Genomic DNA, 251,914 nt, shown 5'->3' with positions numbered 1-251,914 from the left:
GCCGCACTTGCGCAAGGATATTTTGGCCTTGGAGGGAGTGCAGAGGAGGTTCACTAGGCTGATACCGGAGATGAGGGGTTTGGCCTTTGAAGAGAGACTAAATAGACTGGGTCTGTACTCATTGGAGTTTAGAAGGATGAGGGGGGATCTTATAGAGACGTATAAGATAATGAAGGGGATGGATAGGGTAGAGGTAGAGAGATTCTTCACGCTCAGAAAAGATAGCAGGACTATAGGGCACAGCCTCAAGATAAGGGGGGGGGCAGTTTAGATCAGAGTTGAGGAGGAACTTCTTCACTCAAAGGGTGGTGAGCCTCTGGAATTCTCTGTCCATTGAAGTGGTGGAGGCTGCCTCGCTGAATATATTTAACTCACGAGTAGATAGATTTCTGATAGACAAGGGAATTAAGGGTTATGGGGAGAGGGCGGGAAAGTGGAACTGATCCACTTCAGATCAGCCATGATCTTATTGAATGGCGGGGCAGGCTCGAAGGGCTGGATGGCCTACTCCTGCTCCTATTTCTTATGTTCTTATGTTCAAAACATACCATTCATAGAAAAGGAAAGGAGAGGGTGCAGAATGTAGTGTTATAGCCAGGGTGTAGAGAAAGATCAGTTTAATGTGAGGTCGGTTCATTCAAAAGGCTGGTGGTAACGGGGAAGAAACTGTTCTTGTCCTGGAACAATCCTGGAATTCCCTCCCTAACAGCACTGTGGATGTACCTACATCACATGGGCTGCAGCGGTTTGAGAAGGCGGCTCACCCCCACCTTTTCAAGCAGCAATGAGGGATGGGTAATAAATACTGGTCTATCCACCGACACCCATGTCCCAGCAATGATGAAAGGAATGATCTCGCAGCTCGTTCATTTCCCTTTCACAGGGACTGTGACTTTAACTGTGTTTTTACTCATTCAGGGTGGTACTTCGGTACAGTGGTTAGCACTGCTACCTCACAGCATCCAGGATCCAGGTTCAATTCTGGACTCGGGTCACTGTCTCCCGGTGTCTGTGTGAGTTTCCTTCGGGTATTCCGGTTTCCTCCCATATTCCAAAGATGTGTGATTGGCCAAGCTAAATTAGAACATAGAACAGTACAGCACAGTACAGGCCCTTCGGCCCTCGATGTTGTGCTGAGCTTTGTCTGAACCCAAGATCAAGCTATCCCGTCCCTATCATTCTGGTGTGCTCCATGTGCCTATCCAATAACCGCTTGAAAGTTTCTAAAGTGTCCGACTCCACTATCACAGCAGGCAGTCCATTCCACGTCCTAACCACTCTCTGAGTAAAGAATCTATGCGGGGATAGGGCCTGGGTGGGATTGTGGTCGGTGCAGACTCGATGGGCCAAATGGCCTCCTTCTGCAATGTAGGGATTCTGTGTTTCATGGGATGTTGGCATTGCTGGCTGCCCAGAATTTATTGCCCATCCCTTGTTGCCCGAGGGTAGTTAAGAAACAACTACATTGCTGTGGCTCTGGAGTCACATGTAGGTCAGACCGGGTAAGGACGGCAGATTTCCTTCCCTGAAGGACATTAATGAACCAGATGGGCTTTTCTGACAACGGTTTCATGGTCATCAGGAGATTCTTCATTCCAGATTTTTATTGAATTCAAACTTCATTTTATTGAATTCAGACGTATCAAACTTTAGATAGGTTGAGGGAGCTAGGTCTCTTCTCCCTGGAGAGATGAAGGTTGAGAGGCGACCTGATAGAGGCTTATAAAATGTTGAGAGGTATAGATAGGGTGGATTCTCGGGGCTGAAACGGTCGTTACGAGAGGACACAGGTTTAAGGTGTTGGGGAGTAGGTACAGAGGAGATGTCAGGGGTAAGTTTTTCACTCAGAGGGTGGTGAGTGAGTGGAATCGGCTGCCATTGGTGCTGGTAGAGGTGAACTTGCTACGGTCTTTTAAAAGACTTTTGGATGAGTATATGAGATTGGGGGTTATAGATAGTTCTATGGCTTGGTGTATGGATGTGATTGGTGCAACTTGTGGGCCGAAGGGCCTGTTTGTGCTGTAGTTTTTCTATGTTCATCATTTGCCGTGGTAGGATTTGAAATTGAGTCCCCAGAGCATTATCCTGTGTCTCTGGGTCATAGTCTAGTGACAAATCCACTACACCACTGCCTTCCCTAATCATAGAATCATAGAACCCTACAGTGCAGAAAGAGGCCCTTCGGCCCATCGAGTCTGCACCAAACACAATCCCACCCAGGCCCTACCCCTCTATCCCTACACATTTACCCACTGGTAAATGGTGGTGGGTGACTGAAACTCGTTGCCGGGGGAGGTAGGTGATGTTATACAAGACATTGGTGAGGCCACACTTGGAATACAGTGTACAGTTCTCGTCACCCTATTATAGAAAGGATATTATTAAACTAGAAAGAGTGCAGAAAAGATTTACTGGGATGCCACTGGGACTTGGAGGTTTGAGTTATAAGGAAAGGCTGGAAAGACTGGGACTTTTTTCTCAGGAGCGTAAGAGGCTGAGGGGTGCCTTACAGAGGTGTATAAAATAATGAGGGGCACAGATCAGCTAGATAGTCAATATCTTTTCCCAAAGGTATGAGAGTCTAAAACTAGAGGGCACAGGTTTAAGATGAGAGGGGAGGGATACAAAAGGGTCCAGAGGGGTAAATTTTTCACAAAGTGAGTGGTGAGGTAGTGGTAGAGGTAGGTACAATTTTGTCTTTTAAAAACACTTAGACAGTTACATGGATAGGATGGGTATAAGAGGGACATGGGCCAAATATGGGCAATTGGGTTAGTGGTTAAAATTAAGTTACATGTTAAACATTAACATGCAGTCGTGGTTAAAAAACGGGTGGGTTGGACAGTTTGGGCGGAAGGTCCTGTTTCCATGTTGTAAACCCATGACTCTAAATGCTTTCTAACAAGCTTGATTTTACAGTCTCGCTTAAGTGAGACTGGAAAATCCCAGAAATGGACATTTCCATTGTCTGCCCCATGCCCACCCCGAGCGGTCAGGGCAGTAGAATTCTGGCATATGCCTGCAAAGGCTGGCAGTAATTTTGAAGTTCTGCCCTCTTGTTCTGGACTCACCCTTCCCCCTGCCCCTTTCTGTCTCTCCACCCCCCCCACCCCCGGCCATCTGTCCCTCGCAAGGGGAAGATCATTCCTGTCCAACCATCAAATCTTTTAATCATTTTAAACAGTTCAGTTAACTAATCTGTTGATAATTTGGACCACGAGTTTCATCGTGAGGACAGCACATACCACAAATGGTCAGAGATCCTGCTGACTCTCAGTGTCCAGCTTGTTTCAGGAAGCTGTCTGTAACTTTCAGCTGTTTGGGAGAAATGGAAAAGGGTTCCCAAAGCTAAAGAGATGAAAGTATCTTGGAAGACTATCTGGGAGTAGGATCCATAATCTTTCCTGCTGCTGCTGACCTCTTGTTCTATCTCAGATATAGAGTTTAGTGGAGGCAGCCAATTTCAGGAATTGTGAGTTAGAGACAGACACTTGACACAAAAGAACATGAGCCTCGAGGTTGTACTAGAAATTTTAATGCATTTCTTTTTTTTCTCTGTTTCACAGCAGTGCATTGCCAGAACTGATAGTTTAAGTTGTACATCGGACTGGGTGAATACGATAGTGATATAGCCATTGGTCACACAATTCTGTGCATTGAACAGAAGTTACATGTTAAACACTAACATGCAGTAGACAAAGCAGATCATAGATCTACTGACAGTGACTCTGAGACAGGGCCTATAGGAAGGAAAGCACTTTATCCTGGGTGAATGGGGAAATGTGAGTTAAAAGGGGGCTGGCAATGTTGGGATAGGAATGGCAGAAAGTTTTATTCCCGGGGGATGCTCATCTTGAAGAGAATGGGTTGCCTGCGGTTCCCTTGGCAATAGCAATGGTTTGTGGGACACATTCTTCAAACAGATCCTCTTGGCCTTTGTCACCTCAGTGTATCTGTTCCACCATGTTGTTGCTGACTTGGACAGCTTCACTCTGTAGATGTCAGAAGGATTGATCATCATCGAGAGGCGATGAGACTGGCACATCCTGTCTCCTGCCATCACTCTGCCCCCAATGCAGGTGATGTTAATGGACAACATAAACCTGACCTATCCTAGGGGGTCCCATCCAGGAATTTGAAAGTTCATACGCCAAATTCGACCCATGGCTAAGGTAACCTAATCATCACATCCCAGAACCTCCAGTTACTAGCACCATACAGAAAAACAAATACAATACCTGGCAATGACTTGATGGGCTGAATGGCCTTCTTCTGTGCTGTAAGAACTCTATAGGAGATGCAGGCGTACAGACAAAAGAATCACAAGTCATCCCCATGGTCATAACTTGCCTCTAGTTGCTGCTCCTTGTCTGAAACAGATAACACCCACACAATCCCCCCCCTCCAAACACACTCACACAATCCCCCCCAGACACACTCACACAATCCCCCCCCTCCAAACACACTCACACAATCCCCGCGCCTCCCCCCGACACAGCCACACAATCCCCCCCCCAGACACACTCACACAATCCCCCCCCCAGACACACCCACACAATTCCCCCCCCCCAGACACACCCACACAATCCCCCCCCCAAACACACCCACACAATCCCCGCGCCTCCCCCCAAACACACCCACACAATCCCCCCCCCAAACACACCCACACAATCCCCGCGCCTCCCCCCAAACACACCCACACAATCCCCCCCCCAAACACACCCACACAATCCCCGCGCCTCCCCCCAGACACACCCACACAATCCCCCCCCCAGACACACCCACACAATTCCCCCCCCCCCAGACACACCCACACAATCCCCCCCCCAAACACACCCACACAATCCCCGCGCCTCCCCCCAAACACACCCACACAATCCCCCCCCCACACACACCCACACAATCCCCGCGCCTCCCCCCAGACACACCCACACAATCCCCCCCAGACACACCCACACAATCCCCCCCCCACACACACCCACACAATCCCCGCGCCTCCCCCCAGACACACCCACACAATCCCCCCCAGACACACTCACACAATCCCCCCCAGACACACCCACACAATCCCCCCCAGACACACTCACACAATCCCCCCCAGACACACTCACACAACCCCCCCCAGACACACTCACACAATACCCCCCAGGCACACCCACACAACCCCCCCCCAGGCACACCCACAGAATCCCCCCCAGACACACCCACACAATCCCCCCCAGACACACTCACACAATTCCCCCCAGACACACTCACACAATCCCCCCCAGACACACTCACACAATCCCCACCCCCCTGACACACTCACACAATCCCCCCCAGACACACTCACACAATCCCCCCCAGACACACTCACACAATCCCCCCCAGACACACTCACACAATCCCCCCCAGACACACTCACACAATCCCCCCCAGGCACACTCACACAATCCCCGCCCAGACACACCCACACAATCCCCCCCAGACACACTCACACAATCCCCCCCAGACACTCACACAATCCCCCCCCAGACACACCCACACAATCCCCCCCAGACACACTCACACAATCCCCCCCAGACACACCCACACAATCCCCCCCAGACACACTCACACAACCCCCCCCAGGCACACACACAATCCCCCCCAGACACACACACACAATCCCCCCCAGACACACTCACACAATCCCCCCCAGACACACTCACACAACCCCCCCAGACACACCCACACAATCCCCCCCAGACACACTCACACAATCCCCCCCAGACACACACACAATCCCCCCCAGACGCACTCACACAATCCCCCCCAGACACACCCACACAATCCCCCCCAGACACACTCACACAATCCCCCCCAGACGCACTCACACAATCCCCCCCAGACACACCCACACAATCCCCCCCAGACACACTCACACAATCCCCCCCAGACACACACACACAATCCCCCCCAGACGCACTCACACAATCCCCCCCAGACGCACTCACACAATCCCCCCCAGACACACCCACACAATCCCCCCCAGACACACTCACACAATCCCCCCCAGACGCACTCACACAATCCCCCCCAGACACACCCACACAATCCCCCCCAGACACACTCACACAATCCCCCCCAGACACACACACACAATCCCCCCCAGACACACTCACACAATCCCCCCCAGACACACTCACACAATCCCCCCCAGACGCACTCACACAATCCCCCCCAGACACACTCACACAATCCCCCCCAGACGCACTCACACAATCCCCCCCAGACGCACCCACACAATCCCCCCCAGACACACTCACACAATCCCCCCCAGACACACACACACAATCCCCCCCAGACGCACTCACACAATCCCCCCCAGACACACCCACACAATCCCCCCCAGACACACTCACACAATCCCCCCCAGACACACTCACACAACCCCCCCCAGACACACCCACACAATCCCCCCCAGACACACACACAACCCCCCCAGGCACACTCACACAATCCCCCCCAGACACACTCACACAATCCCCCCCAGACACACTCACACAATCCCCCCCAGACACACTCACACAATCCCCCCCAGACGCACTCACACAATCCCCCCCAGACACACACACAATCCCCCCCAGGCACACTCACACAATCCCCCCCAGACACACTCACACAATCCCCCCCAGACACACTCACACAATCCCCCCCAGACACACTCACACAATCCCCCCAGGCACACACACAATCCCCGCCCAGACACACCCACACAATCCCCCCAGACACACTCACACAATCCCCCCCAGACACACTCACACAATCCCCCCCAGACACACTCACACAATCCCCCCCAGACACACTCACACAATCCCCCCCAGACGCACTCACACAATCCCCCCCAGACACACACACAATCCCCCCCAGGCACACTCACACAATCCCCCCCAGACACACTCACACAATCCCCCCCAGACACACTCACACAATCCCCCCCAGACACACTCACACAATCCCCCCCAGACACACTCACACAATCCCCCCCAGACGCACTCACACAACCCCCGCCAGACACACTCACACAATACCCCCAGACACACCCACACAATCCCCCCCAGACACACTCACACAATCCCCCCCAGACACACTCACACAACCCCCGCCAGACACACACACACAATACCCCCAGACACACCCACACAATCCCCCCCAGACACACTCACACAATCCCCCCCAGACACACTCACACAATCCCCACCCCCCTGACACACTCACACAATCCCCCCCAGACACACTCACACAATCCCCACCCCCCTGACACACTCACACAATCCCCCCCCGACACACTCACACAATCCCCCCCAGACACACCCACACAATCCCCCCCAGACACACCCACACAATCCCCCCCAGACACACTCACACAATCCCCCCCAGACACACTCACACAATCCCCCCCAGACACACTCACACAATCCCCCCCAGACACACTCACACAATCCCCCCCAGACACACTCACACAACCCCCCCCAGGCACACTCACACAATCCCCCCCAGACACACTCACACAATCCCCCCCAGACACACTCACACAATCCCCCCCAGGCACACACACAATCCCCCCCAGACGCACTCACACAATCCCCCCCAGACGCACTCACACAACCCCCGCCAGACACACTCACACAATCCCCCCCAGACACACTCACACAATACCCCCAGACACACCCACACAATCCCCCCCAGATGCACTCACACAATCCCCCCCAGACGCACTCACACAATCCCCCCCCAGACACACCCACACAACCCCCCCCAGACACACTCACACAATCCCCCCCAGACACACTCACACAACCCCCCCCCAGACACACTCACACAATCCCCCCCAGACACACCCACACAATCCCCCCCAGACACACTCACACAACCCCCCCCCAGACACACTCACACAATCCCCCCCAGACACACCCACACAATCCCCCCCAGACACACTCACACAACCCCCCCCAGACACACTCACACAATCCCCCCCAGACACACCCACACAAGCCCCCCAGACACACCCACATAATCTGCTCCCCCCCCACCTCCCAGACACACACATGATCCACCGCCACACCAGAGAACACCAACAGATACAGATCCACACGATTAGAGAATCAGTCACTCAGGAACTGCCCCATGCACCTCCCCAGCCCATTAGACTGCAGGTGGACACTCCGGTTTTGAATCCCCCTCAGGACCTGATGGCCAAGGAAGGGACATTTGTAACACGGCCAAACAGGCTGAGCGTCAACCTGTAAAATCCTTCCAAATGGCTGGCGGTAAAACTGGGGGAATCTCTGGTCAGCCACGCTTGATGTGGGGTGGTACACCTCACAATAAAAGCCTCTGGCAACAGACTGGAGACCTGTTCTGGGATGGAACCAGGTCCCAGTCAGCCAGAGTGTAGCACTAGATTCAGGAAGTGAGTGGGTTCACTGATTTTGTACAGGGTGTGTGGACATTAGGGGTAAGAGGGTGTGTGGAGAACGGTACAGGGACATTGTGTGGAACGGATGGGTGATGGAGAGTGTAGGGGTGTGAGGGAGGATGGCTAAAGAGGCTGATCTGTGTTCTGCTGCCATTATTAAACCTGTGAGAAAATCTCAGAACACTGGGGTGGGCATTTTAACCAGCCAGAATCAGTGTTGAGTAACTCTGATCACTCCCCTGACTCTTTACGAGAGTGGAGGGGGTAACTCCTGTCGTCGCCCCACCCCAGAACAAACATTCCACATTTGCAAAACTCCCAGGGCAGGCTGGAAATTTCCTGACACCCATTACTCACCTTAATGAAAATCTACCCCCAGAGGCCTTTGCACATCTACACTCACCAGGAGATTAACGACAATGCCTTCTAGAATATTCTTCCATCAGTCTATTATACAAAGGTATCCACACACACTGACCCTCACACAGAGAGATAGCCACACACACTGACCCTCACACAGAGAGATAGTCACACACACTGACCCTCACACAGAGAGATACCCACACACACTGACCCTCACACAGAGAGATAGCCACACGCACTGACCCTCACACAGAGAGATAGCCACACACTGACCCTCACACAGAGAGATACCCACACACTGACCCACACACACTGACCCTCACACAGAGAGATAGCCACACACACTGACCCTCACACAGAGAGATACCCACACACTGACCCTCACACAGAGAGATACCCACACACTGACCCACACACAGAGAGATACCCACACACACTGACCCTCACACAGAGAGATACCCACACACTGACCCTCACACAGAGAGATACCCACACACACTGACCCTCACACAGAGAGATAGCCACACACACTGACCCTCACACAGAGAGATACCCACACACTGAACCTCACACAGAGAGATACCCACACACTGACCCTCACACAGAGAGATACCCACACACACTGACCCTCACACAGAGAGATAGCCACACACACTGACCCTCACACAGAGAGATACCCACACACTGACCCTCACACAGAGAGATACCCACACACTGACCCTCACACAGAGAGATACCACACACACTGACCCTCACACAGAGAGATACCCACACACTGACCCTCACACAGAGAGATACCCACACACTGACCCTCACACAGAGAGATACCACACACACTGACCCTCACACAGAGAGATACCCACACACACTGACCCTCACACAGAGAGATAGCCACACACACTGACCCTCACACAGAGAGATACCCACACACTGACCCTCACACAGAGAGATAGCCACACACTGACCCTCACACAGAGAGATACCCACACACACTGACCCTCACACAGAGAGATACCCACACACTGACCCTCACACAGAGAGATAGCCACACACACTGACCCTCACACAGAGAGATAGCCACACACACTGACCCTCACACAGAGAGATAGCCACACACACTGACCCTCACACAGAGAGATACCCACACACACTGACCCTCACACAGAGAGATAGCCACACACACTGACCCTCACACAGAGAGATAGCCACACGCACTGACCCTCACACAGAGAGATAGCCACACGCACTGACCCTCACACAGAGAGATAGCCACACGCACTGACCCTCACACAGAGAGATACCCACACACACTGACCCTCACACAGAGAGATACCCACACACACTGACCCTCGCACAGAGAGATACCCACACACACTGACCCTCACACAGAGAGATAGCCACACACTGACCCTCACACAGAGAGATACCCACACACACTGACCCTCACACAGAGAGATAGCCACACGCACTGACCCTCACACAGAGAGATAGCCACACACACTGACCCTCACACAGAGAGATAGCCACACGCACTGACCCTCACACAGAGAGATAGCCACACACTGACCCTCACACAGAGAGATATCCACACACACTGACCCTCACACAGAGAGATACCCACACACACTGACCCTCACACAGAGAGATAGGCACACACACTGACCCTCACACAGAGAGATACCCACACACACTGACCCTCACACAGAGAGATAGCCACACACACTGACCCTCACACAGAGACATACCCACACACACTGACCCTCACACAGAGAGATACCCACACACACTGACCCTCACACAGAGAGATACCCACACACTGACCCTCACACAGAGAGATAGCCACACACACGGACCCTCACACAGAGAGATACCCACACACACTGACCCTCACACAGAGATACCCACACACTGACCCTCACACAGAGAGATAGCCACACACACTGACCCTCACACAGAGAGATACCCACACACACTGACCCTCACACAGAGAGATAGTCACACACACCGACCCTCACACAGAGAGATAGCCACACGCACTGACCCTCACACAGAGAGATACCCACACACTGACCCACACACAGAGAGATAGCCACACACACTGACCCTCACACAGAGAGATAGCCACACAGACTGACCCTCACACAGAGATACCCACACACACTGACCCTCACACAGAGAGATAGCCACACACACTGACCCTCACACAGAGAGATACCCACACACTGACCCTCACACAGAGAGATAGCCACACACACTGACCCTCACACAGAGAGATAGCTACACACTGACCCTCACACAGAGAGATACCCACACACACTGACCCTCACACAGAGAGATAGCCACACACACTGACCCTCACACAGAGAGATAGCCACACACACTGACCCTCACACAGAGAGATACCCACACACACTGACCATCACACAGAGAGATAGCCACACACACTGACCCTCACACAGAGAGATAGCCACACACACTGACCCTCACACAGAGAGATACCCACACACACTGACCCTCACACAGAGAGATAGCCACACACACTGACCCTCACACAGAGAGATACCCACACACTGACCCTCACACAGAGAGATAGCCACACACACTGACCCTCACACAGAGAGATAGCTACACGCACTGACCCTCACACAGAGAGATACCCACACACTGACCCTCACACAGAGAGATAGCCACACACACTGACCCTCACACAGAGAGATAGCTACACACACTGACCCTCACACAGAGAGATACCCACACACTGACCCTCACACAGAGAGATAGCCACACACACTGACCCTCACACAGAGAGATACCCACACACACTGACCCTCACACAGAGAGATACCCACACACTGACCCTCACACAGAGAGATACCCACACACTGACCCTCACACAGAGAGATAGCCACACACACTGACCCTCACACAGAGAGATAGCCACATACACTGACCCTCACACAGAGAGATACCCACACACACTGACCCTCACACAGAGAGATAGCCACACACACTGACCCTCACACAGAGATAGCCACACACACTGACCCTCACACAGAGAGATACCCACACACTGACCCTCACACAGAGAGATAGCCACACGCACTGACCCTCACACAGAGAGATACCCACACACTGACCATCACACAGAGAGATAGCCACACGCACTGACCCTCACACAGAGAGAGATGCTCACACAGATTGACCATCACACAGAGAGATGTCCACACACTGACCCTCACACAGAGAGCTATCCACACACACTGACCATCACGGAGACAGATGTCCACACACACTGACCATTAAAGAGAGAGATGTCCACACATACTGACCCTCACATACAGAGATATCCGCACACATTGACATTACAGAGTGAGAGGTACCCGCACATACTGACCATCAGAGAAATGCTCACACACTGACCATTACAGAGAGATATCCACACACACTGACCCTCATAGAGTGAGAGATGCCCACACACACGCTGACCCTCACACAGAGGTACCCATACACACTGACCCATCAGCGATATCCACACACATTGACCCTCACAGAGAAATGCCCACACACCCAGTGCATTCGAGGCAAGGATTCAGCTAGGGAATTTCCCAGATCAGGTTTAAAATAAGTTCTGATTATCTTGGCTAACATTCACAGCTCTCAGTCTCTGGTTCAGCAAAGCAGTGTGGAACAGATACACTTGGGCTGAGTTCAGCTCACCTGGCCCTGTTAAAGCTCCTGAGATCTTCGTAACCTGGTCTCAGCAGCTGTGCTGACATTAGAGATTTCCTATAGGGGTAGGTCTTTCCCAATGAGGAAATCAGGCTGATTTGGCAGATTTTGCGATTTTGGAATTCATTAAAACAAAGGGTGGAATTAAATAATAATTTGTTTGAGAAGTTTCATTGGACTGAATGTGTAAGTATAAATACAATAGGAAAAAGAAACAAATAATTTCACTTTTTAGCACTTATAGCTTTGGCATTTTTGGATGTTTGTTTATTAATATCTATGTGTTGAGTTATTCAGTATTTTGAAACGATGTTGGGAATGTGTTGCTGTCAGTGGTCGGGGTTGGGGGGGGGAGATTTCAGCAGCTCTAAGTGAAAGTCTGTAATTTGCCTCCTCTTTCCCTGGCACTGGGACCGAACGGTGAGCGAGGGTTCGTTCCCAGGTGGCTGGATAGGAGGCCACGTCCTGTACTGGGGACGTGAGCCTCCCAATTGGACCAAATTTTCCGACTCGGATTTAAACCTTCATCGGGATGAGTGCTCCAGGTGCCGGGAAATGGGAGGAAAACGCCGTTTTCTCGAGCCTCGGAACAGCGAGCAGAGATCAGGCGGGGAAATGTTCAGTGTAAACGGTGAAAGTATTGCCTTTATAAGGTGAGATCCTAAGAGCAAGCTCCCTCCCAGGTTGGGGTTTGCTTTAAGAGTCCAATTGGAACTGAGTATGGGTTCAGGGTGATAAAAGCAGAGACGAGCAGGAACCCAGGTGCTGTCGTTCTGGGTGTGTGAGGAGAAGCCGGGGAGTGACAGCTTCAAACACGGCCATGCAACATGAACAGTGCATAGTTTGAGTTGGCGAAGGAAGAACAGACCTTGGAGCTGGGTGAGTGGTAACAACCCGTCTGCTCAGCACAATGTCATTGATGGCGGTACGGGGAGGGGACGGGTGGATGAACAAAGCCATTTATACTTTCACACGGGCCGCATGCAGATCTCTTGCAAGGCCAATGAGCTGTGTGAGGTCAGGGGTCAGGGTGTGATGACGTTTGCAAAGAGACGTTTGTGATACTTTCCTTGGTGCAGAAAACCATTCGGTAACCACGGTAACAGTGAGTCAACAAGTAAACAAGCACTTAAAGAGACAGCGTCCCCCTGGCTGTATAAAGCGACTGTACTCAGGAGAATCACAAAGAGCTAGGATCTGGGGAAGGAGCTGCTTCCCATTCAGCGCAGCCCGGGATTGAGGCTGCTTGCTTCAATGTTACTTCTACCCGGCCGTTGTAACACGAGGGAGCCGTCAGCCTCATCTCCCACTCCCTGCCACCAATTCTGCTTCTTCATTAACATCCTTTCACATTGAGTTTTTTGTTATTATTGTGCTGTTTATTTTGTGCAGGTCAGTCATCCGACTCCTGAACCATCCCCTTATATCACAAATCCTGTCACTGGCCTACCCTGGGGCTACACAAGCCAGATCTCTCACTGGCACTCTGGACAAAAAAACCCGAGCAGCTCGGAAAAGTTAAAGCTGGTGTGCTTGAGACAAAGGTTCACAACAACGAGGGGTCCACAGAGAGGTCCACAGAGGGATCCACAGAGGGATCCACAGAGGGGTCCACAGAGGAGTCCACAGAGGAGTCCAGAGAGCCCAAATCACTGAAGATGGAAATAAATGCCAAATCCTGCCCATGATGGAACTCTGAAATAAAAGCAGGAAATACTCAACAGATCAGGCAGCATCTGTGCAGTGAGAAGCAGAGTTAACAAGTTGGGTTTATGACCTTTTACCGGAACTGAGTAAAGGTCATTGAAATGCTCCTGCTACAAGCAAGCTTGGAGAATTTGGCACTCAGCCAAGTCTTCATCCACTGCAGCAGGACCGGAGAATCCCAGTGGCCTGAATGGCCTGAAAATTCCAGCCAGTCACTCTGTTGTTCTCTCTCCACAGATGGTGCCTGACATGCTGAGCTTTTCTGCTTTGATCCTGTTTAAGGTGGAGCTGGGTACAAGGAAAGTATTGAAAGCACGGGCAGTGGGTCAGTAACACTGACACAGGCAGGGACCAAACTATCTGCTGGTGTATTGACATTTTTATGATTCTGTATCATGGTAAACTTGCTGAAGAAGCCAGAGATGCAACACTGGAAGGAATGATCTGAAAGCGCATTGGAAGCAGATCCAATCGTAACTTTCCACAGGGAAAGAGGGAGATACTGTTCCACTGAGAGCAGAATCCGGAGCTAGAGGAACATTCAGATATTTGGTGAAAGAACCAGAAGGGGAGATGAGGAGAATCTTTTTAAACAAAGCAAGTTATTGTGACCTGGAACAAACAGTCCAAAAAGAAGGGAGTTCAACAGTAACTTTCAGGAGGGAATTGGATAAATACCTTGAAGAGGAGACATATGTGCAGGGATATGGAGAAATCTAACTGGATAGACTCTACCAAAAGGGCTAGCAGAGTCATGATGGACCAAATGACCTCTGTTGGTGCTCCATGACAGTAAAACATCAGAGTTGCAAAGGAGGAGTTGCTGTGTCACCAGGAACCAAGGGTTTGGCTTGTGGTGTCGTACATCCAGGGGTATCTAGGCTTATTCATGTAGATGTTAGTGCGCTTGTATGGGTGAATGAGCTTACACACATGTGCATGCATTCAAGGCACCAGAACTTAATAATGTCTGAGATAAAATAAAAAGCTATATAAATGACACCGTTTCCTGAAGGGAGGGAAAAGGCCATTAGCAACAATGAGAGATTTCCACTTTGACAAGTTTCAGGCTGGATAACGTGTTTATAACTTCAAGATGCAGGACTGAACGTAAGTGAGAAACTGGGCTGCAGATTGCACTGATATGTCGCTTTCGATTGTGTGGCCAGTTTCAGTGATGTTTTCATGGCTGTTTGATAAAGCAAGGTCTCTAATATAACATCTCACCTCAGATACAAGGGCAGGGAACACAGAGAAGAGGCAGATAGTGGTTGGTGTTAACATTGCCCCTGAAACAAGGGTCAATCCTCCAACTGTGATCATTAGTGAATGTTCAGACGCTGACTGCACTTCTGATACTTCCTGCTCTTATATCAGCGATTCAGCATTTGCATCTTATTTCTAAGAGTATTAATGAAATAGCTAACTTGCAAACTTAATTCTAAATGACTGGTCTCTTTGAGAATACAAGATCAGGGTGGGCTCTTTAAAATGCACAAAACAAGCTCAGCTCCCAGTCAACCTCAGCCCCAGTTCCCGTTTCCCTCAAGTTCTGATTGTTGACATCATATTTCAAGCTGTGATATAATGAATAAAAGTCAGAGCGTGCTTATCCAATAAATTATAGGAATAAAACCTCAGCTGCCAGGCCACAAAACTAAACCGGGCTCTGGCAAACTGCACTGGAAAGAATTCGCCAGCATGAAATCTCACTGAGTTTTCCTATCACAAATTGTGCTCTTGCTCTGTTACCAATCCTCCTCTTTGCTCTCAGGCTGCCTGTGATCTCTGCATCAGTCCCCAGTCTCAGAGGAGGCCCCTCTCCTCCCTTACTGCGCTAGTCTGACATCTTAATGAAGGTTGAGGGATTGGCTGTACGTTTATTCAGCTGTGCACACCGAGCTTGGTTCATGCTCATGTTATCAGGCGGTTACACAGAACGATTCATTCAGGAAAAAGGACCGACCAGCACAGAGATTGAAACAAAATAGTACACTGAGCTTAATCTGGGCAGGCAATTACACACATTGACATTGAAATATACACCTTACACAACTGGAAAAATTCGCTACACTGAGAAATTATAAAATAAATTAAAATGTACAGAAAGATATTGAACCGTGTGGTTTTCCTATCACAGCAACAGGGACTCGCCCCTCACAGGAACCTTTCAGATGCTGCAATGGATAATGGAATGGGAGGGAATCTGGCAGAAAGGAGGATTCTGGTCTGGAAGTAGCTCACAGCATCTTGGTGGCATGCTTGTTGGCTTCATCGATGCGGGCTTTGTTCATATCCCCCTGGAAGAGAAAGCAGAAACAGCTTAAAGGGGCAGCACAGCAAGTTTACTTTCTGTCGCTCTGAGGGTTTGGCTTGTGGTGTCGCACATCCAGGGGTATCTAGGCTTATTCATGGAGATGTTAGTGCGCTTGTATGGGTGAACAAGCTTACACACATGCATGCTTACATATGTTTGTGTTATAGAACATAGAACATTACAGCCCTTCGGCCCTCGATGTTGTGCCGAGCTTTGTCCAAAACCAAGATCAAGCTATCCTGTCCCTATCATTCTGGTGTGCTCCATGTGCCTGTCCAATAACCGCCTGAAAGTTCCTAAAGTGTCCGACTCCACTATCACAGCAGGTAGTCTATTCTACACCCCAACCACTCTCTGAGTGAAGAATCTACCTCCTATATCTCCCACCATGAACCTTATAGTTATGCCCCCGAGTAACAGCTACATCCACCCGAGGAAATAGTCTCTGCATGTCCACTCCATCAATCCCCCTCATCATCTTATAAACCTGTATTAAGTCGCTTCTCATCCTCCTCCACTCTGAAGAGTAAAGCCTTAGCTCCCTCAACCTTTCCTCAACCTACCCTCCAAACCAGGCAGCATCCTGGTAAATCTCCTCTGCACTCTCTCCAATGCTTCCACATCCTTCTTATAGTGAGGTGACCAGAACTGAACACAATATTCCAAATGTGGTCGCACCAACATCCGGTATAGTTGCAGAGTAACCCCGCGGCTCTTAAACTCAAACCCCCTGTTAATAAATGCTAACACACTATAAGCCTTCTTCATGGCTCTATCCACTTGAGTGGCAGCCTTCAGAGACCTGTGGATATGAACCCCAAGATCTCTCTGTTCCTCCACATTTCTCAGATCCCTGCCCTTGACCCTGTAATCCACATTCAAATTTGTCCTACCAAAATGAATCACCTCGCACTTATCAGGGTTAAACTCCATCTGCCAGTTTTCAGCCCAGCTCTGTATCCTATCAATGTCTCTTTGCAGCCTACAGGAGCTCTCCACCTCATCCACTACTCCACCAATCTTGGTGTCGTCAGCAAATTTACTAACCCACCCTTCAGCCCTTTCTTCCAAGTCATTGATAAAAATCACAAATAGCAGAGGACCCAGCACTGATCCCTGTGGTACACCACAGGTCTCCAGTCTGAAAATTTTCCCTCCACCACCACCCTCTGTCTTCTATAAGATAGTCAGTTACTTCTCCAATCGGCCAAGTTTCCCTCTATCCCACACCTCCTTACTTTCTTCTTAAGCCTACCATGGGGAACCTTATAAAATGCCTTACCAAAATCCATGTATACGATATCAACTGCTCGACCTTCATCCACACACTTAGTTACCTCCTCAAAGAATTCAATCAAATTTGTGAAGCAAGATTTACCCTTCACAAACCCGTGCTGACTGTCCCGGATTAAGCTGCATCTTTCCAAATGGTCGTAAATCCTATCCCTCAGGATCTTTTCCATTAACTTACCGACCACTGAAGTAAGACTAACTGGTCTATAATTCCTATGTCCTTCCTTGAACAGAGGAACAACATTTGCCACTCTCTTGTCCTCTGGTACTATCCCTGTGATGTGGGTATGCCGGGGTTGGACTGGCGTAAACACAGTAAAAAGTCTGACAACACCAGGTTTTAGTCCAACCTATTTATTTGATAATATACTCACAAGCTTTCGGGTTAGCCCCTTCGTCAGGTGAATGGAGAGTTCTGGCCTCAGACAGAGCATATATATATGCTTTATATGCTCTGTCTGAGGCCAGAACTCTCCATTCACCTGACGAAGGGGCTAACCCGAAAGCTTGTGAGTATATTATCAAATAAATAGGTTGGACTAAAACCTGGTGTTGTCAGGCTTTTTACTATCCCTGTGGACAGTGAGGACCCAAAGATCAAAGCTAAACGTTCTGCAATCTTTTGGATTGCAATAGATTCTTTCGGAGGCAGAGGGATTCTTGCCTCCCAAAGAATCCTAGGATATATCCTATCTGGCTCAGGGGACTTATCGACCCTCAGGTTTTTCAAAATTGCTAATACATTTTCCCTCAGAACATCTACCTCCTCCAGCCTATCAGCCTGTATCACACACTCATCCTCAAAAACATGGCCTTTCTCCTTAGTAAACACTGAAGAAAAGTATTCATTCATCACCTCTCCTATCTCTTCTGACTCCATGCACAAGTTCCCACTACTATCCTTGACTGGCCCTAACCTCACCCTGGTCAGTCTTTTATTTCTCACATAAGAGTTAAAAGCCTTGGGATTTTCCTTGATCCGACCCACCAAGGACTTCTCATGCCCCTTCCTCGCTCTCCTAAGCCCTTTAACTCATTCCTTGCTACCTTGTAACCCTCAAGTGACATAACTGAACCTTGTTTTCTCACCCTTACATACGCTTCCTTTTTTCCTCTTGACAAGACATTTAACCCCTTTTGTGCACCGTGGTTCCCTCACTCAGCCATTTCCTCCCTGTCTGACAGGGACATACCTATCAAGGACACGCAGTATTTGTTCCTTGAACAAGCTCCACTTTTCATTGTGCCCATACCTGACAGTTTCTGTTCCCATCTTATGCTCCCTAATTCTTGCCTAATCGCATCATAATTACCCCTGCCCCAATTATAAACCTTGCCCTGCCGTGTGACCCTATCCCTCTCCATTGCAATAATGAAGGACACCGAATTGTGGTCACTATCTCCAAAGTGCTCTCCCAGAAACAAATCTAACACTTGTCCCGGTTCATTAACATAGAACATAGAACGTTACAGTGCAGAACAGGCCCTTCGGCCCTCGATGTTGCGCCGACCAATTAAGAAAAAAGCAATGACCCTCTAACCTAAACCATTCCCTTTCCATCCATAAACCTATCCACGGATCTCTTAAACGCTCCCAAACTTGGCGCATCTACAACTGCAGCAGGCAGGGCATTCCATACCCTTACCACCCTCTGGGTAAAGAACCTACCTCTGACATCCGTCCTATAACTACCACCCCTTAATTTAAAGCTATGTCCCCTCGTGCTAGCTTTCTCCATCCGAGGAAAAAGGCTATCACTGTCCACCCTATCTAAACCTCTAATCATCTTGTACGTTTCAATAAGGTCCCCTCTTAGCCGCCTTCTTTCTAACGAAAACAACCTCAAATCCCTCAGCCTCTCCTCATAGGCCCTTCCCTCCATACCAGGCAACATCCTGGTAAACCTCCTCTGCACCCTCTCCAATGCCTCCACATCCTTCCTATAATGTGGGGACCAGAACTGTACACAATACTCCAAGTGCGGCCGCACCATGTGTGCATGTTCATGCATGAATATGTCTATGTATGTATATATATATGCTCTGGATGTATATGTAAATATACACGTGTGTACATATTCAGGCACACATATGTCTGTGTATGACATATATGCTGTTTGAGTGTGCATGCATGTATGTGTATTTGTGCATAAATGTGTGTGCGTATGTGTGTGTACATATACATGTGTGTGCATGTGTATGGTATGTGGAATGTGTGTATATGGGTTTATATGGGCATGTTTGCATGTATGTATATGAATATGTGTGCACATGTGTTCTTAAATTATAGTTTAGAGACTAAAATGTATCAATTAAACTAGTAAATGGTAACTTTAGGGTTGCTATCAAGTGGTGTATCTTCACACAGAGACACCAATATTTACAGCAGGGTGATGAGGTGAAAACCTAATCCAGTAAATAATGTTGGGAGTCCAGTATGGATGGATGAGTTAAGATGGACTGAACAGCCTTCCCCCATCTGTAAGTCCCCTGTCACACTATCACTACTCTATGATTCTTACATCCAATGATGAAACATTCTAACACTGATAGGTGGTGATTCGCTATTTACAGAATAGATCAATAACTTGGATGTGGCGACCAGAGAGATTTCCAAGTTCAAGGATGAGACAAATCCAGGTGGGAATGTATGTTGTGAGGAAGATGCCAAATGACTACAGGAGGAATTGGACAGACTTAGTGAGTGGGCAAGAACATGGCAAATGGAATATAATGTGGAGGAAGGAACAGTGCACAGAGTATTACTTACTTAGTTTTATTCAAGCTTTGAAGTGATTGTATTGAATGGTGGAGAAGGCTCGATGGGCTGATTGGACTACTCCTGTTCCTGTTCTCTACACCCTAGCTATGACTGTAACATTATCCTGCACTCTTTCCTTTCCTTCTCTATGAATGGTATGCTTTGTCTGTATAGCGTGCAAGAAACAATACTTTTCATTGTATACTAATACACGTGACAATAATAAATCCAATCAAATCATTTCTCATAATGAGGATAGTGTTTGGTTATAACCCTCAAGTAACTCAGATAGAGGGGGGATTGTTAATTCACAATGTCCAGGCGCTGTGTGGTGAGAATGAGCTGGTACAGAGTGAACGGATTTAAAACTGATCCCCAGAATTGTGTTTGCTTTCTTTATTAATCTGTGAAGCTATTTCTATGATTTTTTAAAAACTTCTAGCCCCCCCACAGATGCCTTTTCCCATCGCGACCAGTCCACCTCTTAATTCATAATTGTAACATTAGCAGAAAATCCAGAGAAGCCTCACAAATAAATAGAAGAGAAACAGACAGAAGACAGGGATTGAAAATGAAAGTTAACTGAATGCTAGGTTAAGGAGATGGGGTTTTGAGGGGTGAAGTTAATAGTTTAAGGGAGAGGGAACTCCAGTGAGCAAGACCTATATTACTCTTTATCTCATTGCACTAACACCGAGTATGTACAGAGTCTGCGGAAATAAGGAAAACAGTAACCTCTGACGATGGCTCCATCTCACCATGAGGTCCATACTGAACCAGTCATGAGATGTTAAATCACTTCCCGAGATGATGTATACTATCTCATTAGCAGTTAGAATTTAATCCTTTATACTACAGTCTACATTCAATGATGGGGTGAAGGAAGGAGGAAAGCTTGGGATAGGATCAAGAGGACATTCCACTAGGACACACTCGCCAGAATTCTACCGTCCCACCCGCTGCGGAATCAGAGTGGGCGAGGGGCAGGCAATTTAAATGTCCATTGACCTTGGGGTGAGAATTTCTGGTCTCGCTCGATCAAGGCTGTAAAATCCTGCCCTCTATCTTGTAAACACTATGGTTACTGTTTCTCTGAATGCTCTTCTGTTGCCCACCTAATCTCACAATACTGCACATTATTCCTCCTCAAACCTTGTGACACATTCCCACTCTAACATGCCTTTCTAGAACTCAGCCCAAAATCCAAGCTTACTGTCACCTAACTACTGCGTCAACCCTGTGTCTATTCTTTTCCACTCTGGGTGTGTCTTACTCATAAGGACCTTTGCTTTTCACTGACAATTCCCAATGATAAAATTTAAACTTCTTACCTTAACCACAATCCGGTCAATCTGGGCATTCTGAGAGCCAATCTCATTGCTCATATCCAGCGCCATATGTCGGAGGTTTCCGATGATGCTTCCCACCTGGTCCAGGTTTTCTTCCATCTCATTTTCCCGAGCGTCGTCTGTGACTCTGAAATCAGTCCAAGGAAGGTGTTAGAAACTGCGGCTGACCACGTGCTTGTTGTGGAAAGTTCAGTTTTGTCCAAACTGAACTTTCTGAGTCAAATCAGGATGACTAAAGTCACTGAGCTGAAGCTGATAGAGGGGGAGCTTGGCCTCCAGACATTCCCTGAAAATGGAATTGTGAATGAACTTTCCTTTCTAAGGAATCTCAATGCAGCAAGCAAAAGCTTATTCGTAGCAAAATAATGAAGATTGACTCCACGTTTACGTCCAGCTTTTAGAGTCTGGGACACAAAGCCAGTGACAGATATTTACCTCCTACAAACAAACAATCTCCCAGCTTGCAAAATTCAAACCCAGCCCAATAATAACCTTCAGACTCCACTGGGTGTAGTGACTCCATGTCCCAGCTATCCATGGGATACTGGGTCCCAGCATTTTAAGATGAACTGTGAAGGGCCTGTTTGCTACTTGTAGCAATGTAATTCTTATTCTAACAACCTGGGAACTGAAGTGTATGACAAGAGAGCACAGTGTATGAAGTGTATGGCACAGTGGCACAGTGGTTAGCACTGCTGCTTCACAGCGCCAGGGACCCTGGGTTTGATTGCCGGCTTGGGTCTCTGTCTGTGTGGACTTTGCACATTCTCCTCATGTCTGCATGCGTTTCCTCCGGATGCTCCAGTTTCCTCCCACAGTCCAAAGATGTGCGGGTTAGGTGCATTGGTCATGCTAAATTGCCCCTTAGTGTCCCCGGATGTGTAGGTTAGAAGGATTATTCAGGTAAATGTGTGGAGTAGTAGGGATAGGGCCGGGGATAGGATCGTTCTCGGTGCAGACTCGTTGGGCTGAATGGCCTCTTTCTAACTGTGGAGTTTCTATGAACAGGGTGGATAAGATTTCCCAGCAATAATGTATGGACTAATGTGAATAGACAAAGAATAAGCACTTTATGGCACAGACTGCCCTTGAATATCTTTCCAATGGGAATTAACAACAGCTGACCTTTATCGAAATGGAACCTTTTACCTTCGGATGTATCCACCGCTCATGGCCATCTGCTCCCGGTCGTCCATCACTCTGGCCGGCTGGCTGGCCACAACACCATCCTGATTATTTCCCCACACCTTCTTGTAGGCCCCTCCGGCCTCAAAGTTCTTTAACCTTGGAGGTAGAAAATGCACAAGGAGTTTGGGTTGTTTCAAATCACTGTGATTTATAGCCAACACCTGCCCAGGTACACATTGCATCTGTATCCTACCCACAGAACAACCTATGGCATCAGATACAGAAATAACAGTTGTTAATGCTTCCGATGATACCTTTCACATTAAAAGGTACATTTTCCAAGAGATTTTCCCTCTTGGTTATCCAAAGTATGTCTGAAGCGGTAACCAGGCAACACATACCTTTGAACTGTTATCACTGCAGACAGCATGCAGACATGCTAGCAATCCCAATGTCTTACCATAACTCTACCGCAGGCAACGTGCAACTGAAGTTTGTCATGGTTTCACCAAATATGCACACCTATTTAAAAATGCATTTTTCAAAACACTTTTCGAATGGAGTTGGATTAGGTGCGTCACTGTTTTTTCTTTCCCCTTTGATATTCCCGTCCTCTGTTGTGAAGGTGAAGTCTAGGGACTCGCATGTGAGCATTCAAACTATTACCCGCGATTCCTCAAAGTGTGGGGTCTTAGCCTTTCAAAACACACTGCTTGAGAGATATAAAGTTCAAGCTTTCACACTTATTCAAACTCTGCTTCCTGGGGTGAACACAAACGCTATTCCTGTTGTCAAAAATCTTTCATCCGACATTTGTGTTCATGCCATTTACCACTGTAAATGGTTTCTCTACCACAGTGACTGTCCTTCAAAGGTTCTTTGTCTGTAAAGCACTTTGGGATATCCTGAGATCACAAAAGACTCTATACAAAGGCAAACCCTTTCCCAATTTGTGTTTTTTTTCTGTCATGATGATGTAGCTGCAGATACTGGCCACTAGTTGACACCTGGAGGAAGATTCTGAAGTCTTTCCCCCAGCATCACTTGTCTGTATAGCACACAAGAAATAATACTTTTCACTGTATGTTAATACATGTGACAATAGTAAATCCAATCAAAATCAAATCAGATATAAAGATAGCTTAGTTTCAGCTGTCCCTGGTAAGTGCTTAAAAACATGCAAGATTTGATTTCATACTGGTATAATTTTTTTTAGTAATTTGTACATAAAGGAAACAGCTGCGTGAATTTAACACAAAAATTGCAATTCTCTTAAATGAAAAAGCCTCGGCAGATAGAAAAGAGCAGTGAGAAAGTGCTCTCGTGATTAATTTCAGTTGAAGTCTGTTACTCCTATTTCCAGCTCAGTATACCTAAATCTAAGTTCTGTATACTTACAGCAAGCTCTGAATACTTGTGTCAAGATTCATCTAACTATGACCAAGCTCTGTGTGGCTATGGTCAACGTCCCCGAGCTTTGTATATCGATGGCCAGATTTGTTTATCTATGACTCAATTTCAGTGTAGCTTTGCAGTGCTCTGCATACATATAACCTACCTCAAACCACTAGGCTGGAGGCTTCAGATTTGACATCTGGCCCAACTGGCAATATTGTGCCAACTGTCTTTATAGTAGGTTGTAAATCTCAGCCATGCCATCTGGAAATGAGGCACTGAGGGGAAGGGAATGAACCCCAGGCTAACTTCTCCTGGGCTGTTCTCAGGTGTGTCCTAGTGATGGACAGAATGGGACAGTCACAGGGCGGGCTGCCTGGATGTCACTCCACAATAGGGAAACCCGGGGAATATAGAGCTTTCAGGGGAAGGAAGAATGGTTTAAATTAAAACTTCTTTTTTTGGTGATCTTGTGATCACAACTTGGCTTTACTCAATAGAAGCAGATATTGGAGATTTGGTAGCACAGTTTTCAGAGCTCCATCATCAACCAGTCTCCCCATCAAAGGCATTCTGCATGGAGAACTCAGGGTTACTGTAATCACTACACAGCCCTTGGAGAGATCACTTCAAAAAACTCTTCAACTGCAAGCTAACATTACAGCTCCCATTCAGGATTTACTGACACAGGAACTTGTCTTTGATTCCTCTTCTCTCCCATTACAATCTAGAAGATGCCATTTTTGGACCAGCACCGATCCTATTTTGACAAGGCTCTTCTTTCTCAAAAATAATCAACTCTTTTAACAGAGGAATGATATCGGAATGGATGCAGCCTTTCTCAGTTTTATAAACTCATTCTAGACTGGGGGAAGTTCTCAACTGAACCAACTGGGCGCTCCATTTTCAAGTTTCTGCTTGCATGCTAAGGGTAGTGGAGTTGAGTAAACTGCACTAAATTCCATTCCGCACACAGGACTGAACAGCTGAAAGCAGATATAGAGTATTCCCAATTTTTGACGGAATGTAATTCACAACATTAGCTTCTGAAGGGCAAGGATAAAGAGAGACTGATTCAGACCTGGGGGGGGAAACAGATGGAGATCACTTGTATAAGGCATTGAAATGATAAGGAATTCAGGGCCAATGTCCTGGATTAGTTTGATCACCTTGTAGGGGTGTGTCACAGATTTCCTTTTGCCCCAGTATTATCTTGGACTTAAATCAAGCTTTCCACTTTGCCTAGGACGTTACATGGGGTGAGGCGTGTATACAATTGTGATATGGGGCGGCACTGTTATCTCACAATGTCAGGGACTCGGGTTCAATTCCCGGCTTGGATCACTGCCTGTGTGGAGTCTGCACATTCTCCCCGTGTCTGTGTGGGTTTCCTCCGGGTGCTCCAGTTTCCTGCCACTGTCCGAAAGACGTGCAGATTAGGTGTATTGGCCGTGCTAAATTCTCCCTCGGTTTACCTGAACAGGCATTAGAATGTGGCAACTAGAGGATTTTCACAGTAATTGCAGTGTTAATGTAAGTCTACTTGTGTGGAAAGGATATACGAAACAGAGGGGTTTGCATTGTAAAGGAGGGATTCAATGAAAACTCTGATTCTATAACATCTCTCCCGCTCTACAACCCCGGGTGCCTCTGATTTATCTGCATGGTTTGCCCTGAGGATGTTGGACTGGACATTGGCTTCCAACCAGCAGTTGGGGAACTCCAAGAAGGTGGCAATAAGTTTTGTACCAGCCATCAGGTTCGAGCTCAACTACTGAAACAGAATGAGATTCTATACCAAGGAAGGTCCTCTGGCATTTTTATGTATAAACTTTCATCATTGAGTAATGAAGGGAGTCGTAGGAACAGGGCTCTTCCACGCATGCCTGATAGTCACACAGGAGGTTATACCTCCAAGCTGTAGGCAGATATTTCAGTGAAATGCTTTCTAGAACTGATCCCAGATTCTGGCTAACTGCTGTGGCCATATCACAACAGAAAATAGTCAGATTCACAAACAAGGTAGCATGAGACATAGAGATGGAAATAGAAACGTATACTGATGGTGCTGTGTGATTGTTCTCAGCAAGCTTTCTTCTTTTTATTCATTCTCGGCACACGGATGTCACTGCTAAAGCTGCAATTTATTTCCCATCCATTCATTACCCCTGCGGAGCTAGTACTGACTGACTCATCTTCTTGAACTGGCCCCTATGGTGTAGGTACACCCACAGTGCTGTTAGCGAGTTCCAGGATTTTGACCCAATGACAATGAAGGAACAATGATATATGTCCAATTCAGGATAGGGGGAAACTTGCAGATGCTGGTGTTCCCATGTCCTCTAAGTGACAGAGTTGGCGGGTCTGGAAGGTGCTGCCTTGTTGAGTTACTGCAGGGCATCTTGTGTATGGTGAACACAGCTGCCACAGTGCAGAAGGGCAAGGTGGTGGATAGATAACTTGATTTTAGGTTTCCTAATAGAAAACATGCCAGACTTCAGAAAAAGGTCTACTTTTCAGCAGGGATGCCTCTCAGACATGACTGTACAGAGATGGATGGAGATTGTTCTTACAGGACTCTTGCTCCAGCTTCCAAGTTCCCACTGCCACCTGCCAGCCAGGTAATGGATTCATTTGTGGACCATGAGTTTCGCTGGCTGGTCAGCATTCATTGCCCACCCCTAGTTGCCCTTGACAAGGTGGTGGTTTGGATGGGATGTTGGGAATTTTTATTAAAATGAGGTCTGATCAGACCACCACAATACCTAGACTCCCTCCTCCAAGGCTCACTGCCATTTTTAAAATCAGGGACCTTAACCTGTGTTCAGTCACGTTGCTGCATTTTTTACTCAGCTGTGCAGAGTCGAGAAGCAACCATTTGACCATCATGGAGATCTCAATGCTGCAAACATCACTCTAACCATACTGAGAAAGCATCTACCATTTGCAGAGACAAACTACACACAGGTATGTATGGGGTAACACATGGGTAGCATTGTGCTACTGGACAATGAGGTACGAGGGATTCAGATATCAAAAATTCCTCACAATTAAATAATGGCCCAGAATTTGCTGGAGTGTAGCATCTTGTGGTGTACCCCAAGGATTGGATTATTTCTCTCAATTTTCAGCTCAGAGATGTTTCTGGAGATATGAAGGTGATGGGACATCTATAATCTCAGTGAATAGTTAATAAGTCTATCTCCTTAACCAATGAGATTTAAGGAAAGACTAAAAATAGACAAAGAAGGTGGGGTGGAAATATCATCAAATCAGACATATTAAGAGAAATAAAAAGAAAAAAAATAGACTAGAGAGAGAGAGACAATAATGGAAAAGTAAGACAAAGGATAAAAAATGCAAATATAAAAATCTTTAGGGACTATTTATGGTGTGCAGGGATGAGATTCCACAGTAGCAATCCTTCCCTGTCTGGGTTGGAAAGGTTGAGCGGCAGTGCAGGAAGTTAAATCTTGTCATTGAGAACTAGTCCTTGGAAGTGGAAAGGACGTTTCTAGAACTAGGGGTTACATTAAAAGTAAGGCGTCGCTCATTTAAGACAGAAATGAAGAGAAACTTTCACTCTCAGAGAGCTGTGGGTCTCTGGAACTCTCTCTCTTGAAAGGCAGTGGAAGCAGAGTCTCTGAATATGTTTAAGGTGGAGTGAGAAAAATTCTTGATTAATGAGGGGGTGAAAGGTTATCGGGGGTCGGTGGGAATGTCGAAATTACAATCAAATCAGCAATGATCTTATTTAATGGTGGAGCAGGCTTGAGGAGCTGAGTGGCCTAGTCCTGTTCCTAATTCATATGTTCCTATGCACCAGTCCTAAAGTGTCAAGTTTAATTTGTATTTACACAGCAGATGCAGCAATTTGTTGACAGTTTGAGGACAAGTTGCCATTTTCATTAGAGTCATGGTGGATCAGCTGAAGTTGCCTGTAATAGGTGCTGATGTGCTACTCATGATCTCCCTGTCTCCCTCGCTGGTATATTTACTGGTATATCTGCTGGCATAATTACTGGTATATTTGCTGATGCATTTGCCTGATAACAATAAGAGCTGTTATTTTTATAATGACTGGTATATTTATGGATATAATTATTGGTATATTTATGGGTATATTCATGAGTATAATTACTGATATATTTATGATATATTTGTGAATATAATTACTGGTATATTTACGGGTATATTTGCAAGTATAATTATTGGTATATTTATAGGTACATTTGAGTATAATTACTGGTATGTTTATGGATATATTCACGAGTATAAGTACTGGTATATTTGTAAGTATAATTACTGGTATATTTATGGTGTATTTGAGAGTATAATTACTGGTATACTTATGGATATATTTACTTGATAATAAGTGCTGTTATTTTTCCAGCAAACTCTGGACCAGTGTATTTGATCTTTTTGAGTTATATACAATTTCAATGTTTCCATATTGTTTCATGATTTGATTCCAATTATACATTAAATACAAGATAAAGTTGCTGCATTCTAGGCCAGTGACTCCTGAGCGGTGTGCCATGAAGATCCCCAAGTGTGAAAAAAAGATTCAAAATGATTCAGAATTCATGTAGTTAAACTAAAACTAACCTTGGTTTTCAGCTGTGAGTTTGGCATCTCCCAGACCCGATGAATCTTGGGCCTTCAGCACACGCTGATTGGGAAGGAGCCTTACGTGTGCAGTTTAGATTTTTTATGTGGCCAATGGGACTTGGAGCTGAAGACAAAGGTCCCTCAGCCCAGTGCACTAAAATCAACAACTCAAAAAGCTCAGAAAACCCTGGGAGAAGCCAGAGAGACAGCCAGAGGTTAAAATCCAAATTCCCAGCAAGGGAAGAAGACAGCGAAAATTGGAGCTGTGACTCAAAGGTTTTTTGACAGTACGGAGGTGTGCCATAGTGTTGGGAAGCACTGCTCTGGGCCACAGTGTGTGTATGTTTCCACCCTGTATCACAACTCTGGTTTGGCTTCCACGTCTATCAAAAGGCCATCCTAATAAAGTGGCACACGGCACTTGGTCATGGCCTATCTGCAGGTTTGAATGCGCTCTTACCTGTGAGCAGAAAAGTGTGGGTTCAAATCCTGTTTGAGCAGATAATTGAGATGAACAATCCAGTGCAGCACTAAGGAAGTTTCTCAGGCAGGGTTCCTGACCAACAGCTAGAAACTGCAGCAACATAAGGTGTAGGGTGGGAACTCCCGGGCCTGATACCTGCGGGCATCATTGAAGATTGGACGGGAAAGTTTGGAGAGTCATGTTCAAGCCAGAGTCAGGGCTGGAAAATCCTGTCCGTTGTTTAAATGATCCCACTTCACTGAGCTTAAGCCCCCAGAAGACAGCCAAAGTTTAAAAGCAGTGTGGTTGCAGAGAAGACATTAACCACACTGTGCTGATTCTGTAGCCTGCACTCTCTCTGAAGATGATACTCTGCTAGGAAACTCAATCAGCCAATTGCCCTGGTCAATCCTTTGCAGACGTTCATTGATTTCCCTCAATCCTGGGGCTCTTTACTCACCTTTGTGGACTTTATGCTTCTTCAGAGCCTGAGATCACACAGCAGCCTTACCTTCTAAACATTTCTCAGGGGACTAAACCCACTCGCTGCCCCTTTGGCAGCAGCGCAATCTGCTACTGCTCATGATGAACATACCAGAAGGCACCAAATCCATGGCTTATACTGAGCTTTTTCCTTGCTAACTCTTGTGATTTAATTGCCACTATGTTGCTCAGTGGAATATCACAAGGACAGTATTGAATGCTAGGATGTGTATGAGCTTGTTGATGGTTATCTTATCTTTGAGAGAGCAGCATTCTGGGCAGGTGAGTGTCCTCCTTCACTAATTTTCATGCTGCCTGTATTCTAACTGATGCTAAGTCCCATCCACCCATCGCCTTATACTGGCTCCAAGTCTGCATTTCTTAATGGTGCCCCCCCCCCCATGTTCAATCCCTCATGGCCTTGCCCCATTTCTATATCTGTAATCCCATCCAGCATACAACTCTCCAAGACACTGACACTCCTATAAGCACAGACATCCCAAAATGTAATGGCTCCACCATTGAGGACTGCCTGAACCTTAAGTTCTGGAAAGTTCTTCTGTACACCTGCCAACTGTATAACTGTCTTTAACACTCCCTAAATCTGCCTCTTTGATCAAGCTTTTGGACACCTGTCCTAATATCTCTTCACGTGGTGTCGAATTTGGTCTGGTAGTGCTCGTGGGAAATGCCTAGGGATGTTTTATATACAGGCGCCACGTGAACTGTGAACGGCATCTCCCTTTCGGATGCAGGCTGCCTTGCTGTACATTTCCAGCTCATCTCGCTACTTCATTACTGTGTAATATGGGAATTAATTTCTCAGGGAATGAAAAAACCGGCATATTTGCAGATTGCTTCTCAAAGTGCTACTTGATTCATGAGGCTGTCAGTGGCTGTATGGAACCGTGCTATTTCTCAGCAAGCAGGTTTCAGGCAGGCATGCAGGCAGGCAGGCGGCCTCTCAGACCGACAGTTGGCACCTACTTATTGCAGGGGCAGGAACAAAGACCACAGCATTTGCCCAGATCCGACAGATTCTTTTCTGCTTCTTTCATATCCTTATTGATTTGATCCATTCCCTCTTCAATCCTCTCCAGTTGCTCTGAATGAGGAAGACAGTTAGTTTCCACACACACACACACACACACACACACACACACCGACAACAAAACGAGCAGGGGATCAGCGAAACCTCCTCCCCCCACCCCCATCCCCACTCCCCCACCCCCTCCAAAACTGACCGGGGTTGAACCAAGGTGGTACAGGTGCTCTTAGAGAAGCTTCAGGACATTAGACACCCAAACCACACTTTACAGCAACCCCATTCAGTGCGGGATTCCCTGATCCCTCTGACAAACTACACACGTGTTGAGTGAAGGAAGAGAGAGAAATAGACAGACAATAAAAAGAGTACGACATGGACACAGGAGTTAGGTACATGACCCTGACTCAGTGTGTAGTGCCAATGGCTCGGGGACAAGTGGAAAGGTCCCAGGACTTTGCTCTGTGAATCTGAATGCTCATCTGGAATAGATGTTCACCTTGAGGTTTCCACATGACACCGAACATGCTGCAGAGAAGATGGTTTGATTCCAAGATCCTTCTGGAATTAAGAGGCTGTGGCTGACTTTTCCATTTCTCAAACCAGCCCTCCATGAGGTGTCTTTGTTTAAACACAGCCCATGCCCTCTATAAATGAAGACTTCTCACCCTAATTTCACACAGTCTCATTCACTTGGTCTAAACTCAGCTGGAATGTGGATCTCGGAAGTACAGGGCAATGTGGCATCCCACTATTCCTCCACTGCCCCTTTTTCTAGATCTCAAATACTTCCCTGGTCCTTTAGGCTTTGATGTATCATAGAATCCCTATGGCACAGAAGGAGGCCATTCGGCCCATCGAGTCTGCACCACCCAGACTCTATCCCCATAACCCCAGGTATTTACCCTGCTAGTCCTCCTGACACTAAGGGGCAATTTAGCATGGCCACCCACCTAACCCGCAAATCTTTGGATTGTGGGAGGAAACCGGATCACCCGGAAGAAAGCCACACAGCCACGGGGAGAATGTGTAATCTCTACATAAAAAGTCACCTAGGCAAGGATTGAACCCAGGTCCCCAACACTGTGAGGCAGCAGTGCTAACCACTGTGCCAGCCACCTCAGCATAACCAGGTTCAGTCAAATGAGAGCAACCAACAGAGGGGAATTTCCAAAGCTAATTTTTTGGTGACTAGCTTATCCTCATGTTCATGAGAATGGGAAACCTAAACTAGGGACGCCAATATTAGATAGTCACAAATAAATCTAATTGGGAATTTAGGAGAAGTCTTTACCTAAGAGATTGGTGAGAATGTGGGAGCTGGTATCACGAAGAGTGGACAAGGCGAACTGTAGAAATGTATTGAAGGGGAAGCTAAATAAAAGTATGGGTGAGAAAGGATAGGATATGCTGATGTGAGATGAGATTGTCAGGAGGAGACTGGTGTGGAGCAGAAACTGGTTGAGCCGAAAAGCCTGTTTCTGGTCGCTGGATTTGATGTAACCCTGTGTGAAATATTGCACAAGGAAAGCTAAGATGAACACTTGCCTATGCTGATGACCCAATGATCAATGCGTTTGTCTAAATGAGTTCAATAAGCAACAAGCAGGGCAGCTTAACTCAGCTGGCAAAGGACGGTTAATTTCTGGTTCAGAATAACACCAACATGGGAGCATCCAATTTCTGTTCCAGCCCCGTTTAGAGCCGGTCTCTTTGTCCCATCCTTGAGAAAGGCAACAGCACCCCAGAACTGACACAAAACTGCAGACAGAGTAACTCAGGATGAAGCACCAGCCTGGGGAAACACTGAGCAGAACCCACGTCAGTGAAATTGGAGACAGAATGGTTTTCCAGCCTCGCTCGTCCCAAAGCCGGAAAATTCCATCGGATCTTTCCATGGTCCGCCCCTCACCCTCTCCAATTCCCGTGGTGGCTGGATGGTAAAATTCCAGCCAATGTGTTCAGTATTTGCCATTTTGGATGTTGTAGTTTCTTTATTGTCTGATATAAAAAGATCTACTTATAATTTTATAATTCCCACAGCCTCTGGAGAGTCACCGCAGGGTCTACTGATCGGATACCACACATAAATCAGGAGGGAAGGACACTCAGCCCTTCAGCCTGCTACCCCATTCAATAGGATCACAGCTGATCTGATTGTAATCTCAACCCCACATTCCCACCTACTCCCCAATAACCTTTCACCTCCTCGTTAAATCAAGAATCTATCTCACTCTGCTCCCTCTGTCTTTTGAGGAAGAGAGTTCCGGAGACTCACCACCCTCTGAGAGAGAAAACATTTCTCCTCATCTCCGTCTTAAATGAGCAACTCTTACTTTTAAACGGTCTGAAATTCTCCAACAAGTGGAAGCTTCTTCTCTAAATCCACCCCTCAGGGTAGAATCATAGAACCCTACAGTTCAGAAAGAGGCCCTTCAGCCCATTGAGTCTGCACCAAACACAATCCCACCCAGGCCCTACCTCCATACCCCTACATATTATACCCACTAATCCCTCTAACCTACGCATCCCTGGACACTAAGGGGCAATTTCTTATCATGGCCAATCAACCTAACCTGCACATCTTTGGACAGTGGGAGGAAACCAGAATACCCGGAGGAAACCCACGCAGACACGAGGAGAATGTGCAAACTCCACACAGACAGTGACCTGAGCTGGGAATTGAACCCAGGTCCCTGGAGCTGTGAAACAGCAGTGCTAACCACTGTGCTACCGTGCCACCCAATCAATGTCATTATTGGGTACCGATCAATGTCATTTGTTTAAGCCTCCTCTCTGTTACATTCAGTTACTTACAAAGGAATGTATTAATCAGAATGTTTATACCTCTATATCAGATGTCCGTATGGGGTGTGGAGAACTTTGCCGAAATGTATGACAGACTGGTATTTGTGTGACCGCATGCTGGGGATACAGCCCTCCATCTCCTTCCGCAAGTACCAGTTAGAAGTTTACTGGTGCTAGTTTTATTGTCTACTTGGTGCTGTTTTCAACTTTGAAAGAAGACTCCCTCTGGAGGTTTAGCTGGAAAAGGCAGTGAACCAGACAGGCCAGCTCAGTGCTGGGCTGAGAATTAGGAGCAGTGAAATGGAAGTGGGGGAGAAGAGGGAAAACAGCCAGAGTTCCCACACTGTAGCCTTGAAAAGGCAGATAGAATCCCTATAGTGCAAGAGGGAGCCATTCAGCCCACCAGGTTTGCAGCGACTCTCCAACAGAGCATCTTTCCCAAGCCCAGCCCCCTCTCCCCCCACCTTATCCTTTTAACCCCACACAGTTACCCCACTAAACCTCCCATCTTGGAGGCAATTTAGCATAGCCAAGTCATCTAACCTGCACACCTTTGGACATAAGGGGCAATGTACCATGGCCAAACCACCTAATCTGCATATCTTTAGACATAAGGGGCAATTTAGCATGGCCACATCTTTGAACATGTGTCAGAAGAGGCACAAATAGGGAGATGGTTAATAACTCTGCCATCACTTTACAATATTTTACTTTACACTGTAGCTGAAATTTAGTGGGCTGGTTAAAATGTCTTTTTCAGACTCTGTGCTGATGAGTGCTGTATTTACATTGTTGCCTTAGCACTGTCTGTTTATGCTGAATGGTGCAGGCCAGGTCAGCTGGGTGAGGCTGGATCCCTCCTCCATCTGCAGTCAGCCACTGTGAGAGGAGGGAGGGAAATAAATATAATTAAGACTGAGTAAAGCTTGCAGTAATTAAATCCCAAGGCTGCCAGAGTACGGTGCATTTCTAAAAGCTGCAGAAAAACCCTAGCCCCAGGACAGCCTACATCAGCAGGCAGGATTCATTTCACTTTAATAGACTTCCTGTCCAAATGACTTCCTTCTCTGACCTATTGACTGGGTAATGATCGGCAAAGAAAATAATAGGTTTCAAAGCAGAGAGGTGAAAGGTAAAAGGGTGAAGACAGTAGTGATAATAAGAGCAGTAACAATCTTTTAGCTCTGGATAAATGTAAACAGTTACAGAGGGAGAGAATTTGCAGAGTTCTGGAGAAAGGGCATGAGGTCTAATTGGAAAACTCTTTCAAAGGGTGGTAAAAAGAAACCCAATGGACCAAATGGCCTCTTGAGTAATTAGATTGTGATTCTATTGGAGCTTTCCTCAGCATCGATAATGATTAGCCTTAAGCTCTATCTTTCTTTGTTACTCTGGGCACTGTTCCCAGTATTGGTTTATCAGTGGATGGAGGCTGGTGCTATCGTACTGGTTCTGTGCTGCAGATTAGCTGCTACTTTCTTGCTGCAGTCGACGTCACAGCTTCATACCTACCTCCCTGTTACAGAGAGGCTTAGCTCTGGCTGCAAATGTAGCCATTTCCATATTGCGGCCCAAGAGGTGTGTCTGTTTGTGTCTGTTTGTGTGTGTGTGTGTGTGTAAGTGCCAGCAGAGATAGTTTGGTGGCATGTTTTTGGGTGTGGCCAGGCAGGCTAATTAAAATGTCTTCTTTTGAGCAGCATCCCAAAATGATGGCACACTGCGGTTAGTCTATGTGGGGCTTTGTCTCATCATCAAAGAGAATTGGCAGCCAGAAATAACCAACTCTCCAATAGTGACCTTTGAGAGTTGTTTAGTTTTGGCAGGGACCATGATCACACTACGGCATTCACATAGGAGGCATGGTGGCACAGTGGTTAGCGCTACTGCCTCAGAACACCAGGGGCCTGTGTTCGATTCCCGGCTGTGGTTACTGTCTGTGTGGAGTTTGCACATTCTCCAAGTGTCTGGGTGGGTTTCCTCTGGGTGCTCCGGTTTCCTCCCACACTCTAAAAATGTGCAGGTTAGGTGGATTGGCCGTGCTAAGTTGCCCCTTGGTGTCCCAGGATGTGTAGGTTAGGAGGATTAGCAGGATAAATACGTGCAGTTACAGATAGAGGACTGGGATAAGATGCTCTGTAAAGGATGCAGTGCAGACTTGATGGGCCGAATGGCCTCCTTCTGCACTGTAGGAATTCTAAGACATGGGTCCAGTCGATGTGGAACTGCTGGAACTAGTTAAGATTGGCGTCTGATACATTAAGCTACATAAAATATTCAGCACCAGTCCCGGGACTGTTTCATGTTCAATTTGGTAGATGGCCCCAAAACTGGCACTATAAAAATGCAGTGCCTAGAGCCTGTTTCAGGCACCTACCGGGGCACCTAAAAGGATCCTTCCAGAAACTGGGTCAGATACATTTCAGGGGTGCGTTGGTGTCAGAGATTGTCCCTTCATTATATCCGTTCTGCACCAGTTATACCCCTGGCATTTCCAGCCCAGTGACTTCAGGACTGGAGGAGGAAGAAACTGGGAGAAAAACATGTTTAAAAATGAGCTTCCTGCAGAACCTCAGCATCTGTCAGGGATTTACAGCCAGCCAGGACGTGAGAGCTCGATCTTTTCTACCTGAGTGAGTTCCTAAATTATCGTTGAGAAAGCACAGAACTTAACGCTGCAGTATTCATTCTTCACCCGTATAACATTTGAAAGGAGCAGAATAGAAAGGATGAGGAACCTTGTCATTGCTGACAGCTCTGGCCCATTCCATCTATCCACCTGCCCTCTGGACATTTACATCAACAATTCTACTGCTCCTTTTGGAAAACAGACTGCTCCGTTATTGAGGAATTGTATGCAGTTTGATGAGATTTGTGTTGACGCATTACTGCCCACACCATGTTCCACGCTCTCCAGCTCAAACACCATTTTCATTGACCTTTCTTGCCTCACTGCACTCTCAACACCTCCAATTTAAAATTCTCACCGTTTCATCTCTCTGCCACTGCATTGCTCCCGACCTCCCCTGCAGCCCGACAACACTTCCTATGTCAAATCCCCCAATTCCTCTGACTCCAGATTCCTCTGATGCACAAAAGATTAACTGGTGATATAAAGTCTCCTGGAGTTGGGGGTAATATATTAGCATGGGTAAAGGATCACTTAGTGGATAGAAAACAGAGAGACCGTAAGAAATAGGAGCAGGAGGAGGCCGTTCAGCCCATCAAGCCTGCTCTGCCACTCACTAGGATCATAGCTGATCCAACATTCCTCACGTCCACTTTCCTGCCCTTTGCCTGTAATCATAGAATACCATAGTGCAGAAGGAGGCCATTCAGCCCATCAAGCCTGCAATGACCACAATCCCAGCCAGGCTCTATTCCCGTAATCCCACATGTCCCACAATCCCAGTTAATCCCTTGATACTACGGTCAATTTACCATGGCCAATCCCACCTAACCCACACATCTTTGGACTGTGGGAGGAAACCGGAGCACCCGGAGGAAACCCACAGACACGGGGAGAACGTGCAAACTCCACACAGACAGTGACCCGAGACCAGAATCGAACCCGGTCCCTGGTGCTGTCAGGCAGCAGCGCTAACCACTGTGACACTGTGCCACCCATTCATTCCCTTAGTGATCAACTATCTATATCTCAGCCTTAAATATACACAAGGACTCTGCTCCCAAAGCTCTCTGTGACAAGGAGTTCCTCTGAGAGAGGAAATTCTTCCTCATCTGAGTCTTAAATTGGTGCCCCTTTACTCTGAGACTGTGCCCTCTGATCCCAGACTGTCCCGTGAGGGGAAACATTTCCCCTGTCAATTCCTTTCTGGGTCTGACCGAGGGTCATCCTGACTCGAAACATTGGTTCTATTCTCTCTCCACAAATGCTGTCGGAGCTGCTAAGTTTTTCCAGCATTTTCTGTTTTTGTTTCAGATTCAGAATTTTGAGGCAGTATTTCCCTTATAAGAATTCTATCTTCCAGTAAGATCACCTCTCGTGAGTGGCAAGTTGGCAAGCAGTCAACAGTGGATTGCTGTAAGATGCCTTTATGGGATTGTCTGACATGACTAGAAAGGATAAAATAAAGATCCTGTGGATGCTGGAACCTGAAACAAAAATGCTGGAAAATCTCGACAGGTCTGACAGCCTGTATCGAGAGAGAACAGAGCCAACGTTTCAGGTCTGGATGATCTTTCTTCAGAACTAAAGACAACAGAAAATATGATGATATTTATACCGTCAGGGTGAGGAGACGGGGACTGACAGGGACGTCATAGACAAAGGGGATGTAAATGGTGGTGATGGTGCTGTTAGCAGCACATTGAGAGACCAGAATGTGTAAATGGCAGAGTGTCGAAGTATAACCTGAGATATGTAACAATGGGATGGGGGATGGAAAAAAACCTAAAATAGGAACACCAGCTCCAGGATGCAGTCTGGGCTGGAGGTGAGGCTGGATTGAGGATGTGGAGTGAGAGGAAGCCTGGACCTGAGGGTTGGGTGCAAGCCGATAGGCAGGAGAGGGGAGCAGAGGTGATGGACAATAATCAGAGTTCAGTCCAGGTTGCCTGCCTCGGATAGTGGCAGCCTGACTTCTGGTGAGATATATCAGCCAGCCATCCCGTTGGAATGTTCATGAGGAATGTGCCTGCCTCCAGGGGCCTCAGCAATGCTCCAATTTCTGTTTGTTTTCATTCAAAAGGGTGGGAATAGGGTTGCTGAGAGCTGGCAGGTGATTCTCCCAGCTCCAGCAGCAGGCATCCTGCTGGGTACCACAGCCTCCCCGCATCTCTGGGGCCAAGATTTTCAGAGTAATTATCTCCACAGAGGAAACCAGTGAGGAGCTGATTTCAATATTCAAACCCAGGTTTCCATCTGATTAGCAGGCCCAGGACAGAGTCTCGAGGCCCACTAGCATCTCCCCCCCAACCCTGCCTGGCGTAGTTCCTTCCAGCAGGATTTACAACTGGTCCCCACCAACAGGGAACTGGCAGCCCCACCCTGCTGAAGGTAACAGAGGATACTGAAGCATCCCCAGGAGGTCAGGGCTAAGGGGGGAGTTAATCCAAGGGCAATGCCAGCCTGGCACCCTGGCACTGCCCGAGGGGCAACTTGGCACTGCCCACTGGGCATCAGACAGTGCCAAGGGGGAAGGGCCTATTGGAGTGGTGATTGGTGTGGGGTAGGGGGTCTCACTGCCACGAGATCGCTGGCAGATCGTGACTGGCCATCCAGGTGGGGAGGGGGTGGCTGGGGCAGGGTGGGACTGGCAGCGGCTGCCTTTGTGGTGGGGGGGGGAGGGGGGGTGGTGGAAGTGGGGGGGGCAGGGAGATCGGGGCTGACTCGGTTCGGGGAACATCGGGACAGGCCAACCAGGTTGGGGGGGTGGGGGGAGGTGGAGGAGGGAGTGAGTGTGGGATGGAGGACTGATGTGTGGGGAGGTCAAGGGTGGGTTGGGATTGCTGAGGAGGGTGTGAGGGAGGATGTAGGGGAGGATGTGGTGGGGTGTGAGGGAGGGTGGGGGTTTCACGCCTCCTGTATTATACATTTTGTCAATGGAATGCGAGGCATTCACAGAGAGTAGAAATAATATTAGCTACCAGCTTATTTATTGTGAACTGGCAATAATTTTGGGCTGAATCCAGGATTTTTTTAAAAATAAGATTTGAAACACATGAAGGCAGAGCAGGGTAGAAGGATTCGAGCAGGTTCACAGGGCTGAACTGCTCCGATTTCCTACAGTCCTGTGTTTTGGCTGTGCAGCAAAGGAAGAATATTGACACAATGGAGATCAAACAGCCTCCATCTGCTGCAAAGCTCCAAAATTTTCTGAATCGTGGATCATGGACAAATGCTAGTCTTTTAAAAACAGCAGGAACTAAAGATGAAACGTGAGTTTATTGAGCAATGGCTGAGTAAGAAGCATCACAGTTGTACCTCGCAGGAGACCTCCTGAACCAACTTGCCTGTGAATCTTTCTCTTTGTGAGATCCAGTTCCCTCCACTACAATGTCAGGGAATCGGTGAGCTGCCTGATATCCCTGGGGGATTCTCTGTGTGAATCACATCTGTCAAAATGCACCATGCTCTCTGCCAGCTGTCCAAATTATTTACAAGATGAATTCAGACTGTTGACTTGTTGAATCCTGCCCAACAGCCAGCTGTCTGCAGCTCGACTGGACATTTTGTAGATGTGAGTGTTTCCCCCCTCTCCCGCCTCTCCTCCCACCCCATGTTTCTAAAAATTTATCAGGATGGATTTGACAATCTGGTTTGAAAGAAGCAGAGATGAAATGAAGAGGAATATTTCTCCCTTTCATGCTGGGTGATCACATGGTTAGGCAAATAGATGATCATGATGGGGGGAAATTGATCACATGGTGCAGAATTAGTGATCACATGATTGGGGGATTGGTAATCCCAGGATTGGTGTATATGATTGGATGGCAACAGTCTCTTGTCCTTACTCCAGCTCCCTAACTACCATATTATCCTTTCTGGTGGATTAAATATAGTTTGCAAAATTTTGAATAAGTTCTGGTGAATGGGAAGCCTGGTGGTGAATAATCCAGCGTGCAATGGGCTGGAATGGCTGCACCATTCTGTACCGGTGCTCACCATGAAGCTGCTGTGTCTGCAATATGGTTCCACAAGCCTCCTGTACCTCACCCTAGTGACCTATCCCTGTGTGTATACTGGGCAGTGACTGTCAGGAGACTGAAGGAGACCACAGCCAAACAATTAGCCTCCTAAACATTCAGTTCCCAACCCTCCCTTTTCCCCCAGATCAGATTAGCTAACTCAGCACAGACAGGGGGGATTAAAACACAGGCCATTTGCTCAGTCTGGCTCAGTCCCACTGAGATTCTGAACAATGGGAAAACATTGTGATCTCCGTGTGAGTTTTATCACATGGAATTACAGATGTCCAGTAAAACTGAAATCAACACCTTTAGGAATTGTTTAATCATCTCCACCATTGCCCCTTCCCGTCCCACATATGTACCCAAATCAATGAAATCCACTTACCCCCTTGTTCATCCAACATGACCAGAGTCCTGATCCCAGCATCTTTGCTCTGAGTGAGTTGACAAGAGAAAAAATGTTAGGGAGACATAACAGGAAAGTATTCAGAACCAAACATGTGAAAGACCACGTCTTAGCCGTGTATCAGTAATTCAATCTATTTAATAGATTCCTGATAAACATGTAACCAATCCATGCTGGAATATCACAGATCAGAAACTGGATTTAAACCAATTACACACTAGCATTGGCAATGAAATTGTATCTTGATCATTGCTAAATTACCATCAAATTATTCCAATGCATCACAGCTCCTGTGGAAATGAAATTCTGCGTAGATTAAAGGAGTGAGGCCTTCCAGCTGAGCATCTCTATGCCTTTCCCAGCTAAAGCAATCTTTATAAGTATAGTCACCATCAGATTCATTCTACTTTACACCACACAGGAATCTGCCTGATGAACAGGGAGGTAAGGAGAGAAAATTCCATCAATCGGCATAGGCTAATTTCAAATATTAATAAGTAAAAACATCTGGATGGACAAACTGGAAGGAATGAGATCGTGTGAGCAGTATGATGGCACAGTGGTTAGCACTGCTGCCTCACAGGGACCTGGGTTCAACTCCTGGCTTGGGTCACTGTCTGCGCAGAGTCTGCACGTTCTCCCTGTGTCTGCCAAGGGTTTCCTCTGGGTGCTCCGGTTTCCTCCTACAATCCGAAAGATGTGCATTGGCCATGCTAAATTGTCCCTGAGTGTCCAAAAGATGTGTAGATTAGGGGGAATTAGCAGGGTAAATATATGTGGTTACTGGGATAGGGCCTGGGTAAGACGCTCTTTCGAAGAGTCAGTGCAGGCTTGATGGGCTGAATGGCCTCCTTCTGCACTGCAGGGATTCTATGGTTCTATGGTAATTAATGATGGGTGTGTCTCACACTGTCTTTCAAAACATCCAGCATGATACTTGCCCATTCCGATCTTTAATAAAATGACTTTCTATTTAAACAGCCCCTAACTGCAAACCCTATACACAGCCCCTGTCCTGCACTAATTCTAGAAGATTGAGGTTTTCAGATCTGCCTTTGTGTAACTCTTAAGATTGGGTAACACTGACACAACTTTCAGGTGTTCCCACGTTTGGCAATCCAGAAATTCCCACACGGCCAAACTCAAGTTGAAGTTAGCATCACAGCCAGGCCAAAGGACAGTAGAATGTACTAACAGGGTAGATGGCTTGTTCAGTAAACAGGTCTCTTGCTGCACCTCACGCTCTCTCTACACTGGAATAATGAGTTAGTAAACATTAAATGCACAGTAAACACAGACCAGAGTGAACACAGACCAGAGTGAACACAGACCAGAATAAGCAGGGATCAAAGAAGACATCGACTGGAGTAAACATAAACCACAGAAAACACAGACCAGTGTAAACACAGACCAGTGTAAACACAGACCACAGTAAACACAGACCAGTGTAAACACAGATCAAAGTAAACACAGACCAAAAAGACAGGGACCAGACTAAAAATGGATTAGAGTTAACACACACCAAATTAAACAGAGCAGAGTAAGCAGAGATCAAAGTATACATGGAGCAAATAAATAAAGACTAGAAAAAGCACAGATAAACACAGACCAGTTAATATGGAGCACAAACATATGAAACATATGTAATATGAAACACAAACCAGAATAAACACAGACTACAACAATAACATAAACCAGTGTTAATATGGACCAGAGTAAACACAATTTAAAATATAGGACAGACTAAACACAGACTATGATAACATAGACCACAGTTAATATGGACCAGAGTAAACCCAAATTAAATTAAACACAGAACAAAAGGAACAGAAAGCAAAGTACTGGAGTATTTTGAATATTGAATATGTAATCCTGAGTAACTATGAGGCATGAAAGAAAATTTGCCAAACATTGTTGAGATCATAAAGGAATATTAAACATAATGGACAATGTTCATTCTGGATTAAGATTCGAAATTTCTGGACTGTTATGTGAATGTACAAGCTTACAGGGATAAGACAGGGGAGTGGGTCTACGTAGAAAAACCTTCAGTGAGTCAGTGGTGACTCATTGGACTGAATGGCCTCCTTCTGCACTGTAAGGGTAGCTCGATGGCACAGTGGCTAGTACTGCTGTCTCACAGAGTCAGAGACCTGAGTTCAATTCCCGGCCTTGGGTCACTGTCTCTGCACATTCTCCCCTGTCTGTGTGGGTTTTCTCCGGGTGCTCCGGTTTCCTCCCAGACTCCAAGAGACGTGCTGGTTAGGTGCATTGACCATGCTAAATTCTCCCTCAGTGTACCTGAAACGGTGACGGAGTGTGGCGACTCGGGGATTTTCACAGTAACTTCATTGCAGTGTTAATATAAGCCTACTTGTGACATAAAGATTCAGTTGTATTCTGCCTGGATTTCTCTCAGTTTATCCTTCACTCAAATATTTTGCCAAACAATTAAAGAGTGTGCCTTTCTTTACTGGTGAAGGATTACCATCTGGACAGTGAGCCTGTCCTTCAGGTAAAGGCTCACCACTTCACCCAGGGGGCAGAAAGTGATGTCCTGCTGGAATTATGACAGTGTAAAGCACTGGGAAATGTATATGAAAGCTCAGCTGCCTGGAACGGCAGTGACAGGCCCCAGTGCTGTGCAAACTGCAGCAAGGTCAGGGAATGTCAGACCCCCTTTCTCACTACACTGGTCACAGGGAAGCAAAGAGGTTTAAAGAGCCCAGTGAAACTTACAGTTCAGGGGCAAGGGAAGTGGAGAGATTTTGAATGTTTGGATCAGGTTCAGTTTCGTGTGGGAGGGTTAGGGCGGAGATGGTTGGGTCTGGGGGCATTCCGGGATCCCGGTCTGCTCCAGGAGTGTCAGGATCCAGGTCCAACCTGGGAGTGTCGCAATCCGGGTTCACTCTGGGAATGTCACAATCCAGGAGTTGCAAGTGTGTGTGGGGGGGAGAGTTGTGAGTGTGTTGGGGAAGTTGTGAGTGTGAGGGAGAGTTGTGAGTGTGTGGGGGGGAGTTTGCGAGTGTGTGGGGGGGAGTTTGCGAGTCTGTGGGGGAGAATTGTGAGTGTGTGTGTGTGTGTGTGGGGGAGAGTTGTGAGTGTGTAGGGGGGGCATTGTCAGTGTGTGGGGGGGAGAGTTGTGAGTGTGTTGGGGGGGTAGTTTGTGAGTGTGGGGGGGAGTTTGCGAGTCTGTGGGGGAGAATTGTGAGTGTGTGGTGGGGGAGAGTTGTGAGTGTGTAGGGGGGGCATTGTCAGTGTGTGGGGGGGGAAGTTGTGAGTGTGTGGGGGGGTAGTTTGTGAGTGTGGGGGGGAGTTTGCGAGTCTGTGGGGGAGAATTGTGAGTGTGTGGGGGGGGGGAGTTGTGAGTGTGTAGGGGGGGCATTGTCAGTGTGTGGGGGGGGAAGTTGTGAGTGTGTGGGGGGGTAGTTTGTGAGTGTGGGGGGGAGTTTGCGAGTCTGTGGGGGAGAATTGTGAGTGTGTGGTGGGGGGGAGTTGTGAGTGTGTAGGGGGGGCATTGTCAGTGTGTGGGGGGGGAAGTTGTGAGTGTGTGGGGGGGGCGTTGTGAGTGTGTGGGGGAGAATTGTGAGTGTGTTGAGGGTGGGAGTTGTGAGTGTGTATGGGGGGGAGTTGCGAGTGTGTGGGGGGTGGGGATTGTCCTGTGTGGGGCACATGCTGGCCGTTTAAAATATTGATGCTGAAGTTAGGAGTGGTTTCATTCTAACGCTTGTGTAAAACTGGCAGAAGCATTGGAAGTTAGCGATTAGAATCACTTTGTGGGAAAGCTCTCAGTGCCATTGTTCAGGGGAAGTTAGCGCTTCTGGATACTTGTCAAATAAACCCTTAGCTGGGAATTTCAGAGCGGGAGTCCTTTGTGCATCTTTGGGGTACTCCCTAAATCCGGCCCTGAGGAGCCAATGAAACTACGTCTGATCACAATCCTCTAACGCCCCCAGGAAAATGTCAGCATGTTAAAGTTGCTATATAATTATGTGAAAGGCTTCACAGACTGTTATCACTGAAGGAGATCAGCCTCTTTCCTCCAGTGTTAATGAAACAATTTGTAACAGATCCAGGAGGAGGTCTGTGCAGATTAATAAAAGTCATTTGAAATACAGACCTCCTTCAAATATTTATTGTTAAACTGACATTGTGGGTGGCACGGTAGCATAGTGGTTAGCACTGCTGCTTCACAGCTCCAGGGTCCTGGGTCTGATTCCCAGCTTGGGTCACTGTCTGTGTGGAGTTTGCACATTCTCCTCGTGTCTGCGTGGGTTTCCTCCGGGTGCTCCAGTTTCCTCCCACAGTCCGAAGATGTGTGGGTTAGGTTGATTGGCCATGCTAAAATTGCCCCTTAGTGTCCTGGGATGTTTAGATTAGAGGGATTAGTGGGTAAATGTGTAGCGACATGGGGATAGGGCCTGGGTGGGACTGTGGTCGGTGCAGACTCGATGGGCCGAAGGGCCTCTTTCTGCACTGTAGGGTTTCTATGTTCTAATAGTTTCCCAGTACGGAGACTTGTTCTTAATTAATCTCAAATACTAATTTCTAAGCTGTTTGCACAGGAATATTCAGATTATAAGTAATTCCATGGCCAGCACTGAGAGTGAGCTTTGTGAGGCTGAAACACCTGCCTTCAATATGCAGCAGTGTCGATTACACACCAGAGCTAACTACCTGCAGCAAGGGCTCCATCTGCTGTGAGATGGGGAGCAATGAGTGAGTGCAAAGGCAGCTTGTAAATAAAGAATTCATTCAAAATAAAAACCTTAGTCTCCTCTTCTCTTTCTGGACTGGAGAGATAAAGCACTGCCTTATCTCAAAAACCTCTATCCCCTGCAAAAGGCCCTAAACGCTTCTGAGATCCTCCAATTGAAGAAGTTTGTAGATCTTGGGCGGATGTGTGGCTGGATGTGATTAAAGATGAGGTGGAGATGCCGGCGTTGGACTGGGGTGGGCACAGTAAGAAGTCTCACAACACCAGGTTAAAGTTACAGAACAAAAAAAGAACAAAAAACAACCCAGCACAGGAAACAGGCCCTTCGGCCCAACAAGCCCGCGCCGCCATCTTAAAAGCATTTTCCTACCCCTACCTTGACCTGTGTGTATGCGTATGGTACCCCCAGTGGAAACCAGATTCAGGGAAGAATAGTTTAGGGACAATTTGTTACACCAATCAGCCTAAGAGCACATCTTTGGGGTGTGGGAGGAAACCGGAGCGCCCAGAGGAAACCCACGCAACCACAGGGAGAATGTGCAAACTCCCACAGACACCAGCCCAAATCCATGTATCTGCACAGCTAGCAGTGATAGTCACTGAGCTGTTGTGGTGCCCGTCTGCTGGTCCAGTTCAAGCACACACAATGACGCGAAGTACTAGGCCACTCTTGAAACATCCAAGAGCAGCCCACGCACGACCCACCGTGTGCATGCCCCTCGTTAGACAACAAAGTTCAACAGGTTTAAACATATTGGACTTTAACCTGGTGTTGTAAGACTTCTTACTGTGATTAGAAGACAGAGAGGTTTGAAATGGAGGCTTTGCTTGTCTGGGAGCCACAATAGGCCGGTGAACAAAGGGGTGATGGGTGAATGTGACTTGGTACAAGATAGAGTACTGGGCAGTAGCGTTTTGGATGAAGTCAGGTTTATGATATTATTAAATGTTATATAGTGATATTATTAAACTAGAAAGAATGCAGAAAAGATTTACTAGGATGGTACCGGGACTTGATGGTTTGAGTTATGAGGAGAGGCTGGATAGACTGGGGGGGGGCGGGTGGTGGTGGTGGTAATTATAGGATGGATGTCAGAGGTAGGCTTTTTACTCAGAGGGTAGTAAGGGTGTGGAATGCCCTGCCTGCAGCAGTTGTGGACTCGCCAACTTTAAGGGCATTCAAATGGTCAGTGGATAGGCATATGGATAACATTGGAATAGTTTAGGTTAGAGGGTCATTAGATTGGTTCCACTGGTCGGCGCAACATCGAGGGCCGAAGGGCCTGTACTGCGCTGTAATGTTCTATGTTCTATGTAGACTGGGACTTTTTTCTCTGGAGCGTAGAAGGCTGAAAGTTTCTGACTATCCACTCTGTCCATGCCTCTCATAATCTTGTAGACTTCTATCAGGTCACATTGCAGCTTTATAGAATTATAGAACCTTAGTTAGGCCGCTCTTGGAACATAGTATGCAATTCTGGTCACTACACTACCAGAAGGATGTGGAGGCTTTGGAGAGGGTACAGAAAAGATTTACTAGGGTGTTGCCTGGTACGGAGAGCATTAGCTATGAAGAGAGGATGGAGAAACTTGGTTTGTTCTCACTGGAGCGACAGAGATTGATTGAGGGGAGAACTGATAGAAGTCTATAAGATTATGAGAGGCATGGACAAGTGATTAGTCAGAAGCTTTTTCCTAGGGTGGAAGAGTTAATTACTAGGGGGCACAAGTTTAAGGTGCGAAGAGCAAGGTTTAAATGAGATGTATGAGGCAGATTTTTACACTGAGAGTAGTGTGTGCCTGGAACTCGTTGCCGGGGGAGGTAGTGGAAGCAGACACAGTAGTGACTTTTAAGGGGCATCTGGACAAATACATGAATAGGATGGGAATAGAGGGATATGGTCCCCAGAAGGATAGGGGTTTTAGTTACATCGGGCAGCATGGTCAGTGCAGGCTTGGAGGGCCGAAGGAACTGTTCCTGTGCTGTAATTTCCTTTGTTCTTTGTTGTAGAGAGGAGGATTGTCAACAGCGATGGAACCAAACTCCATCAGAACTTTGAAAGGGAAATGATGGAAGATGTACCAAACAAGGACGAAATTGCAGAGTTATGAGGAAAAGGTTGGGCTGTGGGACTAAATTGGAGAATTGAAGAGCCAGCACTTGCGTGGTCTAAAAGGCCTCAATCTGCTGTAACATTCTATAACTCCAGTCCATATTTCATTATTGTGAGCTACTCCTGAAAGGGGGAATTTCTCCTGGGAATTGTAGTGGGCAGGAGATGGACCACACCAGAGATTTTCCGGTTTTGGGACGAGCGCGATTTTGGGAAAATCCAGCCGTACTCGCTCCAAAACCAGAAATTTCCGCCAGCAGTTTGTTACAACTAAATGGTGGAGAATATTGGCACGCAACCATTTCAGATTAAATCCAGGGCTCCTGTTTCTTTTTGGACAGCAATAAATCTGCTATTGCCATTTACACTTCCCTCTTGCTTCATTATGTATTCCTCTCCTTTTTGACTTACACCTTCATCCTTTTGTCATTGAACCTCTCCTGCCTTTCGCTTTATCACAGAGATTTCATTTTGTCTGTTCCTCTCTTTTCCCTTTGCCAGTCTCTCCAGTTGCTCCATCTCTAAGCTTTGGCCTCTCCAACGGAAGCATTAATGCTGTCTCTCTCCCTTCGTACAGGGCTACATGATCTGCTGAGTACTTCCAGTATTTTCTGTTTCTATTTCTGATTTCTCGCATCTGTGAGCATATTTCTGCTATTTCCCTTCACTCCAACAGAGACACAGACTGCAAGCTCCATGAGACATCTTTGTCACACTGCAGATTGTTGCCTCAGGTTTTTTGCCCATATTCTCACAGAGAGATGTATCGTGGATCAAGGATTAAGCTCTACACAGAGAATTGTGAATAAATTAATGCTTAAATATAACTTCCTTCCTTTTTCTAAGAGAAGATATCTTTTATCTTTTTCCTCCCACTTTCTCGATCCCTATCTCTGAGATCCCTTTCAGTTTTGACCTGTTTCTTATCTACAATTTCTTCATCCATGATTGGCAGTCACATCTAGTTTATTTATTAGTATCACAAGTAGGCTTACATTAACACTGCAATTAAGTTACTGTGAAAATCCCCTATTTGGCATTTTCCAGCACCTGTTCAGGTACACTGAGGGAGAATTTAGCACGGCCAATGCACCTAATTTGCATGTCTTTTGGACTATGGGAGGAAACTGGAGCACCCGGAGGAAACCCACACAGACACAGGGAGAACGTGCAAACTCCACACAGACAGTGACCATTGCCGGGAATTGAACCTGGGTCCGTGCAGCTGTGAGGTAGCAGTGCTAACCACTGTGCCGCTCTCACCTTATCCTCTGGGATTCCTTTTCCAAATTTCTTTGCCTGCCTACCTCTCTCTCCTTTAAGACACACCTTAAAATCTACCTCTTTGACCAGCTGTGCTAATGTATCCTTTTGTAGCTTGGTGTTAGGTTAATATCTGTACTGTTCCTGTGAAGACGCTTGGTATTTTATGGTATTATCATATAGGATAGAACCCTACAGTGCAGAAAGAGGCCCTTCGGCCCATCGAGTTTGCACCGAACACAATCCCACCCAGGCCCTACCCCCATATCCCTACATATTATACCCACTAATCCCTTTAACCTACACATCCCTGGACACTAAGGGGCAATTTCTTAGCATGGCCAATCAACCTAACCCGCACATCTTTGGACTGTGGGAGGAAACCGGAGCACCCGGAGGAAACCCATGCAGACATGAGGAGAATGTGCAAACTCCAGACAGACAGTGACCTGAGCCAGGAATTGAACCCAGGACCTTGGAGCTGTGAAGCAGCAGTGCTAACCCACTGTGTTACCGTGCTGCCCACATAAAGATGTTACATTCAAATACACTGTGTTTCTGTCACAGTTTTTCTTGCAATAACATCAAGTTGTGGAACTGGTTAAAAGAGAGGAAGACAATGACAAAATGCAGAAAGATGTTATTCAGTTTGCAGAAGGTGTGTGTAATTGGAGAATGAACTATATTGATAAATGCCAAATAGTAGGATGAAATAAGTAAACCATATAATCCTTAGAAAAGAAGTGTCTAAATAGGACAGGGAGGACTAAAATAAGCAACACGGAATTCCAGCAATAGGGCGGGATTTTCCAACCGCTCTCGCTGGTGGGATGTTCTTGTCCGGCCGATAGCGCTCTCCTGCTGTGGGTTGCCTGGCAGCAAGGGGGTGCATTCAGTGGGAAACCCCATTGAAAACTGCAGGACCAGAAGATCCTGTCCCTGGTCAATGACAGGGCACCCTCCCTGGGTTACCCAGAAAATCCCACCCACATAATCAGCAGCATGTTCTTGATGTGTCGAGCAATACATAGCCCAGTGGCAGGTTCTGAATGATATATTTGCCTGCATTTTAAAATCATATCCTACCGTCAGGATAAATTCAGTGACACACACAAATCTAATGGCACTTTGTTTTCCTGTTCGGCTTTGTGCAGTTGTGTGCACGTCCAGCCGCTTGCCTTGTTTAACTCAATGGCACAATTGAGGGCAGTAGGAGAATAGCAGTTTGCATGGAGGCATGGGTGAGTCAGTGGCAAAGGCTGGCCAGGGAGGTGTTGCAGTGGGAGCTGAGACATGAAGGATTGGAAGCGGGAGGACAGACAGTGGGATGGGGGGGCGCCTGGTGTCCTGGGTGGGCCGCCAAAATAAGAAAATGAAGGGCCTGCAGGGCGATGTGAGAACTGTACAAATATATGTCCATCCCAGGGTGTTGGCTGGCAGGGTCCTTACAGCGCTTTGAGTTCACCTACAACCTTCCAATTGCCGCAGTGAGATTATTCTCAGGCAATGGGCAGGATTTTCCACACAACCCACTGTACGTTTCACTGTGGCAGAGGGTGTCTCACCACTGACCGGTGATGGGATCTTCTGCCATTGTCAACAGACTCTTCTGTTGGATGCATCCTTAGCCACTGCCAACCCCGTGGCAGGGCTGTGCTGCTGGTGGACCATAAAATCCTGCAGGTGTGAGCGGCAGAAAACCCTATTCAGTGACTTTTGAAATGTTTGGGAGGGAGAGCCAGCACAGCATGTCAGTGTAACCACATCCCACAGGGTGGTGAGGACAACACTGGACACTGATATGAACATTCAAACATACAACACTCTCTCCTACAATAAAGGAAGTAGCTGTTTGGCAGTACAGAGTATTGCTGAGAAGAGAGACATGCTGTTGAAGCATTTCAGCTGGAAGCACTCACCAGGACAGATTGGAAAGAATACCAAATCTAAAGGGAACAATTATTTATACTGTATGAAAAGGAAGTGCTGATTGGTTGGCAAGTGAGCTCTGATTGGCAGAGATGTTGCCATGCAGTATGTGCCAGTGAACAGTTAACTGCCAAGCTTTTGCTTATATTCAAACCAGACAGATCAACTTAAGGCAATGCCATGGGGAATAAACCAGGAAATAGCTGTTGTGTTTAGTTGAAAAGGGCACAGTGCGTCGACCCGCTGTCTGCCAAGGACAGGGCCCTGTGTGTGGGTATATGTAGCTTCTAGCACACGTAAGTGAGTCGCATTCCGAACAGATAGTTTAAATTTGATTTTCAATGTAATTCTTAGCACGAACAAAGAACAATACAGCACAGGAACAGGCCCTTCGGGCCTCCAAGCCTGCGCCGCTCATGCGCCCAACTAGACCATTTGTTTGTATCCCTCCATTCCTAGTCTGTTCATGTGGCTATCCAGATAAGTCTTAAACGATCCCAGCGTGTCCGCCTCTACCACCTTGCTTGGCAGTGCATTCCAGGCCCCCACCACCCTCTGTGTAAAAAACGTCCTTCTGATATCTGAGTTAAACCTCACCCCCCCTCACCTTGAACTTGTGACCCCTCGTGTTCATCACCTCTGACCTGGAAAAAAGCTTCCCGCTGTTCACTCTATCTATACCCTTCATAATTTTATACACCTCTATTAGGTCTCCCCTCATCCTCCGTCTTTCCAGGGAGAACAAAGAACAAAGAACAACACAGCACGGGAAACAGGCCCTTCGGCCCAACGAGCCCGCGCCGCCGTCCCACTGTCTCAGTGACCTATTCATGATTTTAGTCTACGCCTAATGTGCGAGGATCAGGGAGGTCCAATTTAGGAACAATTTAGTACCCAATCAATCAGCCTAAAAGCACATCTTTGGGGATGTGGGAGGAAACCGGAGCACCCGGAGGAAACCCACGCAACCACGGGGAGAACGTGCAAACTCCCACAGACACAGGCCCAAATCCATGTGTCCGCACAGCAACAGAGATAGTCTCTGAGCTGTCATGTTGCCCTCAAGATGGTCCAGTTTAAGCACACTAGCGACATGAAGCAATAGGCAACTCCCGAAGCAACGTCCAAGAGCAGCCCACTACAACCTGCCGCATGCATGCCCCTTGCTGGACTTAAATGCCTGTGGAGACAAAAAAATTCATTATTAAACAGGCAAAGACTGTAACATCCCTGAGGCAAAACGTATTCCCAAGCCTACAATGTTTAGTAAGGCCTACTATATCCCCCTATATGTAGCCCGCTCATGTGGCTGTCTAAGTGACTCTTAAACAACCCTAGCGTGCCTGCTTCCACCACCTTACTCGGTAGTGCATTCCACACCCCCACTACCCTTTGCGTGAAAAACTGCCCTCTAATATTTGTCTTATACCTAGCCCCCCTCACCCTAAGCCCGTGACCCCTCGTTCTATCCATTTCTAATAGCGGAAAAAGCTTACCACCATTTACTCTATCTATCCCCTTCATAATCTTATAAACCTCTATTAGATCCCCCCTCAGCCGACGTCTCTCAAGGGAGAACAGCCCAAGTTCATTCAATCTTTCCTCGTAAGACAGCCCTTCCATACCAGGCAGCATCCTGGTAAATCTCCTCTGCACTCTCTCCAGGATCTCTACATCCTTCCGGTAGTACGGCGACCAGAACTGGACGCAGTACTCCAAGTGAGGCCTAACCAACGTTCTATACAACTGCAACATCAGACTCCTACTCTTATATTCTATACCTCTTCCTATGAAGGCTAACATACCATACGCTTTCCTCATCACATTCTGCACCTGCACCGACACCTTCAGGGACTTGTGCACTTGCACCCCCAGGTCTCTCTGCGTATCTATACTCCGGATAGTTCTACCTTTTATCGTATAACTCCCCTCCACATTATTCCGGCCAAAGTGCATCACCTCGCATTTCTCCGGATTAAATTCCATTTGCCATCTATCTGCCCAATCTACCAGCCTGTCTATGTCCTGTTGCATTGCCAGGCACTGCTCCTCAGTACCCGCCAATCCAACCATCTTAGTGTCATCAGCAAATTTGCTGATCACACCACCTACCCCCTCTTCCAAGTCATTAATATATACCACAAATAGAAGAGGTCCTAGTACCGAGCCCTGCGGCACACCACTGGTGACAGACCTCCAATTGGAAAAGGAGCCTTCCACTACTACTCGCTGTCTCCTCCTCCCAAGCCAGTTCTCCACCCATCTACATACCTGGCCTTGTATCCCATGAGCCTTCACCTTTTCTATCAGCCTACCATGAGGGACCTTGTCAAACGCCTTACTGAAATCCATATAGACGACATCAACGGCTTGTCCTTCGTCAACCGTTTTTGTCGCCTCTTCAAAAAATTCCACTAGATTCGTAAGGCATGACCTCCCTGTAACGAAGCCATGCTGCGTATCCCTGATCAGATTGCAGCGCTCCAGATGTTCATACATCCTATCCTTGAGGATCCTCTCCATTAGCTTGCCTATAACTAAAGTCAAGCTCACCGGCCTATAATTCCCTGGGTTATCCCTCTGACCCTTCTTAAACAACGGTACTACATTTGCAATCCGCCAGTTTACCCAATCTCTCCTCATAGCTAAGACCCTCCATACCAGGCAACATCCTGGTAAACCTTTTCTGTACTCTCTCTCCAAAGCCTCCACGTCCTTCTGGTAGTGTGGCAACCAGAACTGGACGCAGTATTCCAAATGTGGCCTAACCAATGTTCTATATTGCTGCAACATCATATGGCAACTTTTATACTCTATGCCCCACTCAATAAAGGCAAGCATGCCATATGCCTTCTTCACCACCCTCTCCACCTGTGCTGCCATCTTTAAGGATCTGTGGACTTGCATACCCAGGTCCCTCTGTGTGTCTATACTCCTGATGGTTCTGCCATTTATTGTATAGCTCCCCCCTACATTAGTTCTACCAAAATGCATCACTTCACATTTATCTGGATTAAATTCCATCTGCCATTTCTCTGCCCGATTTTCCACCCTATCTATATCCTGCTGTAATCTCTGACAATGTTCATCACTATCCACAACTCCAGCAATCTTTGTGTCATCCGCAAACTTACTGATCACACCAGCTACATCTTCTTCCAAATCATTTATATATATCACAAACAGCAGAGATCCCAGTACAGAGCCCTGCAGAACACCATTAGCCACAGACCTCCAACCAGAAAAAGACCCCTCCACTGTTACCCTCTGTCTTCTATGGCCATGAGATTCATCCCGTGAGATTTAACCTTTTGCACCAGTCTGCCATGAGGGTTCTTGTCAAACGCTTTACTGAAATCCATACAGACGACATCCACGACCCTGCCCTCGTCTATCATTTTTGTTACCTCCTCAAAAAACTCAACCAAATTTGTGAGGCATTACCTCCCTCGTACAAAACCACGCTGTCTATCACTAATGAGATTATTCAGTTTTAAATGTGCATATATCCTCTCTAAGAATCTTCTCCAACAATTTCCCTACCACGGACGTCAAGCTCACCGGCCTATAATTACCCAGGTTATCCTTGCTACCCTTCTTAAATAACGGGACCACATTTGCTATCCTCCAGTCCTCTGGGACCTCACCTGTGTCCAATGAAGAGACAAAGATTTCTGTCAGAGGCCCAGCAATTTCATCTCTTGTCTCCCTGAGCAGTCTAGGATAGATGCCATCAGGCCCTGGGGATTTGTCAGTTTTAATGTTTCCTAAAAAAAGTTAACATTTCCTCCCTTGTGATGGAGATTTTTTCTAACATCCCTCTCCTTTGTGAATACTGATGCAAAGTATTCATTTAGGATCTCACCTACTTCCTTGGGTTCTAAGCATAATTCCCCTCCTTTGTCCCTGAGGGGTCTGATTCTTTCCCTGACAACTCTCTTGTTCCTCAGGTATGTATAAAATGCCTTAGGATTCTCCTTAATCCTGTCTGCCAAGGACATTTCGTGACCTCTTTTTGCCCTTCTTACTCCCTCAGGATTGTTTAACAAGTGCTGTCCAATCATAGAATCACATCTAATATTGGACACTATGGCCAGAAGGTTCCAGCCAATCACGCTGGTGGGATTTACCAGCCCCGCTGCCAGCATACCTCGGCCATGATCTCCTGGCGAGGGGGCCACCTTCCCTCACTGCAAAATATGTGGCAGGTTGTGTGGAAAGTCCTGTCCCTTGTTTTGAGTTTTGCAAGCACCGGCTGGTTAGGTACGGTCAGTACTTTACCTCAACAGTCAAAAAGATGTTTGATATGATCAGCCTGGCATCACGCTGAAATTCATATAGCACATTACTCATTTGTGTGATAGACAGAACAGCTTGATGACAGCATCCTGTTAGTGGAGAATAACACTTTGTTACCACTGAATAGCAGCAGTGTTGCACTTTGGAGATATCTCATCCTTCCAGGGCAATCTGAGGGAGATTGGGCATTTTTCAGGACCCAAGGTGGGGCCTGGCCCTTGGCCCATTCATGATTTGCACAGTTTACATTGAGCAATGATGTGATCAGGGTATTCACTATCCCACAGGATGGCTTTGCTGTGACTTGTTTTAGCATCAAGCTTGCATGGTGAGCAAATAGCTGGGCACTGATTGATGAGATTGCCAAGAATGCTGCTTTTAGTGTATGGAATCGTAAGAACCCCAATGTATATACTGACCAGTGGCGGTCGACTTGCAGAAGACAATAGTCGAGAACCCGCTTGGCAGATTTCTTGACTAGCACGTTGAGGAAAGGGAGCTTTTTTGACTGCTCTATTCCGAAGGTGAATTTGAGCTCAGGATGGAGCCCAATTAAGGTGTGTAGGTTTGTAATAAGAGAAATGTTTCTAACCACTCTGTCAACATCAATACAACCATGAGGCATTAGAGTAAACTTAACTCTGTCTCAACAAATAACCATGATACACACACAAATAAAGAAATCAAAGTCATATGAATTATTTACAACTGAAATTTAAATTCGAGAGTTACCCATACCACCACTGTGCTCTCAATAAGTGAATGGCAATGGAATTGGGCAGGGAAGTGCTGGCTGAAATGTTGAGTCTCCCTGTTGGGCCTGGATACTCTTTCATAGGCTGCCTATAAATACAGCATTGACCAATGAGAAGGTCCCCCTGCCACTAAATCAAACATGTTTCTCTTGCATACCAGTGACATTTCAAATTTTAATTATAAAGTGCAGAGGTGCACGGTTCCGGCTACACTGTTGGGACCAGTTGACATAATCCCATGTTGTATGGAACCTTGACTAGATCGTGATACCAACAAACCTGCCCAGAATATTACAGAAATCATGCAGAGGCATTGGAGAAGGTGCAAAAAAAGACTGACAAACATGATAGCAGAGCTGAGAGATTATACCTATTAGGAAAGTTTGAAGAATGCGGTTCTTTTCACTAGAAAGGAGAGTTCTGAGGGGTGATGTGGTAGAGGTCTTCAGTACGAAAGAGTTCGAAAGGGTAGCCATGGAGAAGCTGGCCAGTGTTCTCTGATTTCACTCGTGACTGGGATTCTCCAGTCCCGCTGCAGTGAATGGAGTTTTGGGGGAGCGGAAAATTCTCTGTTCTCTATGGCAGTTGTGGACAACTGACGGATATTTCTACTTGTGGGGAGACCAGAACTGGCTGCCAGTGCAAGCTCACTTTCGCTTCATTTTTAGACTTAACGCCCCTACCTCATTAATAAATCCATCTGAGCATTCATGAGAAACTTCTTTACCCAGAGAATGTTTAACTCACATGCAAAAGGAGAAGATGGGGTGAATTGGATGGGATAGGTAGATAAGCAATTGAGGAGGAAGAATCTGAAGGGCATGCGGATGGGGTTAGATGAGGAAAGGATGGGACAGGAGAATAAACAGTGCACAATGGGCCGACTGGCCTGCTTCTGTGCTATAAAGATTTGATGATGATCTGTAAACTGCTCAGAGGTAAATCTGTTGTCAGGGAATTCCCAGATTTTGTAATTACAGATAGAGTGATAGAACAGTTTGAATCTTCTCAGCTGATTTGAGAGAATGAGCATGAATCATTCCCAATTATCCGGATTGAACTTTTTGGGAAGGGATTGAAGTACCGGACAGGGGAATGTCCATTATGTTATTTATACAGACAGTTCTCTGGTAATTAATAAAATCCCTCACTATTAGCTAATGGCAAAGCTCATGGAACTGAAAGCAACTTATTGAGCTGGTTAGGAAATTGGCTAATTGGCAGGAGTCAGAGTGTTAATGGATTCATATTCTAACTGGCAGGATATGACTAGTGACTTCCCACAGGCATTTGTATTGAGGCATCAACTATTCAACGACTCAGATGAAGAGATAGGCAGCCACATATCCAGGTTTGCTGATCACACAAAAATAGACAACATTGTAAAAATTGCAAGTATGAATAGGTTCACAGGGCAGCACGATGGCAGAGTGGTTAGCACTGCTGCCTCACATCTCCAGGGACCTAGGTTCAATTCCAGCCTTGGCTGACTGTCTGTGTGGAGTTTACACATTCTCCGCGTCTGCATGTGTTTCCTCCGGGTGCTCCGGTTTCCTTCTATACTCCAAATATGTCTGGTTTTGGTTGATTGGCCATACTAAATTGCCCCTTACTGTCAGGGAGATTAGCAGGGTAAATAAGTGGGGTTGTGGGGAACGGAGCTTGGTGACACTGTTGTCGGTGCAGGTTTAATGGGCTGAAAGGCCTCCTTCTGCACTGTAGGGATTCTTTGATTCATTGAATGAGAAAAATTGTGGATTTCTATGTAGGAAGGTGTAACATCATTCACTTTAGACCTGAGAAAGGATAGAATAGAGTACTTTCTAAAAGCTAAACAGCTGGAAAGAGTGGAGTTCCAAACAGACTCGAGGGTCCATCAACATATATTAATCCATCTGAAAATATTATATTCATAGTACAGAAAATAATCCAAAAGGGTTTGGAATATAGATGATATCTACAGCTATACAAAGCCCGAGTTAGACTGCATCTGGAGCAGTTCTGGGGGAACCAAATCTTCAGGAGATTTGACCTTGGATGGATTGCAGTTTGAATTTACCTGGGTGAAACTTCAAAGAGAGGTATTCCCTGGAGGTTAAAATGGTGATTTCATCAAAATCTTCCCGATCTGAAGCAAGGGTAGGCAGCATGGATTAACTTAATTCAGTGTCATGTTCAGCACAACACTGTGGGCCAAAGTGCCAGTTGCTGTGCTGTACTGATCAGAGAAACAGTCAGGTTAGGAAGAGTGAGATTATCACTGCTTAGGGAATGACTTGGAAATGTATAGTCCCTCCTAGCACCCTGGGTCAGAATCCTGGAACTCCCTCCCTAACAGCATTGCGGTTCGAGAAGGCAGCTCACCATCTCCTTGTGAAGGGGCAATTAGGGATGGGTAATAAATGCTGCTCCTGCCGGCGACAACCACATCACACGAATAAATTTTAAAAATTTCTAGGCCAATGAGGCATGATGTAAAAATGAGAGGCAAGCTTTTTTAGGAATGAAGTTAAGAAACACCTCTACGTGCAAAGGTTGGAAGAGCTCTCTTCTGCAAAAGGCAGTTGATGCTAGTTCAGTAGTTAATTATAAACCTAAGATTGATAGATTTTTGTTAACCACAGGGAGCGATATGGGGTAAAGCTGGGCAGATGGCACTCGCTGACAGGTCAGCCATGATCTCATTGAATTGGAGAACAGACTCAAGGGGCTGAATGGCCTCTGCCTGGAGCTAATAGGGTTAAATTATAAGAACAGATGCGTGTTCCCTTGAGTATAAAAGATCAAATTGAGGCGATCAAAGGATTTAATAGGGAAAAAGAGAAATTATTCCTCCAGTGCCAAACATGGGGAAAAAAACCATTAAACTGGAGTTCAGGGTGTGATGTCAGGAATTTCTTCACATGAAGGGGAAATCATAAAAATGTAGAAACCCTACTGTACAGAAAGAGACCATTCAGCCCATCGAGTCTGTACTGACCACAATCCCACCCGGGCCCCACATCACATCCACCTGCTAATCCCTCTAACCTACACATCTCAGGACACTAAGGGGAATTTTAGCACGGCCAATCAACCTAACCCACACATCTTTGGACTGTGGGGGGAGACCAGAGCACCCGGAGGAAACCCACGCAGTCACGGGGAGAATGTGCAAACTCCACACAGACAGTGACCCAAGCCGGGAATCGAACCCAGGTTCCTGGAACTGTGAAGCAGCAGTGCTAACCACTGTGCTACCATGCCACCCAATGGCAGTCTGGAACTTGTTCCCCCAAAAAAGCCTGCTAAAGTTGGGGATGAATTGAAAATTTCAAAATTAAGATTATTAAGAGTGTAACACCAAGGTGATTAAGTTGAATGTGGTACATACTTCACAGTGGGTTAGCACTGCTGCCTCACAGCACCGTAGACCCTGGATCGATTCCCGGCTTGGGTCACTATCTGTGTGGAGTCTGCACGTTCTCCTGTGTGCGTGCATGGGTTTCCTCTCTGTCTGAAAGACGTGCTGGTTAGATGCAATGGCCATGCTAAATTCTCCCTCAGTGTACCCCAACAGGCACCGGAGTGTGGCGACTAGGGGATTTTTCACAGTAACTTCATTGCAGTGTTAATGTAAGCCTAATGTAATGTGACACTGATAAATAAACTAAATCAGTCATAAAATCACTGAATTGTTACATTTTGGCCCACTATGTTGTGGTTGAATTGAATGATTGAACAGGTTTGAGTGGCTGAATGGCCTTTGCTTCTTTTATGTTCTTGACTCCCACTGCAAATGTGCAGGCTGAACATGCAGGCACATGAATCACTCGATCGCACATGTACTCAATGTTCACTTGCTGTTGAAGCCTTTCAATGAAGAATTTTTCAGTCTGCACCCAGCCTCACTGCACTGACAGGAACAATCACACTGGCAAGAAAAAACGCACCCTCAGTTCCTTGGCTGCCTGCACTCCGCTCATTAATGGGATCAGGTTGTGATGATCATGAATAAAAGATGACAGTCAGCTAAAAATATTGGCCCGTTGCTCCTTAAAAACACACAACGCCAGCGAAAAGAAATTACAGAATCAAGCAGGCATTTCGAAAGGCTCCCAATTATCCAGCTCCTTATCACAGCTCTCAACAATGTTCAAACCACTTCACATTCAATTCATTACATTGAAGTGCAGTCTCCATTGGTATGTAGGCAAACACATCAATGATTCCGCACACAACAATCATCCGCAGAAATGAACAGGATAGATGACCAATTCGTCTCCCTTTGGCTGCATTCATCGAGAGAAGGTTCATGGCTTAAAAACACGAGAAACTGGCTATTCTCTCAATGCTGTCCTCTGATCTTTACTGCCTACTTGGTCAGGAAGGTAGACTTCTAGTTCAACATCTGTCAGCACTGCAGTGTCCATCCAAGCTCTAGAGTGGAGCTCAAAGCTACAAACTTTACCAGGGGATGGGCATCATTAACAACTTTGCCCATTCCTAGATACCCTTCAGAAGGTGGCAGTGAGCTTTCTCCTTGAACCTTTGCATCCATCTGGTGATGCTGCTGTTTGGGGACACATTGCTGTAATGGTGGTCCGGAGACCCAGGGTAATGGTCTGGGGACCAGAGTTTGAATCCCACCATGGCAGGTGGTGAAATTTGAATTCAATGAAAATCTGGAATGAAATGATGACCATGAAACTATCACGACTTGTTGGAAAAACCCAGCTGGTTCACTAACGTCCTTTAGGGAAGGAAAGCTGCTGAAATGGCGAGGGGAAACGGGCGTTGGAGTTCCTATTGTCTTCTTACTGCCATGTCACCTTGCTAGTAGTGGGGCAGAGGGCAATTTAGCTATTTAAGTGTTCAGGTTTGCAGTCACTGCAATTTGAGGAGTACGTTCAGTCAATCCAGCTGGCCTCCCAGCATGCTTGTGGTGGGGCCTCCTATTCAGGCACTATTTGACCATGGAGGGGCTCTCCTCATGCCAATGAAACACCCCTCCCCCTGCCCTCTGCCCCCAGCCCCCCCTTCTTTTAAATGCAGTCCCATCATTGGCCACTGGTGGTGCTGCTGAGCAGCTTCTCCCCTCTGATTGGTTGGCAGTTCCTGGACATCGCCACCCCAGTGGCCACCATTTGGTTGTCTGTTGTTGACAGGATGTGGCCTGGGTCCAGATGAATGGGATTGTCCCCAATCTTTCCCCATCCCCACCGCTTTCAGGTCTGTCACTGCGACAACAGAACTCATTCTCCACAATCAATAAATCATGGAATAGTTCAGATCAAAAGGAGGCCATTTGGCCCATCAAATCTGCACTGGCTCTTTCAAAGTTAGCCACACTCCCCTTCTCTCCCTCCATATCACTGTAATTTCTTCCTCTTTCAGGTATTTATCTAATTTCCTTTTGAAAGCGGATTTAAACCTGTATCCACCACCGTAATAGACAGCACATTCTAAATTCTAACCATAGAAATATTATTCCTTATGTCATCTCTGGTTATTTTGCCAAGTTGCTTCAAACTATGCCCTCTGACCATCAGATTCTCTTTAACTTATTCTAAAGAAACCTTGCAGGATTTTAAACATCTGTCAAATCTCCTTGTAGCCTTTTGCTCACAATGTTAACTTCCCAAGTCTATCCACACAGTGTAATCACCTCATCTTCAGTAACCTCGCCTAAAGCCTTAAATCCTTCTAAAGTGCAATGTCCAGAATTGTTCCAAATACTCCAGCAGAACTGGTGTTTTACGTAGGTTTAGTGTAAGTTCCTGACTAAATCCTCGGTCCCTGGATGTTCTATTACCCGCTGCCTAAAACAGATGGTGCACAAATCTTCTGAAAAAGAATTGAATGCGAGAAATGAGGAAAGGTTCTGTCACACGGAAAAATCACTGGGCTGGGGAGTTACTCCCTCAAGTACATTGCTTTGAAACTCAACAAGTGATTACTCTATTAGAAAGCCATAGCAGAACGTAAATTGCAATGCCCAAATCGCAGGAGGCTTGTGCAACAATGTGGGATGAGTGTTATTTACAGACAATGTCTCTGATCCGCTGTCACCCACTGCCTGATGTAAACTGTGACTCAGTGATAGGAGGTTTGCCCCTGAGATGTGGGCCCCAGGCTCAAGCCAGACACTTGGGCAGAGTTTCCCTGTCCCACATGTCACGGGAATCATAGGGATCTGTGCAAAGGTCCATTGACCTTGGGCGGGACTTCCTGATTTTGGGGCGAGCACGGCTGGAAAATCCCACCCTTGAGTGCGAAAGCTACGCTGACATTCCTGGGTGCAGTGGGAATGCAGCAGTGTCGGAGGTGCTGTTTCTTGAATGTAATTTTAAACCTAGGTCTGTCCTCTCGGTGTGGGGGGGGAAACGGGGTGTAAAAAATCCCAGGGTATTAGTTTGAAGACAACCAATGTCCTGGCTAAATTTGACCAATGTCATAGATTCATAGAGGTTTACAGCAAGGCCATTTGGCCCAACTTGTCCATGCCGCTCTTTTTTTTAAACCCTAAGCTCATCCTAATTGTCCACATTTGACCCATATCCCTCTATACCCATCTTATCCATGTAATTGTCTAAACACTTTTTAAAAAAATGTTACCCACCTCTACTACTACCTCTGGCATCTTATTCCAGACACTCACCACCCTCTGTGTGAAAAAATTGCCCCTCTGGACACTTTTGTATCTCTCCCCTCTCACCTTAAACCTATGCTCGCTAGTTTTAGTTATTCCCCTACCTTTGGGAAAAGATATTGACAATCTACCTCATCTATGCCTCTCATTATTTTATAGACCTCTATAAGGTCACCCCTCAGTCTCCTAAGCTCCAGAGAAAGAAGTCCCAGTCTATCCAGCCTCTCCTTATAACTCAAACCATCAAGTCACGGTAGCATCCGAAATCTTTTCTGCACTCTTTCTAGTTTAATAATATCCTTTCTATAATAGGGTGACCAGAACTGCACATAGAATTCCAAGTGTGGCCTTACCAATGTCTTGTAGAACTTCAACAAGACATCCCAACTCCTGTATTCAATGTTCTGACCAATGAAACCAAGCATGCTGAATGCCTTCTTCACCACTCCGTCCACCTGTGACTCCACTTTCAAGAAGCTATGAACATGGACCCCTAGATCTCTTTGTTCTGTAATTCTCCCCAGTGCCCTACCATTAACTGAGTAAGTCCTGCCCTGGTTCAATCTACCAAACTGCATCACCTCGCATTTATCTAAATTAAACTCCATCTGCCAATCGTCAGCCCACTGGCCTAGTTGATCAAGATCCCGTTGCAATCGGAGATAACTTTGCCATCGTTATCCATCCCATTAGTGTTTGTGGAAATGTACTGTACCTGAAGGACCATTTCCCTGTGCAGTAACAGTCAGAACATTTCCAGTTTGGCTTAATTTAATTTCAAGTTTATCTAATTGACTGGACCTCGCTTTGCAACAAATGAAAATCGATATAAATGCAAGTCTTTCTTCTATTGTTTCAATTTACAATAAATCATATTTTCCAATTTTCAAAGAATAATTTATATACTTGGTTTTTACGTGTTAAAAATGAAGAGATTAATTGAAGGAAGTGAATAGAACCACAATACAATTGGTGAGAACGATACAGTCACTGCCTCAAGGCTCTGAAAGAATCCCACAATTATCTCCATTTTTCAGAACTATCCAATTAATTGCGGAGCAGAAAATCAATTCTCAGTCTTGGTCACAAAGGTCTGTCTAATCTGGCTGCCATCCAGTCTCCAGAACATTCGAAGCTGGAGTGGGAAACAGAAAGCTGGTGCAGCAAGATCTTCCTGCGGATTGGGAGACTACAGTCCAGTCTTGGCAGGATCCCTTCTGGGGTAAGGAGCATCCTGTGTGCTTTGTTAAGGCTATCATTAGGCACAGGTCCAAATCTCCTCGATAGCCCTGAGGTTATCCAGGTAATGCGCTCTCGCCAGAGTGAATGGAGCTCTGTCCATGAGCAGAGTTTGAATGTTATTTAAATTATAATCACACCTGTCATGTCAGCTTTTGCTATCATGAAAATTTACAAGTTTAGAATGTCACTGAACTGTCCAGTGGCAGCTTCCCTCCCACTGACTCACTTCAGATCCTGAAATGCTGCCCTATCCCGCACTATTACATGGGGTAACACAGATATATAATACAGTGTCTTTGTGACTGTTATCTATCAGGGAGACCCCTGAAGGCAGCAGGACAGGTAGGTTAGGTGGTCAAGAAGGAGTATATGATACTTGCCTTTATTAGCCGAGACATAGAGTGTAAATGCAGGAAGGTTATGATGGAGCTGTATAAAACACTGGTTAGGTCACAACTAGAGTACTGTGTGCAGTTCTGGTCGCCACACTATGGGGATGATATGATTGCACTGGACAGGGTGCAGAGGAGATTCACCGGGATGTTTCCTGGGCTGCAGCATTTCAGCTTTGAGGAGAGGTTGGATAGGCTGGGGTTTTTTTCCTTAGAGCAGAGAAGGCTGAGGGGGGACCGGATTGAGGTGCACAAAATTATGAGGAACATTGATAGGAAGAAACTTCTCCCCTTGGTAGAGGGGTCAATAACTGGGGCGCACAGATTTAAGGTAAGGGGCAAAAGATTTAGGGGGGATTTGGGGAAGAATCTTTTCAGCCAGAGGGTGGTAGGAATCTGGAACTCACTGCCAGAAAAGGCGGTAGAGATGGAACCCTCACAACATTTAAGAAGAGCACTTGAAACACCACAGCAAACAAGGCTATGGACGTATGATGACAATTGGGATCAGAAGAGATGATGGCTTGATGGCTGGTGTAGACATGATGGGCTGAAGGGCCTTGGTTGGTGCTGTAAAACTTGATGATTCAAGAACTTGATGGCTCTATGGCCAGGATTTTACGACCTCGCTTGGGCAAGGCTCGCAAAATTCCACCCGAGGCCAAAGGAGAATTCCGTTCTGTGGTAACATTCCTGCCAATGGCTCTAGAAAGCTGAATAGGGGCACATCTCTATCGGAATTACACATCAACAATCCTCTCCCAGCTGAAAATAAACAAAGGTTCCCTAATGGCTTCACTGATTAAACTGAAGAGTAGCTAAGAATGAAAAAACAAGATTCAGTTGGGTTGCTTGAGTGTTACAAGGTAGCAAGGAATGAGTTAAAGAAAGGACTTAGGAGAGCTAGGAGGGGGCATGAGAAGTCCTTGGTGGGTCGGATAAAAGAAAACCCCAAGGCTTTTTACTCTTATGTGAGAAATAAAAGAATGACCAGGGTGAGGTTAGGGCCAGTCAAGGATAGCAGTGGGAACTTGTGCATGGAGTCAGAAGAGATAGGATAGGCAATGAATGAATACTTTTCTTCAGTGTTCACTAAGGAGAGGGGCCATGTTTTTGAGGATGAGAGTGTGATACAGGCTGATAGGATGGAGGAGGTAGATGTTGTGAGGGAAGATGTATTAGCAATTTTGAAAAGTCTGAGGGTTGATAAGTCCCCTGGGCCAGATGGGATACATCCTAGGCTACGTTGGAAGGCAAGGGATGAGATTGCAGAGTCTTTAACTTTGATCTTTGGGTCCTCACTGTCCATGGGGATTGTGCCAGAGGACTGGAGAGTGGCGAATGTTGTTCCCCTCTTCAAGAAAGGAAACAGGAATGACCCTGGTAATTACAGGCCAGTTAGTCTTACTTCGGTGGTCAGTAAGTTAATGGAAAGGGTCCTGAGAGATAGGATTTATGACCATTTGGAAATGTGCAGTTTAATCCAAGATAGTCAGCACAATTTCATGAGGGTAAATCCTGCCTCACAAACTTGGTTGAATTCTTTGAGGAGGTAACTAAGTGTGTGGACGAAGGTAGAGCAGTTGATGTCATATACATGGATTTTAGTAAGGCGTTTGATAAGGTTCCCCATGGTAGGTGCATGAAGAAAGTAAGGAGGTACGGGATAGAAGGAAATTTGGCCAATTGGATAAGTAACTGGCTGTATCATAGAAGACAGAGGGTGGTGGTGGTGGTGGAAGGAAAATTTTCAGACTGGAGGCCAGTTACCAGCGGTGTACCACAGGGATCAGTGCTGGGTCCTCTGCTTTTTGTGATTTTTATCAATGACTTGGAAGAGGGGGGTAAATTTGTTGATGACACCAAGATTGGTGAAGTGGATGAGGTGGAGGGCTCTTGTAGGCTGCAAAGAGACATTGATAGGATACAGAGCTGGGCTGAAAAGTGGCAGATGGAGTTTAACCCTGATAAGTGCAAGGTGATTCATTTTGGTAGGATAAACTTGAATGTGGGTCAACTGCAGGGTTTTGAGGAACGTGGAGGAACAGAGAGATCTTGGGGTTCTATTCCACAGATCTCTGAAGGTTCCCACTCAAGTGGATAAAGCCGTGAAGAAGGCTTATAGTGTGTTAGTGTTTATTAACAGGGGGTTAGAGTTTAAGAGCCACGGGGTTATGCTACAACTATACAGGACCTCGATGAGACCACATTTGGAATATTGTGTTCGGTTCTGGTCATCTCACTATAAGAAGGATGTGGAAGCATTGGAGAGAGTGCAGAGGAGATTTACTAGGATGCTGCCTGGTTTGGAGGGTAGGTCTTCTGAGGAAAGGTTGAGGGAGCTGGGGCTTTTCTCTTTAGAGCGGAGGAGGATGAGAGGCGACTTAATAGAGATTTATTAGATGGTGAGGGGGATAGATAGAGTGGATGTGCAGAGATTTCCTCGGGTGGATGTAGCTGTTACTAGGGGACGTAACTATAAGGTTCATGGTGGGAGATATAGGAGGGATGTCCGAGGTAGGTTCTTCACTCAGAGTGGTTGGGTGTGGAATAGACTGCCTGCTGTAATAGTGGAGTCAGACACTTTAGGAACTTTCAAGCACGGTAGCACAGTGGTTAGCACTGCTGCTTCACAGCTCCAGGGTCCTGAGTTTGATTCCCGGCTCGGGTTACTGTCTGTGTGGAGTTTGCACATTCTCCACATGTCTGTGTGGGTTTCCTCCGGGTACTCCAGTTTTCTCCCACAGTCCAAAAATGTGTGGGTTAGGTTTATTGGCCATACTAAGAAATTGCCCCTTAGTGTCTAGGGATGCGTAGATTAGTGGGTATAACATATAGGGACATGGAGGTAGGGCCTGGGTGGGATTGTGTTCGGTGCAGGCTCGATGGGTCGAAGGGCCTCTTTCTGCACTGTAGGGTTCTATGAAAGTATCTATGATAGGAACTTTCAAGCAGTTATTGGATAGGCACATGGAGCACACCAGAATTGTAGGGAGTGGGATAGCTTGATCTTGGGTTTGGACATAGCTCAGCACAACATTGAGGACCAAAGGGCCTGTACTGTGCTGTACTGTTCTATGTGTCTGTGTTTCTAAGCTACACTTAAGAGGCCATTCAGCCCCCTGGATGTCTTCCATCATTCTACTAGATCATGAGTGATTTATATCTGCATTTGCTCCATGTTACTGGATATTATCAACATTACTGACTACTCCTGTAAGCAGACCTTGTGTCCCTCACAGCCTAGAGTGAAGCATGATGTGCCAGAGGGGCAATAAACCCTTTGTCATTGAATGCCAATTTACTGGAGAGCACCACATCTGGTAGATGGACTGAATATATTCTACATCAGGCTGTAAGCTAACAGACTATTTATTTTGCACACAAGTAAACACAACTGTTATCTACGAGTCTTGATCTATTTAAACAATGCAAGCATTTCATCTACTTTTTAAAATAACTAGATCTCCCAGCGCAGCTGCTCATTTTAAAACGTGATGAGATATATCTATGGAGTCAGCGGGAAATCTGCTGTGTGTGGACAAGGTTTAAACCCCCCGGAGATAAAGCCACCAACTAGAGTTCTGCTGCAGCACCTGGCTAAGCTGATCTGTGCCAAATGTCCTTGTCTGACCGATTCAAACTGCGACGGTAGGTTAGAACAAGGGAGGTGAGCAGATAAATTAACAAGGATTGTTCTCCTGAAAGTCGAGAAGGTTAAGGGGAGATTTAACAGAGATGTTCAAAGGGTTTTTAATCAATAGGGAGAAACTGTTCCACTGCCGAGTGGTCCTGGGCAGGGACGGGAGGGGGGGGAAACGGGGACGGGGTGGGACCGGGATGGGGGACGGGGGGGGGGAACGGATGGGGAGGGTGGGGGTGATGCAGCAGGGGCAGCGGGAAGGATGAACAATGAAAGTTTCCATTGCAGTGCTAGAAAGTGCTGTGGTAACAAATTCAATGGTAACTTTCCAAATGGAATTGGATAAGTGCTTAATTTGGAGATGTTTGCCTGGTTGAGGGGAAAGGGTTTGAACAGGGAGGCACAATTACTATTGAATAGCTCTTTCAGAGAGTTAGCAGAGGCACGATGGACAGAACTGCCTCCTTCCTTGTTAGAAGATGATTCAGTGTTTAAAAAATTTGAATCAAAGCACAGGGATCAGCTTTTATTTACGTAATTTCGTACTGAATTAAACAATTTCAGGATAGGAGGGGTAGATTGTTGTTCTAACCAGACCCAAGGTGTGGCAACTGTTACATCCATTTCACAAAGTTTCAAGCTCGTGGCAGAGATAAACTCCCCTTTGCTGTAATCATCTCTACCACGGGATAGCACCATATTCTCCATTCTCACTGGCAGCACATACAATCTTTGAGAATTCCTGCCATGATTTTTAGGGCTGGTAAAATAGAGTTGATTGAAACACTGCTTACTGTAATCCATTGACTCCATCTACACTTCCCACTGCCTCAGAAAAGCAACCAGCACAATCAAGGATCCCACACACCCTGGACATTCTCAGCTTCAAGTTTTTAGATGTCCAGATCACCAACAATCTGTCCTGGTCCCCCCCATGCTGACACTATATTTAAGAAAGCCCACCAATGCCTCTACTTTCTCAGAAGACTAAGGAATTTTGGCATGTCAGCTACAACTCTCACCAACTTTTACAGATACACCATAGAAAGCATTATTTCTGGTTGTATCACAGCTTGGTATGGCTCCTGCTCTGCCCAAGACCGCAAGGAACTACAAAAGGTAGTTTGAATGTAGCCCAATCCATCATGCAAACCAGCCTCCCACCCATTGACTTCCCACTGCCTCAGCAAATCAGCCAGCATAATTAAGGACCCCACACACCCCGGACATTCTCTCTTCCACCTTCTTCCATCAGGAAAAAGATGCAAAAGTCTGAGATCATGTACCAACCGACTCAAGAACAGCTTCTTCCCTGCTGTTGGTCAGATTTTTGAATGGGTTTACCTTGCATTAAGTTGATCTTTCTCTACACCCTAGCTATGACTGTAACACTACATTCTGCACTCTCTCATTTCCTTCTCTATGAACAGCATGTTTTGTCTATATAGCACAGAAGAAACTATACTTTTCACTGTATGTTAATACATGTGACAATAATAAACCAAATCAAACCTTCGTCCGTCAGGAGAAAGATACAAAAGTCTGAGGTGATGTACCAATCGACTCAGCAGCTATGGGTCAAGTGCAGGCAAGTGGGATTGCAGTGGGATTTGCCTTTCATGCATTGGTGCAGACTCGATGGGCCAAACTGCCTCTTCTGCACTGTAGGATTCTGTGATTCTGACTCAAGAACAGCTTCCTCCCTGCTGCTGCCAGACTTTTGAATGGACTTACCTCGCATTAAGTTGATCTTTCTCTACACCCTACCTATGACTGTAACACTACATTCTGCATGCTCTCCTTTCTTTCTCTATGAACAGTATGTTTTGTCTCTATAGCATGCAAGAAACAATACTTTTCACTATATGTTAATACATGCGACAATAATAAATCCAATCAAAAACAGAAAAGAGATGTGTCTCACACAGCAGCAAGACCATCTCCTATTGGGTTAGGATTCTTCTTAAAGTCACACTGTGCTGACAAGTTCACCCACTAGTGATTCTCACCCACCCTGACTGCTGTGTCTCTGAATGGCACAGACAGTATGTGGAGTGGGAGTGGGGTGGAGTGGGGGTGAGGGGAAGGTGGTAAAATAATTCCGCAAAGCAGCAGAAAATGACCTTTAAGAAAAACCCTCCTCCTTCATTCACAGGGTCACGTACTAGCTCACATCCCAGTGCTGCAAGATAATAAATAAGGAAAGGCATTGCTTTGCCACTGTCTCTTTGTTCTCACTTTCCAGCTGACTGTTCACATTGTGTAAATTATTCATGAACCTGTCAGGGTTACATGGACAGTAATAACTGCAACCAATCTCAAAGCACCCATTTCTCCAGATACATTCTGCAGCCCAGTCCAACCCTTAGCAATTCTGAGGCCGTACTGAATAGTTTATTGCTGTGCATTGTCCTTCTTTAGCATAGAAGGTTAAGGGTGGATTTAATCACAGAATCCCAACAGCGCAGAAGGAGACCATTCGGCCCATCGAGACTGCACCGACCAGAGTCCCGCCCAGGCCCTATTCCCATAACCCCACATATTTACATTAATCCCCCTGACACTAAGGAGCAATTTAGCACAGCCACTCCACTTATCCTGCGCATCTTTGGACTGTGGGAGGAAACTGGAGCACCCGGAGGAAACCATGCAGGCACTGGGAGGATGTACAAACTCCACACAGACCTGAGGCCAGAACTGAACCTGGATCCCTGGTGCTGTGAGACAGCACTGCTAACCACTGTGCTACCAAAAATCACAGGGTATATAGAAGTATTCAAAATTGTGGTAAGATTTTAACTGAATGGATTCAACTAGAAGGTTTTTTTTAATTTATAGTGTCACAAGTAGGCTTACATTAACACTGCAATGAAATTACTGTGAAAATCCTCTAGATGCCACACTTCAACACTTGTTCAGGTACACTGAGGGAGAATTAGCACGGCCAATGCACCACCAACACGTCTTCCGGACTGTGGGAAAGAAACCGGATCACCCAAAGGAAACCCACACAGGCACAAGGAGAATGTGCAGACTCCACAGCGCGGGAATCGAACCCAGGTCCCTGACACGGTGAAGCAGCATGCCAAGTCATCCAGTATTCACCACTGGCAACCTCTAAATGAGCGGGATTCTCCGGCCATTCATGGAGGGGGAGGGGAGGGGAGGGGAATTTTGATTAACGTGGTGAGTTATGATCTGGAATCCACTGTACCTTAAAGATTGAACAGCAATTCCTGAAAGAACACTGGATAAATGCTGGAAATGGGGGAGTTTGCAGAAATATGAGGAAAGAGGAGTGGAGAGGCACAATGGGCTGAATGGCCTCTTTCTCCGCTGTATCATTCTATCACTACTGCATCCATCACAATGCCTAAAGCAACAACAACTTTATTTATATTGTAACCTGTCATCTGACAAAAGGCTGAAAGGCGGTTCACAATCACACAATACAACAAGGAAAGGACCAGAGCCAAAGAAGGTGCTTATTGGAAATGGTGAGCCTAAACATAATGGGCTGAATGGCATCCCTTTGAGCTGTAATTTCTGTGACTCAATGGTCCGAATTTTCATAAAGCCAGAACATCTCCATGCCTTAGCCAAAATGACAGCAGGTCCACAATTCAGAAGTCTCACTCCCACAAACCCGGCACCCACTGTCAAGCTGATAACACATTTAAATCTCCTATCCTTTAAATTTTGGCAGTAATGGGGCGGGGGAGGTGAAACAACTAACTGAACTCAATACAATCAGCGCCTGCATTTTCAATAAATGGTTGTTGATGTAAGTCTGACAGTTATCATTATCATAGGATTTCAATTTCACCACTTACACAGCTATCATCATCACAGTGGGGGAGGTGGGGGACGTGGTTGGTGGTCTGTAAGTTCACTGTTTGATTGACAACTCCAAGCGGTTACAAAGAGGGTTAGCTGTCATTGATGTGGAGATATGAATACAATTGTTCGCTTGATAATAGATTAAGTACTTGAGGGGATTTAAATAAACTGAATGAGTTTTTATTAATGACAGCTTTATAAAACATACAGCAGTTTGTCATTAATAAAAACTCATTCAGTTTATTTAAATCCCCTCAAGTACTTAATCCATTATCAAGCAAACAATTATATTCGTATCTCCACATCAATGACAGCTAACTCTCTTTGTAACCGCTTGGAGTTGTCAATCAAACAGTGAACTTACAGACCACTGACCACGTCCCGCACCTCCCCCACTGTGATGATGATACTTAGAACGTTATTTATTTAATCTTACCACAGTCAAAATTCTCCAACGTTCACACCCCTCCTTGCTGCTGCCAGCAAGGATGAAGAATTTGGCACTCAGCCAAATCTCTGTTCCCTGCAGCAAGATCAGAGAATCCACTAGCGTGAATGGCCAAAGAATCCCGCTCATCTAGAGGTTGCCAGTGGTGAATACTGGATATCTTGGCATGGAGGATGTTGGTTTAACTCATTTATGGGATGTGGGCATTGATGGCTAGGCCAACAGTTATTATCCATTCTCAATTGTCTTTGAGAAGATGGTAGTGAGTTGCCTTCTTGAACTGCTGCAGTCAACATAATGTAGGTATAACCGCAGTGCTGTGAGAGAGGGTGTTCTAGGATTTTGACCTAGTGACAATGAAGGATCTATTTCCAAATCAGGATGGTAAGTGGCTTGGAGGGGAATTTCCAGGTGGTGGCATTCCCATGTATCTGCTGCCCTTGTCCTTCTAGATGGTAGAGGCTGTGGGTGTAGAAAGGTAAAGGATGCTATGTGGGGTTGGCATCAGGGTTATAAAGAGCTGTGGTGAATGGGGCACATGGGGTTATACTGAGTTATCACTAAGCTGGCGTTGGGCCTATAAAGGGCTGCAGGAACTTCAGGTCATGAGTTGGCACTAAGTTGGCAACAGGCTGTAACTGGCTATGGGTGTGAGTTGAGAGGAACAGGTTGGAGGAGATAAAGGTCATGCGAGGTAGGGAGAGGGGCATAGGTTGAAATGGAGGGCATGAGGGACCATGAGGTAGCTGGAAAGAATGAGTTAGTATGAGACGGAATTAGTTAGCAGAAATGGTGCATGGGGAGTGTGCAGGGGGTGATGATCCTAACCCCTCGCTGTGTGAATCTGTCTCCCTCACTCTCTCAGACAGTGATTCCAGATCCTAACCCCTCACTGTGTGAATCTGTCTCCCTCACTCTCTCAGTCAGTGATTCCAGATCCTAACCCCTCACTGTGTGAATCTGTCTCCCTCACTCTCTCAGACAGTGATTCCAGATCCTAACCCCTCGCTGTGTGAATCTGCCTCCCTCACTCTCTCAGACAGTGATTCCAGATCCTAACCCCTCGCTGTGTGAATCTGCCTCCCTCACTCTCTCAGACAGTGATTCCAGATCCTAACCCCTCGCTGTGTGAATCTGCCTCCCTCACTCTCTCAGACAGTGATTCCAGATCCTAACCCCTCGCTGTGTGAATCTGCCTCCCTCACTCTCTCAGACAGTGATTCCAGATCCTAACCCCTCGCTGTGTGAATCTGTCTCCCTCACTCTCTCAGACAGTGATTCCCGATCCTAACCCTTCACTGTGTGAATCTGTCTCCCTCACTCTCTCAGACAGTGATTCCAGATCCTAACCCCTCACTGTGTGAATCTGCCTCCCTCACTCTCTCAGTCAGTGATTCCAGATCCTAACCCCTCACTGTGTGAATCTGCCTCCCTCACTCTCTCAGACAGTGATTCCCGATCCTAACCCCTCACTGTGTGAATCTGCCTCCCTCACTCTCTCAGACAGTGATTCCCGATCCTAACCCCTCGCTGTGTGAATCTGTCTCCCTCACTCTCTCAGTGATTCCCGATCCTAACCCCTCACTGTGTGAATCTGTCTCCCTCACTCTCTCAGACAGTGATTCCAGATCCTAACCCCTCGCTGTGTGAATCTGTCTCCCTCACTCTCTCAGACAGTGATTCCCGATCCTAACCCCTCGCTGTGTGAATCTGTCTCCCTCACTCTCTCAGTCAGTGATTCCCGATCCTAACCCCTCACTGTGTGAATCTGTCTCCCTCACTCTCTCAGTCAGTGATTCCTGATCCTAACCCCTCACTGTGTGAATCTGTCTCCCTCACTCTCTCATTCAGTGATTCCAGATCCTAACCCCTCGCTGTGTGAATCTGTCTCCCTCACTCTCTCAGACAGTGATTCCAGATCCTAACCCCTCACTGTGTGAATCTGTCTCCCTCACTCTCTCAGACAGTGATTCCCGATCCTAACCCCTCACTGTGTGAATCTGCCTCCCTCACTCTCTCAGACAGTGATTCCTGATCCTAACCCCTCACTGTGTGAATCTGTCTCCCTCACTCTCTCAGTGATTCCCGATCCTAACCCCTCACTGTGTGAATCTGTCTCCCTCACTCTCTCAGACAGTGATTCCCGATCCTAACCCCTCGCTGTGTGAATCTGTCTCCCTCACTCTCTCAGTCAGTGATTCCTGATCCTAACCCCTCACTGTGTGAATCTGTCTCCCTCACTCTCTCAGACAGTGATTCCCGATCCTAACCCCTCACTGTGTGAATCTGTCTCCCTCACTCTCTCAGACAGTGATTCCTGATCCTAACCCCTCACTGTGTGAATCTGTCTCCCTCACTCTCTCAGACAGTGATTCCAGATCCTAACCCCTCACTGTGTGAATCTGTCTCCCTCACTCTCTCAGACAGTGATTCCAGATCCTAACCCCTCACTGTGTGAATCTGTCTCCCTCACTCTCTCAGACAGTGATTCCAGATCCTAACCCCTCGCTGTGTGAATCTGTCTCCCTCACTCTCTCAGTCAGTGATTCCCGATCCTAACCCCTCACTGTGTGAATCTGTCTCCCTCACTCTCTCAGTCAGTGATTCCTGATCCTAACCCCTCACTGTGTGAATCTGTCTCCCTCACTCTCTCAGACAGTGATTCCCGATCCTAACCCCTCACTGTGTGAATCTGTCTCCCTCACTCTCTCAGACAGTGATTCCAGATCCTAACCCCTCACTGTGTGAATCTGCCTCCCTCACTCTCTCAGTCAGTGATTCCAGATCCTAACCCCTCACTGTGTGAATCTGCCTCCCTCACTCTCTCAGACAGTGATTCCCGATCCTAACCCCTCACTGTGTGAATCTGCCTCCCTCACTCTCTCAGACAGTGATTCCCGATCCTAACCCCTCGCTGTGTGAATCTGTCTCCCTCACTCTCTCAGTGATTCCCGATCCTAACCCCTCACTGTGTGAATCTGTCTCCCTCACTCTCTCAGACAGTGATTCCAGATCCTAACCCCTCGCTGTGTGAATCTGTCTCCCTCACTCTCTCAGACAGTGATTCCCGATCCTAACCCCTCGCTGTGTGAATCTGTCTCCCTCACTCTCTCAGTCAGTGATTCCCGATCCTAACCCCTCACTGTGTGAATCTGTCTCCCTCACTCTCTCAGTCAGTGATTCCTGATCCTAACCCCTCACTGTGTGAATCTGTCTCCCTCACTCTCTCATTCAGTGATTCCAGATCCTAACCCCTCGCTGTGTGAATCTGTCTCCCTCACTCTCTCAGACAGTGATTCCAGATCCTAACCCCTCACTGTGTGAATCTGTCTCCCTCACTCTCTCAGACAGTGATTCCCGATCCTAACCCCTCACTGTGTGAATCTGCCTCCCTCACTCTCTCAGACAGTGATTCCTGATCCTAACCCCTCACTGTGTGAATCTGTCTCCCTCACTCTCTCAGTGATTCCCGATCCTAACCCCTCACTGTGTGAATCTGTCTCCCTCACTCTCTCAGACAGTGATTCCCGATCCTAACCCCTCGCTGTGTGAATCTGTCTCCCTCACTCTCTCAGTCAGTGATTCCCGATCCTAACCCCTCACTGTGTGAATCTGTCTCCCTCACTCTCTCAGACAGTGATTCCCGATCCTAACCCCTCACTGTGTGAATCTGTCTCCCTCACTCTCTCAGACAGTGATTCCTGATCCTAACCCCTCACTGTGTGAATCTGTCTCCCTCACTCTCTCAGACAGTGATTCCAGATCCTAACCCCTCACTGTGTGAATCTGTCTCCCTCACTCTCTCAGACAGTGATTCCAGATCCTAACCCCTCACTGTGTGAATCTGTCTCCCTCACTCTCTCAGACAGTGATTCCAGATCCTAACCCCTCGCTGTGTGAATCTGTCTCCCTCACTCTCTCAGTCAGTGATTCCCGATCCTAACCCCTCACTGTGTGAATCTGTCTCCCTCACTCTCTCAGTCAGTGATTCCTGATCCTAACCCCTCACTGTGTGAATCTGTCTCCCTCACTCTCTCAGACAGTGATTCCCGATCCTAACCCCTCACTGTGTGAATCTGTCTCCCTCACTCTCTCAGACAGTGATTCCAGATCCTAACCCCTCGCTGTGTGAATCTGTCTCCCTCACTCTCTCAGTCAGTGATTCCCGATCCTAACCCCTCACTGTGTGAATCTGTCTCCCTCACTCTCTCAGTCAGTGATTCCTGATCCTAACCCCTCACTGTGTGAATCTGTCTCCCTCACTCTCTCAGACAGTGATTCCCGATCTTAACCCCTCGCTGTGTGAATCTGTCTCCCTCACTCTCTCAGTCAGTGATTCCCGATCTTAACCCCTCGCTGTGTGAAATGATTGCCCTCAAGTCGCCCCATTGCTTCTTTTGCTAAATACCTTCAATTGTGGCTCTCGTTCTCAAACTTCCCACCAATGGGAACAGTTTCTCTCTGCCTCCTCTATCCATAACCCTGATGATTTTTAAAATCTCAGTCAAATCTCGTCTTCTCTTCTCAAAGAAAACTGTCCCAACTTAGAACAAAGAACATTGGCCCTCCAAGCCTGCACTGACCATGCTGTTCGACTGAACTGAAACCCCCCACCCTTGCGGGGACCATATCTCTCTATTCCCATGCTATTCATGTATTTGTCCAGATGCCTCTCAAAAGTCATCATCATACATAAGAACATAAGAACATAAGAAATAGGATCAGGAGTAGGCCATCTAGCCCTTCAAGCCTGCCCCGCCATTCAATAAGATCATGGCTGATCTGTCGGGAATCTGGAACTGAGCCACGACAGATCAGCCATGATCTTATTGAATGGCGGGGCAGGCTCAAAGGGCTAGATGGCCTACTCCTGCTCCTATTTCTTATGTTCTTATACCTGCTTCCACTACCTCCCCTGGCAGCGAGTTCCAGACACCTACCACTGTGTGAAAAAACTCCCCTCGTATGTCTCCTTTAAACCTTGCCCCTCGCACCTTAAACCTGTGCCCCCAAGTAATTGACTCTTCCACCCTGGGAAAAAGTTTCTGACTATCCATTCTGTCCATATCCCTCATAATCTCATAGGCTTCTATCAAGTCATCCTTTAACCTCCATGAGAACAAATTAAGTTTCTTCAACCTACCCCCCCCCCACCCCCCCACTCCTCATAGCTAATGCCCTCCATACCAGCCAACATCCTGGTAAATCTTTTCTGTACCCTCTCCAAAGCCTCCACATCCTTCTGGTAGTGTGGTAACCAGAATTGAACCCTATATTCCAAGTGCAGCTTAACTAAGGTTCTATAAAGCTGCAATATGATTTGCCAGTTTTCAAACTCAATACCCCGGCCGATGAAGGCAACCATGCCGTATGCTTTCTTGACTACCTTCTCCACCTCCATTGCCACTTCTCCAATCTATCCTCACAACTGAGGTTCCTCATCCTTGGAATTATTCTGCAATCTCTCATCTTCATATCTTCCCTAGAATGCAGCACGCAGAACTGAATGCAATACTCCAACTTTTATAAGTTTAACGTAACTCTTTGCTCTTGTACTCTATGCCCCTATTAATAAAGCCCCAGATACTGCATGCTTTATTAACAACTCCCTCAGCCTGCTCTGCCACCTTCAATGACTTATAGCCGGGACCCTGCCCTCCAGCACCTTCTTTACCGATGTATCCTCTACTGTCTCACCACGTTCTTCCAACCAAAATCAATTACTTCACAATTCTCTGGATTGTGTTCTATCTGCCACTTGTTGCCCATTCACCAACCTGTCTCTGTCCTTTTGAAAGTCTACACTATCCTCCTCATATGAACATGTTTTGTATCATCTGCATGTTTTGAAATTGTTCCCTGTACCACAAGGTCTGGGTCATCAATGTGTATCAGGAAAAACAAGGATCCAACATTAATCCCTGGGGAGCGCTACTACAAACCTTCCTCCAATCCAAAAAACATCCAATAAACTCCAATCTCGGTTTCCTGCCACCCAGCCAATTTCATATTCATGTTGCCATTGTCCCTTTTATCCAATGTCTGTTGGGTGGCACTGTATCAAATGCCTTTTGGAAGTCTATGATCAATATATCCCAATACCATATTATGCTCTAATCAGCGTTGATTGTATAAGGAAGGACTTCCACCCTGCAGATGTCCCTGGAAAGCTGTTAGCCAGTCAGATTGGATAGCGGGGTGGTTGGGAAGGCTTGGGGGTCGTGAGGGGGATGATTAGAGTTTCAGGAGGTAGGCTGAGGGGGTGGGGGGAGGTCCAGAGGGACTTTAATGGGATCAGCTCCAGTCAGATGGGGGCTTTTAGTGGAGTTACCCTGTCTTTTCTCACCTGGGATCTAATATTCCTTATTTCTGGATCCCCCCCCTCCACAGCCTCCCATCAATCTAAAAGTTGGGGCAAGACACAAAATAGCAGCCACTTAAGGGCCTTAACTGGGGTAGGGTGGATTTCCCGTCTGTGACTTTGCCCATCCCATTATAAAGTTGCTGCGGAGTTGGAACAGGCAGAAATCTGGAGGGAATCTCATCTCGTCCTGTTTGAGCCTCTCAGTTACAGCTCAGTCGATGAGATAAGAGTTCTGCTTCTTTATAAACTACCTTTATTTCTTTGATCCAACTTCACACACAATTCTCCACCATCAAAACAGTGCCACCTGTGACCCCTTCATATGTTGAATAATTGACATCAAAACAGGACTTAGTTGGAAGGTCTGTTAACCCATTCCTCAGAGAAAACAGAAAACACAACAACACTCCGGATGGAATTCCTGCCCGCCTCTGGAATTTTAGCAGGAGAGTTATGGAGAATATGAAACGTCATTGACGGTCGGGTGGGAATTTCCGGCTTTTAGATCAGAGTGGCCAGAGAATTCCGCCCAATATTTCCCCTTTCTTTTTTGATATAATTTCTTGAATAAAAGAATAGAAAAAACATATATTCACAGAAAGATCCTTAATAATGTCCAAAAGTTTCTTCTAACTGACCCCTCTCTTAGTAAAACATAGCTACTATCAACCCATTTAATTTTTGATATTTCCCCCTTGTCCAGCATCTGCTTTAAGCTGGCTGTATCGATCCTCAATCTTTTCTCATGACACTTTTTTTGTGGAGTGTGCATTTTCCCAGAGATTTATTATCCATGTGGCACTCAATGAGTATCTTACCCAAATTCTCCAATCCCAAAATGTCTATTAATATCTGGTATATGTAAAAGGCCATATCCACTGCCTCAATAAGGCTCAGTGTCTTGGCGGTCAGTGTGCATTTTACTCTCTCCTTATTTTCTTTCTTTCACACACAAGGGGGCAACATTTTCCATTTCCCCCCAGAAGAAATATAATAAAACTTGAGAACCCATCACTGAAATTGGCACAGGATGTGTCAGTATAAACTATCAGTTTCAAGTGCCTAAAATCACCCAAAAATGGGAACCTCAAAACGCACTCCTGCATTTTTATGTTATATGTTTGCTCTCATTATACTCTCATTATGTTTGCTCTCATTGTGTCTTTCACTGTAGGATAATTCATTTTTGTACTCAATTCTAGAACAACAAAACTAACATCAGTTCTAGCCTACCTAGCCAATTCACTTGCCCAATCAAACTTCAGAGTTCCCCTTTTTCCATCTTGGAAAGCAGCACATCTTCTGTGAAGCCCTACTGTAACTAATTGCTATTGGGCTGATCCTCTCCAAATAAGATTGCTGATGTTAAGTGACACCTGACTCAGTCTGTCCGATTTCCAGCCCAATATATTTGAAAGCCCCTCTGAAGCCTGACCTCCAACCCTGAACTCCTTCCTCAGCCCAGAGATCATTACAGCTTCAAAATCATTGCTACCACCCTACAAAAAAACCATCGACATGCATCATAAAGATACCAGAAAGATTTCCTTCATTGTGCCAGTAAAACATCGCCGGATCCGCTTTCAACTGGCAACAGCCTAACTTCAACAAAACCATCCTTGACGAAAAATATCAAACTCTAGATGCATTATTTAGCCCATATACAGGTTTATTGAATTTCCAGAGTACCCCTTCTGTATTAGCTGCCTCTTTAGGAGGATGGAGAAAAATGTCTCTCTGAAGCTGATACCCTTTCAAATAGGTAGCTTTTATATCTATAGATTTGCATTCCCAAGCCTTTGTAGCTAACAGAGCCAAGAAGATCTTTAAAATCACTTTTCCTGCTGTAGATTAATCCATCCTTAAATCCTGGTCTTCTAAATTTTCTTCATATCCCCTTGCCACGAGCCTTGCAAGTTCCATTGGGAAGCACCTTTTCTGTGCAAGTCCATCTGTGAGATACAGCTCTTTGTCCCCCATCCGGTAGCTCCATGTATACCCTAAATTCACTCCAACTATGCCGTTCTTGCTGTTTGGCATCTTTTATAACTTGTTCATTTAATTTATTGGAAGCCACCAAAACCTCACAAGCATGTGGACTTCTACTCCTAGTAGCATTCATAGTCTTACCCATATTCCGAGACCATGTCAAGCTACATCCCTTATCCTGCCTGATATGTCATTCTGTACAACCACTGCTTGATCTTTCTCTCCTGTTATGGGATGTTTCTTCAACAGTTCTCAATCTCTTCCTGTGATCACGTTCACTATCGGACTTACTATCTGAACTGGCACTACGTTTATGCCCTCCATTTCTGAACTTTCCAATCCATGGCCTCCCCTGTATTCTGTACATTCAACCACTTCCCTTCTCTACTAATGACAGTTGCATCCTTCCATTGACTGGCTGTTTCAGGCAAGTAAGTCACCTTTGTACCAACCTTTGGCAGTTGTCCTTTGGGAAAAATGGCAACTCTTCAACCTTTCCTCATTTACACTTGATACTTGTAGTTATCGGAAGTATTGTGTTCCTCTACAGATATCAGTTAACTGGTCCTCATCACACAGGGCTATCAGATGACTCTGGTTCCTCATCTACTCTTCCTAAATTTGCAAGTTTGTAAACCTGTCTTTTATCCTTGATGAATGTACCCTAATAGTCTGATTACCATGTTGCAAAACAGTTGTTTTGCCATCTACGCCTATAACCTTCCCTGGGCCTTTCCATTCATTCAAATTGTCTCTTCTAGTTTACCATGTCTCCTTGCTGGAAAACAATGTTTGACAGCCATACATTGTGCCTTAAAGCTCTGCAAATTCTTTCAAAGACTTCTGTTTCCAAAATGCTCTTCTACTTGTATGCAATGCATTTAAATGCTCAGCAAAGGCAAAGCGAATTGTAGTTACTTCCCAAGCTGGAGGCTAGCCATTCAAAATGGATGAAATTTTAGAATTTCTACAAATACTAATTGATACAGATTATAGCCTCCAACCATCTCCAATGAATTCTTTGCATGTTCCTCCCATACTAAGGCTAAATTTAACTTATAGTTTGGTCCATCTGCCAAAATTTTCTGCAGAATCTCATCATTTACCACATGGTTTCTCTCAAACACCCCATTACTAAACGTATTCATGACTACGATATTCATGTTTTCACACGTATCCCTAACTCATTGTCAGCAAATTTTCTCCCCCGACTTCAAAATCAAATCCTTATATCTGCAATTGAGAAATAACTTCAAGGTCCTAAATTATTTTACAATTTCTTTTGCTTTTTTTCTCAAGATGGCGCCAGGTGACTTCTTGCAAACCATGCCCAGCATACCTTCTAATGCTATCTTTTACTCTTGTTCTCTGACTGTAACATTGCAATTTGTACTCTCTCGTTTCCTTCTCTATGAATGTATGCTTTGTCTGCGCAAGGATATTTTGGCCTTGGAGGGAGTGCAGAGGAGGTTTACTAGGCTGATACCGGAGTTGAGGGGGTTGAGCTATGAGGAGAGGCTGAATAAACTAGGCTTGTACTCGTTAGAGTTTAGAAGAATGAGGGGAGATCTCATTGAGACGTATAAGATGATGAATGGGATGGATAGGATAGAGGTGGAGAGACTCTTCCCGCTTAAAAAAGACAGTAGGACTAGGGGGCACAGCCTCAAGATAAAGGGGAGGCGGTTTAGAACGGAGTTGAGGAGGAACTTCTTCACTCAAAGGGTGGTAAATCTCTGGAATTCTCTGCCTGTTGAAGTTGAAGTTGAAGTTGAAGTGCCTCGCTAAATATTTTTAAGAAGCGGGTTGATGGGTTCTTGATAAGAGAGGGGATTAAGGGTTATGGGGAGAGGGCGGGAAAGTGGAACTGAGCCACGACAGATCAGCCATGATCTTATTGAATGGCGGGGCAGGCTCGAAGGGCTAGATGGCCTACTCCTGCTCCTATTTCTTATGTTCTTATGTTCTTATGTTCTGAATAGCGCATAAGAAACAATACTTTTTACGTATCCCAATACATGTGACAATAATAAATCAAATCAAATCAAATCAAAAGCAAAGGTATCTCACTTGATACAACATCTGTGTTAATGAAGTGATTCACCCCAACAATACTGCGAGTGGTATTATCATATCCAAACCTGAATGTTGTGGAACTTTCAAATTCTTTAACCTTGTCCTGATTTTCAGCATTTCAAGAGTCCAGGTAACATTTTAATCAGTTAATTCCACACACAGTAGAGGCGCAGCCACTGTCTAATACAGCACAATTAAAGGACTCTGCAACCAAAACTTTCACTACAGGAGTAAAGCTTCTCGTTAATAGGACAATGCCTTCTTTCTAGTCACTATCCCTTTCCTATTCCGATTCTCCTGTCATGTATAGCTTCACTCGATTAAATTATCTTGGACAGTTGAAAGCATAATGAAATTTAGAGTCACACCCAAAAGACTGATTTATCATACTCTGGGCATTTCTGGTGTTCATTTTCCTGTTATCATTCTCCATATCCTTCCTCCTGCTATAGGTATTAAAGGGGTTTCTGTCCTTGTAATTTCTGGGTCCCGATCTTCTGCCATATTCTCATAGCCTGCTTGTGCTTGTACAATAGTCTGCTATAGTCTGTTTTATCATGGCTGACCCATTTGTGCCATAAAAGCCATGGGAATAGAATGTTTCCCTAAAAATCTTTTTCAAAGCCTCTGACCTTTGATCATACAAGATACCTTTGTCTATCCATATTTGTAATTTTAGCACTGTCCAGTAACTCAAATGCCAACACAGACATGGAATTTCCAGGCAGTATTTTTGCAGCCTTATATAAAGTTTGCTAAATTCCATCACATATTCTTCAATAGAAATATCTTCTGACTTCTGAAATCTATCGAAATCTGACCAGGCTTCATACACACTCAATAATCAAAATATCCTTCTGATAAATCTTATCCATAAAGCTGAGTACATTATTCAGACTTTCCTCCAAGTCCAAACATTCTACCTCCAATTCAGAAAATACTTTGTGTCTAATTCTACTTCTTTATGGTAAAGAAAGAGCCAAGGCCATTCCTTGTTTTCTTTTCCCAAACCAGTTACCTTAATCCAGGTAATAGTTTCACTTCTCCATTGATCAGAAGGTTCAGTATGTGAGAACAATGGTGGATAGTCACACCCTGACACTGCTACTCTGGGTTCAGCCATTTTGAGCTATGAGGAGAGGCTGAATAAACTAGGCTTGTACTCGTTAGAGTTTAGAAGAATGAGGGGAGATCTCATTGAGACGTATAAGATGATGAATGGGATGGATAGGATAGAGGTGGAGAGACTCTTCCCGCTCAAAAAAGACAGTAGGACTAGGGGGCACAGCCTCAAGATAAAGGGGAGGCGGTTTAGAACGGAGTTGAGGAGGAACTTCTTCACTCAAAGGGTGGTGAATCTCTGGAATTCTCTGCCCGTTGAAGTGGTGGAGGCTGCCTCGCTAAATATTTTTAAGAAGCGGGTTGATGGGTTCTTGATAAGAGAGGGGATTAAGGGTTATGGGGAGAGGGCGGGAAAGTGGAACTGAGCTACAACAGATCAGCCATGATCTTATTGAATGGCGGGGCAGGCTCGAAGGGCTAGATGGCCTACTCCTGCTCCTATTTCTTATGTTCTTATGTTCTTATGTTGTTCCTTACTCACTCCTTTGTTGATTAGAATTTGAGTGACGGCTTCTCCTGTTTTTCTTCGAAAAGTCATAACTTGCAGCTGGTCAGTTGAAACCAGTAAACATCCTCTGCTACCACTGTTAGACCCTCTCAGTTGCAGCTCAGTAAAGGAGACACCAGTCCAGCTTCTTCATAAACTATCAGTATTCCTTTGATCCAACTCCATGTACAATCTCCATCAACACCAGTGCCACCTGAAGCCCCTTTATGTATCACTGACTTCTTTTGATAATTGACATCAGATTAGGACTTAACTGGAAGGCCTGTTAACCCATTCTTAACACCTCCCACCACCATCAAGTTGGAGCATAAAATTCTGACCTACATACACCATGTCAACAGCACTGCCTTCATCAACCCACTGGCATTACATAGAACAGAGAACATTACAGCGCAGTACAGGCCCTTCAACCCTCGATGTTGTGCCAACCTGTGAAACCAATCTAAAGCCCATCTAACCTACACTATTCCAATATCATCCATATGTTTATCCAATGACCATTTAAATGCCCTTAATGTTGGTGAATCCACTACTGTTGCAGGCAGGGCATTCCACGCCCTCACTACTCTCTGAGTAAAGAACCTACCTCTGACATCTGTCCTATATTTATCACCCCTCAATTTAAAGCTATGTCGCCTTGTGCTAGCCATCACCATCTAAGGAAAAAGGTTCATACTGTCCACTCTATCTAATCCTCTAATCATCTTATATGTCTCTATTAAGTCACCTCTTAACCTTCTTCTCTTGAACGAAAACAGCCTCAAGTCCCTCAGCCTTTCCTCATATAACCTTTCCACCAAACCAGGCAACATCCTGGTAAATCTCCTCTGCATCCTCTCCAGTGTCTCTACATCCCTCCCACAATGCGACGACCAGAACTGTACGCAATACTCCAAGTGCGGCCGCACCAGAGTTTTGTACAGCTGCAACATGACCTCACGACTCTGAAATTCAATCTCTCTACCAATAAAAGCTAACACACTGTACGCCTTCTTAACAACCCTATCAACCTGGGTGCCAACTTTCAAGGATGGACACTGAGATCTCTCTGCTTATCCACACTACCAAGTATCTTACCATTAGCCCAGTACTCTGTATTCCTGTTACGCCTTCCAAAGTAAATCAGTTCACACTTTTCCGCATTAAACTCCATTTGCCACCTCTCAGCCCAGCTCTGCAGCTTATCTATGTTCCTCTATAACCTGCAACATCCTTCCGCACTGTCCACAATTCCACTGACTTTAGTATCATCCGAAAATTTACTAACCCATCCTTCTACGCTCTCATCCAGGTCATTTATAAAAATGACAAACAGCAGTGGCCCCAAAACAGATCCCTGCGGTACACCACGAGTAAATGAACTCCAGGATGAACATTTCCCATCAACCACCACCCTCTGTCTTTTTGCAGTTAGCCAATTCCTGGTCCAAACTGCTAAATCACCCTCAATCCCATACCTCTGTATTTTCTGCAGTAGCCTACCTAGGAGAGATGTAGAGACCCTGGAGAGGGTGTAGAGGAGGTTTACCAGGATGTTGCCTGGTATGGTGGAAAGGTTTTATGAGGAAAGGCTGAGGGACTTGAGGCTATTTTCGTTCAAACACTTTACTGAAATCCATACACTCCACGTCAACTGCCTTACCCTCATCCATGTCTTTGGTCACCTTCTCAAAGAAGTCAATAAGGTTTGTGAGGCACAACCTACCCTTCACAAAACCGTGCTGACTATCCCTAATCAAATTATTCCTTTCTAGATGATTATAAATCCTATCTCTTATAATCGTTTCCAAAACTTTGCCCACAACAGAAGTAAGGCTCACTGGTCTATAATTACCAGGGTTGTCGCTACTCCCCTTCTTGAACAAGGGGACAACATTTGCTATCCTTCAGTCTTCTGGCACTATCTTCTGACAATGATGACCTAAAGATCAAAGCCAAAGGCTCTGCCGTTTCCTTCCTAGCCTCCCAGAGAATCCTAGGATTAATCCCATCCGGCTCAGGGGGCTCATCTATTTTCACACTTTCCAGGCTTGCTAACATCTCCTCCTCATGTACCTCAATCCCGTCTAGTCTAAAAGCCTGTATCTCAGTATTCTCCTCGACAACATTGTCTTTATCCTGTGTGAATACTGGTGAAAAATATTCATTTAGCGCCTCTCCTATCTCTTCAGACTCCACGCATAACTTCCCACCACTGTCCTTGACTGGCCCTAATCTTACCCTAGTCATTATTTTATTCTTGACATAACTATAGAAAGCTTTAGAGTTTTCCTTGATCCTACCTGCCAAAAATGTTTCATGTCCTCTCCTGGCTCTTCTTAGCTCTCTCTTTAGGTTCTTCCTGGCTAACTTGTAACTCTCAAGCACCCTAACTGAGCCTTCACATCTCATCTTGACATAAGTCTCCTTCCCCTTCACAAGCGATTCAACTTCTTTAGTAAACCATGGTTCCCTCGCTCGACCACTTCCTCCCTGCCTGACAGGCACGTACTTATCAAGGACGCACAGTAGCTGTTCCTTGAACAAGCTCCACATTTCAATTGAGCCCATCCCCTGCAGTTTCCTTCCACATCCTATGCATCCTAAATCTCACCTAATCACATCATAGTTTCCCTTCCCTAACTATAAACAGCTCTTTTTATAAAGCAAGGCTTGCATACATACAAACCTCTATATCTTAGTAACCAACCGGTAGAGTGTTTCAAGTATCTGGGACCACCTATAGACCAGAAGCTAAGCTTCACAGAGAACACTGACTGTATTTTTTAAAAGGCTAGCTAGCATCTGTTCTCAGTTGGAAAAGTGAAAGAGTTTGCAGTGAGTCAAGATCTTTTTGCGAGGTTTCACGAAAGGTCTGGTGGAGATTATCCTAACATTCAGCATGACAGTAAGGTTTGGTAACCTGAGTATGAAGTGCAAAAGTAAACAGAACAGCACTGTCAACACTGCAGGTAAGATCATTGGCAGACAGCAGGCACAGCTCCATTTAATAATGCAGTTAGGAGGAAAGCACAGGCCACCATCACTGATCCCTCTCACTCTTTATAGCATCAGTCTGAAAGGCCACCCTCAAGTAGGCACTTTAGAATGCCTATTGCCAGGAAGAAACTGTCCGAGAGCTCGTAGGTAAACTTAGCTGCTGTTCTTATTTATTCTGTTTATTCAACTGCAGTAAGTATTCTTAATGACAGAGTACAATATGTTATGGTTATATGGTATGGATGTATTTTATATGTGCACAAATGTTTGAAAGTAGATACACATAAAGATATTAATTGTTTTTAATGGCTGTGAGATTATATGTTATACTGGAGGTGAAGTCAAAGATAATTTCAATTTTTGCTTGGATAATAAAGTTTGATTTTATTCTAATCTATTTTATTAAAGTTGAACAAAGGTTGGACATTGGCACTGGCCAGCCAGCCAAGAGAGTTTTGGAATAGAGGGAGAAAGGAGGAATACTCATAGAGCTCTGCGATCAACCCACAAAGGAAGCCAAGAAATGAGGCAACCCCTCTCCTCCACCTTGCTTTTAAAAACCATTAGGGAAACAGTCGCCTCAATACAAGTATATACAGAATGATTCTAAGCTAGTGCACTCCATTAAAAAGACAATTTGACTGAACTACAAAGAAGAAAGAATGCACTCACTGAATACTCTCCTCCAGGCAATAGCAAAAGGTGGTTACAGAACACAGAGAATTAAAAAGAACTGGTTGCAATGGGTCTTTCATCCTGGCAGAGCTCCAGGAAACAATAACCTTGGCACATGCATGTTGCCCAGAATCAACAGGAGCTCTGAATCCTGGTGTTCAAAGACATGTTGGTTAGGTGGATTGGCCATGCTAAACTATTATTTGATTTATTACTTTTTAGCATGGCCAATGCACCCTAACCAGTATGTCTTTCAGACTGTGGGAGGAAACCCACACAGACATGGGGGGAACCTGCAGGCTCTGCACAGTCACCCAAACTGGGAATTGAACCTGGGTCCCTGATGCTGTGAGGCAGCAGCACAAATACTGTGCCACCATGCAGCCCCTGCACAATGTCTTAATTGTAGCACTCTTGTCATCTCCAAACAACTTATTTTGTTTAAAATATTGTGCAGTTCTCTTTCTGGCCTGATGATTAAATGAGCAGCCTTGTATTCAAAGACATGTCGGTTAGGTGGATTGGCCATGCCAAATTATTATTATTTGACTCATTATTTGATTTATTACTGTCATATGTATTAACATACAGTGAAAAGTATTGTTTCTTGCGCACTATACAGATAAAGCATACCGTTCATAGAGAAGGAAACGAGAGAGTGCAGAATGTAATTGCCTCTAGTGTCCAAAGAGGGGTAGGTTCGGTGGATTAGCCATGGTAAATGCACAGGGCTTTGTGGGGGCCTGGGAGTCAGTGCAGACTCTATGGAACGAATGGCCTCCTTCTGCATTGTTGGGATTCTACGGTACAAGTTGCTGCTTATGCACCAAACCAGCCTTCTCCTACCCCTCTGCTGCTAAACTATCAATACATCCTTTGATTCATTTCTCCATCTTCTATTTATACAGCTTAAAGATTATTTATTAAGTGTTTTTGTGTTTTGATCCACTTTCTCCCAGTTGCTCTGACCTTTCTCTTTTGTCATACAGCTGTGCACGGTATTCCAAGTGCTGGCTAACCCCAGAACTTTATCCAAGTTCTACTGACATTGAATACTGGGCAGGGTGTCGGTAAACTTTGGATGATAATGAGTGTTGTACAGCATCTACACGAGTGTATCGAATTCAACCTCACTAACTGATCTCAGCAATACTAACAGCTGCCCGTGTTCTCTGTGGCCACACTCTTTGGTTGGTTTTGCTGGCTGTGAACCTCTATACTGAGAGTGATTCCCCTCTCAGGCACAGATTGCAGAATTTGGATCCTGAATGCACTCAACAGCAAATCAATCCTGCCACTGGAAACCTTCTCGGCTGAGAGAAAGATTCAAGGACAGAAACCTTTGCTTTACGGACGGGCTGGGGAAAGGCTTACGGATTGAATTGCTACATTTTACCATTAGCAGAAGTGCACGCACAGCAGATGCTGCCTGCGAGTGTATTAACTGGGACACACAGCCAATTACTTATTCCACAGCACCCATACATCACAAACAGTTTGGTCAGCTTGATTATCATAAAACATTTCTATTTTCAGAAGTTCGTAAATGAGTGAGACGTGTCTGAGTCCTACATAGAAATCATAGAACCCTGCAGTGCAGAAAGAGGCCCTTCGGCCCATCGAGTCTACACCAAACACAATCCCACCCAGGCCCTACCCCCATATCCCTACATATTATACCCATTAATCCCTCTAACCTACGCATCCCTGAATACTAAGGGGCAATTTCTTAGCATGGCCAATCAACCTAACCCACATCTTTGGACTGTGGGAGAAAACCAGAGCACCTGGAGGAAACCCACACAGACACGAGGAGAATGTGCAAGCTCCACACAGACAGTGACCCAAGCCAGGAATCGAACCCAGGGCCCTGGAGCTGTGAAGCAGCAGTGCTAACCCACTGTGCTACGTGCCAGCCCACATTCTGTAAAGGTGGCTGTTAGATCATTCAGACATCCTGCAGTTACTGGGGGTCTTGTTGAAATGGGAGGGTTTCCTCTGGTGCATTGTCCTCACATGTAGACTGTGAAAATCCTGGACTTAACCCACTCCCTCACTACCACCATCCTGGGAAGGTCTGCTGACCTCAGGTGCAGTGACAACACTGTCCTCAGCACCACCAGACCAGAGGCCACACTATCCACCCCCCCCCAACCCCAATCACAGATTAGACATAAAGTGATGGACATCCTTCCTCATGACGTTCCAGAGGCTTGAGCATAAGATCCAGATGGCACACCTAGTGCCAGGGTGTGAGAGTGTGCCACAGATCCAGACTGACGTACCCAGTGCCAAGGTGTGAGAGTGCTGCACTGTCAGATGGACCATCTTTCAGATGGGTCGTAACCACCAGGGGTGCACCTACCCTCTGAGGTTAAAAGACCCAGGGCATCATTTCAAAGATGGCTCAGGGATGGCCATGGTCCCAGCCAATATTTCACTCCCAGAAACATTGAAAAGAGATTGTCGGGGGTTGGGTTTGTATCTGAGGCTACAGGAGGGGGAAGAGTGTGAGGGGGGTTGGAGCATATTGTGGAGGGAGGAGGGAAAAGTGAGGGTACAGGAGAGGGAGAGAATTTGGGGGGCAGAAGGAAGAAAGTGAGGGAGCAGGAGGAGGAGGGAGTGAGGGAACAGGAGGAGGGGAGAGTTTGGGGGGCAGGAGGAGGGAGTGAGGGGGCAAGAGGAGGGGGAGTGAGGGGGCAGAAGAAGGGGAGAGTTTGGGGGGCAGGAGGAGGGAGTGTGGGGTCAGGTGGAGGGGTGAGTGTGGGAGGCAGAGGGAGGAGGAAGTGTGGGGTCAGGTGGAGGGGTGAGTGTGGGTAAACGGCGCAGTGTGGGTGTGGACAGAGCTCACTGTGTAAACAGCACAGTGTGGGTGTGGAGAGGGCTCACTGTGTAAACAGCACAGTGTGGGTGTGGAGAGGGCTCACTGTGTAAACAGCACAGTGTGGGTGTGGAGAGGGCTCACTGTGTAAACAGCACAGTGTGGGTGTGGAGAGGGCTCACTGTGTAAACAGCACAGTGTGGGTGTGGACGGAGCTCACTGTGTAAACAGCACAGTGTGGGTGTGGAGGAAGCTCACTGTGTAAACAGCACAGTGTGGGTGTGGACAGAGCTCACTGTGTAAACAGCACAGTGTGGGTGTGGACAGAGCTCACTGTGTAAACAGCACAGTGTGGGTGTGGAGGAAGCTCACTGTGTAAACAGCACAGTGTGGGTTGGGGGGAGTTCACTGTGTAAACAGCACAGTGTGGGTGTGGAGGAAGCTCACTGTGTAAACAGCACTGTGGGTGTGGACAGAGCTCACTGTGTAAACAGCACAGTGTGGGTGTGGAGGAAGCTCACTGTGTAAACAGCACAGTGTGGGTGTGGACAGAGCTCACTGTGTAAACAGCACAGTGTGGGTGTGGACAGAGCTCACTGTGTAAACAGCACAGTGTGGGTGTGGACAGAGCTCACTGTGTAAACAGCACAGTGTGGGTGTGGAGGAAGCTCACTGTGTAAACAGCACAGTGTGGGTGTGGACAGAGCTCACTGTGTAAACAGCACAGTGTGGGTGTGGACAGAGCTCACTGTGTAAACAGCACAGTGTGGGTGTGGAGAGGGCTCACTGTGTAAACAGCACAGTGTGGGTGTGGAGGGAGTTCACTGTGTAAACAGCACAGTGTGGGTGTGGAGGAAGCTCACTGTGTAAACAGCACAGTGTGGGTGTGGAGGAAGCTCACTGTGTAAACAGCACAGTGTGGGTGTGGACAGAGCTCACTGTGTAAACAGCACAGTGTGGGTGTGGAGGAAGCTCACTGTGTAAACAGCAGTGTGGGTGTGGACAGAGCTCACTGTGTAAACAGCACAGTGTGGGTGTGGAGAGGGCTCACTGTGTAAACAGCACAGTGTGGGTGTGGACAGAGCTCACTGTGTAAACAGCACAGTGTGGGTGTGGAGGAAGCTCACTGTGTAAACAGCACAGTGTGGGTGTGGACGGAGCTCACTGTGTAAACAGCACAGTGTGGGTGTGGAGGAAGCTCACTGTGTAAACAGCACAGTGTGGGTGTGGACAGAGCTCACTGTGTAAACAGCACAGTGTGGGTGTGGACAGAGCTCACTGTGTAAACAGCACAGTGTGGGTGTGGAGGAAGCTCACTGTGTAAACAGCACAGTGTGGGTGTGGACAGAGCTCACTGTGTGAACAGCACAGTGTGGGTGTGGAGGAAGCTCACTGTGTAAACAGCACAGTGTGGGTGTGGACAGCGCTCACTGTGTAAACAGTACAGTGTGGGTGTGGAGGAAGCTCACTGTGTAAACAGCACAGTGTGGGTGTGGACAGAGCTCACTGTGTAAACAGCAGAGTGTGGGTGTGGAGGAAGCTCACTGTGTAAACAGCACAGTGTGGGTGTGGACAGAGCTCACTGTGTAAACAGCACAGTGTGGGTGTGGAGGAAGCTCACTGTGTAAACAGCACAGTGTGGGTGTGGACAGAGCTCACTGTGTAAACAGCAGAGTGTGGGTGTGGACAGAGCTCACTGTGTAAACAGCACAGTGTGGGTGTGGACAGAGCTCACTGTGTAAACAGCACAGTGTGGGTGTGGACAGAGCTCACTGTGTAAACAGCACAGTGTGGGTGTGGAGGAAGCTCACTGTGTAAACAGCACAGTGTGGGTTGGGGGGAGTTCACTGTGTAAACAGCACAGTGTGGGTGTGGAGGAAGCTCACTGTGTAAACAGCACAGTGTGGGTGTGGAGGAAGCTCATTGTGTAAACAGCAGAGTGTGGGTGTGGACAGAGCTCACTGTGTAAACAGCACAGTGTGGGTGTGGAGGAAGCTCACTGTGTAAACAGCACAGTGTGGGTGTGGAGGAAGCTCACTGTGTAAACAGCACAGTGTGGGTGTGGACGGAGCTCACTGTGTAAACAGCACAGTGTGGGTGTGGACAGAGCTCACTGTGTAAACAGCACAGTGTGGGTGTGGAGGAAGCTCACTGTGTAAACAGCACAGTGTGGGTGTGGAGGAAGCTCACTGTGTAAACAGCACAGTGTGGGTGTGGACAGAGCTCACTGTGTAAACAGCACAGTGTGGGTGTGGACAGAGCTCACTGTGTAAACAGCACAGTGTGGGTGTGGACAGAGCTCACTGTGTAAACAGCACAGTGTGGGTGTGGACAGAGCTCACTGTGTAAACAGCACAGTGTGGGTGTGGAGGAAGCTCACTGTGTAAACAGCACAGTGTGGGTGTGGACAGAGCTCACTGTGTAAACAGCACAGTGTGGGTGTGGACAGAGCTCACTGTGTAAACAGCAGAGTGTGGGTGTGGACAGAGCTCACTGTGTAAACAGCACAGTGTGGGTGTGGAGGAAGCTCACTGTGTAAACAGCGCAGTGTGGGTGTGGAGAGAGCTCACTGGGAACTCAGTACACCCGATAGCTGTCGGGGCACAGATTTGGATGTTCGGAGAGATTGAGGGATTTGGGGTTGTTTTCGCTGGAAAGAAGGAGGCTAAGAGGGGATCTTATTGAAACATATAAGATGATTAGAGGTTTAGATAGGGTGGATAGTGATAGCCTTTTTCCTCGGATGGAGAAAGCTAGCACGAGGGGGCATGGCTTTAAATTAAGGGGGGGTAGTTATAGGACGGATGTCAGGGGTAGGTTCTTTACCCAGAGGGTGGTGAGGGATTGGAATGCCCTGCCTGCTGCGGTTGTAAATGCGCCTAGTTTGGGGGCGTTTAAGAGATCTGTGGATAGGTTTATGGACGAAAAGGGATTGGTTTAGATTAGTGGGTCAGTGTTTTTTTTTAAAAAAACTGGTCGGCGCAACATCGTGGGCCGAAGGGCCTGTTCTGCGCTGTAATGTTCTATGTTCTATGTTCTATGAAGGAGATGTGTCTGATGACAGAGAAGGGGCAGGAGCTATAATGTGAGTGCTCCACGGCCCAGGGAAAGGTATAAAGGAATTCAGGAGCCCCTAGTACTGAGCACTGTGGGCAGGCAGCGCCATTGGAAGGAGATCAAAAGATGATTGTTGAGAAGAAAGTATGTTCCTTGAGTTATTTGAGATGATGACCTTGCTTTAACATTGATCTAGTCAGGTCAGATCAGACAGTAGAGGAGCCAGGCAGTGTTGGTTCGTGTGTTAAGGCCCCAGTTTGAAGCTGTGGGTGTGGGTGGTGTATTTGAACAATCAGAGGAATGGACCTGGTGTGACCATCAGCAACAAGAGCACTGCTGGAGGAACTGGTGACGACAGCTGGACAGGCAGTGCACAGGGCTGGAGCTGGCAATGGGACTGGATAAATGATGGATTTGGTGGTGAGTTTGTCAATGCAGAGGCTGATGATAGCTGGTGAATTGGAGTGTGAGGGAGACAAGGCATCACTCAGACAGGACAGCATCACAGCAACATGCTCTGTACAGGAGGGAGAGCTGGAACTGATGGTCTGTTCAAACTGAATCCTAAAATAAACATTGGCTTCAATTTGAATGGGCAGATTGGGGCAGATTAATCAGATGGTTCTTTGTGAGTTGCAGAGAGCTGTTACTGAGCCATAAACACCATATCCCTACCCCTCACCCTCCGTCACCCTCCCCTACCCCTCATCCTCCTCTACCCCTCACCCTCCCCTACCCCTCACCCTCCCCTACCCCTCACCCTCCATCACCTCCCCTACCCCTCATCCTCCCCTACCCCTCACCTTCCATCATCCTCCCCTACCCCTCACCCTCCCCCTCCCTCGCTGTGTCCTTTGCTCCTCTGCCCTTCCTGCCTATATGTAGAGAATATCCCAATCTACACAGATGCTAATGACACCCACCTCAGCTCCACCTCTCCTGACCTGTCCGCCATGTCTCAGTGATGTCTGTTTAGCATCCAGTGCTGGATAATCAGAAATCCCCTCCCGATAAATACTGTTCCAGAGTTCCTGCTCTAAAACCCATCACCTCTCTTCCTCACATTCCTCTTTTAAAACACTCCTTTAAGTTTCAGCAAGCTTTCGGCTATTTGCCAATCATCTTCATAGAACCATACAACCCCACAGTGCAGAAACAGGCCCTTCCGCCCACCGAGTCTGCACCAACCACAACCCCAACCAGGCCCTACCCCCATATCGCTACATATTTACCCACTAATCCCTCTAACCTACACATCCCTGGACACTAAGGGCAATTTTAGCATGGCCAATCAACCTAATCCACACATCTTTGGACTGTGGGAGGAAACCGGAGTACCCGGAGGAAACCCACGCAGACACAGGGAGAATTTGCAGACTCCACACAGACAGTGACCCAAGCCGGGAATTGAACTCAGGTCCCTGGAGCTGTGAAACAGCAGTGCTAACCGCTGTGCTACCGCGCCACCCCTTGTATAATTATCTTGTATAACTGGATGTCATATTTTGCTCTATAATTCTCTTGTGAAGTTCTCAGGGGCATTTTATTATGTTTGAAGCTCTTTATAAAGATAAACTGCTGATGCTGTTGTGGTAGTCCTGGACTCCTCAACCAGTGCAAGTCCCTCCTCCCCATCTCTCTTCACACCTCAGAAACCTCAGTTGAGTCACATTTGAAATTCCTCTTTGCAGTTTAATGCTTGGATCCAGGAATCATCCTGACAAGCCTGCACTCCACTCCCTCCGAGGCTCATTCAGACTTTCCAAGGTGCACTTACCAGAACCATGAGGAAAGATGGGATAGGCTGGAGCTGTTTTCCTTGGAGCAGTGAAGGTTGGAAGGGGATCTGATGGAGGTGTGTAAGATTATGAGATACATAGATAAGGTGGATAGGAAGGTGCTTTTTCCATTGGTAGAGGGTCAGTAACCAGGGAAGATAGATTTAAAGTAAGAGAAACAAGGCTAAGAGAGGTGTTGAGAAGAAACCTTTCCACCCAGAGGGAGGTGGGAGTCTGGAACTCACTGCCTGAAAGGGCGGTGGAGGCAGAGACCCTCATAATATTTAAGAACTATTTCAATAATCACTTGCATTGCTATTACCTCCAGGGCCAAGCACTGGAAAATTGGAATGGTGTAGCTAGAAATTGTTGACTGGCATGGTCATGATGGGCTGAATGGTCTCATTCTGTGCTGCAAACATTTATGAATGATTTCTCACAGTACTTTCTGGTGTGCTCGAGCTTCAGCTTCGTATTGCTGTAGCATAACTTCTGCCTCCTCTTGTTCTTGTCCACTAGATATAAAGTTAAGCATTCCTTTAAATTTTATTTATTAGTGTCTCAAAGGCTTATATTAACACTGCAATGAAGTTACTGTGAAAATCCCCGCGTCGCCCACACACAGGCACCTGTTTGCATACGCTGAGGGAGAATTTAGCATGGCCAACGCACCTAACCAGCATGTCTTTCAGACTGTGGGAGGAAACTGGAGCACCTGGAGGAAACCCATTCAGCCATGGTGAGAATGTGCAGACTCCACACAGACAGTGATCCAAGCTGGGAATTGAACCTGGATCGCTGGCACTGTGGGGTAGCAGTGCTAACCACTGCACCACTGTGCCCCTCCATTTCACAGTAAAAAGTCTGACAACACCATTTCAGCAGTTTCTTTGATTATTCTCTGGATCTATTCATGTCATTTCAGACTCCCAACTCCCTTTCCCCTCCATTGCTTCCAGCTAGTCACAGTTCAGAAAGGATTCTGTCCCCTTGCTCTTTGTTTTCAAAGTGGATGACATCACACTTGCCTATACTGAAGTCTATTTGTCAGTTTTACACAATTACTTATCCAGTCATATTGCTTTGTCACGGTATGTTCCTATCGACACAGTTTACAACGCTGTCTGTTATCGTGTCATCAGCAACCTTCCACATTTGGCTTTTTACCCCATCTGTCATGCGAGTGTACCTTTAAGAAAGGTTATTTTTAAATCATGCAGCTTACAGCTTCAGCAATGTCATTGTGGGTGGAGCTAAGCTGTGGCAGTCGGTTGATAGAGCTTTCAGTTTCATTTATGGCAGTCAGGTGATAGAGGTTTCTTTCCTTTGGGCTTTCAGTTTCGTTTTGGGAAGAGTGTTGGAAGCAGTTTAGCAGCAAACTAAGAAGCAACCCCCTTCTCTCTCTCTGTTCTCTTTGTTTGATTATTGTAACTATTATCAGTTAGCTGAAGAAGAGGCTTATGCCATCTTGCCTTAAAGAAGCTGTGTTTTGGGAAACAGATTCGACTAAAACTCTTCTGAGTTTCTTCACAAAGGATTTTCAACCCAGGGGCTTGATTCCTGCAACAAGTGAGCATTAACCTGTGGTGAATTGTGTTATTTACAGGATTTTGTATATTGGATGTTGACTTTGGTTGGAACACATTAGAGATATTCCTGGAGAGTTATACATTATCGTCATTGTTGTGTTTGCTTGTTAGCAATTGTTAAAAGTTCTTGCTAATTGTCTTACTATACATGTCAACAATATTCTTCATTAAACTTTGTTTTTGAGAAAAACTCCTCGTGGGTCAGTTTAATCACACTTGGAATGAAACCTCCCATGCTCATTGTAGCCAAAGTCAACATAAAACATTACAGGTCAGGCGAGCTTCATAGAACACCTTGAAGTATCGAACCTGACTTGTAACACATCCTCTATGCTGTTAATAAACATGGTGAATAGTTGAGGTCTATGTGGGTCAATACTAATCTAATCCTCCCAATTCCCTACCAGTCTATTGATCTGTCCCTGCCTGTAGCCGATCAGCCAGCTTTCAGATCAATAGTCAACTCTCAATCCCATGGACTGCAATTTTAACTAACAGACTCTAAAGAGAGATTGAATGCAAAAAATTCAATCAGTTCCACTTCCAGTTTCACCCCTTACAAATCCACGCTGGTTCTCTCTGAGTGTTTAAAATAATAATGTTTTACTTTGAACACTTTTATATGTTGGTTACAACATATTGGAGATAAGGACAACAGGGCCATCAGAGAGGTGATGGCCCAGTGGTATTATGGCGAGACTATTATTCCAGAGACTCAGCTAATGTTTTGGGGACACAGGTTCGAATCCTGCCATGGCAGATGGTGGAATTTGAATTCAATAAAAGAAAAACCTGAAATTAAGAATCTACTGATGACCACAAAACCATTGACTGTCGGAAAAAGCCATCTGATTCACAAATGCCCTTTTAGGGAAAGAAATCTGCTGTCCATACCCAGTCTGGCCCACATGTGACTCCAGAGCCACAGCAATGTGGTTGACTCTTAAATGCCCTCTGAAATGGCCAAGCGAGACATTCAGTTTAAGGGCAATTAGAGATGGGCAATAAATGCTGGCCCAGCCAGTGACACCGTGTCCCACGAATGAAGTGTAAAACAAAGTACAGGTGGAAACTGGTCGAACCAGAGTTAGTAACACAGTCAGTGTGTGAAAATGGGAACTACACAAAGCTGAGTTACAGGGAGTATGACAGGTAAATCTGACTAACCCGCACATTTCCCAACGGAGATATCAACTGGCAACAGGAACCTTATCTTTTATCAATTCCCAAGGTCAGGGGGCCGGAGATCATTCTAAATGCTCTGGCTGGCATTATTTAACACAGCAAGTTATGTATATGTGCAATCCAGTATTGATTATGGGATACTGCAGAAATGCTGCAGTTAGTGAACAGTGCAGAGGCATAGCTAATGTCACAGATTTCTGGTCAGCTCTCACTGTTTCAAGGTGCAGGGCTTGGAGTGTTGGTGACACCCTGTCTAATACAATGGTTATTCAATCCATATCGTTGTACAAACCCACTGTCCCATGTTGTATGCAGCTGACAGATGCCAGTCATACTACCAGCAGTGTGTCACACAGTGACATCCTAGCTACTGCAGGCACAATTCTTCTTGAACAGGTTTTCCCCGCGTTTGTGCGGGTTTCGAAAGATGTACAGGTTAGGTGGGTTGGCCATGCTAAATCGTGTCAGGGGTTAGCAGGGTAAATCTATGGGGTTCCACACCTGGGTGGGTTTGTTGTCGGTGTAAGCTTGATGGGCCAATTGGCCTCTTTCTGCAGTGTAGGGATTCTATAATTCTAAAAACCTGTTTGGAATGTAGCAGGATGTCTTGTTTACGAATTGGTACAGGGAATTTGGCTGCATGTTTATCAGGAATTTGCTGACATAGAAAATAAATCTATGGGCACAGTACCTCCTCCACCAGTTGCAGCATACGGCGAGTGCTTTCCAGAGACTGTGAAGAGAGAGAGAAACACACAGTTAGACCATCGCAAATAACATGAAGGCATCATTTTACCAAAACTGCAATAAACAAACATCCCTGGCACCTGAAAAGTGTGATTATTTAGACTACTGACGATAATTCTGGTCTCCATATGACCAAAAAAAGTATATCAATGCACTGGAAGAGGGAAAAAAGGATTAACAAGAATGTTACCAATGGTAACTTTAGCTTTAAAAGGCCCTTGTCAGACCCCACTTGGAGTACTGTGCGCAGTTCTGGTTGCCTCATTACAAGAAAGATGTGGAAGCTATTGAGAGGGTGCACAGGAGATTTACAAGGATATGGCCTGGATTGGGTGGCATGCCTTATGAAGATAGGTTGAGGGAACTTGGTCTTTTCTCCTTGCAGAGATGAAGGATGAGAGGTGACCTGATAGAGGTTTATAAGATGTTGAGAAGTATAGATCGCCTATTTCCCAGGGCTGAAATGGTCACTACGAGAGGGCACAGGTTTAAGGTGCTGGGGAGCAAGTACAGAGGAGATGTCAGGGGTAAGTTTTTCACTCAGAGGGTGGTGAGTGAGTGGAATCGGCTGCCGTCAGTGGTGGTGGAGGCAAACTCGTTGGGGTCTTTTAAGAGACTTCTGGATGAGTACGTGGGATTTAATTAAAGATTATTTGAAAAGGAAGAATGTGTGGGGATATGAGGAGAAGGTAGAACATAAGAACATAACATAAGAACATAAGAAATAGGAGCAGGAGTAGGCCATCTAGCCCTTCGAGCCTGCCCCGCCATTCAATAAGATCATGGCTGATCTGTCGTGGCTCAGTTCCACTTTCCCGCCCTCTCCCCATAACCCTTAATCCCCTCTCTTATCAAGAACCCATCAACCCGCTTCTTAAAAATATTTAGCGAGGCAGCCTCCACCACTTCAACGGGCAGAGAATTCCAGAGATTCACCACCCTTTGAGTGAAGAAGTTCCTCCTCAACTCCGTTCTAAACCGCCTCCCCTTTATCTTGAGGCTGTGCCCCCTAGTCCTACTGTCTTTTTTGAGCGGGAAGAGTCTCTCCACCTCTATCCTATCCATCCCATTCATCATCTTATATGTCTCAATGAGATCTCCCCTCATTCTTCTAAACTCTAACGAGTACAAGCCTAGTTTATTCAGCCTTTCCTCATAGCTCAACCCCCTCAACTCCGATATCAGCCTAGTAAACCTCCTCTGCACTCCCTCCAAGGCCAAAATATCCTTGCGCAGGTGCGGCGCCCAAAACTGCACACAGTACTCCAGCTGCGGCCTCACCAATGCCCTATACAGCTGCAGCAAGACCTCCCTACTTTTATATTCAATCCCCCTCGCTATGAAAGCCAGCATCCCATTCGCCTTCCTGACCACCTGCTGCACCTGCAAGCTGGGTTTTTGCGACTCATGCACAAGGACCCCGAGGTCCCTCTGCACCGTCGCCTGCTGCAGTTTTTCGCCACGTAAGTAATAGTCCTTCCTACCATTCTTCCTACCAAAGTGGACCACCTCACACTTGCCAACATTAAATTCCATTTGCCATTTCCTGGCCCATTCGCCCAGCCTATCTCGATCCTTCTGCAGACTCTCCACACCCTCCGCACAATTTGCCTTTCCCCCAGTCTTGGTGTCATCAGCAAATTTCGACACCCTACACTCGGTTCCCTCCTCCAGATCATCTATATAAATGGTAAATAGCTGAGGCCCCAGCACCGACCCCTGGGGCACCCCGCTAGTCACCAACCGCCAATCCGAATAGCACCCATTGACCCCCACTCTCTGCCTCCTATTTGATAACCAATCCTCTATCCACGCTAACACCCTACCCCCAACTCCATGTCCCCTGACCTTCTGCAATAACCTCTTGTGAGGTACCTTGTCAAACGCCTTCTGAAAATCCAGAAAGACCACATCCACCGGCTCTCCTCTATCCACTGCCCTAGACACATCCTCATAGAACTCCAGTAAATTTGTCAGACACGACTTCCCTTTAATGAAACCGTGTTGCGTCTGCCCTATCAAGCAATTCCCTTCAAGATGCCTCGCAATTTCCTCCTTAATGATGGATTCTAACATTTTACCTACCACAGACGTTAAACTAACCGGCCTATAATTCCCCGCCGTTTGCCTGGCACCCTTCTTAAACAACGGCGTAACATTAGCCGTTTTCCAATCTTCCGGCACTTCCCCGGAATCCAGCGACGTCTGGAAAATAACCACCAAGGCATCCACTATCACCTCCGCCATTTCTTTCAGAACCCTCGGATGCATTCCATCCGGTCCTGGGGACTTGTCCACAATCAGCCCCTCCAGTCTGTCGAGCACCACCTCTCTAGTAACAGTAATGTCATTAAGACCCTCCAGTCCTACCACCTTTCCAGGGGAGTGACACCAGGTAAATTTCTCCTACACAGAGCCAGGGCAGACATGGTAGCAGTGGTTAGCACTGGGGCTTCACAGCACCAAGGACTTGAGCTCGATTCCTGGCTTGGGTCACTGTCTGTGTGGAGTTTGCACATTCTCCCTGTGTCTGCGTGGGTTTCCTCTAGGTGCTCTGGTTTTCTCCCACAGATGTGGATATGCTGGCGTTGGACTCATTACTGTGTTTCTCCCACAGTCCAAAGATGTGCGGGGTAGGTTGATTGGCCATGCTAAAATTGCCCCTTAGTGTCCTGAGATGCGTAGGTTAGAGGGATAAGCGGGTAAATGTGTAGGGATATGGGGGTAGGGCCTGGGTGGGATTGTGGTTGGTGCAGACTCGATGGGCTGAAGGGCCTCTTTCTGCACTGTAGGGTTCCATGATGATTCTATGAAAGTTATGAATTGCTTTTTTTTAAAGCTTTTCCACAGGTGCCATTGTTATTATTGGGTTGATTGGTTCTGTACAGAGTCTATACTAGGTGAAATGGTGTGGAAGTGTGATGTGTTGGAAGTGGATGGTATGAGAGATCGTTGGGAGTAGATGGAAGGGCATGGGTTAGGATAGGGGGTCATGATAAGACATTTTGACCTTATCTTTCAAAAGGTTCCCAAATGCAGACCATGATTGATGAATCCCCTGAGGGAGAGTGAACAACATGTCGGTGAGGAGCTGAGCTGACTTGATGGAAATTTAGCACAGTGTACTGAGGGGAGTAAGGTGATACAATCCCCTGGAATGGAGTTGGCCAGATTGGGAGTGTGGGATACAGGGTTGCAGCCTCCTTTTGCTCTCGCAAAAATTGGGGACACCAGAAATGGGGTCCAGAGTCTCTGATTCAGCTACCATCCACCATTTTAGAAGGTTCAGGGATTCGTGGAGCTGCTGTGAAAATCTAGCCTAACGTGCTTCCACTGATGGGGAAGTTAGATAAATATGTGGGGGAGAACTAAACAGAAATATTTGCTAATTAGACCTGGTGAAGTAAGGTGGGAAGAGGATTGTTGGAATGTAAAACACTATCATAGATCAGCTAATCTGAATGGCTGGTTTCTACGCTGGAATATCTATGTAACTGTGTCTGCTTCATCAGCCCAACTCCCCCAGCCAAGGCTACTGGCATTGAGGCAACTGTGTGTTATTTTGTAGTCCATACTGGGGACTGTGCTACTTACGAACAAGATTCGGGATATTCAGGGCAACTTAATGTGAATCATTGATACCCAATACCTGAATTTTATTTTGATGAGATTCCACTTACTCTCCGGGTGATTGAAGATAAACAGTGTGTAGTTTTGCTTGAAACTATTTATAAAGACCTGAGGGTTAAATACATTGTTTTCTGGACGCGACTTGTTCTCTTGGTCACCTCACACCATCACTAATATCATTGTCTAATTAACATAACCATTACAAAGACAGAACGTGCTGGAAAATCTCAGCAAGCCTGACAGCATCTCTACTCTTTTTAATCTAGAAACTCAGCTCATGTTCTGGGGACTCAGGTTTAAATCCCGCCACAGCAGATGGTGGAATTTGAATTCAATGAAAAATATCTAGAATTAAGAATCTACTGGTGACCATGAAACCATTGCCGATTGTCAGAAAAACCCATCTGGGTCACTGATATCCTTCAGGGAAGGAAGTCTGCCGTCCTTACTCCGTCTGGCCTACATGTGACTCCGGAGCCACAGCAATGTGTTTGACTCTCAACTGCCCTCCAAGGGCAACTAGGGATGGGTAATTAATGCTGGCCCAGGCAGCAATGCCCATGTCCCACAAATGAATAAACAAAACAGCAAGATCCCACAAACAGAAATGATTGGTTAATCTGTTTCTGTGGTGCCGATTGAGGGATATATATTGATCACAACACCAGGCCTCTGCTCTTCCTCAAAAGAGTTCCCTCATGGGAACTTTTCCATCCACCCAAGTAGGCAGCTCCAAATAACAGCACCTCTTACCATGTGGCACTCCCTCACTACTGCACTGGAATGTCAGGTTCTAATGCTCAAGTCTTAGAGTGGAACTTTAATCTAGAATCTTGTAACTGAGGGACAGGAATTCTCTCAATGGCACTGTGGTTAGAACTGCTGCCTCACAGCACCAGGAACCCCGGTTCAATTCCTGGCTTGGGTCACTGTCTGTGTGGAGTCTGCACATTCTCCCCACGTCTGCGTGGGTTTCCTATGGATGCTCAGGTTTTCTCCTGTAGTCAGAAAGCCATGCTGGTTAGGTGCATTGGCCATGCTAAATTCTCTCTCAATGTACCCGAACAGTGCCGGACTGGCAACTAGGGGATTTTCACGGTGATTTCATTGCAGTGTTAATGTAAGCCTACTTGTGACACTAATAAATAAACATTAACTAAGCTACAACTGATACTATGGTAATACGTGAAACTCCTGCCTGTAGCAAAATGGTTTACAGTAGCTAAATTCACCACATTCCACCTACAGAGAAAGAAAGAGCTGCATTTATACAGCACCTTTCACAGATCCTAACCACTCACTTATGTGAAAAAGTTTTCTCTCATGTCTACATTGCTTCTTTCTGTACCCTCTCGTTTTCGATATTCACCAGTGGAACAGTTTCTGCCTCTCTATCGACACCAGTCGTCTCAAAGCATTTCATAGCCAATGAAATTTAGTTGTTGTTGTAATGTGGGATGACAACAACAATTTGCATTTATTTAGCAACTCTGTAGTATAAAATGCCCCAATGTGCTCCAGGCCATTACCATAACAAAATGTGAAACACAAGGAGATATTAGGATGGGTGACAGAAAGCCTGCTCAGAGGTAGGTTAGGAGTGTCTTAATGCAGGACAGAGGTAGAAGTGTGAGGAAGTTTAGTTATAGAGGGTTACAGCATAGAAACAGGCCCTTCAGCCCAAAGTATCCATGTTGCCCAGTTCTTCTTTTACCTCGGAGCTATTCCCAATTATCCATGTTTGGCCAAAATCCCTCCAAAACAATCTTACCCAGGTAACTGTCCCAAATGTTCATAGAAATCCTACAGTGCAGAAAGAGGCCATTTGGTCCATCAAGTCTACACCAACTGCAATCCCACCCAGGCCCTACCCCCATTTCCCTACATATTTACCCACTAATCCCTCTAACCTACGCATCTCAGGACACTAAGGGGCAATTTTTAGCATGGCCAATCAACCTAACCCGCTCATCTTTGGACTGTGGGAGGAAACCGGAGTACCTGGAGAAAACCCACGCAGACACAAGAAGAATGTGCAAACGCCACACAGACAGTGACCCGAGCCGGGAATCAAACCCAGGTCCCTGGAGCTGTGAAACAGCAGTGCCAACCACTGTGCTACTGTGCCACCCTAGGTTAGGGAGCCTAAGTCCGAGACAACTGAAGGCACGGCTGCTAATGGTGAGTAATGGAAATGGGATCATTTCCATTCCCAGAAAGTGGTCAGAACTCGACAGGGGCTGTGATCTTAGATCTGAGTCCACCCACTTTCCATAAAAATAATAGGATGAGGAGAAAAACAACCAACTCTACTCTCGATCTTCTGTGGCAGAGGCCTCAGAATAGTGTGCTATTCGCTCTTATCATGCTGGATGCGGGGACTAAGGGGGAAGAGAGCAGGAGGGGTATGATTATTGGAAAGTACATACATGATGGGGCAAACTGCCTTCCGTGTTGAAAAGTTCTGTGATTGTGAGTATGATATAAGAATGCATGTCACAAGATCAGGTCATTCAGCCCAACTAGTGCTTGTCAGTGTTTATGCTCCTCTCACCTACTTCATTTCACCTTATCAATGTATCCTCTGACATTAATATTGCTCACTAACTACTGATACTCTATAAACCACATCATCTCCTCCCTGATGGGATTGTATCACACTGAATGGAGTCCCCTTGGCTGAAAGCATTAATCTGGGGTCTTAGACTATGCAAAGATATCCAACAGGATCATTTTGTTTACTCCAGTTCCTGAACCATTGTTCAGCGACAGGGATTGTTATTCCTTCAAGAGATGTGGGCATTGCTGGCTGGGCCAGCATTTATTGCCCATCCCTAATTGCCCTCGAACTGAGTGCTAGGCTATTTGAGAGTCAACCATGTTGCTGTGGGTTTGAAGTCAGATATGGGCCAGACCTGGCAAAGAGGCAGGTTTCCTTCCCTAAAGAGGAATTAGTGAACCAGATGGGCTTTTATGACAATCAACAATGGTTTCATGGTCATCGTTAGGTTTTCCATACCAAGACATTATTCATTTCAAATTTCACCATCTACCATGTTGGGGTTTGAACCTGGGTCCCCAGAGGGTTACCCTGGATCTTGGGGTTACTAGCCCAGTGACAAACCACTATGCCACCCCTTCCCTACATTAGGCAGACAATAGAATTAGGGCGACATGTAGGATTGCCAACCCTGATTGGGTATAGTGCTGGAGGTTACATAACCTCATTGACTAGCCTAACCACCTCTCTAAGCTTCAGCACTTTCATAATAGTAAGCAAAATTGTTGAGAGAAAATGAAGATAAAGGTACCTAGTGTCATTTTGCTCTTGGGTGTTGCTCGCGATTCTGGAGATTAATCTTCCATTTTTGGGGACTTTAAGGCAATTCTGGAGGGTTTGTGGCCCCTGTTGAGGCATTGGGACCACAGGTTAATCTGCTGATGACAATAACCACTTTCTTGACTGATAGCTCCATATCCCCAGCAATGAGTGAGTAACCCTGGGAAAATTGATGGGATTAAAGATGGATAAATCCCCAAAGCCTGATAATCTACATCCCAGAGTCCTTAAGGAAGTGTCTCTAGAAATAGTGGATACACTGGTGGTCATCTTCCAGGATTTGAGGGGTGGTATGGTAGCATAGTGGTCAGCACTGCTGCTTCACAGTGCCAGAGACCTGGGTTCAATTCCTAGCTCGGGTCACTGCCTGTGTGGAGTTTACACATTCTCCCTGTGTCTGCGTGGGTTTCCTCCGGGTGCTCCGGTTTCCTCCCACATTCTGAAAGATGTGCTGGTTAGGTGCATTGACCTGAAAAGGTGCCAGATTGTGGAGAATTGGGGAATTTCACAGTAACTTCATTACACTGTTAATGTAAGCCTTACTTGTGACGAATAAATAAATGTTAAATTTTAAACTATAGACTCTAGAACAGTCCCTGATGATTGGAGGGTAGCTATTAGCTACCCTCACTCAATATTCAAAAAGGGAAGGAGAGAGAAAACAGGGAATTATACAAAGAACAAAGAACAACACAGCACGGGAAACAGGCCCTTCAGCCCAAAGAGCCCACGCCACCATTTTAACATTGTGAGTGCCCTCTTCTACCTATGGCCTTTGTCTACGCCAGTAAGCTTAACATTAGTAATGGGGAAAATTCTCAAATCCATTATCAAGGACTTTATAGCAGAGCATTTAGAAAGCAGTGGCAGAATCAGACAGAGTCAGCATGGATTTATGAAGGGGAAATCATGTTTGACAAATTTGTTCTTTGAAGATGTAACTCATGGAGTTGACAAGGGGGAACAGTCGATATGGTATATTTGGACTTTCAGAAAGCATTTGACAAAGTCCCACATAAGAGATTATCATGCAAGATTAAAGCACAGGGGATTGGGGGAAGTGTACTGAGATGGATAGAAAACTGCTTGGCAGACAGGAAACAAAGAGCAGGATTAATGTGTGCTTTTCTAATTAGCAGGCAGTAACTAGTGGGATGCCACAGGGATCGGTGCTGGGACCCCAGCTATTCACAATATATATTAATGATTTGGATAAGGGAACAAAATGTCACATCTCAAAGTTTGCAGATGATCCAAGTTGGGTGGGAGGGTGAACTGTGACCAAGCTGCAGAGATCCTTCAGAATGATCTAGACAGGTTGGGTGAGTGGGCAAATCAATGGCAGACACAGTATGATTTGAATAAATGTGAGGTTATTCACTTTGGAAGCAAAAACAAGAAGGCAGACCACTACCTGAATGGCTGTAAATTGGGAGAGGGGAGTGTGCAGTGGGACCTGGGTGTCGTTGTGCACCAGTCACTGAAGGTAAGCATGCAGGTGCAGCAGGCAGTAAAGAAGGAAAATGGCAAGATGGTCTTCATTGCAGAGGTTTTGAATACAGGAGCAGGGATGTGTTGTTGCAACTATATGGGGCCTTGGTGAGGCTACACCTGGAGTATTGTGTGCAGTTCTCCTTTTCTGAGGCAGGATGTTCTTGCTCTCGAGGGAGTGCAGCGAAGGTTTACCAGGCTGATTCTAGGGATGGCAGGACCGATATGGGAGAGAGATTGACTAGGTTTTATAAGTCTCTATAAGATACCCCCTCATTTGTCTGAGTTCAGACAAATAAGGAGGGATCTCGCAGAGACTTTTAAAATTCTAACAGGACTAGACAGGGTGGATGCAGGGAGGATGTTCCCGATGGTGGGAGAGTCCAGAACCAGGGGTCACAGTCTGAAGATTCAGGGTAGACCATTTAGGATGGAGGTGAGGAGACATTTCTTCACCCAAAGAGCGGTGAGCCTGTGGAATTCATTACCACAGGAAGTAGTTGATGCTAAAACATTGAATGCATTCAAGAGGTGGCTGGATATAGCACTTGGGGCGAATGAAATCAAGGGTTATTGGGGAGAAAGCAGGATTAGGCTATTGAGTTGGATGATAAGCCATGATCTTAATGAATGACAGAGCAGGCTTGAAGGGCCAAATGGCCTCCTCCTGCTCCTATCTTCTATGTTTCTAACCACAGCAAATCGTTGTTTAGTGTGGGATGGGGACGGAATGTGGGATGGGGGTGGAGTGTGGGATGGGGGTGGAGTGTGGGATGGGGGTGGAGTGTGGGATGGGGGCGGAGTGTGGAATGGGGCGGAGTGTGGGATAGGGGCGGAGTGCGGGATGGGGCGGAGTGTGGAATGGGGTGGAGTGTGGGATAGGGGCGGAGTGTGAGATGGGGGCGGGGTGCGGGATGGGGCGGGGTGCGGGATGGGGGCGGAGTGCGGGATGGGGGCGGAGTGCGGGATGGGGGCGGAGTGCGGGATGGGGGCGGAGTGCGGGATGGGGGTGGAGTGCGGGATGGGGGCGGAGTGCGGGATGGGGGTGCAGTGCGGGATGGGGTGGAGTGCGGGATGGGGGTGGAGTGTGGGATGGGGGTGGAGTGTGGGATGGGGCGGAGTGTGGGATGGGGGTGGAGTGTGGGATGGGGTGGAGTGTGTTTTTGTTGTAAGCTATGTAATGGTTTTTCAGTATAGAGTTTATAATCGCTGAAGATCACACAGTTACATTGCACCATGTGAATGAACATCTTCATGCCAATGCTGATATTCTTACAGTGTGGAGATACCGGCGTTGGACTGGAGTAAACATAGTAAGAAATCTCACAACACCAGGTTAAAGTCCAACAGGTTTATAAACTGTTTGGATTTTAATCTGGTGTTGTGAGACTTCTTATGATATTCTTATAGACATAGCATTGTGCATGTTACCAATTGCAGCTTTATCTCTGCTCTGTGTAGATCATATCTACTCACATAATATTCAAGGTTACCATTGCTGATGTCATGGATTAACATTCACTTCTATAACAAATAACAACTTGCATGGTTTAAATAAGTTCCACCAAGTGCTTTGAGCACTTCTCAGGAACTTGATCAAACACAATATATCTTAACCCATATGAAGAGATATTAGAGCAAGTGATGAAAAATGAGTCAAAGGCGCTGGTTTCAGAGAGGGTCCTGGAGGAGGACAGCAAGGTGGAGAGTCTCAGAGCAGTGATGGGACTGAGGCCAGTGACCCTCCTGCATCAGTGGGACATGAGATTGAAATCTTGCTCACTAACCATTATCCTTGAATCAGATTAAATACATTTAATACGTGCTGAATATTTCATGAGCTATACAAAATGCTTCATCATTTATACATTAATAGAAGTGTCATCAACTTCTAATGGTAAAAACAAAGTAACTAAATATTTATCTTTGATTAGATGTAGAGGGAGCGCCCAGCTCCCACAGTCAGTGTTGTGGGCAATCAGTATGCACCTCACTTCACTTGCTCTTGCTTTGCATGTGAATCACCTCAGTCCCACCGGCAGGAAAAAAACTACACAGATGGACATCAGCGGAACGTGTCAGCCCCACGCAGGGGCAGAGGTCAACAAAGCTGCTCTGGCCATCAGTGCGGGAACGGTTCAAACTATCGCTGATTGCTGTGCAGACACATGGATTTGGGCCGGTGTCTGTGGGAGTTTGCGCATTCTCCCCGTGCTTGCGTGGGTTTTCTCCAGGTGCTCCGGTTTCCTCCCACACCCCAAAGATGTGCTGTTAGGCTGATTGGCAGGAATAAATTGTCCCTAAATCAATTTCCCTCAATCTGGATGGCCATAAAACATTAGACAGGGGTCGTGGGTGGAGAGAGGGACTGGTGGTGTTGAGATGGCAGCTCGGGCTCGTTGGGCCGAAGGGCCTATTTCCCGGGCTGATTTTGTTCTTTGTTCTTTGAAAGAGGTTTTTGATAAGAGAGGGGATTAAGGGTTATGGGGAGAGGGCGGGAATGTGGAACTGAGCCACGGCAGATCAGCCATGATCTTATTGATTGGCGGGGCAGGCTCGAAGGGCCAGATGGCCTACTCCTGCTCCTATTTCTTATGTTCTTATGTTCTTATGAAAGACAGGGCAGCAGATTTGCAGGGGCACAGAGATCACACAGGGCTGAGAGATAAAGAAGGCCAGGGAAATTTCAAAATAAGGATGAGAATTTTAAAATCAAGGCATTGGCAGACTATGTCAAAGTTATTCCATTTTTTCATATTGTTTCATTTAAACGATGGATAATTCCTTTTTCTCGCTGACAACTCTGAATTTAGAGAAACTTTGAGCTCCATATACTACAGAGATTATCGTAAATGCTCGAGGTCACAGAAACTACTGCACAGGGAGTGGTTTTCTACATAAATTGAAGATATTATCAATGTGTGTGGTGTAGAGGTTGCTGTATATTAGAGGGATTATAGTCAAGTGCATTATAGAGATGTACTACAGTTCCTGTACATTAGACTGACCAGACTGCATAATGTGAAGTCAGTCATGGTAATATAATAGAAATCATACTGTCACTGTGCAATTTAAACAGACTGCAATACTTTTCTTGTGTAACAACAAATATATCAACCCTTTTGTCTGTTGTTAGGTTTAATCCTCCTTCTCTCCCACTGGGATCTCGAGAGAGAGAGACCCGCTCATTCAAAGCTAACGATGGGTGTTTTATTTTGGCTTTCAACCACTCTCCGGCAGCCACACAGCCACGAGCTGTCAGCACTAATTACCCGCTTCCCCATCACACACTGCAGGCTCCCATCTTTAACATCTCCTCCATCCTCAAGGTCAAACTTCACCTGATCTCGCCCATTCCATTTTCACTCTCCCGTTATTCACTGACCCCCAGGGAAACTCGGTGAAATTACTGCCAATCTGACCCCTTCATTATTTTACAGCCACGCTACAGATGAATTAATCAACAATCTCGGAATATCATAGGAATCAGAGCACGTCCCTACTGAACCCACCCCACCTCCCCCATTCTTTTTCTCTTTTGGTTTTGCCTTTGTCAAGCCTCCAGCTCTCCCAGCACTCTCTCTTGTATCTTTCATCTTTCCCCCACTCGCACAGTTATTTTTAGCTGCACAAGTATAACTGGGCAGAATTGTTCTTTTCTGCAGGTGAGCATGCAGCAGTGTAAGAATCAATTGTACTGCACTGCCAGCTACGTGATTCAATCAGTCTCAGTCAATCCCACCCTCCTGCCACAGGGAGCAGAATAAGTCATCAGTTGTGATGCTGTGATCCAACACTTCCACTCACAGGGAGCGTGGCTCAGTGAATTTAATCGTAGTGTCATAGCCCTATCCCAGAGTCTGGGGACACAGTGCCACAGCCCCATCTCCGAGAATTGTCCCCACTGTCCCTGAGAATCTCTGACCTACACTGGCCTCAAATTGACAGCTCTTTGGAAGAAAAAACACTCCTCCTTGATTGCTTCACCTTTTTTTAAAAAATATACTTGAGTCTTTTAACTCAATGAGGAGCTGCAGACTCATTCGTTGTTCTGGGTGATGCTTTGACACATTCCATTACGAGTGTCCCTGACTCTATTTTGTAGATATTTACTGTTGCTGGGGCCAGCCAGGAGCAACGACATGAGATTGTGGAACATCCTCCTTAGGATCTGACACTACAAATAAAGGAAACCCAATACTCAGAGATTCCAACTGGAAACTGAATGATTCTCCATGTGTTGCTGGGATACATCCTGACACATGAACGGTAAATTTCCATGGATTTTAAGCTTTTAAGTTTATTTATTAGTGTCACAAGTAGGCTTACATTAACACTGCAATGAAGTTACTGTGAAAATCCCCATATTGCCACATTCCAGTGCTTGTTTGGGTACCCTGAGGGAGAACTTAACATGGCATCTAAGCAGCAAGTCTTTCGGTGTGTGGGAGGAAACCAGAGCACCCAGAGGAAAGCCCCACAGACACAGGTAGAACATGTAGACTCCGGACAGACAGTGACCTAAGCAGGGCAATTGAACTCGGGTCCCTGGCGCTGTGAGGCAACAGTGCTAACCACTGTGCCATTGTGCGTGTTCTCCCTCTATGCCATCTTGTAACCTCATTGTATGCACTGGGAATCCTTGTTATGGTGTGTACATCATGCTAAACATGCAGTAATTGGAAAGGAGAAGTTCTGAACAGTTTTACTCTCACCTAAGCTCACTTTGTAAAACTTTCTGGGGTAGTGAGAGAGGTCACATTTCACTTTTAGTTTTGACCTTTGCAACACCCCCACATATCCTGACAAGCTTGAGCTGTTGCTGCCATCAGGAACTGCAACAATACCTTGCAATTGTTATAGCATTATTAATGCAGTAAAATATTTCATGGCACTTCACAGGTGTATTATCAAAGAAAACCTGACACTGAATCATACAGAGATATAAGGAAAGAAGATCTAAAACTTGGTCAAGCTTTAATAGGCACCTTAAAGAGAGTCAGATAGGTGCAGGGACCAAATTCCAGAGTTTAGGGCTTTGGTAGGTTGTTAAAGGGGTGAGGAAGTCAGAGATGCTCAAAGGGGTCAGAACTTGAGGAGCGTAGAGATCTCGAAGGGCTGTGGAGCTGGAGGAGGTGACAGAGGTAGATTAGTTCTTCTATCAGTTCAGGAGAAGAAGCTGATTGATAAGTGCATGGCTAGTTATTCTCCTCATTCTACTTGTAACAAATAGTTTGTAAATCAGGGCAGCTTACTCAGAGGAATTTGCATCCTGTGGTATGTGGGAAGTAGTATGTGGACACACCGTGTTTCCTGGGGGAAACGTTACCAGCTGCAGAAGCTGGAGCTCTGGATTTCAGAACTTGATTGGTCGCTGGAGTCATTGTAGTGTATCTGTGGCCACCTCCTGCAGGTTAGATGCATAAAAGCAAAGGGCTAATGGATGTCCGCCAGGTAGTCTAAGAGTTCGAAGCAGCTAGTCCTGAATCGATGTTGCTTGCCAACCAATTTTCCATTTCTGATACTGGCGGAGGTGTTTCTTTCTCAGAGAGGTACAGCAAGAGCCAACTCTGTGGCACCATGGGAGGCTCAGGGAGAAAGTAGAGTGGGAGAGCAATAAGGGATTCATTAATTGGGGGACCAGACAGACAATCTGCAGCCTTGAACATGACTCCAGTATGGCACGTTGGTACCAGGGTCAAGAATGTCACAGACTGGCTGCAGGACATTCTTCAATGGAGGGTGAACAGCCATGGCCCACACTGGGACTTAGGCAAGAGGAGAGATGAACTTCTGAAATCAGATTGAAAGAAATCAAAAGTCATGACCTCAAAGTTACTCTCAGTGCCATGTGCCCAGGAATGGGAAGATTGATTGATTGAACACGAGGCTGGAGAATTGGAACAAGAGAGAGGGCATCAGATTTCTGAAGCACTGGGACATGTTCTAGGACAGGTGGGACCTTGATATGATGGGTGGTTGTACTTAACAGCACCAGGACTAAATTCCTCAGAGATTAACTGGTGCTATTGGGGAAGGTTTAAATTGGGAATGTGAGGGGGAACTCAGATTGGAGGGAAGCAAAACTGGTAGCAGGCAGAAGTATGCGAACATTGGAAACTCTGAAGGTCTGAGGGGCGAATTGGTTATAGTGGACCAGGAAAAATACACTAATAAATATGACAGCAGTCAGGCAATGGTTAGCAATTAAAGGTGATAATGACCACAACAAATAAATATTCCTCTGAGATACAATCACCCAACAGGAAAGGTGAGTCAACCATTAGTAACAAAAGAAGTTAAAGATTAATTAGGTCAAAGGAAGCGGCTGATGAAATTGTAACGAAAAGTGGTAAGCCCAAGGATTGGGTGCAATTCCAAATTCAGCAAAGAATGACCAAAAAACTGATAAAGAAACAGAAAGAAGATTATGAATTTAAGCTGGATGAAACATAAAGGCGAAGTGTAAAAGCTTCTTGCGGTTTATGAAAAGGAAAAGATTAGCGAGGACATCACAGGTGGTGACAGGAGAATTTAGAAATGGGTAGAGGGAAATGACAGCGAAACTAAACAATTACTTTGTGTCTGTCTTCACAAAGAGGGACACAGACAATCTCCCCGAAATACTAGGGGCCAAGGGGCTTGTGACAGTGAGGAACTGAAAGAAATTTGCATTTACAAAGAGGTGGTACTCAAAAAATTAATTGACTTGATGGTTGATAAATCTCCTACATTTGATGAGCTATGCCCCAGAGTGTTGAAGGAGAGATAGCTAGCATTGATGGTCGTCTTTCAAAATTCTATAGATTCTGGAAAGGTTACTGTGGACTGGTTAGTAATTGTTATCTTAACGCCTCGATTTAAGAAGCGAGAGAGGAAATGGAAAACTGCAGACATGTTAATTTGACGTCAGTTGCAGGGAATTATTGTAAGAATCTTTTACAGAGGACACAATGATACTTGGAAAATAAATGAAATGATTGGACAGAGTCAATACGGATTTATGAAAAGGGAATTATGTTTGACAAACTGGCTGAAGTTTTTTTGAGAATAATAATCAGGACATGTTGAAAAGATAATCAGTGTACATGTTTGTTTATTCATTTTCAGGATGTGGGGGCGTTGCTGCAATTATTGCTAATTGCTAGTTGCCCTTGAGAAGGTGCTGGTGAGTCACCTTCTTGAACTGTTGCAGTCTCTGAGGTGTACGTACAGCCACAGTGCTGTTAGGGAGGGAATTCCAGGATTTTGACTCAGTGACGATGAAGAAATGCCAATATATTTCCAAGTCAGAATATTGAGTTAGTTGGAGAGGAACCTCCAGGTGGTGGTGTTCCCATGTATCTGCTGCCCTCATTCTTCTGTATAGTAATGATCGTGGATTTGGAAGGTGCTGCCTTGGTGAGTTGCTGCAGTGCACCTTGTGGTTGGCACACATGGCTGCCACTGTTTGTCAGTGGTGGAGGGATTGATTTTGGAAGGGGTAGCAACCAAGTGGACTGCTAGATGGTATTGAGTTTCTTGAGTGTTGTTGGAGCTGGACTCTCAGGAAAGTGGAGAGAATTCCATCACATGCCTGACTTGTGCCTTGTAGATAGTGATCAGGCTTTGGGGAGTCAGGAGGTGAGTTATTCACTGCAGGACTCCCAGCATTTGACCTGCTCTTGTAGCCACATTATGTGGCTAGCCCAGTTCAGTTTCTGGTCAATGGTAACCCCCATCTTGTTGATAGTAGGGAATTCAGCAATTGTAATGCCATTGAATGTCAAGGGGTCATTGCCTGACGTCTGTGTGGCATGAATGTTACTTTCCATTTGTCTGCCCAGGTATTGCCCAGGTCTTGCTGCATTTTGACACAAACTGCTTCAGTATTGGAGGAGTTGCGAATGGTGCTGAACATTTTGCAATCATCAGCGAACATCCCCACTCCTGACCTTACGATGGATGGAAGATCATTGATGAAGTAACTGAAGATGGTTGGGCCTGGGACACTACCCTGAGGAACTCCTACAGTGATGTCCTGGAACTGAGATGTTTGACCTTCAACCACCATAACCATCTTCCTTTGTGCCAGTTATAACTCCAACAAGCAGAGTGCTTGCCCCCATTAATTCCAGTTTGCTGGGGTTCCTTGATGCCACACTCAGTCAAATGCTGCCTTGATGTCAAGAGCTGTCACCCTCAGCTCAGTTCTGGAATTCAGCTCTTTTGTCCATGATTGAACCAAAGCTGTAATAAAGTCAGCAGCTGAGTGACCCTCGCATAATACTTGGATTTTGATGCATTTGGATTTTCAGAAGGTTTTTGATAAGGTCCCACACAGGAAATTAATAAACAAAATTGGAGCAGATGGGATTGGAGGTAAAACACTGGTATGGATTGAGAACTGGTTAACAGACAGAAAGCTGAGAGTAGGAATAAATGGGTCATTCTCTGGATGATAGGTTGTTCCTGGGGTACTGTAAGGATCACTGCTTGGGCCACAGTTTTTCATCATCTATATCAATGATTTAGATGTGTGCACTAAAGTAATATTTCCAAATTTGTTGACACCACCTAGGTGGGAATGTAAGTTAAGAGGTGGATGTAAGGAGGCTTCAGTGAGCCTTGCTCAGACTAAGTGAATGGGTAAGAATATGGCAGAGGAATGTAATGTGTGTAAGTGTGAAGCTATCCAATTTGGTAGGAAAAAATCAGAAAGAAACCATAGAAACCATAGAAAGATGGAGTATTTGCTGGACTTGGGAAGCGCAGGTGTCCAAAAGGATCTAGATATCCTTGTTCACGAATCATACAGGTGCAGCGAGCAATTAGGAAGGCAAATGATATCTTGTCCTTCATCGCAAGGGGATTTAATTCTTGCTGCAATTGTACAGAGCCTTGATGAGACCCCACATGCAGTACTGTGTGCAGTTTTGTCTCCTTATCTAAGGAAGGATATATGCGCCGTACAGGAAGTGCAGCAGAGGTTCACCTGACTGACTCCTGGAATGGTGGGACTGTTTTGTGAGAAAGACTGGGTCAACTGGGCCTGTATTCTCTCATTTTGAAGAATGAGAGATGATTTCATTGAAATTTTAAAAATTCTTACAGGCTGGATATAGATGCTTCCCCTGGCTGGTTATTCGAGACAGTAAGAAGTCTCACAACACCAGGTTAAAGTCCAACAGGTTTATTTGGTAGCAAATGCTACTAGCTTTCAGAGCGCTGCCCCTTTGTCAAGTGAGTTGAGAACCAGGGGTCACAGACTCCAAATAAGGGCAGGCCAATGAAGACTGAGAGCAGGAGGGTGGTGAATCTTTGGAGTTCTCTACCTCAAAGGATAGTGGAAGCTCAGTCATTGAACACATTCAAGACAGGAATCCACAGAGTTCTCAATACTATTGGCATTATGAAATACAGATTTAGTGTGGGAAAATGGTGTTGATTAGCTAATGGTGAATGATGGAGCAGGACTGACGGGCTGAATGGCCTACTCCTACTCCTCTGTTCTGAGCAGTGAAGCCATGGAATGATTTGAACAAAAGGATGAGAATTTGAAATTTGAGGCGATGCTGCATTTGTTTGATTGGTGAATGGGAATGATAAGGAGCAGTAACCGTGGCTGGTGCATTTCTCTCTCCCTGTTAGACGGAGGTGATGTTAAATGCAGCAACTACTGTAGTTGGCACCAGCTAACTCGGAAAGATCAGGAATCAAACCTAGTATATTTGGCAGTTCTTTACAGCTATCAGTGGTATCAGTGCTCGAGAAACATGATTTAAACGTACAATCCAAGTGTCGACCCTCTCCAATGCAGACATTCTGACAGCTCAAAACCCACTGCTGTAAAAACAGAAACCAGCACACATACACGTGGTGAACTGGGATGGTGCTTTTTCATTTTTATTGACAGCTTTGTCTGTTGAGGAGGGTGGCCTGGTAATATCAAGAACAATGTATTCACAAGGGGGCTGATGTTTTATGGGAATATGTTTCTGGATTGTGTTGCATAGCAGTACCTTGGCAAAATTCAGTCCTGATCTCATACAGGGGAACCAAAGACAAAAAAACAGCTTTAACTAATCTACGAACTTGACAATTATTACTAGATGAGTCTCTCTGGCTCTTCATCAATCGAGTTTTACAAACTACTCAAGCAAGTAGCGATTACGTTTGAAGAGGATTAAATGAAAATTCTACTTATTTATTAGTGTCACAAGTAGGCTTACATTAACACTGCAATGAAGTTACTGTGAAAATCCCCCAGTTGCCACACTCTGGCACCTGTGCAGGTACACTGAGGGAGAACTTAGCATGACCAACTCACCTAATTAGCACGTCATTCGAACTGAGAGAGGAAACCAGAGCACCCAGAGGAAAACCCACGCAGTTGCAGGGAGAACTTGCAGACTCTGTACAATGACCCAAGCCGGGAATCGAATCCAGGTCCTGGAATTATGAGGCAGCAGTGATAACCACTGTGCCAGCGTGCTGCCCAATTTGATGCTACAATAATTTTTTCAGGCGCTTTTGGATATTAGACATGATGTCCTTTCATTTTAGGTTCCTGAATGCAAATTGAACCCAGATCGACAGTAAAGGCTATTGCAGAAAAAAGATTTTTGTCGCATCATTGTTATCTTTGGGTTTAATGACATTTAGTTTGCTGGTTTTGCATTAATTGATTTGCATTAGCACAGCCAAGAAGTGAATGGTTGTTCATCAGTGCTGTAATGACGCTGTCTGCAGGGATTCCTTTTTAACCATTCACAAGGGGGCCAGCGTTTATTGCCCAGCCCTAATTACGCTTGAGTTGTTGCTGCGGATCCGCCACCTTGAACTGCTGCAGTCCGTGTGGTGACTGTGAATCAAACTGCACCCTCTTTCTGGAGCAGAAGATTGGTTTTTTTTCCAGTGAAGATTTGCAACCTGTCAAGGTCAGATCTTGGATTAAATTTTCTGATGATTGAACCTCTCCGGGAGGTCCCTGCTTCTCTCTGATGCCTCTGCCACCCGCCCCCCCCAACCCCCCACCCACTCCACCCCTCCAATCCCCTCCTCACCATCTCCCCCTGCGCCCCCCACACTGCCCCCACCCCCCGCCCACCCCCTGTAGGGTACAGGAAAATTTGGGTTCAGGATCCAGTCAAGTTCATCTGAATGGTCTGGAGGGGTTTTTTTGCTCCAAAAACAAGGTAATGCAATGGAGATCTTCAAAATAATGAATGAGCTTAACAGAGCAAGCATAGAGAAAATATTTCCACTGTGAGGACAGACAAATTAGAGATCGTAAATATTAGATGGTCACCAATAAATCCAATACAGAATTCAGGGGAAACTTCAAATGGTGAGAATATGGAACTCGTATAGTATGGATATCGTACAGCTGTGGATATCAAAGGAAATAAAGGAGAATATTAAATTAAAAACCGATGCATACAGAGTGGCTAAAAATAGTGGGAATTATAAGATTGGGAAAGATTTAAAAAACAGCAAAGGATGACTAAGAAAGCGATAAAGAAAGGAAAGATAGAGTATGAAACTAAACTAGCTCTAAATATAAAAAATGACAGTGAAAGTTTTTACAAATATATAAAGAAGAAGAGTGGCTAGAGTAAATGTTGGACCCTTGGAGGACGAGAAGGGGGGATTTAATGGTTGGAAATGAGGAAATGGCTGAGATTTTAAATAAGTTTTTTGTGTCGGTCTTCACGGACGAGGACACAAATAGCTTACCAAATATTAAAGATAGAGGGTTGGTAGGAGATGAGGTCCTTAATACAATTACTGTTACTAAAGAGGTAGTGCTTGACAGACTAATGGGACTGAAGGTAGACAAATCCCCGGGACCGGATGGAATGCATCCCAGGGTTCTGAAAGAAATGGCAGAAGTAATAGCAGATGCATAAGTAGTTATTTATCAAAATTCGCTGGACTCTGGGGACGTGCCGGCGGATTGGAAAACAGCTACTGTTACGCCGCTGTTTAAAAAAGGTAGCAGACAAAAGGCAGGGAACTACAGGCTGGTTAGCTTAATGTCCGTAGTTGGGAAAATGCTAGAATCCATCATTAAAGAAGAAATAGCGAGACACCTAGAAAAGAACAGTTCAATCAAGCAGACGCAGCATGGATTCATGAAGGGGAAGTCGTGTTTGACGAATGTACTGGATTTTTATGAAGATGTGACTAGTGCGGTAGACAGAGGGGAACCAGTGGATGTGGTGTTTTTAGATTTCCAGAAGGCGTTCGATAAGGTGCCCCACAAAAGGTTGCTGCAGAAGGTTAGGGTACACGGAGTTGGGGGTAAAGGATTAGCGTGGATTGAGGATTGGTTGTCTAACAGGAAGCAGAGAGTTGGAATCAATGGGTGCTTTTCTGGTTGGCAGTTGGTGACTAGTGAAGTGCCGCAGGGATCGGTGCTGGGACCTCAGCTGTTTACCCTATACATAGACGATCTGGAGGAGGGGGCTGAGTGTAGGGTAACAAAGTTTGCTGATGATACGAATATGACTGGAAAAGCAAATTGTGTGGAGGACGCGGAAAGTCTGCAGAGAGATTTGGATAGGCTGAGTGAGTGGGCGAGGACCTGGCAGATGGAGTATAACATTAGCAAATGTGAGGTTATCCACTTTGGAAGAAATAATAGTACAAGGGATTATTATTTAAATGGTGAAAAGTTGCAGCATGCTACGGTGCAGAGGGACCTGGGGGTCCTTGTGCACAAATCGAAAAAATCCAGTCTGCAGGTGCAGCAGGTGATCAAGAAGGCGAATGGGATGTTGGCCTTTATAGCGAGGGGGATTGAATATAAAAGCAGGGAGGTCTTGCTGCAACTGTACAGGGCACTGGTGAGGCCGCAACTGGAGTACTGTGTGCAGTTTTGGTCCCCTTATTTGCGAAAAGATATATTGGCCTCGGAGGGAGTACAGAGAAGGTTCACCAGGCTGATACCGGAGATGAGGGGGTTAGCTTATGGGGAGAGATTGAGTAGATTGGGCCTGTACTCATTGGAGTTTAAAAGGCTGAGGGGGGATCTTACAGAGACTTACAAGATAATGAAGGGGCTAGATAGGGTAGAGGTCGAGAGATTCTTTCCGCTTAGAAAGGAAACCAGAACTAGAGGGCACAGCCTCAAAATAAGGCGGGGCGGGGGGGAGTTTAGAACAGAGTTGAGGAGGAACTTCTTCTCTCAGAGGGTGGTAAATCTCTGGAATTCTCTGCCCACTGAAGTGGTGGAGGCTACCTTGTTGAATATGTTTAAGTCAGGGGTAGATAGATTTCTGATCAATAAGGGAATTAAGGGTTATGGGGACTAGGCGGGAAAGTGGAACAGAACCACTTCAGATCAGCCACAATCTTATCGAATGGTGGGGCAGACTCGAAGGGCTAGATGGCCTACTCCTGTTCCTATTTCTTATGCTCTTAGTTGAGGAGAATAGCGTAGACACATTCGAGGGGATGGTGGATGGACACATGAGAGAGAAAGGAACTAGAGGCTATGCAGAAAAGGTGGGGTGGGTGGAGGCTTATGTGGGGAAGGGAGGAGATAGCCTGTTTCTGTCCTGTAAGGTTCTATGTAATTGATGATGGTACTGTGTTCACCACTATTCAGGTATGAGTGTCGTAGGGTTTCTGTGGAAAATTAATTTGTGCAGATTCACGTCAATATACGTGCAGATAGCATCAAGCGCTATACATAACCCAATCCACTGCTGCAATAATATTACTTCTCGACTGTCGCACTGAAATCCTCTGATCCTACTGGAGTCTTTAAAGAAAGACTTCACACTACATTAAATCTGATTATGCATTCTTAGTGCTAAAAACAACCTCATTAATTGTGCTAATGCTATTTTTATGGGTTTGGGTTAGATTAAAAAATAAATGCATTTGCAAATCGATCGATGTGAGATTTCTTTCAAAGGGCCTCTCTTAAAGGCTGCAACATGGTTATGTCTGGAGAATTGTGCATGGTAAAAAGTCTGGCCAAACCAAGCTGTGTCCCCCTCCGCTATTATCCAGGGATTTGAGCTTAGAATTCACAATGACACTCACATTACAGCACTGAGGGGGTGCTGCACTGTCAGAGGTGCCGTCTTTCATTAACATGTATGAACAACCTCTCAGGTTGTTATAAAAGCTGCCATGGGACTGTTTCAAGGAAGAGTAGGGGATGTATTCCCAGTGTCTCAGTCAATACTTACCTCACAACTAACATCACAAAAACCGATTCCGCTGGCATCACAGTTTCTGGAAGTTTGCCTTGTGTAAATTGGATGCTGGCTAAAGTTTTGTTGAAATGTCCAGTGTCCCGAAGGGAGACTCGTAGCTGTGGGAAATCCACCCAAAGGCAGGAAGGTTGGCCACGCACAATCACTCAACGACCAGCCAGTTAGATATTCATGGACAAAATACCCAGCCAATCTTGTGGCGGGGTGGACAGGGAGTCACCAACCCCACCGTTACCTTGGTGACGAAGTACGGTGGGAGTGGGGTTAAAGATTCAGGTGCAATGTTTGAAGAAGCATTCATTCTCTGCAATTCAACAGCTTCAATCTGGTGTGTGTGTGTGTGTGTGTGTGTGTGTGTGTGTGTGTGTGTGTGTGTGTGTGTGTGTGTGTGTAGGGGGGGGAATGGTTTACTACCAACTGCTATTCTACAGTGATGCCTCAGAGTTGAGCCCCCCCCCCACTGTCCCCTCCAGTTTAGCAGAGAAACGGAGGGACCAGCTGGAGGCCCTCCTCTTGACCTGAGAGTTTTGGACCAATTAGAAGTCCTTACTTTTCATCAGCTATTCCCATGGTTACCACGTGGATATCCCCATCCTGGAGCTGGAGGGCTCATTTTGTTGTTGTGACATTGTCCCTGGACACTCCCACATTGACTCTGGAGGTTTCTGTTTGTAATATAAATAAATGATTTGGAGGAAAATATAACCGGTTTGATTAGTATGTTTGTGGATGACACAAATGTTGGTGGAATTGCGGATAGCGATGAGGACTGTCAGAAGATACAGCAGGTGGAGAGATGGCTAATGGAGTTTAATCTGGAGAAATGAGGTAATGCATTTTGGAAGGTCTAATACAGATAGCAAATATACAGTAAATGGCAGAACCCTTAAGAGTATTGATAGGCAGAGGGATCTGGGTGTACAGGTACACAGGTCACTGAAAGAGGGAAAGAGAAGATAGTCAAGAAGGCATACGGCATGCTTGCCTTCATCGCCAGGGCAGTGAGTTTAAAAATTGGCAAGTCATGTTGCAGCTTTATAGAACCTTAGTTAGGCCACTTGGGATATAGTGTGCAATTCTGGTCACCACACTACCAGAAAGATGTGGAGGCTTTGGAGAGGGTACAGAAAAGATTTACCAGGACGTTGCCTGCTATGGAGGACATTAGTTATGACATAAGGACATGAGGAGAGGTTAGAGAAACTTGGTTTGTTGTCACTGGAACCATGGAGATTGAGATACGATAGTGATCTTTAAAAGGTGTCTAGATAAATACATGAATAGGATGGGAATAGAGGGATAGAACATAGAACATAAAACATAACACAAACAGGCCCTTCGGCCCACAAGTTGCGCCGATCACATCAACACCTATCTATAACCCCCAATCCCATAAAACCCCATATACTCATCCAGAAGTCTTTTAATGGTAGTCTTTTAATGGATATGGTAGGGTACGGGGTTTTAGTTCAGTCATGTAGCATAGTTGGTGCAGGCTTGGAGGGCCGAAGGGCCTGTTCCTGGGCTGTAGTTTTAATTATTCTTTGTTCTTTGAAACCATCAGCCTGCATTCTCTCTGTCAGTTCTGACCTTCCCTCCATCACCCTCTGCCCTGCTACAATCCATCCTGATGCCTCCAGCCCTATGAAGGAAAAGTAGCTGCCACTCAGTCCAAATTCACCGGGCCTGGTACACCCCACCTTCAACCACTCATTTCTCAGGGTACCATTCAATCTGCCAAAACGCTGTTTGGAAGAGTATGTGTGACGAGCTAATGTATTAAAAATACATTCCTACTGCTTGCCATTGGGAAACTCAATCGTTTTTAATATGTTGCAATCTTAATTCCCAAATTACATCCTGCCATCGGGAAGCACCCTTCGCACAATGAGGTGCATCCACCCACCTTGTTTCCTGCTGTTAGCACCAGTTACATCACCGTACCTTCGACATTAGAACATGAATACACTTCAGAAGTATTTCACTGTCTGTAAAGTGCTTTAAGATGTGCTGAGGCTGTGAAAGGCGCTACAGAAATGCAGGCCAGCCTGTCTGTCTCTTTCTCCCTTTGGTTCTTTTCCCCTCTCTTTCTTTCTCTCACTTTTGTCGACTGACTTGTTAGGAGCCTATGCTGAGCACTGAAGCTCGGCTTGTTCCTGGTGTGAGATGGATTGTTGTTCTGCGAGCTCTAAGGCCCGGGGATCGGACACTGGGCGGAAAGCTCACATCTGATTTAAACTCAGCGTCAGGAAAGCTGCAGCTCGTCCAGGGTTGGTCTGAGCTGGCCAGCCCTCCCAGTGACTCCGTCAGATAACAGCACAGCTAGGAGTTTACAGGTAGAAGCTTCAATCTCAACAAGGGCCTCTCCTGAGGAACTAGGTCAGTAGCAATTGGTCAAAACAGCCATGTGATGGGAGATGGAAAATATGGCCCCTGAAGTTGAAGGATAGCCAAGTGATTACTGTGTTATCTCACATATCATTGGCTGATTGGGATAGGATTCCAGAAGGCTGTATGCACTTAGGAGAAGATGGAATCATAGAATCCCTACAGTGAAGAAGAAGGCCATTTGGCCCATCGAGTCTGTACTGACCACAATCCCACCCCAGACTCTATCCCTGTAACCTCACATATCTACCCTGCTAATCCCCCTCACACTGAGGGCCAACTTAGCATGGCCAATCAACCTAACCCGTGCATCTTTGGCCTGTGGGAGGAAACTAGAGCACCCAGAGGAAACACATGCAGACAAGGCGAGAAAGTGCAAACTCCACACAGACAGTGACCCAAGCCAGGAATCGAACCTGGGTCCTTGACTCTGTGAGGCAGCTGTGCTAACCACTGTGCCACCGAGCCACCCCGAACATTATTGAGTGACTTTTGGAAATCCAAGTATCTTTCTATTTAATGTTGATTTATCAGTGTCATAAGTAGGTTTACATTAACACTGCAATGTGAAAATCCCCTAATCGCCACACTCCGGCACCTGTTCGGGTACACTGAGGGAGAATTTAGCATGGCCAATGCACCTTACCAGCACGTCTTTCGGACTGTGAGTGGAAACCAGAGCACCCGGAGGAAACCCACATAGACATGGGGAGAATATGCAAAATCCACATAGACAGTGACCCAAGCCGGGAATTGAACCCAGGTCCCTGGCGCTGTTAGGTAGCAGTGCTAACCACTGTGCCACCGTGCCACCAATAGGTGAAGACTGGGAGAAAGAACTCTTTGAAATTAATTTTCAGTTCATTAGGCTAATTCTTTCACAGCGATTGAAGCCGTGAGTGCCAGGGGTCAGTTGGTGCTTTCAAATCTGCTGACACAGCATTGAAACGCCCAATGTACAGTGGTATTGTGAGTTTTATTCCTCCTTTTGGGTTTCTCAGCTGCACTGATGGGTATAATGGCGCTCAGGTGCCTCCTTGTTAGGACCATCAGAAAGGAAGAATCTGAGCCTGTCCCAGTTTTGTACTGCTGAATTATCATATACTTTATATATCTTAGAAATTTGTGTTATCTCGGCATTGCTCCAAGGTTTATTTACGAGAGTTTTTAAATATCTCTGCAATCACAGCATGTTTTCACTCATGTTCACAGCTCAGTTTCTGGTAGTTTCTGACTACTTTAGCTCTGAGTCATCGCATAGGATTAACCAAACAAGCACAGTGAGCATAGATCAGTTACTAGATTCACATGATGAAACATAGATGAATTAAACAATTGAGTATTTCATAGGCACATGGTCTCATATAACTCTTGATCACAATGGAAAGATCATGGCAGTGAAACTCTTGGAGTAGATTCCTAGCATCACTGATGGGCACAGGGAATACCTGCTCTGATTACATTGAAGGCAGTAGGATAAAGCAGGGAAGTATGGCTCGCTGGGTAAGAAGGGATGTTTCAGCGGGTGAGACACTGACCTTTCATCACTGACACTGGGATCCCAATTCCGTGATCCCTATTCCCTCCTGTTTCCTGTACAGGAGTTATCACTCAAAGTCATGGGTAAAAGATTATCTAGTCATCATCACAGGAGCTTGCTGTGCACAGATTGGTTGTTGTGCTTCCTACATTATAACAGTGATATTTATTTTGGAAAAACAATGGCTGTGAAACACTCTGGGACATCCTGAAAGGCAAGCTCTTCCTTCACACAAACATCCTTTTATAAGTTCTCTGTTCCTAAAATGACAAAGCTAATGCTGGCAGTGGACTGGGTGAACCTAAACTCCTCTCTTTGCCTGATCCAAAAACCAAATTCAAATCGAATCCAATTCATTGTCCCCACAAGAGAGACAAACAAGATCCAAGTTGACAAGAAGAGGCATTGCGCCCCATCTTGGGCTTGATCCAACGATGCTTGATCTTAGCCAAAAGGTTTACACAAACATCCATTGTCTTTTGGTCACTTTGCTGAGTTATTATCGTACGAGAGGCTGTGTATAACTGATGTCTCTGTCCCATGTGAGTCACCATTCCTGCAGTCACCATCTTTGGAGCCTAGTCAAAAATCAATTCTGCAAATGGCACTCATCCAGGAAAAAAACTAACAGAAATTTAATGCTTCCTATGCAAAGCTTCTTGCTCAGAGTTAAGCAGATCCGGCCAATTGTCTCCACACATGCAGAAGGCTTGTTGAATTGGCCATTAACTGCTCTTTCTTTTCCAGCTCTTCAAAGCAGCTCATTGATATTCACAGCGTTCTGCCTCCGAAAGACTGCTAGACTGTTACTAATGGACCATTATTCATTTTTTATATGAAGCTGGTTAATATTCATTAACTGCGCCAGCCGTCAGGCTCTACAATTGGCTCGCTTGCTGAGCAACACTGCCAGCGATTGGCTGGGAAATATTTCAAGGCCCTAAGTTACAGAAGGGCTGTCAGCATCAGACAGATCCTGGTGCAAGAGTTTCAGTCACAATCCATGCAACAAAAGCCGCGTCACATAAACCGTGTACCAGCCTGGTCACAGGGTATTGGTATTTTGGTATTGGATAAGTATTTGAAAGGGTTAAAAAAAAAATGTTGAAAAAATCAGGACCAATTGGATAACTCTGTCAAAGAGCTGACATAAACAGGTTGGGCCAAATGGCCTCCTTCGGCACTATAAAATTCTATGTTAAAAGCAATAAGCTGCATCCGCTAAGAACTGCAGGGCACGGCTAAGTGGTTTCTCTTATTATTTTCTTCCTCTTTTGTTCCGCAGCCATGTCTCTATCTTGCGGCTATTCCCTCTGGGGAGCAGAGTCAAGATCTGTCAGCCTCTGTAACAGCTGAAATCGTTTTCTACGCAATGCTGCCGGCTGTGTCTTGGTAATAGCACTTTTACATTTCACTCTTAAGGCTGTGGGTCCAAGTCTCACTGCAGAGACTATGGACAAAATGTAGATCGAGATCCCAGAGCCACACGGATGCAGTGTTGCACTGAAGTGCCGTGGTAGGCGCATGTGAAAAATCCCATGAAATGATTTGCAAAAAAACCAGGAGATTTCTCCCCAGTGTCAGGTTAAATAGTTATTCTTCAATCAACATCAAAAAGACATTATCGGATCTTTATCACTTAGCTATTTGATGGATCTTGCTGTGTGCAAATTGGTTCCTGCGTTTCCTACAACAGGGACTCCACTTTACCAGTACTTCAGTGGTTATAAAGCTCTTTAGAATGTTCAGAGGTTGTGTAAAGTTTATTGTTAGCATCACAAGTAGGCTTACATTAACATTGCAATGAAGTTACTGTGAAAATACCCTAGTCGGCACACTCTGGCGCCTGTTCGTGTACGCTGAGGGAGAATGTAGCATAGCCAATGCACTTAACCAGCACGTCTTTCAGACTGTGGGAGGAAACTGGAGCACCTGGAGGAAACCCACGTGAACATGGGGAGAATGTGCAGACTCCGCTCAGACAGAGGCCCAAGCTGGGAATTGAACCCGGGTCCCTGGCACTGTGAGGCAGCAGTACTGAGCACTGTGTTACTGAAGGCTGTTTCTAAATGTACGTTCTTTCTTCTCCCCTCAGGGACGGTTGGTTAATCTGCATCTTGTGTAACTCTGGTTGACTTTTCTGCTGTTGAAGTGAACCTTTGTCGATCCACACCTGCCCACATACTTCATCCTTCCCACAGCTCAGTAAAAGGGAACACAGAAAAGCGACATTCCCACAAAATACAGCTGGAATTCTCCAGCCATTCACCCCGGCTGCATCTTCCAGTCCCTCTGATGGGACAACCTCCACCTCCCAAGCGTTTCCCGGCAATGGGAGGTGGAATCAGTGGGAAATCCCAATGACCGCAGCGTGACCAGACGATCCCGTTCACCACCTCTCACCGCTGAGAAACACAGTACTGGGAGGCTGGTGGATCTACCCAACACTTTCGCTAGCTGCTGCTCTCTGTCTGACAAAGCAGGTGTTGCTGCTTCTTCTCGAGAGATAACTGGCAACATTTAATTTTACAATGCAATAGTAAGATATTGGGCAGAATCTTCCGGCACTTCCTGCCAGCTGGATCTTCTGCTCCCCCCCCCCTTCCCCACAATGGCTGGTTTCCCCGGCACTGGAGGATGCAGGCCATGTAAAACCCTGTAGATGTCTGCAGCCTGTCAATGGCAAACCATCTCCACGAGGGCGCCAGAAAATCCTATCCATCGTAGACCATTCGTCTCCTGAGGATCACACGCTCCAGAGGAAGTTGCATTGATATAGCCCCCTTAACACAGTCATACAACCTCAGCGCCTCACAGGGAGGACTCTCAGTCACATGAAGAGACATTGGGACAGGTAACTAAAAGTCTGATGAAAGGTGGATTCAAAGGGTTGGTTTTAAGCTTAGTCATAAAGAATGAGAGAGAGGCAGAAAAACATAGAAAATAGGAGCAGGAAGAGGCCATTTGGCCCTTCAAATCTGCTCCACCATTCACTATGACCATGGCTGATCATCCAACTCAGTGGCCTGATCCTGCCTTCCCCCCCATATCCTTTCATCCCCTTCGCTCCAAGAGCCATATCTAACTCCTGAGAAATGTGGGAAATAACTGTAGGTGCATTTATGCAGCATGTTTCATAAAGTCCGTGTCACCAAAAATCACTTTACAGTCATGAAGTACTTCTTTCTTTGAAATTAGTGTCAGCTCAGATTTTTATGTTCAGGACTCTGTGGAGTGGGACTTGAACTCACAACCTTCTGATGCAGACATAGGCAAGTTATCCACTTGATACAAGGAGGGAATCTCAGAGCTTTAGGACCCAGCAGGTGAAGTCACAGCTGCCAGTGGTGGCTGATGGAAGTGGCAGATGTGCAAGTTGCCTGAACTGGAAGAGTGGAGGTATCTCTGTGAGTCGTATGGCTGAAGGGATAGGGAGTGAGATGAGACCATGGATTGAGATTGAAAATTTTAAAATCAAGGCTTTGATGGACTTTGGGCCAATGTAGATCGGTGAGCACAGGGATGCAATGTACTTACAAGAAACCTTTAATGTTGAAAAATCTCTCAAAGTACTTCACAAATTGTAATAGAAAAAGAAGTTTGAAGAGATGGTTTTACAGGAGGAGAGAGAGTGGAAGAGATTTAGGGTGAGAATTGGGGGAGTGCAACATCTAGACAGCTAAAATCAGGATTCTGTTTATTCATTCACTGGAAGTGCCCATCCCCAAACTCTCCTTGAGGAGGTGGTTTTGAGCTTCTTAGTGTCACAAATAGACTTACATTAATACTGCACTGAAGTTGCTGTGAAAATCCCCCAGTCACCACACTCTGGCGCCTGTTCGGGTACACGGAGGGTCAATATAGCATGGCCAATACACCTAACCAGCATGTCTTTCGGACTGTGGGAGGAAACCAGAGCACCTGGAGGAAACCCACGCAGATGGGGAGAACATGCAAACTCCACACAGACAGTAACCATTGCCAGGAATTGAACCGTGTCCCTGGCGCTGTGAGGCAACAGTGCTAACCATTGTGCCACTGTGCCGGCCTGACTAGACTGTTACACAGGGCAGTGAAAAGACAACAACATCACTGTTAGTCTGGCGATACACTTCACTAAAGGATCTTACTGAATGATTTGGGTTTTTGCAGCAGAACTCTCATGGTCAACATTACTGGTGTTAGCTTTTTGTTCCAGATTAATTTGATTAATTGAGCAAAAGCAATTCACAAATGGCCATGACAGGATTTGAACTCACATCGAGCAGAGTAACAAAGCCATCAGGCTACCATCATCCATAGCAATGGAGAAAAAGGGCAGGGTAACTGATAGCCAAAAATCAGCAGAATGGAAAGGTCCTGGGACATGAAGTTGGGTGGGGAGAGGTGTTTGTCTAGCTTTGATAGGCTAGCAACGTTGAAGTTGAAGATAACCTTTCATCATTTTTTTCCACCAAGTAGAACAAATTAGAAAACTTCCAAGGTACTGAAGCAGCAGAAGAAACTCAATTGATAAAATTAATGAATCTATACTTCCATCGAATCATTTATACTTCATGGGCAGTGAAAAATAGTTGAAGTAATTGAAAATGCAGCAAATTTAGAGGCCATGTGTCACTTTCCTGGCACATTCCTGAAGCGATTGATAGCCACACAGTACAATGTGCCAAAGGTTCACCTTGGTTACACCAATTATGGTCGTGTTGACAGTCATGAAACTCCAGGTTCCACAGAGGGAAATGGCAATTGTAGCCCATGGATAAAATAGAAAGGGGAATAGTGGGAAGGATCTTAGAAAAGTGGGAGGAATTGTTTATCTGATCTGAATGCTGCTTCCACATGCTAAGTGAGAACAGGTTACACCCATTTGAGATGGCGGCGCGGGCTCGTTGGGCCGAAGGACCTGTTTCCCGTGCTGTGTTGTTCTTTGTTCTTTATTTCACTTTAACCATCCCCACAATCACAATATCCAAATGAACGATTCCAGGATTTATCACCATTACCCTAGCCAGAAGTTCATTCCTTTGGATAATGATAGGAATCATTATATTGAATCACATATCACAGCACACAAACAGGCCATTTTGGCCCAACTGGTCAATGTTGGTGATCATGCTTCATCCAAACCACTGGACTTCACTTTATCCATCCAGGAGATTCTTTTACTGCTTTCTCTCTCTTGCTCTCGTGATTACCTAAGTTCCCTTCAATGCATCTATGCAATTTGCTTCAGTTATTCCATGTGGTAACAAGCTCTATATTCTGTGCAAGGAATTTTCTCCTGACTCCCTTACTGTATTTATGGGTGACTATGATATATTTGCCTGCCTTGGATTTGGACTTAGAAAGACTTCCCTATCCTATCGAATACCTTCAAATGTTGAAGACCTGCATGGTTGACCCCTCTGTCTTCAGGAGGAAAGAGTCCTGGCCTCTTCAATCTTTCCTGATGCCTTAATCTAAATTTTACTCTCTCTACTTTTAAACCGGAAGCCCCTTTGTGATCATGGTTGAGCTTGGAGTGTGTTTGTGTGTGTTTATGCAGAACCATAGAATCACAGATAGGGGGACTATTGACCATTAATATTGTTTACAATGCTTCTGAGTTTCATGTCACTTGCAAACTCTGAAATGATAGCCTACATATCCAAGTCTATAGCTAACTGAAGTGGTGTTCCTAATTTTGAACCCTGGGGAGCAGCAGTGCATGCCTCCCATCAGTTTGAGGAACAGTTGGCTGCTCTCTGTCTTTTCCCCTAAGTCTCAATATCCCATGGGTTTCAATTTTGTTAACAAGACCATTATGTTGTACAAAGATATTTTGGAAGTCCACATTCTATTGCGTGACCTTTATCAACCATCGAATAAAGCTCCAGTTGAGTCAGTCAAACCTGATTTCCCTTTAACAAACCCATGTTTACTTGTATTTATTAGCCAGCACTTCTATTCATTTTGACTCTGATTATTGTCTTTGATGGTTTGCTCATCACCAACAGAAGGTCATGAGCTGCCATTTCTCTCTCCACAGATGCTGTCAAACTTGCTGGGTATTTCCAGCGTTTTCTGTTCGATGACTAACCCCTGGTCACTGAGTTTGTCCCTCTCCCCTTTTTATGAACAGCAGAACACTATTTCCAACTCTTTGATTGTCCCTGTGGCTCAGTTGGTTAATTCTCACCTCCAAGTCACAAGGTTCTGGGTTCAAGTCCCACGTCAGGACTAACATTCTGGTGCAGAGAATACAGCAGTGTCAGAGGAGCTGTCTTTCAGATATGTTAAACTGAAGCCCCATCCCCCTGCTCTGGTGGCTGTGAAAGATCCCATGGTGCTGCTTTGAAGAGAGGGGCTCTCTCTACTGTGTATCCAATATTTAATCCTCAGCTAACATCATAGAAACAAATTACATCGTCATTGACTGGAATTCTCCAGTCGTTCACTGCCAGAGAAGACGGAGAATTTGGCGCTCAACCAGATCTTCGTTCACTGAGTGGGACAGGAGAACCCCACTGGCACGAATGGCTGGACAATCCCACCCCTAATCACATTGCTCTTTGGGGGAGCTTGGTGTGTGCAAATTGTCCCTGTTTCCTAATGACCAGCAGTCACTGCACTTCAGAGGTATTTCATCAGCTGTAAATGCTTTGAGATGTCCAATGAAAGATGCTATATAAATGCAAGTCTTTCTTTCTGGCACCATCTCCATATCAATGGCCGGGGCGGGGGGGTTGGAAAACTGCAGCCAGCGCCCTCAGTTTTCTTTGCTGTCCATGGTAACCTATCCTCACCTTAGCAAATGACTTAAGTCTCTCCCTTTTATCTATTTTTATCCTGCCCTCTACTGCTACTCATATCCTATTCAGTGGCAAAGACAGAGCTTGGCCAAGCTTCTGCCTCCACGGGATTTTCTTTAAGTCTCTAATCAGCCGTACCCTTCTTCTGACTGCCTTTCACTAGTTATATGCTTGGAAAAGAATTCTGGGATCCCCATTTAGCTGTTAATCCATTTTCACACTCTCTTTTTGCCTCCTTTTTTTCCAGTCCTTCTTTGTACTCTCTGCTTCCAGCTCAGTTCTCTGAGTTCTCTAAAAGGGTCATATAAACTCAAAATGTTATCTCTGTGTTTCTCTCTCCACAGATGCTGCCAGACCTGCTGAGTTTATCAAGCATTTACTGCTTTAATTCTTGATTGTCTTAAGAGTCACAATTCCTCCTGTACTGTTTGATTTTAATTCTCTCAGCCTGTACGAGGTTACTGTCTATTCTGACATTGTTGCTCTATTCTCTCAGCCTGTACGAGGTTCCTGTCTATTCTGATAGTGTTGCTCTATTCTCTGAGCCTGTACGAGATCCCTGTCTATTCTGACAGTGTTGCTCTATTCTCTGAGCCTGTACGAGATCCCTGTCTAGTCTGAGAGTGTAGCTCCAATGCTGTGTCAGATATCACTCACCTCATCCGTGATCTGGTCAGCACATCGCTGCATCTCATCCTGCTCCGACTTAGGTTCCATATTGTTTTCCAGATTGTTCTCCATGGCGCTTCTTGGGGTAGACCGTCAGATAACCGCAATCGCTGGAACACTGTTGGAGTCGCACAGTGCAATGGCACACTGATCTCTGAGGAAAGGCTGTAAAATCAAACAGGGGAAATTTTAAAGATATTTAACATGTTTGAACAAGGCACCCAATGCTTCAGAACGATAACAAGAACTGGAGACCCCGGGCGGAATGGCTAGACTTCACCATTGCAAGTTCTGCTTTCACTGGTGATCTATCAGGTTAAAAAAAACCCAAGTCCTACAGACCAGAAGGCTCTATTCTCTTGATAGTAAATAAACTGCAAGTAAGACTTGCAGTTCCTATAACACCTTTCACAACTTACCAACATCCCAAAGTGCTTGCCAGCCAATTAAGTACTTTAAAAATGCAGTCACTGTTGCAATGAAGGAAACACAGCAGCTAATCTGGGCACAGCAAGATCCCAACAACAGCACTAAAATGATGTCTGGTAAATCTTAATTTTAGTTGAGAGATAAGTATTAGCCAGGACACCAAGAAGAGCTCCCCTGTTCTTCTTCAAAATAGTGCGATGGGATCCCTGCCTCTCCCCCGAGGGGCCATGGCTGCTCCCAGTTTAACAGTATAGAGCAGTCAGTGCTGCTGACTAATTTTAATGCATTCCATGTCTGGGAAGCTTTGACCCATGATGCTCCCGTACTCCTGCTGTCAAGTGCAGCACGGTAGCACAGTGGGTTAGCACTGCTGCTTCACAGCTCCAGGGTCCTGGGTTTGATTCCCGGCTCGGGTCACTGTCTGTGTGGAGTTTGCACATTCTCCTCGTGTCTGCGTGGGTTTCCTCCGGATGCTCCGGTTTCCTCCCATGTCCAAAGATGTGCAGGTTGGGTTGATTGGCCATGGATTCCCCTTAATGTCCTGAGATGCGTACGTTAGAGAGCTTAGTGGGTGGATATTGGGGTAGAGCCTGGGTGGGATTATGTTCGGTGCAGACTCGATGGGCCAAATGGCCTCTTTCTGCACTGTAGGGATTCTATGAAGTCTCAATCATGGCTCAATTAATTGGCTATTGGCTGGTTCTCCAGACACTTGAGCTTATGATCCAGGCTCACACTCAGCACAGTCTCAGTGCTCCTCTACCAGAAATCAGGGTAAGACATTAAACCAAAGTCCTACCTGCCTTCCCAAGTGGACACCAAGAGATCTCATTGTGTCACTTCAAAGGAGAGCAGTGGTGGTTTCCCTGATGACCTGATCAATATTCTCCCAACCAACATCACTGAAAGAGATGGTCTGGTTGTTATCACAGCTGGGATCTTGCTGTGTACTCATGTTGCTGTGTACGCAAAAGAACAACAACAAAGTGCTTTGGGTTGTTGTGAAATACACTGTACAAGTGCAAGTCTTTCTTGTTGCCATGGAGGTAAATATGACCTTGGGCTGTGATAGCAGTTTGCTGTCTTGCGCAGGATGAGGATAATCAGACAGGGCTCCTGTGTCCCTTCCTGTGGCATGTGCGGATGAGAGAGGAATTCAGTGAGAGTGAAAACCTGCCTCCCACAGCTAAATATCCCCTCAGCCTCACAAGAAATGGTCACCCAGGTGAGATGCCCAGTGAGAGAGGGCTGGGATCAGTGAAAGCTGCCAGATTCATCACCTTCAGGAGAGGTGCAGTGAGAACGGTGCGGAGGAAAGGCAGCGACAGAGGGCAGGCTGTGTTTACTGTCGCTCTCTGATTTGTATTTGCTCAGACATTACAGACACTCACCAGGACTGCGAATCAAAAAGACCAGAGCCTGCTTGCTGTTTCACCGCATTTTCCTTTTGTAATTCATCACTCCACCCACCCCCCCCCCCACCTCACTTCTGTTGCAGACAAATCCCTGAGTGACAGGTCAGGAGACAACCTAGATCCAGGCCCATCTCACCAACGCACTGCACCACCAGGCATCTCTCCCCACCCCCCGCTCTGCTTCATCGCGACGTTAGGAGTGTGCAGAAGGTCTGCGCTGCAGTGGTTTCATTTGTAAAATGCTGCAAAAAAAAATGGACATTCACAGGAGAGGGTGGAGGAGGAGTGGGAAAGGTTAAGGACTGGAAGCAGAGATTTACTTTGCGGTGTGAGCACCCAACAGTGAATCACAAATAAACGATACCTCACTCAACACTGTCACTGTCAGCTAAAAGGACAGGAAGGTTGGGAATGGCACAATTATTTAAACAGCCTATAGCAATCTTATCCATTCAAAGTGTAGCGATCACATTTATAAAAATAATATCGGTCTAGCATAAGGGAAAGCAGCTTAAAGGAGAAGGGTACAATAATATAGCAAATTGCAAAACAAGCCAACATTCTGAGCAACAAGATGGTCCTGTACTCACTGGTGTGCCTTCAGTGTTATCCCTTCACACGGCTGGTTAGATGGAGACTGGGAGCTGACATTGTGTGTGGAAACTCCTCTTCACTGACATCATGAAACTCCTCCCCTGTGATATCACAGGGCTGCGCTGAGGCCGAGAGGCAGCCCTCCCTCCCCTCCATTCATAGTCACACTGGCAAATAGGGAACTTGATGAGGTCAGCAAAAAAAAAGGGCATCTGAGACAAAACATGCCTGCTCCCTGTCGCTCTCCGGTCAGCTGTCTGAAAACACATTACAGAGGGAGAACTGAACTCACCTCAGCAAGAATACACTGTCTATGAATTCAGGACTACACTGAGGTTTAATAGGACAGCCATGCCACCTTGTTCAAGTGTGATACAGCATAACAAATGGCCATATTCAGCCCATTGGCTCTGTGCCAGGGTTAGAGAATGCAGCATTATTTTTCTCCCCTTCCTGAAGATATTGGTTCATACTCAGAGCTGGGTTGAGGAGGAAACGATGGTGGTTTCCTTCAAAGGTGTGTAGGTTGGGTGGATTGGCCATGCTAAATTGCTCCTTAGTGTCCAAAGATGTATAGGTTAGATGGATTGGCCATGCTAAATTGTCCCTTAGTGTTTAACACAAAAAAAGAGTTCCCTTAGTGTTCAAAGATGTGCATGTTTAGATGGATTGGCTATGCCAAATTGCTCCTTAGTGTCCAAAGATGTGTAGGTTGGGTGTATTGACCATGCTAAATTATCCCTTAATGTCCGAAGATGTGCAGGTCAGGTGGATTGGCCATGCTAAATTGTCTCTTAGTGTCCAAACATGTGCAGGTTAGGGGAATTAGAGGGTAAATCTGTGGGGTTACAGGGATAGGGTGGGTCTGGACCTGGGCAAGATGCTGCATCTGAGAGTCGGTGCAGACTCAATGGGCAAAATGTCTTCCTTCTGCACTGCAAGGCTCTAGGATTCTATAGTGATGATGTTACTGGTATTAGCAATCCAGAGGGCCAGGTTACCAATCTGGGAATATGGTTCAAAACCCACCAGCTGCCATGGAAGGATTTGTATTCAATAAATAAATCTGGGAATGAAAGTTAGTCTCAGTAATGGAGATTGTCGAAAAACCCTGGTTCACAAAAGTTCTTTAGGAAGGAAATGTGGCTTCCATGTGACTCCAGACTCACCACAGTATGGTGGATAGATTGAGGAATAGTGGGCTATGGGGAAATGGTGGGGGGGGGGCTGCTATTCAACCATATTGGTATCCCACTTCTCTCTACTTGAGATTTGCTGAACTCACTATTCAGCTGGGATCGAAAGGGACAGAAAAGAACAGCAGGAACCCCATCTGGTTCTTTGTCCCTTCTCTTATCAGGGCTGTTGAACCACCACAATTATCTCTGAATAAGATGATCTCAGTGTCATTTGTGGGATCTTGCTGTGTGCACATTTGCTGCTGCATTTTCTATTCACTTCAAAAATTGCCTGTGCGATGCCCAGAGGGGCTGGGTAAAAACAATTTCCTTCTTCTTGCTTGTTTAATTCATTTGTGGAACATGGGTATCACTGGCTGGGCCAGCATTTATTACCCATCCCTAGTTGCCCTTGAATTGAGTGTCTCGCTTGGCCATTTAAGAGGGCAGGTGAGAGTCAATCACATTGCTGTGGCTCTGGAGTCACATGTAGGTCAGATCAGGTAAGGATAGCAGATTTCCTTCTCTCAAGGATATTAAGTGAACCAGTTGGGTTTTTCTGACAGTGGTTTCATGGTTATCGGTAGATTCTTAATTCCAGATTTTTTTTATTGAATTCAAATTCCATCATCTGCTGCGGTGGGATTTGAACCTGGGTTCCCAGAACATTAGCTAAGCTTCTGGATTAATAGTCTTGTGATGATACCACTAAGCCATCACCTGCTCTGCCTTTTTAAGAATCGTATAAAATCCCATGTGACTCTTCTGTGATTGAGGTATGATACTTTATTGATCCATGCCTCCCTTGGAACATCCTGACCGTGTGAAAGGTGCTGTATAAATGCAAGTTAGCTTTCCTTCTGAAGCCTAGTGCAGCCTTTCAGATGAGATTAGTACCAGTTGAAGATTGGATGATCAGGAACAGTAGGACATCATTATGTTGGTGTAGGCAGGTAGGAATGGTATTATGTGAACCAAATAAAGAGCTAAGTCATGTAGAATGGGTAATTACTGGGGGCAACGCCTGCAATTGTCATTCAAATATAAATATATGTTTCTATTGGTTGAAGAAACATGCAGCATGAAAGAAGGTCATTTGACACCATGTGTCTCTGCTGACCCCTTAAACAAGCAGTCGTGCTTTGTCCCACATCACTATTTTCCATCAATAACCCTGTACATCCATCCTCAAGTAACTGCCCAACTCTGTTGTAAAAGTATTCATGGTATCAGCTTTCATCACTGCAGTGTTTCAGATACAAACTCTGCGTTCTTCAACCAATAGAAATGTATATTTACATTTGAATGACAATTTCAAGCATTGCCTCCAGTAATTACCCATTTACATGACTTAGCTCTTCGTTTGGCTAGCGTAATACAATTTCACACCTGCCTAACACTATGAATGAAACATGTAAATCCCACAAATATACTCAGAGCATACTCAGATTCTGGCTAATTACTAACATTTTGTTTTTTGCTTTAAATTCAGATTCTTGGACTGACATCATTGAGTTGTCAGAGAATCCTACAGTGCAGAATGAGGCCATTCGGCCCAACGACAACAATCCCACTCCAGGCCCTATCCCCACGCATTTACCCCATGAATCCTTCTAACCTACACATCCCGGGTCACTATGTGCAATTTAGCATGGTCAATGCACCTAACCAGCACATTTTTGGACTGTGGGAGGAAATTGGAGCATCCAGAGGAAACCCAAGCAAATACGAGGGGGAATGTGCAAACTCCACACGGACAGTGGCCCAAGCCGGGAACTGAACCCAGATTCCTGGAGCTGCGAGGTAGCAGTGCTAATCGCTGAGCCACCATGCCACCCTCAGTGTCACATCAGTTTAGAGCTGCTCAGTGGCTGGCATTGCTGCCTCATCTGAGTCTGAATCCCAACATGTCCACACAGTCCATGTTTTCATGTGAACAACTCTGTCATCGTTATTCTAGCTTTGGACTCAGTCACTGCCCCCAATCCCTCCACCCCCTCTCCACCCTGACAAGATGTGAGCACCGTATGTTGACAGTGCAATACCTGGCCAGAATGGAAATTGTGATGATATTGTGCTGGAATTGCTGCTGCAAGTGAGGACAGAGTAATTTGGCATTCAGCCAAAGCTCCATTCAATGCGGTGGGACCAGAGAATCCCGCTGGCGTGAATGACCTGAAAATTCCGACCCTGATGCTAAGGGAGGAACTGCCTTAAGATTCACTGTTTTGTTACAAAAACAGTTGGTTTGTCTGGAAGGAATACAGCAGATGCTGGAAAGCAGGATAATTACTCATTTTAGCCATTGAAGTGTTTATTTAGCAGAGGGTTTAAAGAGTGTTCGCTTACCAAAGAAGAGGACCCTCAAAGTGTTTCCTTGAATAAAGTAATGAAAAGGTAAGTTGAGTATACAGGATCATGTGATATTAGAAATAGGAGGAGCTAGATTTGTAGCTGAGTAAAATAGCTTTCTGAATTCAGTGGCTGTAGAGGCAGCCTACAAGCAGTTCTGTCTCTCTCTACAAAATCTCTCTGGATACTTCAAAGCTGTTAACAAAAGTTAAAGCAAGCATGCCTGGATTTGTTAACTATTTTTAAAATGGGATTCGAGTCTGTAAGAGGAATATTGCTTAATTGGAACTGAATAGTGATAAATCACAGCCCTGGAGAAATGATCCGCTGGAGTTGGGAGACTGCTCATTGTAGTTTGTGTTCAGAGACTGCTGGGTCATTTAGGTCATGGTTTTGGAGGCTGTGGTTTACGAGTAAATTAAAAACACTTGCCCCAACGTGGTGGCTGACACAGCAGTGTCAATACTGATTTTGATTAAAATGTTCTGTATGAGTCAGCCACAGAGTTAAGGCAGGAGGCTTCCACAGCATAGCCATTAAGCTGCCAGAGACTGCCTGCTCAGAATCTGAATCAAAATAACACCAGTATAAAATATTCAGTGTCTGTGTGGATCACAAGCACTTTGATACATTAGGAGGTGAGGATACTCCATCCTCCATTCTATTCACCATAATGGGACTGTAGAAATGGGAAGAAGTGTTCCATCCACAGCATGAACATCTCTCATTTTAATGAGCACACGCCTCAAGTTCTCACTACAGTCAAGTCCTGTATTCATTAAGATGACAGATTCCTATTTCTGTAACCAGCCTCAAAATTAGGCACTGACCCGTCAGCGGTAGCCTGGTTAAATCAAACTCACTCTACATTACATCAATAACATGCTTCAGCCACCATGTCACAACATGATCCTCCAGAGTGTTACCGTAATGTTTTCCATTCACTAATTACCCTGTACTCTCTCCACATGGTGCACTGCTAATCAACAACAGAAACCTGCATTTATATAGCACCTTTGGCATATTAAAATGTCACAGCCTGCCTCATTGAAACACTATCAGAAAATATTTGATACCATAAGGAGATACAAGATCACAAGAATTGGGCACAGAAAAAGTTTATTTGTCACAAATAGGCTTACATTAACACTGCAATGAAGCCATTGTGAAAATCCCCCAGTCGCCACAATCTGGTGCCTGTTCGGGTACGCTGAGGGAGAAATTTGCAAGGCCAATGCATCGAATCAGCACTGTTTTTCAGACTGTGGGAGCCTGTTCAGGTACACTGAGGGAGAATTTAACATCCTAAACAGCACGTTTTTCAGACTGTGGAAGGAGATCAGAGCACCCAAAGGAAATCCACGCAGATAGGGGAGAATGTGCAGGTTCCACACAGACAGTGGGCCAAGCCAGGAATTGAACCCAGATCCCTGGCGTTGTGAGACAGCAGTGCTAACCACTGTGCAATATGCTGCTCTAAAGGTGGGTTTTAATAGGATATCTTAAAGGATAGGGAGGTTTAGAGAGAGTGCCGGGGTGGGTGTTCCAGCATTTGGGTCTAAGTAGGCAAAGTCATTACCAAGACAGAATGATTAATATAAGCAATCACCTAGGAGGTCAGAATTAGAGCAGTGTGATTATTCCCCAGGGCAGGGGGACTGGAGGAGAGGAGGAGGAGTGCGATTGTTCCGGAGGGCTGGAGGAGAAGGAGTGTGATTGTTCCGGAGGGCTGGAGGAGAAGGAGTGTGATTGTTCCGGAGGGCTGGAGGAGAAGGAGTGTGAATGTTCCGGAGGGCTGGAGGAGAAGGAGTGTGATTGTTCCGGAGGGCTGGAGGAGGAGGAGTGTGATTGTTCCCAAGGACTGGAGGAGGAGGAGGAGGAGTGTGATTGTTCCGGAGGGCTGGAGGAGGAGTGTGATTGTTCCGGAGGGCTGGAGGAGGAGGAGTGTGATTGTTCCGGAGGGCTGGAGGAGGAGGAGTGTGATTGTTCCGGAGGACTGGAGGAGGAGGAGTGTGATTGTTCCCAAGGACTGGAGGAGGAGGAGGAGGAGTGTGATTGTTCCGGAGGGCTGGAGGAGGAGGAGTGTGATTGTTCCGGAGGACTGGAGGAGGAGTGTGATTGTTCCGGAGGGCTGGAGGAGGAGTGTGATTGTTCCGGAGGACTGGAGGAGGAGGAGTGTGATTGTTCCGGAGGACTGGAGGAGGAGGAGTGTGATTGTTCCGGAGGACTGGAGGAGGAGGAGTGTGATTGTTCCGGAGGGCTGGAGGAGGAGGAGTGTGATTGTTCCGGAGGACTGGAGGAGGAGGAGTGTGATTGTTCCGGAGGACTGGAGGAGGAGGAGTGTGATTGTTCCGGAGGGCTGGAGGAGGAGTGTGATTGTTCCGGAGGGCTGGAGGAGGAGGAGTGTGATTGTTCCGGAGGGCTGGAGGAGGAGGAGTGTGATTGTTCCGGAGGGCTGGAGGAGGAGGAGTGTGATTGTTCCGGAGGGCTGGAGGAGGAGGAGTGTGATTGTTCCGGAGGGCTGGAGGAGGAGTGTGATTGTTCCAGAGGGCTGGAGGAGGAGGAGTGTGATTGTTCCGGAGGGCTGGAGGAGGAGTGTGATTGTTCCGGAGGACTGGAGGAGGAGGAGTGTGATTGTTCCGGAGGGCTGGAGGAGGAGGAGTGTGATTGTTCCGGAGGGCTGGAGGAGGAGGAGTGTGATTGTTCCGGAGGGCTGGAGGAGGAGTGTGATTGTTCCGGAGGGCTGGAGGAGGAGGAGTGTGATTGTTCCGGAGGGCTGGAGGAGGAGGAGTGTGATTGTTCCGGAGGACTGGAGGAGGAGGAATGTGATTGTTCCGGAAAGCTGGAGGCATCCGTCCGGAAAGATGGAGGCATCTGTCCAGCAGTGGAACAGGTTTCACCCATACTTCTCGAAGCTGGGTCCCTCCATCGGACACTGAGTGAGTGATCCCCCCGGAGACCAACAGCAGCAGAATGAGGCTCTTACATGGACATCAATTGCCCACTTAGCCAGTGACAGTGAAGGAACATTCTAAGTCAGAATGGTCAGTGAGTTGGAATCATAGAATGTGCACAGCATATGTCTGCCCTGGATAGAAAGAGAATCCCAATTTTTCCAGGGCCCAGCATCTTAGGGCAATGAAGTATCTATTGAAACATCTTTGAAATGGTTTGAGGGTTCTCATGCATCTGCTGCCCTTGTCATTCGGGGATGTAGAGGCCATGCTATTGGAGGAGAATTGTCAAGATTCTGCATTGCATCTTGTAAAAGGTACACATGGCTCCCACTGTGCGTTGGTGATGGAGGGAATGAATGTTTGTGGATGGGGTGCTGATTAAACAAGTGTTTTGTCTTGATGGTGTCAGGCTTGTTGGAGCTGCACTCATCCAGGCCAGTGGAGAGTATTCCATCGCACTCCTGACTTGTGCCTTGTAGATTGTGGATAGGCTTTTGGGGAGTTAGGAGGTGAGTTACAAACTACAGAATTCCCAACCTCTCACCCGTCCTTGTAGCCACAATAATCCTATGGTTAGTCCAGTTCAGTTTCTGCTCAATGACAACCCCCAGGGGCTTTGTTAAGGATGACATTAATACCCTTGTTGAGGAAGACAAAAATCAACCACCTGGTATCTTTACAGTGAGAGCCTGATCTAGAATACAGGATCATGAGTCCCTTCAGCACCTCGAGCCAATCCTATCATTCAACTGGATCAAAGCTGCTCTGTTTCCCAATTGCATTTAGCCGAACCACATTAATAACCTAAAATTCTGTCAATCTCAGTTTCCACATTTTCAACTGACCCCCAGCCTTGAGCACTTTTTGAGGTGTCGATAGTAGTCATGATGTGGGTGTGCCGGCGTTGGACTGGGGTAAACACAGTAAAAAGTCTGACAACACCAGGTTTTAGTCCAACCGATTTATTTGATAGTAAACGCGTTTACTATCAAATAAATCGGTTGGACTAAAACCTGGCGTTGTCAGACTTTTTACTACACTTTTTGAGGGACAGAGTTCTAGATTGCCAGGACACTGTGAGTGATGAAGTGCTTCCTCCATCACCCTGAAGGGTCTGGTTCGAATTTTAACATTCTGCCTCCTTGTTCAGGATAGGATTACACTCGGGTTAGGAAATCCCTATGGATAATAACGATAGGGTTCACATTGAGGAATAGCCTGTCAGGGCTAGTTGATGATTGTGAATGAGTTAGTGCCTTTGGCATGTGGGAGCAGCAAACGGGACAGGCAACAAAAATCTGACTGAAATGACATGGAATATTGTTTCTAACTGTAACACCTTCCATTAAACCTCTCATGCTAGACTATCAGTGGATGGATAGTGCTTGATAATCAGTGGATGATGCACCAGCTCTAGCCCCCTGCAGGGATGGTACAGAGCTGTGTCAGGACTCAGGCTACCTTCATTTACATAGAATGATACTGCACTGAGGGAGGCCTTTCAGCCCATCGGGCCTGGGTCACCTCTTTGAGCCACCAGATAATCCCACCACCCTCTGCTCTTTCCTCACACACCAGCAAATTGCCCCCTTTTTGAATACATCGAAAGCCTCTTTTGAAAGTTATTAATGGCCCACTTCTTCCGGTTTCAGATTGCTGAGGACGGGACATGTGACAGGAAAGGCATTTCAGGACCCCTCGGAAATCCGGACACACTGACTCCATGGAAATTGTTTGGGAAGTTTGAACCTCAACAAGACATTCCCCAGCTCCCTGGGACCCTCTGAAAACGTCTCCAATACTGAGTTAGAGTCAGAGACTTTGGATGTTGCAACTTATCTGAAATAAATAAATGTTGGGCAGAAAAACTCTCGTCTAACTCCTGGGTAACTATACAGTTGACATCCCCCCAACCCCCACCTTCTGACTACCTCCCCTGGCCCCATAACTCTCTCTGATCCAGCCTGACTGGCCCCCATCCTTTGACTCCTTCCCTGGTCTCCCAACTCCCCCTGGCTCAACTGGACCATCCCCCAGAACCTGACTCCCACCCTGACCTGACCTCACATGCCCCCCCACTACCTGACTCCCCAAAAGCCTGCCTCCCCCCCCGGAATACACTTTAAGTGCTGTACACTCTTTCCCCCACTACCTGACTCCCAAAAGCCTGCCTCTCCACTCCTGGAATACACTGTAAGTGCTGTACGCTCTTTCCCTTCCCCATCAGACACCGGGTTGTCTTGACATTAAAGGTCTGCACCCTCTCACCTCGATTTGAACCTCGATCCTTAATAGCAGCTATTTGACTTTGGAGGCATCACCTATGAAGCCTAGTGCTCCACCCATAGCTACTTTCAGCTAGGTCCACTGAGTGAAAAACAGCTGCATAACTGGGTGCTTTTCCCCTCCAGCGGTCTAATTGTAGCACCCACAAGAAATACTAGGAGTCAAATTATGTCTGAGGTTCCTGGTAGGATAGGTTTCCCGTTTACCCCAAACTCAATGCTGTTTCCTGGGTCTTCTATACCATCCTGAATATCAGTAGATAACTCGAGGATCATTGCACCATGTCCAATCGATTCTGGAACATTTCCAACAGCTATCCCTCCTACTGTAAAATCCAAAGCCCAAAGCTTGGTTTCTTCCTGTTTCTTCCCAATTTACTGATCTCCTCTCCTACCCTTTTCCCATTTGACCCCTTGGCTGATTTCCATTGGCTTCAAGAGCAAGTAGAACCAGACAGCCCAGTCCCACCTTGTTCAAACTGAACCCAACACAATTCCTCATGATCTTAACCCCATTCCCCCGGCCTAACGGATCCATCCCTGCTCTGACGCTAACCCAATCCATCCCCGATCCTAAACCTCCTAAATCCCTCCCCAAATCCACCCATGGGGCAACATGCTGTCACACTGATTAACCCCAGGTTTGATTCCTGGCTTGGGTCACTGTCTGTGAGGACTCTGCATGTTCTCCCCATGTCTGCATGGGTTTCCTCCAGATGCTCTGGTTTTCTTCTATAGTCTGAAAGATGCACTCTCTAGATGCACTGGCCAGGCTAAATTCTCCCTCAGTGTACCCAAACAGGTACCAGAGTGTGGTGAATGGGAGTTTTCCCAGCAACTTCATTGCAGTGTTAATGTAAGCAATAAACAAAGTTTAAAACTTTAAACTTTAAATCAAATCCAATTCTAACCCAGATTCTGCCTGACCAATCCTATTTGATCCTTCCTGATCTTTACCCAATCACAGCCACTCATAGCTGATCCTGTTGGATCCCAACCCAGTGCCATACAACACCAGACCAGTCCTGTCTGACCCTCCCCAATCCTGACTGACCAGCCCTTGCATTTGGGTGAACTGGAATGACGGGAGCCAAGAGGGAGAGAATTGCGGAGGGGGTGAATCCACATCCTTACTTTGGGTGCAAATGAAATGAGCACCAAATGTTAATGTGGAGGCTGGAAAGGGTAGGAGAGGAGATCAGTAAATTGGGAAAAAACAGGAAGAAACCAAGCTTTGGGCTTTGGATTTTACAGTAGGAGGAATAGCTGCTGGAAATGTCCCAGAATCAATTGGACATGGTGCAATGAGTTGTCTGTTGATTGGGGGATGGTGTGGAAAGCCCAGGAAACAGCACTGAGTTTGGTGCATTACTGAGAGGATGGTGGAAACTCCAGTCCTGTACACAAACTAATTCATCTCTCAAAAGGTCCCAGCATGCAGACAGCTCAATCTTCCCGGGAAGAAAGGTTTGCCGGTAACCTATTTCACAGCTTGTATTATTACAGGGAAGCTTCACAAAGCTGCCAAGCCCAGAGTCACTTTCCATTTGAATGCTGATGTAGTCTGATGTGTTGTGACAGTGCAGCTCCTTCTGCACATTCCCCAATGTACTCACCATAATAAAGAGATTCTCGAAGGCCTAGTTGGCCTACTCCTGCTCCTATTTCTTATGTTCTTATGTTCTAATGCAGGGTCAAGGGAATGAGAGGCAGAGGGAAGGATGTCAATGCACAACTCCAGCTGTGCTGAATTCAACTATTCCCACGAGAAATCTAGAATTGAAAGTTGGTCCTGATTTTTGTAAAAACCCATCTGGTTCACTAATGTCCTTTAGGGAAGGAAATCTGTCATCCTTACGCGGTCTGGCCTACATGTGACTCCAGAGCCACAGCAATGTGACTGTCTCTGAAATAGCTGAGCAAGCCATTCAGTTCAAGGGGCAATTAGGGATGGGCAACAAATGGTGACCCAGCCAACAACACCCATATCCCATGAACGAAGGGATAGCAGCATGACAATACCAGGAGGGAAATGTGGGCTGGAATTTTCTGGTCTTTCACTCTAGCAGGATTCTCCAGACCCGCTTCAGTGAATGGAGATTCAGCTGAGCACCAAATTTTCCACCCTTGTTTGCGGTGGTGATGGAGTGTGAATGGCCAGAAAGTTCCAGATTCAGTCTTAGTTTCACTTTTGCTTTCAGCAGAACACACACAAACAGCTCTGATGCCTTTGGATTTAATTCCTACGAATAACTGTTCCTTTACGCCTCATCCCAATAAATACACACATAAAGTGTTTTCCCAATCCCTTGACTGGTGCCGTGTGTCTTACACAAATATAAGCTCAAGGACTTGTATTGTTATAATAACATGGCTTAGCGCTTAACCGAGGGAGAGACCCTGAGTCAGTCTCTCAGTGGTGGGCAAACCTCTCGTGATTAAGTTGGAGGGTATAAGAGCCTGGTGCAGAATTCCTGGCCATCAGCATTGGGTTCAATTCAGATCATTAATGAGGTTATCGACCTCCATTATCCTTGAAAGCACCACTATTTAATGGTGCCTCAGGAATCTAACAGGAGCCACATGGCTGCCTAGCATTGGGTTGCCAACTCTCCAGGGTTAGCCTGGAGTCTTCAGGAATCGAAGATCAATTTCCAGCACATTGCAATGGAGAAAAATCAGCGGGACATTAAAAGAAATTGGTGTTTTTAATTTTCTTTGAAGATATTTGCAAAATATAAAAAAAATTGAAAAGGCTGTAAAAGGTTGTTTGGCTGACAGTAAGCATCATCCAATTGGGGAATGAGTCTTTTTTTCTTTGTTCTGATGTAGGAAGGCCATATATCACGAGGATGGATGTGTTGGCTGACTCATGGTTGAAGCATGGCAGAGAAGCCTCCGGGAATACATTTAATCATAACTGGCAACGCTAAGCACACATATATATACCCTGTCAGCAGTGGGGGTCCCTCATTTTCAGACTCTCTCTGCTCAATCAGGGGAGCCAGGATCAGGAAGGGAGTGGTCACTAAAAGCCACCCTCCTGCCCTTGCCTCTGACCCCCTCCCTCCCTATTCCATACTCACTCACCTTTGGCCTGGGGTCTCACGTCATTCCTGGGCCTCTGTTGGATGCAGCACCGGCACCGCTTACTCGGATGGGCTGGCAGCGTTCTGCGGGCACTACTTCTGCCTCACGCCCCTCAGTCACAGGGGAGGTCAGACAATGGCCACTGAAATGCCTGAAGGCCACTAGGTTCCATCAGGTCTACCCCACTGAGCTGACAGGGAGGGGCCAGAATTTTCCAGTCTCACACGTCCCACAACCGCTGCCAATGAGAACGGAGAATTTGGCGCTCAGCCAAATCTCCATTCATTGCAGCGGGACTGGAGAATCCCAGCCACAGGCGAGGTCAGGGAATTCTGGCCAGGGATTCCCTGCCAGTTTTCTGATCCTGCCAGATCCACAAAATCCAGCTCAGGGATTGGCGCAAATAAAAAGCAGACCATCTCCCTTTTATCTTGCGTGGGTGGGAGGCCATCAACCCCTGCAGCGAATGCCCATATATTGACACGAGCCCAAGGTGGGACTGGGCATTGCTGTAATGGTTGTGCAGCCTAACTACACTCAGTGGGAGCGCATGGACGTGAATAATACCAAGGGGCACCAGATATCTGTGGATTCCTACCCAGCAAGAATGTAATGTTTGCAAGAGAGAAGGTGGCAAAAATATTCCTTGTCATCAAATCCCTTGAGTCTTTTAGAGATGCTTTAGGGGCAATATCCTCTTCCTGAAAACAAGTGAGGCCAAACAGTATTTCTGTTTGCTGAAAAGTGTCAGAACATCCCAGCATCACCTTAATCACAATAACATCACATTCGAAAGATGCACAATGTGCTACAGCAGAGCTTAACATCATACCCTGTCCTTAGAATCAAATCAAACCAGGTCTGTCAAATGCTTTTCCTGCAACAAAGAAGCACTCGGGATGAAATGGATGTTGTCCATTCTTCCCATGACTACAAGCAGGATTTAAATCCAGCCAGCCAACCTGATGAATGCCTCTTCTATCTAATGGTTGTTAGAAAACCACTGAATTGAATTTAAGCTGTCTCAAGCAGTTTGAAGTGGAAATTGAAACCCTGTCCACCCACAATTTGTTGTCATCCATCAGTTTTGAAATTGCATTTCCGATTCCCACATCCAAATCGTTTATGTAAATTGTGAACATTTTTTCAGAAATGCTTGTAGAACAGCATTTCCATGCAGCCAGTCTGAGGAGCTAGCTCTAACCCCTATTCTCTGTTTTGAAGCCAGCTTAAAGTTATAGTCATAGTTTTACAGCCTTTTGGCCCAACTTACCTATGCTGCCCCTTTGTTTAAACCACTAAGCTAGTCCCAATTGCCCTCTTACACATGTAACTGCCTAAATACTTTTTAAAAGACAAAATTGTACCCGCCTGTACTACTACCTCTGGCAGCTTGTTCCAGACACTCACCACTCTCTGTGCTAAAAATTTTCCCTCTGGATCCTTTTGAGTCCTATCACCTTAAAGCTAAGCTTTAGACTCCCCTAGCTTTGGGAAAAGATATTGACTTTCTATCCAGTCTGTGACTTGCCCTCCGGATATTAAAGATAGAAGGATGGTAGGAACTGAGGGCCTGAATGCGATTACTGTCACTAGAGAGGTAGTGCTTGATAGACTAACGGGACTGATGGTGGACAAATCCCCAGGACCAGATGGAATGCATCCCAGGGTTCTGAAGGAAATGGCAGAGGTGATAGTAGACACCTTAGTGATTATTTACCAAAATTCACTGGGTTCCGGGGAAGTACCGGAGATTGGAAAATGACTAATGTTACGCCACTGTTTAAAAAAGGTAGCAGACAAAAGGCAGGGAATTATAGGCCGGTTAGTTTAACGTCTGTAGATGGAAAAATACTGGAATCCGTCATCAAAGAAGAAATAGCGAGGCACCTAGAAAGGAATGGTTTGATAGAGCAGACGCAGCATGGATTCGTTAATGGGAAGTCGTGTTTGACAAATTTATTGGAATTCTATGAGGATGTGACTAGTGCAGTAGACAGAGAGGAACCGGCGGATGTGGTGTTTCTAGATTTTCAAAAGGTGTTTGATAAGGTGCCTCACAAAAGGTTGCTTCAGAAGGTTAGGGTACACGGAGTTGGGGGTAAGGTGTTAGCGTGGATAGAGGATTGGTTGTCTAATCGGAGGCAGAGAGTTGGTATCAATGGGTGCTATTCTGGATGGCGGTTGGTGACTAGTGGAGTGCCGCAGGGATCAGTGCTGGGGCCTCAACTATTTACCATTTATATAGATGATCTGGAGGAGGGGGCTGAGTGTAGGGTAACAAAATTTGCTGATGACACGAAGATGAGTGGAAAAGCAAATTGCGCGGAGGGTGTGGAAAGTCTGCAGAGGGATCTGGATAGGCTAAGTGAGTGGGCGAGGACCTGGCAGATGGAGTATAATGTTAGCAAGTGTGAGGTTATCCACTTTGGCAGAAATAATAGTAGGAAGGATTACTATTTAAAGGGTGAAAAGCTGTAGCATGCTACAGTGTAGAGGGACCTGGGGTCCTTGTGCATGAGTCGCAAAAACCCAGTCTGCAGGTGCAGCGGGTGATCAGCGGGCGAACGTTATGCTGGCCTTTATAGCGAGGGGGATAGAATATAAAAGCAGGGAGGTCTTGCTGCAACTGTACAGGGTACTGGTGAGGCCGCAGCTGGAGTACTGTGTGCAGTTTTGGTCGCCGCACTTGCGCAAGGATATTTTGGCCTTGGAGGGAGTGCAGAGGAGGTCCACTAGGCTGATACCGGAGATGAGGGGGTTGGACTATGAAGAGAGACTAAATAGACTGGGTCTGTACTCGTTAGAGTTTAGAAGGATGAGGGGGGATCTTATAGAGACGTATAAGATAATGAAAGGGATGGATAGGGTACAGGTAGAGAGATTCTTCCCGCTTAGAAAGGATAGCAGGACTAGAGGGCACAGCCTCAAGATAAGGGGGGAACAGTCTAGATCGGAGTTGAGGAGGAACTTCTTCACTCAAAGGGTGGTGAATCTCTGGAATTCTCTGCACATTGAAGTGGTGGAGGCTACCTCGCTAAGTATATTTAAGTCACGGGTAGATAAGTTTTTGACAGACAAGGGAATTAAGGGTTATGGGGAGAGAGCGGGAAAGTGGAACTGATCCACATCAGATCAGCCATGATCTTATTGAATGGCGGGGCAGGCTCGAAGGGCTAGATGGCCTACTCCTGCTCCTATTTCTTATGTTCTTATGTTCTTATGATTCCACACATTCTGGATTTAGTAATATATCCACTGTGTGGCACCTGATTGAAGAACTCTTGAAAACTTTAAGTATATGACATCTACTATATTATCCATCTTCCACTCTCAATTACTTATTTCCAGAATTCCTTATGGTTGGTTACACATGACATTCAGGTTTGGAATCCAAGCTGACTACAATGTAGTGACATAGTCATATTGTCACTGGACTAGTGATGCAGTGATCAAATATAATGCTCAGGGAACCCAGGTTCAAATCCCACCATGGCAAATTTGAATCCAATAAAGTCTGGAATCAAATGTCTAAAGGAGACCATGGATTGATTGTTGTAAAAATCCATTTGGTTCACCAATGTCCATTAGGGAAGGAAATCTGCCTTCCTTACCCAGGTCTGGCCTTCATGTCCATGCAAAGTGGTTTGCCTTTAAATGCCCTCTGAGATGACCTAACAAGGGCAATTAGGGATGGGAAATAAATGCTGGCCCAGCTAGTGACGCCTACATCCCAGGAATGAATGAAAAGAAATAGTTGTAAGATTTTGGGAGTGAGTTGGAGGGTCATGGGGAGTCAGGGAGGTCAGTTGGATAGTTACCCAGGAGTTAGACAGTGCTTTTAGTCTAGCATTTCCTGGGTAACTGTTCAAATAAGTGTGTCCAAACCCTCTGAAGTCTCTGACTCCAACTCAGAGGCGGAGAGTTTCTCAAAGCGTTCCGGATTCAAGAGAATTGTCCCTCAGAAACTGAAACTTGGCTGGGATTCCCACAGAGTCCTTGCATTGGGACTTCTGAGAGGTCCACTAGTGCATCTTCCAGGATATATTTGGACTTTGATCACCCGGAGACTGGAAGATCTGGGTTGTGGTGAATAAGATGGTGTGATGAAGTTTCAAAACACGTAATGGAGTCATTTCAACTACGAAAAAGGGTTGTCCAGTCTAAAGATGGGGGCCTATCACTAAATGAGAAATAGTCCCGGACACAGGCACCAGGAAGTAATCACTTGCCCCGTGTGATCTAATACATCTGAGTTAGTGCCAGCTGCAGGATGTGCTGCGCTCTTTGTAAACAAGCTCCCCTGTTGCTCTCTTCAAGGGAACTGCAGCCAATCCCTGCTGCAGTGCTTTACATTATAGCTTCACACTGATTAAGGACCCAATGTATTTGGTTTAAGGACATGCAACAAAAAAAATCTATACTTCAAGGAATAAATTTTCTAGAATTCAGATAGCTGCACTGTAAATATTGTGCTTCTTGGATAGTTGGAGGCACAGCAGATGTTGATGGTACTGCTGACACTCTGTAATTGCTCCATGCCACTCTTCACTGCATCTGTACACTGCCATTCGACAAAATCATAGACCCCTACAGTGCAGAAAGAGACCATCTGGCCCATCGAGTCTGTTCCGACTCTCTGAAAGAGCCTAAGAGCATCTAACCCACCACCACCTTCCCCAAATCCCCGTAACCCTGCAAATTTCCCATGACTAATCCCCCTACGCATCTTGGGACACCAAGGGGCAATTTATCATGGCCAATCCCCCTAACCTGCACATCTTTGGAGTGTGGGGGGAAACCAGGGCACCCGTTGGAAACCCATGGGGAGAACATGCAAAATCAGAACTGTTGAGCCCAGTAAGAGGAGGTTGATATTTTTCACATTTTTCAAAAACTCCACTCTGGGCATCCACTACCAATCCAGATCCTGATGCCATCAAAAGAACAGGAGTAGACCATTCAGCCCCTTGAGTCCAATGATCTGGATGAGGGTATAGTTGGGTGGATTAGTAAATTTGCTGATGACACCAAAGTTGGAGGTGTGGTAGATTGTGAGGAAGGGTGTCATAGTCTGCAGGGAGACTTGGATAGGTTGCAGAGCTGGGCCGAGAGGTGGCGGATGGAATTTAATGCGGAGAAGTGTGAGGTAATTCACTTTGGTAGGAGCAACAGATGTGTCGAGTATAGGGCTAACGGGAGGACTTTGAATAGTGTGGATGAACAGAGGGATCTAGGTGTGTGTGTACATAGATCCCTGAAAGTTGGGAATCAAGTAGATAAGGTTGTCAAGAAGGCGTACGGTGTCTTGGCGTTTATTGGTAGGGGGATTGAATTTAGGAGTCGCAGTGTAATGTTGCAACTGTACACTACTCTAGTGCGGCCGCACTTGGAGTACTGTGTGCAGTTCTGGTCCCCGCATTACAAGAAGGATGTGGAGGCGTTGGAGAGGGTGCAGAGGAGGTTTACTAGGATGTTGCCTGGTATGGTGGGGAGGTCCTATGAGGAGAGACTGAGGGATCTAGGGTTGTTTTCGTTGGAAAGAAGGCGGCTAAGAGGGGATCTTATTGAAACATATAAGATGATTAGAGGTTTAGATAGGGTGGATAGTGATAGCCTTTTTCCTCGGATGGAGAAAGCTAGCACGAGGGGGCATGGCTTTAAATTAAGGGGGGGTAGCTACAGGACGGATGTCAGGGGTAGGTTCTTTACCCAGCGGGTGGTGAGGGATTGGAATGCCCTGCCTGCTGCAGTTGTAAATGCGTCTAGTTTGGGGGCGTTTAAGAGATCTCTGGATAGGTTTATGGACGAAAAGGGATTGGTATAGGCTAGTGGGTCATTGTTTTTGTAACTGGTCGGCGCAACATCGTGGGCCGAAGGGCCTGTTCTGCGCTGTAATGTTCTATGTTCTATGTTCTATGTTAAGCATCCTGGAACTTGAAAAAAAATCTATTCCTTTATATGTTCACTTGGGGAATTCCACAGTAACTTCATTGCGGTATTAATGTAAGCCTCGTGACTAATAAATAAATTTTAATTTTAACTTTTAATTGACCTCCCAACTCTCCAGATTCCATAGAGCAGAGAGAATGTTTGAGATTTCAGCTGCTTTTTGCTTCTTCACCACCCCTCACTTTATCCAATCCTTTAATCAACTTAAATATCTCAGTTAGATTCCCTTAATCTTCTATACTCAATGGAATACAATCAGTCTTCATAATTTCACCCTTTTAGTCATTCCTTATTATTGATGAACAGTTTTATTATTCTGGCCCGTCTGCGCTGTAACCCTCCAAGATCTTTGTGAGGTGCAGTTCCTAGTGCTGTAATGGGCTGGAACCAGAGCTTTATATATTGATAAAGGTATAAAGGTTAACATCCCGTTAGCGTTTTTGATTATTCCACTAATTTAAGTGATTTCAGTGTATGGATCCTTAAATCTCTCTATTCCTCCCCCATTTCTAACTCTGTTTCAATGAGGATGGTCTTGCATTTCTTCACACTCAACTCCTTTCGTGGCAGCTTTGCCCGTTCACTCAGTTTCATGAAGACCAAACTTTTGGGCCAGGATGAAGGTACGTTGATCTGGAATGGTGGCACAGTGATTAGAACTGCTGCCTCACAGCACCAGAGACCCGGATTCAATTCTGTCCTTGGGTCGCCATCTGTGTGGAGTTTGCATGTTCTCCCATATCTGCGTGAGTTTCCTCCCACAGTCCAAAGATGTGTAGGTTAGGTGGATTGGCCATGCTAAATTGCCCTTAGTGTCCCAAGATGTGTAGGTTAGGTGGATTAGTGGGATGGGGGTGGAGGGGGTGGAGGGGGTGAAGGGGACTAGGCCTGTATAAGATGGTCTGTCAGAGAGATCAATGCTGACCTGATGGGATGAATGGCTTCTGCACTGTAGGGATTCTTAAAAGTTTTAACGTTTACTTATAAAAGTCACAAGTATGCTTACATTAACACTGCAATGAAGTTACTGTGAAAATCCCTAGTCACCACACTCCAGCGCCTGTTCAGGCATACCGAGGGAGAATTTAGCATGGCCAATTCACCTAACCAGCATGTCTTTTGGACTGTGAGAGGAAACCGGAGCATCCAGGGGAAACCCACACAGACATGGGGAGAGCATGCAAACTCCACACAGTGAGCTAAGCCGGGAATCAAACCCAGGTCCCTGGCACTATGAGGTATCACTATGCCACCATGCCGCTCCATTCTATGATCATCAACATCGACAACTTGGAGTACTGTGCGCAGTTCTTGTCGCCTCACTACAGGAAGGATGTGGAAGCTATTGAAAGGGTGCAGAGGAGATTTACAAGGATGTTGCCTGGATTGGGAGGCATGCCTTATGAAGATAGGTTGAGGGAGCTAGGTCTCTTCTCCCTGGAGAGATCAAGGTTGAGAGGCGAGCTTCGGAGGCTATTTCCCAGGGCTGAAATGGTCACTACGAGAGGACACAGGTTTAAGGTGCTGGGGAGCAGGTACAGAGGAGATGTCAGGGGTAAGTTTTTCACTCAGGGGGTGGTGAGTAAGTGGAATCGGCTGCCGTCGGTGGTGGTAGAGGCGAACTCGCTGAGGTCTTTTAAAAGACTTCTGGATGAGTACATGGGAGTTAATGGGACTGGGAGTTACAGATAGTTCTATGGCCTGGTAGGTATGGATATGATCGGCGCAACTTGTGGGCCAAAGGGCCTGTTTGTGTTGTAGTGTTCTATGTTCTATGACAACCTCACTTTGGAGGCTTCACAAACTTCAGGTCAATAACTATCAGCAAACTGACCCTCGATGCTGAAATCAACACCAGGATCACCAAGATTACAGCTGAATGTCAAAGTGGAGAAGTGGAGTGTGGACCAACAGCAAACTAACTGGAATTACAAAGCTCTGGGTGTATTGAGCACCTTTTCCTACAGTGGTGAAGCATGGACAACTCAGGAAAGCCAAGAAAAGCACCTGAACAGCTTCCACCCCTGCTGCCTGAGATTAATATTGGGCATCTCCTGGCTGGAAGTGCGCCAGCATGCAGGGACCCCCAGCACATTTTCCCTCTTGAGTCAGCAGCGAATTAAAGACACGCTCTGTCGCAAGCTTGCTATCAGCACAAGACCAACAGGTCACCCACCTCTGCAATATAAGGATGTCTGTAAGCAAGACCTCAATTTGACCAGGGTCAGAGCCAATGCCTGGGAAGTCCTTGCTGCTGATCCAAGTGCCTGGAGATGAATAGTCAGGAAGGGCAGGAGAAAAGCAGGGGGGAAAAGAAATGACCAGATGGTGGGAAAGATGGCTCTCTGGAAAGGAAGAAAATCAGTCAACCATGGCCCATCCTTATTCACTTGTGTCAGCTGCAGAAGGAACTGGCAAATCAGACTCTAAAGCCACAACAGACAATCAACCACATACTGTGGGTTTGGAGTCACATTAGGGCCAGATCAGATAAAGGCGGCAGATTTCCTTCCCTAAAGAACATTAATGAACCAGACAGGTTTTTAAAGACAATATCATAGCTTCACACTGAGTCTAGCTTTTAATTACAGATTTATTAGTTAAATTTAAACTCCACCAGCTGCTGTGGTGGGATTTGAGCCAATGTTCCCAGAGAATTAGCCTCGGCTTCTAGATTGCTGGTTCAGTGACACTGGGCTGGATTTTCTTGGGAGGAAAGAGACTCTGTGGAGGATGCATGGCCCTATTCCCAGGGTTTTCAAATTTCAGGAGAGCCTTTAAAGGATGCAGGATGGTTCGGGTTGTAAGCAAATTCTACACTCCAGACCTGGCTGGCCCTTTGTGCGAATAGGCATATGTTAGTCCTCTACAATTTTCACAGAGTCGGGCCAGAATTTCAAGGATCTGTGCTTCATCACACCTTAGAAGTGTCGGAAACCATTGTCTGCATGAAGGAATCTTTAAACCATTCCACCCACCAATCTTAATTATATATTCTTGACTGAGAGCACAGATATCCATTAGAGTACTAAAATACCTAATCCCCAGGGAAAACATTTCTTGATTGACAAACCTGTTCTGTCAATTGCACAATGTTTATTTAAACAAGTATCATGTGTTTGTAATTTCTGCTATTGATGTTTTAAAGAATCTGGATGAGTCATACATTTATTAGGCTGTATGAAAAAGAAAGTTCTTTTCAAGAAAGTGTAAAGTTATTAATGAGTTTTTTTAAAACAATTTTAGCATATCCTACTGTCCCTATAGTGTTCATGGGTTCTATAGAGTGTATAGTGGGTGAGTTGGCATGGAATCGCCATAGCTTGGTATGGGGGCATGAGGAAATAACTTGGATGGGTGTAGGCACACACCTTGGCATAGAGTAGCTGAGGAACCATAAGACATAGGAGCAGAATTAGGCCACTCGGCACATCAAGTCTGTTCCACCATTCAGTCATGGCTGATATTTTTCTAATCCCCATTCTCCTGCTTTTTCCTCAAAACCTCTCATCCCCTTAGGAATATAGGGAGTGTGTGGTGAGACATGAGGTGTCACAGATGGGGCATGAGATGAGGTGAGATTTGGGGGCTAAAGGGCCCTGCTTTTTAATATAATTGGGATGGAGTCCCATAACATTGAGGAGGGTATTTTAAACAGGCTGTCTCAGTACCTGGCTACCTTTGAACTCTTTCCTAGATTGGCTGGCCACATCCATGCCCCCACTATGAGGAACAGATTTTCACATTAACTTCATTGCAGTGTTAATGCAAGTCTATTTGTGACACTAATAAATAAACTTAAACTTAAATGAGAATTCCATCTTCCATGGTACCTTCTCCTGTGGTAGGCTGGCCACGCTGGGAATTTTCCAGACTTCTGTCACCCAACCCGAGGGTGAAAATTTGTACTCTCAGCATTTGCTGGATGACTCTGGAGACAAGGACTCAAGAATGCATTTTGTGATCCATTATAATCATTCAGCTTTTGTAATGAGCTTCCTTGATATCTGTTCTTATGCATTCCCCAATTTCATCAACTCTTGTCAAGTTTGTAGGCAACTCTCACCAATGTGTTACATTTGACCGGATGCTGTGTCCTTCTCCTGGGATCATAGAATCTCAAGGTGCAGATGGAGGCCATTTGACCTGTCAAGGCCCTATCCTTGTAACCTGTAACCCCACATATTTATCTTACTAGTCTCCCTGACAGTAAGGGACAATTTAGCATGGCCAATCCACCTCGCCCACCCATCTTTAGACTGTGAGGGGAACTGGAGCACCTGGAGGAAATCCATGCAGACATGGGGAGAATATGCAAACTCCACATGGACAGTCACCCGAGGCCAGAATTGAACCCGGGTCCCTGGCTCTGTGAGGCAGCAGTGCTAAACATTGTGCTACCATCCCACCCCTACTGGACCAAACATTATTTAAAGATACCCCCACCTCAGCCTTGAACTCTCTTATCTCTCTTTGAGCTCATCTCATCAATGAAACCAACCCCATGTTCCCTCAACGCTGTTTCCACAAAACTGCTGACAATTTAGCCTTCCCTCCAGGATCCCATCGATATCACAAACAGTTCTCTCTCTCTTCAGCTGTTTTCTCCTTTAAATCTGCTATCATCATCCTCTTCTCACAACTCCAAACTTTGACCTCACTATCCTAGCATACTGCCTTCTCATCACCTACCTCCCTTTCCTCTCCAATACCTTCCAATGTGTTGCCACCTCCCAAATCCATGGCTACCTTTCCCAGAACTCCATTTTGAATCTCTCCAATCAGGTTGCTGTCTGGTCAGCGTACTGAAACAGCTCCTACTGAGGTCACAAATGGATCCTATGTGACTGTAACCAAGGTAAACTCCCCTCCCTCCAGCGTCCTTCTCAACCTGTCTTCAGCCTTTGATCTGGCTGTCCATCTCCTTCAGCCCATCTCCACTGTTGGTCCAGCTGGGTGGGACTGCTCTCACCCGCTTCCATTCTAATCTATCTAATCGTAGCCTGAGTATCACTCGCCATAGCTTCACCTCCTGCTCCCTCTGGTGTCCTCTCAGGATCTATCGCTGGTCCCTACATGTTGCCCCTTGCGACATCATCCAAAAACATATTCACTGATGACCCCCGTTTGACCTCACCAGCCGCTCTCTCGATTCCTCCACTGAATTATCAGGGTTGTTTATCCAGGATTGAGATTTCCTCCCATGAACGATGGGAAATAATGGAAGCCACTGGGCTGTATTTTATATGCCCCCTGCCAGACTGGTTTCCAGTGGGCACAATGTAAAATTGGGCAGGGCCTCACCCCATCCCACTACCTTTCAGCCCACTCCCTTTATATGAGGGCTGGCTGGGGCGCTGAGATTAGCAGACTGTCTGCCACATTTAAATAGGTAATCAAGGGTCAATTGCCTCCTAGAACACACAGCCCACATCATAACAGGTGGTATTGACTGTTGGGCCATTCAATCTTCAAAGAATGGGAAGCAAGGTGGGAGTTTTCAATCCTCAGCAGCTATCCTTTGTTAATCGGGGGACAGCTCCCCGAAGATAGAACTCTTCCTTTCTTCTGTATTAAACAACACCCCCCCCACCCCTGTACACTTCCCTAACCAACTCAGCCCCTCTCTGCCCAAGCTCGAGGAGTGTGGTCTATTCACGCTGGAGGCTGACATTGTGGAACTCTGTGCATGGGCAGTGGACCCTGTCTGTCAGCCTGCAGTTTGCTGGCCAGATTGATCACTGGCCAGCCTGGGACCCTCGCAGTGCTGCCTCCCCATGGCCCAATCACAGCCCACCCAACAATTTGCAAGCCAGGCTCAAACCCCCATGTCCCAGGTCCTGCCCAATCTCCAGCACCCCCCACTATTCCCAGCAGTGACGATCCTCCACCATCCCCAGCAGAACCCCTCCCACCCTGGCAGGACACCCCTGGGAGGCAGACCCCTCCTACAGACTCCTCCAGCTGACCATCAGTCCATCCCGATCACTGGCCGTCCTCCTACCCCCATCGATCATAATAGCAGAGTGGCAGCTGACCCCACCCCCATCCTCACCGATCATCCCTAGGCCCAGTCCCAGCAGGCCCCACCTCCTAGACCTCTCCCCTTTGGCACCTTGACATGGGCAGTATACCCCTTGGGCAGTGCCAGGGTGCACATGCCCAGGGGGCACCAATCCCCCCTCCGCCCAACCCTCCGAGGGTCCCTGATTGCCCACCCTTCACTCTCGGGCCCACTAATCAGATTTAAATTATATTAAAAGTAGATTTAAATCACTTATGTGTGTTCCTGCCAGTTTCCAGCATGACTCAGGCACTGCCGGATATCCGGCACTGGGAGATGCATGCACGACAGGAACGCAAGCATGAGTCACGTAAATCGGTGGACATGTAATTCTCCTGGTTCGCTGCGCTAACAAATTAGCACGGCAGGATGGGAGAATCACACCCACAGTGTCACATATCACCCAAACGTGAGCTTTCAGACACATATCTGTGTCATCACCATGGCATGGTAGCACAGTGGTTAGCATTGCTGCCTCACAGCACCAGGGACCTCTGTTTGATTCTTGGCTTGGCCACTGTCTGTGTAGTGTTTGTGCTTTCTCTCCATTTCTGTGTGGCTTTCCTCTGGATGCCCTGATTTCTTCCCACAGTCCAAAGATGTGCAGGTTAGGTGCATTGGCCATGCTAAATTGCCCCTTAATGCCCAAAGATGTGTAGGTTAAGTAGATTAGCTGTTACAGGGATGGGGGGGTGGTGTGGGCAATGGGGAATAAGCCTGGGTAAGATCCTCTTTCGGACAGTGGGTGCAGACTTGATGAGCTGATTGGCCTCCTTCTGCACTGTAGAGATTCTATAGTTTTATGACTAAGATCACCTATTCCTACCTCCATAACATCACCTAAGTGCAGCCCTATCTCAGCTTGTCTGCCGCAAAGTCCTTCATTCGTGTCTTCTTCACCTCTAGCCTCGACTATACCAATATACTCTGTGGCAGAGGGGAGGGGGTGGGGGGGGGGACTCCAATTCTGACCCGTCATAAACATGTGGTCAGTCAAAGTTGAACCCTGCTAAGGTCCATTCACATATCACTCTCTACGTTAGGCCCCAGTCAAGCAACATCTGGATTTTAAGACTCTCAACTTGTTTTTAAATCCCTCCATGTACCTGCCCATCATTTTCTCTTCACGTCCTGTAGGTCCTGTATCCCTCTGAGATATCTATTCTCTTCTTACTTTGACCCCTTTAGCATCTCTTATTTCAATTGCCCTGCCATTGGTGGCCATGCCTTAGAATCCTACAGTGCAGAAGGAGGCCATTCAGCCCATTGAGTCTGCAACAACCACAATCCCACCCAGGCCCTATCCCATAACCCCATGCATTTACCCTGCTAGTCCTCCTGACACTAAGGGGCAATTTAGCATGGCTGATCCATCTAACCCATCGAACTATTTCTTATGTTCTGATGTCCTTAACCTGCACACATCTTTTGGACTGTGGGAGGAAACCCATACAGACATGGGGAGAACGTGTAGACTCCACACAGACAATCACCTAAGCCTGGAATTAAACCTGCGCTGTGGGGCAGCAGTGCTAACCACTATGCCACCGTGCCACATCAAATGTCTTCAATTGCCTCAGGCCCTAATTTCTCGAATTCCCTCCTGAAATGGCTACAACTCTTTACCTCTTTTCCTTCTTTTAAGACACTATAAACCTTCCTGTTGGAGACAGCTTTTGGCAGTTGGCTCTGTGCGGTTCACTGTCTAATCTTGCTCTATAATGCTCCCATGAAGAAATGTTATGATAGTATAAGTTCTTATTTTGAAGCACATTGGGACACCCTGAAGTTACAGATGATGCGATTTAAATGTAATCTTTATTTTCTCTGTAAGCATTAGGAGCAGAAAGGTGAGGATTTTACCTTCTCTTAGCTCAAGGGAACTTGAGACAATTGTAACTCCTCTCCCAAGGATGCCCTCACTGGGTCAGCGAAGTCAGTAAGTGGATCTGTTGCACCATATTGATCAGTAAGTACTGCAGAGCACTCTGAAAGCCGCAGTGCCCCACGTTTACAGTAAGCACTCTGCAGGCGTCGCAAACCTCCCTGATTTATTTTTTTGACAGGGCTCACTGGAAGCGACCAGGTTTGGGAACACTCTGAATTTTTTGCAGAAACGCTGCCGACAGCTCGTAGCAAGAGATCAACAAGAAGATCCGGCCCTTGCCAAGTGTATACAGCACAGAAGCACACTGCACAAAAGCATTTATCAGTTGGCCTTCAGGGAATCCACAATTTGCAAAATATTGAATGACTTACAACCAACTAATATTGTGCCAAACAATTAATTAGTCTGCAATATGATTTGTGTGTCACTGGGAACCTGTGGATTCATTTTTGATTCCAGACACGTGGCAACAATTTGGAATTGTGCACAAGGCAGCAGGAAGCAGAGTGCCTGCCAACTGCAACCTTCAATATTTTCTTTCTAGTATTCAATTCAGACTCATTTTCCCAACAACATACAGGAATTCCAGTTTCTATGGGAACATTCTACCTCATAAATAAAGGGTTTGCTTTGTTGTGACTTACAGGGAGATTTCACCAATCTTGAGAATACTGAATGCAAAATAACAGAACATGGGCAAAAAAATTAACACAGTGCAGAAATGATCTGTCATGGAATGATCGAATATTTCAGCACAGATGAGGCTATTTGGCCCATTAAGCCTGTGCTGAGTTTTTGGTAGAATCACCCAATTAGCCCCATTCCCCTTCTCTTGCCCCAAATTGCTCTGCAATCTTTTTTCTCTTTTGAGCATTTATCCAATTTTGGATCTGTTTCCTTTCAGGCGATGTATTCCAGATACGACAGCTTGCTGTGTGAAAAAAACAATTCCTGATTCTTTTGACAATCGCCTTAAATCGGTGTTCCTCTGGTTCCCATCCCTTCCACCAGTGGAAACAGTTTCTTACTTTGTCAAAATTATCCGTGTTTTTGAATTATTATCAAATCTGCTCTAAGGAGAACAGCCACAGCTCTTCCCATCTCTCCAGATATCTGAGTTCCTCATTCTTGATATAATTTGAGTAGAATCATAGAATCCCTTCAGAAGGAGACCGGTCAGCCTATTGAGCCTGCACTGACCCTCTGAGAGAACATCTTACCCAGGCCCTATCCCTATAACCCACGTAGTTTCCCTGCTAATCCCCCCCTACTAACCTATACATCTTGGGACACTAAAGGACAATTTAGCATGGCCAATCCACCTGCTTTGGAGTGTGGGAGGAACTTGGAGCACCCGGAGGAAACCCACGCAGACACAGGAAGAACTTGCAAACTCCACACAGTCACCCAAGTCTGGAATTGAAGCCTCGTCCCTGGCACTGTGAGGATGTAGTTTTAACCACATCCTACAGTGTGATACCCAGAATTGAAGACATACCCCAACGATGGTCTAGCAAGTATCTTTTAAAGCTTAGCTTAGATTTCTTGCTCTGTATGTTGAGATCTCCATTTACAAGTAGTTCCACATGATTTGTTTAAATACTTGTTGTTAAGAGGCTACGTCCCTTAACCTTTGAAGATGTGATTTTTTAATCTTTCATTAATTTAATGTGGAATTTAATGTTGGCAAGTGCGAGGTGGTCCACTTTGGTAGGAATAATGGTAGGAAGGACTATTACTTACGGGGCGAAAAACTGCAGCAGGCGATGGTGCAGAGGGACCTCGGGGTCCTTGTGCATGAGTCGCAAAAACCCAGCCTGCAGGTGCAGCAGGTGGTCAGGAAGGCAAATGGGATGCTGGCCTTCATAGCGAGGGGGACTGAATATAAAAGTAGGGAGGTCTTGCTGCAGCTGTATAGGGCATTGGTGAGGCCGCAGCTGGAGTACTGTGTGCAGTTTTGGTCGCCGTACTTACGCAAGGATATTTTGGCCTTGGAGGGAGTGCAGAGGAGGTTTACTAGGCTGATACCGGAGTTGAGGGGGTTGAGCTATGAGGAGAGGCTGAATAAACTAGGCTTGTACTCGTTAGAGTTTAGAAGAATGAGGGGAGATCTCATTGAGACGTATAAGATGATGAATGGGGTGGATAGGATAGAGGTGGAGAGGCTCTTCCCGCTCAGAAAGGACAGTAGGACTAGGGGGCACAGCCTCAAGATAAAGGGGGGCGGTTTAGAATGGAGTTGAGGAAGAACTTCTTCACTCAAAGGGTGGTGAATCTCTGGAATTCGCTGCCCGTTGAGGTGGTGGAGGCTGCCTCGCTAAATATTTTTAAGACGCGGGTTGATGGGTTTTTGATAAGAGAGGGGATTAAGGGTTATGGGGAGAGGGCGGGAATGTGGAACTGAGATACGACAGATCAGCCATGATCTTATTAAATGGCGGGGCAGGCTCGAAGGGCTGGATGGCCTACTCCTGCTCCTATTTCTTATGTTCTTATGTTCAACCAATTAGCTTTTTTGTAATTTAAACTGAGAATAAGCAAACTGCTTAAAAATGCAAGGTCACAGTCCAGGGTGAAATTGAGAAACAAGGAAATCACCTACATGGGAGGGTGAAGAGAGAGAAATTTCCTATAATTCAGATAACCACTGAAACTATAAATAGTTTCCACATACAGACCCAATATCTGTTGCAAGTACACAAGGGGTGAAGTAATTCAGGGTAAGCCTGTCAGCCACGAGAGGGAGATTACAAGTGACACAAGTGGTATCCAGAAAATCTTCAACAGGGGAAACAAGTTGAATGAAGGCTGCCTTCTCTCTCTCTCTTCTGGAATAAGCCACCCAGTTCGAGAAATCAACTCTACCAGAAACTAACCAGCGAATCAAGATCTCATAATAATTGCAACTTCTATATCTGACCACATCCAAATAACCAGCTAGCTGAAATGGGCTACAGTACTTAAAATCTACACCTCAAGGACAATCAAAGGACACTAACTGTATATTGTTTTATTTTTACTTACTGGATTTAACTCCCCTTATTTTCGTGCATGTGTACGAGTACATATGTGTCTAAGTGTGTATGTATGTGTATGAATATGAATGTCTGTGTGTGTGTACATATTTGTGAGTGTGTGCTGGAGTGTCCATGCTGGGGTGTCCATTTGTGTGTGCATGTTTAAATCTGAGATAGATAATTTTTTGTTAACCAAAGGCAGGTATATGGAGTTAAGACACAGATCAGCCATTGTCTCATTCAGTGGTGGAGAGGCTGAATGGCTGATTCCTGCTGATCCTACGTGTGGCCTGCTCCTACTGTAATAATCATATTGTGTGATAGAACATAGAACATTACAGCGCAGAACAGGCCCTTCGGCCCACGATGTTGCGCCGACCAGTTAAAAAACAATGACCCACTAACCTAAACCAATCCCTTTTCGTCCATAAACCTATCCACGGATCTCTTAAACGCCCCCAAACTAGGCGCATTTACAACCGCAGCAGGCAGGGCATTCCAATCCCTCACCACCCTCTGGGTAAAGAACCTACCCCTGACATCCGTCCTATAACTACCCCCCCTTAATTTAAAGCCATGCCCCCTCGTGCTAGCTTTCTCCATCCGAGGAAAAAGGCTATCACTGTCCACCCTATCTAAACCTCTAATCATCTTATATGTTTCAATAAGATCCCCTCTTAGCCGCCTTCTTTCCAGCGAAAACAACCCCAAATCCCTCAGTCTCTCCTCATAGGACCTCCCCTCCATACCAGGCAACATCCTGGTAAACCTCCTCTGCACCCTCTCCAAAGCCTCCACATCCTTCCTGTAATGTGGGTACCAGAACTGCACACAGTACTCCAAGTGCGGCCGCACCAGAGTTTTGTACAGTTGCAACATGACGCTGCGACTCCTAAATTCAATCCCCCTACCAATAAACGCCAAGACACCGTATGCCTTCTTAACAACCCTATCTACTTGATTCCCAACTTTCAGGGATCTATGTACACATACACCTAGATCCCTCTGTTCATCCACACTATTCAAAGTCCTCCTGTTAGCCCTATACTCAACACATCTGTTATTCCTACCAAAGTGAATTACCTCACACTTCTCCCCATTAAACTCCATCCGCCACCTCTCGGCCCAGCTCTGCAACCTGTCTAAGTCTTCCTGCAAACTATGACACCCTTCCTCACAATCTACCACACCTCCGACTCTGGTGTCATCAGCAAATTTACTAATCCACCCAACTATACCCTCATCCAGATCATTAATAAAAATTACAAACAGCAGTGGCCCCAAAACAGATCCCTGAGGCACACCACTCGTAACTGAACTCCATGACGAATATTTACCATCAACCACCACCCTCTGTCTCCTATCTGCTAGCCAATTCCTGATCCAATTTCCTAGATTACCCTCAATCCCATACATCTGCATTTTCTGCAGAAGCCTACCATGGTGAACCTTATCAAACGCCTTACTAAAATCCATATATACCACGTCAACTGCCTCACCCCCATCCACCTCTTTGGTCACTTTCTCAAAAAACTCAATAAGGTTAGTAAGGCACGACCTACCCGCTACATAAACCATGCTGACTATCTCCAATCAATTCATTACTCTCCAAATAACTATAAATCCTATCCCTAATAATTTTTTCTAAAACCTTGCCCACAACAGAAGTGAGACTCACCGGTCTATAATTCCCGGGGAAGTCTCTGTTCCCCTTCTTAAACAATGGGACAACATTCACTAACCTCCAATCTTCCGGTACTATACCAGAGGCCAACGACGACCTGAAGATCAGAGCCAGAGGCTCTGCAATCACTTCTCTTGCCTCCCAGAGAATCCTAGGGTAAATCCCATCCGGACCAGGGAACTTATCTATTTTCAAACCCTCAAGAATATCCAGCACATCCTCCTTATCAACTGTAATACTGTCTATTCTACTCCCCTGCAACCCAGTGTCCTCCTCAGCTATATTCTTGTCCCCCTGCGTGAACACTGAAGAGAAACATTGGTTCAATGCCTCTCCAATCTCTTCCGGTTCCACACATAACTTCCCTCTGCTGTCTATAACTGGCCCTAATCTTGCCCTAACCAACCTTCTGTTCTTGACATACCTATAGAACGCCTTAGGATTCTCCTTAATCCTATCAGCCAAAGTCTTCTCATGTCCTCTTTTAGCCCTTCTTAACTCACTCTTCAACTCCCGCCTAGCCAATCTAAAGTTTTCTAGTGCACTACCCGAGCCCTCAAGTCTCATCCGAACATAAGCCTCCTTTTTCTTTTTAACCAACGATTGTCTGCATGCAGTGTGTGTGTGTGCATGCATATGTTAGTTTGAGTGTGTGTGTACAAATCTGTGTGTGACTGTTTGAGTGTGAGTGTATGTGTGTGTGTGCAAATGAGTAGTATGAATGTGTCTGTGTGAATGTGTGACAGTGTGTGTGTCAGTGAGTGTGTATCTGTTTGTGTGTGCAAGTGTGTATGCGTGCGAGTGTGTTTGTGTGACTGTGTGTGTCAGTGTGTGTGTGTATGTGTGTGTGTGAGTGTGTGTGCGTGTCAGTGTGCGAGTGAGTGGTCAGAATGTGTCTGTGTGAGTGTGACAGTGTGTGTGTGTGTGAGTGAGTGAGTGTGTGTGCATGGACTGTGATAACTGCAGGAGGGCTGAATGCTTGATGTCACATTTTAATTACTTTATTTCAGGTCGTGATAAACAAATCTGCTCTTTCTTTGATTTGAAAAAAGCCTTGTTGGACTAGCTCCTTATTGCTCACAGCTTCAATAATAAATAAATTCAGATTTGGAAAAGGCATATCCATGGCATAAAAACTTAAAGCTTTGCTGTGACCAACTGAGAAGGTTGAATGTGGCGGGGGCGGGGCAGTGCACATCTTTTCACCTGGCATTGTGTATCGATAGCCTAGGTCTCTATTCCTGTAACCCCTTCAGAATGTTACCATTTAGTTCGCATTCTCTTTCTGTGTCAAGCACAGTCACCGATCCTGATTATAAAGGTGTGGATCAAACAAACAGCATCTTCCTCCATTCTCTTGGATCTGTTGTGCTGTAACAGGGATAGCGACCCACTCCCAGGTCGCCACTGAATGTCACTCCCAGTTTACAAACTGGAAATGAATGAGTGTGGCAGGCTTGTAGGGCCGAAGGGCCTGTTCCTGTGCTGTAATTTTCTTTGTTCTTGTTCTTTGAAAGCAGTTTGACTCAGCGCTCACTGCATAAGCCTGCATCTTATTCCACAGATCCACTATCCTCTGGGAAAAGAGGATCCATGCCAACATTTAACATTCGCGCTTCCCTAACTGACTCCAGGTCATTGCCAATCTATCCCACCGATACAATCTATCAGTAGGAATGGTAATCTAGTCCTTTGGGCACCTTATATACCATTATTAAATGACGTTAAAGTCTATGGAGCTCAGTAACTCGGCAGGACCTGCTATCAGATATGAATAATAAACAAGGTTACAGGGGATCTCTGTGATTGGGAGCCTTGAGGTGGAACAGGAAGTGGAGTTACTGTATCAGGGTAAACAACTGAAGCTGTTTTCCTCTTTATGCCATTAATTTGAGTCTTTCCCCAGTCCGTCCGATCTGGGCAAATAAAAGCAAAACCCAGCAGATGCTGGAAATCTGAAATAAAAACAGAAGAGCTAGCAGATATTTAAGCCCTTTCAAGTGATCGATACAATTAGTAAAATATCCCTTTCTTGAGCGGCACGATGACACAGGGGTTAGCACTGCTGCCTCACAGCACCAGAGACACGGTTCAATTCCGGCTCGGGTCACTGTCTATGTGGAGTCTGCATGTTTTCCCCATGTCTGCATGGGTTTCCTCCGGGTGCTGCAGTTTCCTCTTACAGTCTAAAGATGTGCAGGTTAGGTTGACTGGCTGTGCTAAACTGTTTCTTAATGTCAGGGGGATTAGCAGGGTAAATATGTGGGGTTACGGGGATAGGGCCTGGGTGGGATTATTGTTAGTGCAGTCTCGATGGGCCGAATGGCCTCTTTCTACACTGTAGGGATTTGATGATTCTATGAAAATGCTGGATAAACTCAGCAGGTCTGGCGGCATCTATGGCGAGAGAAACAGAGTTAACATTTCCAGCCGGTAGCCAACCCATTCTGAGCAGTTATACTAGACTGGCATTTTCCAGCATTTTAGCAGCATTTTCCAGCCATTCCTGATAGTGGTATTGTCTGGTCCTGCTGATGACGTGCATCTGCCCTGTGGCAGAGGGTGTGAACAATGGGAAGCCCCATTTCCAGCGGTGGGACCAGAAGATCATGTCGCTAGCCAATGGCAGGCTGCCTCCACTGCCGTGGGGAGGGGTGAACGTGGAAAATCTCACCCATTAACTCCGTTTCTCTCCCCACAGATACTGCAGGTCTGCTGAGGTTTCCCAGCATTTTCTGCTTTTATTCCTTAAATTGGGAGTTGTTGAGCATTCCCCACTCAGCTTTTCTACTGTTGGCCGCAAACTTTGCATGGAATTGCTGGGTCAATTTGAGGATGGTCCATCCAATTGCATTTTTTCTGTAGAACAAACCTGACATTTGCCCGACAGAGTTTTGTTTTCGCCGAGATGCCGGCTTAAGCAGACAGAACAGGATGTTAAGATGGCGGCGCGGGCTCGTTGGGCTGAAGGGCCTGTTTCCCGTGCTGGGTTGTTCTTTGTTCTTTGTATGTACATTTAATATCAGAAGGGAAGATCATCGTGCCCGTCATACAGAAGTCTGACTCAGTGCTACCATCCTACCTATCTGCTGAAGCCATGGAGTGGGCCTCAATCCAGAGCTTCCTGAGCCACTGAGAAAACTGAGCTAAGCAGAAATTTTTCCGTGGCTTTTGTTTAGCTCACTCTGAAGCTGGGCTGAGCCGTCCTTCTGCTGTCTTAAGAACCTTTTGGGTTCTTGAACTCTTTTTTTCCCGTTGCTTTAAATTTGCAAGCTATCAGCTGCTTCCCTCTAAAAAAGTGGTTAATTGACAATTATGTTGTCATAACAATAATCTGCTCCAGGGTTGAAAAGCAGCTATCACCCACATCTTTTCTCCACAGTAAATGTATTAATGTGGTAATCTGGTAATTTTAATTCACTTAAATCCTTTTCATTGGTCCCCGAGCACAACAATTAAGTATTCCACAACAAGATATGAGCAAAGATCTCACTCAGATTATAACTTATGTTTTTATTTTAAAGTGGGGTTTCTCCCACAACTACTATAAACAAATACCTGTTTGTCCAACTACCTGGAGAAACAGGTAGTTGTTTATAAACTTTTGGGGTGGAATCTTCCATTCTGGAGTCTAGGTTTGGTGGTGCAGAGTTGGCAGTGATTCCCATGCTGCAGGAGTGAGTCCCCAGCTCTCCCAGCTGACCATGCCTCCTGATCTTGTGCCTTTCAATTCATTATATAATGTGATGGACAATGACCTATGATACAGTATGTTTTCTATAATACATATGTACTCATTGCTACTTCTAAATGGCAAAACTGGAGCCTGGTTGAACACTATCCTAAAAATAGCTGAACCCACGTCTCTCTGTAAATCTCAGAACGAAAGGAGCCACTTTTGCAGTTTTGGGAAAATTCACACCTCGTTATCTGTGAGGAGCTACTGACAGTCACTTGGGGATGGCACAGCCCAGCTTCAAAGCGAGCTAAACAAAAGTCGTTTGCATTTGGTAAGCCAAGTTTACCCAACAGGAGACAAAGGGTCTGTTCAACCAACACAGCCCCTCAAGCATTCCTTTCAACTCATAATGGCTGGGGTGTTGAGCAGTCTTTGAGACCCAGCAGAATTCCAGGCTATTACAAATCCTTTGTTGAAGATCTGGGAGAGAATGTCAGTTAGGCCTCCTTTAGAATGTTGTGTACAATTCTGGTCGCCACCCTATCAGAAGGATGTGGATGCTTTGGAGAGGGTATAGAAGAGGTTTACCTGGATGATGCCTGGCCTGGAGGGTATTAGCTATGAAGAGAGGTTGGAGAAACTCGATTTGTTCTCACTGGAATGATGGAGGTTGAGGGGTGGCCTGATAGAGGTCTACAAACTTATGAGTGACATGGATAGAGTGGATAGTCAAGTACTAGGGGACATAGGTGTTTAAGGTGTGTGGGGAAAAGTTTAGAGGAGATGTGCGAGGCAAGTTTTTTTATACAGAGGGTGGTGAATGTCTGGAACGTGCTGTCCGGAGAGGTGGTGGGAGCAGGTAAAATAGCAGCATTTAAAGGGCAACTAGACAAATACATGAATAGGATGGGAATGGAAGGATACGGACTCCGTAAGTTCATATGCTTTTAGTTTAGGCAGGCATCATGATCATCACAGGCTTGGAGGGCCGAAGGGCCTATTCCTATCCTGTACTGTTCTTTGTTCTTTGAGACGTTGGAGGTCATGTGACCTAGGCCTCAGGCTTGTGGAACAAGTGATATAACTGAGCTATTTAGCTCTTTAACACCTGACCAGCAGTCTGAGGTAGCGTGGTCCCTTTAAGGGGCTATCGTCCACAGGTCATGTGACCCATCACTGCCCATTGCTTGGAAGCAGGCAAGCCTCGGCCTATGGCAAGGAAGAGAGCCGCTCTGAGTAGTAAGTGGACCCTCAATGTGAGCCCAGGAGACAAGGAGCAAAAATGTGTACCGTAGTTGGTGAGCCTGTGTTTGGCTTTACCTTGTTGCTGTTTGATTAAATCACTCTCTGATTTAAGCAGCCTCTTCACTGATACTTTGCGTTATTACACAGCCAGACAGGAAAGAGCTCTGCCCAGATTGAAACCTGGCCTCATCTACATCGCTTCTGTTGCAAATTCTGTGCCATCGCCAACAAGACTGTTTCATCGCAGCGTTCCGATCTCATCTTGCAAAGACAACAGCACCGGAGAAGTGAATTCTCCAACATTGGTTATCAGCCGACTGACCTTCCTGAAGGAATACCTCATTAGATTTTGATTCTCTTGTGAACCAATATTTAGAACCATGGTTTCTCGAAGTGTCTCTTCACTGTCCACACCTAGAGGTGGCTTTGTCAGAACCTCCTCCCCATTCTGCCCTTTGATTCATCCTAGCATGAGTTTGCTGTGGGGTTATTAATAGAAACTTGAATCACACGGAAACTTAGGGGTTGGAGAAATACACCACTACTTATAAAAATGGAAACAAATGGAAACACCTTTCTGTTTATGGACAAATGGTGAGAGGAGAAATGAATGGTGTTTAATTAACACCTCTCACTCCTCGAGATGCCATTGCATTCCCAAAGGTAGGAAGAGTGCCCACCCGGCACCCTGGGGTCTCACCACGGGACACTCATGGACATCTTGCCCCTCCCACTTCCCTCCGCCAGTGATCACATTGCCTCCAGCAGGTCAGGCCAGGCAGGCTGCATCTGCCCCTGAGCAGGGGACCCTTAACCCTCCAAGCCCCCACCAATGTGCAGAAGGAGGCAATTCAGCCATCGAGTCTGCACCGGCTCTCCGACAGAGTATCTTACCCAGGTCTTCTCCCCCCGTCCTAACCCCATAACCACAGACTTACCATGGCTATGCCATCTAACCTACACATCTTGGGACACTAAGGAGCAATTTATCATGGCCCATCCACCTAATCTGCACACCTTTGGACTGTGGGAGGAAACCGATGCAGAAATGGGGAGTATGTTCAAACACCACACAGTCACCCAAGGCTGGAATTGAACCCAGGTCCCGAGAGGTGTGAGGCAGCAGTGCTAACCACTGTGCCATCCTCTGGGTGAAAAAGATTTTCCTCACATCCCCTCTAAACCTCCTGCTCCTTACCTTAAATTTCTGTCCCCTGGTCATCGATCCCTCCACCAAGGGGAATAGTTTCTTCCTGTCTACTCTATCCATAACTCCTCATCATTTTATACATTTCAATCATGTCCCCCTCCTCAGTATCCTGTACTCCAATGAAAACAACCCCAGTCTATCCAATCTATCCAAGGAACCGGTTTACATGCACACCAATGTCCCCCTGATCTCGGTGTTGTTCAGGGTCCTGCTATTTATCACGTATTCCCTTATCTTCTTTGTCCTGCCCAAGTGCATCACTTCAGACGTTTCTGGATTCTCGATCCAATTTGCCAAATTTCCTTCAATCCCATGGGCTTTTACCTTCACTATCAGTCTCCCATGTGGGACCTTGTGAAAAACCTTACTTAAGTCCAGGAAGACTGCATCAAATGCATTGCCCTTATCTACACATCATGTCTTCGAAAGACGTGATTTCGCTAATAAAACCATGCTGACTGCTCTTGATTAATCCCTGCCCTTCCAAATGCAGATTCATTCTGTTTCTCAGAATTGCTTCCAATAATTTCCCCACCACTGAGATTAGGCTGACCGGCCTGTAGTTTCCTTCGTTTATCCCTTCCTCCCTTCTTGAAGAATGATACCACATTCACTGTCCTTCAGTCCTCCAGCACTTCTCCTGAGACCTGAGCAGAAATGAAAATTATTGCCAGCGTCCCTGCCATTTCCTCCCTCGCCTCATTCAACAGCCTGGGATACATTTCATCTAGTCCTGGGGATTGATCTACTTTTAAGTCTGTCAGACAACTCAGAACCTCCTATCTGTCTATGTTAATTTATTTAATTGTATCACAGACCTTCTCCCTGATTTCTATACTCATATCATGTCTCTCACCAATGAATACCAACACAAAGTATTCAATGAGAACCATTCCTATATCCTCAGGCTCCACATATGAATTACCACTGTGTCCTTAAGAGGCCCTACTCTTTCCCTAGTTATCCTTTTAGTCTTAATGTACCTGTAAAACAACTTAGGGTTTTCCTTTATTCTAGCTGCCAGTGTTCTGTCATATTCCCTTTTTGCTCTTCAAATTGGGGAGGGGGGAGTGGTTTAAACCAACTTGGCAATGGGTGCGAGACCCTAAGAGAAGGTTCAGCAGGGGCAGATGAACAGTCAAAATGAGAAGAGCCAGCAAGTCAGTCAGGAAGTTATCAAAGTTATAGGCCAGCTAAAGCACAGTGGAGTTTGGTAAGACTGGATACTATTTATTTTAACACAATGAGTCTGACAAACAAGGCAGATGAGTTCAGGCACAAATTAAAACACAGGGCTCTGAGATCATTGTTGCCTCTCAGATATGGAGAGAGGCACAGGATTGGCAGCTTAATATTCCAGGATATAGGATTTTCAGGCAAGGTAAGGATGCAGGTAAAAAAGGAGGGGGTGTCACGATTTTGATTAGGGGATCAATGACAATAGTAAGGAGGGGTGACATCTTAGGAGGATCTTCTAATGAACCCATATGGGTAGAACTTACAAACCAAAAAGGAGCAAGCACATTACTGGGAGTGTTAAAGGAGCCCCCGAACAGCCCAAGAAGTAGTAGAGCAGATTATGTAGGCAAATTCCAGACAACACTAAAAGTAATAAGGTAATAATAACGAGGGATTTCCATTTCCCCAACATTAACTGGGGTCATCATAATGTGAAAGGTTTAGAGGGAGCAGAATTCTCAAAATGCATTTAGGAGAACATTTTAAGTCAGTACTTTGAAGGTCTCACAAGAGAGGGGGAGGTCGTGGACATAGTTTTAGATAATGAAGTCGGGCAAGTGGTTGAAGTATCAGTGGGGAAACATTTTATAGACAGCAATCAAAACTTGATTGTTATGGAAAATGACACGGATGGGCCAGAAATCAAAGCTCTAAACTGGAGAAGGCTGATTTTAATAAGATCAGATATGATTTGGCCAGAGTGGATTGGGAGCAAATGCTATTAGGTAAAGCTGTGGAAGAGTGGGATGCATTCAAGGAGGAAATAGGGAGAGTACAGAGCCAACATGTTCCAATAAAAGAAAAAGGATGGGACCAACAAATCCAATGAACTCTGGATAAGAGGAAAAGGAGGCTTATGGCAAACATCGAGGGCTCAAAACAACAGGAGCTTCAGAGGAGTATAGAATATGCAAGAGAGAACTAAAAAAAGAGCAAAAGTTGGCTATTGAGAAGTCAGAGATATCTGAATAACTCTAAGGTTTGTGATATCTCACAACAGTCTATGAAATAATAGTTGAAGCAATTGGTAGCTAGATGTGCGGGTTAGGTTGATTGGCCATGCTAAGAAATTGTCCCTTAGAGTTCAGGGATGTGTAGGTTAGAGGGATTAGTGGGTATAATATGTAAGGATATGGAGGTAGGGCCTGGGTGGGATTGTGTTCAGTGCAGGCTCGATGGGCCAAAGGGCCTCTTTCTGCACTGTAGGGTTCTATGGTTCTAGGGTAGATCTCAGAGTTTGTGTAAATGTTTGAACGCATTTAAGACAAAGCAATACTGAAAGGAGAGCTCTAAAACCTGGAAATGGATCCTTGTCAGGAACAGTTGGGAGAAAGTAGTGTTTGAAAGAAGGTTCTAAAGTGTTTGTTCTTGAAAGTGGAGTTTGGAATCACTCATGTGGAAGCCGAATCCAGTGAGAAAAGTTGGCTCAGTGTAAAAATTATCCAGGGGATTTGAGGAGAAATCACGAGAGATCAATAGGTTTCAGAATGGAGTGCATCTGATCACAGTTAGCCTGTGGGCTTAAAGGGACTGTGTGTTGACTGAGACCATTATAGCAAAAGATGTACTTTGTAACCTGTGTTCTCCTTAAAATTTGTGTAAATTTGTGAAGTCGGGGTGAAGGAGTACTGTATTATAGTCAAACTTTTCATGTTCAATAATTATTTTTTGTTGTTAAAAAAGCTAATTGTAACTCTGTCCAATCACAGTTTATAAAAAGAAATGAAAGTTACAGGCTAGAACTTTTTGGTCATTCACGTTGACAAGATCTTCCAGTTCCACTGGCGATGCACCCCCACCTTGGGTTTCATGGCAACAAGGGGTACATTCAAGGGGAAACCCCATTGACAACAGCAGGGCCAGAAGATCCTGCTGCCAGTCAATGGTAGACCACTTCCTGCCACTGTGAAATACACAGCAGGTTGCGTGGTAAATCCCGCCCACGATCTTTTAAACCAGGGTCCCATTCTGGGACTTTCCCATCCAGTAGCAACCCAGCTGGGATTGTAACAGTAGGTAACAAAAGATTAAGAAGTATTGCAGGCTGGCGCAGATGGCGTGGCTGTACAATCACTCAATATAGTTTTGGCACTTGAAAATGGCACAGTTTGGATTCTATATTGTTTCCAATGGTTTCAATGGGCATTTAAGGCTCTGAAATGTGAACCCCCATCAGAGTCTGATAATGAACTTTTATAGATTCATTTCTCTCACATTATCCACATAGTGATTACCCAATGATCTTGCGTTTGCATGGTTAAACACTGGCCATCATTAGTCAGTGTGCTGCCTGGGCACACATCATTACTTACAGCTCACTATGTTCTGACCTCTGGAAGTATGTTCAGCAAGTTCACTGCTGTTGCCTTGAAATGAGATGTGGGTGGATGGCGTGAGTATTTGAGGGGCATTAAATCTGCTTTGTGAGTGGCAAGGAACACCATAAAGATAGCATCAGGACTGAGAGAAGCTCCACACTATCTTCTTAACAACAGAAAACCAGAGGCTGCTCTCTGGTTTTGGAGAAAGCTGGGGTGGGTGCGTCCAATTGTCAATGGCATTCCTGGGCCATTTGTCACCTTGAGCTAGACACAGGTGAAGGCTGTAATAAGGAGCCAATGGGAAAGTTGGCGTTGACTACAAGAGGGATTGTACTATGCGCTTGATTGAAGCATTTGTCAGACATCACATGGAGATTTATTTGTTCTACAAAGAAGCAAGAACAAAGAACAGTACAGCACAGGAACAGGCCCTTCAGCCCACCAAGTCTGTGCTGACACAGATGCCTCCTAATCTAATATTTTCTTGCCTCTACATGATTCATATCCCTCTACTCCCTGCCTATTCATGTATCTATCCAGATGCCTCTTGAACATTGTTATAGAATCTGCTTCCACCACCTTCTCTGGCAGCGCATTCTAGGCATTGACCATCCTCTGTGTGAAAGATTTGCCTGACACCTCTTTTAAACATCCCCCCTCTCACTTTCAACCTATGCCCTCAAGTAACTGACCCTTTGACTCTGGGAAAAGGACTCTGACTATTCATAATCTTGTCAACCTTTATCAGGTTCCCCCCCTCATCCTCTGAGGTGGAGGATGCTTGTCTCCTTATCAAGGGTGGCAGTAAACCTTACATAAAGGATTTGCAATTGAAGATGTAGCCTGATGAGTATTTATAAAGACACCAGTAAAATGAAGACCCCAGCAAAGCCTGATGGTTAAAAGGGCTAACTCTGTATCAGGCTAAGTAATGTGAGAGCAACAAGGAAAAGGAGGTGCAGCTATAGAACAAGAATGGGAGTTGATTGGATATGTGAAAAATCAGCAGTTCTCCCCGCCTCTGCCTGGGTTTCCCCCGGGTGCTCCGGTTTCCTCCCACACTCCAAAGATGTGCACATTAGGCGGATTGGCCATGCGAAATTGCCCTTCAGTATCCAAAGATGTGCAGGTTAGGAGGTTAGTGTCCCAATAGGTGTAGGTTAAATAGTTTGACCATGGTAATTTGCCCCTTTGTGTCCCAGAATGTGCAGATTAGCAGTACTAGTGGAATAAATACATGGGGTTAGGGAGCTCAAGTCAGGGTGGGATGTTCTGTTGGAGAGTTAGTGCAGACTCAATGGACTGAATGGCCTGTTTCTGCATGGTTGGGATTCTATGATTCTCCTTAACATACTGAAGCTTTTATGTATCTCGCTAGATTACTCTCACATTTGCCTAATCCTTATCTTGGTCTTCCTTTATAGAATTCTAAAATGTTCCCAATCCTCAGGCTTATCTTTTCCCTTGGCAACGTTATAAAAGTCTTTCTTTGGTTGAATGCAATCTTTGATTTTTTTTTCATTAGCCATGACTCCAGTTGGATTTTGAGAGGAGGATTTAAAAACATTAGCAAAGTGCTCCTCTTCTGCAAGGTGGGATACTTGAACACTAGCCACTGCCATAGACATGGTTATACCGGTGTACATGATAGATTGAGTCATATTTTGTATATTGAACTCCCCAAACTGCTGTAGTAGTAATTATAGGTCAATGCAGTCTTTTTAAAATCATTTCTGGGATGTGGGTGTTGCTGGCTAGGCCACCATTCTCTGCCCATCTCTAACTCTCCTTGAGAAGGTGGTGGTGAGCTGCTTTCTTGAACCGCTACAGCCATGTCATGGAGATACACCCACAGTGATGTTAGGGATGGAGTTCCAGGATTTTGACCCTGTGACAATGAAGGAACAGCCAATATATTTTCGTGAGGATGTTGAATGACTTGAAGGGGAACTTATGAATGTTGGTGGTCCCATGTATCTGTTTCCCTTGTCTTAGATGGTAGCAATCACGGGTTTGGAAGGTGCTGTTGAAGGAGCCTTGGTGAGTTCCTGCAGTGCATCTTGTAGATGGTACACACAGCTGCCTCAGTACCAACCTGAAGTCACGTCACAGTCTTGGGCACAACTTAATGGCTGATGCACAACACCAATACCAGCATCCTGAATAATTCAGTACAAAACTACTGGTTTAACAAAGGCAAAGATGAGAAATGTGCAGCAGGCCCATCTATGCTTCACCTACAGATATGACTTGTCAGGACAAATGATGAGTAATGATGTCCAAAGATGAGCGGGTTAGGTTGATTGGCTATGCTAAAAGTGGGCCCTTAGTGTCCTGAGAAGGTTCGAGGGATTAGTGGGTAAATATGTAGGGATATGTGGGTAGAGCCTGGGTGGGATTGTGGTCGGTGCAGATCCGATGGGCCAAATAGTTTCTTTCTGCACTGTAGGGTTTGTATGATTCTATGGTTCCATGAAATGAGAAGGAAAAACCTTTTTGGGTCAATTTTTCTGATCTAATATTGGCAAGGAGTGTTGGGTCAGCATTGTAATACATTGCGTATTTATGGGGAGCCTACATGAGGAAATGATGAATAGATTAAAAAATATTACACTGATAGGGACACAGGTTTGGACCAGTTGTGTTGACTGCCTGTTTCTGTGCTGCACTTCCCACGTAAATCCAAGTAACTTCAGAACAGTGGTTAGCACTGCTGTGTCACGGCGCTGGGGACCTGGGTTCGATTCCCAGCTTGGGTCACTGTCTGTACGGAGTTTGCATATTGTTCCAATGTCTGCGTCCTCTGAGTGCTCCAGTTTCGTCCCACAATCCGAAGGATGCGCTGGTTAGGTGCACTGGCCATGCTAAATTCTCCCTCAGTGTACCCCAACAGGCACTAGAGCGTGGTGAATCGGGGATTTTCACAGTAACTTCATTGCAGTGTTAATGTAAGCCTACTTGTGACACTAATAAATAAAAAAGTAGATAATGAATTCAACCTCTCCTAAAGAACAGGAGTTTAAACAAGAGGCTTTAAGATACGTGTTGCCGTTACAATTCCTGCAAACCGTTTATATTCAGTAAGATTTAAGGTTTGAGAAATCTTTATTGAATCTGCACAGCAATGATTCCACACATCGGTCTGCACACATCCATAGCCTTAAGCTGGCAAAGGGTTTAGCAAAGTCAGAGCACCTCATAAATTAGTGGTTTGGGTTGCCAGAGCCGTGCTCCTGCAGGCTGGCTCATCAGCCAGGTCTGAAGACGTCAGCATGGACTGTTGACGTCACCTGTGCACTGAAGGTGGTACTTGGCAGCAATCCCAAGTTTACAGAGGCAGTGCACAGCCTACGCTGCTAATTGGCTTGAAGAGAGCATTCTATGAGACTAGTGCTAACACTCTGCAACGGAGTTCTGTGTAAATAGTAGGAACTGAATAATGTACCTTCAGAATTATTCTGCAGGTTCCAAGGAGCCTTGTCACTGGGCAAAGCGTCTTTGCAGAAACTTGACTGCAGTCATACGTGGAGTTGAGTGCAGTGATATATTTAATATCGATCAGCATCTGATCCAACTTTAATGCAGAAAATTAATCATCAGGCCAGGGTCAAAGCTTCTGTTAGAAATGGACAGTTAGAATCTAAAAGTTCTGGTTGACTGTATGCCTTGAGGGGGTCTCTCCAAACTGATCTCCAACTGGTCTGACTTGCCCACACTTTGTGGCAGGCAAAATATAGTGTGATTTACCTTTAATGGGTATCAACTTGACACCTTTAGAAGGGAAATGTCACGTGACCCAGTCTTCATTTCACTTTTGCTTTGAGCAGTGCCATACACACACTGCTCTGATGCCTTCCAGCTTTATCCCTATGTATAACTGTTCTCAGGTGCCTAGTCTTAGTAAATTAATCCACAACGTGTTTACCCAATCCCTTATGAGCGATTGGTGCCTTGTGTCTTGTGCAGCATTTTATAGTTATAATAACAAGGCAAAATAGTCTCCTCGTTACCCAAATAGAGAACTGCCGACAATCAAATCTGGTTTGTAGGTACTACTAAAAGTGCTAACCTTAAGAAAAAAATACTTATTACTCATAGGATTTTCTTGTAACTGTGCTAGAGATGAGTCTTTAATTCCGGGAGACTGCAATCCTGGAGAGTTGGCAATCCTCGGTTTTGAACTTGGCAATGGCTATGCTGCAACAGATTAGATAAATGGGCAATGGGGGAGGAGCAGCACATCAGGAAATTCACTTACCAGAGAGGCCTTGTAAAGAATTACATTCAAAACCTCAATCACCAAGTCACTATACCTCAAAACACTTCACAGTGAATGAATTTGATATTGTTGTACTGTAGGAACCACAGCAGCTGGTTTGCAAAGCAAATTCATTTATTAGTGTCACAAGTAGGCTTACATTAACACTGCAATGAAGTTACGATGAAAATCCCCTAGTCACCACACTCTGGCACCTGTTCAGGTACACTGAGGAACAATTTAGCCTGACCAATGCACTAAACAGCCGTGGCTAATCCATTAACCTACACAACTTTTGGATGTGGGAGGAAACCGGAGCACCCAGAGGAAACTCACACAGACATGGGGAGAATGTGCAGACTCCGCACAGACAGTGACCAAAGGCTGGAATCGAACCCAGGTCCCCGGCACTGTGAGGCAGCTTTGCTAGCCATTGTGCCGAATGACAGAAGCTTCTAGAAATTATCTCACAAAAGTAGGTGGCACTGCATCAATACTGTGCTAGATTTTTAACTGGAGCTGTTTGCTGTTATTGCAAAGTACATAATCACTTCCCTTCAAAATGATGTCTCAGTCTCTGCCGCACTAGGTTTAATCCTTTGCACTCACTGAGAGATTTTTCAGACTACCCAAAAGTAATTCACTTTGACATTGTGTTATGGGCAACAAGTTAGCCAGCAATGTTGAGGATTGAGCTAGGCAGCACAGTGGCACAGTGGTTATCACCGTTGCATCACAGCCCTAAGGACCCGGGTTCAATCCTGGCTTGGATGAGTCTGCTCATTCCCCCTGTGTCTGCGTGGGTTTCCGTTTCGTCCGGGTGCTCCAGTTTCCTCCCACAGTTTGAAAGACGCGCTGGTTAGGGTGCATTGGCCATGCTAAATTCTCCTTCAGTGTACCCCAACAGTGCTGGAGTGTGGCAACTCGAGGATTTTTACAGTAACTTCATTGCAGTGTTAATGTAAGCCTATTTGTAACATTAATCAATAAAAAATAAAACTGCTATGTTAGAGCAGCATGGATAAAATGGGTGGGGTATCCAACCCTTCCTGCCGATGGATCTTCAGACCCACTGAAGGTGACCCTCCCTCCATGGCGGGTTTGCAAAACGCTGTAGACATCGGCGAGGCTGGAAGATCAAACCTGTGGCCAATGGCAAGCTGCCTTGCCATCGGAAAACATCCTGGGGGGAGGAGGGGGTGATAAAATCCTTCCTGGGTTTGCTGCATGTACAATTCCCAAATCGAATAGAAATATGAAGCTAGTAAAGGATCGTATATCCTGAGTGTCTCGAGTATTACTCTTCTGCTAGGTCGAGTTATCCAGTTTATAGTATTTCTGCATCGCAGGTTGACACTAATCTGACATTTATGCTTGTAATTCAAAGTCAGAAGGGCTGGAATATGAGCTCGGAATATCTCTACAAGCTAAAAATTCTGTTTGCAAATTAAAAGCAGGACCTGGTCCAGGGGATCAGTTATAAATATTGGTTGGATTCGCATCCAGCTCTTGTTTTCCCCAATCCATCATCTTCAGAAAGCTGTAAGAGTGTAATCAAAGGCATTTACAAAGAATTAAGAAAATTACAGCACAGCTGTAAAGCCCGCACCGACCATGCTGCCTGACTTAACTAATACCCCCTATCCTTCTGGGGACCATATCTCTCTATTCCCATTCTATTCATGTATTTGTCAAGATTCCCCTTAAAAGTCACTATCATACCTGCTTCCACTACCTCCCCTGGCAACGAGTTCCAGGCACCCACCACTCTCTGAGTAAAAAATTTGGACTCCTGTCTACATGTGGGGAGAGGTCATTAGGTTTCCTTCACTAGATCACCATTAACAGGCGCTAGTATGGATGGTTCACAGGCTGAGGACAGTGATGGGGGTCTGCCAAGAGGCTTCTTCCTGGATGAACAGTTTGTCAATGCTCATTCCTGAGGCAAAGAACTAATCACTGGAGTGGGATACCAGCGGGTGACTGCCACAAGTGGGACTAAGCATGTACAGCGATGGCGCAGTTGGCATCTCTCTCACCTCTGCGTCAGAAAGTTGTGAATTCAAGTTCCGCTCCGGAGGGATTGGTGCAGTACTGAAGGAGTGCATCACTATTGGAGGTGTTATCTTTTAGATGAGATGTTAAACTGCTCTGAAGAATCACACAGGCTCAAAATGTTGGGTTAGAATTTTCCTAAAAAATGAACTGGCATTTGGGTGAGAAAACCGGAGTGCTCCACTCCGGAATGTCCGGCATGACCAGATTGCAATAGCCCCACGCTCTGTACACTAACAGAACCCCCACGTGAAACACGCCCCAGGCGTATGGCTTTCCCAAACCGGAGTACAGAAGAAGCATTTAAACAGTGGATGTGCACTGTTAACAAGGAGGAGCTGCGTTTAAATACTTCCTCTGTACTCACAGCCAGTCAGGCCAGGGTGATGGCAGCGTGGAGTGCAGTGCAATGCTTCATGGAAGTTCTTGGAAGGCTTCTAGACACAATGGAGGAGAGGTAGACCACCCCGGGGTCAATTCTCTGAGGACCATAGCTGAGATCATCAGGGGCTGGCTTGAGACTCAGCAGGCCATGGCTACAGGCTTCACTGGCATGGTCCAGTCACATCAGGTAACTGCACAAGATTCAGACCAGGTCCAGAGTCTGGCCCAGAAGCAGAGTTCCATTGCTAAGGGCTCTCACACATGGTGCAGACAATAGAAACATAGAAGATAGGAGCAGGAGGAGGCCATTTGGCCCTTCGAGCCTGCTCCGCCATTTATTATGATCATGGCTGATCATCCAACTCAATGGTCTAATCCTGCTTTCTCCCCATAACCTTTGATCCCATTTGCCCCAAGTGCCATAGAAATAGAAGATAGGACAACACTGGGCTTCGACTGGCAGTACCAGGTGACACAGGGGCTTCTGGGGCTAACCATACTGCCCCTTCATCCCATGGAGTGTCCTTGGGGGCTACAAGAATCTCAAGGAAGGAGGATACACTGGAAGCCATCCAGGGGTCTTGCATCCAGGAGACTCCAGTAGTCTCCAGCCCTCTGAATCCCCCTTCCTGACACTAATGCATCTCATGGGCAGTGGGCTGAATAGGGTGACATGGCTACATCTGTGTCAGCTGAAAGTTGGCCAGGGCCCTCCAGAAGACACCCACCAAGGGCATCAAAGGCCACGGGGCAAGGAACACAGCAGGCTGCCTCCACTTCTGATGTGCATCCTGGGGAGTCACCTTGGACCTATCTCATATTAAGTTCATCTTTCTCTACACCCTAACTATAACTGTAACACTTCACAGGTCATTCAGTCAGCTTTGTTGACCAACAAGGAGCATACGCGCAGTGGGTCGTGCGAGGGCTGCTCTTGGATGTTGCTTCGAGAGTTGCCTAGTGCTTCACGTCGTTAGTGTACGCTTAAACTGGACCATCTGATGGGCAACATGACAGCTCAGTGACTATCACTGTCTGCTGTGCAGATACATGGATTTGGGCCGGTGTCTGCAGGAGTTTGCACGTTCTCCCCGTGATTGCGTGGGTTTTCTCCCACACCCCAAAACATGCTCTTAGGCTGATTGGTCTAACAAATTGTCCCTAAATTAGTCTTCCCTCAATCTTCCCCAATAGGCGTAGACAAAGGTCACAGGTAGAGGAGGGCACTCATAATATTAAAATGGCGGCGTAGGCTCGTTGGGCCGAAGGGCCTGTTTCCTGTGCTGTGTTGTTCTTTGTTCCTTTCCTTCTCTCCTATGCACTCTATGAATGGTACACTTTTGTCTGCATAGCGCACAAGAGACAATTCTTTTCACTGTATCCCAATACATGTGACAATAATAAATCAAATCAAATAGACATAGCGTTAGGCCACGCAAGATTAAGAAGATTTAGGAGGACCAAGAGGACATGGGTGAAGGCAGACACCCGAGTTGGAGATAGGGTAATTAGCACTCTAAATGTTCAACATTAAAGAATACAGCACCTCAAAACCACAACTCCTCCATCTTTGACCAATTCCCCATGGAGCTTTTATCTCTGCATCTGTACTTAGAACCTTCCACCTCCCACAGTGACAGACATGCTGGGATGACAGGCTGTCACTCTCCGAACCCTAAGCATCGCTCCTCTCCCCTCCCATCCCCCACAGCCACTGCCTGGAGCATTGGGCCAAACGATGGTCAGACATGAGCCCAAGCGTCTGTGTGCAGTCAGAGGATGGGAAAGGGGGCAGACTCAGGAAGCACCAGTGCAACATCACAGTCACAGTCTGGACTCACTGACCCGGCCAATCTAGGACCCTAACCTGGGTGTGACATCACTGAGACTCTCAGAGGGGCGAAGGTGGAAGCGCCATTCTGTGGGGGACGATGTGAACCTGTTTCATGGAAGGATGGATAGGGTTCTTGCAGGGGGGGATGTGGGGTTGTGATTGCAGGTTCCCCCTGGGGAATGGGGAAGGGGGGGTGCAGGGAGATGGGTAGGACGGGTTGGAGCTGCCAGATACCAGGCCTCTTAATTGGATAATCTTGTGACAATGAGGGACTCTCAGGTCCTCCTGGCATGCTGGACCTTTGCCACCGCCTGTCCCCCCTTTCTCCAGGTCCTCCTCAGGCTCCTCCCTACTCCCTCCTGGTCCGCCTCCTCGTCAAAGGAATTGCACAATCCTCCTCCTCCAGAGTGTTGTCCCACTGCTGCATCAGGTAGTGGAGCACACAACAGGCCTCCAAGATGTGGGAGACCCTCTGGGGGCTACACTGCAGAACACTGCCAGAGCAGTTAAGGTAATGGATGTGCATCTTCAGCATGTCCATGCACCACTCAATGATGGATCCTGTTGTGGTGCAAGCCTCATTATAGCAGGTCCCAAAATGAGGTTGAAACTAAATCAATCTCATACTAATCAGCTTCGTGCCCTTGCTAGATCTGATCTGGTTTTCATCAACAGAAAGGGACTGGGAAGATTGCAAACCGTTTGCTGCCAGGCACAAAACCCATCTTTGGGCCTGCACGCAAATTTCCCTCTTTGCTGGCTGCATAAACCTTACAGGACTAGAAAAGTATCCTGATCCACAATCATTCCTCATGTGGGGATTTAAATATAAAAGTGAGGTTGTCTTGCTGCAATGTAGAGCCTTGATGATGCCTCACCTGGAGTATCGTGCACAGTTCTGGTCTCCCTTTCGAAGGAAGAATATACTTGCCACAGAGGGAGTGCAATGGAGGTTCAACAGGTTAATCCCTGGGTTGGCAGCGTTGTCCCATGAGGCAGGATTGAGGAGACTGGGGCTGGAATTTTCCAGCCATTCATCCCATTGGAATTCTTTACCCCAGAGGCCTGTGGAAGCTCAATCATTGAGCATGTTCAACACGATAGATTTCTGGAGACTAAAACATCAAAGGATATGGAGATAGTGCAAGGAAATGGTGCTGAGGGAATCAATTGTGATCAGACTCATTGGGCCAAATCGTCTATTCTTGCACCTATGTTCAACAACAACAATTTATATCCCACAGATTGGAAAACAGCAAATGTGACGCCACTGTTTAAAAAAGGCGGGTAACTATAGGCTGATTAGCTTATCTTCTGTACTAGGGGACATTCTTGAATCTATCATCAAGGAAGAAATAGCGAGACATCGGGATATAAATTGTCCCATTGGTAAGACGCAGCATTGGGTTCATGAAGGGAAAGTCATGTTTGACTAATCTGGTGGAATTCTTTGAGAATATTACATGTGCAGTGGACAATGGGGAAACCTGTGGATGTGGTGTATCTGGATTTCCAGAAGGTATTTGACAAGGTGCCATACCAAAGACTGCAACATAAGATAAAGGTGCATGGTGTTACGGGTAATGTATTAGCATGGATAGAGGATTGGTTAACTAACAGGAAGCAAAGAGTGGGGGTAAATGGATATTTTTCTGGTTGACGATCAGTGACTAGTGGTATGTCTCAGGGATCAGTGTTGAGGCCGCAATTGTTTACGACTTACATAGATGATTTGGAGTTAGGAACCAAGTGTAGTGTGTCAAAATTCGCAGATGACGCTAAGATGAGTGGCAGAGCAAAGTGTGCAGAGGATGCTGAAAGTCTGCAAAGGGATATAGATAATCGAAGTGAGTGGTCAAGGATCTGGCAGATGGAGTACAATGTTGGTAAATGTGAGGTCATCCATTCTGGTAGGAATAACAGCAAAATGGACTATTACTTAAATGGCAAAAAATTGCAGCGTGCTGCTGTGCAGAGGGACCTGGGTGTCCTTGTGCAGGAATCGTAAGGAGTTGGTTTGCAGGTGCAGCAGGTAATTAAGAAGGCAAATGGAATTTTGTCCTTCATTGCTAGAGGGATGGAGTTTAAAAACAGCGAGATTATGTTGCAGCTGTATAAGGTGCTGGTGAGGCCACACCTGGAGTACTGTGTACAATTCTGGTCTCCTTACTTGAGAAAGGATATACTGGCACTGGAGGAGTGCAGAGGAGATTCACTAGGTTGATTCCGGAGTTGAGAGGGTTGGCTTATGAGGAGAGACTGAGTAGACTGCGGCTGTACTCATTGGAATTCAGAAGAATGAGGGGAGATCTTATAGAAACATATTCGATTATGAAGGGAATAGATAAGAACATAAGAACATAAGAAATAGGAGCAGGAGTAGGCCATCTAGCCCTTCGAGCCTGCCCCGCCATTCAATAAGATCATGGCTGATCTGTCGTGGCTCAGTTCCACATTCCCGCCCTCTCCCCATAACCCTTAATCCCCTCGCTTATCAAAAACCCATCAACCTGCGTCTTAAAAATATTTAGCGAGGTAGCCTCCACCACTTCAACGGGCAGAGAATTCCAGAGATTCACCACCCTTTGAGTGAAGAAGTTCCTTCTCAACTCCGTTCTAAACCGCCCCCCCGCTTTTTCTTGAGGCTGTGCCCCCTAGTCCTACTGTCCTTTCTGAGTGGGAAGAGTCTCTCCACCTCTATCCTATCCATCCCATTCATCATCTTATACGTCTCAATGTGATCTCCCCTCATCCTTCTAAACTCTAACGAGTACAAGCCTAGTTTATTCAGCCTCTCCTCATAGCTCAACCCCCTCAACTCCGGCATCAGCCTAGTAAACCTCCTCTGCACTCCCCCCAAGGCCAAAATGTCCTTGCGTAAGTACGGCGACCAAAACTGCACACAGTACTCCAGCTGCGGTCTCACCAATGCCCTATATAGCCGCAGCAAGACCTCCCTACTTTTATATTCAATCCCCCTCGCTATGAAGACCAGCATCCCATTTGCCTTCCTGACCACCTGCTGCACCTGCAGGCTGGGTTTTTGCGACTCATGCACAAGGACCCCGAGGTCCCTCTGCACCGTTGCCTGCTGCAGTTTTTCGCCACGTAAGTAATAATCCTTCCTACCATTATTCCTACCAAAGTAGACCACCTCGCACTTGCCAACATTAAATTCCATTTGCCAGTTCCTGGCCCATTCGCCCAGTCTATCTAGATCCTTCTATAGACTCTCCACACCTTCCGCACAATTTGCCGTTCCACCAATCTTGGTGTCATCAGCAAATTTCGACACCCTGCACTCGGTTCCCTCCTCCAGATCATCTTTATAAATGGTAAATAGCTGAGGCCCCAGCACCAACCCCTGGGGCACTCCACTAGTCACCAACCGCCATTCCGAATAGCACCCACTGACCCCCACTCTCTGCCTCCTATTTGACAACCAATCCTCTATCCACGCTAACACCCTACCCCCAACTCCATGTCCCCTGACCTTCTGCAATAACCTCTTGTGAGGTACCTTGTCAAACGCCTTCTGAAAATCAAGAAAGACCACATCCACCGGCTCTCCTCTATCCACCGCCCTAGACACATCCTCATAGAACTCCAGTAAATTTGTCAGACACGACTTCCCCTTAACGAAACCATGCTGCGTCTGCTCTATCAAGCAATTCCCCTCAAGATGCCTTGCTATTTCCTCCTTGATGACGGATTCTAACATTTTACCTACGACAGACATTAAACTAACCGGCCTATAATTCCCTGCCTTTTGCCTGCCACCCTTCTTAAACAACGGCGTAACATTAGCCGTTTTCCAATCTTCCGGCACTTCCCCGCAATCCATCGACGTTTGGAAAATAACCACCAAGGCATCCACTATCACCTCCGCCATTTCTTTCAGAACCCTTGGATGCATTCCATCCGGTCCTGGGGACTTGTCCACAATCAGCCCCTCCAGTCTGTCGAGCACCGCCTCTCTAGTAACAGTAATGTCATTGAGACCCTCCAGTCCTACCACCTTTCCATCTATAACACGCGGCAACTTATTCACGTCCTCCTCTGTGAAGACCGAAACAAAAAAGTTATTCAAGACCTCAGCCATTTCCCCATCCCCTACCACTAAGTCCCCCTTCTCATCCTCTAAGGGTCCAACGTTCACCCTAGCCAGCCTCTTCCTTTTTATATATTTATAAAAACTCTTGCTATCCTTTTTTATATTAAGCGCTAGCCCAGTTTCATAGTTTCTCCTACCCTTCTTTATCAACTTCTTTGTCAATCTTTGTTGACATTTAAACCTCTCCCAATCCTCTTCTCGCCCACTACTCTTAGCTACTCTAAACGCCTCCGCTTTTAATTTAACACTTTCCTTCACCTCCTTCGTTATCCACAGCTTATTACCTCTCCTTCTACGGTCCTTTTTAACCATCGGAATAAATTTCTGCTGAGCACCAAGAAAGATCTCCTTAAAGATCCTCCACTGCTCCTCAGCAGACCTACCTTCCAACGCGCTCCCCCAGTCCACATTCGCCAATTCTTCTCTCATCCTACCGTACTCCCCTCTGTTCAAACAAAGGACGCGTGTCTGGGAACCCACTTTCTCCTCCTCCATCTGCACCAGAAACTCCACCATACAATGATCACTCTCCCCAAGAGGATCCTTCACTGCAAGGTTCCTAATTCTATCCGCCTCATTGCATAACACCAGATCCAAGATAGCTCGCTCCCTCGTCGGCTCCAACACACACTGTTCAAGGAAACTATCCCGGCAGCATTCCAAGAACTCCTCCTTGAGCCCACCGCGTCCAACATGGGTCAACCAATCAATATGTAGATCGAAATCCCCCATAATTATGGCCGTCCCATTCCTGCACGCCACACTTATTTGTGCGTTAACAGCCCGCCCCACCTCCAGATCATTATTCGGGGGCCTATAGACGACACCCACCAGCGTCTTCCTCCCTTTGCTGTTCCTAATCTCCACCCACAACGATTCCACTTTCTGTTCTTTGGTTCCTATATCATCCCTTGCTACCACCCTGATGCTATCCTTAATCAGCAGAGCTACGCCCCCCACCCCCCGACTTTTTCCTCCCGCCTATCCTTCCTAAACACTTGATACCCCTGGACATTTAGCTCCCAGTCCCTGTCACCTTGCAGCCACGTCTCTGTAATGGCCACCAGATCATATCCATTTGTGCCGATCTGCGCCACCAACTCATCCACTTTATTCCGAATGCTTCGTGCATTCAGATAAAGTGCCTTCATCCCAGCCTTCACCTGGACCCTATTTGCCAGAACGCCACCAACCATACTCACGCCCCCTACTTCCTTTATTATTGGGACATCCTCGGCCTCTTCCCTTAACTGTACCCTCTCCTTAACTTTAGGCCTCGTAATGTCACCTACCCTCGCACCCTCCCCCCCCAATTAGTTTAAAGCCCTGTCTACAGTCCTCTTTACACGATTCGCCAGGACTCTGGTCCCAGCACGGTTCAGACCAACCCCATCCCGCCCGAACAGTTCCCAACTACCCCAATACTGATGCCAATGCCCCATAAATTCAAACCCATTCCTCCCACACCAATCCCTGAGCCACCCATTCACTTCCTTAATCCTATCAACCCTATGCCCGTCTGCACTCAGTTCAGGCAGTAGCCCAGAGATAACCACCTTGTCGGTTCTACTTTTTAATTCCATTCCCAGCTTTTCATACTCCCTCCCCAGATCCTCAGTTTGCATTTTGCCTACGTCGTTGGCACCCACACGCACCACAACGACCAGATTCTCACCCTCCCACTCCAGGTTCCTCTGCAGCCCAGATGCGACATCCCGGACCTGAGCACCAGGCAGACAACACACCCTTCTGTGCACTTTGTTATTGCGACAAAGGACAGTGTCAATACCCTTAAACCCACTATCCCCAATTACTGCTACGTTCCTTTTCACCTTCTCCTTGCCTATGTCCTGCTGCATCACTGTACTGTGTGCAGTTTGCTCACCGACCTCACCTCCCTCGTTCTCGTCCACACTGGAAGCAAGAACCTCAAACCTGTTATGCAGATTGAGAGGCTGAGGCCTCCGCTCCCCACCCCCCTTCCTCCTCTCCCCACCCCTCCCTTCCTCTGCTCCCCACCCCCCTTCCTCCACTCAGCAGCCCCCTCTTGTTCCTGACCCTTAGAGTTAGCCAGTCCGGGGGGGTGGATGTCACTTGCACCCCATTGACAATGGCACCCTCTCTCCCCCTGATGAGCCTCAGTGTCTGAAGCTCAGAGGCCAGCTCATCTACCTTGAGCTGGAGCTCCTCCAGCAACCTGCACTTACTGCAGACATGGTCACTGGGAAGGACCCTGGGGTCCACCAGCTCCCACATCATACAGAAACAACAAGATAGAAGCAGGGAGGCTGTTTCCACTGGCGGGTGAAATAAGAACAATGGGGCATAGCCTCAAAATAAGGGGGAGCAGATTTAGGACTGAGTTGAAGAGGAACTTCTTCACACAAAGGGTTGTGAATCTGTGGAATTCCCTGCCCAGTGAAGCAGTTGAGGCTACCTCATTGAATGTTTTTAAGGCAAGGATAGATAAATTTTTGAACAGTAAAGGAATTAAGGGTTATGTTGAGCGGGCGGGTAAGTGGAGCTGCTATGATCTTATTGAATGGTGGAGCAGGCTCGAGGGGCCAGATGGCCGACTCCTGCTCCTAGTTTTTATGTGTTTATATTTCTACAGCTCTGTTAATGTAATGAAAGATCCCAAGATGCATCAAAGGAACATTATGAAGTATGACACTGAGCCACATAAAGATAGATTAGGTCAGCTGACCAAAAACTTGGTCAAAAAGGTAGGTTTTAAGGTGCATCTTAAAAGAGGAAAGTGAGGTAGAGAGGTGGTGAGGGGACGTTCCAGAGCTTGGGGCTCTGGAAGCAAGGCCACCAATGGTGGGCAGATTAAAACTGAAATGCTCAAAAGGCCAGGATTAGAGGAATGCAGGTATCACAGAGTACTGTGGGATTGGAGAAGATTACAGAGATGGGGATTTGGGGGTTGGGGGGGTGAACAAGGCCATAGAGGGATTTGAAAACAAGGATGAGAGTTTTAAAATTAAGTTGTTTGATGGGGAACCAGAATAGATCAGGGCTGACGTGTGAACAGGACTTGCTGTGAGTGAAGATATGAGCAGTAGAGTTTTGGATGACCTTGATGATATGAAGGGTAGAGTGCGGGAGAGCAGCCAGAACTGAATTGGAATAAAAACAGAAAATATTGGAAATACTCAGCAGGTCTGGCAGTATCTGTGAAGAAAGAAACAGGAGTTAACGTTTCAGATCAAGGACTTTTCTTTAGGAAACTTTTTGAAGAAAGGTCCTTGGATTTGTAACATTGGATAGGATTTTCCGGTTTCAGCCTGAGTACAGCCTGAGGTCAAAGTTTAGTTTATTTATTATTGGCTTACAGTAACACTGCAATGAAGTTATTATGAAAATCCCCTAGTCACTACACTCCGGTGTCTGTTTGGGTACACAGCAGAGGAATTTAGCACGGCCAATGCACCTAACCAGCATGTCCCTCAGACTGTGGGAGGAAACCGGAACACCCAGAGGGAACCTACGCAGACACGGGGAGAACTGCTGACTCCGCACAGATGGTGATCCAAGCTGGGAACTGAACTTGGGTCCCTGGAGCTGTGAGGCAGCAGTACTGACCACGTTCCATTCCCAACTTGGGTCACTGTCTGTGTGGAGGTTGCACATTCTCCCTGTGTCTGTGGGGGTTTCCTCCGGGTGCTCAGGTTTCCTCCCACAGTCTGAAAGACGTGCTGGTCAGGTGCATTGGCTGTGCTAAATATCCTTCAGTGTACCTGAACAGGTGCTGGAGTGTGGCGACTAGGGGATTTTCACAGCAACTTCATTGCAGTGTTAATGTAAGCCTAAGTGTGGCACTAATAAAATAAAAAAACCTACACTTCCATCACAACAGTGACTTCAATTCAGAAGTAGCTGGCTGTAAAGTGTCCTGAAGTTGTGAATGGCAGAATATAAATACAGTCTTTTGATCCCGAGGCCTTTATAAGAGAAATTTGGAAACAAAAGCAAAGAGAGATTTGTGTGCAAACATTGGATGTGTGACACTGAGCGGCGTGGAGTGAGTCAGCAAGGGCCAGGACAAATACACCAACACTGAAGGTGACCAGCAGCCAGGGAATCTGCCACCATGTGGTGAGTTCATATAAATCACTCAGGAATCACATCAATTTTCTTCCCATTTCTTGTACCAATAGTCCACAATTCTACTAACAACGTGGCCATTCTCTGCACACCACAGGGATTTAGTACACTGCAAGAAATCACACATCCTTCTAACAATGCCTGGAGCTTTCACCAGTGCTATGTTCTCTATCTCACTATTCCTCCTCCATATAAGTGGCCTCCTACCCTCTGACAATGATTCTGTTCTATGTTAATAAACTTCATCCAGACTATAAAGCCTTCAGTGCACACAAATGTCTTGCTTTTCATCTTGATCTCCTCTGCGCTTTTGATACAGCAAAGCTCCTTCATGTCTTTCCCAAGTTCAAGAAATATTACCTTTGACAGCTTCACCTTTAGTATTTCCTGCTGCTAACTTTCATCTTTGATCAAAAGTGGAACACACAATGTAATATGTGCATTATATTACAGAGCTAGCAATCCAGACAATGTGAATTCTGCTCTCACTATGGGGGGTTTTGGAAATTTAACTTCAGTTTATTTAAAAACCTGGTATCAGTGAAAGTGACCATGTAGCTGAACTAAAAGTTTATTTATAAGTCACAAGTACGCTTATATTATCACTGCAATGAAGTTACTGTGAAAATCCCCTAGTCTCCACACTCCGACGCCTGTTTGGGCGCACGGAGAAAGAATTTAGCATGGCCAAACCAGCACGTCTTTCAGACTGTGGGAGGAAACCGGAGCACTCAGAGGAAACCCACACAGACATGGGGAGAACGTGCAAACTCATATGGACAATGAGCCAAGCTGGGAATCGAACCCGGGTCCCTGGTATTGTGAGACAGTAGTTGCTAACCACCATGCCACCCACAGTCGTAAAATAAAAGATGCAACTTGGTCACAAATGCCCTCCCAGAAGAAAAAAAGACGTGGAGATGCCGGCATTGCACTGGGGTAAGCACAATAAGATGTCTCACAACACCAGGTTAAAGCCCAACAGGTTTATTTGGAATCGCAAGCTTTCAGAGTGCTGGTGAGTCACCTGATGAAGTTCCGCAGGCTCGTGATTCGAAATAAGCCCATTGGACTTTAACCTGGTGCGTAAGAATTCTTACTAAAAGGATATAAACAGTGAAATGGGGCTGTTTTTTTCATTCCGGCCCAGATATGAATCCAGTCCTATACCATTGTGGCTTGCTCTATACTGCCCTCTGAAGTCGCCTTCTGAGCTATTTAGCTGTATCAAGTTAAGGATGTGAAATAAGTGCTAGCTTTGCCTCATACCATGGTGCCCATGTCACAAGAACGAAAAGAAACAACTCCTCCATTGATAAATGACAGGGGAGGCTTTGGTGAAGTGGTATTGTCACTGGACTTGTAATCCAGAAACCCAGGGGATCCGCGTTTGAATCCCGCCATGGTAGATGGTGGAATTTGAATTCAACTAAAAAAGTCTGGAATTAAGAATCTACTGATGACCATGAAACCATTGCCGATTGTTGGAAAAACCGATCTGGTTCACTAACGTCCTTTAGGGAAGGAAATCTGCCGTCCTTACCCGGCCTGGCCTACATGTGACTCCAGACCCACAGCAACATGATTAACTCTTAAAACGCCACTCAGTTTGAAGGCAATTAGTTCAATTAGGGATCGGCAACAAATGTTGGTCTCACCAGCAATACCCACATCCCATGAAAGATTTTTAAAAAGCTGTCTTCGAAGTTTGGATTTCTTTCATGTGCTGAACAAATAAAGCAATTCTCAGGAGAGTTGTTGATTCAACTCAAACACTTTCCTTCAGGGATCAGGTCCCCAGCGAGCCTCGGGCCAGCTGTGCAAGCAGCTGCTGGGAAATGGCCACATATGTACAATTTGCGTCTTTTACCTTCTTTAGACCAGGACCAGCCTGCGCAGAGGGAAAAGACGTTGAATGGCTTGAAAAGCAGGTCAAGTGATCTGATGACAAAGTGTCAATGTGCTTAGTGTGTCCCAGTGAGCAGGAACAGAGGGAAGTCCCTGAAGAACATCCCAGACAGGAACAAAAACAGGGATCAGAATGAAGTCTCAGAAGTCAAGGTAAAAGAAAGGAGCAAGCCAAGACTATGGGCTAAAGAGAGAACTGCGAGGAGCAGGCTTAAAGTGAAGAGGCTTGGAAGAAGCCTGAAGATTGGAGGGAGCAGCCGATGGTTGGTAACTCCTCACGGTGGGCTTTTTGCACCGAGCATCCAAAATTGTGTGTGGAAGATGAAGTTTGAGTGTACTCGGAGATTCAGGGAAAGAATCTCAGAAAGCAAATCCTGAGGGGGTGGGTCACTGTTTCAGGTGTCGAGTGGGAGCAACATTTGGAGAGAATTACCAGGCATGTTCTTCAAATGGAAACCCTTGTGAGAAAGACAAAGGTTCAGTCAGATTAGTTGGCTCATGGTATGAGAAACGTCTGGATGGGTTGTTGAGAAATCCATGGACTTTGTTTTGATCGCACCTGTCATTTATTTGTGAGTGTGGTGAGACTGACCATAGTTATTCACATCAACCTACCTCAGACTTACACTGAATATTAGAGTACAAAATAGATAGCTTTTTCTTCTGTCTGAATTTGTATGTGTTTGTAAATAAAGTGCTGGAGTGAAGGAGTAATCAATATCTGAATTAATTTCTTGGTTTGTATTGAGATCTTTCCAACTTTTATGTCTGCTGTCAGACAGTACATTTTTCTCTTGCTTTAATAAATATTTTATATTTTGTGTTAAAAGCTCATTGGCACACTCCTTTGTATTTTTCAGGAACTTTCCCCTATGGTATTAAAGAAAATCTTTAGGGTCTCTGGGATTTTGACTTGTTCAGTATTGGCTGGGATTATAACAGCAGCTGGAATTTTCCAGCCCCCGCTCCGTGGTGGGTTTTCCCAAGGCAATTGGTGGGATATTCTGGTCCCGCCAAAGTCAAAGTCAATTTGCATGGTTCATCCATCCCACCACCAGGGAAGACACAGCAGAAGTCAACCTGGGAGCAGAAGATCCAGCTGGCAGGTTGGGCTGAAAAATCTTATAGAGAGTCCACTCCTAAACTAACCTTCACTGGACAAGCTCTGCATCTTTCTAATTCGCCAGATTAATGAAAGGAATGCAGAATATCCATTCCTTGTAACATATGAATTCTAAGCATATCTGATGCCTCCTTTCTGCATCCTCCCTTTGTCAAACCAAGGCCCATGTACTGTCAATCAAACTTTTACCACAAATTTTAAATTATGGAAGTCTTTTACCTCATCGCCACCTACATCTTTAGTCCTTCTTTACTCCTTGTATCTACCAGCTTAACAACCATTTCTTGATGTACCTCATTTCTTCTACATTTATCAGCTTTGTCCTGTACATTTCTTCTTGGCCCTCCATCTATGTTTCCCAATTTATAACTTTTTTAAAAATTAATTTACAGGATGTGAGTGTTGCTGGCTAGACCAGCATTTATTACCCATTCCTAATTGCCCTTCAGAAGGTGGTGGTGAGCTGCCTTCTTCAACCCTCAGTGCTGTTAGGGAGGGAGTTCCAGGATTTTGGCCCAGAGAAAGTGAAGGAACAGCTGATATGTTTCCAAGGGTGAATTGGAACTTGCAAGGGGTGATGTTCCCAGATATAGAACAGTACAGGCCCTTCTGCCCTCCATGTTGTGCCGAGCTATGTCCAAACCCAAGATCAAGTTATCCCACTCCCTGCCCTTGTTCTTCTAAATGGTAGTGGTTGTGCGCTTGGAAGGTGTTGCTTAAGGACCCTTGGTGAGTTGCTGCAGTGCATCTTGTAGATGGTACACATCGCTGTCACTGTGCGTCAATGGTGAAGGGAGTGAATGTTTGCAGAAGAGGTAGCAAACAAATGGGGCTGCTTTGTCCTGGATTGCACCAAGTTTCTTGAGTGTTATTGAGGTTGCACTCATCCAGGCAAGTGGTGAGTATTCCATCACACTCCTGACTTGGGGCCTTCTCGATGGTGGACAGGCTTTGGGGAGTCAGGAGGTGAGTTACTCACCGCAGGATTCCAAGTCTTTGGTCCGCTCTTGTAACCACAGAGTATGTGAGTCCAAAGCAGCAGCATCATAGACTCTCTAATGATGTGGAGGAGTGAGGTAAGGCATCACAGCTAAGCCTGATTCTGTCTGCAACCATCCCCAAATCATAAAAGGAAAGAATGAATCAATATAGAAGTTGACCATTTGACTCATTGTGCTTGTGATCGCTCCTTGAAGGAGCTATCCATTTAGTCCCACAACCCTGCTTCTTTCATGTTTTCTTGCAATTCTTTCTTTTTCAAGCACTGATCCAATTCCCTTTTGAAAATTACTTCCATCACTCTCTCAGGCACTCTGGTTCTTGTCAGAACTCACTGTGTTAAAATAAATTCTCATTCCCTCCTCTGGTTCTGTTGCCAATTGTTTTCTGGGTACCAGCTTGTCAGCCACTGGAAACAATTTTTCTCACGATTTTGAAAACCTCTGAACTCTCCCTTTTCATATTCTTTACTTTGAGGGCGACAAATCCCATACAGGGGCACATGATCCATTCAAAACAAGTCATTGGCCAATTTTCCATCTCCCACCCCCTCTGGGGCGGGTTTCCTGGCAGTGGAGACAGTATCGCCATTGGCTGACGGGTTCTCTGGCTTCGCGGCCAGTGAGCAACACAAATGGCCAATGACTGGTGGGACCAGCAGATCCTACAGGTGGGTGGCCAATCGCGAGCCGCTTCCGCCATGGTGGGGGAGGCAGGAGGAATTCCTGGGCACAGCCGTTTCTAAGAGAAGTATCTTCAAGAAAGATTTACTTGCATTCTATGATTTTGAAAATATTGAAACATTCCACAAGAATAAACATATTGTTCATTTTTATTATTGTTCATTATCTAGCACATTCTTTGGGGTTAATAATGTTATGCTAGACTTCAAAAGGAAGAGCGATTCCCTCTTTCTAGAGCATCTGAAGGACTTTACAATGTGGTGCATTGATCACTAAAACACTTCACGGTGAAGAATAATAGGTTGCAGCAGTCCTGGAACATGGCAGCTTTCCAGCATCTAGCTTCAGTGAGGTGTGGGGGCTGATGCTACCGGTACCGATCCATCTCGCAAATGCTGTAGCAACAGCCCTCCTCCCTCCTCTGCAATGAATCCAGCTCCTGCATCAGAGTGCTGAATGGGCCAGCGACAGCTCTGGCACTAATCTGCTGGGTGAATTTCTCTCCCGTTTCATTACACAGGCACTATGATTGTCAGGAAATATCTGATATGTAGCTGGCCCTGCTGCAAAACTTCAATTCAATCCATCCTCAACTTGTCACCTTGCATCCAGACAAACAGAGTCATGTCATTACTGATCTACAACCCCATTACTCCCTCTTATCAACCAATACATGTATTCAGAGTACAGAAAGGGACTGTTTCCAACGGATGACAGGTCAACAACCAGAGAGAAAAGATTTTCAAAAGAATCAGAGGCGGCATGAGAAAAATCTTCTTCACTGAGTGATTCGGGTCAGAATGCCTGCTGGGCGCTGGATACAGATTCACTAATAGCCTTCCTGAGGGAATTGCACAGCTAATTGAGGAAGAGAAAACTGCAAGGTATGAGGGGGGGGGCGGAAGGAAGGGGAGGGTAACCGCCTTCTTCGCTACACTGTACGACTCGATCTGCGATTCCCTGTGCAGAAGCAATAAAGGGAAGATTTTTAAAGATTGTTTTCTCCTTCACCTCTCTCCTAAAAGCACTAACATCCTGGTGGGCTTTGCTTTCACACTATTTACTCTTTGGTACTTGGCCCAAGTGACCATTTCTTCAGGCATGGCTTTAAATGATGAAGATTGGCAGGCCAGTCAACTATAGGGGCATCACAAGCAGGCTACTCGACTAGAGGGGCATCACAAGCAGGCCAGTCAACTATAGGGGCATCACAAGCAGGTTACTCAACTATAGGGGCATCACAAGCAGGCTACTCAACTATAGGGGCATCACAAGCAGGCTACTCAACTATAGGGGCATCACAAGCAGGCTACTCAACTATAGGGGCATCACAAGCAGGTTACTCAACTATAGGGGCATCACAAGCAGGCTACTCAACTATAGGGGCATTACAAGCAGGCTACTCAACTATAGGGGCATTACAAGCAGGCTACTCAACTATAGGGGCATTACAAGCAGGCTACTCAACTATAGGGGCATCACAAGCAGGCTACTCAACTATAGGGGCATCACAAGCAGGCTACTCAACTATAGGGGCATTACAAGCAGGCTACTCAACTATAGGGGCATCACAAGTAGGCTACTCAACTATAGGGGCATTACAAGCAGGCTACTCAACTATAGGGGCATCACAAGCAGGCTACTCAACTATAGGGGCATTACAAGCAGGCTACTCAACTATAGGGGCATCACAAGCAGGCTACTCAACTATAGGGGCATTACAAGCAGGCTACTCAACTATAGGGGCATCACAAGCAGGCTACTCAACTATAGGGGCATTACAAGCAGGCTACTCAACTATAGGGGCATCACAAGCAGACTACTCAACTGTAGGGACAGCACAAGCAGGCTACTCAACTATAGGGACATCACAAGCAGGCTACTCAACTATAGGGGCATCACAAGCAGGCTACTCAACTATAGGGGCATCACAAGCAGGCTACTCAACTATAGGAGCATCACAAGCAGGCTACCCAACTATAGGGGCATCACAAGCAGGCTACTCAACTATAGGGGCATCACAAGCAGGCTACTCAACCATAGGGGCATCACAAGCAGACTATTCAACTATAGGGGCATCACAAGCAGGCTACTCAACTATAGGGGCATCACAAGCAGACTATTCAACTATAGGGGCATCACAAGCAGACTATTCAACTATAGGGGCATCACAAGCAGGCTACTCAACTATAGGGACATCACAAGCAGACTATTCAACTATAGGGGCATCACAAGCAGGCTACCCGACTACAGGGGCATCACAAGCAGGCTACTCGACTATAGGGGCATACTCAGGATCTAACTGGACATTCCCCTGTCATTTCTGTTCATCCATTCTTCAACTGGGATTGGTAGGTAACCATGGTGATCTGGAACCCTGACTGGCTTTTCTCCACATGTTATGATAACTAGTCACAGTGTCTTCCCCCCAATTATCCTAACTAGAGTTATCTAAACTGGGGATTTTCCAATGGTAAATGACTCAACTTCAATCCTAGGGAACATAAACCACGTTTTTTCACCTTCAACCAATTCTCCCCTCTCTTTGGCTCACTTTTGCCTCTGAAGTCAGAAGGTAGTGAATTCCAACCCCACTTCAGGATTTCAGGATATATTCTAGGTAGGTATGAGAGTGCAGCATGGAGGGTGTTGGACTCTCAGGGGAGCTGTCTTTCGGACGAGGTGTTAAACTGAGGCTCTGTCTAACCTAATTGTGGGGAGGTAGTGGCATAGTGTATTGTCATTGAGCAGTAATTCAGAGTAACTGGTCCACTGGGTTAGTAAAGGTTCGAATCCCGCCACGGCAGATGATGAAATTTGAATTCAATAACAAAATTTGTAATTAAAAGGCCAATGATGACTAAGAAACCATTGTAGATTACTGTAAAAACCCATCTGGTTCTCAAATGTCCTTTGGGGAAGGAAATCCGTTGTCCTTACCTGGTCTGGCCTACATGTAACTCCAGAGTCACAGCAATGTGGGTTTACTGTCTTACTGTCCCCTGAAATGGTTGAGCGAGACACTCAGTTCAAGGGCAGTTAGGGATGGGCAGTAAATGCTGGCCAGCCAGAGACACCCACATCACAGAAATAAACAAATAAGAACAAATTCAATAGTAGTTCCATGGCATTATTTAAAGAACAAGAAGTTTTCGCTGGTATTTCTGGCTAACATTCCAACACCACTACATCAGGAACTTCACTGCTGATCCAGCAACCTCGCTGTGTACAAAATTAGTTGCCTTGTTAAAAATAACAGAGACTGCTCTTCAGAAGCATATCATTGGCTGTGAAATGTTTTGGGGCCTCTCGGGGAAGTGAAAAAATGCTATATAAATGCAAATTCTTCTTTTCTGCTGTTTCCCGTGTTAGCTGTCTCTAACTTCCTTCCTAAGCACATGGGCCTAGTTTAACCAAGAGAAGTGGGTTCATCTCACTGCCATTTCACAGGAGTCAGCACCACAAATGCTCGTTGAAGGAAATCCACTAAATTAGTGAAGAAAGGGGAAGGGGATGTGGGGCGAAGGGGTGGGGGGCACAATGGCACAGTGGTTAGCACTGCTGCCTCACAGAGCCAGGGACCCCGGTTCGATTCCCAGCTTGGGTCATTGTGCAGAATCTGCACATTCTCCCTGTGTCTGCATGGTTTCCTCTGGGTGCTCCGATTTCCTCCCACAGTCCAAAACACATGCAGGTTCGGTACATTGGCCGTGCTAAATTCTTAATGGTCTCAAGGTGGCACCAGAGTGGGGCGCCTTCTTGCAAACTGTGCCCTTGTAATTCTATCTTTTACTCTCGGTCAATTCTTCTAGAACTTTATTCTATCCCTTTTAAACTTTCTAACAATGCTTTAATTCAATTTCTTACAGATTCGGCAACTTACTTTGCACTAAGTTGATCTTTCTCTACGCCCTAGCTATGACTGTAACACTACATTCTGCCCTGTCTCCTTTCCTTCTCTATGAACGGTATGCTTTGTCTGTATAGTGTGCAAGAAACAATACTTTTCACTGTATGTTAATGCATGTGGCAATAATAAATCAAATCAAATCAAAATCCTCAGTGTACCCGAACAGGCGCCAGAGTGTGGTGACTAGAGGATTTTCACAGTAACTTCATTGCAATATTAATGTAAACCTGTTTGTGACACTAATAAGTTAACTTAAAACATAATGAACTTAAACATATGGTCCCCTCAAACTAAAAGATGCTTAAGGGACATAAGGCAATACACAGCAGACGATAGAAATGTGAAATAAAAATAGAAACACTGCAAATACTTGGCAGGTCAGACAGCATCTGCAGGGAAAAACAAAGTTAACATTTCAGGCTGTGATGACCCTTCATCAGACCCTTCACAAAATACACAGGAAATAGGATCTGGAATAGGCCAGAGGGCCTTTTGAGCCTGCTACACCATTCAATACAATTATGGCTGATCTTCTATCTGCTTGCAGGGCATGCAAATATTTAAAATAAGCCACAATGCCCCAACGAAATTTAGAAGGAACTTTAACAACGAAACTGTGATGTTCCCTTCCAAACAGCACTGTGGGTTTATCGAAACTAGTCATGATGAGGATATGCCGGTGTTGGACTGGGGTAAACACAGTAAAAAGTCTTGTTGTCAGGTTTATCGAAACCACAGGGACTGCAGCGGTCCAAGAAGATGGCTTACCACCACCTCCTCGAGGGGTAATTAGGAATGGGCAACAAATGCTGTCCATCAGTCAGTCAGGTGTACTGCTCGGCACTGCATACTCAGGATCTAACTTGACAGGACAGACAGTGTGCAAGACAGGGCAGACAGCCAGAGTGACCCCTCCTTTGGCCTCGATTATGGGGAAGGAAACATTCTCTGGATGTTATCAGCTGTTAGAGGTGAAGTGGTGGCTCTGATCCTCTGATTTCTCTTTGCACAGGAAAGGATCTGACCTCTATTTAGTATTTCCCTCAGTCACACAGTTACCTTTGGCAAATCCCTTGTGTATGTCCACAGACATAATCTAACACCTCATGACATTGTGTCACAACACCACATTAAGTGTGCAATTCTATAGACTAAGACAGCCTGTCGGAACATTACTGAAGCAGCCACAGAGGCCTGGTAACTGAGTTGACCATGAAGTACATCAGAGCATGGGCGCAAAACAAGAGTAACTGGATGATTATTGGGAAGAATCCTGACTAATGTTCCCACCACTTCCCTAGCTCAAGGGCACATGAGGCCAACTGCAGCACTCCTACTGAGAGCAGGAAATTCAGTACCGGATCGGGATTGAACCCGGATAACTCAGCTCCAGACTGAGAAGTGTATTTACTAACTCAGGTACAGTAACACTGTTTGAATGGATTTATACAATTATTGATGAACACTAATAGATAGAGTGACAAGAAAGAAAGAGTTAAGTCCTTTGAAAGTGGAAGGGATATGTTTGTAGGTTGGAAGAGCGAGAGTTATCAGACCACAGCATCAGTTATCTCAAGGGCAGTTAAGAGTTAATCACATCTGACACAGCTATCACAGGCTACTTACTGATCCTGTAAGATTTGTAAGACAGTGAGTTTCTATAGCTGCTTTCCATCCCAATCTTTTCATGAATGTATCTGAGCTTTGGTCTTTATCATCCAGTCACCATGTAACATTACCATCGTCCTTCACATTTACTCAGTACTGCTATGGGTGAGAATCTGAGCACCCATTTCACTGCACCTTTGTGCTGCCAAGCCCATGTTTGTATTTTGCTGTGTGAATGTTGCACCATTTGGCAATGTGTCAATATTCCCTCTGCTTCTGGCTACATTGTTCACCCTGCGTCTTTGTAGTCATTGTAGGCTGATTCATAAATATTGATGAATTTACCTTCCTGCTGCTCCAGAGCAAAGCAACAGCACAATGTGAACTGTAATCTGATCCTTCCATACTACCTAACCTTTCCATGCTTCTTGAGAATGATGCAAAGTCATGTTGTTGGACTGCCGCAGTGAAGGCTGTGAATGCCTCGAGCTGGTAACTGATGCTAAATTCACCAGAGAGGTGGGCAGACAGCAGACAGACTGACTGTTCGGCTCTTTAAATACAGTTTCCTCCTTGTGGGAACTAACCGGAAACCTTGATGACAATTGTTACAGGTTCAGATTAGCTCTGGAAATGGGCAAGGCTAAAAATAACTAATTGGGCGAGAGCCAATCTCCCTCTCATCCTTTCATGGAATGCGGGCGTCACAAGCAAGGCGAGCATTTGTTGCCCATCCCTAATTGCCCTCGTACCAAGTGGTTTGCAAGGCCATTTGAGGGCAATTAAACGTTCACCACATTGACCAAGAGACTATAAGAGATAGGAGCAGAAATAGGCCATTTGGCCCATTGAGTCTGCTTCACTATTCAATGAGATCATGGCCAATCTGACGTGATAATTCTCAACTCCCACTTTCCCCATCAATCCCCTTACTGAATAAAAATCTATCTCAGCCTTGAACGTACTTAATGGTCCAGTGTCTACAGCCCCCTGCGGTAAAGAACTTCACAGATTCACTACCCTCTGAGAGGAGAACTTCCTCTTCATCTCTGTTTTAAGGGTAACCCCTTACTCTGAGATTATGCCCTCTGGCCCTAGACTCTCTCATAAGAGGAAACAACCTCTCAGCATCTACCCTGTCAAGCCCCTTGAAAATCCTTATACATTGCTGTGGCTCTGGAGTCACACTTTGGTCAGACCAGGTAAGGACAGCAGATTTCCTTTCCTAAAGGAAAGTGAGTCAGATGAGTTTTTACAGCAATGACATGGTTCCAAAGTCACTGAAACTTGCTTTAAATTCCAGATTTTTAAATAATTGAATTTACAGCAAGTGGTTAGGACTGGAAGGCTCTCCCTGAACATGCGGTGGAGGCAAATCTATCATGTTTTTCAAAGGGAAATTGCACAGTTATGTGAGGAGAAAACATGTCCAAGGCTAAGTGGATAGGTCAAGAGAGTGGAACCAGGTGAATTGTTCTTGTCGGGAGCCAGCATGAAAGGGCTGAAAGGTCTCCCTTCCTGCTGTTACCAGGCTAAGATTGGATGAATCTTTGAAATGGAAAGGCGGGCAAGTATGTTTATAAAAATGAGCTTTTGGAGATCTGTTTCTGACCTAGCTAATGGATCTGAACAATGGGGAAACTAAAATTAGCCCCAGGTTATGAAACAGATAAACATCAGCTGAAATGTCTACTCATAGAACATAGAACATAGAACACTACAGCACAAACAGGCCCTTCGGCCCACAAGTTGCGCCGACCACATCACCTACCAACCTACAGACCTATCTATAACCCTCAATCTCATTAAACCCCATATACTCATCCAGAAGTCTTTTAAAAGACCCCAGCGAGTTCGCCTCCACCACCACTGACGGCAGCCGATTCCATTCACTCACCACCCTCTGAGTGAAAAACTTACCCCTAACATCACTTCTGAACCTCCCTCCCCGCACCTTAAATCTGTGTCCTCTTGTAGCGACCATTTCAAACCGGGGAAATAGCCTCTGAGAGTCCACCCTATCTATTCCTCTCAACATTTTGTAAACTTCTATCAGGTCGCCTCTCAACCTTCGTCTCTCCAGGGAAAAGAGTCCCAGCTCCCTCAACCTAACTTCATAAGGCATGCCTCCCAGTCCAGGCAACATCCTTGTAAATCTCCTCTGCACCCTTTCAATAGCTTCTACATCTTTCCTATAGTGAGGCGACCAGAACTGCGCACAATACTCCAAATGAGGCCTGACAAGGGTCTTATAAAGTTCCAGCATTACCTCCCGACTCCTAAACTCAATCCCTCGATTAATGAAGGCCAGTACACCATACGCCTTCTTGACCACCTCCTCCACCTGCGAGGCCGATTTAAGAGACCTGTGGACCCGGACCCCAAGATCCTTCTGCTCCTCAACACTACTCAGACTTCTGCCCTTAATAGTGTACTCGTTCATCCCGTTGGTTCTGCCAAAATGGACGACAACACATTTATCCGCGTTGAAGTCCATCTGCCACTTCTCCGCCCAGTCCTGCATCCTATCTATGTCCTGCTGCAACTTTTGCCATCCTTCCAGATCATCCACAACACCACCGACCTTCGTGTCATCAGCGAACTTACTTACCCATCCCTCCACTTCCTCATCCAGGTCATTTATGAAAATGACAAACAACAAGGGTCCCAGAACAGATCCTTGAGGCACTCCGCTGGTGACTGACCTCCATTCAGAAAAAGCCCCATCCACAACCACTCTCTGCCTTCTGCAGGCAAGCCAGTTCTGGATCCACAAGGCCAAAGGCCCTTGGATCCCATGCCCTCTCACCTTCTCAAGAAGGTCATGCACATCATCAAATGGTGCTGAAACATATGCATGTGGGAGAAATGACCAGCCTATCTGAACATGGTGTAAAAATGCTAAACAATGAAATAAGCATAATGATACATTGTGCTTCAATTTAAAAATTCAAGTCATGGTTTTCAAATCACTCCATGGTCTCACCGCTTCCCTAATGCTGTAATCTCCCCAACACACTACAAACCTCCAAGATCTTTGCACCCCTGTAACTGTGGCCTCCATTTTATCCCCTATTTTAATTCTCCACCACTGGTAGCCATGTCTTCAGCTACCTAGACCTCTGGGATTACCTCCATAAATCTCTCTTCCTCTCTCTGCCCCATCAAGATGCTCCTTAAACTTCCTAGCTTTTGGTGACCTGTCCTAATATCACCTGATGTGATATTTTATGTTTTTGTCTGTCAACAGCAAATATTTTACGAAGTTAAAGGTGCTATATAAATGTAAGTTGTTGCTGATGCAGAACGACAATAATAATTCCATTTTTTGCATTTATTGCCCGTCCCTAACTGCACACCATTTCAGAAGGCAGCTTGCTGTGGATGGAGTCACATGTAGACCATACCAGGCAAGTTCAGCAGATTTCCTTCCCTAAAGAACATTAATGAACAAGATGGATTTTTACAACAATTGAGAATGGTTTCATGGTCATCATCAAACTTTTAATCCCAAATTTTTATAGTGCTCAAATTTCCAGTAGTGGGATTTGAACCCGGATCCCCGGATCTTGCCCTGGGTCTCTGGGATTACTCGTCCAGTGACAACACCACCGCTCCCCTTTGCCACACAGGTTAACAAGAGTTGCAGGCACCTACATTCAAACTGTGGATCTTGGGTGGGGAAGGAATTGGGCCTGGTGGTGATGACTCCCATGTTTCTATCACCAGCAGGAAACCAGTTCTCAAGGATCAGACGCAGAAATGAAAACCAGAATAGCTTTGAGGGATAAGGACACTTGAGAGAGGGACAAATTCATCACAAGCACAGAGCTTTTGATCTTATGCAATTTCAGCTATATATCTGCCAATTGCATTGCCTGTAAGTGGTGCACATATGTCAACTCAAGCGAGCCCACCCCTGCCAGACTCCCTCCAACCAAGGAGAATTCTATCTACATAGAATCCCCACAGTGCAGGAGGAGGCCGTTTGACTCATTCAGTCTGCACCGACCACAATCCTACCCATGCCCTTTTTTCATAACAACACATTCACCCTGTTAATCCCCTGACACCAGCGTCAATTTAGCATGTCCAATCAACCTAACCTGCACATCTTTGGAGTGTGGGTGAAAACTCACACAGACACAGGGAGAATGTGCAGACTCCATACAGACAGTGACCTGAGGCTAGAATTGAACCCAAGTCCCTGATGCAATGAGGCAACAAAGGTAACCACTGTACTAACGTATCTGTTACCCATTGCAGTGTATTTTACATATTCCAGGTATTGGTTGTGCTGTTTGGAAGGCCATGGAAGATCTGAAGGAGGGAAGGGAGGGAGAAGATTGCAGTGCCAACAGGTTTTGCTTTGCCCACCTTTCAGCAGCTAACAACAGTTTTCAGCAGGGGCCACCTTCATCCTTCCTCCTACTTTCAAATTTAACTGACAAAAATATAACTGAACTTTCTATATCAGCTCAGGGTAGGGTTGCCAACCCTTCAGGTTTGGTCTGGAGTCTCTGGGAATCGAAGGTCAATCTCCAGGACACAGCTGTGTGCAACCCTGGAGAAAGATCATTGGGACATTAAAAAGGTCACTTTTTTGTCATTTTATTTGAACAGTTCTTTTTACCAGATGTAAACATGTTGAAAATGGCTCTAAAAGGCTGTTTGTTTGACAGTCACACATTATCCAATTGAGTCCAATTAATGGAGGCACAGTGGCACAGTGGTTAGCACTGCTGTCTCACAACATCAGGGACTCTGGTTCGATTCTGGTCTCGGGTGTCCCAGTTTCTTTGTGGGCTTCCTCCGGATGCTCTGGTTTCCTCCCACACTCCAAAGGTGTGTGGGGTAGATTGATTAGCCAAGCTAAATTTCCCCTTAGTGTCAGGGGGACTAGCATGAGGTTACAGAAATAGAGCCTGGGTGCCCTTCTGCTGCACTGTAGAGATTCTATGATTCCTTTATGCGTCTTTTTGCGTAGGAAGGCTGCATGTCACAAGGAAGGATGTGCTGCCAACTGATGGTTGGAGCATGAAGGCAAGACATTGGGAACACAACAGGGTGTCATTTTCACTCAACAAGCTCTCCCATTGTCCACTGAAATACAGACAAAGGTGTAATTTTGCCTGGCTCAATGACTCGAGATCTGTCACTGATTTATTCAGCAAAACAAAGCCCACTGCAGTGAATGGGACCATTCCAAGATGCAGAGATTCACCTTTTAATCAGTTGCAGGACTGCAGTAGCCTGGGGAAAATGAGCCCCTACAAAGTGGGGGGTGGGTTTGGGTTTACTGAATCTGCAAGAGCAGGAAATATAGCACATGATGTGACCTAATCAGGCTGGATGCCAAATCCCGTTTTCCCGATGGCAGTTTGAGATACAGAGACAGAGTCAGTGGCCAATCATGCCTCTGTGGCTGGTTCACATGTGTAATGTAATTGGATGTCACGTTTATTCATTAGCAAAAAACTGCTAAAATTATGCCCCGCCTCCATGATAAAATCAGCAGAGGATGAAAATCTCGTCATGCAGGTTCACACTTCTTTAAAGGTGCCATGTACCAGTCAGCTTTGTGCAGCTGTGCGCAATGTCAGCATTTACCAAACTCGGGGGCACAAGGAAATGGAGCAGGGCACTGACTACTTGCATGGAATCTCAGAACAAGCAAGGGTGAGTCAGAGGTGAGATGGCTGACGTGGAGGAGTAGAAGAGAGACATAGGGGAGGACAGTGTCTGAGTTCATGGCCATGTAACAGTGAAGTGGGAAGGCCTTGATGCACTGGGAGTGCGAACAGCCAGGGTACGAGAATTAGGAGTCTAAAGGTGGTGTAAGCTCTTTCCAATTGTTTGTCCATCTCATGGTGCTGGCCTTAAAGGCCTTTGGCTAAATCTTATCACCGTTCACATTGATGGGATTTTCTCATCATGCTGCAGTGAACGGAGATTTGGCTGACCGCCAAATTCTCTGACTTCGCTGCAGCTGGAGTGTGGCATGAGTAGCAAGTAAGATCACACTCTTTGAATTCATCTGCAGCATTTTGATCCCTCCTAAGATTATGCTTGGACATTGTCCTTTAGTGTGCATAGACAGGAGGGCCAGCTGAGGCTGTGAGTTCAGCCAGGCCCCAGAGACTGGTGAGTACAACATTCAATAAAAAGTAAACAAAAAGAAAAACTCATGATTTCTTCCACAATAAAAAAAAGTCCTTAACGACTTTGTAACCATCAATGTGTGCCAACTATGAGCTGTGCCAGTACATTTACACTCTGTTATCGGACAACAAATTTTATGAAATTGGGCACACAAAATGGAAGCAGGCTAAAGTTACACTCAGAGCCTCTCCACTAAAAATCACAAAGTAACAGACACCGATCAGTAGGCAAGAGCATGCTTTTAGAATGCAAATGAGGGCTAGAACACAAGGGAAGCTGGACAGGATGGCGCCTACAGGAACTAAATCTCCACCCCATCAAAATCAGCACTTTTAAAACAGTCAAACAACCCATGGAGACACCTAAAATTAGCATAGTTAGGGAAAGATTCCTGGCCCCGCAAAACCTCTTTTGAGATCAATGACATGCCTATGGTTCAAACCCCGGAGATTCTAGACTATTAAATAACCAATCAGACAAAACAATTAACACACACCTAAAACAATTTCCTCAACACTTGAAAACATCGAGACGGGATGGCTAAGGTCGAATACTGTAAATAAAGTATTAGCACTTGAATCACATACTGCACCGAAGTTCAGGTATAACTATAGCCTGCTGCGAGGGACAGGCAGAGCACTTTCGGGACAGTCCGATTGTATGTCCTGACTGTGCTTCTCCGTTGACGTAAAGAAAATAAAGCTGTGCCGTTATTGAACTTCATCCTGAGTCCGTAGTGGTCGTTTTGCCCACTCGCGCTAACACTCTCTGACTCAGTTTCAGTTTATTTATTAGTGGTATGAGTGGTACATTAATACCACAGTGAAGTTACTGTGAAAATCCCCTAGTCGTCACACTCTGGTGCCTGTTCGGGTACACTGAGGGAGAATTTTGCATGGCCAACGCACCTACCCAGCATGCCTTTCGTACTGTGGAAGGAAACCCATGCAGACACAGGGAGAGTGAAACAGTGACCCAAACCGGGAATTGAGCTGCAATCCTGGCAGTGTGAGGTAGCAGTGCTAACCACCGTGCCACCCTAAAAGCTAGTCCCAACAAATAACAATAATGCACACATGAATGAAGTGTAACCAACGTAATGTGAGTTAAGTGAAATGTAATCTTGAAAAGCACCTGTGCTCTCAGGCTATATGTTAATAGTGTTGAGCTGTTTTGCAGAGTCTCTCTACATGATAGCGTACCTGTCCTGAATTTGCAGCATCATCAGCAGGCAGCAGGTTTCACACTGAGAAGCTTCTCCCACTGCTAAACTGAATGTGTTATTCCTGCTCACCACCATCACTTTAAACTTAAATCATGTAGGAAATGGGAAAAAGCAAGAGAGCAGAAGTGACGCAGGCTTCTAGCTATGCCACTGGCTATGCCATCAGACCAATGCCAAATCCCATTTTCCCGACGGCAGTTTGAAATGCAGGGACAAAGTCAGTGGCCAAACACGTCTCTGTGGCAAGTTCATACGTGTAATATATTTGGACGCCATGTATATTCATCGGCAAAAACATCTGGCTACGCACTATGCTGTTGACAACATCCACCAAGAATTGAAAGTGCCAGTAAATTTCTGCAGCTATGTTTCCAATAGTCAATGCCAATATATTCACCTGGACTTTCCATCCTCACCAAATGACTATGCTATCTGGCATACGACTCCATTCTAAACAATGATTGGTTGACAGCTCTGGGTGGGCAGGAAATCATCTTCCTAAGTCCTCAGTCTGGACGCAGGCATGGTGCTGTCTACTTTACTGCCTGATAGCAGAAGATACAGCGATCTTCCTTTTCAGGCTCAGCATAGGTGTCTCACTGCTTCTTCAAGCTACAAGCAAGACACCCGCCAAGAACAGTAGACAGAGGGGAGCCAGTGGATGTGATGTTTTTAGATTTCCAAAAGGCGTTTGATAAGGTGCTTCACAAAAGGTTGCTGCAGAAGGTTAGGGTGCACAGAGTTGGGGATAAGGTGTTAGCATGGATAGAGGATTGACTGTCTAATAGGAAGCAGAGAGTTGGAATCAGTGGGTGCTATTCCAGTTGGCAGTTGGTGACTAGTGGAGTGCCCCAGGGGTCGGTGCTGGGGCCTCAGCTATTTACCATTTACATAGATGATCTGGAGGAGGGGGCTGAGTGTAGGGTGTCAAAATTTGCTGATGAAACAAAGATGAGTGGAAAAGCAACTTGCATGGAGGGTGTGGAAAGTCTGCAGAGATCTGGATAGGCTGAGCGAGTGGGCGAGGACCTAGCAGATGGAGTATAATGTTAGCAAGTGTGAGGTTATCCACTTTGGTATAAATAATAGTAGGAGAGATTATTATTTAAAAGGCAAAAAGCTGCAGCATGCTACGGTGCAGAGGGACCTGGGGGTCCTTGTGCACGAATCGCAAAAACCCAGTCTGCAGGTGCAGCAGGTGATCAGGAAGGCAAATGGGATGCTGGCCTTTATAGCGAGGGGGATTGAATATAAAAGCAGGGAGGTCTTGCTGCAACTGTACAGGGCACTGGTGAGGCCGCAGCTGGAGTACTGTGTGCAGTTTTGGTCGCCGCACTTGCAGAAGGATATATTGGCCTTGGAGGGAGTGCAGAAGAGGTTCACTAGGCTGATACCAGAGATGAGGGGGTTAGCCTATGAGGAGAGATTGAATAGACTGGGTCTGTACTCGTTGGAGTTTAGAAGGCTGAGGGGGGATCTTATAGAGACATATAAGATAATGAAGGGGATAGATAGGGTAGAGGTAGAGAGATTCTTCCCACTTAGAAAGGATAGCAGAACTACCCTCCAAATCAGGCAGCATCCTGGTAAATCTCCTCTGCACGCTCTCCAAGCTTCCACATCCTTCTTATGGTGAGGTGACCAGAACTGGACACAATATTCCAAATGTGGTCTCACTAAGCTCCTGTATAGTTGCAGCATAACCCCATGGCTCTTAAACTCTAACCCCCTGTTAATAAACACTAACACACAATAAGCCTTCTTCACGGCTCTATCCACTTGAGTGGCAACCTTCAGAGATCTGTGGATACGAACCCCAAGATCTCTCTGTTCCTCCACATTTCTTAGAACCCTGCCGTTGACCCTGTAATCCGCATTCAAATTTGTCCTACCAAAATGAATCACCTCGCACTTATCAGGGTTAAACTCCATCTGCCATTTTTCAGCCCAGCTCTGCATTCTCTCAATGTCTCTTTGCAGCCTGCAAGAGCTCTCCACCTCATCCACTACTCCACCAATCTCGGTGTCATCGGCAAATTTACTGACCCACCCTTCAGCCCCCTCCTCCAAGTCATTGATAAAAATCACAAATAGCAGAGGACTCAGAACTGATCCCTGTGGTACACCGCTGGTAACTGGTCTCCAGTCTGAAAATTTTCCATCCACCACCACCCTCTATCTTCTATGAGACAGCCAGTTACTTATCCAAGCGGCCAAATATCCCTCTATCCCACCCTTCCTTACCTTCTTCAGGAGCCAATCATGGGGAACCTTATCAAACGCCTTATTAAAATCCATGTATATGACCTCAACTGCTCTACCTTCGTCCACACACTTAGTTACCTCCTCAAAGAATTCAATCAAATTTGCAAGGCGAGACTTATCCTTCATGAATCCGTGTTGACTATCCTGGATTAAGCTGAATCTTTTCAAATGGTCATAAATCCTATCTCTCAGGACCTTTTCCATTAACTTACCAACCACCGAAGTAAGACTGACAGGCCCATAATTACCAGGGTCATTCCTATTTCCTTTCTTGGACAGAGGAACAACATTCGCCAGTCTCCAATCCTCTGGCACTATCGCTGTGGACAGTGAAGACCCAAAGATCAAAGCCAAATGCTCTGCAATCTCCTCCCTTGCCTCCCAAAGTATCCTAGGATATATCCTATCTGGCCCAGGGGATTTATCGACCCTCAGGTTTTTCAAAATTGCTAATTGCTAGTTAAGGTTAAAGATTTTCTGGGAAACCAGGAGAACTCCCATGCTCTTCTTTGAGATACTACAATGGGATTTGTTTCTGTTCTCCTGAGAGGGAAGGCAGGGTCTCAGGTTAATGTCTCATCTAAAAGACAGCATCCCTGACAATGCAGCACTCCCTCAGTAGCCCACATAAGTCTCTGTTGTGGGCCTTCAACACCCACATCAGTGATGAGAATACCACTACTGAGCAGGAACTCACATTGAGGTTAACAACAGGTAGCCAGCACTGACATCCAAACTGAACAACAAGCCAGGTCACAGCAAACATAATGCAGACTGACCAATGAAGTGGGTTGACAGATTAGCCTTTTATGTTTAAAGGCTGCATTTGAATCCAGTGCAAACTGATGGGATGAGATGTATGAGGAGCATTTGAGGACTCTGGGTCTGTACCTGATGGAGTTCAGAAGGGTGAGGGTGGGTTTTCATTGAAACTTACAGAATACTGAAAGGCCTGGATAGAGTGGACGTGGAGAAGGTGTTTCCATTAGTGGAAGAGACTGGGATCCAAGGGCACAGCCTCTGAGTAAAGGGACAATCCTTTAGAACCGAGATGAGGAGGAACTTCTTCAGCCAGAAGGTGACGAATCTGTGGAATTCATTGCCACAGAAGGATGTGGAGACCAGGTCACTGAGTGTATTTAAGATAGAGACAGATAGATTCTCAATTGGTAAGGGGATCAAAGGTTACAGGGAAAAGGCAGGAGGATGGGGATCAGAATCATATCAGCCATGATTGAATTGTGGAGCAGACCTGATGGGCCGAATGGCCCAATTCTGCTCCTGTATCTTATGGTTTTGTGTAAGTTCTGAACTTCCCTGGTATTTATCTAAGTGCTGGTTCAGACAAGAAAAGTGGTGTGCAGCATGCCCGAATCACAACTAGCTTTCCTCACCATATTTACCGGCAATGCTGGAGACAAGCCTCAAGCCTGCCTGCTGCAATGTCAGCTTTCCAGAGATTGGGCACTTTTTCTAAAGGGTGCCCCAATATCCAGCACTAACAATCAAAACCCCATGGTCAAAGACACCTCATTGCGCCACCACCGCTACCCACCCCACCCCACCTCCATCCATACACACACATACACACACACACACACACACACACAAACATACACACACGTACACACACACACACACACACACACACCCACACACACACACAGACCAACCCCCATTCACACAGAGACCATCCCTTTATGCGTACAGAAACTACCCCATCCCGACACACAAAGAGACCACCATGGAGAGCAACCCCCACCATCGACATGGGGAACTCCTTCTATGGATATGGGAGACCATTCCAAGGACACAGAAACCCCCTCCATGGAACTCCTCAGAGGAAGCCCCTCCTGTACTGTCCCCTGGAACCCTTTGGCAGTACCAGGGATAATGCAGTGCCAAGGGCCATGCCAGAGGGTAGTGCTCCTCTTCCCCAGGAGCTCTATTTACCTCTGTGCACCCGCGGGGTTTCTTTGCCTGGTTCACATTGTTCCAAACCCACGTTAAACCTTGCTGGCAAGATGAATTCCCGACCTTCCTGGGCAGGAACCTCATTACATCAATAATTGGGGATGGTAGGGCGGGGGTGGTTGGCATGAACAATTCCATCAGGAGATTTGCACTTTTGGACTCTTACGAGATTTTCTCCAGCCAAAGAGTCATTCTTGCACACAGGGAGTCTATTCACTCCAGTGAGTCTATGCTAGCTCTCCGTATCACGATCCAGCCAGTCCCATTGCCCTGTCCTATCCCTCTTAATTTATTTCTGTCAAGTGCCCTTCCAATTTCTCTTTGAAATAATTGATCATCTCTGTTTCCACCAGCCTCCTATGTTGATATCAAATCTGATGGAGCCACAACACAGCAGCTTGCCTTTTACCTTCAGCAAGTTTATTCTGTTCACAGCTCAGCAGAGACACAAACTCGCTACGGTTTCCCTGCAGCAACTGTTCCAGCTGTATCCTTCCATAATCTTCAGCTGGCTTAGCCATTAACCATTACCAGTCTTTGATAAAGCAATTAATGTAATTGCAAAGCATGCGCTTGCTGATATACTGATATGCTAGGAGGACATTACCACTCACTGTGTACAGAACAATCTTCCTCACATTATCTCTTTGTCTCTTTCCAGAAGCTTAAATCCATGACCCTGTTTCCTGTACAATTGTTAATGGGAACAGCTTGTCTTCTCTGCTTTAGCTAAAGTGTTCTCTTTCTAACAGCTACAAAAACTCTTAAATCATGTTCCATGTTCTATGTTCTAAACAACTGTCTGAACCCATTTCCAGACACTTGTGAATACACAGAATAAACCTTTCGGGGACACTGATGCTGATATGTGCTGTTTCTTAGCATCATGCTGCTCTGATCATGTCCTCACTAAATAGTGCAGTATCAGGTAGATCATAGTTATGGTGTAGCACTGGAAGACCAGAGATTATGTCTGGAATTTTCTCATTCCACCTGCCACAGGAATTGTAGTAGGTGGGGCATGGAGCATGCAAAGGTCCATTGTCCTCGGGTGGGAGTTTCTGGCCATGGGGTGAGAGGGCAGCTGGAAAATCCCACCCTTGAGGTCCAACACAGTGATATAGTTAAAGTCAAAATACTGCAGATGCTGGAATCTGAAACAAAAATAAGAAATGCTGGAAAATCTCAGCAGGTCTGACAGTGTCTGTGAAGAGAGAAGAGCTCTGACAAAGGGTCATCCAGACTCGAAATGTTGGCTCTATTCTCTCTCCATGGATGCTGTCGGACCTGCTGAGATTTTCCAGCATTTTCTGTTATTGTGGCTGATTAGCCGTGGGGATGCCTCTAATTTATATTAAAATTTGTTTCATCTCCTTGATTAGAGAGGTACAAAAAGAAATCAGCTGAGGTTCTCTTTTCCATTATTGTCTAGTGGCCTTTCCTCAATGTGGACTTTCCCTGCAGGCTCAGCTGTGATATTCTGCATACTGGAATTGGCTGACAGTGCTCACTGACTAAGTTTATATATGATGAATGCTAAACCTGAATGCTGGCTGGTAAGTGTGCAACTGCATAGCAGCACCTGCAGGAGCAGAAGGAGTAAAAATGGCCCAACTGCTTCCTGCTTCCAAATCTGAAAACAGCATGTCAGTTTGACACCAGGTTTGTCAATCTAATTCCCCACACTGCTTCTGTTTGCCCTCACCTTGCTACTTTGCTTCTCTCACGTCCTTCCCTTTACCCCATCTCCTTTCTCGGAGACTGGATTTCACAACTAATGACCATTGCACCAGAAAACAGCTGTCCAATTTCCTGGAGAACATCTACGCTTTAACAATGTTTGCTGAAAATTTCATATACTGTTACAGAGCATTGGCAATGTGTATCAACATAATAAAGCAGCCCAAGATGCCACACAGAAGCACTTTCAGGCAATATTTCGATAATACCAATATGGAAAATTTCCCAGGAATATCTTGTCTAAATAAAGCAAGACAAGTCCAAACCAACCAATTACTGCCTATCAGCCCACACTCAATTATCAACAAAGTGGTGGAAGATGTTGTTAACAGAGCTTTCCAAGCAGTACCAGCTCTGTAATAATCTGCTCAGCTGATAGTTCTGTCAGGGCCATTCAACTCCTGGCCTCATTACAGGCTGAGTCAAAAACTGGCTAAAAGAGCAAAGCTTCAGAGGGGAGGCGAGAGTTACTGACCTTGAATGAATCACAGAACCATAGAACCCCTCCAGTGCACAAAAAGTCTGCACTGACTCTGACAGGATGACATACCCAGGCCCTCCCCTCCATCCTATCCTCATAACCCTACACATTTACCATAGTGCTTCAGCAAAGCAACTTCTTATGGGCTGTCCCCAGCATACCCTCAAATTCTATTTTTTACTCTCATTCTATGTTCTTAAAATTCTATCAAACTCTTTCAAACTCACCCTCTCCTTTCTTTCTGCCATCTGTGCTCTCTGAATGGTATGTTTTATCTGTGTGGTGCAAATGCCAATACATGTGACAATAATAAATCAAATCAAATCTAACCTATACATCTTGGGACAGACACTAAGGGGCAATTTAGCATTTCCAATCTCCCTAATCTACACATCTTGGGACAGACACTAAGGGACAATTCAGCATTTCCAATCTCCCTAATCTATACATCTTGGGACAGACACTAAGGGACAATTTAGCATGGCCATAAGACCATAATAGCAGAGTTAGGCCACTCAGCCCATTGAGTCTGCTCCATCATTCAATCATGGCTGATATTTTTCTCATCCCTATTCTCCTGCCTTTTCTCCATCACCCTGATCCCCTTTTAATCAAAAACGTATCTATCCCTGTCTTAAAGACATTCAACGACCTTGCCTCATGCGACAATGAGTTTCACAGGTTCACTACGCTCTAGCTGAAGAAATTACTCCTCATCTCTGTTTTAAAGAATCGTCCCTTTAGTCTTAGGTTGTGCCCTCTGGTTTTAGTTTCTCCTACTAGTGGAAACATCCTATCCACTTCCATGGTATCTAGGCCTCACAGTATCCTGTAAGTTTCAATAAGATCTCCCCTCATTCTCCTAAACTCCAACAAGTACAATCCCAGAGTCCTCAACTGTTCCTCTGTGACAAGCTCTTCATTCCAGGGATCATTCTTGTGAACCTCCTCTGGACACTTTCCAAGGCCAGCACACCCTTCCTTAGATATAGGGCCCATAACTGCTCAGATTACTCCAAATGGGGTCTGACCAGAGCCTTATACAACCTCAGAAATACGTCCCTGCTCTTATATTCTAACCTCTTGACATGAATGCTAATATTGCATTTGCCTTCCTAACTGCTGACTGAAACTGCAAGTTAACATTAAGAGAATCTTGAACAAAGGGCTCCCAAGTCTCTTTGTGTTTCTGATTTCCTGAGCATTTTTCCATTTAGAAAATAGTCTATATCTCCATTTCTCCTTCCAAAGTGCATGACCTCACATTATTCCACATTGTATTCCATCTGCCATTTTTTTGCTCACTCTCCTAACCTGTCCAAGTCTTCCGCAGCCCCCCTGCTTCCTCAATACTACCTGTCCCTCTACCTATCTTTGTATCATCTGCAAACATAGCAACTCTGGCTTCAGTTCCTTCCTCCAAACCCTTGATGTATATTGTGAGAAGTTGTGGTCCCAGCACTGATGCCTGAGGCACACTACTAGTCACCAGCTACCATCCTGAAAAAGACCCCTTTATCCCCACTCTCTGTCTTCTGCCAATTCTCTATCCATGCCAGGATCTTTTCCTTAATACCACGGACTCTTCACTTATTTAAAAGATTTCCAATGTGGCACCTTGTCAGAGCCCTTCTGGAAATCTAAATAAATCACGTCCACTGGTTCTCCTTTATCTAACTTCCTTGTTATCTCTTCACAGAACTCTAACAGCTTAGTCAGACATGACCTCCCCATGACGAAGCTGTGCTGACTCAGTCCTATTTTATCATGCACTTCCAAGTACTCTGCAATCTTATCTCTAATAATGGACTCTAAAATCTTGCTAATGACTGAAGTCAGGCTAACCGGCCTATAATTTCCTGTCTGCTGCCTTCCTCTCTTCTGGAACAGGGGTGTTACATTAGCTACTTGTCAGTTCTCTAAGACCTTCCCTGCCTCCGGTGATTTCTGAAAGATCACCGCCAATGCCTCCACAATTTCAACAAAGAACAAAGAAAAAGACAATTACAGCACAGGAACAAGGCCCTTTGGCCCTCCAAGTCTCTACCGACCATGCTGCCCAACTTAACTAAAACTCCCTACCCTTCCAGAGACCATATCCCCTGATTCTCCTGGAGCTCTGGTATCAATCTACTTAACCTACACATCCTAGGACTCAAAGGGGCAATTTAGCATGGCCAATCCATTTAATCTGCACAACTTTGGACTGTGGGAGGAAACCCAAGCAGAGAATGTGCAAACTCCACACAGACAGTTACCCAAGGCCGGAATTGAACACGGGTCCCTGGGGCTGTGAGTCAGCAATGCTAACCACTGTGCCACCGACAAGACAGCATTTAACGGAATGTGACATCAAGAAGCTCTAGTAAAATTGAACTGAATGGGAATCCTAGGGAAAATGCCCCACTGGGTGGAATCACATCGCGCACAAGGGAAGGTGGTTGTAATAGTTGGAGGTCAACAATCTCACTCTTCGGATATTATCACAGACATTTCTCAGTCTTGAGTCCAACATTTTCAGCTGCTTCATCAATGAATTTCCCTCCAGGCGTCAGAGGTGGGGATGCTCTTTGATGATGGTACAGTGTTCAATACCATTCACAACTCCTCGGATGAGATTACATAGGATACTAGGCACAGAAAAAGGCCATTCAGCCCAAACAGTCCATCCTAGGATATATGCTTCACCCGAGCCTCCTCTCATCTTTCCTCATCTAGATCTAGCATCATTGTAACTCTCTATTCCCTAGCCTTGTCATGGTTCAATATACATATATTGGACATAATATATTCATCAGCTGGACTACTTTATAAAGTGAACTTTCTGTGCTTTTCAGAATGGACAGTTGTTGAGCTGACAAGATATCATCATCTGGTCACATCTGGTGTCCAGTAGTGTCAAAAGTTAACAAAGGCTAACACTTCAAATGATTGGAATGTAACACTCCTTGCTTAGCATAAACCTTCCAGCCCAGCCAACACCCCGCAGATGGGGTCTGCTCCAGCCAACTTTCACAGGTCCTAATCTCCAATAATGGTGCTAATTGTCTAATGAGTAATTGTTCTAATACAATGGTTTCACCCAAGAGAGTTTCAGTTATAACCTGAAAACAGTGTCTCCTTGGACAAAAGGAATCTTTATGCCAATTGATCGCCCTCAGATTTTGACCAGAGGAATACACCCACTTCAAAGTGATGGTGGAATGTATGTCACACGACTTCTCCTCAAGCTGCACTGTCATAATGTCCATTGGAACTGAACTCCGTCAGTTACTGTTTGACCTCCAATCTGAACAGTGCTGTCTGCCATCAAGTTGGTGGGAGCAGAAAAAACTTGGACCCTCATCAAACCTGCCAACTGCTGGAATCTTGGAACTTGTGCTTCCTGGCTGACATACTCTACATGCTACTCCCGTAGTTGAAATCTCACTCTGGAAAGTCAGATAACAATCGCCATCTTCTCCCTAAAGGAACAGTCCAGTTGATTTCTTGTTCTGGACGCATGCAAAATACCTACTTATATTTTATTGTGGTTGTGCCCTAAGCCCTCTTTCACTTCCTTATCCCTCATTTATTATTTCATCAGAAATAACTCTTCAAATGCAGTCAATAAAAATACAACAAAATTTACTCCAACTTATAAATCAAAGAAAGAGTTTAATAAAGAAACATCATTACTCCAAACTTGGAGCCTCGACCTGGGCCACTCCAAGCTCCCACAGTTCTACAAAGGTTCTTATTATAGTGAGTCAGCTGGTCAGTTGACTATTATATCATTATGTAATTGGTTCCATGGTTTATTGGGTCAGCTGACTCTTAAATCTTATTACCATTGGCAACATTATATCCAACACAAAGTTGTCACCAGTTACATAAGAACATAAGAAATAGGAGCAGAAGTAGGCCATCCAGCCCTTCGAGCCTGCCCCGCCATTCAATAAGATCATGGCTGATCTGTCATGGCTCAGTTCCACTTTCCCGCCCTCTCCCCATAACCCTTAATCCCCTCGCTTATCAAAAACCCATCAACCCGCATCTTAATAATATTTAGCGAAGCAGCCTCCACCACTTCAATGGGCAGAGAATTCCAGAGATTCACCACCCTTTGAGTGAAGAAGTTCCTCCTCAACTCCGTTCTAAACCACCCCCCCCTTTATCTTGAGGCTGTGCCCCCTAGTCCTACTGTCCTTTCTGAGCGGGAAGAGTCTCTCCACCTCTATCCTATCTATCCCATTCATCATCTTATACGTCTCAATGAGATCTCCCCTCATTCTTCTAAACTCTAACGAGTACAAGCCTAGTTTATTCAGCCTCTCCTCATAGCTCAACCCCCTCAACTCCGGTATCAGCCTAGTAAACCTCCTCTGCACTCCCTCCAAGGCCAAAATATCCTTGCGTAAGTACAGCAACCAAAACTGCACACAGTACTCCAGCTGCGGCCTCACCAATGCCCTATACAGCTGCATTCAGTTACATTCTAACATTTACTGTATGAGTGCAAAAGAGGTGACGCTGCAAAACCCCCCTTGTGTGAGTGTGTAAAAATAAACCAACTCTTTTTATTTAATATTACCTTGGGTTTGTTGTGCAAGTTATTAATAGCAGAATGAGACGTGCCAAATGCAATGATTGGGAACAATATGCCACAGTGGAAGGATGTGGGGGGTGGGGGCGGGGGTGGGAATAAGAATGAAAAAAAATACATTTCTGTTTACAGATGGGTACAGAGCAGGAAAATCAGGGCAATTTAAATTGATTCCACCCCCACAGTCCACAACGCCCTCATATTTGTTTAATTTCTTCCATCGGTACTATTCACTTCAATCCGTCCCTGAGGTAGCAAGTTCCACATTCTAATCACTCTGTGTTGGATTTCTTGATGATTAGGTTATATCGATAGCCTCTCGTTATGTTCTACCCCACAAGAGGGAACACACTGTATCCACTCTATCAAGTCTTTCATCATTTAGATCACCCACTCAACCTTCTCTTTTTAAGAGAAAAAAGACCAACCTGTCTTGATATGTGTACACAACTATTTCTGGTATTTCCTTGAAAATCTTCTCTCTTCAATCTTTCCAACGCCCCTGAATCCTAGTTATAAAACGACAACCAGAACTGTATGTAGAAACTTAAGATTTGATGCAGGTTCAGCATAGCTCACCTACTTTTCAATTCTATCCTTCTAGAAATGAAGCCTAGTGCTTGGTTTGTTTTTTTTATGGCCTTTCTAACCTACGGCCCAATTTGAAGCATTTGGTGTACTTGTACCTTGAGATCCTTTTGTTCTTCTCCCCCATCTAGACATATACCTCCCAAATAATAAATGACTTCCTACTGAAATATATACCTCATATTTATCTATGTTGACTACCATTTGCTAATTATTTGCCCATAATGCAAGTTCATTAGTGTCCTCCTGCAATTTGTTACAGTCAATATTGCACTACCCACCCCTCCACCTGACATCAATCCTTAAATTCAGAAATTGTACTTTTTAATTCCAAAGCCCAAATTGTTAGTTTTAAATTCTGAACAGAAGTGATCCCAGCACTGACCCTTCTCTTTAGCTACTCTGAATACTTACGTTTTATTCCCACCCTCACAAACGATTCTGCCACTTTTATTAGTCTATTATCATTATCATAGAATCATCATAGAACCCTACATGCAGAAAGAGGCCCTTCGGCCCATCGAGTCTGCACTGACTACAATCCCACCCAGGCCCCACCCCCATATCCCTACATATTTACCCACTAACCTAACATCCTAGTACACTAAAGGGCAATTTTAGCATGGCCAATCAACCTAACCCGCACATCTTTGGACTGTGGGAGGAAACCGGAGCACCCAGAGAAAACCCACACAGACACGAGAAGAATGTGCAAACTCCACACAGACAGCAACCCGAGCCAAGAATTGAACCCAGGTCCCTGGAGCTATGAAGCAACAATGCTAACCACCATTTTGACTGACAGTCATCCATGCAAAGTGTTTTGGGACATTTTACTGCCTCAAAGACATTGGGTTGAATTTTACATGTCCCCATGTGGTGCGTTCCCTGGGGAGGACTGTCCACCACACTACGTTTCTGCTCACATCCCCCTCCCCACGTCTCCATAAAATGTGGCACATGGTGTGGCACCTTATCAAATGTTTTTTGAAAACTCCGATAAATTACATCTATCACATTCCTATTATATACCACCTCCTTGAAAAATCAATAAACTGGCGTCTCCTTCCTAAATCTATGCTGACTATTATTTAGATTTCTCATCTCTTAGGTGTACTTCTACTCTCTTCTCAGTAAAGGTGCCATTATTTCTCCTCACATTGGTATTAAACTGCCTAGTCTACAATTCCCTGGACATGTTCCCCTTCTTAAATATAGGGATTCCATTAGCTGTCCCCAGACCTTGAACACTATAGATGGACATGGAAGTAGCACTGTCACTAGACTAGTAATCCAGAGGCTCAGACTCATCATCTGGGGACATGGGTTCAAATCCCACTGTGGCAGCTGGTAGAATTTAAATTCAATTAATAAATCTGGAATATGAAGCTAGTCTCAGTAATAGTGACCAAAGGAGAAAATGCTGGAAAATCTCTGGCAGCATCTGAGAGAATGCAACATCTGCAGTAATTTATTTAGTAATAGTGACTATTACTGTTATTGACACAACTATCACTTATTGTTGTACAAATTTGGAGTTTGCACATTTTCCCCGTGTCTGCGTGGGTTTTCTCTGGGTGCTCCAGTTTCCTCTCACACTCCAAAGATGTGCAGGTTAGGTTGATTGGCCACGCTAAAATTGCCCCTTAGTGTCCTGAGATGCATAGGTTAGGGGGATTAGCGGGTAAATATGTAGGATATGGGGGTAGGGCCTGGGTGGGATTGTGGTCGGTGCAGACTTGATGGGCCAAATGGCCTCTTTCTGCATTGTCAGGTTTTTATGATTCTATACAAATCCATCTGATTCGCTAGTGTCCCACATAGAAGGAAACTGTCGTCCTTACCTGGTCTGGCCTTCATGCGACTGTAGACCCACAGCAATGTGACTGACTCTTAACTGCCCTCTGAAATAACCTAATAAATCAGACAAATTGGGTATGGGCAATAAATTACTAGTGATACTAATGTCCCATGTAAGATTTTTTAAAAACATCTCTTTCTCCTGAATTATTAAATATGAGTAGTAATATGTCTGTTATTTCTTCCTGTAATCCTTTTATAATATGTGAATGATATGTGAACAATAATATGTATAATGTGAGGAAATTACTGGGGCCTTGAGAGAAATCTTTGTATCCTCACTGGCTACAGGGGGGATCCCAAAGGATTGGAGAATAGCCAATGTTGTCCTTTGTTTAAGAAGATTAGCAAGAATAATCCAGGTAATTACAGGCCGGTGAGCCTTACATCAGTGGTAGGGAAATTATTGGAGAGGATTCTTCGAGACAGGATTTATTCCCACTTGGAAATAAGTGGACGTATTAGTGAGAGGCAACGTGGTTTTGTGAAAGGGAGGTTGTGTCTCACGAACTTAATCAAGATTTTCGAGGAAGTGACGAAGATGATTAATGAGGGTAGGGCAGTGGATGTTGTCTACATGGACTTCAGTAAGGTTTTGACAAGATCTCACATGGCAGGCTGCTGCAAAAGGTGAAGTCGTATGGGATCAGAGGTGAGCTGGCAAGGTGGATACAAAACTGGCTCAGTCAAAGAAGACAGAGTGTAGCAGTGGAAGGATGTGTTTCTGAATGGAGGGCTGTGACAAGTGGCGTTCCTCAGGGATCAGTGCTGAGACCTTTGCTGTTTGTAATATATATAAATGATTTGGAGGAAAATGTAACTAGAATGATTAGTAAGTTTGCGGACGACACAAAGGTTGGTGGATTTGCAGATAGCAATGAGAACCATCAGAGGATACAGTGGGATATAGATCAGCTGGCGACTTGGGCAAAGAGATGGCAGATGGAGTTTAATCTGGACAAATGTGAGGTAATTCATTTTGGAAGGGCTAACACAAATAGGAAATATACGGTAAATGGCAGAACCCTTAAGAGTATTGATAGGCAGAGGGATCTGGGTGTACATGTACACAGGTCACTGAAAGTGGCGATGCACGTGGAGAAGGTAGTCAAGAAGGCATATGGCATGCTTGCCTTCATCAGCCAGGGAACTGAGTTTAAAAATTGGCAAGTCATGTCGCAGCTTTATAAACCTTTGTTAGGCCGCACTTGGAATATAGTGTTCAATTCTGGCCGCCATACTTCCAGAAGGGTATGGAGGCTTTGGAGAGGGTACAGAAGAGATTTACCAGGATGTTGCCTGGTATGGAGGGTATTAGCTATGAGGAGAGGTTGGAGAAAATTGGTTTGTTCTCACTGGAGCAACAGAGATTGAGGGGAGACCTGATTGAAGCCTGCAAGATTATGAGAGGCGTGGACAGAGTGGATAATCAGAAACTTTTTCCCAAGTGGAAGGGTCAATTACTCGGGAGCATTTGTTTAAGGTGCAAGGGGCAAAATTTAAAGATGATGTACAAGGCAGATTTTTTACACAGAGAATTGTGGCTGTCTGGAACTCATTGCCAGGGAGGTAGTGGAAGCGGATATGGTAGTGACTTTTAAGGGGCATCTTGACAAGTACATGAATAAGATGGGAATAGAGGGATATGTCCCCGGAAGGGTAGGGGGTTTTAGTTAAGTCGGACAGCATTGTCAGTGCAGACTTGGAGGGCCGAAGGGTCTGTACCCATGCTGTAATTTTCTTTGTTTTTCTTCTTTGTTTTTTGAAATCCATCCCGATCTGGATGTTTATCTTTTTGAGCTGTTTATTTTGTTCAGTACATCCCTTTTATTGGTTTCAATATCTACTTATCTCAACATTCAGTGTTGTATCTAAGTTTAAAGTTTATTCATTATTCACAGGTAAGGCTTACATTAACACTGCAATGAAGATACTGTGAAATTCCCCTAGCCACCACACTTCAGCACCTGTTTGGGTCAATGAACCTAACCAGTGGGAGGAAACCGGAGAACCTGGAGGAAACCCATGCAGACACGTGCATAGACAATGATCCAAGCCAGGAATCGAACTTTGGTGCTTAGTGCTGTGGGGCAATCATGCTAACCACTGTGCCACCCGTGGTTGTTCTAGCACCCTCTTAAATGTCAAAGCAAATTATTTAATATTCCTGTCATCTATTGTTAGTTGGGTATTATCCTATCTATTCCTAATGGTCCAGTTCCATTACAGCTTTCCTTCTGTTATTGATGTGCCTGTAAAGTATTTCACTATTTTATGTTCCCTGATAATTTAAATTTGTCCTTTCGCCTTGTCTTCCTAATTGTTGCACCAATTCTCTTCTAATCTCTTCTTATTTTCTCTTATCATACAATTCTCTGCTGTCTGTGCGCTTAATGGATGCCTATTTCCCACCATTAGCTGCTTGCTTTCGTCTTTATTCATCTACAAAGTATTACTAATATTCAATCTGCTTTCCTTTCAGCAATATATATTTGTCAGGGTAGATGGTGAGAGGTCCTGAGAGATAGGATTTATTGCTCCTGCGAGATAGGATTTATGACCATTTGCAAAGATATAGTTTAATCTGGGATAGTCAGCACAGTTCCGTGAGGGGTAAGTCTTGCCTCACAAATTTGATTGAATTCTTTGAGGATGTAACTCTGTGTAGATGAAAGTAGAGCAGTTGATGTCGTATACATAGATTTTAGTAAGGCATTTGATGAGGTTCCCCATGGTAGGCTCATGAAGAAAGTAAGGAGGTGTAGGTTAGAAGGAAATTTGGCCGATTGGACACTAGCTGTCTCATAGAAGTCACTTTTGGACTTTAACCTGGTGTTGTGAGACTTCTTAGTATCTCATAGAAGACAGAGGGTGGTGGTGGAAGGAAAATTTTCAGACTGGAGGCCAGTTACCAGCGGTGTACCACAGGGATCAGTGCTGGGTCCTCTGCTATTTGTGATTTTTATCAATGACTTGGGAGAAGGGGCTGAAGGGTGGGTTAGTAAATTTGCTGATGACACCAAGATTGGTGGAGTAGTGGATGAGGTGGAGAGCTCTTGTAGGCTGCAAAGAGACATTGATAGGATGCAGAGCTGGGCAGAAAAGTGGTAGATGGAGTTTAACCCTGATAAGTGCGAGATGATTCATTTTGGTAGGACAAACTTGAATTCGGATTACAGGGTCAACGGCAGGGTTCTGAGGAACGTGGAGAAATAGAGAGATCAGGTGGATGTAGCTGTTACTAGGGAGCTATAAGGTTCATGAACTATAAGGTTCATGGTGGGAGATATAGGATGTCCGAGGTAGATTCTTTACTCAGAGAGTGGTTAGGGTGTGGAATGCACTGCCTGCTGTGATAATGGAGTCGAACACTTTGGGAACTTTCAAGCGGTTATTGGATAGGCCCATGAAGCACACCAGAATGATAGGGAGTGGGATAACTTGGGTTCAGACATAGCTCGGCACAACATCGAGGGCCGAAGGGTCTGTACTGTGCTGTACTGTTCTATGTTCTACGTTCTGTGTTGTTTCTTCTTGTGGGAGAGTCTAGGACCCGAGGGCATAATCTCAGAGTAAGGGATTGCCAATTTAAAACACAGTTGAGGAGGAATTCCAGTACTATTTCTGGAATATTGTCAAGGTCTACAGTCTTTGCAGTATCCAGTGCCTTCAGCTGTTTCTTGATATCATGTGGAGTGAATGGGATTGGCTGAAGACTGACATCTTATCTGTACCGCTGGGAATCTCCGGTGGAGGCCAAGATGGATCCCATTCGGTACTTCTGGCTGAAGATTGTTGCAAATGCTTCAGCTTTACCTTTTGCACTGATGTGCTGGGCTCCTACATCATTGAGGATGGGGATATTTACGGAGCTTTCTCCTCCAGTGGGTTGCTCAATTGTCCACCATCATTCATGGCTGGATGTGGGAGGACAGCACAGCATAGACCTGATCGTTTAGTTGTGGAATTGTTTAGCGCTATTTCTTGCTGCTTATATTATTTGGCATGGAAATAGTCCCGTGTTATAACTTCACCAGGTTGACACCTCACTTTTAAGTATGTCTGGTGGTGCTCCTTCCTACACTCCTCATTGAACCAGGTTGATCCCATGGCTTGCTGGCAGTAGTGGAGTGGGAGGTATGCTGGGCCATTGTGGTGGAGTAAAATTCTGCTGCTGCTGATGGCCCAGAGCACCTCATGGATGCCCATTTTATAGCTGTTTGATCCTTTGTTCCTAACAAAGCCTCAAATTGACTGACACAGACACCCTGGAGCACAGCACCAAAAAAACTCCCAAAGGACAGCACTAAAATACTCCCAAACGATAGCCCCAAAATACTCCCAAGCGACGGCAATAAAATACTCTTAAAGGTCAGCACTAAAATACTCCCAAAGGAGGGAACTAAAATACTCCAAAAGGACTTTGAATAGTGTGGAGGAGCAGAGGGATCTAGGTGTATGTGTACATAGATCCCTGAAAGTTGGGAATCAAGTAGATAAGGTTGTTAAGAAGGCATACGGTGTTTTGGTGTTTATTGGTAGGGGGATTGAATTTAGGAGTCGCAGCGTCATGATGCAACTGTACACAACTCTGGTGCGGCCGCACTTGGAGTATTGTGTGCAGTTCTGGTCCCCACATTACAGGAAGGATGTAGAGGCTTTGGAGAGGGTGCAGAGGAGGTTTACCAGGATGTTGCCTGGTATGGTGGGGAGATCCTATGAGGAGAGACTGAGAGATTTGGGGTTGTTTTCGCTGGAAAGAAGGCGGCTAAGAGGGGACCTTATTGAAACATATAAGATGATTAGAGGTTTAGACAGGGTAGATAGTGATAGCCTTTTTCCTAGGATGGAGAAAGCTAGCACGAGGGGGCACGACTTTAAATTAAGGGGGGGTAGTTATAGGACTGATGTCAGGGGTAGGTTCTTTACCCAGAGGGTGGTGAGGGACTGGAATGCCCTGCCAGCTGCAGTTGTAAATGCACCTAGTTTGGGGGCGTTTAAGAGATCTGTGGATAGGTTTATGGACGAAATGGGATTGGTTTAGATTAGTGGGTTAGTGTTTCTTTTTAAAAAGCTGGTCGGCGCAACATCGTGGGCCGAAGGGCCTGTTCTGCGCTGTAATGTTCTATGTTCTATGTTTAACACTGAAATACTCCCAAAGGAGGGCACTAAAATATTCCCAAACAGAACCAAAATACTCCCAAAGGACAGGATTAAAATACTCCCAAAAGACAGCACTAAAACACTCCGAAAGGTCAGCACTAAAATACTTCCAAAGGAGAGCACTAAAATACTCTCAAAGGAGGGCACTAAAATACTCCCAAAGCAGGACACTAAAATATTCCCAAAAGACGGCACTAAGATTCTCCCAAAGGAGAGCACTGAAATACACTCAAAGGACTGCACTAAAAGACACCAAAGGACAGCACTGAAGTACTCCCAAAGAACAGCAATGAAATACTCCCAAAGGACAGCAATGAAATACTCCCAAAGGACAGCACTAAACTACTCAAAGGACAGCACTAAAATACTCCCAAAGGACAGCACTAAAATACTCCCAAAGGACGGTACTAAAATACTCCCAAAGGATGGCACTAAAATACTCCCAAAGGAGGGCAAAAAATACACCCAAGGATAGCATTAAAATATTCTGAAAGGAGGGCACTAAAATAACCCAGAAGGACAGCACTACTCCAAAAGGAGGGGACTAAAATACTCCTTAAGGAGGGCACCAAAATACTCCCAAAGGAGGGCACTAAAATACTCCTAAAGGGGGGCACTAAAACACTCACTAAGGAGGGCACTAAAATACTCCTAGAGGGGGGCATTAAAATACTCCCTAAGGAGGGCAATAAAATACTCTCAAAGAGGGGTACTAAAATACTCCCAGAGGGAGGCACTAAAACACTCCCAAATGAGGGTACAAAAATACTCCAAAAGAACAGCACTAAAATACTCCCAAAGGACAGCACTAAAATATTCCCAAGGAGTGACACTAAAATACTCCCAAAGGTGGGCACTAAAATATTCCCAAAGAATGACACTAAAATACTCCAAAAGGGAGGTACTAAAATACTCCAATAGGTGGGCATTAAAAAACTCCCAAAGGAAAGCACTAAAAACTCCCAAATGAGGACACAGAAATACTCCAAAAGAACAGCACTAGGGCAGCACTAAAATATCTCATTAAAATACTCCCAAAGGAGGGCGCGAGTATACTCCAAAAGGAGGGCACTAAAGTATTCCCAAAGGATGACATTAATACGCTCTCAAAGGATAGCACTGAAATACTTCCAAAGCACAAGATTAAAATAGACCCAAAGGACAGCAAGAAAATATTAGCGAAGGCACTAAAATACTCCAAAAGCACAACAGTAAAATACACACAAAGGACAGCACAAAAATACTCCCAAACGGCAGCAATAAATATTCCCAATGAGGGCATTGAAATATTCCCAAAGAACAGCACTAAAATACTCATAATGCGAGCACAAAAATACTCACAAAGGACAGCACCAAAATACTCCCAAAACGGGACACTAAAGTAATCCCAAAGGAGGGCACTAAAATACTCCCAAATAAGGGCACGAGTACACTCTCAAACGAGGGCACTACAGTACTCCCAAAGTGTGGCACAAAAATAGCCAGTAGGGCACCACAATACTCCTAAAGGACAGCACTAAAATACTCCCAAAGGTCAGCACTAAGATACTCCCAAAGGACAGCACTGAAATAATCCTACAGGACAGCACTAAAATCCTACCAACAGACAGTACTGAAATACTCCCAAAGGACAGCACTGAAATACTCCCAAAGGACAGCACTGAAATACTCCCAAAGGACAGCACTGAAATACTCCCAAAGGACAGCACTAAAATACCCCTAACGGACAGCACTAAAATACTCCCAACAGACAGCACTAAAATACTCCCAAAGGACAGCACTAAAATATTTCCAAAGGTGGGCACTACAATATTTCCAAAGAACAGTACTAAAATACTCCCAAAGATCAGAACTAAAGACAATGAAAGGAGGGCACTGTGGCACTCCCAAAGAATTGCACTAAAATACTCCCAAAGGACAGCACTAACATACTCCCTAAGGACGGCACTAAAATACTCCCAAAGGGAGGCACTAAAATACTCCCAGAGGAGGGCACCAAAATGCTCCCAAAGGAGGGCATTATAGTACTTCCATACAACAGTACTAAAATGCTCCCAAACAACAGTGCTAAAATACCTCCAAAAGATAGCATTAATATACTCTGAAATATATTCTGAAAGAACAGCAATACTCCAAGAAGACAGCATTAAAATACTCCCAAATGATAGCACTAAAATACTCCCAAAGGACAGCACTGAAATACTCCCAAAGTACAACATAAAACTATTCCCAAAGGATGGTACTAAAATACTTTCAAAGCATGGCACCAAAATATTCCCAAAGGAGGGCACAAAAATACTCTCAAAAGATAGCAGCAAAATCCTCCCAAAGGACAGCACTAAAATACTCCCAAATGACAGCAGAAAAGTCACCGAAAGTCCAATACCATTGGGGGTATTTTAGTGCTGTTGGTGATGCTGAGTTTTTCAAGTTTCCTGTTCTTGGTGTGCATGTAGATGGAGTAGTTTCTTTGTCTCATCAGCTTGGCAGAGTTTCGCAGCTGGTCTGCGTCCTGAGCGCAAGTTGAGAATACGTATTCTATTTTAGTTTCCAGGGTCAAATGAGGAGGATCGTGACAGACACCTCCTGTCTGCCCTCATAAAAGATGCCCTCATAAGAACAGGATATGGCGCTCGACTCATCGATTGACAGTTCCAACACGCCACAGCAAAAAACCGCACCGACCTCCTCAGAAGACAAACACAGGACACGGTGGACAGAGTACCCTTCATCGTCCAGTACTTCCCCAGAGCGGAGAAGCTACGACATCTTCTCCAGAGTCTTCAACACATCATTGATGGAGACGAACATCTCGCCAGGGCCATTCCCACACCCACACTTCTTGCCTTCAAACAACCGCACATCCTCAAACAGACCATTGTTCGCAGCAAAGTACCCAGCCTTTAGGAGAACAGTGACCACAACACCACACAACCCTGTCACAGCAACCTCTGCAAGACATGCCAGGCCATCGAAATGGATGACATCATCATAGGTGAGAACACCATCCACCAGGTACACAGTACATACTCTTGCAACTCGAACAACGTTGTCTACCTGATACACTGCAGGAAAGGGTGTCCCGAAGCATGGTACATTGAGGAGACCATGCAGACACTAAGACAATGGATGAACGAACATCGCTCAACAATCACCAGGCAAGACCGTTCCCTTCCCGTCGGCAAACACTTCAGTGGTCATGGGCATTCGGTCTCTGACCTTTGGGTAAGCGTTTTCCAAGGCGGCCTTCATGACACACAGCGCAGAGTCGCTGAGCAGAGACTGATAGCCAAGTTCCACACACATGAGGACGGCCTCAACCGGGATCTTGGGTTCATGTCGCACTATCTATAACCCCTATGACTTGCCTGGGTTTGCAAAACCTCACTTACTGTCCTGTCTGGAGACAATACACATCTCTTTAATCTATGCCTCATGGTCTTTCCACTCACATTGTCTGCATCTTTAAGACTTGAATAGCAGGTTAGTTGTAAAGACTCGCATTCTAATCAGTAATCTATAAACTGTGTGTGCTGTTATACGCTCTGTCTGAGGCCGGATCTCTCCATTCACCTGACGAAGGGACAAACCCCGAAAGTTTGTGGGTTTACTATCAAATAAATTGGTTGACTTTAACCTGGTGTTGTTTTCTTTAGAGTAGAGAAGGCTGAGGGGGGACATGGTCAAGGTGTGTAAGAGTATGAGGGGTATGGACAAGGTGAGTAAGGAGCAGCTGTATCCCTTGGTTGAGGGGTCAATCATGAGAGGGGAATAGTTTTAGGTTGGGGGTAGGTGATTTGAGAATTTATTTTCACTCAGAGGGTGGTGGGAGTCTGCAATGCGCTGTCTGGGAAGGTAGCGGAAGCTGGAAACCTCACAACCTTTAAAAAATATTTGGATGAGCAACTGAAATATCTAACATTCAAGGATACAAGACAAGTGCAGGAAAATGGGATTAGCACGTCTTAAGTGGTAGATATTGTCAGTGCAGATTTGATGGGCCGAAGGGCCTTTTCTGCACTATACAACTCTCTGACTGTCTGACTCTATGAGGGCAGTACCTCTGACAGTGAGTTTCCTCATTTCTGTACAGTCTTGTCACCCTAGGTTTTGTATTCAATTATCTTGGAGAGAGGTATAGTCCCACAATCTTCTGATCCAAAGCCAGTGAGGTTTACATTTGAATTCAAGATGTCCTTCATGAGTGTTGTGTATCATCTGATCTATAAACATCAGCTGTGGTTCAGTTGGTAATATTCTTGGCTGAGTCCATAGGTTCCCAACTCACGGACTTCAGTACAAAATCCAAGCTGAAATTCCAGGGCAGTACCAATGGGAGGGCCACACTGTCTGAGGTATTATCTTTCGGATGAGATATTAAGCTGTCCCCTCATATAAGGTCCAACTGCAGGCACTAAGATAGGAAACAGAAGTCTCCTCTGGCACTATGGCAGGAAACAGGAGAATGTACTTCAGAGTCTGTATAAGGTTCCGGTCAGACCCCATTTGGAGTAACGCGAGCAGTTTTGGGCCCCATATCTAAGCAATGATGTGCTGGCCTTGGAAAGGGTCCAGAAGAGGTTCACAAGAATGAAGAGCTTGTCGTATGAGGAACAGTTGAGGACTCTGGGTCGTACTCATTGGAGTTTAGAAGGATGGGGTGGGGGATCTTATTGAAACTTACAGGATACTGTGAGGCCTGGATAGAGTGGTCGTGGTGAGCACGTTTCCACTAGTAGGCAAAACTAGAACCAGAGGGCACAACCTCAGGCTAAAGGGACAAACCTTTAAAACAGAGATGGGGAAGAATTTCTTCCGCCAGCGAGTGGCAAATCTGTGGAACTCTTTCCGCAGAAGGCTGTGGGGGCCAGGTCATTGAGTGTCTTTAAGACAGAGATAGATAGGTTCTTGATTAACAAAGGGATCAGAGGTTATGGGGAAAAGGCAGGAGAATGGGGATGAGAAAAATATCAGCCATGATTGAATGGGCCCTGTGGCCTAATTCTGCTCCTATGTCTTATGGTATTATGGAAACAAGGGTCTCCTCTAGCATGTGATGGGAAACAGGAGACTCCTCAGGCTTTATGATAGGAAATGGGAGTCTCCTCTGGCTTGATGCTAGGATTATATGGAGATGCCGTTGTTGGACTGGGGTAAACACAGGTTAAAGTCCAACAGGTTTATTTGGTAGCATAAGCTTTCAGAGTGTCACTCCTTCTTCAGGTGAGTCAGTCACCTGAAGAAGGAGCAGTCCTCTGAAAGCTTGTGCTATCAAATAAACCTGTTGGACTTTTACCTGGTGTTGTGAGACTTCTTACTGTGATGGGAAACAGGAGTTCTCTCTGGCACCATTGCCTGACACGACGGGACAGCCAATTGTGTTTGCCTTGTGCATCTTTGGGAGGCACAAGGCAATTCAAAGATATTGTGTATTCAAATATACATAAGGCAAACATACCTGGCCATCCCATCGCATCAGGCAATGGGACCCCGTGCAAGAACCTCTCCGGCTACGTCGAGGGCATCCTGAATTGTACAAAGAACCCCCAGCTTTTGTCGCGACACTACGGATTTCCTACAGAAACTCAGCGCACATGGAGCAGTTGAACCAGGAGCACTCCCTGTCACAATGGATGTCTTGGCACTCTACACCAGCATTCCCTGCGACGATGGCATTGCTGCAACTGCCTCAGTACTCAACGCCGACAACTGCCAGTCTCCAGATACAATTTTACAACTCGTCCACAATGTCTTCACCTTCAACAACCAGTTCTTCATCCAGACACACGGAACAGCCAGGGGACCAAATTTGCACCTCAATATGACAACATCTTCATGCACAGGCTTGAACAAGACTTCTTCACTGCACAGGACCTTCAACCGACGCTATACACTAGATACAGCAATGACATTTTCTTCCTTTGGACTCATGGTGAACAATCACTGAAACAACTATATGACGACATCAACAAGTTCAATCTCACCATCAGACTCACCATGGACTATTCTCCGGAATCTTGGACACATGCATCTCCATCAAGGACGGTCACCTCAGCACCTCACTGTAACGCAAGCCCACAGATAACCTCACGATGCTCCACTTTCCAGCTTCCACCCTAAACATGTTAAAGAAACCATCCCCTACGGACAAGCCCTCCGTACACACAGGATCTGCTCAGATGAGGAGGATCGCAACAGACACCTCCAGACACTGAAAGATGCCCTCATAAGAACAGGATATGGCGTTCGACTCATTGATCAACAGTTCCGACATGCCACGTGAAAAACCGCACCAACCTCCTCAGAAGACAAACACGAGACACGGCGGACAGAGTACCCTTCGTCGTCAAGTACTTCCCCGGAGCAGAGACATCTTCTCTGGAGCCTTCAACATGTCATTGATGATGACATCTTCTCTGGAGCCTTCAACATGTCATTGATGATGACAAACATCTCACCAAGGCCATCCCCACATTTCCACTTCTTGCCTTCAAACAACCGCACCACCTCAAACAGAGCATTGCCACAGCAAACTACCCAGCCTTCATGAGAACAGTGACCACACAGCCCTGCCACAGCAACCTCTGCAAGATGTACCGGATCATCGACACCGATGCCGTCATCTCACGTGAGAACACCATCCACCAGGTACATGGTACATACTCTTGCAACTCAGCCAACATTGTCTACCTGATACGCTGCAGGAAAGGATGTCCCAAGGCATGGTGTAATGGGGAGACCATACACACACTATGACAATGGATGAATAAACACCGCTCGACAATCACTAGGCAAGAGTGTTCTCTTCCTCTTGGTCACGGGCATTCGGCCTTTTGCGTGGGCTTGCAAAATCTCACTAATTGTCCTGTCGGGAGACAATACCATTTAACCTGACAATACCATTGAACCACTCTTTAACCTGTGCTTAACGCTCTGTCCACTCACATTGTCTGTATCTTTAAGACTTGATTACCTGTAAAGACTTGCATTCCAACCATTATTCTGTAAATTGAGTTTGTGTCTTTATATGCCCTGTTTGTGAACAGAACTCCCACTTACCTGACGAAACGAGCGCTCTGAAAGCTAGTGACTTTTGCTACCAAATAAACCTGTTGGTCTTTAACGTGGCGTCGTGAGACTTCTTACTGTGTTTACCCCAGTCCAACGTCAGCATCTCCACATCATGACCATGGTAGGAAACAGGAGTCTCCTCTGGCACCATGATAGTCCCCCCCACCGCCCTTCCCCCTCCCCTCCCCGAACTAGAGAGGGACTAATATTCTGGCAGGAGATTTGCTACAGCCACTCAGGAGGGTTTAATCTTGTTTGGGGTGGGGAGTGCCCCAAACAGTAGGGAGACAGAAGAGAAGGTTGAGGACAACACAGAAGTTAAAGAGAGCACATTAAATAGTAAAGGCAGTGACAGTAATCCTAGAACTAGATAGATCAGGCAAAAGCAAGAGAGCACAGGAAGTCCAGATTAAACTGCATTTATTTCTATGCAAGAGGCCTGACGGGCAAGGCAGATGAACTCAGGGCATGGGACTGGAATATTTTAGCAATTACTGACACATGGCTGCGGGAAGGATAGGATTAACAGCTCAATGTTCCAGGGTACAGATGCTATAGGAAAGATAAAACAGAAGGAAAGAGAGGAAGGGGAGTTTCATTTTTGATTAAGGAAAATATCACGGCGGTACTGAGAGAGGGTATATCCGCGGGTTCGCCCATTGAGTCTCTTTGGGTAGAACTGAGGAATAAGAATGGGGAAATCACTTTGATAGGGTTGTAGCATAGATCCCCAAATAGTCGGTAGGAAATTGAGGAGTAAGTATGTAAGAAGATTACAGATAGCTCCAAGAAAAATAGGGTGGTAATAGTAGGGGATTTTAACTTTCCCAACATTGACTGGGACAGCCATAATATTAGAGGCTTGGATGGAAAGAAATTTGTTGACTGCATTCAGGAGGAATTTCTCATTCAGTATGTGGATGGCCGGACTAGAGAGGGGGAAAACTTGACCTCCTCTTGGGAAATAAGGATGGGCAGGTGACAGAAGTGTCAGTGAGGGATCACTTTGGGACCAGTGACCATAATTCTATTAGCTTTAAGATACCTATGGAGAATGATAGGTCTGGTCCAAAAGTTAAAATTTTAATTTGGGGCAAGGCCAATTTTGATGGTACCAGGCAGGAATTTTCAACAGTTAATTGGGGGGGTTTGTGGGAAGGCAAAGGGAGTCTGGTAAGTAGGAGACTTTCAAAAGTGTGTTAACCAGGGTTCAAGGTCAGCACATTCCGCTTAGAGTGAAGGGCATGGCTGTTTGAAGTAGGGAACCCTGGATGACACAGGATATTGAGGCCTTGGTCAAGAAGAAGAGGTACATGACATGCATAGACAGCTAGGATCAAGTGAATCCCTTGAAGAGTATAGAGGGTCTAGGAGTAGAATTAAGAGAGAAATCAGGAGGGCAAAAAGGGGGCACTAGATTGTTTTGGCATATAAAGCAAAGGAGAATCCAAAGAGCTTCTACGAATACATAAAGGGCAAAAGAGTAACTTGGGAGAGGGTAGGACCTCTTAAGGATCAACAAGGTCATCTATATGTGGATCCACAAGAGATGGGTGAGATCCTAAATGAATATTTCTCCTCAGTATTCACTGTTGAGAAAAGCATGCATGTTAGGGAACTTGGGGAAATAAATAATGGTGTCTTGAGGAGTGTACATATTACAGAGAAGGAGGTGCTGGAAGGCTTAAAGCGCATTAAGGTAGATAAATCCCCAGAACCTGATGAAGTGTATCCCAGGACACTGTGGGAGGCTAGGGAGGAAATTGCAGGTCCCCTAGCAGAGATATTTGAATCATCGATAGTCACAGGTAAGGTGCCTGAAGATTGGAGGGTGGCAAATGTTAGGCCTTTGTTTAAGAAAGGCTGCAGGGAAAAGCCTGGGAACAACAGGCCAGTGAGCCTCACATCTGTAGTGGTTAAGTTATTTGAAGCTATCTTGAGAGACAGGATCTACAAGCACTTAGAGACACAAGGACTGATTAGGGGCAGTCAGCATGCTTTGAGAGTGGAAAATCATGTCTCACAAATTTGATTGAGTTTTTTGAAGGGGTACTCAAGAAGGTAGATGAGGGCAGTGCAGTTGATGTTGTTTACATGGACTTTAGCAAGGCCTTTGACAAGGTACGGCATGGTAGGTTGCTGCATAAGGTTAAATCTCAAAGGATCCAGGGTGAGATGTCTAAATGGATACAAAATTGATGACAGAACATGGTTGTAGAGGGTTGTTTTTCAAACTGGAGGCCTGTGACCAGTGGTGTGCCTCAGGGGTCAGTGCTGGGTCCACTGTTATTTGTCATGTATATTAATGGTTTGGATGAGAATTTAGGAGGCATGGTTAGTAAGTTTGCAGATGACACCAAGATTTGTGGCATAGTGGACAGTGAAGAAGGTTATCTAGGATTGCAGTGGGATCTTGATCAATTGGGCCAGTGGGCTGACGAATTGCATATGGAGTTTAATTTAGATAAATACGAGGTGATGCATTTTGGTAGATCAAACCAGGGCAGGACTTACTCAGTTAATGGTAGGGCATTGGGCAGAGCTACAGAACAAAGAGATCTAGAGGTACATGTTCATAGCTCCTTGAAATTGGAGTCACAGGTGGACAGAGTGGTGAAGAAGGCATTCGGCATGCTTTGTTTCATTGGTCAGAACATTGAATACAGGAGTTGGGATGTCTTGTTGAAGTTGTACAAGACATTGGTAAGGTACAGTTCTGGTCATCACTCTATTATAGAAAGGATACTATTAAACTAGAAAGACTGCAGAAAAGATTTACTAGGCTGTTATTTGATGGTTTGAGTTATAAGGAGAGGCTGGATAGACTGGGACTTTTTTCACTGGAATATAGGAGGCTAAGAGGTGATCTTACAGAGCTCTATAAAATAATGAGGGCAAAGATCGGCTAGATGGTCAATATCTTTTTCCAAAAGTAGGGAAGTGTAAGACTAGAGGGCATAGGTTTAAGGTGAGAGGGAAAAGATACAAAAGGGTTCAGAGGGTCAATTTTTTTCACACGGAAGGTGTTGAGTGTCTGGAACAAGCTGCCAGAGATAGTAGTATAGGCAGGTACAATTTTGTCTTTTAAAAAGCATTTAGACAGTTACATGGGTAAGATGAGTATAGAGGGATATGGGCCAAATGCAGGCAATTGGGACTAGCTTGGGTTAAAGGGGTGGCATGGACATGTCGGGCCAAAGGGCCTGTTTCCATGCTGTAAACCTCAATAACTCTATGAAACAGGAATCTCCTCTGACAATACAATAGAAAACAAGAGTCTCCTCTGGCACTATGATAGGATGATGTGGAGATGCCGGCATTGGACTGGGGTACACACAGTAAGATATCTCACAACACCAGGTTAAAGTCCAACAGGTTTATTTGATAGCAAAAGCTACTAGCTTTCGGAGCACTCGCTGCTCCTTCGTCAGGTGCTTGGGACTTCAGTTCACAAACAGGGCATATAAAGACACTAACTCAATTTATAAAATAATGGTTGGAATGCGAGTCTTTACAGGTAATCAAGTCTTAAAAGGTGTTAAGCACAGGTTAAAGAGATGTGTGTTGTCTCCAGACAGGATAGTTAGTGAGATTTTGCAAATCCAGGCAAGTTGTGGGGGTTACAGATAGTGTGACATGAGCCCAAGATCCTGGTTGAGGCCGTCCTGTACGCGGAACTTGGCTATCAGTCTCTGCTCAGTGACTGTGCTGTAGTTTGTCGTGAAGGCCATTTTGGAGAACGCTTACCTGAAGATCAGAGGCCGAATGCCCAATAGAAAACAGGGGTCTCCTCTGGCACTATGGTAGGAACCAGGAGTCTCCACTGCCACAATGGGAGAAAACGAGGATCTCCTCTGGCACAATGGAATAACAGTAAGAAGTCTCACAACACCAGGTTAAAGTCCAACCAATTTATTTGATAGTAAGCCCACAAGCTTTCAGGGTTTGCCCCTTCGTCAGGTGAGCGGAGAGTTCTGGACTCTCTCAAAGCTATGTGAGACCAGAACTTCTGTGTGTACATGTTTGCTCGAGTTTATTAGCTAAGTAGTGTTTTTGGTAGTTGCGTATGTTTTACTTTGTTTATTTATTAGTCACAGTGTTACATTAACACTGCAATGAAGTTACTGTGAAAATCCCCTCGCCGCCACACTCCGGCATCTCTTCGGGTACACTGAGGGAGAATTTAGCACGGCCAATGCACCTAGCCAGCAAATCTTTGGGGACTGTAGGAGGAAACCGGAACACCCGGAGGAAGCGCAGACACGAGGAGACTCTGCACAGACAGTGACCTGAGGCCAGGAATTGAACCCAGGTCCCTGGGTAAGGCAGCAGTGCTAACCACTGTGCCACCATGCTGCACCCTTGTGTACTGATGCTTGTTGACGTATTAAGTCTGCGAAGGCAGAAGTCTCTTCACCAAAATCCCTTTATTTACAACTCTAACAGTAATACACAGAGTGCTACTTGTCAGCAGTCTACCTCCAGGGTGTCAGAGGAACTGGGACTCCCAGTTAAGTACAAGGTAAAGACTCCCTGCTTGGCTCATCAAATGGCCTAATCAGGGAGTTCATATTCCAATAGGCCAACCTCAATGGCCTGATTGAAGTCATTACAGTTAAGTGAATATAAACTCTGTACTAGATGTTTTCTATTAAAATTACTCTATGTGCTGAAGCAGTGCTGTCATAATTCTTTGACAAAGGGACAATTGGAATCCAAACATCAGCTCTTTTCTCTCCTTACAGGTGCTGCCAGACCTGCTGAGATTTTCCAGCATTTTCTCTTTTGGTTTCAGGTTTCAGCACCCGCAGTAATTTGTTTTTATTTATTGACATAATTCTACCTGTGGCCAAGCAGAAACTTCTGTTGGTCAACACGATAGAAATATCATTGTCAGTCTCGGTGATGCAGCGACGTACTGACGGGAGGCCAGACATTCTGCACAGTAAGTCATAGGATCATCGGCGATGAAGATAACCCTGGATTGAAGTCATCAAGATCCCAGAAAACAAGAAGAAGCCAGACTGATGGAGGCCTGGGTGGAGATTGCTTGTCACCTTCTCAGTTGATTTTGGAGAACAGGGAAATGGGAGGGCATAGCATCAAAAAAGGCAGAGAGATTCCCAAGCAGAAAAATCTAAAATTAACTTGTGCAGAGGATGATTGGTGGGTTGCACTTTCAGTTATTTTTGCATTTCCATTCCAATTTTAATTTGAACATCCACCCAGAAAATTAATTCCCCTGGCTACAAATCTGATTTCCCATATGTACATAAGTATCATGGTGACATGCTGTAGATTTACATTTAATCCGTTTTAAAATTAAACCTTGCTCAAGATTGATGTCTAGCAGCCAAGGAAATATTGGAAAATAAAGCATGCAGCAAGCTTGTCGGTAATTGCCACTTTCTTATTTGAAATACTAAGCTGTTTTTCTCCTTTCAATAGAATCAGATAATAAATATCAAGGCTATTCTGCTCTCGAAAGAGTTATCCAATTAGTCCTGCACCTCTGCTCTTTCCCCACAGTCCTGAAATGACTTCAAGACTTTTGTATTTGTTCTTGGGATGTGGACATCACTGGCTAGGCCAGCATTTATTGCCCATCCCTAATTGCCTTCAGAAGGTGCTGGTGAGCTGCCATCTTGAACTGCTGCAGTCCATGTGATGTAGGCATGTCCACAGTGCTGTGCGGAAGGAAGTTCCAGGATTTTGACCCAGCAACAATGAAGAAATGGCTAATATATTTCCAAGTTAGGATGATGTGTGGTTTGGAGGGGAAGTTAATGGTGGCCAGGACTGTGATAGAATACTCCCCACTTGCCTGAATGAGTGAAGCTCCAACAACCCAAGAAGCTTGACACCATCCAGATGGTGATGTACCCATGCATTTGCTGCCCTTGTCCTTCTAAATTGTAGAGGTTGCAGGTTTCGAAGGAGCTGTCGAATTTAGTGAGTTACTGCGTTGCATCTTGCACAGTGTACACACTATAGAATCCACAGAATCACTGAATCCTGCAGCGCAGGAGGCCATTCAGCCCATAGAGCCTGTACCGACTCTCCAAAACAGCATCTTACCCAGCCCAGTCTCCAACTTAAGTTTAAAGTTTATTACTGTGAAAATTGCTTCTCTGTAATCTCCACACCTCTGTAATCCCGTATGTTTACCATGGCTAAGCCACCTAACCTGCACATCTTTTAGCTGTGGGAGGAAACCTGAGCACCTGGAGGAAACCCACTCAGGCTTGGGGAGAACGTGCAAACTCCCCACAGTCACCCACGGGTGGAATCAAACCTGGATCCCTTGTGCTGTGAGGCAGCGGTGCTAACCACTGTCCCACCATGCCACCTGCATTGTGCAATGGAGGGAGTTTAAAGTGGTGGATGGGGTGCCAATCAAGTGGGAAGCTTTGTCCTGGATGGTGTCAAGCATCTTGAGATTCTTTCAAGCTGAACTCATTCAGGCAACTGGAGAGCATTCTGTCACACTTCTGACTTGTGCCTTGCAGATGGTGGACAGACAAGGCATAACTCAGAATTATGCTCCTTTGGGAGCTTCTTCCAAAGCCGTGACCTCAACCACCAGGAAGGACAAGGGCCGCAGATGTGTGGGAACACTAGCACCTGGATGGTGTTGGGCTTCTGTAATTATGTTGGAACTGCTCTGCTAGCCACAGAATTTATATATCTGGTCTGGTTCTGTACTGAGAGCAATGGAAAACTGGGTGGCAGACAGGAAAAAGAAGAATAGGAATAAACAGGTCTTTTTTGAAATGGCAGGTAGTAACTACAGGGATCAGTGCTGGGACCCAAGCTATTCACAACATATATTAATGATTTAGATGAGGGAATTATCTCCAAATTTGCAGATGACATAAAGTTTTGTGGGACGGTGAGCTGTGAGGAGGATGCAGAAATGCTTCAGCATGATTTGGACAAGTTGCGTGGGCAAAAGCATTACAGTATAATGTGGATAAATGTGAGGTTATCCACTTCGGTAGCAGAAACAGGAAGGCAGATTATTATCTGAATGGCTATAAATTAAGTGATGTGTGAATGTGCAACATGATATGAGTGTCCTCATACACCAGTTACTAGAGATAAGCGTGCAGGTTCAGCTGGTGTCAAAAAAGGCAAATGGTATGTTGGCCTTCACAGTGAGAGGATTCAAGTACAGGAGCAGATATGTCTTGCTGCAATAATACAGGGTCTTGGTGAGGCCACATCTGGAATACTGTGTACATTTTTGGTCCCATAATTTGAGGAAGGATGGTCTTGTTACAGAAGAAGTGCAGAAAATGTTTACCAGACTGATTCCTGGGAGGATAGGACTGATTTAAGAGGAGAAAGTGAGTCGCTTAGGATTATACTCGCTGGGTTTAAAAGAATGGGGGGGATGGTCTCATAGAAACCTATAAAATTCTAACAGGACTAGACAGGGTAGATATGAGAAGGATGTTCCCGGTGGTCGGGGTTTCTAGAGTGAGAGGTCATAGTCTAAGGATATAGGGTAAACATTTTAGGATTGAGATGAGGAGAAATTTCTTCACCAGAGAGTGGTGAGCCTGTGGAATTCCCTAACAGAGAAAGCAGTTGGGGTCAAAACATTGTGTGTTTTCAAGGATTTAGATATAGCTCTTTGGGCAAACGGAATCAAAGGATATTGGGGGAAGGTGAGATCATTTGTACAATCAGCCACGATCATCGTGAATGGCAGAGCAGGCTTGAAGAATAGCCTACTCCTATTTTCTAAGTTCCTATGGTTTAGCTTCTGACTGTTAGTGACTGTCAGGATGTTGATTATGGGGGATTTATTGATGGTAATATCATTGAATGTAGAGAATATGGTTGGATTCTCTCTTGCCAGAGTTGGTCCTTGCTTGGCACTTGCATGATGTGAATGTTACATGTCATCACGGACATCCCCACTTCTGATCAATTCAATTGGTTCAATTCTGGCCTTGGGTGACTGTTTGCACGTTCTCCCCTTGTCTGTGTGGGTTTCCTCCAAATGCTCAGGATTCCTCCCACAGTTGAAAGGTGTGTAGGTTAAGGGGATTGACTGTGCTAAATTCGTGTCCTAAAATGTGTAGGTTAGGTGGATTAGCCATTATGGGCCAAAGGCCTCTTTCTGCACTATAGGGAGTCTATGGCTGTACAATGGAGCACGTCTAACAAATGTTAGAATTCTGTCCCGATGTTCACCCTTTGTCAGACTGGGGACGACTCCAAGTTGGATCATGACAGCGCTTTTCAGTGGCTGTGGAAGCAGCTCTGTCTGTATAGCCTGCAGTCCCAACCTGGGAAACAGGGAATGCGCTGATGCAGAGCTGTTCTGAAGGACAAATCACTTGGCCCAGCATCAACCCTCCTCATCACAACACCTTGCACTAGCTCATATCTCCCAACTGTGTCTCAGGGGGATTTAGCTCAGTCCGAGGTGGGGCTGGGGAGGGTGGGATGGGACTTGTCTCTTCACTCGGTTGCCCCAAAAATAGAATAATTGATAGCAGGAGGAGTCAGAATCAGCTCAGCTCCGGGAGGGTTAATGACACAAGACATTGCAGATACAGCTCCCACCCCCATCAATAAACCCCCAGTGCATCAGAATTAGGGTTTAATTAATATTTATACACACACACATCGCTTCCTTTCCCATTTCCCTGCAGAGTGATAAAGAACAAAAGCGCATTTTCAATGGCAAGCATCCGCTGTGCGTTTTGGCTAAACCCTGTAATCCCTGGAAAAGTGGCATTCCTGACACAGTGAATGTGTGCGGAGAACGCCAGCTCTGTACAAATGACACACGGCTGAATATTTTAAAATGTGTTACCGACCTTATACCTTTCTCCAACCTCACTGAGCCGGTTCTGGACAGGATTCTCTTAGCCACTCCCTCGCTGCTGCTTTGCCTCTCTCCCGTTTTCTCCACAGCATTTAAACCCCCACACTCCCTCCTCCTAAAGGAGGGACAAGGTGGCGCTGGCTCTCTCTCACCCACCCCAGCCAGCAGTGCTGGCTAGCCACAGGGGCACTTGGGCAACAAGGTCCCTGCACCACCCGAGGTGGAGATTTTAAAGTTTAAAGTTTATTTATTAGTCACAAGTAGGCTTACATTAACACTGCAATGAAGTTACTGTGAAATTCCTCTAGTCGCCACACTCAGCACCTGTTCGGGTACACTGAGGGAGAATTTAGCATGGCCAATATGCACCTAACCAGCTTGCCTTTGGGACTGTGGGAGGAAACTGGAGCATCCGGAGGAAACCCACGCAGACACAGGAGAATATGCAAATTCTGCACAGACAGTGACCCAAGCTGGGAATTGAACCTGGGTCCCAGGTGCGGTGAGGCAGCAGTGCTAACCACTGTGCCACCCAACCATGCCACCCAATCTGTAGCCCCCGCCAGCTTGGACAGGTCAAACACAAGCATTTTAAGTCTCCACTGGGTCTATGCATAATTCTATGCTGTTCTATTACATGATTAGTGCAGGATGGAGCTGGTCAGAATACGAGGGAATTTGACTCATACTCCAGAACCTGTGCATAAAAGTCAAGGCTGACACTCCAGTGCAAAACTAGGGGAGTGCCACACTGTCATTAAATGGAAACCCAGTCTACTCAGACAAGGTGGAATGCAAAAGGTCCCTGTTTCAGAAGAAAGGTGGGGGGGGTGTTATTCCTAATGTCCTGGCTTATGTTTATCCCTCAAACAACACGATATATACACACACAGGATGCTGTGTTCATTCCTACCAAGAACATACAAAAGCAAAATACTGCAGATGCTGGAAATATGAAACAAAAACAGAAAATGCTGTCAATACTCTGGGGGATTTGATAAGTTAACCCTATTTCTCCCTCCAAGCCTTGTAACCAAAGCAGTTTCTGGGTGACCTCATAGTATCCAAAATAGATCCTTCTTCTGTGAGGGACTTCAGGAAGTTCGAATGAAGCTCTGTGTATTTATTGATAAAAATACTAATTTCTGTAATCTAAGACACAAACTAGACTTTGGTTGGTAGTTAGTTCCTCCAGAAAACAAGTTTCAGAGGCTAAAGGACAGAAAGTTCCAGAAACCAGGGGGTGAGAAGAGAAGTCCCAGGAAGACGGACGTCAAGGGGAGAAAGAACCAGAATCTGAATAAGCTACTTGTTCACTGAAGTTAAACAAAGGGACAGAGAGAGGCTTCCAGTTAAAGACAGGACTACAAGGTTGCTGATCTGGAAAAGTCAGCTGATAAGAAGCCAGATATTCATTGTGACCCTAATGCTGATGACAAGCTAATGCAGCCTGTGAAATAGTGGTGTTCAGTTGGGTGGCTGTGACAGAGCATGCTTTCACAATAAGAAGGCCTCGACCTAAATAACTCCTTTTTGTGTCTCCGACAAGTTCTAGATCTATTCCCCACCTTACCCAGCTCTCTCCCGTCCCCTGGCCCCCAGCATCACATCACACTAGCCCACACCGCTCCAACACAGACACAAATACTTTGGAAGGGTGTGGCACACGTAGAATCCATGGAACAGGGTGAAAGTCACTGCACCAGAGAGAAAGAGGAAATGTCAGTCAGAGATACCTGTGCAGAGTCCTGCTCAAAGGAGAGAGGAAGATCACGATAATATTCCTGGAGGGGCAGGGGGTGGGCAGAAATATAGAGCCTTAGCAGTCACTTTTCAGGGCACAGCATTTGTCCAATTGAGGGGCAGCGATGGCCTAGTGGTATTATCACTAGACTATCAATCTTGAAACTCAGCTAATGGTCTGGGGACCTGGGTTCGAATCCCGCCATAGCAGATGGTGGAATTTGAATTCAATAAAAAATATCTGGAATTAAGAGTCTACTGATTCCGATTGTCGGAAAAACCCATCTGGTTTACTATGTACCTTGAGGAAGAAAATTTGCTGTCCTTACCTGATCTGGCCTACATGTGACTCCAGAGACACAGCAATGTGGTTGACTCTCAACTGCCCTCAGGCAAATAGGGATGGACAATAAATGTTGGCCAGCCAGTGATACCCATGTCCTATAGAATGAATTTTAAAAAAAGGTACAAATGTGCTGACATCTGGTGAAGTTCCCTGAGGCAATAGGAGCTCCCTTGGACTGCGGATGGAACAAGCGGTGAGGTAGTGTTATTGTCAGTGTACTAGGGCATTTTTTAAGAGTCAGCTGTGTGGCTGTGGATCTGAAGTCACATTTAGGCAAAACAGGATAAGGACAGTAAATTTTCTTCCCTAAAGGGACATTAGTGAACCAGATGGATTTCTACAACAATTGACAGTTGTTATTGTTAAATTTTTAATTACAGATTTTTATTGAATTCAAACTTCATCATCTGCTGTGCATTGCCCTGGGTCTCTGGATTACCAGTCTAGTGACAATACCATTATGCTACCATCACCCCTTAAAGCTCAAAGGCTCAAGCACTAAGATGCTACTTGTATCTTTCATTGTCCATCCAAGCTTGACTTGAAAGAAGATTCAATGATCAGACTCCCTGGGCAGCAGGCGTATCTCAAGCATGAGTGCTAGGTATAAGACATTCAACTGTGTTACACATTGACTGAGTTGTTGTCATCACAGTTCAAGAGGCCAGGTATCATGCAGGTAATATTAGTTGCCTGCTGTGCCCATTTCTTTGTCTGTATTTACATTCTAATTGTCACAGAATGTGCTTTGAAGGAAGCAGGTGTATGAGAGCCAGGAATGGTTCACTTGGCATCAAAGTCAGAAACTGGACCATTGGCCGAGAGCTGTTGTTGCACAGTCCTCATGTGCAAGATACCTTATCTGCATGTATGATTATTGAATTCTGACATTGTGCCACTCTTAGCTTTATGGGTATAGTTTGATTATGGACAATTTGGTGACATGGGCCCCTCATTTACAGTCATCAGCACTTATGTGAGCTAGCCAGGTTGTAAATGACTTATCCTGTGTGTTTACAGTGTGATGAGGCTGCCAGGCTGTCAGCACTTTGCCAAAGGTGGATCAACAACCCCCACCCACTGAATGGAGGCTGCCTCCCTGCAGTCCAATGGGGTTGGTTCCTTCATCGAAGAGGGGGCTATGGACAGAGAAGGCAACCCCTCGCTACCCCACCTTTTCTTCTCCATCAATAGAACTTTTCATGTATCTTTGGCTTACTTGTTGTAGGCTGTAAGAGCCCGCACCTGCTTCAGTAACACTCTTGATGGCATTGCTGGGGTGTCTGAGCTGTCAGCCCTCTAATTAGACCAGCAACTCTTGGGAGTGGATAGTCATGCTGAAGAGGATGACAACTCCAGTGGCAACTATTTCATTAGCTGTTGCCTGTTTGTGTTGCCTGCCATGCATTTCCTGATTTGAGACTTTGACAGATTTGGCCAATTGAGAGGAAGCAGGAACATTAAATCTCAGCAATAGGGCAGCTATTCAAAGATGACTAAACTTTAATATGATTCTTGTGTCAACCTGAGACCTTTGACATAGCAAATTTTACAGTGAATGAGTTAACTGTCATGCTGCAGGAGATTTATACAGTACTGGCTGGAGTCATGTACAAGCTAAGTGGCCTGGGAGCAGGTAAATCCAACACTTTTAAGTAATGCGAATGAGAGGAAATAATATTCCATACAGCACTGCTGCAGCAAGCTCCAGTGTTTAAATTGAAGTATAAACTGTTGAACTTAAGAACCTCATTTTCCATAGCATTGCTTTCCTCTGCATTGAATATTAAATAACAATCTGCCCTCTGTTGGAATGGCTGAACTAGAAGAAGGTCACTTCTTCAAATGAAATCATAGAATGGTTACAGCACAAGAGGCCATTCAGCCCAACATGTAATGAATTGATTAGAAATAGTCAGCATGGTTTTGTAGCAGGTAGGTCGTGCCTTACTAACCTTATTGAGTTTTTTGAGAAGGTGACCAAAGAGGTGGATGGGGGTAAGGCAGTTGACGTGGTATACATGGATTTTAGTAAGGCGTTCGATAAGGTTCACCATGGTAGGCTTCTGCAGAAAATGCAGATGTATGGGATTGTGGGTAATCTAGGAAGTTGGATCAGGAATTGGCTATCAGATAGGAGACAGAGGGTGGTGGTGGATGGTAAATATTCATCATGGAGTGCAGTTACGAGTGGTGTGCCTCAGGGATCTGTTTTGGGGCCACTGTTGTTTGTAATTTTTATTAATGATCTGGATGAGGGTATAGTTGGGTGGATTAGTAAATTTGCTGATGACACCAAAGTTGGAGGTGTGGTAGATTGTGAGGAAGGGTGTCATAGTCTGCAGGGAGACTTAGATAGGTTGCAGAGCTGGGCCGAGAGGTGGCGGATGGAATTTAATGCGGAGAAGTGTGAGGTAATTCACTTTGGTAGGAGCAACAGATGTGTCGAGTATAGGGCTAACGGGAGGACTTTGAATAGTGTGGATGAACAGAGGGATCTAGGTGTGTGTGTACATAGATCCCTGAAAGTTGGGAATCAAGTAGATAAGGTTGTCAAGAAGGCGTACGGTGTCTTGGCGTTTATTGGTAGGGGGATTGAATTTAGGAGTCGCAGTGTAATGTTGCAACTGTACACTACTCTAGTGCAGCCGCACTTGGAGTACTGTGTGCAGTTCTGGTCCCCGCATTACAAGAAGGATGTGGAGGCGTTGGAGAGGGTGCAGAGGAGGTTTACTAGGATGTTGCCTGGTATGGTGGGGAGGTCCTATGAGGAGAGACTGAGGGATCTAGGGTTGTTTTCGTTGGGAAGAAGGCGGCTAAGAGGGGATCTTATTGAAACATATAAGATGATTAGAGGTTTAGATAGGGTGGATAGTGATAGCCTTTTTCCTCGGATGGAGAAAGCTAGCACGAGGGGGCATGACTTTAAATTAAGGGGGGGTAGCTACAGGACGGATGTCAGGGGTAGGTTCTTTACCCAGCGGGTGGTGAGGGATTGGAATGCCCTGCCTGCTGCAGTTGTAGATGCGTCTAGTTTGGGGGCGTTTAAGAGATCTCTGGATAGGTTTATGGACGAAAAGGGATTGGTATAGGCTAGTGGGTCATTGTTTTTGTAACTGGTCGGCGCAACATCGTGGGCCGAAGGGCCTGTTCTGCGCTGTAATGTTCTATGTTCTATGTTCTATGTCTGTGCCAGCTCTCTGGAAGAGCAGCTCACCATTTACCTGTAGCCCAGCCTTCAAAATCTTTGCTTCAGATAATCATGCACTGCACTTTTGAAGACCTCGACTGAATCTTCCTTCACCTCAGGCAGTACATTCTTGACCCTAACCATATGTTGAGTAAAAAAATTTCTCCTTTAGTCACCATTGCTTCTTTTGCCAATCTTCTTAAATCTATGTTCTCTGATCCTTCTACCAACAAGAAACATTCTCTCTCTAACTACTCCCTATCTGTCCAGACCTCTCAGGATTTTGAAAACCTCAATTAACACACAAGACACAACACAAGAAGCAGAAGCAGGAATAGGCCAGCAGGCCCTTCAAGCCTGTTGCACCATTCAGTGTGATCATGGCTGATCTTTTCTGTGCCATTTCCCCATAGCCCTCTATTCCTTGATCTCTCAAATATCTATCCATTTCCACTTTAAATACTTCTAATGGTCCAACTGCCCTTCGGGGCAGAGAATGCCAGAGATTCATGACCTCTGTGAGAAGAAATTTCAATGCACCTGAATTTTAAATGACCGGCCCTTTACCTAGTCGCTATGTCCCCTAGTTCAAGACTCTACCACTAGTAAAAAAGGAGGAAATTAAGTCTTCTCTTAATCTTCTCTTCTTGAAGGAGAACAGCCTCAGCCTCTCCAGTCATAGAGTCGTAGAGTCATAGAGGTTTACAGCACGGAAACAGGCCCTTCAGCCCAACTTGTCCATGCCGCCTTTTTTTTAAATACCTAAGCTAACCCCAGTTGCCCACATTTGGCCCATATCCCTCCTATACCCATCGAACCCATGTAACCATCTAAATGCTTTTTAAAAGGTAAAATTGTACCTGCCTCTACTACTACCTCTGGCAGCTTGTTCCAGACACTCACCACCCTCTGTGTGAAAAAAATTGCCGCTCTGGACATTTTCTTATCTCTCCCCTCTCACCTTGAACTTATGCCCTCTAGTTTTAGACTTCCCTACCTTTGAGAAAAGATATTGACTATCTAGCTGGTCTATAAGATCAGCCATGATCTTATTGAATGGCAGGGCAGGCTCGAAGGGCTAGATGGCCTACTCCTGCTCCTATTTCTTATGTTCTATGCCCCTCATTATTTTATAGACCTCTATAAGGTCACCTCTCAGCCTCCTACGCTCCAGAGAAAAAAGTCCCAGTCTATTCAGCCTCTCCTTATAACTCAATCCATTAAGTCTCAGTAACATCCAGGCAATCTTTTCTGCACTCTTTCTAGTTTAATAATATCCTTTCTATAATAGGGTGACCAGAATTGCACACAGTATTCCAAGTGTGGCCTTACCAATGTCTTGTACAACTTCAACAAGCCATTCCAACTCCTGTGTTCTGACTGATGAAACCAAGCATACTGAATGCCTTCTTCACCACTCTGTCCACCTGTGACTCCACTTTCAAGGAGCAATGAACCTGTACCCCTAGATCTCTTTGTTCTGTAACTCTCCCCAGCTGAGTAAGTCCTGCCCTGGTTCAATCTACCAAAATGCATCACCTTGCATCTAAATGAAACTTCATCTATCCAGTCTATCCCTGTAGAAATTCATTAGAATATAGCTTCTATTACTATTATTGAATTGAGTTGATAGAACAGCTGAGCCATAAAGATGAACATTAAATTTCTCTCCAGGAATGGTGCTGGCCTGTTGAGTATTTACAGCATTTGTTTGTATTGCAGTTTTCAACATTTGCAGCATTTAGCATTTGTAGTTGGGAATAAATGCCCTACATTCTGTGATATTAAGTCACATTGGTGAATTAAGAATATAAGGACTAAGAGCAGGAGTAGGCCATTTGGCCCCTCGAGCTTGCTCCACCATTCAATAAGATCATGGCTGATCTTTTTACGGACTCAGCTCCACTTACCCACCCA

At 45.8% G+C, this 251,914-nt stretch overlaps 1 protein-coding gene across 3 annotated transcripts; it reads right to left on the bottom strand.

The window, feature by feature from the left end:
* Positions 1-11,636: 11,636 nt before the first annotated feature.
* LOC145337171 (synaptosomal-associated protein 25) lies at positions 11,637-244,799 on the bottom strand. 3 transcript variants are annotated; one of them, XM_080181962.1, is made up of 8 exons: positions 244,711-244,799; positions 133,163-133,339; positions 99,057-99,098; positions 40,929-40,977; positions 31,027-31,144; positions 23,109-23,243; positions 21,942-22,086; positions 11,637-16,539 (listed from the first exon to the last, which is right to left on the bottom strand). In XM_080181962.1, the coding sequence occupies exons 2-8, from the start codon at positions 133,244-133,246 to the stop codon at positions 16,480-16,482; spliced, it is 633 nt and encodes a 210-aa protein (XP_080038088.1). In that variant the 5' UTR covers positions 133,247-133,339; positions 244,711-244,799; the 3' UTR covers positions 11,637-16,479. The 3 variants fall into 3 exon arrangements, with proteins under 3 accessions (XP_080038088.1, XP_080038087.1, XP_080038089.1); XM_080181961.1 differs by lacking the exon at positions 244,711-244,799 and adding an exon at positions 135,609-135,693; XM_080181963.1 differs by lacking the exon at positions 244,711-244,799 and adding an exon at positions 134,995-135,022.
* Positions 244,800-251,914: the final 7,115 nt, after the last annotated feature.

This window comes from Carcharhinus amblyrhynchos, unplaced genomic scaffold, assembly GCF_965287045.1.
Source record: "Carcharhinus amblyrhynchos unplaced genomic scaffold, sCarAmb.v2.hapA scaffold_44, whole genome shotgun sequence".
Classification (NCBI taxonomy): domain Eukaryota; kingdom Metazoa; phylum Chordata; class Chondrichthyes; order Carcharhiniformes; family Carcharhinidae; genus Carcharhinus; species Carcharhinus amblyrhynchos.
Note: the sequence above shows the minus strand (reverse complement) of the source record. Positions and strands in the feature narration are given on the sequence as shown.

Bases quoted from the DNA above. Each gene is read 5' to 3' on its own strand.
- LOC145337171 (XM_080181962.1), bottom strand. From the start codon at position 133,246: ATGGAGAACAATCTGGAAAACAATATGGAACCTAAGTCGGAGCAGGAT. The intron at 40,978-99,056 runs GTACTGTGCCCA...CAACTCACTCAG, and splicing joins TGCTGCAACTGGTGGAGGAG to AGCAAAGATGCTGGGATCAG. The intron at 31,145-40,928 runs GTAAGTGGATTT...TTCCTCATTCAG, and splicing joins CATGTTGGATGAACAAGGGG to AGCAACTGGAGAGGATTGAA.